The sequence below is a fragment of the Pseudopipra pipra genome, chromosome 9, assembly GCF_036250125.1.
Source record: "Pseudopipra pipra isolate bDixPip1 chromosome 9, bDixPip1.hap1, whole genome shotgun sequence".
NCBI classification, from domain to species: Eukaryota; Metazoa; Chordata; class Aves; order Passeriformes; family Pipridae; genus Pseudopipra; species Pseudopipra pipra.
In genome coordinates this window covers 196,062-484,419 of record NC_087557.1, presented here as the reverse complement: position 1 = coordinate 484,419, position 288,358 = coordinate 196,062, and the positions used below count along the sequence as shown (strand labels likewise).

Genomic DNA, 288,358 nt, shown 5'->3' with positions numbered 1-288,358 from the left:
GTCAGATTTAATGGCTCTATAATTAATACCTACATGATAATAAAAGCACAGTATGGCTTTAAATAGGGGAAATGCTTTGGAAGCAACAACCATTTCAGCAGGAAAGTGGGAAGTTTAGCAGAGAAGAATAACATAGGAAATAATAAATTATTCTCAAATGGTTCCAAGATGTTATGGATAGAACATTGGAAATAACACAGGTAAATAAAAAGCTGTTTTCTGGGAAAAAAAAACAACAAGCCAACCCAAATAATGACCCAAACACCCTAATGAAGTAATTAGACAAATGTAATTAAGCAAATGGATATTTAAATTCTGTGAGATATTACATTTATCTCCAGTGACTCTACCTTCATTTCTGCAGACGTTTTAATGTTTATGAAAATTCTGGAAAAATAGAATTTTATGTAGTAAGAATTTCAGTCTAAAATTCTGACAAATACTCTAAATATTTAATACATAAACATAATTAATTAATAATTAAATAATATTTGAACAGACAGACCTAAACCAAAAGTGTTATTACTGATATCCAGAAAAGGCTAAACAACAGCTGAAAGTCCACACTGTAGAACATCACATACATCTGGAAAAAATAGCTCTTTTGACAGTTCAGTTTTATAAAAGAGAAAATGTACTCAAGAGTTGCAGTAATTTGAAAAAAAAAAACCAGTTTATTCTTGAAATTGATAGACTTGTTTTCATTGTTGCTTTTTTATTACCTATAAGTAAAAGTAGCATTTTGATTACCCAATAAAACAAAAGCCTCAAGGCTCTTGTATTGAAGTTTTTTTCTCTGATGGTGGAGGAGAATCACTTCTGTACCTGACATTTCCCAGGGAACTGGGGTTTTACATTTTGTTGAGCTTTCAACTGTACAGTCATCAAATTTAATGTCATTTGTGACACTCCCATGGTGGTGGCACTGAGGAAACCCAGCAGAGTGAAGGAAAATGTCCTTTTTTAAGAAAAGTGTTCTGTTAGTCTGGAGAGATGGGAAACTTTCACTTCCATGAGTTGGCTCCTTGTTTATTCCTTCTAGTGGTTAATCTCTGGCAGAGACTCTCAATACCCACCCAAGGAATGCTTGTCTCTTTTTCTTCTAAACTTCCAATAATCTTCTGCTCAGAAGTGGTTTGCACACTCCTATTTTATGATTCATATTTATAGAACATGAGGCAGTCCCCTGTAAACTCAGTGACACAGCTTTGGTTTCTTGAAGTTTATGACCCATTCTTTGGGGATTTTGCACATCTGGTTCTCCAGGCCTTGGGATCACCTTCATGGGAGACACTTTTCCCACATCATTTCCAAATGGTGAGACTTTTACACAGAGATCCTACTCCAGGAACAGTGCTTTAATGACATTTAACAGTGTCATTCTTTTTTTTTTTTTCCCTTCTTCCAGAATGCAAGACTTTGATACCAACCCAATGATTCTGGACAAATTGTCCTCAAGTCCAGGGGTGTGCAATGCAAGAACAGGTTCAAAGCTTTTACCAGCACCACAAGCCACATCAAAGGCTCTTCTGGAAATCTGCTTGGTTGGTTGAAATCCAATCCCAACACACCTGGGAAAGAGTTCTTCAAAATGACCAAACCACACAGATTTGTCAGTGCAATACAAAAGGATATATCAGGTACTCATCTGCTTGAGTTCCAAGCTTCAATTCTTTCATTAAGATTAAACCTGATATTTTTTCCCCCTGTTTTCCTTGGATTTGTAATCTTTGCTCTTTCCACCCAATTTCTGTACATATTTTGGTTCACAATGTGGGTAACCCAAGCATATTGCTTTCATCTCAATTTTTAGAGCAGACCTTATCAGTTACTTAGTGCATCTGTTCAGTTATAGGGAAATGGGGGAGAAGGAGAGGGGAAGGTGAGTTTGGATTGGAGACCTGCACTTAATTTGTGTTGCAAGCAGGGGAATGACAAGTGGTTTTGTGACACCTCTTAAGGAGAGCTGCTTATTTCTCTGCCCTTTGCTTGCAACAGAATCTGCAGATTTGCCTTTCTGGTTTCAGACATATTCAAACTGGATCAAAAATAAATAGGAAACAAAGTGGGAAAATTAGAAATATGCTGATAAACAGATGCTGTGTTGGGTGGTTTTCCTCACATGTGATTATACATTACCCTGGGTAAGAGCTGTGCTACACAAAACCACGGCACTGACATCTAGGATGAAACTGCTCATTATTTTTTTATGCCATGCATTCCACTATTTCAGTCCTTTTTCCCCTGATCAGCAGCAAAGGAGTTGATTGAAGATTGACAGATATATTGTTCCTCTCCCTGCCTTTTGCTTTCTTCAGTTCTCTGAGGCTTCCTAGTAACACACACAGCTGAGAGAAACTTCTCCTGGGCTGAGCTTTTATTAAAAGCAGGATCTTGACATATTTACAATATTAAGGAACAGTATTCACTTTTTTTTTTTTTTGAGGTAGTAAAATTGTATTTTTTTCCAGCTTTCTTAATATACATATCTACAAGTAGCATTGAATCAAATCATTAGAGCTGAACAGGCTCCAGCTTTCTGCAAGTTAATCAATAATGATGCCAGATAGAAATCTGGCCTGCTTCTACTATTATATCAACAAACATATGCTGTTTATTAAGTCTAACTGCAAGCTGATTTTAAAAGACAGGGGAAAACCACCCAACACAGCATCTGTTTATCAGTATATTTCTAATTTTCCCACTTTGTTTCCTATTTATTTTTGATCCAGTTTGAATATGTCTGAAACCAGAAAGGCAAATCTGCAGATTCTGTCGCAAGCAAAGGGCAGAGAAATAAGCAGCTCTCCTTAAGAGGTGTCACAAACCCACTTGTCATTCCCCTGCTTGCAACACAAATTAAGTGCAGGTCTCCAATCCAAACTCACCTTCCCCTCTCCTTCTCCCCCATTTCCCTATAACTGAACAGATGCACTAAGTAACTGATAAGGTCTGGTCTAAAAATTGAGATGAAAGCAATATGCTTGGGTTACCCACATTGTGAACCAAAATATGTACAGAAATTGGGTGGAAAGAGCAAAGATTACAAATCCAAGGAAAACGGGGGGAAAAAATATCAGGTTTAATCTTAATGAAATAATTGAAGCTTGGAACTCAAGCAGATGAGTACCTGATACATCCTTTTGTATTGCACTGACAAATCTGTGTGGTTTGGTCATTTTGAAGAACTCTTTCCCTGGTGTGTTGGGATTGGATTTCAACCAACCAAGCAGATTTCCAGAAGAGCCTTTGATGTGGCTTGTGGTGCTGGTAAAAGCTTTGAACCTGTTCTTGCATTGCACACCCCTGGACTTGAGGACAATTTGTCCAGAATCATTGGGTTGCTATCAAAGTCTTGCATTCTGGAAGAAGGGAAAAAAAAAAAAGAATGACACTGTTAAATGTCATGAAAGCACTAAGGATTGTGGGTACTCTGGGCCATTTGGGAGGAATCCATGAATCTTTTGCATTTTAAATGATTATCTGTCATAGTCAGTGTAAGTCTTCAGTTGAATTCAAATAACTTTGGTATCCTGCCAAAATCTGTGTGAAATTGAAATTAAGGGCTTGAGCAAAACCAGTATCCATCTTGAATAATTAATATTAATACATATATATATACATATATACATATATATCAGAACTTAGAGGTTCTCATCTGCCACTTTTCTTAAACATATTCCCAAAAAACTGGCAATACAGATAACTTACCATTATGTCATGCAGTTTATCATTTAAACATAAAGGGTTTATCATTAATAATCCTCAAGTTATCTCTGAAACCTTGAGAAAAGCATTTTTTCAAATGTATCCAATTTTCCTATTTCCCCTGTGTGTGTTATTTTGCTTCTGGGTGTTGAGAATTGCTCTCCTAAAAGTTCCAAACAACCAAACCTGACATCCACACTGACCATGTGACAGATTGGAATTGTTCATATAATTAGGCAAAACCTACAGAAAGTTCTTTCCTGATGTTGCAGTTTATTTAAAGAAGTAAATAATTTATATTTTTGCAAGTATTATTTATTCAAATAAGTAAAATTATAAAAAGAAAAACAATAAGCAAGTTACTTTAAAATTGTTTGATCAGATAATGCTCTGCAGTCAGTACTGATGGCTTTTGTGTTAATCATTTGCCTCTTGATAATGGCAGCAATTGTTCCCTAAAATGTCCAAGCCTGAATTATCATGTAAACAAGTAGAAGACTCTCTGTGTTAGCAAACCATAAATATGGGCTGCCAGAACACAAAATTCAGCCTTATATTGCCATGATTGTCTGTTCAAATTTGTATTCTGCACTGTCACAAATACACAAATTGCATTCTCGTTTGCACTGAAGCAAACAGAAGACTTTTGCCATCAAGGAAAGGTGCTGTGAGCCCAAAATGGCAACATTACTGAGGGATCTCTCATTTATTGAGAGATGGCAATCAGGAGGGGAGCAAAAACACTCCTGTTCGAATATGCATGAACGTGACCCCAGTTTCAGAAATTATCACTTGAATGGTAAAAATTTAATTATCAGAACAGTAACAGAAGGTGTCGAGAGGGTAAAAAACTCTGTGAGAGCTGATTTTTCAGTGAGATGATTTGGTTTGCTCTGTCCATATTCAGAAAGATTCAGGAAAGCACAAGACATCCCCCAAACCCCCCTACACCTTGTACCACCTACAATCCCGGTGGGAATGGCTGAACCTGGCACCAGCTCTGCCCACCTGGTTCAGTTCTCCTGAAAAGCACTTGGTGAAAATTCCAATGGTTTCAATCATTCCTGAAGGAAGAGACTTCAGAAGGACAACCTAGTGGAGGTTAACTAAGGAAGAAGAGAGACAATGTGCTTGAGGAGTTTAGGATGGCACATCTGGGGCAGAAGTTGGGGCAGTTTACCAATCCATGAATTATTCCAAACAGCAATAAAATCTGGAGGTCAATAGGGTTCATTCTTATGAAATCCAGACTAAGAAATTTTTATCTATACACACACACACATATATATTTTATATATTTATGTTTATATATGTACTAGAAAAGCTCCTCTTGGGACAAAAGTGTCTGCAGTACAGAAAGGACTGTCCCAAGGAAAGCTTTGGTTTTCCTATGGAAAACTGATTGAGACAAAGTGGGACACTGCAGAACTACAACCACTGAAAAAGGAAGAGCTAAAGAAGGCCTTGATGAACCAGTGTGGAACAAACACTGGGTTAGACAGACCTGGCCCTAGAGGCTTTTGCTTTGAGAGAGGCACATGGCACTGAGAAAGGCTACAGAAGCCAGAGCACTGCTAAAGCAGCACTAAAAAAAATTTAAAAATGTAAAGATTATTTAGTAGTTAATTTCCTCCAGCCTGCAGTCCATCACCCTTTTTGAATAATCAGTTAGGACAGTTTTGGTCCTCAGGTACATCCCAGTTTATTTGCAGCAAAGTTCTCAAAGCCTTGGGCTGGTGTTACTGAACAAGTTATAGACTGTTTTTTTAAAAAAAGGAGCCTGTGCAGCAGTGGGAGAAGATGTTGGAAAATTCTTTTAACTTTAATACAATAGTGTTTGATCCCCACATCTGTGACTAACAGTCTTGTGCCACCTATTACTTCCTTAGTTCCCTATGTAAGGGACTAATGTGTCATAATTCAGTCACTGGCCATTGATGTCTCAGTTTTAAGGATTGTGTGCAGAGAATGATCAGGGAAGGACACTGTGACCTGACCACACACTGGAGATACTCTCAAGGAGCATTATGCAGGATTTCAATTTTTTCCTGGGCTTGCCTTGAACTTAATTGACTTTGTTTATTGCAGCAGTTGTTTAGTGATGACATGATGGTGACTTTCTAACAATAGAAGTGTAAGCACTGTGACTGTCAGCTGGAGAAATGGTCTGGCAGGCACAGGGAGTCACTCCAATGGACATCAATCCTTGATGTCAACTCAGACTGAGCCACTGCACAGCTCCCAGATTTCTGAAATTTCAGCTTGGCATTAATGTAAAGGAAGAGACAGAGCTCAGAGGATAACAAAGCAACCCAGGGGGCCCAGGACTGAGGCAGAAGGCACTCACACCAGCATGAACATCACATTCCTCTTGCCAAAGCTAGAGGGATATGAGGCTAACAACCTGGGATGCTTCCCTGCTCCTTTCTGCTTCTGGGGAGTACCTGAAGTTTCAGCCTCAGGTTCCAGGACACTGGAGGGATGAGTGTAACATCAGCACAGAGGTGTAGACGTTGGCAGATTTGGATGAATAACAATTAGAAGTGTATAACTAATGAGTTGGTTCTGGTCTTACGCTGGACAAAACAACTATTTGTATTCAATCCCACTGTTGAGACATGAGCTGAAGTAACACAGCTCCTGATTTGAGTTCCCTTTTACCCACCAGAGCACGGTGACAATGTGCAGTCCATCAGCAAAGTCAGCAAGGTTTGGGCACATCCCTGTGATTTGGTGGGCACAGGGAGTGTGGGCAGGAGTGGGAGTGCCTGATCCCCAGAGCATCAGAAGCACAGGGACACCCTTTGTCACAATCAAGTGTCCAAGGCCAGGTTAGACAGGGCTTGGAGCAACTGGTCTAGTGGAAGGTGTTCCTGCCCATGGCAGGGGTAGAATGAGATGAGCTTTAAAGTCCCTTCCAAACCAAACCATTCTAGGATAATTTGAAAATAAATTAATACATTCTATGAAAACATTGCAAAGTTACTTTCTATCACACATCCAAGAGTGATCAGTGCTGACTGCAGGACATGTTTTTAGGAAAAATTACCACAAATAGGCCCAATGGGAGTAATGGCAGGAGTCTATTGATTCAACTTACTAGAAAATAAATAGAAAATTGAAAAGCAATCTGAGCAGTAAAGTTTGCTTGTTGTTAAGTGTAACACTGTATAATTTATCTCCATTGTCATTATGTGATCAATAATGATACTGAGGACCACGATCCATCTTTATCTCTCCTGAATTTCAAGTCCAAATATCAGCTGATTATTCTTGAACTCCATTGCTTATTTCCTAAAACCATGGGGTTCCACAAAAGCTCGAGGAAATTCAGATAAAACACTTATGTGTATCAGTCAAATTAAATAAATGATTTTCCAAGCAATAGCTGGAGTGGTTTAGCAATTCCTGTCAGCGCAGGGGAAAGGCGTCTGAAGGAATTAAATAAACTGTTAATGAAGCAGCTCCTCAGGACATTCTGGGAAAGAATAGGGAGTTCTGGAGAATTCACAGGGAAAATGGGAAATTCACACAAATTCACTGAGCAAAAAATCATCCAGTCTTCTGTAAAGGATCTGCTACAGGTTTTTAGGCGGCATCAACCACCTCTGCTTTCTGAGTGGCATAATTCCTGAGCACGGGCCAGCATCTAGGAATCATTTTGACAGGCAGCCCAAATATTCTCAGATATTCTCTGGGAGCTGAGTGTGTGCAACAAAGAGCTCGGAAGGGCCTGCAAACAGTGACTGATGGTGTTCCAGCCCTGCCGGGGGAGGTCATCGATCAAGAGCCGCCGATCTGCTGAAGCAGCAGCGTCCTCAACCTTGCTGGATTCCTGAGGTGGAAATATGAAGACTTCACATTGTGGCCCTCAGAACAAGTCTCCGGGTGGAACAGAACACCAGAATTATTCAGTGAGGAGGGAACCTTCTCTTGCCAAAAAATGAGCCCATAAATGAGGCGCTGCTGTTTGGCAGGCAGGGGGCCAAATAAAATCCACTGTGTCTTAAGCACCAAACGTTAGCACACACTCAACACTTCACAGCTAATAAATATCTTTCCAGACTAGAGGCAGGTTTATCTAAGTCATCGTGAACTGTTTGATATACCTTTTATATCTGAATATCATCAGCATAAAGACAGTAATTGAGATCCTGCTCAGGGAATAGAGGACCCTGCTGGGAGCACACGCTGTGCACCTTGAACAGGACAATCCTGCCTTGGCAACTCCAGGGTGGGATTTCCAGCCCTTATCAGCAAAGCACCTTAGCAGCTGCAAACCAGAATTTTAAGAAATAAAGAAAAATGACTGAACAAAATTAACCACAAATTAATTTTTGTTGTATCCTGTAAAAAATAAGTAGCGTGGAACAGACTGTTACTGTTCAGCCTTATTGTGGCTCTGAGAAAATCTGTGGTTTGTTGTGTCAGGTGTGCAATTGTCTTTGGTGTTTTATTTTAAATTTAGTTTGCTATCTGCTAAATAGTTATGAGCACAAAAAAAAAGTGAAATCCTCCTCCCTATTCCTGTTGGGTTAGTCAAAATTCCTAATGACAGCATAGAGAGAGAGAAAATTTAGAAAAGGAATATGCAGTATTAGGATTTAAAAACTGCTTGTTTTGCAGCTCTGCTTAATTATTGCCATCTAATTAATTATCCACTATGTCAAAGGGGAGAATAAAGAGATAGTTCTCCTCTCAAAAATAAAAGAGTTACTTTAGAACTTGGAATTTCTCTTTCATTGACCTGTTGACATTTGTTTGTAGGCTTTCCTACACGTTGTTGTTCAGTATTTCACTCAGCACTTGGTCACCTGCCCCTAACGTTGACAATTTGAAGGGAAAAAAATTCCAAAGAAATTCAGGGGAATAGATTAATTTATTCTGCTCCCTTTTTTAAGTTACTGGTGGTTTTTTGGCTTGCTGGAATTTGCATTCTTTTAATTAATTGCACTGGGAGCTGTGTGCAGAGGAGAGGGGAGCTGGGAGAAAGCTCATAAACAAGCAAGGAAAGCAAAAGACTCCACTTGAAATATAACATTAAACTTCTGAGTTCTGTTCTCTCTTCTGCAAGCAATATAATGTGTACTGAGAGGATTCATCACCCTGTCCCACCTTTATACAGTCACATGAATATAAATGTATTTAGTCTGACAACTCTTTTAGTTTTACAGAAAGACAAAAAAGTATTTTTAAGCTTTCTTTGCAGCTGAGGAGAAATGTTCTGCTTCCTTCTTAGTGTTTCTAGATATGGATCTGATAGCAAAACAGGATAAAACTGGAGCTTGCTTTGCACAGAACACAAGATTCATCCGATTTCTCACAGGTTTTTTATTATTTTTCACTAATGCTGTGCCTGTTTAAATCAGAAACGTGGCAGTTCTTTAAAATTATATTCTATGTACCACAAGATAGCTCAGAAAGAAAGAAAGAATAAAGAGAAAAACAAAAGTGAGAATGTAAATGGTCTCAGGTCAAAATTAAAAGAACTGAGCTGAAAGCAGGATGATTCCTTTACCTGTCCTAACTGCATGGGAGAAGAATTATTTAATGTCTTAAAGCCAGAAAATAGTAAGATGAAAAAATTTTATTTTTTTTTATTTTTCATTGAGGGTTTTGGGGTTTTTTTTGAGTTTTGGATTATTTTCTTTGGATTTTTTTTATTTTTTTTCCCCTGAGCCTATTGAGATCCCAACCAGATTTATTGCCTTGGAAGCAAATGAGACCAACTCAAAGGCTTTGATATGACACAGAAAGGACCCCTGTGTGTGTGTGACTGTGGTTTCTGAACACAATTCCAGAAAGCTTTTGCAAATTCTTTTTTGTTGTTGTTGTTTAGTTTTTTTTTTTTTTAATATCTCAAAAAATAATTCTGGTGAGAATCTGAGATTTTATTTCTATGAGAACAATTTGAGTTCATTAATCTTAATCTATTTAAGCATCTCAATCCTCCACCTTTATAAAGACAAGCAAGAGAAGACAGATACAGAATGGAGTTTCTGTCTCCTTTACACTGGAAATTCAAGTTAAAAGGAATATTTCAACAGGAGCCAGAATTGTTAGGAAAGCCCAGATTTGGCAGCATTTTTCACACAAACTGAATTTACTAAATTTACTACATTTATTGAATTACTAATTTATTACCTTTACCAAATACTTCCTTCAGAATAGAACAGCATCTCTGTTTGGAGAAAAACATGTTCCTTACAGTCAATAAAAGACGTGAGTTGTTGTTTAAGTGTTAACAAATTTCCAATAATTTATTAAATAATTTCCCAATAATTTTATTGTATTATTTCTAATAATTTTAATGGCTAAATATTTCCACGCCAGTTTGAGAAACGGCAACAGAAGCTTTCCATGCACAGAATGAATGGAGTTAAATTCAATATAATGTGCAGATCTGAGAATTATTCACATCCCTCACTGAAAGTTTCTTAAGGCTCAGAGGACAAAGTACAAGTACATTTTCACTTCATCTTTATTCTCCTACAATCCACAAGGGCAAATGAGGATTTATGAGCAGAAATAAATAAGGAAATAGTTGGAGCGAGCCTGACTCAACACATTTTTGTATAAATACATGCAGGATTACTGCCATTGTGTTTGATAGTGAAGATTAATTTCTAGAAAACAGCAAGAAAGGTGTTTTTTCTCAGGCTTCAACTTGGGCAGGAGTTGCTACAAGTTTTATACGAAATCCAGTGCAGTACCTGCTTTTTAGAGAGAGGATTTTGAGGATCTTAATTGTGATTTTTTAACTCTGTGAAAAATCTGACAAATATTTCTTGTGAACACCTCCCAACACCTTGCCCACGAACTAAGTTTTAAGCACTGATTCCAGAACTCCCTCTGGGATAACTTCCCTCAATCCTTCAGGAATTTGCTAAAGAATATTTAGGAATTTTTTTCAACATTTCAAAGATGGAAATGTTATTATTTTAATGTATTTATTGCTATTTTGTCTTGGGCTAGAAATGAGAGCAGTTCTCTTGCTAAGTGAGTGTGAGTTTTACTGGCCAATGATATTCATACAAAGCTTGATTTTTTTAAAATTTGTTTTTGTCTTTAAATAAATGAGTATGCAAGAAAAATGCTGTGTGAATATATGCATTATCTGTTTTCTTTTTGTTCTGTGATTCTATGAACATTTAAATGGGAATAAATCAAGATACAAGGAAATTATTATATGGCCAACATTGCCTTAGTGGCTTAGTTCTTTACTGCATAAAGAATGCTTGTGTTTTACATATGAACACAGTTTTTTTATTGGCTTTTTAAAACATAAATACTCTGGGGAATAGCTCAAAAAGGCCAGTAGCTCATTCATATTTATGTAATAAAGAGAAAAACCAATACTCACTTCGATATTTATAACACTTTTAAGATAAGATAACAATCTATATTTGGGTCCAAGCTATCTGGGCACTGTATCAAGTTGGCAGATAAATCAATATCATTGATAATCTGCTTTCTGGTGTAGCTCAGTACCAAGTGGACCTTAAGATGGGAGGAAAACTTGAAGTTTTTTTGTATTGTGAATCTCTTTACCTGTGTCACTCCTGCACAGTAGTATTTATTTTATATATATATATATAATATGTTTTTAGTATATATATAAGTCCTTAGTAAACTCTGAGTCATAAATATGATCATTTTCACTCCAGTTATCAAGTGGTTGTAATAATGAGAGCACTGGCAGAGCATCAATAGGGCAAAGAAATCAGAGCCTCCTCTTCAGTATTTTCCTTTTTTTTCCTCTTTTCTAGAAAGAATAACCCATGCAATTCATGCCTGGAGACGAGGGTGACATTCCTACATGTGCAGCTGGGCTGAGCAGCACCCAGCTGCAAACCTAAAATAAGATCCCCTTCTTGTGCAGTTCCCTTTGGCCCTTCAACATTTCTAAACCCCTGTGAATGAAAGGAGCCCCATCCCTCCAACATCCCACCCCTGCTGTGGGATGGGATGTACTTCACTGCACTTATTTTAAGTGCAGTAAAGTCATCACACAAAACCAAATAAAATATTTGGCGGCTTTAGGTGTAGAAAAGACCAAGAAGGACTCAAAGGGAGATGCACAGGTGAGAAACAACTTATATTTTCCATTCTTTTCTAATGAAAACTAAGCAAAAATTGAGAAAAACCTGTCTAAGAATGCTGAGGTTTTGAGCTTTTCAACTAGTGATTTACTTCAAATACTTTTGAAAAAGAAAAAGGTCAAGCTTCTGCAAAGAGAGCCATTCAACTCAATTTCAAGAAATTTTATGTTCCCAACAGTATTTAATTTTTGATAAATTGGGTAAAATATATTCTAATAAGAAAATACCTTAAATTTATGAAAAATCATATTTAGGGAAATTATGTCTTTTTGATGTTTTCAGTGTTCTTTCAAGTTCTCATGGACGTTGACAGTCAGGTACCTGGGCAGCACATCAAATACTTGATTTATTGGGATTTTCAAAGTACCTTTCGAAAGTATTCGAGTGAATATCAGAAAACTCCGACATTCTATGTACCTACAAGGCTTAACAACGTTCTCAACCCCAGGCTATTCTCATTCCTGACTGTCTTCAATGTATAAGAACAGGTATTTGTTTATAAATAAGCTTTAGCCTGTAACAAACCCCGGCATTCAATTAGCTGGATATCTTGCTTTGTTTATTTTCTCAGCTACCAGGTGCAAAACACACACATTTATTAGGAAGTCAAAGATGAAAAGGCTTTTGGTTTTGTTTTGTTTTTTTTTAGTGTAAGGTTTCTTACTTTTGATTTCACTTTCCCATGACATTCTGACGTTTAGTGTCACAGAAGAAAATGTCTTTCTTATGCCAAGAGTTGCTGGAAACTGCAAGGCTGGAGTGGTCCTGGTTTGATGGGTAACACGGTCCTGCAGAGGGATGGGGATAGATGGGACAGGTTGGAGCATTGGGCAGCTCTCAGCGGCAGGAAATTTGAGAAGAACAGGTGTGGAGCTGGAGAGGTGAGTGCTGATGTCCCTGATATCCAGGGACAGGGGGAGTGAGAAAGGCTCAGAGCTCTCTAGGGGACTCAAAGCTCTACCTCTGACCCAGCCCCTCCTGGGTGGATTCTCAGCTCAGAACCACAACTAAGGGTAGAACCAGCACCAGAGAGTTCCCTCGTCTACACACAGTGACAGGGCCATGCTTGAACAGCAAAAATATCCCACAGCAGCTGGTCTGGTCCTAATCCCTTCACAGCTCAGATCAAACTCCCAGAAAAAGTGTGCAGACATTGTTTGGGTTCTATGATTTTGGTTGGTTTGTTTGATTGATTTTTGTGAAAGTCAGGGAAAAAAATCACAGAATCATTCAGACTGAACAAGCCCTCTAAGATCATCAAGTCCAAACATCAACCCAGTGCCACCACCATTGTCACCACTAACCCTCCTCAAGTGCCACGGCCAGTCCTTCCTGGGACACCTCCAGGGCTGGGCACTCCAAACCTCCCTGGGCAGCCCCTGCCAAGGCCTGACCACCCTTTCCAGCAGGAAAGTCCTCCTCCTGTCCCACCTGAGCCTCCCCTGGCACAGCTGGAGCCGTTCCCTCTCCTCCTGTCCCTTGTTCCCTGGCAGCAGAGCCCGACCCCCCCCGGCTCCCCCCTCCTGTCAGGGGGTTGCAGAGCCAGAAGGTCCCCCCTGAGCCTCCTTTGCTCCAGGCTGAGCCCCCCCAGCTCCCTCAGCTGCTCCTCATCATATTTCTGCTCCAGAGTGACAACCTGAAGTAGTTTAACCCTGAGCAAATCCTGCTCAGCCCCAGGAAAGGGGAATCACTGGAGGAAATCCCTCCCAGTGTGTGAATATCCACCCAGAGAGTGTGGGTTGTGCAGCTGTGCAGATCCTTACAAGCAATTCTTACTCAGTGCATTTAATGCTCCTGGCTGCCCTTCTTGAAATCAAGATTTCAGTTTTACACATTGAGGTATCTAGTCTGCCAAAACAAATCTTTCCTGGCATGTCAGTGAAGATTCAGAAGCCTTGCTACCAGCGTTGCTTCACCTTTCAGTGTATGTAAAGTAATAACATTCTGCATCTTTAGTTTCTGCATCTTAAGCAGCAAACCCATAAAGGTATTTATAAATTTATGACTCTGCCACAAAACTCTGTGAATATTCCCTGCTTCCCTGGCACTGTGTCTGTCAGAGAGGTGAGACACACTGTCAGCCTCCTAATGAGGATTCTGGCAGCACAAATCAAACGTCTCTGGAAACTGGAAGTGAATCATCTCCTGTAACACTTTGTTCTCCCAAACTCCAAATAACGCTTTAATCTTGGATCTCCACGTTTTTGAAGCTTTTTCTTAGTATTAAAAAAGCCACATCTGATAAGCTTGAAGGAATATTGACAGTCTCTGTGAATAAACTCATCATGAGTGTCATTGTTATGAAAACAAACGAGGACTTCTTTCTGTCATTTCTGCAGAAATAACATTTACAGAATTCCAAAGAAAGAGCTGTCAAATAAACTAATTGGTCTCCTATATCTGAGAGGAGTACAAAAAAATCACAGAGGACACCTCATGTCCAAAACATCATGGGAACTATTAGACCTCTGGAGAAGTCAGCTATTGGCAAAATATTTGTGCAATATTTTCGAATTCTTCTTTGTTAACATCACAAATATGCTTGTTTTCTACTCTAATTTTCACATATCCAATCATGGCAGAGTGATCTACATCAGTTTTTTTCTTAGTTTCTCTGCGTTTATCTTTTTTTTTATTTGTTTAGGGAGAAAAATATAAATCTTGATGATCATTGTAGCAGCTGCTTCATTTTATTTGAAATGAATTCATTTGTGTTTAGTACCCTGACAGCACCTCACTGCAGCAGATTACTGGGGTTTAATGGTGCAGTCAATCCAAGAACACTGTAAAACAGTGTCTTTCTATGTCTGTATGTTCTTATGAAATCCTTCTCTTCCCAATTGAAATAAATCTCATTTATGCACAGTAAAATCATTTCTGTCAAACTCTTTGAAAAGAAGCATCATCCACTGCTCAAATTTACATTTTGTTCTAAAGAGTAGATTTTTGTTTCAAGGGCTTGCAGCATCCCAGTCTTTGTATTCCCAGTATTATTTCTCCTGTGGGCCACCATTACTGCAGACAAAAATACTGTCATATCCACACGTCAGTTTTCTTGGGAACGCTTGGGAAATTTAAACTCTTACAAAATGTGAACCACTTTTACGATTTATGTAGCCCTCTGATAAAACAAATACTCCTCTTCTGCATGGATTTGAATCACAGAATCCCAGAATGGGAAGTCAGCAGGATACTACCCAATGGATACTAAAGCTGTTTATTTTAATTAGTTAATTAATTCAAACTTTTTTACCTTTTGCCTTTTAGCCATGTGTAATCAGGAACTTATTGCTATTACTTACTCCCTGGGTTTTATTTGACTTCAGGTTTGCTTCTCCCACATTCACAAGGGAGTGTCATTTCTGCCTGAATTTCAGAGAGTGTATTAAGAATTATTTAACAATTGGCATGTTCCTAAAGATAAACCATTAGAGAACTCTTTTCCTCTTTTGAAGATATAATATTTTGGTGAAAAATAAATCTGTTACCTCTCTCCTGCTTTGCTGCTTTCTGCAATGAGTTGAAAATTGGAGTTCTTGACACTAAGGAGGTTGAACTTCATGATCTCAGAGGTCTTTTCCAAACTTGATGATTCTGTGATTCTATGTCATACTGGAGGACTGGTGTTCCCTTAAATGAAGACCACCTTGGAATACTGACCCATTTCCACAAGCACCTTCCTTAAGAAATCTTTTTATTTAGTATTTCCAATTGTTATTCTTTCTAAAAGGTTCTGCAATTGTGTCACTTCCTGAGCTCTTCTGTCACACTGAAAGCAACTGGTTTGGTTTGAAAAAAGTAACCTCTGGGATATGGGATCCTTTGCAAGCAGAAGTTCTGTAGAGACAGAGTTGCTGCCAAGTCTAATGAAATATCACCTCCTGATAAACATATTCCCTCCTGTCTCAGCACAGTAAACGTTCCAGGGTCAAATTCTCCCCCCACCTACACAAATCTTGCTCACAAATGTCCCCAGTGGCTTAATGATCAACAGGGATACAAAAATCAGTCACTTCATTGCTGCCAGAGAGATATAATTCAATCTTCATCTTCTGGTACATTTAATAGGTTCAGTGTTTACTATTTTTTAAATGAATTAGTATTCATCAACAAGACAAAGTGTCAGTGGCTTGATGTCCATTTCCAATAACTTGAATGAAGGATTTAGTTTCCAATGAATTCCTAATTATGAATCCTGTCCAAAACACATCCTGTTTCATAAGTTAAATGGATAACTCTGTCCTTGTACATTTGTTTTTTAGAGCAATAGGGGAGAAGCTGGCTGGCATGGGTATGAAAACAGACGTTTTCATTGCACCCTTCTGGTCTGGGTTATTCATAACATCTGACCCTGCTTTTTATAGCTACCTTCCTGTAGACAAATCTCATGCAGGACAAGTGCAAACTCTTCAGCAATGATGGTTTTTGAGACCTCAGCTGAGATAAAGCATTGGGGGGAAAGCAGAAGGATGAACTGGCTGGTTTGTACCAGACAAGGAGGAGGAGACAGAGAAATTTAATTACTCTCCATATACTGCTGTTATTTTTAAGGGTCATCTAAACCACTGAACAGTCTCATACATTCTTCCAGGCATTAATCATCCCAAGAGCACCTTAGAATTCAACTTTGGCATTATATCTTTTCAAGTAGCTTTTATTTGTGACCTGAATTAACATCTAACATTTGTTTCATTATGGAGTTTGCCATATATCAAAATTTCTATATAGCTTGTTAAAAGTTCAGCCTGGCATCTGCTTTGCCTGATGTTACACCGATTTGCATTGGAACTTTCTCAATAACAAGTATTTCTCAGACAAGAAGCCAATATTAAGTCTATCAGCTTCCCCTGGTTTGCTAATGACATTAACTGTATAGATTACCACAACATGAACTGTATGGATTGCCACATTCTATATTTAACTCTGTTTCAGGGGTTGATTTTACATGGGTAATATCATTATTAAAGCAGTTTTGAAACCATAAAATTAAAAACTGGTAGAACTCGGGACCAACATTTAACATTTTATTACAGTTTTACATGTTCTTAGAGTGAGGATAGAGACACTTCTCTTTTTTTTTTTTTTGAACAAGTTTTTCCAAATGACCAGTGGGTTTGGAGCTGGAAATGGGAAGCATCTCAGTCTCCTTTTAGGCTGTCTATGACGAGGGAAGGAAATATGCTTTTATGAAATTCATTTGTGTATGTTCTTCCTTCAAATCTGTAAATAACATTTGTGTTATGACTGTTAATTATAGGAAGAAACAGAATCATCAGAGCGAGTCCAAAGATCCACAAAGCTGGTCAGAGGGAAGAACACCTTTTCCATGTAGGCAGAAACACACTTTGAATAATGTAAAGCCAATCAGTTCTTAGTGTCATCTTTTATTTTTCCCATTGAACGTGTTTTGTTGGAAGTAAAAAATAAAAAATTACATTCCTATCTGTACTCTCTAGAGATCTTGTAATATTTTTTTTAATATACAAATATGGGTTTAGAGTCTTAATATGTGCTGATGTGTAAGTCACTACAGCACACTGGGAAGCTCCAAACTAACTGGAGATGTATTAATTAGTAGTTACCATCCTACTCTTGGTGTAATAAGAATCAAGAATTATCAAGAAATTATTCTCTTTGAGGGAGATGATTAAGTTTTTTTCCCACACTTTTCAACCAAATAAGCACATCCAAGTCTAACTCATGTATTGCCTTCATTTTCTGGGGTCCAGTCATCTTTCCAGCATTCTGGATACTGAAGAAGTGCAAGGCCTACACAGAAAACAAACGAAACTAAAAGTTTTCCTCCTAAGTAGTATTAGCTTCTATAAATAGCAAAATTTTTTATAGAGGAATTAAATGTTATCCCAGTTTACCCTAGAATAAAAACACCACAGAAAGTAACTTATGCAGCATTTTGTAGGCCACAAAGAGAGACAGAAATAAAGCTTTTTAGACTTTTCCTTCACTCCCTACACAGTTGTGCCTGATGAGTATATCTTTCTTACTAAGGATAAAACTCTTACAATTTACATATGATTCATATGTAAGTATGTAAAAATAAACATTCATCCCTACACAATTAAATTAAACATGATGTATATTAAAATAACTGAAAAGGAATTAATCAAAGTGTGAGTTTCACAGAATCCCACAGTGGCTTGGGCTGGAAGGGACCTTAAAGCTCATCCAGTTCCACCCCCTGCCACGGGCAGGGACACCTTCCACCAGCCCAGGTTGCTCCAACCTGGCCTTGGACACTTCCAGGGATCCAGGGGCAGCCACAGCTTCTCTGGGCAACCTGGGCCAGGGCCTCCCCACCCTCCCAGGCACTCAAAACAAAGTGAGAAACCAGAACAGGTTTAATCTGTTCTCACCTGCCCGCAGTGAAAAGGGACGGCAAAAATATAAAAAAAGATTTTTGAGACTCCCTTGTCTCATCTTTTCTGACTGGTGTAGAAAAGAAGCGATTTTAGACTGAGGTCTATCTACAGACCGATTTATGTGGGAATTTTCAATGATTTTTAAGAAGTTACTGGGAGTTTTTCTTCTGAAGCAGCTGTGAAAAGGCAAGGTAGGGCAGCTGTGGTTTTGGTGCTGAGCAGCTCCCCTGTTCCTCTGATCTGAATCCCAACCTGGAAGCGTGAGAGCACAAAACCAGTCCTAGGAAAGCCTGTGTGGTAGATGTTTTCCACCAGGAGAGGTGAAACTCCCTCTCCATGGGCTCTTACTATGCAGCACCCGAGACCACTGAGCAAACATGAGGTGAGAACCAGCAGCTCTTGTAGCTGATTCCTTTAATCAGAGCAGATGGCTCTTGCCATTACCTCATTACTGCTAATTAAGGGATGGAGAAGAGCTCCTCTTGCCTTAAATTGAAAGTAATGAGCAGCAGCAAGATGGTGAATGTGTAACGTGTAAAGTCATAAAGTGATATAGGAATGTAGAGATAATATTTAGAATATATAAAAGACACTCTGAAACTCTTTAGTTTATAGATTTTGTTTTCTTATGCAAGAAGGGGAAAAAAGGAGGGTTGGCCAAATTGTGGAGAAGTTTCCTTACTCCTTTGGTTTTAGAGTCAAGGGACTTAAACTGGGTCTCTCCTACCTTTGGGTTTTATCCACCCTCTTCCATGCAGAGAAAACTGCTTGTGCTTTGCTTCCCTGTCCTTTTTGATGTTTAATGGCAATGCAGGAGATCATGGAGCTTTCCTAATGTTTTTTTTCTGTAGGTTCTACTTGTTCAGCCAATTGATTCCTCAGCAGCTTTTATCCTCTCAATCCCAGATGCTGGCTGCTCTGTAAAAGCCAGGAATTGGGAAGGGGTTGGGTTTTCACGACTGCAACAAATTAGCTGTAAGCAACCAATTTAGTTCAGAAAATGTAAATGCATCAGCAACACTGAACCATCCACTGAAATCAGGGGAAAGATTGTTATTGACTGGAATAGGCTCTGGAGCAGACCTTTAGCAGGAAAGAAAAAGGGCAGAAATCAACTAGGGAAGAAAAAGGAATCAAACAATAGATTTGCTTAAAATTCCCTTTCTCTCTTAGGCTGAGTGTAAGTTCAACCTTTCTTTTTCTGTTCATATTTTTAAGTCATGTGATAATTCCTATGAGAAGTCTAAGGAGGACTGTGCATATCTGAAGATTAGAAGACTTACTGAGAAACTCATTGCAGAAGAAATTTATTGCTTATTATACAAAACATTCAAAAGAACTCTAGTTCATAAAAAACCCCAAAACAAACACCTTCTCCACTATAGTTGATTGTTGCTCCAAACTGGTATTTGGAATCTTTGTCAAACTAAATTTCATTTGCTAGTAGATCTTTTTCTCTTGAGAAGTTGAGCTGCACAGCTCAGCTTTAGGCATTTTCCAATAAATTCAGAGGAAGAAGAGCTCAGACAAAAATTTGACCAAGAAACTTTTTTTAATTATCTGAAGAATTTCAGTGTATGGGAGAAAAAAATAAAAAAGCTGAGGAGGGAAAAAATAAGAGCTTGTCTTTCTGCTTAAAATGTTTTCTGAGTAGACAGAACAAAAGGAATCAAGGGTCAAAATAGTTGGTTTAACTAGAAAACTTCTTCTGGCACTGTGGAGTTCTCTACCAGTCTACAAGTTTATAAACTGTTTTCCAAATGGGAAATGTGTTTTTCTCTCTCTTTGTATCAATAGCATATAATTTAATTATAAAAGGACAGTTTTATGCTTACTGACTACCAAACCTACCTTTTTTTTTTTTTAACTGTCCTATTCAAGAGTGGCAAAAGGTTAATTCAGTTTTTAAAAATGTCTTCTTGTAACTGTCAAGACCTTCTTCGGGATTCTTTCAAATCATCCATTTTATGCTAAAAAAATTCAAAGAGACTTTCTAGAAGGAATATTGAAAGATGTGATTTTAGAACCCTCAAGTCAAAACATTAATGAAGTGCTGGAGTTTTCGTGGCTAAACCCAAAAACCTAAAGCATAAACCCAAAGAAGGTACTTTATCATTATTCTCTGGTGTTGCTGCTCAAAGCCAATGTTTTGTGAGACCAGGATCTGGAAGGTTTAACAGGAAAAGTGGTGATATGCCTGATTTTGACATTGAACTGAACTGCCTCAGACAACTGGGGGGAAAAGCCCCAAACACAAACCAAAAACACAAACAACATCCACAATCCCAAACAAACAACCATCAAAATCCAAAGAAAAACCCAAGCAAAACACAAAACCCCAACCAAACAGTTCTACTAAAGTTGTTGGTGTTCTCTATGTAACATGATTTCTGCCTGGTTTTCTTCCTTGGTAAAATCTAACCTGCAAAGGATGTCTTCATCTGAGAAAATCATGTTACTAAGAACTGCGTGGAAAAGTGCTTTGACCTGAAGAAAGCAAAGTTTTTAACTTTCTCTACTGCCTGGCAAACAATGTAATTTGTGAAATAGCTCTAATTTTTTCAGGAAGGAATCATGGCACTGGATAAGATTCTCTTCACATCCATTTATTGAAAAGTCTTCATTCATCCAGGCTGGAATTAACCATTCTACAAAAGATATTTGAACCTTATTTTTGTCCAGATTTGAAGCCGTGTGTTTCTAAACAATGACAGCACATAAATGTTCACCTTTGTAAATCTGAAATCTCTTTTACATCAGAGTATTCTATGTCCCCTTACCTGGTAAACTCTGACTTTCTAGCCAAATGATCACATTAATCATTTAATCGGATTGTGATTACTCTTATAAAAGTACCTGAGAGTCATTTCAAAGACTTGCTTCATAAAAATGAATGAGTGCAATAGAAGTTGTAAACTAGGCTGGTACGTGTGTCTGAAAGACACCTGATTTCCTATTTCATGCTCAGCTCTTCTGTGACAGGGGGAGGACACCCAGCAGGAAAAACTCCAGGAACCAACTGAATGTACCCAGGGAAGAACTTTTTTCTAAGATCTGTGGCAACCCGTGGAAAGGCAATAATTGTAGGACTTTGGGTGGGCAGGTGGCTGGAAGAACTCAAGAAGTTTCTGAGGCTTTTTCACACTGCTATAGGGGTTCATTCAGTTAAGCCAAAAAAGGGTTTCACAGCTGCTAAAAGGAATTTCTTGGTGCCAGTGAGGCAGTTTGGTGTTGAATCAGTGCTGAATTAATGCCCTTTTTAGTTTCTTGTCACACATGGAACAGCACACATCCCACCCACAAACAGTGGGCATGGCCTGATCCTGCTCCTTCCCTCTAACCAGCACTGAAGTTTCCCTGTGGGATACCTGTGTGGGATGTAACACATGCTCTGTCTTAGGGGGAAAACAGCTCCAGCATTCCCTGCTTGTGGGATGGGAAGGGGGGTCCTGCTGCTTTTGGGGTTGAAGGAAGCTGAGCCCCCCTGACTCACCCAGCCCAAAGTCCATCCCCCTGGATGAACAACGTTCCCTGAGCTCCTGCCAGAGGAACCAGAGGTGACAGTGCTGGCCCTGCTCCAAAGCTGCCTGCCTGACCTCGGGCTCTGGGGGCTGGAACAGCACAGCCCTGCTTTGGGAAGGGGATCTTCTGACACCCCTTTGGGAGCGTGGGGAGATTCCCCCTGCAGTGGGGACACCCCTCAGGGTCACTCCTGGAGGCTGAGAGAGACAGATTTGCCCCCAGACATTGGGACAGTAACATAAATGGAGTAACATGAATCTCTACTTAGTAATTATTCTGCTTGCCTTAATGTCCTTGCTGCAATAACCCGTGCACTGTGCTGGTAGTTAGAGCTTTCTGTACTGAGCAGTAAATAATTCTGATTAAGATCTTTAGGCTAATTATTATGACTATCATCATCAATCTAAAGAAACATTGGTGAGGAGCCTTCAGTCACAAACCCTACCGATTATATTTGGATTCCAAAACGTGCATCCTGCCCGTTTCTACACTCCGTCTTTCTCTTGGAAAAAAATGGGAAAAAATGGGAATTCTGGGGTGGATGAAGGGATTTGGGGTCACCTGGATTGAGTGACAGTCATGGGCAGTGACAGGGGCCACCAGGATCCCTGCCCAGATGATCACTGACAGATGCACCTTGCTAAAACAGCCAGGGAACTGGGGGAAAACAGCAGGAAAATGGGAATTCTGGGGTGGAATGGGGGGCTTGGGGTCACCCAAACTCTTGTGAGGTTTCACTAATGGAGCATTGTGAGTACAAATTAAATGGGGGAAAAACACAGGGAGGGTAGAACACGAAGAAGGACACAGGATTAGAGCCAGGCAGATATTTTCCATTAGAACTCCATCTTTTTAAAGGTTATTTAAAGATTACAGAAATAAAAATGAAATTGCTGATTTGTCTGTTTCTTCCTTGTTTTCTTTTTGAGCCTAATTTCAACATCCAGATGCAGATGATTATGAGAAACATTTGCTCTGTCCAGAAAAGTGGGGATAAATTCTCGGTGTTACTGAAAATTCCTGGGAGGGAGGCCTGAAAAAGAGAGTTTTTTGTCAAACTCCACAGAATTATAGAATGGCCTGGCTTGGAAGGGACCTTAAAGATCATCCACTTCAAACCCCTTTCCATGGGCAGGGACACCTTCCACTAGACCAGGTATATTGAGTTACAACAGACACATCCTTTCATGTTCAAACATTGTGATCCCAGGAACAAATCCCAGGATTGCTCCTGGATTGTTCCACCATCTGTAAATTCCTTCAGCTGGCAGAGTTCATTCATTCTGGAGAGTTCATAAATATTCAGCACTGCAAACAGCCCCTCTCCCTTATGACTCCAGCATATTGATTTTTATACTTATGCCATAGATCCTTCTCAGCTTAAAGAGAATTTTCCCCCATTAGACTGTAAATAATTGATGTGCCCGTGGATTTGGTTTCGTGTTTTTCTGAATTTGTTTGCTTTATCATTAACTTTATGTAAGAGTAGGAACAACATATTGTGACTGTCATAAAAGGTCGCTCAGGGGAAAACACCTTCCCCCCAGGAGTGTTGGGAACAGGCTGAGGGAGTGGTGCTTCCCCTCACCACTGGTCAGACCATGCCTGGAGTACAGGACCCATTTCTGGGCTCCCCAGTGCTGCAAAGGAGGTGCCTCAAGGATGACTAAGGGTCTGGAGCACCTCTCCTGTGAGGAAAGGCTGGGAATGTTCAGCCTGGAGAAGGCTCAGGGAGGTCTTACCAATGTGTCTCAATAGCTGGAGGGAGGGTGCAAAGAGGACAGGACAAGGGGCAGTGGGCACAAACTGAGAGGCAAGAGGTTCCCTCTGAACGTAGGGAACACTTTTTCAGTGTGGGGGTGACTGAGCAGGAGAACAGGTTGCCCAGGGAGCATGTGGAGTTCCCACCTTTGGATGTATTCAGGACCTGAATGGACACATCCTGGGGAAGTGGCTCTTGGTGACAGCTCAGGGAGGGAGGGGGGTTGCACAGGGGGACCCCCAGAGGTCACTTCTAACTTTGACAATTAGGTGGTTCTGTGTGTTCTGTGAAGAGAAAACCTATGAGATGCCATATTTAACAGCTGGTTTCAGATGTAACTGTGCCCCTCTGAAGGCTGTATTCCCTAAAAGCATCCTGAAATGTGCTGGCTGTGGTGAGCCCAGGACACACCAGGGCTTTCTTTTGGCTTCCCACTTGCTCTTGGCCCATCCTCTCCATTTACATGATGGAGTCCCTGATTTCTCACAGACTGGATTTGTTATCATATTAAGACCAGAGATGTGCCTCATTTCTCAACTACTTTTTCCTAATTGTTCATTCCCATTCCTTACCAAGGTGGCCCCACCGGAAAACCCGAGGCATTAGATTTCATTGTTCAGGCTGAACAAGATCCAAAATGTGTTCAGACACTTGTGCTCAGATTGCCAAGAACAAAAGGGAATGAATATTTTTGAAGTAGCTGCTCTCAGATTCTGGACATAACAGATGCCAGCAGATGATGACCAAAAATATATTTTATGTAACAGACTGAAACCAGAAGATGAAATTGGAAAGATAAAACTCGCAGAAAATAATTATATGTACAATGAATTTGGTTTGATAAATATGCTGTGTGAGGGTAACAAATATTTTATTTCTGAGGATACACCTGAAGTGCCTTTTGTACTGCCACAATACTTCTGGTTGGTCTGTCTTTGCTGTGCCTAGCACAGTAACACTCAAAACCAAGTGATTTCCTTCAGCTTTTTTAGAGGGAAGGGCATCCACTGCTAAATGACACCATTATCAATCCTCTGCTGCAGAAGCTGGATGGGGACAAAATTACATGCTTTATTGTTTGAATGTTAAAAAAAAACAAAACCAAAAAAAAACCCAAAAATCAAGAAAGGAAGAAAAAGCTGCTGCTCTGCATGGGAATCATATCCAAACAGAATCCACATGATCCTGCCTGACTTGAGAGGTTCTTGAAAACACCCCAACAAACAAACCAACCCAACAACCTGTTGTGCTTTAATTAAGATGTGGTTTAAATCATCCATTTCTTCATTTTCACCTCACTTGTAACAGCAACAGATCTAATTCTGGATTGACAACAGACAGGGTGGTTCTCTGAACCATTGTTAGGAAGCCCAATTATATTTTTTTCCCTTTATGTTTTAGAACAACAGGTTTGTGAACAGTTGAGATGTCAGTGCATGTTGCAGATATTTTGAACAAGTTGCTGGTCTCATGTTTGTAAGTCAGGCTAACATGTAAGAGCAATAAAAAAGGAATGAGAGCCCACCATACCAATCTGGCTTCCTCTCCTTAAGAATCCAACAGCCAAACAACTCAGAGGCCTGGAAACAGTCACCACAAAACACTTCAGATGAAAATCTCAGCAGTATTGTAGCTTTAGTTTGTAATATATTCCCGAATAAAAGTAGTGAACTTCCAAAAGAATAGATGATCTAAAAAAAATTAGCAGCCTACATTCCATTGCCAGATTTGCTACATGGTTTTTGCCTCTTTTGTTCTTCATTTGAACAATTGTGTTTGAGACTGAAGCAAAGGGAAGGTTTCTCTCCATTTTGCTCCGAGCTCCCGTTTCCTTTTCATGTTGTCCGGGGTATGAGCCTGAAAATTCCTGCTGCTCTCAATTGGTTCATCATTTTGCCCCAGTTTCACAGGTAGCTCTTGGATATGGCAGCTTGGAAGTGTGAATGCTTATGTTCCAGGTATTGATTAGCCTCTGAGAAAGCAGTTGTGGAAGAAAAAAGGGGGAAAAAAAAGAAAATGGACATGACAATAAGCAGAAAGGTGCCTTTTTTTTTTTTTTAACAAGGAAGTACAGTGAGGCAAGGGCCAGCTTAATTAAAAAAGAAAATAGTAGAGAAAAGGTTTAAAAATAGAGAGGAAATACTAAGGCAAAGTTATAGAATATTGGTTCACAGGTGTTGCTTGGGATTAAAAAAAGGTCACCTTGTTAAATAGATTTAGTATCAGTTTATGTAACTGCACATGGAACTATACAATATAAAAATAATCCTGTAGCAAATGAGTTCATATTATATAAAACAGGTATAAACATGTTTACAATCAAGCCTACTTTTTTACTTGAAAAAAATCCCATTCTAAGCCCAAATTCTAAGAACAATATGTTTCTATCTCTCTAATTCCTGTTACAGTTCTACAGTTCATTTCTACAGTTCAAATAAAATACACCAAGTGACTCATGATATTTTTTAGAACATGGTCACAGTGTACTCTGAAATAATGAGAACTGGTTTACAGCCAAGGCAAAGAAAAATGGAGAATCATTTTAAACACAGTTCAGAATCACTGCCCTGATTGCAGGACAGGGGAAAAAAATACCCTCTTTGGGTTGTGTCAGCATCAATTCAAATTGACACTGCAAAGCTAAGGAGCCACCTGGGAAGATGGAAAAAGGAGTGTCAGCAATCCCTTTGAACTGGCCAAGAGCCTGGAGTGCCTCTCAGAGCAATGGCTGATCATGGCACATCCATTGTGATCCTGGTGCAGGGGAGGAGGAAAAATCCCTCTTTGGTGATTAACTTTTTGATATCTTCCCTGAGTGGAGGGACAGTTCCTCTGTTATGTCCTGTTCATAAGATGGGAAAGGAGAGTCAAAGTGGGTTTCCCCTGGCAACAGGCAGACCTGGCCATGGCTGATTTACACAGGAAAACATTCAATAAGCCCAAGCATATTTTCTGTGTGTATGTTGGCTGTACAAACAAGTCCCGTTTATAACCAGCAGGTCGCTGATGAATGGAGGTACTTCATTTTGCTTACAACTTATAATTAACATTTTATCATTTTCCATCAGCTTCTCGTGCTCAAAGGTACTATCAGGGGTATTTAAATGATGGAGTTAGTTTGTCATAGTCCCTGCAGCCATGAGCCATTTTAATTGTTGAAGAGATGATTGATGTGAAAAGGAAACCAGAGCAGTAAACTATTGCACCTCAAACAGCTCCTTCCCATATATCACTCTACACACAAAAGCTCCCCAGATTAGCCTTGTTTAAATACTATTTGCATTTAAATTGCAGGATAGGTTACAGACTGTGTGTTTTATGAAGGAGGCCAAATACTAAACCCAGCAGTTACATATTCCCTTAAACACTGAAATTCCGGGGTGCACCTGGAAGGCAGAGTTATAAAAGTGGAGAGGCAAGGACATAAGAGGAAAATCTCTTGTGATGTTTATAAAGTTGGGGGCTCAGAGAAATGCATCAGCTCTGGGCTCTGAATTGTGAATAAAGGAAAATATTCCATGTTCTGAGTAGTGCCTTTGTAAACACATCTTCATTCAAGTGTTGTACAGACTTAATAGATTTTTTATACACTGAATTTTTCTGCTATTTTGCAGTTGAACTTCAAAATGTTGTGTAAATGGTAGTGTGGTAATAGAGTGCTACCATGTCAGTTCTATGCACAGCTTCAGTAATGAAGCCTCTAACTGTATACTGATGCTAAATACCATTGTTAGGAAGCCCAATTATATTTTTTTCCATGCTCAGTTTGAAGAAGTGCAGTAGGTCACTCATTCTGAATAACAAATCAGCTGCTTAGCCTTTCCCAGACATAATCCATTATTCAAAAAAACACAAATCCATTGTTGTTTTTCATTTTTTTTCAAATGGTGGTTGCAAGTTTTATAAAAAGACACCTTTCTTCTCCAGGACCTTTCAAAATTCAGGAGCTCTCTGTTAAATAGAGTGCCAAGAACCTAAACTGTGCATTTCCCTTTCAAAAAAAAAAAAAAAAAAAGAATTTCTCATGCAAAAGGTTATAAAATGGAAAATACAATTAAAATTTCTCTATATGGGTTAAAATTTGTAGGGTTTCACTTCACGAAGGACAATGTATCATAAAATGCCTCTCCAAATTTGTTACAGAAGGGTATCCAATGCTCTGGGGAGAGTGAGAGTATCAAAGACCTCATTTGGTATCAAGTCTGTTAATTCAGGGTATTATGGATGAGATCCTGGAAAACCCTGGCTGACAAAGAATCTGGTCCTAATCCAGAAAATAATGAAAGAATGGAGTATCCTGGGGGGGAGTGGAAGAGTAATCTGGTGGCAAAGGTGATTATTGAAAGACTTCATCAATGGAATGAAGCTGTGTCACTGTTGTGCTGGCTGGAACTCGCAGGGCAGCAGCAGCAGAGCTTGGGAAATTGCTCATCATGAAGGAAGAGCTCGTTTAAGAAATATGAGATCTTTTTTCCATGAAGTTAGAGAATCACTTATTGGAAATGTTCAGCCACAAAGCTGCAATAACTCACGGGCGGCTCAATGGAAATTCTGCACTACATCAGGCACCTCAAAGGTAGAGAGAACATTTTGTGATGTGTTGGTGGGTCGTGGGGGGGCTGCACCTGATTACACCTCTAACTAAATAAAGGAATGCAGAACAGCATCAATTCCATCTGTGTTCAATATGCACAGTAGCTCCAGTGGACTGTGCTGTGACTGAGAGTGAAATAATTCCACGTTCCTCTGTTGTTCCCTTGCCATTCCTCTATGTGTTACCTTCCAGCTTATTTAGGGCCTGAACTTCTCTCTGTTCCCACAGCTGGTCCCACACAGCCACTGCTGGGCTGAATTCCAGTTCGTTCTGATCACTTGGAAAATGCGAGGAAGAGCCCAGAGCTGGACTGGAGACCTGGTGGGAGACTGAGGGAGGCAGGATTGCTGCATCTAAAGCTGTTCTCTCCAGCTTCTTCCTGCAGCATCTGCCTTCATTCCACTCCCATCCCACCCATCCTGGCTTTCAGAAGCCCAGGCAGAGGATCTGGAGCAGGGTCTGCCCCCTCAGTGAGCTGCACACCCCCCGAGCTGGCAGGAGCCAGCAAATGGGATTATTTGTGACTTCATGGGCATGTTTACACAAGGGGGGGGGGAATATTTTGAGCAATGCATGTGAAATATTTGGATAATTGTTGAGACTCAGTTAGTGATTATTAATCCTGGTAGTAATTCCAAAAAAGTGTCTGCTCTGTGTTTGTATCTCAGAACTGCTTCCCAAAATAATAGGCAGTGCATAAAGCCAAGGCCACAGGGTTCACTGAGGCACCAGCTGCTCTCCCAAGCAGAATTCTTTACAAACAGCCCATAATCTGCTCTGCAGTAAGAAGTTTAAAGCGTTTTTTTTTATTAAACTAGCAGTGCCAGAATTGTATATAAAATATATCTTCTGGTATTTCATTAAGGTTGCTGGCCTTGTGTTCAGGGGAATAATAAGATGCCAGAAGGCTGCAAGAAATGCAAATAAAAATGATCCGTAGTCCTGGGACTGTTATTTTTAATACCACAATATTCTTAATTCTCTGGTACTATCATTGGCCTGAGAACAGTAGGCTAAAGCTGAGAGCTACTGGGACATTCCACAGTCACAGGGAGGAGATTTTTAACGTCCTCTTTAACCCATTTATCCAACAGTCTGTAGAAGATGGGGTGGAGGAGGCAGTCAGATTGCCAGTTTTAAACTGCTGGCACAGAGAGCTCAGCTAAACCAGCAGGTTACAACACACCAGTGAGATTCTGCTCTGGTTTACACTGTGGGGAAGCCTCTCTTCCTCCTGGTACCACAACAGGAACACAGTTCCTGAATATTGTCATTTGGGAATAATTTTCTGCTTTTACCATCAATTATTTTTAGTCTGTGGAACTTAAGCTTTCGCCTTCTTGGTGTGTATTTAAGTGGGAACTTCTTCTCACCCTGAGGGGAGGACTATAATGACTGTTATAGGTTCATTCTAGCACTTCGTGTGTTGAGAACTGGTCCATTTACTGTACTGGTCAGGGAAAACTGATTATTTTAATCCATAGTAATTGTCAGGTGCTTCTGTGGACTGTGGCAGTGGGTAAGAACCAGTGAGATTCTAAATCTATCTACCATGGGGCCTTCTAAATCTGTCAGATTAAATCACCTGGAAATTTAAATTACTGTTTACATTCAGTAAAGACTGTTAAACATTCAGTATTGTTTTTAAAAAAACATATATATATATACACACACCTGATTTTGAGATAATAAGGTACAGAAGCAAAAAAAAAATAAAAAAATTCCAGTATCTTCTATGGAAACCATAGGGACTCCAGCCTGAAAGACGCACATCCCTTGTGCCAGGGGAGGCTCAGGTGGGACAGGAGGAGGAATTTCCTGCTGGAAAGGGTGGTCAGGCCTTGTCAGGGGCTGCCCAGGGAGGTTTGGAGTGCCCAGCCCTGGAGGTGTCCCAGGAAGGCCTGGCCGTGGCACTCAGTGCTCTGGGCTGGGGACAAGGGGGGCATCGGGCACAGGGGGATCCCTGGGCTGGGAGGGCTTTGCCAAGCTCAATGTTTCTATGATTCCATGAAATCCTCTTCTATATTGTCACAGCATCCCCTAGAAATGATTCCCACCTTAGTGTGAGGCCTCTGGATTTCACCGCTGTTGAAATATTTAATGATAATAATGACAATAACAAGGCTTGTAGCAGTCGTTGTAAGCAATATACTGCTGGATCAATGGGAAACATCCACCAGGAAAAGAGTACTCTGGTTAGTGTTGTCATGTAAACAGGAAAGGTAATTTCATGAGCTGCAGAGATAGGGTGCAATTAGCAGAAAGGAACTGAAAGTTCAATTTTACTTGTAAGGGTTTGAGAATGACAAAGCCCTTGATGACAAAAAAGACCATTAGGCAGAGAACAAAGGCAACCCTGCCACGGAGGGGTGTTTTGTTTGCTGACTGCCCTATTCAGGGGCTTTTTTCCCTTCTCTCCAATTAATAGAAGAAATAGATGCTGCACCCAAAGGCCACTTTCAGGGACCTGAGAGATTCTCCAAAGCCCTGTCTCTCCAAATCCAGCCCTTGCTCAGCCCCATCCAACCCACTGAGCTGGATCCTGGTCAGCACCCCCAGACAGACATTCCAGCCTGCCCCCAGCTCGTCCCCTCCCATAAGCACCAGTGGGATCTGGACATAAATCACAGAGTTCCAGAATGGTTTGGGTGGGAAGGAACCTTACAGCCCAGCCAGTGCCACCCCTGCCATGGGCAGGGACACCTCCCACTAGCCCAGGTTGTTTAATTCAGAAATATATCAACATATCCACTGCTAAAATGTGTCCACCCCTAGTGGGACCCTTGGTTTGCACACACAGACACAGGAAGACCTGGGCAAGGTATGAAAAGAGATTATTTTATGCCTATTTTTACAGATCAGTGGTGGTCACATCAACTTGTGTGTAAAATCCTATCTGTGGTAGTTAAAAAAAAAAGGGATTGACTGAGAATTCCATTAAATATTTTTATTAACTGTAAGCTTAAGCATAATTGTTTGCATTTCTAATTTCCATTTAATTAAATAACAGAAATTTATGTGGGTATTTCTAAATTACATTTGAAAGAATAGACAGGTAAAAAATAATATCACTAAATGCTGCATCCTCTACTTATTAGATTTTATACATTATTAAATGTTAGAAAAGGAAAAAAAAAAAAAAGGAGAAAAATAATGTATCTAATCATCCTGTCCCATAATGGAGAAAACTTCTGAAGGACTCCCTGTAGGACCTCCTCTAGGTTTCATTTTTCCACACATTCCCATGAAAATGATGGAAGGCAAAATGAAGCAAAGAGGATTAAACTTCAACTTAACCACCTAAAGAGATAATCATCTGAAAACTTTGTGTTCTAGGTTTAAAGTTCATAGCCCACAGAGAGACATGGGAGTGGGACAGTCTCAGTAATCTGACTGTGGGATTTTTTTACCTTTCCACATTCCTGATTTGTTGGTCCATTTGTACAAGGACCACACAGGATTAGGTTCCCTAGAAGAGACACGAGCAGCTCATTAAAACAAGGGAGTTACATAGACAGAAGTGGTTTTAATCTACAATATGCTTAAAAGTAGTGCCAAATCACTCCCAAACCAATTCCTGCTCTTATGAGGCCTGTGCTTCATGCTTTATCCTTCCTTTTCAAATGGAGAACCAACTCAAGGAATATCAGAGGACTTTTTAAAGACACTTTGTCTTGTTTCTTTATGATGCCCTTTACTGACTGCTTTGATGAGTCCATAATGACCTTCCTTAGATACAGGGGAAAAGGTGGTAAAATTGTGTCTTTTATTATCGTTATAAACTGTTATTCGAGATAAGAAAAAAAGAGAATTATCAGAACAGTGCCAAAAACTTTCAGTTTGTAGGGAGAAAAACATGCAAACAAACACCAAGCTTAGAAACCAGGGAAGAATTAGAATCTCAAAAGCTTCAAGTTCCCTTCCTACAGCAAAAAGAGCAAGAGAAGGATTGCTCCAGCAATCCTAGCACCTCCTGTTCTGCCTGTATTGTCATCACAGAGGCAAGAACAGGAGCAAAGACCCTGCTGATGTGAGAAGTCAACATATGGCAGGGGCAGGCTGGGCCAGAGATCAGCTTTGCTCTGCCTCCTTCTGTATTTAAACAAGTGAGGGAGGGGATCAGCTTTTCTCTGGTATGTTACACCCACATATTGCTGCCTTCCCACTCCCCAAAATGTTCAGCAGTCCGTGGTTTTCCAGCTGCTGCTGTACACGAGTGCACTGCAAGAAGGAGAGGAGAAAATGACCCACAAAGCAAATGCCTGAGGTTCCCTGTCACCCTTTCCCAGTTTTTCCTCATGTGTGTTGACTCCACAGGAATCCTCAGTTTCTCTGCTGGAGGAACTGGCATGACACAGTTCCCTTGGCACAGAATTGATAATCTTGCAGCTTCTTTGGGCAGCTTAACTAAGTTTTGGGTCACCCTTAAGTGTCAAAGCTGTAGGTAGTTCCATTCTCTTGCCCTGATTTAACAAGGTCTAAAAACAGACACGACTGGCAGTGGTGTTGGCACCAAGGCCTAAAGTTAGGCAAGGCCTAAGCTGAGCCTGCAGATGTGGTGTTAGCAGGAGAAATGCCAGCCAGGGGACCTACAGAAACAACTCCAAGGATCCTTCTGGGAATGTTGGGTGTGGCCTCAGCTGTGCCCGGCACAGGGACGGGCACTGCCCTGGGGCTGGGACACCCCATGACTGGTACAGCCCAGGGGCCATTGGCCTCCTGCCCCCCTGGGCACACCCGGGCTCACCTGGGCACCCCTGGCCTCACCTGGGCACACCTGGGTACACCTGGGTACATCTGGGCACACCTGGACACACCTGGACACACCTGGGTACACCTGGGCACACCTGGGTACATCTGGGCACACCTGGCCTCACCTGGGCACCCCTGGGCACACCTGGGCTCACCTGGACACACCTGGGTACACCTGAGAACACCTGGGCACCCCTGGGCTCACCTGGGCACACCTGGGCACCCCTGGGCACACCTGGGCACACCTGGACACACCTGGGCACACCTGGGCACACCTGGGCACCCCTGGGCTCACCTGGGTTCGTGTCCAGCAAGATGCCAACCAAAACATACAGAACAGCCTTTAGCCCAGATCTGAAAGGAACATAATTGTGACCCACAAATATTTCTGGTCCTTGTTCCTAAAGGGAGATCAGCATCAGTGTGCCATTCCTAAGGAATTTTTGGTTTCTAACCTTTATCAGACAACTCTTTTCAAGGACAGATCTTGACAAAGCACATTTTTCAGACCGAGCAGGGTTGAAAATGTTTTCTAGTTCCTGCAGTTTCTGGTTAAATGTTTATTTGTTGTGACTCTCTTTGATAATTTTCCCTACTTGTAAATTTTTTTTTTCCAGTACTTCACTGGTGTGATTTTTGCTTTCTACCACTGCCAAGGACCAGTATTTTCTCCTGCCTAGGTACTGATCCTGCTTTTGGTTTTAATATCCTTTCTTCAGAAGAAATAAGCTTAGCAGGATTTTAGAGCCCTCAGCAAATCCAGCTACCAGGATGATGACTTTTCTGCCTACACATTTCTGAACAACAATATTTCTGCATTTTCCTCATTCATACAAATCACCAACAAGGTTTAAGCAGTGTATTTTTTTTTTCTCTGCTTTTCAGAGAGGGATGGAATTCAATCTGCCAAGATTTAAAAAAGTTTTTTAAGGGCCCTGGTTCACAGTGGGATATTTCTTTTGTTTTCTTACTTTTAACATTTCTGTAGCATTTTGATCTTATGATTTTGGATGCTTTTCATGAATAGAAGAAAAACCATTGTCCACATAGATGGGTATTCTTTGTAGTGTCTAATATCTTGAAAAATTCCAATATTGGAACAGATGGGAAAAGCAGAATTAGTTCTTGTCTAACCCACGTGGAAAAAAGCAGAGGATTTATTCCACAGTTTCATTTTAAGTTGGTCAATTTTGCTTAAAGTTATAATTTCCTCATTAAGAAATGGAAACTATTTTCCTCTGCATTTTCCAATCCCACTTAGAAGCCATGGAAGAGGGAATGGATCCTCAGAAACTCGTCCAGTGGCTCATTACACAGCACAAGATGTCAAGTTAAGCAGGGGAGGCCTTTCACAAGAAAGCACTGGCACTGATAATGTTAAAATAGTGCACCCATCTGAAATGGTCAGGATTGCTTGACCTTTCTTAATACGAATTTGAATGTTTTTCTTTGTCCATCCCAGCGAATGGATTCTGTGTGAGTAACTCTCGCTGAAAACAGCTCCAGGAAATGTGTGTTTTAAATGTGTTTCTTTGGTGTATTCAAATTACTCTTCAATGAAATGTTGCTTTTAATCTGAAAACACAAAAAGTGAAGGTCATGACAGGCTTTGCTTCAAATAAAATCTTTTGAGTATCTTGTGAATTCTTCCCTTCTGCCATGTGTGATATTAGAGGAGTCAGACAGAATAAGTGAGTTCAGCAAAGGAGCAGAATTGGAGGCTTAGGAAAGATGACCAGAATCCTTCCAGATTCCTTCCTTCCAACAGAAAACACACAGCAGGGACAGAGGAAATTCCATCAGAGGGGACTTAGGGATTTGATTGACATGGATTATGAATAAGATTATGGAAGAGATGGGAGAGGAAATCGAGGACTATTCCTGGGTTTATCTGTGGTTTGTATAATTTTTACCCTTTTCCTGTCAAAGGAAAATCTTCTAATATTACCATATGCATTCCCTTCCTGCTTCTTATTTAACCTTCACAGTGTAAAAACCTCAGTATATTGGTGATTTAGAACTCCCACATTGGTTTGCACAACACGGCTCTGGTCCAGCAGCCTTTTCTAGCAGCTCTCTTCTAGACGTCTGGAATAAATCATAAATAACTAAACCCCAATAAAACTGCAATAGACAGCCTAAATAAAGTAGTAAATTACTGCCCAGCCAGCTTCTGTAAAGCTGCAAACCTTCCCACTGGGACAAATCTTCAGGATCTAAAAGAACCCCAGGGATTATCGTTTACAGAGCTGTGGAATTCTGCTGACCACGTGTTCAGCATTCAGTCACAAACTAAGCCAAACTACACCATCAGTTTTGCAAGGAAACGATGGAAACATGGGATTTATGATCATGGACTCTTGCTGAAGGCTGATCCTGTAGATCTGTATCTGTCATTCTGATTGCACAGAGCCATTTCTCAGTTTTCCGTGGCTGTGTGAAGGGTTACGGTGCCAGTGGAAACGTCACACTGAAGTAGCAGAGGCCAGAAATATTGCACCAGGAACTGGGAGCTGCTTTAACAGACCTTGTAAAATATTGCTCCTTCTTATACCAAACATAGGGATAAGAGTGTTTCTGGTTTGCCTTTTAAGTCAATTGGCACTTTGTCTGAACTGGAACCACAGGTTTAGGCTGTGAGGGAATTCCAGTGAAGTTTTACTTTCAGGGCAGTGAGCTACTTGCACTGGCTCCTGCTAAACAATGAATGAATTGGCTGTTTAAAGATCCTTGAATAGTATAAAAGCATTGAATCACTCCTTTAGCTGTTGCACTGAAAAATATTGAATTCTTGTCCTCTGTCGAATTCATCTAACGAAGGGTTATTAATTTTCTGTTCGGTTCTGTTTTGCTCAGGGAATATTCCCCAGGGCTTTCCTGGCTTGAGTTGTGCTTGGAGGTTTTACCAGCATAAGTATGTCAAACAAGAGTGTGAAAAATCATTGCCCTGTCAGGACCATCTTTGCTGACAAATAACAGGAAGAGTAAAGAATGTGACTTGAAAAGGGTGAATTTTTAATGGTGAACCACTTTATGCAGGGAACTGGCAGGAACACAAATACATCTCTTCCATGATCAGGTTTGTTGGTCTGCCAGTTACTCACTCTAATAAAACTAAGGTATCATTTCTACACTTCTTAGGGCTCCTAAACAGGTGCTTGCATGATATTTTGTGGGGGTTTATCTTTGTTTCTTGCAGTAAATTCAACTTCGTGTTTGTTTTTAATGTCAATGTGAAGCGAGAGGATTGTGTTTACAGGCAGCAGGGATTTGTGAAGGATGCAGGTGGATGTCCTGGCCAGTTCCCTGTACCTTTCCTGTTCTTCCAATGGAAACATCTTTGTTTAGCTTGGCCAAAGCAGGGGCAAGGGGGTCTTCTACTTGTTTGCTTTAGCACTTGCCAAACTGAGTATCAGAATGCTGCAAAGTATATGAGAGAAGTACAGGCATATATTACAGGAAAAAGGGATGTTGATAGCAAAAACAGGTTACTGGAGTGGGGAGCAATGATGACAGGAGATTTGCTCACATCAGGAAGAACTGTATACTGTGGTTTCACGTACCTCTTCAGCTGTGACCATGGCTGTAACACTCACTCCCTGTTCCCACACCACCTGCCAGAAGTCATGGGGGGTGTGTGGCAGAGGTCCTTGGGTAGCAGTGTAGTGCCATTCCTCTCCATCTACACCTGGGAGAAAGGAAAAAACCCCAACCAGTCAGTGCCCAAATTGTCAGCAGCACCTGTGCCACAACCACCTTTTAAACAAAAGAGGCTCTAATGAAATCTTTACTTCTTTGTTCTTCTGCTTTTGTTCAAAACTTTCGACAAAAATCATCCTTTTGATTAGATCAAATCTGACAAAACCTAATCTTCGGTGCTTCCACCTCCTGTCTTGATGCCTATAAACATAAAGCTTTGACCAGTCTCCTACTGCTGCCATCATGGATTATTTGATCTCTTTTTGTCTTAAGAGTAGTCTAATAAAGTCAGAGACTTTCTTCAGTGCTAGTGTTTTTGTTCATATATGTTCTGTTGGATGAAAATTTCATTGAATTTTATTTACAGTGAGAGATCAATATTTGCCTGCTCCTGCATTAGAAAATGCAATTGTCCATACACAGTAAGTAAAGTGCTGTCACAGTTAAACAGTGCCCCAGGCAAGCAAATATTATTATTTCTTTTTTTTTTTTTCTTTTTCTTCCTGTAAGAGAAATTTGATTTAAAGTTTTTTTGGTATGGATGTCATAAAGATCCGGATTTTGAAGGAAAAAAATTTTAAAAAGCAGACTTGCATGCAAATGGGAGAAATTTAGAACTAAAACTACTGTAAATCAGGTACCTTAAAGTTCCTTTTTAGCAGAAGTAGCATGAAATCAGGAATAGAGCTCAAAGGCTGAACTTCAAAAACTTCCTGGCATTTTAAACACCTTTCTTAGTTGATCATTTTGAATAAGGTCTGTGCAATCTTGCTCTATAAGTTTTAACCTAAAGAAACCCAAAGCATTGCTCCTATAAAAATAGGAGCCAAACCCCACGTGGCAGCTCAACCATTGCCCAGCTGGGACCAGGGAGAGATCAGAGGAAAGGGACCAGTGTGGGCTCAAAGGTAAAGTCTTCATTTTGTAAATTAAAGTTAATTTGAGGTGCCTTAAGATGACACGTGGTGGATATTTTCAGATGCTTGTTTGCAGGTACTGTTCATTGTGAGTGATTTAGAAGGCTTTCATTTTTCAGCAATCAGATCCTGTTCAGCATTTTATTTTACATGCACATAGATAAGTGTTGGCTGAGTAACAGCAAACAAAAACGGGGATTTTTTTTTGTGTGTGTGGTTCAGCAGTGGCTAGAATTTAAAAGGTAGGTTTAATGTTTTAAATCTGATAACAGTTACTGTGGGTAGAATGATAACACTTCTCTACTAACATTAGAGCAAGAAAAAAGTACAGTATTTAACCTTGATTGTTTCTGTGCCTGAAAACACCTCTTTTTTTTTTTGTTGTTGTTTTGGGGATTTTTTTGGGGGGGGAGAACTTGGCACAGCCCAGGTAATGCCCTTGCATGCCCCTGTTACATCAGCAGTAAATTCCTGTTAGTAACTTTTCTCTATGTCTACTTTTTAGTTAAGCATCTGCTTTCCATGAGAAAAATACTCCCAAGGAATTTGCCACACACAGGGACACATCTCACCACGTCTGCTTTTATCTTGCCAAGTTCCCCTCGAGTTTCTCCCAGGGTCACATAATCTCGGTTCCCTACCCTCATAGGTTGAAAGACAGTTTAAAAGAAAAGGGAGGAAGGGAATATAAAAGGGACCCTTACTAATATCAGCCCTTCTACCCTGTCTGGGGAACTGGAGCAGCAATTTTCCTGGAAGAACCCCTTTTGTCTCAGTTTTTCCTTGCCACTCGCATCCCCATGACTCCAGGGGTGAGGCAGATTTTCCACCCCACTTCCTCCTGTCCTCTCCACGGTCCCACAGCTCAAACCACAGCCTGGTAGGCACCCACTGGAGCTTCTCTGGCAGGGGAACCTTACTGCTGAGAGCTGGAATTCTGCTCCATACAGGTGGGGAGCAGCACCCATCCTGTTGGAATTGCTGGATCTGCCCTGCCAGTTTCTCCACAGCCAAGACTCAGACCACGGGGAGGAAAAGGTTTCCTCCATACTGCTGGAGTTGGCCAATCCCATGTTTTTGGCCCTCTCCATCATTGCTGCCACTGAGCTGGCACAGAGGGACAGTGTCGTCCACACAAACTTTTGTCACTCGGGTCATGTACACTTGACTCCTTCCATACCTTTGGATAACAGCTCATTGTCCAGGTCATCCTAAATCACCCCCAGCACTGCTGATTCCCTCAGGTACTGGATTCCTCTCTCCATGTCCTGGGGGACACATCTCCCTTGAAGGGACACCTTTCCTTCACACCTGACAGAAGTCACCTCCAGAGGCTGTGGCTTGTGCCCCCTTTCCATTCACTTTCCCACTGCCCCATTCCCTAGAATGTGGTTGCAGCTGCTTGGCTTCCCTACTCTCTAATTGGCCCCGTTGTCTCACATGGATTAGTCAAGAAATCTTTGCCTGTCTCACAGAACTCTGAAGGATCAGGCTCAGGACACATTCAGGGAACACAGCAACAGGAACGTGCTGTTTGAACATCCCAGGAACACTCAGAGTTCTCAAGAGCCATTGTAACTGGCCTGGAGGAGAAGGAGAAGGGAAGGAGTGGAAGAAAGTGTCCCCCTTGACTCCCCCACAGATTGGCTCTCTGAGGAGAAAAGGTAAAGAGAGTAACTATGAATAACTTCCAAGAGATGGTTCCTGAGCAGCACAGATGATGGTAATGTGGAGTACAAACACCAGATTAGTCTCACAACCAGGAATTTTCTCATCTAATAAGCCAGTGTTACACAGTACAGGAAATTAATAACCTTAATCCAGCCCCCAGAGGTGACAAACAGCACAACAGGGAACATGTACAGCAAGGAAGGTGCTACGTAGCACTGACACAGCTCTGAGGGTAAGTACAGCAAGTCTGACATCAACTAAATCAACATTGTGACCAGGAACTATTTAAAAAATACGAATGAATGATTTTAACAAATTTTTTTCTAATTAGATCTGTCATCATCCCAACCCTTTGTGCCCCACGTTGGGTGTTAAAAGGGACTGTTGTGGTTTCAGCTGAACACCACACAGCTGCTCACTCCTTCCCTGCTCAGTGGGACCAGGGAGAGAACGAGAACAAAAAACAAACCCCACATTCCTGGAGCACAAACCCTTCCCAGGAGACACCACTGACGAGAAAAACACAACAATTTGCACTGCTCTAATTTATTAACTACTGTGTCTATTGTTCCTCTCATCACCTGAAATAAAACCCAGGGGCTGAGGAGAAGATGGTTTGAGAGAAAAGGGTCCTTGGGGGTCCCTTCCAGCTCAGGATATTCTGTGATTCTTTGACTGTGTGATATTAATTTTGTAGACATGTGCCCATTTTTCAGTTCACAGTTTTCTGTTACCTGTTTGCAGCCTCCATTATTCTTTCTATGCCCTTCTCAGCCTTCTAAAACAGGAAAGCCAGAGTGGGAAGGTTACATAAAATGTCTGCTTTAGTTATGTACTTTCCTTGAGTTACTCATAAATCATTGGACATTAATTATAAAGGGAAAGAAGAAATATAAAGGAGAAAAAAAAAATATGCCAGTCATGCATCAGCACAAATCCCAGTGAAACCTTGAAGAATGGAACCCCAGCAAAAGAGTTGGGATGCAATGATGGGACAGAGGGAAATGGAAAGAAAAATACTTTTGCTGTTTTTTCAGCATACAAATATAGTAAGTGAAAATTATCTGATGATAAAAATAAAATAAAATAAAGGAACATATTAAATTCAAGGTCCATTTTTTTTTCCCAGTGGGTGTTACAACCCCACTTACAGTCAATGACATGACTCCTGTTGACTTGGAGGTGTTTTCAATCAGCCCTAAAGCACCATGCCTGTAAGATTTGTTAGTCTGGACGTGCAGGATTTAATAAAGTTGAAAGGTTCTCTTTTTACTGAGAAACCTAAAAGTTATGAATGCATTTTCACATAATTCAGGATATATCTAACCCAAACCATGCAGCAGCAGCTCTGCAAGACAATGCCCTGAGGTAAACTGGGTTTTACCACAGACTTCACCAGCTCCTGTGCATGGGAATTGCAGACACTGCTCACAACACCATTTCCCTCAAATTCTCACTGGAAAAATAAATTGCTTCAGATGGGAGGAAAGATCTTGCTAAAATAAGCTTTTTGCAGGATGAAACTCCCATGGTTAGGCAGCTATGGATAAGTCGTGGGTGAAAATAGGGTATTTTTTTAGTATTCAGTAATTTAATGGTTTTTTTGGTTTTTTTTTTACATTTTGTGATAAAATTGTAATGGTGCACACTGTGACAATGGCAAAGTGCAAGATAATGAGTCAATATATATTTTTTAAACAGCAAAAAATTGCTGCTGCACTGACAGGAGCATATTTTTGTATCAGTGTTTATCCAAAATACATAACATATTCAGCATGTCACAGTCTCTGAGCCATTCATTCCAACACTGTTACTATATATTATTCTGATATGTCATTTTTAGGATCTTGTTACTTGCTGAACAATCATGAGAGAATATAAAATACATATGCAGGTTCACAATATTTTTAAACCTCTTGCTTAAATCGGTTGAAAATGAAATGCCAATTGTTGAAACAATATTTTCCTCCAATGACAACTTTTGGAAATTCGATGGTGCACAAAAAATTACAGCTTTGAGTCCTGTGGGAAAATCTTCTCATAGTTCTCATATACCTTTTCATCATGTTCCTTTTAGAATAGGAGAGACATTTTTAGCAAATATACGTTCTCTTTCCAGGATATGTCTTTTGTTAACACGAATTTCTGATTTCTGCATTAAACGGGAAATTCCATTCACTAGAAACCGTGGAAGCTCCTGATTAGAACTGGCAACCACCAACTTTTAGGGAAGTTAAAGCCTGTTTTAATTTGCTATTTAGTTCGACCAAATCTGACAGTGTGTTTTAGATGGAAATAATTCGGGATGACCTTGAGCCATCAAACAGAGATTTACATACTCAGAGTACTGTTACTGACCCCACTCCAAGAGCTAAACTGCTTTTAGTTGTATAGCATTGGAGACTGAGGACCTGTGCTTTATTTTTCATCTGAACTGTTACTAAACACATTAAATATGCACATTTTTTAGAGAGAATTTGCAAGAGAAAAAAAAAACAACAACCTTTGATTACCGATGCTAATTTGTTAAATGATAATGATACTGTTGGATCAAACAGCCTGTGTGAATTAAAAAGAAGCAATATTCTCCTTGCAGAGAGAGGGATGGGGTAGCAGGAAGTGTTTGCCTCTGTGCTGGTAATGCTCTTGCAATCTCGTGCTGATTCCCAAAGCTTTGCCCTGGTTGAGCTGGGTTGATCTAAGCCTAAATTGTGGGTTTATTCAGTCAGGACTATCTCAGCTGGGACTGAGCTGAGCACTTGGCAAACAGGTTCACGAGCTGCAGCTTCTCCCCAGGGGCGACTGGAGGGTTTATAATATAAAAGATGGGATTTCCAATGTGAATATTTCAATCTTTTTTCTCTTGAAAACACAGATTCTAAACCAAAAGAATGATTTCTGCAACTCCTCGAAGCCGCTGCTGCCTGAGGTTTCCTCGTGTGTAGGGAGAGACTGGAGCACCTCTGTGAGAGGATTCTGCCAAGGATGTTCCTCGGGAATACAATCCCTGCAGACTTCCAGAGCCCTCCTTCGGGAGGAACTACATTTTTGAGGTGCTATCAGAGAAACTGAGGTTAGAAAATGTGCCTGAATATTTTGTGTTTCAGACAGAGGTGGCACATTGTGCTCTGGGTCAGTGGGCATGGTGGGATCAGGGCAAAGGCTGCACTTGATGATCTTGCAAGTCTTTCCCAGGCTTAATGATTCCATCGTTCTGGGAGTCTAATAATTTTTTTTTCAATATTTTTGGCTACTTTCTTTCCTTTTTGCACTCGATATATATTCTATCACTGCAATTAGCCTAAAAGGTGTCAGTTTTAAGCATCTAGAAGAAAATTTAATTCTCCTGAAACCGAAGAAGAAATGTAATTCTTTAACCTCATAGCTTTTTTGATCTCTTTTTAGACACCTTTTGTCATGTATTAGAGGAATGATTACGTGGCTAAAGAGACAAAATGAGCTTTTTTTGTCAAATAGTTATCAGTTACACAGCACTTACACTAAATAAATTAACAGTGAATGTAGGATAATTAAAAGCGGTCTTCATGTAAATTGTTCCTAAATAAATTTTTTTACATGTTAGAGATATGAACAACTCCTTAAAAAGGCAATGTGCCCTTCCAGTCTGAATAAATGTGTCTATTCTGGCTACTACAAGGAAACCACCAGCCTCCACTGGTTTCAGTTTCATCTGTATATTTAATATTTTCCCCAACAAGTATAAAGTTAGAGCAGTCAAACGTAGACAGTGTTCCTCTCTAAATAAGAATTGGAAACCACCTTTCTACTCTTAAATACATTTTTTGCAGCATTTCTAAGCACTACCTGGATTTTTATACCCTCAGTCCTTCAGCTGGAACCCCCTTCTCTTGCTTCCCAACGTGTCCAAGGCTGGACTGGGCCAAAGATTGGACTCCCTCTAGGAGGTCTTTTCCAACCTTAGTGATTTGATAGCAATATTATAATAAAAAAAAAAAATTAAAACTATCTAAATCTCAGTCTTCCTATGAGTTCTTGTGTCGCTGAGGAGGGGAACCAGACATTACACAATCCTCTAGGTTGCTGAATGGTAAAATGAGTTCTCAAAAAAAAAAAAAATAAATGCAATTCCAAAATTTCATCCTTCTTCAAATCTGTGCAACCAATATGGTTCTGGTTATACTGGTAGCAGCAGTGGCAAAACCCCAAAATGCTCCTGCTTGCACATGGTGCTGTTGGTTCCATTTCCAGTGTCACGCAGCTCTAGCCTTGGTTAAGGTTGAACAATAACGTTGGGAGTGGATTCCCATGTTTTGTTGGGAGCAGAGCTGCACACCACCCATAATTCAGATGATCCAGCAGCATCTGCAGCAGTTACAATTCCAGAGAGTTGCACCACACCTCCTCCTGCACAACTTGAGCCAAAGGAGTGATTCAGAATCATGGGGCAGAATCACAGAATGTCCTGAGTTGGAAGGGACCCACAAGGACCATCCCTGCCCAGGACACCCCAACAATCCCACCCTGTCCCTGAGAGCATTGTCCAAACCCTTCCCCAGCTCTGGCAGCAGCGGGGCCGTGACCACTTCAGCCTCCCCTTTCCCACTCTGCCCCCGCCCTTCCCTGCTGATGCTGAACATGAGACATCAAGAATTGCCAAAGAAACTGTGCTGGGACCAGTGAAACAGGCACTGGGACTCAGAGGAAAGAGGAGTGTTGGCCTGCACTGGGCGTAAACCATTTCCAGCACTAGCAGAGGGGAAACAGAGAAGCTTTTTAATCCTTGGACGAGGAGATCTGTCTGAATAACTGCAATCAATACATTCAAGAAAGCACTGTATTGTATTTGCAGAGAAACTTAGTTTTGGTTTTTATGAGGCATTTTAAATGTTCCTCTCCCTCTGTTTTGGTAATCAAACGCTGAAGGGGCAAGCACAGTTCTTCACCAGGCGTGTCAAGGTTCCCTTGGGTTGTTGGGAGGTATTTCTTATGAACAATTTTTAATTAGAGAAAGTTCAATAATTAATTTAGTGAGAGCTACCTGGATTATTTCAATGTCCTTAGAGGGACTATGAGATCATTAATTCTCTGTAACTTTCTTCTGCATATTTACTCTGGAAGGAAAACAATGGCCTCCACAACAAACTTCAAAGGGAAAGGAAATTATCCATTCTCCTGTCCATTGTGAGGGGAGTAGAAACATATGGCTTAAACCATAACCTTTTTGTGATACAGTTTGATATTAAAAACATGTTTGGTTAGCTAATGCAAGAGCTGGGAAGTGCTGGAATAAATTCTAGGGGAGAGTTGGGGAAGTTCTCCCACTGAAGCTCCGTGAGAACAAAGTAACCCACCATCTGCCAGCAACTGCATTTGGGTGGTTGGTGCTGCCTCACTGCAAGAAAATGGACTAAAAGGTGTTCCAGCAGCCCCATTTTCTGTGGCTCTGGGTGTGCCAGTCGTTGTGACCTCGTCCAACAAGAAAACGTACAAGCAAGCAGATTAATGTTTATAGACAGGAGACAGTGAGCCAAAACAATAATTGTTTGTCCCTCAAAGCATTTCATTTGAACAGTTTGCAAAGGCAGGCTCAGTGGGGCACTCAGTGCGTGTTCTCTGGCAGGTTTTGGATGAGCCCTGCCCCTCACAAGAGAGAAATCTCAGTCATTTATTTTTTGGGGGTGGGGGCACATTGCACTGGTTTGGCTTAAAGCAGCATGAGGTACAGGGTATGTTTAGAGCTTTGGAATGACCAAACTGTACTTCAACTTTCAAACCACCAGATCTGCCTTTCTGACAATAGGATTTGGTGTCCTTGGTACTTAACTGCCAATATTTTTGTTCCATAGCGCATTTGCACGTGAGTGAGGTCTGAGGAGAGATTCTGTTCTCATAAAGCAGAGACAACTCGGAAGCTTTTTGGTTCTTGGAGGATTGAAGTAACCCAAATTTGTAAGCACTGCACTGTCCTGGTTTTACGCTTCTTAGTGCTTCCTTGGTTTTCATCCAGCTCTGCTGAAACAGTTCATTCACTTGGGTTTTAGGGCGTTATTTTTGCTTTGGTTATTGTTAAAATTTATTGGCCTTCCCTCATGGAGCAGTGATAACATTGTTATTTGTGAGAGTCAGAATTTATAAGCTGTTCTGGAGGAAACATTTATTGCCTTATAGGCTGCAAACTACAGTGGAGCTACATCATAACTGAGTTTTCTAAGAGTGCTTATGGGCACATCCTGGTATCAATTGTGGGATCAGTGGCGACATCAGAAATGGGAAGAAACGCTGCTGGATGTGAGGCTGTTTTGGGACCGAGCTTTAATTCCACCCTAGTAGGGTGTAGCTCCAAGGAACACACAGACAGACCATTCTGTCTCTCATCATTGCATTTGGAAATCTAATAACATAAAGCTAATTATTCATGAGTTGCTTCCATCAGTTGCACGTACAAAAAGAGAGAAAATCCGTGTCCTGGGAGGACACAGTGGGGTAGTTGAGGAGGTAGTTTTTGAGTGACCATTAACCACACTACAAAGTTCTGGCTAGATTTTTAAGACACTGTAATAAAGCTGATGTTTGGATAAATCTCTCGTTTGGATTTTGGATCATTTGTAGCCTTAGCACTGTGTCTCACCCTGATTAATGGGAGCAGCAAAAGTAAAATGTCTTCTAGAAATAACAATGTTGATGCTCCCAAAATTGTTTTTCTTAGTTATATATAATTTGCCAGATTTTGCAAAGATTAAATAAGAAAAATACATAAGACTATCTTAGAATTGCACAAAACGCCCCATATGAGATTTTTTTAATATATATTTCAAATACTGTTCTTTATTGCTGAGTAAATATCTGAGCTTACTCCTAACCCTACTCAGATTCCTGTTAGGATGAGTCTGAGCTAGAGCACTTCATGTACAGAATTCGTAAGTGAATTCAGAATGTTCATAAATGTCAATGCCTTGAGCAGAAGTTGGTAGTAATTGCACAGAGCCTCAGAAAAGCACCCACTAAAGTTCAACAGATCTTTAAAAAAGAGACAAAAGCGCTCCCTTGTCCCAAACCAGCCTTCATGAACTGTTATTTGTATAAGTGTCTCTCTACTCACAAGCATGTCACCGCTTAAAAAACACAGTTAATTGCTTCATTACTTCTGACAGAACCCCTGAGATTGTCAGTGAGAAAATATGAAGGCCCAGAGCTGCTCTAGAAGTTCCCGGTCTTGAAAGGAAGCCTTGGTATAGATTTGGTCTTTAATAAAAGTTTCTGTGTCCCTGGAAATGCTCTGTGCAAAATAATCCTCTTAAGAAATGCCTGTGTATTGTGCAAGTGCCCCAATAAGTCCCTGACAGGCCAGATTTTGGCATCTACTCCAAACAGCTTTAGAAGGCAAATTCATCTTAAGTGGACTCCCCACCCCTGGAAGTGTCCAAGGCCAGGTTGGACAGGGCTTGGAGCAATCTGGGCTGGTGGAAGGTGTCCCTGCCCATCACAGGGAGTAGGACTGGATTGGCTTTAAGGTCCCTTCCAACCCAAACCTCCCAGGGATTCTGTCATTCTCTACAGGATGCTCATTCTCCCTGAGGTGATTATAGAGCTCATGGGCACCAGGCTCTTGCAGACACCATCATGAACCTGGACATGCCCGACAGTTTTCAACAACCCTCCCTCTCTCCAAAGGATTTTGATGCTCCAAATATTCCAGACCCTGAGAGGAGATCAGCTGGAGAGCTGCAATGTCAGGAATCCACCAGGCACAGGTGCAGTGATTATTTCAGGCTGAATTAGCAGCAAATTTGTCTGCTCCTGGGGGCAGCACAGTGCAGGCACAGGATTCCTCTTTGCTTTTCTGCCTGGTTGCAAATGAGAATAAAAAGGAATTGCACTTTTCTCTGCTCTTTTCCAGAATCAAAGTGGCTTAGGGTGATGTTTCTCCAACACATTTCCTCCTACAGGTGTGTAATCCAAATTAGAGAGGCAACATTTTTCTCATCCTATTTAAACAGCACAAAATGGGTCCATTACGTACCCCTGTGGACTTCCTGGAAATGAAGCAGACATTAATTTTGAAAGATTAATTGAAACATTACCTCTGGCACCATTACAGGTACTTCAGCTCTTTATTGATTCAGGTTTGGCATTGACACCCAGCTTTCCTTTCAGGTGATGATGGAGAGCCTGGTGAGAGAATCAGAAAGATCTTGTTACTACAAGAACAAGGAGTTACTGAGGTGAATGTACACATGACACATACACTGTCTTAAATCTTCCCACATGAGAGATCTGTCAGAATTGTTATCATTCACCAAGGCTAGTCAGAAAAAAAAGGTGGTTTTCGGTAGAAAAATCCATTTCATTGAAAGCTAAATATCTCATGGAGTTCTCCCTGTTTTGACAGCCTTTGTCACTGAAAGTTTTATGAGATTGTGGCAGTAGTACTGGTAAAAATAACTGGTGGAGAAGATGAAATGAAAACCAAACCCCTCCAAGCAAACCCCGGGGGTTTGCAAAATTATGTTGATTCGGTTTTAAGATTTTAAGGTTTAACATTTTGCCCAAAGTAGAAAGGAAAAAACTGGAAACATCACTAAACTGTATTTTTCTTCTGCTAGTCATCTCTCTTATTCACACAGTTGTTGAACAGCATCTTCCTGCAGTCCTTGGTTAGTGGTTCAGATGTGACAGTAAGGATTAATACAGGTGATTTAATCTCAGACTTTCCAGAAATAAAAAAAAACAAATAAACCAGGAAGAAGAGAGGAGGAGAATAGGACATTCATCCAAAGGAAGAGAAGTGGAACAGCTGCATAAGACTAAGGTAGATGCTGCACCTGAACTAAAGGCTAATGCAGCCTAATTCCAGACTTAAGAATGGAGTCAGGGAAATGGAAAAGCTCTAGAGGTGTTTGGAAGTTAATGATGCAGCATTGTAGTAAAGCCCAAATTAAATTCCCAGTTCTCACTGTAAAGCACATTAAGACTAAAATGCTGCAGTGTCTTTTGCAGCTTGGTTTGTTACTCCCTCTGAGTGCTTTTGCTTTTCTGATTTTGCTGCCAAGGGGGAATCACATGTTGGGATTTCCTGCTCAGAGTGCTACCTGAAGTTTTTCTTAGGACAAAGACTAAGGACAGAGTTCTGAGTGACTGAAAATACGAAGTAATTGTGGAAAATCTGATAGAAACAAGGGGGAAACTTAAATATAAAAGAATGTGTCAAAATCTTTGCTCTAACTGCTTGAAATCATGGACAGCAAAAGGAAAAAGAATGGTCACTGGTCTCATATAAGTTGCTTCTCACAGTAGGATTGGCCTGTAGCTCTGACCTCTGCATCCTTATGGAGTAACCTAAATGCAACAATCAGAGCAGCTTGAGTTTGTGGAAGTCCTAGTGGGTTAACCTGAACTGCACAGTGTGTTTAGGACAGAGGCTTAAGGTTTCAAAATGTAAGAAATGATCATGTTGTTTTCCCCCATCTGTCCCTGTACCCCTGCACACGAGTAGAGGGATTGAGAATTAATATGTTCCCGTTTTGCTTTAAAAGAGCTTTCTCTGATTTCCCTTCCTTCCTTCCTTCCTTCTTCAGCTAATATTGATACATTTTTGGATATTATTATTTGAATATTGAGAGAGTGTTTGTTGGTTTTTTTTAATGAGAAAAGGATGGTAAAAGATATTTTGTTTTATAGCTTTCCAGGCACTCTTTTTTCAGGCTCGGTTTACTCAAGAAATAATATGTAATTACTGAATATCACCTCCATCAGAAAGGACTTTCACATTGAGTATGCTGGTAGAGAGAGTTCCAAACTACAAAAAGAAATATTTCTGTAGAGACAGAAACCTCACACGGTCACAGGAAATTAAAAACTTTTTGACAATTGGATCACAATGTCTGGCAGAGGAAAACCAGAGAAGCAGTGCAGACCTTCTCTCCTTTGAGCAGCCTAAAATGTTGTATCTCTGACTCTAGCCTATTTATAAAGTCAGAATTTCACTGGCAAGGAAATAAGGATGGCATATTCAGGATTGGATAGGGGAGGGAGGGGAGATTTGTTCTCAGCAGCTGGTCACAGAGAAAGGTTGTTTTCTTGGGGACAAGAAAAAAGTCTCCATTTGACAGCAGAGCTGAAAAGGTGGTCACAAAATAAACAGGGCTGCCAACAGGAGCTGTCACCTATTTAAGGCTGATGAGTAGTAATTAATGTGGATTCTTTCAAGCAAGGCTTGCAGGCTCAAATACTGATTCACAGAGGAAGAGAAAAGTGAGAGACTCTCCCTCTGAATTTGAATTTAGTCCCTGTGAGAGCCTGAGGGTGACGTGCCCAGGTCCCCCAGCCTCCAGCAGCACTGCAGGGCCCGTGGGTGTGTTCAAATGCAGAGGTTTAAGCACAGCAACATCCACAAGCAGAGGTGAATCTAAAACATTCGTGCTCTCTTACACACCCCCAGAGTGTAATCTGGAACCTGGTGGAAACTTTGTGAGGTAAAAATGTGTCCATCTACAAATAAATGTCTGACAAAGAGTTGACACGGATGGCAATGATTGAAAAGTTCTGATTTAGCTCAAGTGGCAGCTGCCTGGAGAGAGACATCAATAATAACAATAAGACACAGGGTGTGAGATGTGAGGTGCAGGACAGGAGAGATATAGCTATTTTATGCATGAGAACCATAGATCCTATGGAACTTGCAAATGGTGCCATTCTTGAATTTTAGATGGAGATCCCCTGTGGAAAGAACTGTTTGTGCTTTCAGGCAGTCTATCATGCTGCAGAAATGTTTAGAAGCTTTGGCAAGCACAAGGCAAAAGATCTCAAAAGTCTATATTACTGACTGTAGTGTTGATCCTTACAATGTAAATTATATATTTATATACATGTATATATATATATACACAAATATGTTTTACAAGACAAGGAGGCTTTACCATGTTGATACACAAACGTGTCACACAAGTGGTTAAACACAGTCAGGAGAGGGAGCAGCTGAGCTCTGCCCAGATTCTTATTGAGCTCTTGTCCAGCTACCACTGCTCCCAAAATAACTTCTTACCCAGAACAGATAAAAGCAATGCCAATGGAGCTTCCCCACAGGTTCAGCTGGGTGCCAAGTGCTCAGGCAAGTCCTGCCCTGAGATTCTGGGAACTTTAATGCTCCTGGAAGATGAAGAGCTTTGTCTTGTGAGGAAGTTCCTGCTGGGCTCTGGAGTTATTTCTCCTGGTTCACCGTTCCCTTTGCTCACACCCACATGTCCCATTGGAAAAGTTCTCCCACTGAGCTGTCACACGTGCCAGTAAACAGTGTGTCAATGCTGTCTAGAGCCTTATTTGACAGGAAGATGTAAGGAATTGGTGTTTCCCAACCTAAATTTTTTCTGGCAAAGTGACATACTGAATAGTTATAATTTGATTTATTAAACACAGATCTTTGTTCTCTGTACTGTAGTCAGAGCTTGGATTTCCTGATTTTAAAACTCTTTGGGGAAAACTAATTATTTATTGCCAATTATAACCAGAGTTGGACAGTACAAAACAAAGATAAATTTAAACAACAGCTTCCACCCCACTCCATCCCTCTCTTTTTCCAAGCCCAACTTCACTCCTTCATTGCCAGATGCTAGAACTCCTCTCTTCTAAAGTTCTGATCCAATTAGTACAAAGTATATATGAACCAAGACAAAAATGGTAAATATGTTGAATGAAGAGTTTTGTCTTCTTCAAAACAAGTGTCTTCTCAAGGAGCCAAGACATTATAGCAGGTACCACTTTTTGAGCATGAAATTTAAAGTTCAGCCAAGGATAGAAATATTTTTTGATTAATTGTGAGCTTGCAAGTAAAAAAACCCCACCAGTAATCAGAAATATATTAGCATAAATTACACAGAATTAGCATAATAAGAGAAACAACACACATTTGATCCTTGGAATCCGCCTTAAAAAGCTTTGTAAATTTGGATTTGGTCTTGTTCAATGTGTTGGTTGTGATTTTTCCAACCAGGGAGTTTGACCCCCAGATACCAGTTGTACTCAGAGCAAGGACAGCGAGAAGATTTTTATCTGCCACAGAAAGGGGGGATTTTATAGATCAGGAACTTTGATGCCTTTGGCAGCTCGAAAATCTTCGGATTTGTCTTTGAGCTCAGCCTGGTGCAGAACATGCCATCTGGAAGGCTGTTCCCCACCACATTCCCATCATATCACCAAGCACTTCTAGCCTCGAGGATGAGAAATTTTCTGTGTGTGCATAGTAAAGACTCACTCAGTGACAGCTTTCCAAGACCTGACCTTTAAAATATAAATCCAGTATCTTCAGACTTACAGGAAAATCCCTGAGTTGGCAAAACTTCAATGCTTCCTAAAGGAGTCAGTGCAGCCTGCCTGTTAACAGGGAGATAGACATTTGCACAGGGAAATTTAAAAAAAAAAAATTAAAAATAAAGAAAGAGGGATAGAAAACAGCCCATTAAAATGGTGATTTATTTTTATTCGTATGATTCATTCCCTTAAATAAGCAGCAAGTAAAACTCAGCCTCCCTCCAGCCACAAATTGGCCAAAGCATTCCGAGATCAATCTTGATCACTCCTGATAATGGGCTTTTTGCAGGGAGTCCATTTCACCCAGTGTGCAAAGTGCAGCTCCTTACTCTCAGCTTAATGCATTTAATAAAGCTTAATGAAACATTTGTAAACTTAATGAAGCACTCTGGAAATGAAAACAAAGACGAGCCAACATCCTTCTAAGTGGAAACTGGACCATCAGAGCCCCACTGAAATATCTGAAAGTGAGCTGAGCTTTTAATGTGTTCAGAGGGTACACCAGGGTAGCATCAGAAATCCTGTTACAGGAGAGAATTTATTTCTTCTTTTATAATCTTTATACATCTTTATATATTTACGTATATAAGTATACATAATATATAAAAATATACATTTGTATATTTTTATATATATATATTTATACATCTCAGTCAGATGCAGGCATTCATGTTGCACTCTGTATTCCAACTGGAGCTGGACAAAACTTGTTTAGAAGTAACAAGAGAGCAAACCACAAATATCCCACTTACACAAGATGCACCACATGCAGAGAATTCACTTGGAGTAGGAACCTTCCCAGCTGGGAAGGAAGAGGAAGGTACAGAAGCTTGTTGGAAGGCATATGAGAACACCAAGTCTGTCCCTGGGGGTGGGGGAAATCAAATCCTCTTTCTCCCAGCAAAGGAAATGGGATGCTGATAACTTGGTGTCCCTCCAGCCACATACAAGAACTTGAAACCAGATAATAAGTTTAACTATTATTATTTTTATTACTGTTGTTGCTATTATTATTATATTCTGTGTAATAGTATTCTCCTCTCTGTTTTTATTCTAATACTTTGATCTGAACTAATACTAATTCTCTGATTATTCTGTTAAGGTTTTAAATATTCTGGTAACTAATTCTTTGCTTTAATGTTGTTTCATTGTTGTCTATAATAAGATTTTGAGCGATAACAGAGGCAACTAATAATCACTGTGGGCTGTCTTTTCCTGACCCTTTGCAGTGGAGATGTCTCAGCAATAAAGCACTTTGGAGAAGTCACAGTTTCTTCCTGGTGGGAAGATGAATTTCTGTCTTTGTGCATGTGTTTCTGTGGGTGACTTTGTGACTTCCAGGCCTTCTCATATGCACATAGGGATGGAGTGATGGTTCTTCAGAAAACAGACTCAAATTTCTGTGGTTTAGAGCATATAACAGCGAGGTTTTCTACCATCTTGGATGTCTTGGGGAGGCTCCATATCCCAATCCAAGCTGTGGATTGGGCAGACCTTAAAATACCAGATACTGTCACAGGAATATGGAGCTGTTTCCATCCACTTTGCACACACTTTTGTTGGCTTTTCTGCAGTCCAGGATTGAAATCATAGAGCATAACTCTTCCCCTTGGTGCCCAAATTCTTGATTAAATACACACACAGATCCTTTATGGGGGATGGCAGAGGATGGCCCAGGCTCTGCTGGGGGGGCCCAGCAATGGCACAGCAGGGACGGGCAGGAACTGATGCCCAGGAAGATCCACCTGGACAGGAGGAAGAACTTCTTTGCTGGGCAGTGCCCCAGCACTGACCAGGCTGCCCAGGGAGGGGCTGGAGTCTCCTCCCTGGGGATATTCCAGACCCCTCTGGATACAGTCCTGTGCCCTGTGCTCTGGGATGGCCCTGCTGGAGCAGGGAGGTGGGATCAGATGAGCCACTGTGGGCCTTCCCAATCCATGCTGGGATTCTGGACTGCAGACTGATTGTTTAGGCAGAACAGAATTCTATTGTCTGAGAAAGCCACCTGAATTCTTATTTTTGTCTTTTTTGATACAAAGAGGAAGTTACGGATTTCAGCAGGACACTTTCACTTTGAATTTTGTTTGATTTTGGGGCTCTTTCATATTTAGGATTGTTGGAGAGGATTTACACACCAAGTGGCTACTTCAAGTAGAATTCAGCTATACCTTTGTGTCCTTACATGCAGTTTTTGAGTGTACCAATGTTTGACTGTTCACACTTCACTTTATTCTCTCCAGCCACCATTCTCTGACCAAGATTTAAGGAAAATTGTCTGTTAAATAGAGAAAAAAGGCATTATCTGAGGATTTGTATGTCCCTTGTCATGCGTGCAGGAATGATTTGACAATTATTCAATTATTTTCTCAGATAACAGACCACTCCACTCTTTCCCTCAGTTCTGAAACTTTCTTGGAATACAAATATTTCAACAATGTTCACACACTTCCTCTTTCTTCTTGTCCACATGCAAAAAGGCCCTAAAGAAAGTGGGGGGAGATGCTCACCCACAGCAGTCCCAATTCCAGCCTTTGCTCCAGCTCATGCAGGGGAAGGAAGAGATAATTTCCTCAGCAGAACTTTGTGATTTCCCCAAAAAAAACATCTCTGTACACTACAAAAAATACATCACTGACCTATCCTTTTTTCCTCATGGCAGCAGCGCTTCACACACAACAGGACTTTTTCAGAGTTCTTCCAATGAAACCTTCCAGATTTTTCTCTACAGAACTCCTGCACTTTCTCACTGTGTTTTGAAATTGGTAGTTCCTTGTAAAACGTGTCTTATAACTGGAGCCAGTGAATCACAGACTCTGAAACAGCAGCTTTTTTTGTACACAGTATGAATTTCCAGGTGGGTTTGGAATGTCCCCAGAGAGGGAAACTCCACACCCTGCCTGGGCAGCTGTTCCTGGGCTCTGCAACTCTCTGGGAAAGAAATTCCCAGGTAAAACTTCTTGTGCTTTACTTTATGTCCGTTGTTACTTGTCCTGTCACTGGGCAACACTGAGGAGAGTCTGGCACCATCCCCTGGACACTCACCTTGGAGATATTTGTATGGACTGATGGTGTCCCCTCTCAGTCTTCTCTTTTCTTCTCCAGACTAACCAGGCCCAGCTCCCCCAGGTTCTCCTCTTGAGGAATGCTCCAGTCCCTTAATCATAGAGTTTTGCCTGTTGAATTCCGTCCTACCTCATAGCACAGACATTGGAGAAGTGGTTATCCAAGACCAGGTGTCAATTTGAGCATTTTCACCTTCGAACCTCCAAAATTCTTCGAGCAGAAAACTTTTCATTACTTTGAATAAGACCCAGTGGGGCCGTAGTTGCACACGTGGGCACTTCATCGAGCATTTTACAAACACCAGCCTCATTTGTAGTTGTCTAGGCAAGGTATAAAAAGTGCCTCTTCTCAGTTTATCCAGGCCTAACAGGCTCATTTCGTGCCATCAAATTTATCGTCACGCTCCCTGACTGGGACGTGCAGCACTTGAAGCAAGTCTAGTTCAGACAACTGATTTATGAGGCCGGCTCAGCTCCCTGAGTTTAATTTGATTTAGGGAAATTTCCCAGAACTTACCAGGGGAAACTCAGTTATAAATCCAAACATCATATTTCATAAGAGGATTTTACATTTTCTCCCAACGCGTTGAAAATGTTTCCTCGAGGTCTGGCTCTGCAGTCTTCACGTTAGGCTGCATCACACCTCGCTGAATTTCAATGCATTGACTGAAGAACCTTCCTGCAGGAGTCTGTTCCACATCCTTGTCGTGCAGTGCAAGGTCCTACCCCTGGGTCAGGACAACCCCCGACACACCGACAGGTTGGGCAGAGAAGGGATTGAGCAGCCCTGGGAGGAGGACTTGGGGGTGAGGGTTGCTGAAGAACTCCCCATGAGCCAGCAGTGAGCACCTCCAGCCCAGAAACCAATGGAGTCCTGGGCTGCATCCAAAGGAGTGTGGTCCCAGCAGGTCGAGGGAGGGGATTCTCCCCCTCTGCTCTTGTGAGACCCCCACCTGGAGCACTGTGACAGTTCTGGTGTCCCCAACATAAGGAGGACATGGAACTGTTGGAGAGAGTCCAGAGGAGGCCACAAAGTTGATAAAAGGCACTGGAGCACCTCCCCTATGGAGACAGGCTGGGAGAGCTGGGAATGTTCAGCCTGGAGAGGAAAAAGTTGTGTGGAGACCTCACAGCACCTTCCAGGGGCTGAAGGGGCTCCAGGGAAGGTGGAGAGGGGCTGTTCATCAGGAACTGGAGTGACAGGACAAGGGGGATGGGTACAAAGTGAAGGAGGGGAGGTTTAGGTTTGATATTGGGAAGGAATTGTTCCCTGGCACAGGCTGCCCAGAGAAGCTGTGGCTGCCCCTGGATCCCTGGAAGTGTCCAAGGCCAGCAGAGTTTCCTGTAACACCCTCAGTGCTTCTGCCTCTTTCTCTGCACGTGTCGATGACGTGACTGCCCAGCACTGTACACCCGATCTAGGTGAGGAACCTTGGACCTTTGGATGGCTGATGGACAGCTGTAGGCTCCTGAGATGTCTGTACTGCCCTTCAGAGCCTTCTTGCAAATAGGAGAAGCTTCTGCCTTTAACCCTTCCTTACAGATGCCATAAGTTTTCCCATGGATGGCTCCACGTGAGCAGGGATGGCTTCAGCCACCCGAAATGTGTGTTACCTTCTCCCAGGGGTGACCAAGAGCTTACAAAGCAACTTCAGCTGCTCAGGAATTGCTCGTTCCCAGAGTGCTCAGGTGGAAATGACATCTATTAACCTGAAAGTCAAATATCTGGCCTTGCAGGGGGATTACTGCTCAGTGATTCCCAGTTCTTCACAGAATAGCTTTTCCCAACTCCAGCAAAGACGCTAAAAGTCACCTCTTAAATAAAAAAAGTAACTGGGTAAGTTCACTGAATAAGTGTGTGTGTCTCTGTGTGTGTATATAACCCAGCTACTTTAGTAAATAATCACATAAAAAAATCATATATTTGTGGGTTGAACTGAATTGATAGAGTTGCTCCAGTTTATTCTAGTAAGAGGATGTGACAGGGATATTACATCTTTCTGATGAAGAAAAGAAAGCTGTCATCAATATATTCCATTTAACCTAAGGCTTATTAGAAATAGCACCCATGTTTTCGATCTCAGTCAGTTCATCTGTTCATTTTGCTCTCTGAGTTTGTTAAAGCTGAGAAATTATGTATGAAAATAAATGCTTGGCAGTTTTACATGTTTATAACTAAATTCTGATTGACTAGAGACTCTAATGTTTGCAGTCCAGATAAAATTTATAGCTAAGAATTTCCATTTTCTATTTCGTGTTGACAAGTCAGCATTTTAAAATGCTCAGTCCTCTTCTCAGCTTCATCCATCTAAATATTAAAAAGGTAGCTGTGATGCTCTCTGATGTCCTGCTGTTAAACAAGAACTTGCACATCTCAAGCTGTCAAACCAGTCCCTTCAAAAAATACTGGTAGGGAAATGTTAAACACTGGACAGCAAGGGGGAATTAAATTCATGGAAAGTCAGTGGTACCAAACCAGCTTGATAATAAATAAATAAAAAAAAAAATCTCAGAGAACTGATACACTGTAGAATTACTGTCTAATCTATCACATGTCTTTTAAAACCACACCTATACACCAAAACAATTTCTGTTGTTACAAAATGATGGGATAAATTGCTTATGCTCCTAGAATAGAATATGAACCACTTTCAATTTCTGCAAACAGAATAAGTTATTCATTGAGCAAGATTATATATAATATTTCATATTCTCCTTCTAAAAATTGTCTATTTTTTATTGGGGTGGGGGCTTGGGGGGGTTTTGTGGGTTTTTAGTTGTTTTGTATGTTTTGTTTTGTTTTGGTTTGGTTTGTTTTGTTTTGTTTTGTTTTGTTTTGTTTTGTTTTGTTTTGTTTTGTTTTGTTTTGTTTGATGATGAGGAAGGACTTACTTGGAAAATTTATAATTATATGCAAGACAAATAGTCATTTAAACACTATTTGGACATCTTAGACAACCATAACTTTCTCTCATGTTCTGATGCCTTAATTTTGGAGGCAGGCAAAGGAGTTATAAAGACATAACTGGTAAACTGAAATAACCAAGGGGGAGATGAGGGACCTCAATGAAAAGGACACAGGGAAGAACATCTGTACATTTATATTATTAATCATCTCTTGTTGCTCTCTTGTGCCCATTTAATGCTTAAAGTTTCTTCCCTGCTGAGAGAGAGTGCAAGATGTAAGACAAAATTTCATGTGTGTTTAAAACCAGTTCTGTTCAATCCTCTCACATCACACCCGTGCTCAGTGATTGCACCTCTCTCTTATTTTTGGTGTTCTGCTGTGTTTGTCCCTGTCATACCTAAATGTTCCTAAAGTGAGTTCTGCAGCTGGGATGGGATCCCAAAGGCCTTCAGAGACACCTTGTTCTCCTCCTTTCCCCACCGAAGAATCGTGGTTTGATATGTACACACCTCGCTTTGTTTCATTCCTCTTCTTCTCTTTTCCCTCTCATGTCAGCTGAGAAATGGCAAAAGGGCTTTTTCTGAAAGAAGGAAGATCTTGTAATGTGTTTGAAAGCTGGTCACGCTCTGGATTAGTCCCTTTTGGGGGAGCCCTGTTTTCAGAGCAAAGCTGCCTCTGCCTCTCAGGTGGTTTTAAGCTGTTTTCCATTTTCTGTGTGTTGGAGAGGAGAGCACAGGCAGACATTCAGTGCCTGGTGCGGGTGTGTCCAGAGGGAAGACACTCCAGCATCACCTGGTGCTACTGCCATTGTCATTTCTTGTGTTACTCTTTCAAATATGGATATGTTGGACTAGAAGGTTCCATAAAATAGAGGAATGTGGAAGTGTGTTGACGAGATACACTGATATTTTTAGATGCATGTTACCACCCAAGAACTAATCTGCAGACAAGGAAAAATCTGCACCATTTCTGGGAGGCAAAACTGTTTCCTTAGTCATAATTCACACCTTAATGTTCTTGGTTTGGCAGGGAAAGAAAGAAATTATTACTCCTTGTGCACTCATGCAGTGTCATCTGTGGTGTGGCCACGCTGCCAAATTTGTGAACCCAGAATGTCTGAGGAATCCCTACACTCCTGTGCCCCGTGGAGAACTGACATTTTACACACTGTGACCCAGGGTTATGGGTTGCTCCACAAGTGCTCTCTGTGTGCAGAGCAGTGCTGGATGTGTGCTACACCTGGAATAGATTTTGTGCTCAGAATATGAAGCTGAGTGAAGAGACCCAAAGGCAGTTGTGCAGCCCCTGGAGTGCCTCTGGCTGGGTGGCACTGAGCTGGGGGTGTCAGCACCGGCCCTGGGGTCACTGCTCCTCACTAAAGAGGAGCCACAACATTCCTTGGGACCAAACTCCTTCCAGGGAGATCTTGGGTTTAACTGCAGTGGGGCACAGGGGTTCTCTTCCTTGTTTAAAAGCACAGTGAAATGAGATCCTGGTTCCTTTTTTCTCCACATCTTTCCCTGGTTTCCCCCTTGCACTCCAACCACCTTGGCAGGAGCTGCCCCACCTGGAGTGTGCTCCTGTTCCCGAGGGGGACTGTGCTGGCACAACAGTTCCCAGTCTGTCACTGCCTGCCAAAGAAACAACAGCTGCTGGATTGCAAAAGATTGCTCCTTCCCCACATCCCACAGGCCTTGGGCTGTCCCAAGTTTAGATGCAGCTCAGCACAGCAGTGATGGGGGAGTTGATCCCTTTTCCTCCTCGGTGCTCTACAGTGTTTTGTTTTGTCCCTGGAATATGGGCTGTATTTCCAAACAAAAGACCTTCTGACAGCTGTGGCACTCTCCTTCCTGTCTCCATCCTCTCTCCTGCACAAGCTGTTCACTCAGCCTGAGGAAAACTGACTCTTTTTTTGGCTTTTGTGTCTTTGCTGACTTGAAGTATCTGCCGGATAAGCACTTTCCCAAGACGTGCAGTCAGCACATGCACACCTTTGGAAGCAAAGGCCCTCCCTCAAATTTGGGGAAGAAACACCCTGAAATGCAATTCTAGCTTTCTCCAACTTCAGGAACCGGAATTTGAACACATTGGGTTCCTGCCTATATTTTTTTAGTAAGAAATGAGAGAAATGAAAGTTTATTCTCTTTACTATGCTTTTAATATGATTCAATTCAGCCGCTGTGTCCTGAATTTTGTCACCCAGATGTTTAGATCAGTCTAGGAAACCTAATTCTGGTTCCCAGGTAGTGATAAGGTACCCTATCCTTATTGCAGTCTCTTCCCACAATCAAGCTTCTAGACATTAATTTGGCTCCCAGACTTTAGACATGACCTGAATTTGCACATGCTTGGCAAATGATGTTAGAAGAGTTTGGGATCAGACAAACCTTCACTTCAGCGGGATGGTGAGAGTGTTATAATTAAAAACTGCCAGGGTCTGATGTCCAGCACACAGTAAACATGTAGAGCACACAGATGGAGCCACAGTTCTTTCTTCCCCACCACTGGGTGCATAGATTAGTACAAAATTTCCTTATGGATCAAGTCATTGAGTGCTTTGACTGGTCTTTTTTTAACACCCGCTGGAGTTTTTTTTTGAGAACATAGAAAGATTTCAGTTGGTAAAAAATGCCAAAAGGGAAATATTATTGTCTCCTGTTTGTACTTGAGAACCAGACAAAGCTGTGACTTATTTGTTCTCACTGTTCCCTTGGGGTTTTTTCTCCTATTGGATTTATTTTTATGGAATCCAGTTCTGGGAAAGGAGAAACTATCCCTACTCCATGATCCTGCAGGTTCCAAAATCCAACCCAACTAGGAAAGGAAAAACAGACACTGAGGAACTATTTTAGGAAGGAGCACGAAAGAAGGGGAGAAAACCCCTCAGCCCATTTCCTGTGACAGTTAGCATTTTTCCTAACAAACATAACAAAAGCCCCACATTTCTATTGGAACTTTTACTTTCTATAAGCAGAAGAGGATTATTTTTTTTCTTTTTGTTCATTTTATAAAATCAGAGTTTTTCATTTATTTAAAAACACCATATGAGGTACTGAGTAGTAAAATCCAACTATCTAATTTTACAGGTCATTACAGTTGCCAAAGACAGAGCAAAAAAAAGACTTGGAGATGAAAACAGGAATAGTGAGAATCTGAACTGGGAAGGTCTTGCCAATGCAAGAGCAGGCCAAAATTTGGACACACAGGTGAGGGGCTGAGATATGTAATTTATCAGCAAAAGAAAGCTGTAAGTAGAACAGAAACAGAAATTCATCTAGAGGTTGACTGCCAAAAAAAAAAAACAAAATTGCTGCTTTTAATTCTGGGGACTTCCTAGGATAGAAGGTCTGAGGAACTATCTGAAGGTGTGGTGGTGAAATAGGAATCCTTCTAAAAAATTGGTGAAGTCAGGAGAGACAGGAATCACTAAAGAACAGAAGGTTTCCCCTGGCAGTGGCTTTCTAAAGTATTTGTGCATTTGTATTTTCATTTGCTTACATTTACTTCTAAAGCATTGCCTTTCTGGTGCTGCTGTGGTCCAGCCAGAAGTAAGGAGCGTACCTGAAATTCAGATTAAGCCACAATTCAAATTAAATTGTAATATAACCAATTGAAAGGAATAAAAATGAATTTAATTGAAATTAATTTATGTCTAGATGAATTAAAATTGTGTATGAACTAAATATGGTGGGTTTTTTTCTCTCTGTGCTTGCTCACAAAATGGTAGTTTCATATGTAATTCTTTCCCATTTTAAAGACACAAATTGACTTTTAAATTTCTGACACAGATTCAGACTGAATGTAAGGAGGTGCTATTAAAACATTTTGTATCAATTTCCTTCACTTTTCCCTGTAGTTACTAACAAGGACTTCTGAGAGCCCAGCCATTTGTTCTGTTCTCTTGCAACAGGTAACAAAAGCTTCTTGGGAGCCCCAAGTTCTGTTTTAGATGGGATTTTTTGCTGCTGGGATGTGTAAAATAGCAAAGAACCTGATTCTGCCCCACAGACATGCACGCTGAATTAATGTCATTAATTTAAAATTACATTTATTTGCACTTTCGTCTTCATAAACTAGATCTAGATTTTGATAGCTGTCATGTATCTGCAAGTTTTATTTTTTAAAACTGAAAAATGTTGCAGTGAAAGTATATCTGTACCAGTGGAAAAAAATATACCCACCTAGTAAACAGCTGCATTGTCAGGGAAATGTTTAAAATGAATTTGAATCTAAACAGCATGGATTGTATTTAGGTAAATAGTTCAAAAGAGATAATTCTGAATATTATAGTGTGTGAATTTGGAGAAGCCAACATAGGCATGTGCTTAATTCTTTTTGCAGATGCACGTTCTAAAAATAAAATATTCTGTGGCTTTGACTTTCCTGCAGCTCCTGTTAAAATCTGGAGTCACTCTCTTGTCTTTACCTCCCCCTCCTGGGTTCAACCCACACAAAAGTGTATCAACGTTACAACTTTTGTGTAAGAAAGAAGAATCCCACAGCGTTTCTTTGTAATAACTGTTCAGCTACAAAATTTTATTGGTATCCTTCTATGTTCCCTCTAGAGGATGTAATGCACAAAAGCATTGCCACGGAACATATAAAATTACAAATGAAATTTATTGTAAAAAGTAGAACGTCTTCTAGACTGGTGTCAGTATTTATTTCATTCATAAACCAAAACTGCAGGTATAATATATTCATTGTCAGCAAGTTCATGTGTGTAAATTGCCATCCAACAGTATTGACTGATATAAGACAGATATTGAAAAGACAATTTAAATGTACTCTTCCAAACATAAACTGTTCCACAAAAGCACTGTAAAAACTCCTTCAAGGTTTTGTGTTGTGCTTCACATTTATGGTTAACTACATAATTTGGTTGTGTCATAATCCACTGTGTTTGGCAATTTGGCATTGAAGGCCTGCAAAGCAGATTGGATCCTCACCACCTCGCTGGTCGACAGCTTGAGTCTGTGACGGAGCAAGCAGGAGAAGAGGTCCAGGCGACGTTGGCCGGGGGGAGAGAGTTTATTTACACGGTCCCGGATCTCCAGCAACTGCAAAAGTGCCGAGTCCTGTGAGCCCTGAGTGTAGGGGTAGTCCAGCTGCAAAATCAAGTCTCGAATTGCCTCTGGGTCGAAGTGCATGCTGTAGCCAAACACTTGGATGTTATTGATTTTCATGTAGCCCAGGTTTCTGGAGGGATCGATAAATTCCAGGGGTTCGTAGTAGATGCTCTCGTTGCCGTTTGGACCGTTTGACTTTATTCGACTCCTCAGGTAGATGTGCACAGTTTCAAAAAATGTCTTCCACTTGTTGCCCAGAGTCAGCGTCCAGTTATAACACTGCAGGGGTAGGTCCAGCTTAGTCCGCTCCCAGTCTGGGAAATTATTTTCGTTCACAGGCATAAACCAGCTCTCAGAGTGGCTGCCTCCAAAAGGGTTGACATAAACAGCGAGGACGGGCTCTAAGGTGCTGTTTTTAGTCAGGCAAATCTGCAGGGAGAGGCCCAGTATCATGTGCACCAGGCTGGACTTGTACTTGTTGCTCTTCAGGGTGAGGAGCATCCTCTTGCGCCACGAGGGGTCGAACCAGCTGTTGAGGCGCATGTCGTTGCTGATGAAGATGGCGTGGACCTCGATCCTCCTGTCCGTCTTCTGCAGCAAATACTTCATCTCCAGGTCCTGCAGGTCGGTCTCGAAGCCGATGTAGTGCTCGGTGGAGTCGGCCACCTCGGGCTTGCACAGCCCCTGGCTCAGCATGTAGCCGGCGTTGCAGCTCCCGCAGCGCGTGCGGTTGTCGGGGGCGCAGCTCAGGCAGGCGGGGCCGTCCCCCAGCGTGCAGGGCAGGAACCCCTGGCAGGCCACCTGGTCGTTGGGGCACGTGCACGTGTGGGTCTCCTCGGAAAAGCTGCCCAGGAGCCCGTTCTCGTTGCAGTAGAGGAAGGACTGGATGCGGTTGAGCCAATAGTTGGAAGATCTGCAACGGGAAAAGAGCTCATTTAACACAGAGACCCCCACACGACAGACACAACTTCGTTAGAGCTGATCAGAAAGAGAAAAACAAAGCTGTTTTTAGTATCAGATTAAGGCACCATAGGCAGATGACAGCATCTGCTGTCACATAAAGGCCTGGATAAATTGCCTCTTAACAACGCAAAATCACAAAGGAAAAGTTTCCTTGCAAACTCACAGGCACGGCAGAAACAGTTGGTTGGTGTATTTTCTGTCTCTGTACCTCTGTCAAAGAGGACTGACGAAAAGCCATTCTTCTGTATTTTTCTTCAGATTAACTTCTTGAAATCCTGCCCAGCTGAGATGACTTTTCCCCATTCCATTTGGGACACAAGGTGTTTTGTCTGTATCTAAGTGTCTATAACTGTGCTGTCCCTCCATTTTATTTTGAAGATTTTTTTGGGGACTGGCTGGAGCTGCACTGATTCATAGACAGCGAGCCAAAATGCTTCCTTGGAATAGCAAATAGGAACCCTGCACCCCTCCCAGATAAATTCAGCCTTAATTCTTCTGATAACTTCCAGCACTACAATGTCTCTGCAGGAAGCCAAGAATGAACATGCTGTGTTTATTTTGCATCTTTGGAGACAAAATTAAAATATCACTTTCATGTTCTTCTTGGCATTTCATTTTGGTTTCACCAGAAGAAACAGTTAATGTCCTGCATCCCACTGGGAAAACAGACTGGAACCAACAGTTCAGGCTGATGAGACAGAGTCACTAGAAGAAAGACAATGGGAACAGCAGAATTACATGGAAATAGTCAGAAAAATTATCTTCTTTCTTTGTATTTTTCAGTTCTTATTATTCCCAGCAATGCACACTTTAAAGAACTTGTTTTGTCTGCTGCAGTCAGATCTATTGTTGCCACATGAATGATGATGGTTGTACAGTTTCTTCCCTTTTCATTGTATTGTTTCAGAGAGAAAAGGCAAGAGCCTCATTTACTGCTGACTTACTTTTTAAGTCACATCTGAATTTGTCTCAAGGAGAGATCCTTTTTTTTTTTTTGTTCTTTTTTCCTAACTTTCAAATCAATGATAAAACTAAAAATCTATGGCATCTCAAAGTCTGATTCTCTAGTAATTCTCTAGAAATATGAAAACGAAGTTCAATAAAATTACATCAATTTATAGACTTATAGTCTGGTGGCTTTTTTATTCTTTTTTTTTCCCCTTTTTTTTTTTGATTGGGAACCTTGGTTGTTTAGGGTTGGGTTTTATATGCATATAGTCACTAGGTGTTTTCTAGAAGCATAAGTAAATATATTAACATCCAGGACTTGAGTGCCTTACCACCATTCCTCTTTGTGCTTGTTTGAAAGTCAGGATCAGCCAAAACGGTTTTGGCGAGTTTATCCCTTCATTTCCTGATTAAAAATCACAATTCTACAAGAAAGGTCAATGTTGCAATCTAAAAGTTATTCCAAAACTGAGCAGACTCGAAGCTCGTGCTCTCCCAGGTGGGATGGGAAGCTCTGGACTGTTTTTTCAGTGCCCTGCCCCTCCTGAGCTGTCCCAGAGCTCCCAGGGGTGCTGTGACCCTGCTGCCCATGGTGGGATGAGCTCTCCAGCCATGGTCCATCTCACTGCCATGGCCCCACAGCAGCCAAAACAGAGAAGATTCTTGTCCTAAGGAGGAAAAACTCACCTTTCAAAAATCTCTCGTTACAGCTCCTCCCTAACTCTTTATGGCCCTCTGTGCTTATTAAAGAATTGATGCTGAGTCCCAAAAGCTGCTGGATGTAAGATAGAAAACTCTGCTTTATTTGCTTTCCTGTAAATCTTTGGTTATGCCATTTGCTTCACAATAGCCTTCATAAAGTTGTTACCTTCTGATTTATGACATTGGACAGATAACTGGGCAGAGTGCAAGACTATTTCATTTGCATTTTAATCTCCAAGTTTTCTGCCTGCATTGTTACACCCAGGTGGTACCACAGGACTCCTCTATCGAGGCTGAGCATGTTCAGCAGCTGATATCAGTGGGATTTGTAACCATGAATTTTAGCATCCTCTTCCACCTCTGCTGGGAACAGAAGTCCATGGAACACATTTCCAGAAAGCCTCAATTTACACAGACCAACTTTGAGCTTACAGCTGTGGGTTTGAGTTCATCTCAGTGGAGGACAAACAACTGAAGAGATTTTATGAGTGAATATTTGAATATTGATTTATTGAGGGGGTGTGTCACTGGGAAGGTTTTGTCACAGTGATGTTCTCTGTGAGGAGAAGCCAGGGGCTGCCCCATCCCAGACACAGCTGAGTCCATCCAGTTCCAGTCAAAGCTGTTCTGATCCTGACCCAAAAGCTTTTTTATCTTCTCTCTTTCGTTTATTAAAATTGAGTCATTGAAATCAACCCTTCAAAACCAGCACAAACATACAAAAAACATGCAAAGTCCAGGTGGAGTTTCTATGAAAACATGAATATTGATTGTCCTGTTAGTTCAAAACATGCTGCCTTTACAGGAAATAGGTGATCGAGCCACTGCTCTGACTTATGAGCACTGAGCCAGATACCCCACACAAACCACACACTGCTGTCCTTTAGTTAAGCCCCCTAAACTGGCTCTCCTTTATTCCGGGGTCTCGATCTCCTCTTTGACTGCAAAGAGTTCCCAGTCCCACAAACCACGTCTCCTGTGTGGATAAACATGTCCCTCCTATGGAATTATCAACAATCACCAAGTTTCTTTCAAGAAACACCTTAATGAGAAACATAAATCTTAATTCTAAAGCATATTTAAAATATTTGTCTTTTTTTTTTTTTTTAATCACGAAAAAACTTTACTTTTAAAAAAAAATATATTTTTCCAGTAGCAGTCGCAGGCTTGATCCAAAACATGTACTTCCTCCTGTTCAGCACACTGGGACTTTAAATGTAAGAGCAGAGCAGTATGGTCACCCTATATAATAGCTGTAGCAACTATTTAATCATGATATGACACTTTTACCTCCTTCTCTGCCTCACTAAGTGCTTAACATCTGCTGTACATCAGCTGGCTCAGGAGCAGGTGATGAGTACTCAGCGAGGCAGATGCTAAGTGAAAAAATGAAGACAATTTAACAAGAAGTGGATGGGCAGTAAAATACCCATCACCTATTTTCCCTTCCTTTGGAGGCCAAGTCTAATATAAATCTGTAAGACAGCACCATCAACACCAAATGCACTCACAGGCTTCTCTAAAATGTCCTACTCCTGATCTTGTGGGATCATCTCCCGGGAAGGACAAATTAGGCTTCTGTGCTCTGATTCAAAACAAGAGCAGTAATTGCTACTAAATTTGATAATGGTCTTTATGTGAATGTAGTCTTCTTCTAGGAATCAGGGTAAAACTACCAACTGCACAGAAGATGATCAGAGAATCCCAGTCTGGTTTGGGTTGGAAGGGAACTTAAAGCCCATCCAGTCCCAGGAAGAAAAGTCCTGCCTTGAGAGGCTGGACAGATTTATTTTGTTTTTTATTTATGTACAATGATACATATTATATATCAGCTATAAATCCTACCCTGAAGCACTGACAACTCTTATTGCAAAGAAATAACCTGTTATTTCTGATATGCTCTTTATCTAGTTAACCTCATTCTGATGAGATGATCCTCTGCTTGGTATTGCTTGCTTTTATAGGCCATAATATTAAAGGGTGGAAAGAAAATCTCCCCAAGCAGAACAGCTTCCCTAATACCTCGCAATTTTTATTTAAGGGAGAATTATTTTAAAAAAAAACCACAAAACAAACCAAGAAAACAACACATAAACAAACAAAACAAAACAAAACCAAAAAAAATCAAACCAAAATCAAACTCTCGAACATTTTAGTCCCCTTTTAATTCTTCCTTAGTAAAAGTAACAGGCTGCTACTGGAAGTAATTAAATTAAGGACCCTGTCTTTCACAAAGAATTCCTAAAAGTTAACATTAATAACCAGAAGTGGATTGGAGTAGACAAGATTTCCTTGAAGAAGAAAAAAAAAGATCTGTTAGAGAATATATTCTTCTGACAAGTGACATACAAAGTTTCAGAGCCTACAACAGCATATGTTTAAGACATAATTAGCATTTCCAACATAATTATTTGAAGAGTCTTTGATCATAGGCACAGTGGGATACCAAAGGCTCTGGAGGAAATCTATCATGAACAAGGGCTCTAATAATTTATATATATATATATATATATATATAGGTACAAGCACACACCCCTCCCTAATACCCTGGGCACTCCCTGAAAGGTTTTTTTGTCCCTTCCAGAAAGGCCAGACACCTTCATGTGGGGAAAATATAAAAGCAAACTATGAAATTCCCCTGAAAAAACAAGTCCTCCCAAACCCAGACTCAGGGGCTGTAACTGAACCAAGGGAACAAAGGTCATGATTTGATTAGGGGAATGATGATGATACTAATTAACGGAAAGGAATGAGAAAGTGAGATAAAACTGAATTTTTTTTCCCTGGGGAAAGAGAAATGAGAGCAAAGAGCTCGATTCCTCTGCCACCTTGTACAGAGTTCTACGCTTGTAGTTCAGTATCTTTTCACTTTAAACTCGTGAAGCTCAAAAAGGATGGTTGAACTGGAAGATTGTGAATGAGGTCATGAAACACGAGGAATGTCACAGTGATAGTTTTTAACTGTTTCATTACCAGGGTAACAGCACTACCAAAATCCAAGAGGATTTTTCTCAACACTCCACAAATGATATTGCACCTTCTATTGTATTTATAATAAAAGCACCAACAAACAAAAGCCTGAAGTCACGATCCTTACGGAAAAAGCCAATCTGCCACAAGAGTCTTTGCCTTGAAGAGTTTCCAATCTAAGTGCAAACCAGACAAAAGAAATAGAAATGGAAGCAGAAATAGAAATATAGAAATAGAAATAGACATAGAAATAGAAATAGGAATAGAAATAATAGAAATAGAAATAGGTTGTAGGATGTGCTCACAGAGGTTTTGGAGCTGTGGGATGAGGAGGAGGAGGAAGACTGGAGGAGGTAACTACAGAGCCACCAGCTAAAATACAAGTCTGGAGCTTTAATATTCCCTCTGTCCTGCAGAGGGTTTCCTACTGTGCCCAGTGAATAGCACTGAATAACAAGAAATAGCCACAAAAATAGCACTCATGCCCTCAGGCAAACACATCATCCATGATGCCTCCTGTTTGTCCAGCACACAATCCATATCCATGGCCTTGGAAGGGATCTTTCACATGGATTTTGATGGATGAGGTGACTTAGCATTTCTATGAAAGGAGCATTTACGGGGCAGGCAGATTTTGGGGGGATCTCTTTCAGCCTGCCTGCCACGGTGCTTGGATTCATGGCATTAGAGCCTTTCCCCTCCTCCCTGGCTGCTGCCACTGGTGGTGCTGCTGAGGGACAGCCAAAGGAACTGGTTTGTTGCTTCACCTCTGCCCCACAATCAGACTCTGCTTGCAAATGGGTTGAGGAGTCCAAATCCACACGTAATCCAGTGTTTCCCACCAGGCTGAGACAGTCAGAATTGACATTACAACAAAGTTAAACTGACCCTGCCCAAATATTTCTCATCTCTTTAATTTTGAACTTAACTCTTAACAGCCAAACACTCATCCCCCAAAAACCCAAACTGTCTGGGATGTAAGGAGAGCAAATTAACTTTGGCTTTATATCTGGCAGGAGTTTTACAATCACTGCTGCTTATTGCAATGTAGTTCTGTCAAACATTACTATCAGCTGAATGCTTATTGCTCCCTTAATCTATTTAATTTACCTCACCATGGACTTGCTCGAAGAAAAATGATGGCATTGGTAGAAAACTCCCCTTTAACTTGAGAGCATTCATGATCAATCACCTACTTAATACCAATCTGTGACCCTGGGAGAAACCACAGAAGTTGCAGCTCTAGGATGTAATTTTAAAAGTAATTTTAAGAGCACCACCTGTCCTGTAACCGGTAGTATATTGCCAGTGTTCCTTATTTACTCAAATATAACTTGACTGAATTCTTTTAATACTCTATAGCAGTTTCCACTGGCTGTTTTCAGTTTCTATGGGAACATATTCAATTATTATTTTGTCTCACAGGACTGAATTGCTGCATAGACACCCTGTCCACATATGGGTACTTGAACTCCAAATGAAATATCTGTACCCTCAGCTCCAGAAATAAAGGTTTTTTGGGTACTCAAAGACCATTTTGTTTCCCAGCATGAAATGATTGAGCCTGGGGAAGAAAACTTGAAGTGCCACGGCATAATCCTCAGTGCATCCTGCAAAATCCTGCAGGTTGAGGATAGAAAGAACTTCCCAGCTTCTAGTTGAAGCTGATATCAGGGACAAAATAACTCTTATAAAGAGAGGAGGACAGGGTTGCTATTGGAGAACTGCCTTGCCAAGGGGGTCATTGCTTTCCAACCTCCTGATCTGCAATTTCACTGATCCTTTCTACTTCAAATTTTCTGCTGAAGCTGAGCACGGGTGTTGAAGAGGTTGTTTTATAGACCTTTTACACTTTGAACTGTTTAATATTGTTTACAATTTTGTCTTTTACATTGTGAACCATGAAAATCACAACTGTGGTTTTTAGCCAGCTTGCATTCAGCTAATGCTGCTCAGCCTGTAAAACATAAACCCATTAGAGGGAGTTCAAAAGCAACACCTGCACTGCCAAGACAATCTCCCACCCTCAAATCCAGGTGCTTTTCCTCCAGGTAATCCTGGAGTCAAGGGTAGTTCTCACGTGCAGGAACAGAAGGCACAAAGCAGAAGAGTGGCTGAATTCTGAGAGCTGATTCTCATGTCCTTTGCTAAAGCAATCACAATTTGGAATCAGGGAATTTCAGATTAGGGATTAGGAGCAGAATAAGAGCACTGGACTTCAGATGAAATGGACACAAGGTGAAGAACAGATGACCAAAAACACAAAAGCATTTTTGCATCAAAAAATAAAAATAATCTTTCTCAACTCTCTCCTGCTTTGCAGGAAAATTACCTTCTTTTTAGTATTGGAAAGCATTTTTTTATTTTCTCCTTGGCTAATTTTAATTTCTCTTCGTTTGTTTGTTTTCTATTTATTTCTTTATTTTTTATTTATGTATGATCCCTTCGGAGCACAGAGTGACAGTAACTTTTATAAACAAGTGCTAATTATGAACACCTTGTACATAACAGTGACCAGGTTTTCCTCTAAATGTCACTGGGAGATTCATTACTAATGCATAAAAGATGGTCTACAAGATTTTTCTAGGGAAACTTGGCAAATACTGAGGAAAATATTGTGCTGAGAGATAACCTATTCAAGTGTTAGACTCAGAGCAATTATGGAGTAACTTCCTTATTTGAGAGGGGAGTGGAAGCAGCTTGTTGCCCTCACATCACACAGAAGGGGATGGATAAAAGATGACTTTTTTTTTCTTTTGTCAGTGACTGGTTCAGACATTGGACACAGCTGCAATTCTTTTCCTCCTTGAGCAGAGCTATTCCTCAGAAATGATTGATGGGTGAGACTTTCTGCCCCCCAAGGACACTCTGCCAAGGACAGAGACCCAAAGCTCCTTCTCAGGGTCATATGAGGTCACATCACAGTGAACTCAGAGCTACCACTGCATCTTTCCTCCCCTTCCCTTTCCTCATCAAATACCAACTTTGAAACAGCAACAACAAAACCAAACAGAGGAGAAATTGTGCAACGTTTAGAAGCGCAAACATTTGGGGTGGCCCCTAAAACTGGGCTGTCCCTGTATTGTTGCTTATACTGGGAGTCATGAATTGCTCATGTCTCACTCCATCTGAGAGAGGATTTGAGGCCCTTCCAGCCCGTGCTGAGCCACGCTGAGCAGGTCAGTCACCTGTGGGGGGAGTTTTGGGAGCCCTTGAGCAGCAGTGACTGAGCTCAGCTGGACAAACCAGCAGCTCCTCTCCTCGGGCTCCACTGCAAGGTGAGTGATTTGTGGAGATGCTGTTCCAGACACTGCTCATGATTCTCCTCCTTTGCTACCAGAGCTGTGGAGTCTCTGAGCAGTGAATCTAATTTAGTGCATGAGCAGCACTCGTGTTCAGCATGACAATAATTTGCAAATACTCTTCTAGACACTACATTTTCAGGCTCAGGGAGCCCTCTCCAATTAAAAACAGATTGTCCTTAATAGAATCTATAAATGTGAACTAGAGGATTTGTCCTATTTTCTTTTGCAACTTTTTTTTTCTTTGCAACAAGTTTACCCCAACTATTTTCAGCTTTATTGTCCTGATAAGACAGCAAATTCCATTTCCTGCCATCTGCCACTAAATTTGCAATTTCCCACCAGCTCACTAGGTATATAGAAGGGATTTGTTTGTGTTTGTTACTTTAGAGAACTTACTATAGACAGGCAAAATGATTCTTCCATTTTTGACTTGGCAAAGCCTCCCTTGATGGTTTGATTTACAAATATTAAAGAAGATGACTAAGATTCTGCTCCTACATCATCTACATTGTGAGGGACTTTGCTGGATTCCTAGTTTCATCTATTTCTTCAGACTTACAGTTTGGGGTGGTTTTTTTTTGAGATGTGATGATTTTTAAAGCTTGGGTTTTTTCTATTCAAGTGGTCTTTTGCATTCCCTATTAACCATGTGTCTGTTTTTGATGGATCATTCCATTCAATATCCAAGAATTTGTAGAGACAAGAGGAATTTTGCTGTAGCACTGACACAATTACTCCATACCCATGTGAAGGTACATTTGCTCTTTACCTTTACTCTTAAATCTCCACATAACTGCTTGTCAAACTTACACCTCCTTGATTATTTTTTTTCCTGCAAAAACTGCTTAAAAAATCACAAAGGTTCCTAAAAACCCCCAATTCAACTATTATTGTGATGTATTTTTTTAAAGCATAAGGAATAAGAGCATATAGTTTTAACTGTAGATCTCAATTTGTTAATATGCATTTACATTATTTATCATTCCAATGTTAAGGTTTGTCTATCTCCACTATTCCTTCTTGTTGTCAGGAAAAGCTATACATCACCAATTATTATTCATCTCCTTCTGACCTGCCAAGTATTTCTTATTAAACTTAAGTTTCTCTTTAAGCAGGATCCATCCTCTTAAGAAATTTAGGAGCACAGAAGTGGCACTGCAATAATATGTGGAAAATCACAGCAGTTTTCAGTGTTTAGCTTTAGTTAAGCACACCCTCATTCCCTGGGAAAGGTGTGCAACACCATATGCTTACAAACAAACAGCTGCAAAAAGGAGATTTTTCGTAGAAAAGTAGGGGGTTTAAAATGCATTTAACATCTTCTCTTATTCATTCACTTAAAGTGCGTGTAACATATCCATGACAAATTAAAAATTAGCACAGGAAAGTCATATCTGAGCCCATGGCTGTGGCTGGTTTGGTCTTTAACATCCAGAAATGTGGATTTAATGAGTACTATTCTTTTACTAAAAATAAGTTTTTTTAAAAAAAACTAAAGTCCCGCTCAATAAATTTTGTGTAAAGAATATTTAGACATTTTTTGAATTGCTTGTTGTTAATATTCTTTGTATCTGTTTGATACCTGCCAGGCTGAGAGTGAGCTGTTGTGCAGATCGATACAATTGCTGCTGCACAATCAGCCTGAATCCTTTTAGCTATGGAAATTAAATGAATGAAATTAAAGTATTAATATTAAATAAATAAATAAATGAAATTAAATTATTAATATTTAATTATTGGTAACCTTATACTGTCTCACAAATAAGAGTAAAAAGGAATGGCAAAGAACTTAAGTGATGAGAAATTTCTCTTCCTGTGACTCAACTGGTCACAAATAACAGAATCTTTGAAAAAAAGACTATCAATCAAGGAAAAATTGATTTTTTTTTTTTTATTGAAAGGCATTTTAATTTAAATAGTCATTTTAAAGGAGGACTCTTATTCTTATGCCATGATATCAGTGGATATCCAGTCCCACAGACACCCTGGGCGTGCCTTCAGGCTCAGACACGTTCCTTAAAAGCACAGAGGCACCTTGTGCACACTCTCACCATGGCTTTGTGTCTCATGGCCAGCTGGGAAGGGTGTGATGCTGGTACCCCCACCCCAGGCAGGACCTTCACCTCTCCACAGTCCCCCCGGGCCACAGAAGTTCAGCAGATGCCCTGTTCACATATTCCCACGCTCAGCCAAATATTTACACCTCCTCCAATACTTTTATGATGACCCCAATGTTCCCTAAACAACCTTCCAGCTGTTTATATTCCCCCTGGAAGGGTGAATTCCACAGAGGAATTCAGTTCCTCTGCAGTGTGTTTCCTTTGTGAGAACTCCAGTCATCATGTAACTATTCACAAGTGCTAGGCTACAATAATCTACTTTTATGGGAGTTTGGAAGATGAATATAAAATAACATAATCCCCAGCTGTGCTGTTATGTGCAAAGCCATCCCATTAATCACACTCAGTTTTACTTTACAGCTTTAGAAGTATGCAAAGTGTTGCTGCCATTCAGGTGCCTCAGTGCTGGCAGTTGCACACCTTAACTGCATTTTAAAAGCTATCTTCTCAAGAAATTAAGCACTCAATCTTTTCCCTTCCTCCAGTGGAGATGTTAATTCAGCACCTTCTGATGTCAACAACATACACAGAACAGCCTGGAAATCTGGGCAAGCAAAGGAAACCCGAGCAGTGTGCCAGCTTCCAGACCTGAACAGAAAGTGTTAGCCACAGAAAAAAAAACCAAACAAAAAAAAAAAACAACACCACACATAGGTCAATTATTTTGTTTCATTACAGATCATCTGAACTGATTTAGGATCTGTACTTTCCCATGAGGGTACTGAGCACAAATAACAGTAAGTGGTAAAGCTACACCACTGTGGGCAGAAAAGACTGGATTATCTGGGGTTTAAAAGAGTGAATCCGTGCTAGACTGATATTGCCAATAAAGAAATGAAGCTGTGGCTGCCCCTGGATCCCTGGAAGTGTCCAAGGCCAGGTTGGACGGGGCTTGGAGCAACCTGGGCTGGTGGAAGGTGTCCCTGCCCAGGGCAGGGGTGGCACTGGATGGGCTTGAAGGTCCCTTCCAACCCAAACCATTCTGGAATTCCAAAACACAGCCTTTTCTTCCAAAGTATGGGAAGTTCTCTGACTCAGAGGGATCAATCTGCGATGTACCTGCTAAAACAAAACTTATTCAAGTGTAAAAGCAGAAACCACACCAGGGCAGTTTTATAAAATTCGTGGGGATGGATTTAGGAAATAATTTCCTTTGGGTTTTTTTGTTTGTTTGTTTGTTTGTTTTTTAAGAGGCAAACTTCTGTGAATTTTAACTCGTGTGCTCAAGAAGTTTCTCCTTGACAATTTTAAAGGAAAATTGTACAGTTTTGTTAGAGAGAGAGTGCTGCAAACGCTCTCCTTAATTTTCTTCATTAAATTTCAGTAAACACGTGAATATGATTTTGTGTCTGCAGAGTTTTAATTTTTTATACCTATGATTAGGCCTGATGATCTGCAAACATTGCAAGGAATTTCTAGTTATGTTTACTACGAGGGATAGACGTTTAAAATAGGAATTAAATAAAAACATTGTGAATTTCACAGCCATAGAATAACAGTTCCATTTCACTAGCACCATCACACACAGGGTATCAAGGATGTGGTGAATGCTCTTGCAAACTTCAAAGGTGAAATAGATTAAAAGAGGGTTTTTTCCGTAAATTAGATTTGAAAGCTTGTGTGAGATCTGTGATCCCATAGACTATGAGACTTGCAGTGTCATGGATTTCACAATTGCATGGCACCATTCAGCTGAATTTGTCTGTAGAGCTCTATAACCAGATGACTGCCTGCTATTCAGAAAAAAAAAAAAAAAAACAAAACCACAAAAAAACCAAAAAGGAACAGGCAATAGAGTCATCACTTGCCAAGATTCACAGGTGCCTTCTGCAGAAACCCTCTTTGCAAAGCTCCCCTCCTCAGTGTCAGGACACTAACCTCTATTCAGCACAGAGAAATTCTGCTTTTCCTGGACAGAGGGTCTATTTTTGTCTTTGAAGTTAATCCAACCCAAAGTTGCAGCAAGGCTTGGAAGCCCAGATGCAGTTATTCTGTACAGACTTCCTCTAAATATTCACGGCTGCAAACCTGTTCCTCTGCTTCTGCCATTCAGAGCTGAGGATTGTGGCTTTTAGGAACTTTTTGCTCGTCTCTTAATCCACTAGTGAAGCGTTTGCTGTGCCACAGTCGATGTGATACCCAAACGTGGCTGCACAGAGAGGAGCAGTCGGCAGATGCAGCAGATGGCCAGCAGAAGAAATAAAAAATCACTTAACGTCCAACAACCTCATACCAGTGGCAAGACTCATTAAACCGCGGGCTGGGCTCAGCGAGATAAAACTGCTGCTCGGGCGTTCTGCGGAGCACGGAGGGTTGAGCTGATGGAACACAAACTCTCCTGCTGGCTGGGATTTGCTGCCCTGGGCTGTGCTCAGAGCTGGTGAAGTGCAGCGCGGTGGGGCAGCCCCGGGAGCAGCTCCGTGCCCTGCCCGGTGCCCTGCCCGGTGCCCTGCCCATCCCCGGGCACATTTACCACCTGCCCGCTTTGTATTTATGGCCCTCCCAGCCCGGTGGTGCCGCTGCAGATCCTGAAGCATCTCCGCAGATGGTGAGCCATCAGCTCACATCACAGAAATCATCACTTACTTTTCCAAAATTAAGGCAGCTTTGTTCAAAAATCCGTGGAACAATAGAGGCACAATTTCAAGGGCAGGGTGCATTTGGGTTCTTTTATGGTCATTTAAAGAGCTGGTTAGGATTTCCTCCCAACTAACAAGGAGCAGTTTCTTTAATTTGGAAGATTAAAAAAAAAACAAACCCACTACAAACTAATAAATGTTTAAGATAAAAATCCTGAGTTTAGATTCTATTGAAAATATCATTGTTTGAAATAAGGAAGGGGAGTCTTTGGAAATATAATGAACAGAGTTTATGCAATGTGGAGAGAGATTCCCAATTGCTTTTTAGAGGGAAATGCATTTCGAAAAGTTAATTTCATTCCAAATTTCTTTTTTGAAAACACACTTTTTTTTGTGTATATTTTTGTGTATATTTTTGTGTATATTTTTGTGTATATTAATTTTAATTAACGCTACAAATCCTGATGTTGGCTGTACTTTTATGTAACAGGAGAGGTTTGAAGGTGTGTTGAAGTTATTCCTGTCCTATGGGTAGGACAGGAACTAATTATCTAAGAATTTGAATGCCCAAAAAGGCAGACAGGAAAATAAAAAGAACTGAAGTAGAAACTTCGGTTTTGTTTTATAACAAAAACCTGGAGAAAATAAATTTTAGGGTACATATGGCAGCAGCTTCACAATGGGGCAAAGAGCTTTCCTTTCAGTAGAGATTGTAATTACATTTGTGATTTCTTGAGTTTTAAACAAATAATTTATTATTGCAAAGTAAGCAAAGAGAAGGTGATTCTGGGTGGACTTCAGAGTGAAGGGTTTTTGTTTGGTTTGATTCATCTTCTTACTTTAATATCTTGACAGTTGAGAGAAGTCAGTCATTAAAGGTAATAAAATATAACTATATTAGAAAATTAGCAAGTGTCACCTTTTGTCTGGAGTGCCAACAAATTTTATTACTTCTGCTCCTTGCAATATATAAGTCCTTTATTTTATACTTATCATCATCTATCGTTTCAGAGATGGGTTTCTAGAACCCTGATAATATTCTGACCAGGATAAATTCCTTACAAATTAATTGGAATTAATTCCTTCTGCAGCTGTGCTCTATCATCTGCTACTTAAGGGGTTTTTTAATGATCTGGGGATGTCCATTTTAAACTATTGTATTGATTGTATCTCGATAATGTGTCTCAGAGCCCAAAAAAGGGGTAAACAGGTGACAAATTCTGAGTCAGCCACACGGGGTAGATCCCATGGCATCCCAGGATGGGATTTCTCTGATTCCTTCATGTGAACTCTGACACCTTCCTGTGAAAAAACCCTTCTTGCTATTCCCTCAGCGAGGTGTGGGTTGAAGCAAAGGCACTCTGATGTCTTAGACATTGATTTTCTCCTTGTCATTGTTGGCTGTGCAGTTGTAGCATATGGACATAACTGTTCAATTCCAAAATCCTGGTCAGGATGTGAATGTGGGGGAAGGAAGCTTGATAGCAAGGCAATCTTGTTTTCATTTCAAATGTTCCTTTAAGGTCCTGATCTTCACTTGTTGGTTCAATAAAACTTCATTTGCATTCTCTCAGCCTGAAGCTTTCCTGTTTTCTGCCTAAAAAAATACTTGAAAATCTAATTTTTATAAAGGATGTTACTGATAACATGGTGCTTTATGTTCATTTTCTGTGGTATACTTATGGCACTTCTCCAAAAGAATAAAAACCTTGAGAAATATCTGGGGGGAATTTGCTACTATAACAATTTATGGAACATCCCAAGAATTTGATTTTTTTTTTCCTTTCCAGGACCATATAAACATATGATCAAAGTTTACACATCAATATGACAATGAGTTTTTAGATACTACAAACACCCATCACAGTTAATGATTGCACTGACAATTAACATTTCTAAGGGACAACTTGTGTCACACAGATTTTCCACTCTCTTGTTTGCTTAGTCTGAAAGGAACTGATCCTGTTGCAGGTACAAGCAACTCGGTCCACCCAAAGAAGGACAGCAGAACCCAGTCTTGAAAGTTTTCTAACTCTAATATTCAAAGAATGAGAGAATTGTAAAGGTTAGAAGAGACCTCTCTGATCATCAAGTCCAACTGCCACAGAGATATGACCCAGATTAAGATCAGAGAATCTGTTTCTTATTAAACGTCTTTTCAGATGCAAAAATATCTGTTGTTTATAGTTGTTTTGGAAGGGGCTTGGAGCAACCTGGGCTAGTGGAAGGTGTCCTACAGTCCAACCTTCATCTCTCCTCTCACTCCGCCCTCGTGGCAAAGCTTTCCTGTGCTGTGCATCAATCCCACGTTCCCACAGAGGGGACAGGGTTTCCCTTGGAACAGCACAGCCCAGAGAAGCATTTCTGTCACAGCAATTCCTGCTGGGACAGGAGCTGCACAGACACTCACACTCTGAAGGAACACAAGGGAAGAAAGAGAGCAAGAGGGATGGGATACAGTCAGGCTCTTGCTGGGCACAGGCTGACTTGGGGGACCCCAAGAGGATTCCTGATGCTGGAGACAAAGCCCATTCTTTCTGAGTTCATACATGTCTTATTTAATAACTCAGAGATGAGAAAAGATGTGCCCTTGTGGCACATTTTCTAATCTGTCTGTTCAAATATGCTGGTGAAACCTGGGAGACAGCCCAGCTTTCTGGATGTGGTAACAGCCTTGAAGCCCAGGGTGCTCCAAGATCCAGGATGTCCCTGTGGTGTCCCTGCCTGACCTCCAGCTGCGTCTGTGGGGTCCGTGCTCACAAAGCTCCAAGGTGGTGCTGTCTGGAGGGGCTCATGGCCACCCTGTCACATGCCAGGACAGCACAGACAGATGGTCATCAGGCCAGGAGCAAACAGGAGCTGCCAAGCCCAGAAATGTGTGCCAGGATCTATCCACGTGTCAAGTAATTATTTTAAAGCGTAGGCTTCCAAGCCTTGTGAGTCACCGCAGTGCTGGCTCTGGTGCTGGCTCTGCAAATGATTCATGTGGATAGGTGATTAAGATATCTTTAAATTTGGCCTGAGGGAAAGTCCTTTGCAGCACTTTGGTCACAGCAAAAGCCGAAAGGCAAGACCTTCAGTACTGTGGATCTACACTGGGGATTAAATGTGCTGAATACTTTATAGTTGAAATTCTGTGGCAGCTTTTCAGCTTTTTCTTAACCCAGGCTTTTTTTTTTTTTTTTTTTTTTTTTTTTTTTTTTTTTTTTTTTAATGCCACATATCTACAAAATAAAATATTATTTTAAGCTCCTTCTGTTTAATTTTCTTCAAATTTTCAGACTCCGGTACAAAATTTGTCTGGGGAAAAAAAAGACAGTTTAGACATTTGGGTTGGAAACAACCTCCTGTTGTGGAAGGGACAGAGGCAATTTGCAGTGGTAGTGAATTAGTTACAGTAGTAGTACAGCAGATATGAAATAAATGGATACTCCAGATACTGTTTCACGAGGGAGAAGGGGGAACAAAGCCCAACTTTCTGCTTCTCAGAACTGGGCTGTACAGAGGAAATTCGCTTTCCAACAGAATATGTGATTTCCCACCTTATAACCCTGTTACTCTTAGAAACAAGCCCACAAGAAAGTCATGAAATTACTTCCTTGAGTCCTGTTCTGCTGTTGCACTTCTGTGCACTGTGTCCTTCAAAATGCCCAAATATCCAGCAGTGATATGAAATGCACGGGCAAGGCGAGTCCCATCTGCTGTGCCAACGTTCTGTCCTTTCACAGGACAGACTGTTTGCCACTGCACTAGTGTTTAGAGATTCAGAAATGAGATTTTAGTATTGCAAGCCTGGGAACAAGGTGTAATACAGCACCCTGCAGTATTGAATCAATATCACATCAGATCAGACTATACCTGCAGAACTTCTTTCCTGTCAGATGATTCCTACCGAGATGATTTTCTCTTTTGAACATCCTGGGACAAAATGTAAACCACAATTGCTACAGCACTGCTCTCAGGGGAGTCGCACTGGTAAATATTTTATGGTTTAAAAGGGTAAAACATGGGCGTGGAAATGTGACTTAATTCCACATATTGCACAGATGGTGTTTCCAGAGCATGGGAGCAGGAATGCTCCTGCCCTGTGACATTGATATGAAGTGTCTCCTCATTTCACAGCACTTTCTGATGTGCTGAAATTACTTCGTTCTAACGTTGCTATTCATCAGAAACATCAAAAGTGACATTGTGGGGAGGCTGGAAACATTTTCACGTGTAGCAGGTGGTCAAGAACAGCCTCTTTGAGTGTGTGGTAAAGTGCTGCAAGACCAGGAAACCAAATCTCCTTGAGAGAAATTTCCTACAAGGACAGAGGCCAAGAGCAGCTGCCCCACACAGCTCCTAAACCACGTGTGAAAACACACACACCCCCAAGAGTTTATCTCCTCTTCTCGCTGTTATCAGCCCTGTTATTTGCAGGGCTCCGGATCATATTTTTATGTGTGTCACGTTAGTTTTAAATAACTCTAATCCCCAATCCAATTAAAGGTATCACCTCAAAGCAGATCATTTGATTTCCTCCGAGAACAGATGCTGACTTATTATTCGTGTCAGTAAAGCAACCACTGCCAAACTGACCTTCATTTATGTCACACACTTTCATCTTCTCACCTCCCTCTGCCGTGGCACACGACTTTCAGATGTGCACCTGGGGTGGCAGATCCAAGCCAGGGGCATTCCTTTACACTGAAACTTGGAAATCCATTTTTAACTCCCAAATGAAGTTTCTTAATTGGAGCATTAACAATCATTATTATTAAATATACTATAATAACACAATCTATTATTATTATTATTTCTTTGTTCTTTCCTGGAACGATTTTTGTTTAGAAACATCTCAATGGTCCTTTGTACTTTATTCAAAGATGTTCAAAAACCAGACAAAATATTGTTTTTTTCAGCACCTCTTGTTCAGAAGCATCATCTACACCAGAGGAGCTTTTGCTGCCTTACACCCCCTTTCCATAACAATTTTCATCCAGACTCACTGCTCACTCTCATTCCAGCAGCCTGTTAAGTGATGGATAATTAGATTTTTTTTTTTCTCTTACATTCAATGCCACAAATGTGCTTTGAGAAGAAAACTCTCTGCATGATGCACTGTGAAATTTTCACATCTTGAACCCTGGTGGAAGGTTTTATTCCTTACTAATTTTGTGCCTGTGAATCAATTACACTCACAGCAAAGCAATCTACAGTAGCTGATAACCAGCTCTGGGATGTGAGGAACTAATCCTGGGTTACATCCTGAGGGAATGGGATTAATCTGCACTATCCTTTTTATTTTTTATGTATTTTGTTCTGAAACATTCTGAAGGAAACAGGTTTCAAGGCCTCAACATTCTTCTGGACCATGTTACAGATGCTGTAAAAAAGTCATCCATTTTAAATGTTTTTCTGCACATGGACTGAGGGGAACACTAAGATACAAGTCCCTTCTCTGACGTGTTTTTAGAGTATTCAGGCCCTGTTGCCCTTCTAGGGCATGTGAAATTTTTGCTCTGTGAAATTCAAAATGAAGAGAAAAATGAGAAAATGTAAATTCCTGGCTCTTCCTCCTGTCATAGCTGCCTGTGGTGTATTCTGTGGGAAATTCCAAAATAAAAATCTGGTTTTAAAAAGCAGAATTCTTTCTGAAGCTCTTCTGTTTGATGGGGCTGTTCACTGCCTCTAGTGATGAACTCCTTCTAAGTCTGCATTAGCTTCAGAGTATGTTCCTTAAAAAAAATAACCTTTGTGGAGACAAGGACATGCTTCAAACATAAGGCTGCCAAGAATGACTTTTCTTTCAGAAAGAGAGTTTTTTATATACTAAAATAATTTATTAACCTTTTTTTAAATTATTAAGGAGTTTTGTCTGTATTTATTGTCAGCTTCTGTTACCAGAATAACATCCTTTAAATATCTGGCTGGACTATTGGTAGAACCACCCCCTTCACTGTAAATTAGATGGTAATATTAAGCATCCAGACTTTTCAAAAATTCAAATACCAACAGTTTATTCAAGACTTCATGCTTTTGTGTGCACGTGTCATACCTTGGTCTTTTAAGATGGAAATTCTTATTTACTTAAGATAACCTTCATTTGCAGTTTGTTGCAGCAGGTTTTCACTTTGTTATTATGCAAGGAAGACGCAAATTTTTTTGCACTGACCTATTGTTGGATTTACATTACGTTTCTCCTTTTAATATTTTTGTTTATGTCTTTATTAAATCACAGTTTGTGCTGATTAAATTTGGCCTCGGGAGATGCTTTTTCATTATGAAGTGATTTAAACTGCATACAGATAAGGTTCCTACACAGAGCAATGTACTGGATTGAGTGCACTCACTCAAAGGGATGACATTAGACAAGGAACCCACTGAAATGACACCAAAAAGAGTGAAATCAAGTGCTAGACTGGCACTTCTGAAGGAAAAAATGAAAGCTTCCCCCCCGTCTTTAATGTCTTTCAGTAGTGTTTGCCTATTAAATCAAATCAGAGGAAATCATTGCTGTCCTTTGCAAAAAAATACTCGGGAAAGTGAAGATTCTCCTTTCCCACCAAGTCTCTCAAGAGCAGAGATTCCAGTTTTCTCCCTTTGGTTCCACGACGTGGGTGGATGTGGGTGCTCTGAGGCTCTGCCAGCAGCTCAAGGGTGGCACCAGGTCTGTGAGGAGGCTTTCCCTTCACAGGCAGCAAAGCCTGGAATAGAACATCACTTTCTGACCTCCCTTGAGAAAGATGCTGCTGGAAGGGAGAGCTTGGACTAACTTAAGGACCAGGATAGTCCTTTTCTCAGGGCAGAAGCACTTGACAACAAATACCACATGCAAACTCTTTCCCAAGATTAATAATTGTTCCCTGTTGAGTTCCAAAATACGATATCTGCAGAAAGGAATTTGAATGGTCTCTGCAGAAGGCCATGGGGAACAGAAGATGGAAAAACCCCTTTTCACTGACCTCATCTCTGTGGGCTCTTCCTGCCTTCTTCAACGGGATGTAAAAAGACTCCTTACATGATGTTATCACATGCCCTGCCCGAGCCAGAGAATCCACATCCTGATCTCAGCAGACCTCTGCATAAAACCCACTGTGTTCCCCCCTTTGCATGTGTATACTCTGTATCCCTGGCATCCTGTGGGCCCAATACCTAACCCCCCTGTAAAATCCCCCAAGATAAAGTAGGGTTTTTCCCATAAGGTGATTCCTAAGACCCCAAGATGTACTAACCTCGGTTCTCCCCTCATGTCATCCTTGTGAAACCCCCCAATTCTAATACCATGAATATGTAAACTCCCCGTTAAATATGTAAGCCCTAAACCCTTTAAATATAAAGTTTTATGTCCAACAAAGGATTCCAGTTCTCTTGCCTCCCTGGGATCACCCCAGCATTATTGACCTTTGCAGTTCCTCACACGTGGTTTTACCCCTCAGCTGGATTCCTGCACACCACAACACGTCCTGCTTGCAGCACTGCTCCACCCCCCTCCCACCTGCATTCCCAGCACCTCCGGGCTCCTGCCCAGCACCCCGAGCCCCGTCCCGGCCACCCTGCCCACAACTGCGGCAGGAGCTGGCCATCTAGTGGAACAACCACTGCTGCAGGAGGTGGCCTCTGGCCAAGAAAAGCCGGTGACACTGCAGGTTTGTCAGGCTGATGTGTCAGCGCGACGAGAACACGCCGGTAACGAGCACTCCAGCCTCTGGAAGCAGCCGAGCCTCAAATTCATGGAGGCAGCGGTTCATCCCGGCACTGTTACCCCGCAGAACAAGTGTCTTATTTTTTTTTTTAATCTTGTTTTTCTCTTTATCACTCAAAACGGAACGTTTGATCATTCCATCCCTCTGCACGAGATGGGAAGGGATCACCTGCACAGCAAATTCCCTGCTCCTTGTTGGCTTTGAATTTTCAGTTGGTGCTTTTCGTTGAGCTCAGGCAACCACTAAATACTGCACTGATTACAGAAAAGGACTGATTAGTTCAGGTGAATTCTAAGAGTTACATTCAGCAGTGCCATAATGGTTTATAATGGAAATCTGCGGACTTCTGATGGATCTTGGCGTGATTTGACTTTCAGGAAAAAGAACATGTTAATGAGAGCAAGTTTAAAAGCTGGGCAGAACATCTGGAACTTGAAAAGATTTGCAATTAACAGAATAAAATAAAAATACTAATCCTGTTCCCAACCCCACTGCACACAAAACTGCTGCAGTAAATTGCTCTGATCACAAGTAGAAACTGAAAGAAAATTATTTATACTTTATTCCAGCTGAAGAACATGAACTGTTTCAAAAATGAGACACGGGAATGGAGTTTCTTTGCTTGCAAGTTAATTGAGTCTTTTTTGCTATGAACAACGACATTAGGAGAGGATTCAATGCTATTCTGGTTTCGGGATTGGGAAATTAAAATATTAATGCAATTTAGTCTCATGATTATTGAGTGGCCTGGAACTCAGGAAACATGAAATAAGTTACAAGAATTTCTGTCTAACTCATTAATTAAGTCTCATTTAAAAACAATCAGGCCAACAATTTGGTTTATGTTCAGTTAAAAAGTTTTGTGGCCAGAGAAAAGAGAAGAGTACTTTCAGTAATTAATGATAACCTTGACTGTGTGTAGGAGCTCCTCCAAGCATGACCAAACGATTTCTGGCAGACTACACAGATAAACCCCACTAAAACTCAAGGCTCAGAGACAGTTTTCATGAATTACATTAAACTTTTAGGACATACCTCCCAGTTTCATGAGAGAGAAAAATCAACTCTCACTTTTGACATATTCCTTTAAAAATCCTCTGTACATGTCTTTTATTGACTAGTGAAATACAGTGTAAAAGTCAACATCAGCAGAGTTGTTTTTACTCACTGCCAGCACCATGACCTTTATTGAAAACTGAAGCATTGCCTTTTTAATCTGCATCTGAAAAGACAACTGCCTAAAAATGCAATTTAAAATAGCATTTATACCTTCATTAGCTCAGTCTAATTTCCCTTTCCATAATAAAAATTCACCCTTAACTATCACTAGCAGAGCCCAAACACTAATCTGAAGGAGTTGTTTAGAAAACCTTCTGTTCCAATTCCCCCTTCTTGTTTCTTTGAAGCCCAAACTACCCGTGGCACACAGAATCATAGACTGGCTTGGGCTGGAAGGAATCTTAAAGATCATGAAGCTGTGGGTTTTTTTGCTTTTATTTCTATCTTCCCTTAAACACAAAGGAAAAAAAAAATGAGTCCTGGGGTTTGGTTCTGTTCTCACACTCGCTGCCTGCCAAGAGGCCTGATTTTACAGCCTGAGGGATGGCTCATGTTTCTCCATGGCATGACTCAGGGATTCATTCTCCACTGCATCACCTGCTATTCATTTGCCTGCTTACCTGTTGACAGGTATCAAAAAACTCAGGACCTTATTTGGGTTAGATGTATTCTCATCATGAGCAGTATCTGAAAACTCTTCTGTCAATACCTGTGTTTCCTTTCTCCTCCCTCTCAGTCTTTTCACCACTGATAATCCTTTAGCCACTCTTTATCTTGGTCTATCAGAGTGGTTTTTTAACCAGGTTTGGACATTAAACCAGTTTCTTTTGACCTTTTCCCCTTGCTTCTAAGTTTAAAGCTCTTCTTATCAGCCATAAAAGCCTGGATGTCAGAAGGCAATTTTCTCAGATAGGCAGATGGAATCCAACTTTGAACATGCTCCCTTTTAGCAAACACATTCCACTGGCTACATATTCCCAAACCTGCCTTTAACACTGATTTTGAGTCATCTGTTGATCATCATTCCATCATACAACCAATCTCCCTCTGTGCTGACTAGAAAAAAATTAGGAAAATCTCTAAAAAGAGACACAATTAACTAAAAAATGGTGGTATTCCTAAGCTAGAGAAGCCTTGCAAAATTTAACTGGGATGAAGGTTTGGTGCAATTCCCTGTAAAACAGTCAAACTCACTGCTTTATTGATGGTAGCCAAAGGTTGCCTCACAACCCTGCAGAGGTTGTTTTGGAAGACCTGATTATTTAAAATTATTTTTAATATATTACATTAAATTTTGGTGGGGAGAAAAAAAAATACTGAGGCTGGGTTGTTTCTTGTGCTTTAAAAAGCTCTGGGTTCCTGCTGAAGTCGTGGCTGGTGAATCATCTCTTTGGCAGGATGCTCATCCAGGCTGTGCCCAAGACACGCAGGAGAGGATACTGAAGCACTGCAGTGATTGCACAACCCTTCTGAGCAGAATGTTTTCTAATTATGAAATGACCCTACAAGTGAAAAACACATTTTTTTTGTTTCAAGCACAAAGCACAACATGTAGAAGAAGGGCGGCATGAGAGCCACAACAACTGTCTCCTGAAAGAAGGGGAAGGGCCACCAGCAGGCAAAGAGGAATTGATGGAGCCTGAGCTTGCAATAGATGAAGAGCTGAAAGCAGGGGAGTGTAAAGTAGCTCTGGCAGTTCTGGAACACTGAACCTAAACTAGGTTTCTTTAAAATCAATGGAGACAACTGCTAAATGCAGGAGTTACTGGACTATCCCATGATGCTTGTGCTCAGAAGAACAATGTCCTTAAAAGCGCATTCATTCCACATTTCCTACAGTGTCACTCCACTAATTTCAACAAAGCCATTTTCGACCAGCAATCACCTCTCCCCACTTTATGCTAATGTAGATCTGACTGGCTGCCTTTCAGGAGCTCTGTTTCTAGGAAGGAGTGAAACACTTTTCTTTCCTTAGGCATCCTTTCGAACCTAATTCATATCTGACAAACGAGACAAGAAATCAATTGTGTGCAGTGCACGCTGGATAACGACCCACAAAGGTCCCAAAATAGCCCTGCTCACTCCAGGAGAGGTGCTCAGTGTTCGCTGGGAGAGTGTTTGGCACCGTCACATCTGGCCCAGTGCCACTGAAAACACGGCTCTGGAAAACAGGGGGACCAAGTGGGATGAATCTGTGCACTCACGTGCTTTCTGAGTTGCCCCATGTACTCCACAGCCACAAACAAATGAGGATTTATCCTGACCTTGCCATCATATTTAGGAAAAGACAAACAGAGGGATATTGAAAGGTGGGACTCCCCACAACCACAGGTACTGCCCGTTGTGCCCGCGCCACTCCCGCATCCGCGCCCCGGGGAGATTTCAGGGTCAAGAGAGCAGCTGGGACCCCTCAGCATTCCAGGGGCTCCCTTACCTCTGCCTTGGCATGCGGATCAGGGGCTGCTTGTGGCACCTCTTGCTGAGGCCAAAGAGCTTGTGCACCGTCCTCTGGGCCTTGAGGAACAGCTGCCTCATGCTGCTCTCCAGCTGCTCGTAGCGCCGCTGGAAGTTGGAATCCATCGTCCACAAGTGCATGACAGCGGAGGTGTTCAGGAAGTAGTTCATGGGCAGCCTCTTCATGAACAACTTGAATTCATCTGAAAGAAACAATTAATGGTCTTTAATGACGTACCGTGCTTATTCTTGCAGCGGAAGTTAATGTCTGCTTTGGGTTTTCCTGAGCTGATTTTTATAAATTTGATCTTCTGAAATTTTAAGATCGGACGTTTCAACTTTTTCGAAGTTGAAGGGTGACTGCACTTTTGTTGGTGATATTAGAATGAAGCCATTCTAATATCTAATATTCATGTCATTTTTAACCTGATATTAAAGAAAATACAAGCACTTATTACTAAACCTGGATAATATGGAGATGAAGTAAGAAACAGAGATTCTTACCTTCAAATCTAGGATCTGAAAGTAAATGCCCATTTAATGATTGATGTATATTGACTCATTTGAAGATCAGAAACTGTTTTAAAAGAAGTGTATTCCAATACTTAGGAAATGCAAATAAATGTGATTTTACAGGCCATTTCTCTTATATACATGTTATTTCACCTGAGACAAGCCATTAAATCAGACTTTCAAAAGCATTTACAATTAAAATGGAGCCTTTCAAAGGATTTTATGATACTTCAGAATTTTATGACACTTCAAGAATGTCCCCATAACTTCTTTTTGACTCCAAAGTGGTGAAAAGGAGCTCTTCAATCACAAGGTCACTGGTACTGGGAACCTGCTCTGCTTTATGATTTGTTCTGGTAGCTCAGTTCACATAAGACATGTAGAGAGAACCTTATTAACAGAAGTTTATTAATCAGCGAGTCTGTTTTCATAAGTAGGATAATTTGCAAGTTGATTTATAACTTCTGAACCCAAATAACTGTTCATTAGAAGGGCTCTAATTACTGGGGGGGAAATATGAGAACAAGTAGCACACTCGAATGCACGTTTATCCCTTTTCCTCCTTGTTTCCATGGATTAGCCCATTTCCCTGTCTGCCCTCCTGCCTCCTGCTCTCCTCCCACCCTTCACAATCCATTTTTTTCTTTCAGCAAAGTCACTCATCCCACAGTTTGGCTTTCACCCTGCCAGATGCTCCTTTTGGGTAGTCTGCACTTCAGCAGACTACGTGACAAAAAGTGATCCAAGTGCCTGAAGTAGCCTCCCTCTTAAAACTAAAATAATCATAATATTTAACATTGCTGTAATTTTAGGATGCTCGTGGGAGAGGGCTGAGTGGGGAAAACGTCTGCTCACATCAAAGAACGCTCCCTTACCATCATTGCTCATAAGTCTTTTGGTTTTACTTCAGCTTTTTTAACATGTTTACACAAAGCAGGCAAAAATACTTTCTTTTTTTTTAGTGGTGGAGAAGAAACATCTTTTGTAAATAAGCTGTAAAGGCCCTTGGCCACATCCTGAGGGACACGGGGCACGGATGGAACAGAACAGTCCCACTTTTGCTTTTTCCATTCCTTAATTTTGTCTAAATTGGTTTTAATCCTTCTTGGTCCAACAAGAGTATCTGTTCCTGGCAACTTAACACTTGGAAAATCTACATTACCAGACAAGCATCTCTGTGAATCTTAGCACAGTTTTGGGAAAACTGGTTACCTGTTTTCTCCTTCCCGGGTGACAGTCATGCCTTGCACAGAATTACAGAATAGTTTGGGTTAGAAGGGACCTTTAGGGTCATAAGCAGAGACCCCTTCCATTAGATCAGGCTGTTTAGAGCCCCAATCAACCTGACCAGTCTCTGTCTCCTCACACTGCCCTTCCAGTCCTCAACTGCCCTCAGGGTTTGCACAGAAGATATGAGAGAGGGTTATATCTGGCTTGTCTGAAGCAACCACAGTCACACTGCCTTGGTAAAGCCTTCCAAGGTTAAAGATTTAATAATTTTAAAAAACTGGTATTTTTAAAAAAAAAATAATAGCAAATAAAGTTAACTGAACAGACACAAAGTATGTCCTTTGGTTAAGTACAGATCTGCAGTTTGTAAAAATCAGACAAGTTCTACTAAACTGAGAGGAGTGAGGGTGTGTATATATATGTGCTCTGACACCTTGGGAGGATTAGGTCCCAAAGCCACTCTCCTGACTACCTGTTTTAATCACTAACTTCTCATTTCCCTTCTGCCCCTCCGAGACACTGGGATATCTACTTAAAATGAGCTCCACGCAGCCCAAACAAACCCAGCTCCCTGAAGAGACAACAGGCTCAGAAGATGCCTTTTCAGCCCTCATGTTGCTGTAATCACTTCTTTAAGGAACACTGTCACTTTGCTGTCCCCTGCACTGAGCTCTACAGCCAACAACCCATCGGGTGCAGTGTTTAGGAGCGATAAGGAGGGTTTACACTCTGCCACTTGCACTGCAACAGCATTGCCAATAAGAAAATGTTTCTTTTTCTCCCTGTAATAAACATCATCTTTGGCTACCCCTGTGCCCTCTCTGATCCTGTTAATGAGCTCTGTAGTGCAGGTAAAGGAGAGGCAGAGATAAAAGGAGCACTGTTACAGAGTGCCTGCTGCACGCAAAAAAAAAAAAAAAAAAAAAAAAGAGGGAAGATAAAGTGCCCATATCTTAAACAGACACATTTCATGATCTGTGAAACTACAACATGAACTCCTAACACTGAGAGATGATTAAACTATTACACTCTAATCAACACACTGTGCCAGCCATTCCTGAGGATTAACAGCCAGTATTACAGTCCTGGGGGCCGTAGGAACGGGTACTTCTAAAACACAAAATCATGGAATACCCTGAGCTGAAGGGACCCACAGGGATAACTGAGTGCCACTCCTGGCCCTGCACAGGACACCCAAGAATCCCACCCTGACACCTGATACCACGAGCAATCTGATTCCTGCACCTGCTCTTTCGTTGTCAATTTTATATATTCTTAGCTGATTGCAAACGAGGTAAAAATGGCTGGTCAAACAAGTGCATTTTCTGACTGTTTGTGTCTGGTTTTCACGTCCCCCTTTCTGCCAGGTAAATCTTCCTGGAGTTTGAAATGGCATCCAATAGTTCAGGGGGAAAGAATAAATGAGAAATATCATAATGGGACCAAAGAGGGCTGCTAAAATCAGATGGGTATCAGACATATTTAGGCTGTGATAAACACCCAGAGCTACAGGGATGTAACTCGCTGTAGTTTGGTACCAGAGCAGGCTCAGTGCTCAATGCAGTGATTAATATTCTGCACATGGAGCTGGCAAAGGCCACAAAAACACAGGAAGCCTCATCAAGGGGGTTGATAGTGCTCTGCTACATGGAAAAAAAGGTGCCTGCTCTGTGTTGGAAGAGAACCAAGAGAATCTCCTGATTTCTCTGCAGGGAATATTTTGCATACTCCTGGTGTTTTACCCCAAGGACTATCCCACCTACAAGACCACGCACACTTCTGGGTTTGTTCCAGCTGAGGTTGGGTGGTTTGTAGAACTTTTCCAGGCTACCAAATGTCTATTTTTTTTCTTCTTTTTTTTTTTTTTTCCTGTTGGCTCCTATTCTGGCTGAAATTAATGATGACATATGTGCACATGTGAAAAAAAAAAAAGGGAGGGGAAAATCTAGATATGATTTAGGAGAACATAAAGCAAAACACAGCTTGAAGATAATCTGCATTTGCTGATATGTTAGGAAAGAAATTGTTTCACTGCAGAGTAAACTGAAAGAAATGTCAGCCACCTTCTCTCAGCCTCCAGAAATGACAGTTTCTGGGAAGATGACATTCCATCAAGTTTTATTCTGCTGTTTAATTTAATGTCATATTCTGATGAGCCTTTTTACCTAAAGTGAAATAATTTAATCTTATGGAGACAAAACCTTTAACATTGGGAATTACAACATAGTTTTCAGTAAATATATAACCCTGTCCAATAGTGGATTACATCACCTACCCAAAATTAATTTTATTTTTTTTAAAAGAACATTCAAAAATTTGGAAAAAGCAGCCTGAAAATAACTGAAAAAGTTTAAGAATCCCTTGTTGACTGAAACATACTATTCACAACAGGCTTACATATAGTCTATGCATTTTCTAAAATTTATAAGAATTTGGACTTTAGTGGGTTCTTCCATTTAGCAAAGTTCAGTAAAAGTATGTCTGTAGGAGAAAACCACTTTTCACATCATACTGTGCTGTCAAAATCCACCATTAGACAGCAATTGTAATGGGCTGCTTTGTCATTTCTCTAAATGATGCTTTAACAAAACATTTTTCTCCCTTAAAAATCTATACATCTGTCCTTTGTGCATAAATCCTCTGGTTTTAATGGAGTTCTTCCACTTGCTCTAAAGGTGTAAAATTCTGCCCTCACAGTCTAGAAGGGCTGTAACACCTCATGGAAAAACTGTTTTGCTTTGTCTCTAACAAAGTGTTACAGAGGATTAAGGCCAATGGACAAAAATCGACTCTAACAAGGGAGGGTGTGATACTTTGTTGAACAAAGATGATGTTTTGGTAAAATGAGTGTGCTTTGTACCAATATCAAACTCAGCTGAAGTGGATTCATGTTCTCCAGAGCATTTCAGCTTTTCCCACTCTCCTGATGAGAATCCCTTGCAAATGACCAACTACTGTCTCCAGAGCTGCTGCAGGACACCAGCTCTGCTCTCCAGCCACCAGGAGAGGAGCACGTGGCAGCTCAGGCTTCCAAGGGAACACGATCTCCTGCTCCAAGCGGGTCTGACAGCAGCTCAGCTTGCTTGAGCCCAGTCAGGCTTTGGGCTTGGTCCAGTGAGGTTTTGGGAACTGCTGTAATCAAGACTCAACTGCCCTCATGGAGAAAACATTTCTCCCTGTCTGAAGTGTGAATCTCTCGTTTCAGTTTGTGCCTGTTGCCTCTCAGCACACAGAACCTGGCTCCCTCTGGATCCCTCCCTGCACACAAGGGGGATGCTCTGAGTCCCCTAAAGTCTCCGTGCCCAGGGCTGACCAAACCCTCCTCCTGGGGCCTCTGCTCCAGCCCCTGCCTCCCTGGGGACATCACTGACCACCCTCTGGACTGCTGATGCCTTTCCTGCACTGTGGAGCCCCAAACTGGCTGCAGTATCGGAATGTGGGCTCAGAAGTGCTGAGGCTACTCCCCTCCTTGATCTCCTGCTCCTTCTCCACCTCTTTGGTCCCCCCCAGGATGTGCTGCCCTGGGTACTGTGAGGCCACCACGCTCTCTCCCCCAGGAGCTTGGCCAGCTCAAGTGGCTCCCCAGGACGCTCAACCTCTTCCACACTCCCAGATCCAGGGTGGAAAAGGAGCCGTTTTCCCGGTGCCAGGAGTCACCAGGCTCCTGTTCCCCCACCTGACAGGCTGCATGTGCCCCCTGAAGGAGCACAGACCCCCCCTCCGTGCAGTGAGGGCTCGTGCTTGGCTCTGCCACCCCATCTCTTTCCTCCCTCTTCCCCAGGGCTCTGCAGAGGGAATTCTGTTCCCTCTCTGAACAGGGATTCATGAGATGATATTCCAAAGGCAAGGCAGGTGTCTTTCCAGATTCCTGCCTGAGACAGGAAAAACTACTTAAGGAACTTGAAACTTTAATTAAAAAAAATAGAATCAGCTTCAGTTTTAGTTCATTTGTGGTGTGTTTTTCCTTCACAATAACCTGCCTCCTTGTCTGTGTTAATCATTTGCCTACACCTGGTTTTAATACCACTCCAGCCTTCCTTTGGCACAATTCACTCCAAGCCAAAACCAACAGATAGGACTGCATAAGGAAAAGCAGCAACAGTCAGGACCAAGAAGAATATATTCAGACCAAAAGCTCTCCTTGAGAAGCACTTTGGAAGTGTCTCCAGTAGCTCCAGCAGTTTATTTACCCACGGGGAAGGTGATACAGAGGAGCAAAGCAAACCATCCAGCCCTGCTCTGTGTCCATCTCAGGGCTGATTGTCTGCTCAGGCTGTAAATTAGCCTATATTTAATATAAATACCTGTGATTTTTCTCACAGGTTAGAAGCTGGAAAGAATGAATTGTCAATTAATCCCATCTCAAAGCTCAGGGAAACTGCTGGAGCTCCTCGTGTCACCACAAAGACAAACAACCGTGCAAAGAAAAGAAAAAGAAAAGCCATTTTGTGAAAGGATTTTTAGCATTCCAAAATTGTCTTAAATCTTTGGAGATTTTCTAAAATTCTCCAAATGCATCTAATTCCTCTGAAATCCTCCTAAAGGGAACACTGCAAAGTTTTCCTCTTTTACTTCGCTTTGAATCAGTCAAAATGCTTCATTTTGACAGAACTGAAATTTTTTATGGTTATATCAACCTTTAATTTTGTGTTATAACATAAAAGTTATGAGGTAAAAAAATGACAAAAATGAATAAACATTACAAAATGAAGGTCAAAAGCTTTACTGTATTCTTAAAAAAAATCAGAAAAACAAAAAAACCCCATAATTTTGCAATTACTGGAAGATTGTTCCTGGTTGTTTGGGTGGGTTTTTTTCAGAGCAGCTGCCTTAATATTTTATAATATTCTGGATACAAATCTTTATCTCTGCTACAGTGCAACTGCATTTTCTGTTTAGACTGCAAGCTCTTCAGAGAAGAGCCTGGCTCTTATTATATCTTTATAGGGCAGTTAGCACAATAGATCCCAAATTTAATTGTTGCAATTTATTAGAAATAATAACAATAAATTTGCCTGTGGCTCCAGGCAACTGCCCCCTCCTTGGAGCCCTCTGTGGGAGCTGCAATTAGTGTGAGGAGAAAGAATTCTGGGAGGAATGATCTCATAATCCCCCTTTTATCACACTTTTTACTGTCCTGGCTGTGAAAACCTGCAGCTCTCACCGTGTGACTGTGGTGTTATCATTCCCCTCCCATAACAAGGCTTTTCAAATTGTAATCAGGGCAATAAATGTGACAGCAAGTCAAATGCCAGTGTCAGCTGTAAATCAAACCACAAAGCTGGTGTCCTGAGAGGATAGAAAGCTGTAGGACCTACATTTCCAGGATTGCTGTTCATTAAAGGGCTGCCTCCAAACTGTGTAGGTGTTATTAAAGAGATTTATAAAAGATAGATGTTTTTAAAAACATCCTTCCATGAGTCAAAAGCCCGGAGAGAACAAAGTCCTAAAATGAACATATATTTGTTTTTATGTTGCCGTGAATTTTAGTTCTTCATGAGGCATTACTCAATTTGTCAAAGAAGTAGCAGCTGTTTTCCAAGACATATATGTTGGAAAATAATCCAACTCAAAGAAGCACAAGACTGCAGCTTGAAACAACTTTATTTCTTGATAGAAGAGAGAGTAAATCTGAATTTTCCTTCCCCTTCCCCCCTTGTTAAGCTAAATTAGTCAGCTTCCCCAATAATGTTTCCTTCTCCAAAGCAAAGGATTTCTACTTTAAACTTTCTGAAGGACACAGGGAAGGAAGGAAATGTATGTATGTTATTTTCCAACCTTAATGATTCTCTGATCCTATGACATATGTTACATGTGTTATATACATACCCACATGTGCATATATATGTATATTACACAGTTAATGCAGGTAATGTCCTGTTCCTGTGAGAGGAACAGGAAACCACAAACCCTCCCCTTGCAAGCTTTGAAACTCTCCTGGTGCCAAATGAAGATGAAAAAATGGCAGAGTCGAAATTGGTAGTAAAACCAGAATATCATCCTGTAAATTGTGGATTAATTCAGAAGTTCTGCTGGGCAGGAGAAAACAACCTTCCCTGGGCTCTGCTACGAGCTGGAAGGACTCACATTTCCTATAATCAAGTGACTTTCTTCTTATTCTCAACATAAATATGACCTTGACAGCAAGTTGACTTTTCAGAAGCCAAAAAGCCAGACTCCAACAGCTGTCCCTGTAAATCCCAGGACCTGAAGGACGTTCCCTTCATCCTGTCAGGTTTTCTTTCGGGTGTGAATTTGGCTCATCTCTCTTTTAAAAATGTTTCTATCACTACCCTTCAAAGGGATGTTCCTTGGAATTCACACTAAGCTTTCACGAAAAACGTCTCAAAAATCTATCTATGGGTTATTTTGGATTTTTTTTTTGTAAACACTTTGATGATTTCAATATTGTTTCTAAGTAGTCCTGCAGCTGGGATGTTCCAGTGTCTATCATTATCTCTCTACAGAGCTATAAATGCACTCAGTGCATAAGATGTAATTCTTTTGAGTAGGCATAACTTCTGCCAGTCCAAAATTTACCTTCTCTGATCTCGATCACGCTGGGAACTCCTGCAGTTTGCAAACTGGGAAGGGTAAATAAACATGTAATGATTCACAGAAGGATAGATGAGGGAAGAGAATGAGTGAAACTGAAAAGTGTTCTTGGAAAACACATTGAAGTAAATAAGCAGTGTTAAGCTGTTCCAGGAGAAGATTTAAGAAGCTATGAATCAGAACAGACAACACTGCCCTGGAAGAAAAGAGAGGCCACAGAGTGACATCACTCTTAATAAAGCAAGCCCAAAGCTGCCAAGGCAGATTGGAATTGCACCAAGAATGAGGGGATTTTGTCACTAGCTTTGAAGGGAATTACATTATGTCCTGTACATGGTGGACATAAGTAGAATTATATTAGATCAAGCCTTCTGCTCCTCCTCTTATTACAATGTCACCACAATGTTTGAAGGATCTGGGAGTGCAATGCCATGTAAAACTTTCAGTAAGTTGATTTGCCAGGTGCTGCTTTAGCAGGAGCTGTGTAACGCTTTTACTTTTGGAACGGGGGCAATTCTATTGGCTGTACCCTGCTTTTTGGAGTAGGAGAGGCACAACTGAGACACTGACTCTCTGAAGAAATTATGCACATCCCACCTGTTCACTTGATTAAAACAGTGGCACCTCCACGGGGGTGGGAGAGCTGGGGAGGGGAGTTTTGGTCACAGAAGGAAGGGCAGCTTGGTGTATCTGCTCATGTTATTGATTAAACTTCCTGACAACCACAGAGGGAAGTTAATTACTGGGAGGCAAATTAACACCCTTGCAAGATAATAGCGAAAACAATAATTATATTAAGAACTCAGGAGGGCTAAGTTTTCTTGGCCTCGAGCCCGAAGCTGTGAGCACTTGTTTTAAAGCAAACCACGGCTCTCCTGCTCGGGGGCAAATGCTTTGAACCCTATTGATTGAGGTCTTTATTCTCCCTGATTAAAAAAGCACCTTCAGCTGCCAGTGAGTCAGTCCAGGCTGTTCACAAGGAGTCCTTCAATTAAGATTTGGGCGAGACTCACTTTGCATGGCAATGGGTCTGCTCTGGTCAGCAGAGGGACAGGCTGTGCCACCTGAGTGCCCTGGGCCAGCACCCCCGGGCTGTCCCTGCCACGGAGCTGCCAAGGACCCTCTGAGGGGCACGTTCCCCTGCTCCCCACTCAGTGAACACAAAGCTTCTCAGACAGCAAGGTCAAACTGGCCGAGTTTATAAACTGAAGAAATCCTCCAGCACTGAGTTTTAATCCCAGGTTTAATTTTTAAGCTCCTTTTACGTGCATTTTAATCGAATCACAGCAGCTGGAAAAGCGGGAATGTGTCACTGGACTGTGGTAAGGGAGAACTCCTGGTGGGAACTGTCTTCAGTGCAAATGGCAGTGTGGGCCTCTGAGTTTACAGCCTGGCTGGGGTGCCAAGCCAAAGCCAGTCATCTTGTGACGTTATTTAAGATTTGAAATCTCAACATGGAGATCAAGAGTCAGTCTGGGCACTTTTCTTCCACTCTAAATGCAATAAGTTTCTTCTGCTCAGAGTGTACGTACGGTAACACCTCTCTTTAAACTGACATTTCCAAATTGTGCCTGCAGTTACCTTCTGCCCTTTTACTGCCTTTTAGTCATTTGGAACAGATATAAACGAGACATTTGGTACATTAACTATGTTTTAAAATGTCTGTCCTAGGATGCAGTTTCTCTTTGAGTATTTTTGGGGGTTTTAGGTGGGGGAGTTGCTGGTTATTTTCTCTTCTGGGCTGGAAGAATCACAGAGAACACTGTCAATGCCAAGATAATTTTTAGCTATGATTAAATGGCAGTCTGAAATTTTTTTAAGCAACATCACTGTAGTTTATACAGGAGTTATTGAGGGCACTGTTAAGAACATTATTACTGCTGGTAAGAAGGGAGAAGGCTGGAACCCAGGTCAGTGTCTACATGATGGAGTCAATCTGCAAGTTGGCAGCTGGGAAGAATTACCTTTTTACTTGTCAGCCAGGTGACTTTGATTTGAAGATAGTGAGAGGCAATCAAAGGAATCCCGTGGTGTCCACTTCTGCTAGAACGATTTTAAGAAAGAATTTGTGCCCCAGCAAGAGCAAAAATCTGTGCCTTACTGGGTTGGCAAACAAAGTTTTACTGGATTTTTCTGCCTAGAGAGAGGGATTTTTGAGGTTAAACATCACAGGCAAAACGCAGACTGGCTGCAGCTTTTCTGGAGCCCTTCATCAGGAAGAACCCGACACACCATAATCACAGCAGTATTTTAAAATACTTGTCTGATGGAGAGGAGGAGAAAGAAAGCTCCACCTGAGGGACAATGTTGCATTCCTTAATGCACTGCCAGGAGAGAATTATATGACCCATAATTGATTCCAGAACTTCAGCTGACACTGGTATATGAGAGGATGAAAAAGCCTGTACCTAACTGATGATGTGGAATTCTTGCCCCCAGGTTTCCTGCATCTTTATGTTGTGATTTATGTTTGACCTTGAAGATATGAGTTTGTCTTTAGCTCTCATCACAATGCATTTTGTACACCAGACATCTAAGATTTCCATCTTCAGCACTGGACAATCTGTTTAAATTTATTTACGTGGTTTGTTTTTTTTTTTCACTTTAAATTTAGTCTATTTAAATCTAAGTTAAGGATTTAACCTCACATTTTGTTTAACTGCCTGGTTTGGGGTTTTTTTATTTAAGCATAAATACACTTTTAGCAAATTAAGTAAGTCTGGCTGCGGCTGTTATTTTTTGATTGTTACATAAAATGAACAGAAGAAAATGCCCCAACAGATGTCTTACTCTGTATCACGGTGTGCTCAGCACCCAAGAGTATCTACATGCACGAAAAGTGACTATGCAATTCTCTCTTCTGAGAAATACAAAGAGATTTGTGTAGATTTTGAGCTCAAATTTGATCACTTGCCATGGGTGGATGTATTGACTGACTATGTGACTGTCTCTGACTTTGGAACAGTCTTAGAATTCCTCCTTTACAGCTTCTTTACAGCCTCAATAACCATCAAGGCAATGCTGTCCATCTGTAACAAATCCATGAGGCTGGCAGGGAGGGCAGAGAATTCTCCCCTGAGCAGCTGCACTTCCAGCTCGGAGCCAATTGCAATTTTCAGTCTGGATTTTGCTTTATTTTACAGCCCTGTGCAGCCTGGGTGTTGGGAACAACTTCCACCGTGGAAATGGGGATCAGGGTCCTTCACAAGGAAGAGCAGAGCAGTTTTGGGGCCAGGAGTGAGGGCACGGTCCTGTTTTACAGAGACATTGGAGTGGGAGCACGAAGGGTTGGTCAGTCCTTGGAGGAACCACGACTCAGGACCACCACCCATCCCACCAAAGGGTGATTTGGAGCATGTTTTGTCTTTTAGAAAGATTCAACAGCAAAAATACCGGCCGAGTTTGCAGAGGAGTCTCTCTTGCTTAAGGGTCAGATGAACTTGAAGAGTGAGAGAAAACTAATTCTTCACTTTTTCCCAGACCAGCTTTGGGCTCTTGTTGTGCTTGGGTTTACTAAAAAAAAAAAAATCTGCAGATCTGTGCTTAGTGAAAAGAGCCTTTCTTGTCCAAGGCTGGCATTTTACAGCATGGCCATATTTCACATGGGAAAATATGAGCTGAAGGAGAAGGGAGAGAGTTTGGGAAGTGTATTATCAAAATATGGTGGTTTTCCACATTTTGCAGTTTTGAAGATGGAGATACAAATTCATGACACTATTAAATGGATAATTCTCTAAATCTCACTGCAGACTAGGAAATGCTGGAGATGATCTCTCCTATTACTTTCTGTGGATTTTACATAAAAGTAATTATAGAAGATGCAAATGCTACCCCCCCCCCCAAAAATGGCATGCTTGAACTTGCTCATCTTTAGTATTACTGATATTTAATTCAGTAATAAGCTTATCATCTCCTCTATTAGAACCTACTTTCTGCAGCCCTTTAAATCCAGTTCTTTTATACAAGAGATTTTGGGAACATCATTAATTCAATCATTGTAAAGAAATGGAAAAATATAATTGAACTGAGGAAGCAGGACTCCAAAGTCTCAAAAGCAATCTCTGCTGATGCAAACAAGAAAACTTTGGGAACAGCTTTGCAGTGCTACACATTAACTGAGGATTCAGACTGAATTTTTGGGTGAACCTTTCAAAACTGTGGATTTTTTCAGGTGATTTTGAGTCAGTACATGTAAAAGGTAACCGATGACCAACAGCAAGACATCCCAGAGTTATTAGGGAATTATGAAATGCATTAGACATGAAGTCCAAAGGCAGTGAATCCAGGGATTTAAGAATAGCTTTCAACAGCAATTCACTTCTGATAGTGCTTTTGCAATCAAAGCAGTGACTGAGGATGGATGCACAATGAAAAATAGTTTCAGCAAATATTAATGTGCAAGTTAATATCAATTTACTTTGGCTGTACTTCTATCACTGGCACTTTCCGTGATACTGAAATTTACCTTTTGAATTATCTCTGTAAAGCAGACACAGAAGTGACTGAAAAAAAATCAAACTCGACATTTTGAGGAGTTGTTTGTCATTTAAGGCTGTAGAAGGATACATTTCAAAATATTTACAAGGTGACTTTTGATGTTTAATTACGTCTGTGAAGCCACATGTCTGGTTGAGTAAACAGAGTTTGTGTTATTGGCCCAGCTCTGCAAAGTCCTCCATGGCTCTGGCTCTGATCTGCTTAAGCTGGTGCTGGACATCCAAGCACACAAGTCAAATCCAAAGTTAATGGACTACAAAGGATTCCAAAAGGCACATATTTCAGTGCATCACTGAATCCCCTTCGAGCCCAACCGTGGCAGCAAAACTTGTGTCCAGTTTGCTGCAGGCCTGCTATTCCTGCCACAGGATTTTGTGCTTAAACTACCTTGGAAAGAATGAGGGTTTAATTTCAAAGCTCCTTTGAAATGATATCTCACAATATTTGTCGCACATCCAGGAAACATTCCCAAAGAGATTTTGTTACCTTTGAGGGGGAGAAAGTTATTCCACTCCCAGCACTTGGGGAATGTGCAAAGGGAAGGCAGAAGCTGCCATTGAATACCAGATATGGGAAAATAAATGCTTGATGGGAGATTTTCTTTTCATGTTTCCAGGAGGCCTCATAAATGCCAGACATAAAAAAAAGAAATTATGAAAATGCACTTTTGCCATTTTCTGTTGTTTGAGCAACCCCATCATCCATGTCCTTCTTTATGTTGATGGCCTTTTTTATTTAGAAAAATGAAATTAAGTTGCTACAGGGACTGCTACAAATTTCTTTCTGATGTCAACGAGCAGATCACCTTAAAAGAAAATTGCTGTCCTTTAAATTGTTTAAATGAAGTGTTCAGATTTCCAAAGGCATCCAGCAGCCAACCACACTAAGATCACTGTACAGGCAATGTGTGATCATCTTCTCATCCCTGCTGTCAGAATCCAGAGCCTGTGGATGTCTCTGGGGATTTTCCTGACTTTTGTGTGTTATAGAGCAGTGGGTCATAATCTCTGCAAAATGTTAAATTGCCAGTCAGAATTGTGGGGCAGAATTTGCTTCTTTGTACATTGTCTTGACAAGACAGTTTCAAAAACTTCCCAGAGCAGTGATGTGTAACAAGACAACATATTTACCAACACCATCCTCAACACTGCTGCAACCATAAGCTGTGGAAGTCCTACAGGCTTCCAAAATTTGAGATTTTTTTTTTCCAAGGAATCTTCTGATGCTCTTTATTGTGGGAAACTAATTGCACTCGAGTGCTTAGGGCAAAGCTTCCTCCTGAAATGGGAAGACAGAGTTTAGTGAGAGGATGAGGTAGGAGGAGCACCTGGACAAGTACATGCTGCTGGTATTGGGGGCAGAAGGGGTACAGAAAATTGGCAATGTTAAAGAACAACACAATGTAGAAGTGAGGAGGCTACAGGGAAGTGTGGTGAGGACTGCAGGGCTTTAATCTTTAATCCAACTAATATGGGTGGGCTCCATACTGTGAAATGTCAGTGCAGCCCAGGGACTTGTGGTAACAGCAGCTCAACTGCATTATCCAGTTGTGTCTCAGGCTACAGATTCCCCTGGAAGGCCACTTTCCTGCACTTTGAGAGAGGGTAAATGAAACACTGCTTGATTCCATTGGAGGGGATATTTTTAGACCTCATTTTGGATGATAAGAGCACAGCTTCTTGGAGTGGTGGTCTCAGGGAGAACTTTGCTTACACAGTAATTCCAAGGCCTCAAGAAACAAATGAAATTTGTTATTAAAGGTTGAACAGCTGCTCATTTGCTTGGGTTGTAGCTGAGTCTGGAGGCCAGAAGATCTGATAAAAAAATAAGCAGATGGTTCAGAGTAAACAGTTTGAAGTAGCTCCTGTATTTTCTTTGAGAACTTAGCACATAACCTGACTTAAAGAGCTGATATGAAGCTCATTGAGCTAATAGTGATCAAGTATTTGTTGCTGGAGGGCATCTAGAGAGGTGAAAAAGGCAGCCAAACTTACTGAGAGATAAATAACATACTGCTCCACATCCTCCAAAATGGCATTTGAGTAGTTAAAAAGTTCCTGAAGGGCCTGAGTGGAATCCAATCTGCACACAGTGATGAACAACACATTCTGAACTGGAAAGTGCCCAGTCATCTAATTTGTGACAGTCACAGTGGCTCAAAAGAGGGCTGTCACTCCCAGCAAGCCCAAATTCCAGACCAGAGCCCTCCAGGGTGAAAAACAGGAAAATTCTTTGTTCACAGAGCAACAGGACGAGATGGGAAAGAACATCTGATCCAAACCCCTGCTGAAGAGGGGCCACCCAGACCCAGCTGCCCAGGACCACGGCCAGTCACCCTGAATGACTCCAAGGATGGAGCCTCCACAGCCTCCCTGGGCCAGCCAGGTCACCCTCATGGTGAAAAGGTGTTTACTGATGTTCAGAGGGAACCTCCTGTGTTTTAGTGCCCACTGCTCCTTGTCCTGACTCTGCCCCCTTTGCACCCTCCCTTCAGGCATTGACACAGGAGGTCCCTGAGCCTTCTCTGCTCCACATGAACCATCCCAGCCTTCTCATCCTTCAAAAAAACCCTCAGTTGTTTTATCTTGAACAGACAGGAGGAGAGATAACACCCAGGGTAAACAAACCCTCTTAAATGGAATGTTTAGTCCTTCCTCCTTAGACTAAATTCTGTCCACAGGCACTGTGCACGACCTGGAGTGAACCTGGGAAGTCTTACAGGTCTGTATTAGGGGACAAGATTAGTTTCTGGAGTCAGGGGACTATTTTGTAATATGTAAGATAAGAAAGGGTTTGGAAGGCAGAAAAGTCAAAGGATTAATTCGCTTGTATTTACTCTGCTTGAATCTGGAGTTCAGAGTGCCAAAGAACAGAATTCCTGAATTCATTCATGCCCCTGCTGTTAACAGCAGTCTATTTGGGCCAGCAGTCAGTGCTCTGGATTATCTTGCCCCTCGCTACTCAGACTGAAATTACTACATAATCTGGCTTTGTTTCTAGCTAATTGATTTTTATCATAAATAGATTAGAATAAAACACTGTACTCAACTCAAAAGCTGACTTCTACTGATTTAGACAAAGACTGGGTTTAATAGTTTCTTAGTTTTGCTGCGTAAAGGTCCCTTTCCTTCCCAGAACAAGCCATTAACATGAATCAGAGCACACTGATATTTTAGTGTTTTTCATAATTTAAATGTTGCTCAATCTCCAAACGTTTCAAAACATGTCTCAGTGGTTAGAAAAATATCTGTATCTATATCACTGTGGCTGGAAATGCTCTCAGATCACGTGTGACAGCACTGGAAGAGCTGCTCAGGTGGAAATACATAGTTTCTATAGGGAGTTGAATGCACAGGGACTAAACCATCTATCAAAAGTTCCCATGCTGACTTTTATACAAGCACAGACCCATACAAGGTTACCCAGCTCACCTTCCCATGAACATCTTTATGCAAAACAGTTTCTAAGATAAAAGCAGAAATTTCCTCAGCTACCTCTGAGATATGGAAGTCATGCTTGGTATATTTATTAGGTTAAAAATGATTTAAATAATTCAAGGACTAAAGAGGGGAGTGTGGCATATGTTTTAATGATGTTAGTAACCTAAATTTCACACTTCTTAGTAACCACACCTACCACCAATTACCTAATTGACAGATATTATGTGAAGTTGGCATTTTAGTGATTCACACAGCACAGCTAAAGAGTCTTTTTTAAAAGCCCAGGATTTAACTCTTCCCAATTTTCCCCTCACATTCATGTCACAGACCTGAAGCCAGGACTACAAATGTGGCTGACAACAATTCCCACTCATAATTCACTTGATGCCCATATAGGGCCTGCCATAAGAATCCTGCACAGATTCAGGTGTGTGTGCTCTTCCAGCTTAACTAAAATTCCTCTTAAGAAGGTGCCTTCAAATGACATTCTTCGGGCACTGAACAGTGTCACATCCATTCAAACAGGCCAAAATATGGTAAAATATGTGTCCCTCTGCAGAGCCAATGCACTTGTCCTAGTTTGCAGAGTAATAAATGACAGCACGGCTCCATAAATACTTAAAGGGGTCAAAACAGTCACTGGGAAACTGCACCCAAACGTTCACAAAACCAAAACATGAATTCAGGCTTTTATAATCAGAGAAGTCTGTGATCCTCCAAGGGGAAGTATTGTAAATTCTGGTGTCCTGCTTAAAAGTGAGAACAGGGATGGGAAAAGGGCCCAAGATCTTCTAAACAGACTCAGGTTTAGGCATCAAGTCTCACTAAAAGTTGCAACGACTGAAATTTGCACTGATATTGGGTCTCTTGAAATTCTCACTTCTCTTGAATTGAGGAATCAGTCTTTAGTAATAAAACAACAAATACAAAAAAATGATTGTATCTAAAGTACTGTCCATTCACAGTTAAGTATTGTACTGATATTTATCCTGCTCTTCCCATGACCACTGTATAGTCTTCTTCCCTCCCTCTGCTACTGATTTGTCCTCTTTCTCCAACACAACTCATTAAAACCTGTGATTTTTATGTTTTTTCTGACTCTTTCTTATCTCCCTCATTTCTGTTTCTTCCTCAGTGATTTTTCCCAGGTCTGCTGAGCTCTCCTTAACTTTTCCCACCATCTGGTTAGACAGCTGTTACTGATACCACTGAGCAAGTGACTTGTGAAAACAGTTGTTCAGACACTGATTTTACCTGTAGTTCCCATTCTCTGTGGGACTGGGAGTTCTGATGATCAGGACAGGTGAAATGATGTATGAAACAAACCTTGATGCATTGCAGAAAAACTAATGTGGCACAAGCAAGTTGTAGAGATGACACGGACAGGGCCAGTTCAAACAGAAATCAAAGGAAGAAGCAATTTGTCACCTGTGATGGGATGAATTTAGTCAATCAAGGGCTGGCTTTGCTCTCCATGTCAGCTTTATGACATTGCTGGAGGGACAAGATAAAGGGGGAGTGCAGGAGAAACTCTGACCCCACACTGGAAAATAGATGTGAAATAAAGCAGCTGTTCTGGCCGCAGCACAGAACAAACATTCAGAATGCACATCCAAAGTTTATAACCTGGCTTTGTTCCCATTTTTCTGCTTTCTGCCAGTATACTTCTTGCTTCAATAGGGACCAAGTTCTCATAGTCCTGGATGCCACAAAGCACAGCAGAAGAATAGTCAAACACATCTACCCAAATCCTGATGTGAGTGAACAGACAGGGATCATCATGAGCTGAGGACTTCCTACTAGAAAGTTGTTATTATTGTACCTTCCACTCAGATCCAGGATGAATTTTAAAACATTTACCTTTAGATGTGTGAATTCTGGAGACTTTAGGTGGAGCCTGGTCTAGTGGAAGGTGTCCCTGTGCATGGGTTGGAATTAGATGGTCTTTAAGGTCCCTTCTAACCCAAACCATTGTAGGAAATACAGCCAAAGAGGGGGAAAAAAAAGCCAAAATCTCACCAGATTCCTCAAATTCGCTGTTGTAGGCATTCCAAGTCTCACTTATGCGCAGCAAACTTTCTTCCATGGCTTGAATGTCCATGTAGGGACAGTTGCACTCGGGGAATTTGGGGCCACACTGACACCAGCAGTCATTGTCCTTGCAGATGAACTCCCCCTCGGAATTGCAGGCAATGTAGCTCAGGGCTGCCTGCACAAAGTGCTCTTGCAGGTACTCGGGCAGGATGACCTGGAGGCCTGAAGGAAATGGAGTAAAATATTATGTTATTAAACACAAAGGAATGCTGGAGCCAAGCAGCTTCCCCAGCACGTGTAGCAAGCACAGAAACACTCACGAAAAACAAAAATACTGATGAAGGGAAAGAGATAACATAACCAGGACAAGAGGTGTGAGGGTGAACACTGCCAGCCTAAACTGGGCTTGTTTGCCATGTTCCCTTTGATACAGAAAGATATGGTTTGTCTAAAGAACTCTGATTATCTCTCATGTTTCTGTAGGGGCAAGCTAAGGATGGGAAAAAATTGGATGGGAGGGACTTTTTGAAAAATAAAATTTAGCTGATCTGTTCGTTTTTCCAGCGTTGGGATGAAATTGCTCTGGGATAATCCACTGGATGTGATGGGCTACAAAACCTTGAGAAAATAAACACTCTTAAATCTCCTTAAGGAGGAAGGGGGCTACTCCAGCTCCAAGGGGGTTTCAAAACACTCCTGGTAGGTCACAAATCCCTCTGCTGTGTGCCCTTACCCTGCCAGGACATATAGGATGTCACATTGATGGACCAGAACAGAGCAGGTGGCTCAAAATCTCGACCAGAAAATTAGATTTATTCGTCTGAAAACTCTGACCATCATTTATGAGGACCCCAGTGATGGGAATGAGTATTTTACACATATATAATATTTTATAGCTACATTAGTGACCTACCAGTCAAAGAGCCACAGCGAGGTAAATTATACATTTTTATTTACTATTTGTTGTTATTTTCTGTGACAAAAATAAACTCTCTGGAAGCAGTGGAGCTTATTTGTGGTCCAGGTAATTTCCCAGCATATGAGTTGGGTATTTCTGATGCAAGATATTTTTACATAAGCACTTGGGCAGTTTCATAGAATCATCCCTTATTTTTAGGTCTGTACAAAAATATAACTGTAACAGTCATTTCATAACCCTTCCAAGATGAAACTCATGTCACAATTGCTGAAACCAGGTCTGACTCTTTCTTCTATCTCATGTCAAAATTTGTAAAACTCTGCTGCTCCCTGAGTGAACTTTTCAATGTATTTGTATGGTTGTGAAGAGCTGTGAAAGGAAAAGAAAGCCCTGACAAACAAACATGAGTCTTGTTCCATTCTTCCACTAAATAGTTTACACAGTTCTGACAATGTATTTCTGCTAAAGACAATCCAATGGCAACCAACCACTGCCTGAGGGATGAGAAGATTACTTTCTGAATTTGAACAGACAAACATCATGAATATGCTGGAAACCACTAAAAATCACAAATTATTTCTGAAAATACTCCTTACATCCCAAGGGAAATGATTTTTTTTTTTTAAATATACATTCTATCTGGGGGAAAAAATCATAATTTTATGGTTTTTTATTTATTCTGAGGAGACAGAAAGGAAAAAGGAGAAAAAACATGGATATTTTAAGCAAGACTCCGAGAGAATATCCTGAGAGGGAATGGACCACAAGGATCATCATCCCTGAGAGCTGTTCTCTGTAGTCACCAACAACTTCACACTCTGTCCAATTGATTTACAAATCAATACAGAAACTTTTAAAAATTGGAAATCATTTTATATCTCCCTGCAACTGCAAATTAAGAATTGCATTGTTTTCTCATGGTGTGTAGTCAGAGGTCTGCACAAATACATACATTAAAGGGAACTTAGTGTGTTTTCATAGCAATAAGTTGTTCCTGCTTCACTTGTGTAACTGAAAATAGCAATTATTAGCAGTCTAATCCCGTACAAGGGGACTTATCAGAAATTTTTATCTACCTAAAATGCAGGTTGGGAAATGCATCTCCTGGAATTGAAAAAGAAAAGAAAATATTTAAAAATTATGACTCTCTTCCTCCTTTTCCTTTTTCTGTTTCCCTTTCCCTTTATTTTTTCCTTTTTCATTTTTATATGTGTATAATTACCACTACTTTCCTAACGAGTGAGATGCTTAACCTTCCAAATTCCCAAGAGGAGCCTTTTGGACTCCTCGTTATTTGGAGTGTTTAAAAATGTATATCCTGCCCCTCTGGAGACTCCCTGAATTTTGGTGGAACAACTGCATGAGGTGCAAGGTCCTGCTCAGGATGTGCACTCCAAATGTCCCCCCTGCCTGGTGGAATCTGGGAATTCAGGCTGTTTAAAAAGTGTGCCAGTGGAGGAGGCTAAATGGGGATGCAAAATGTTAACAGGGCCATTCAAATTATTTTCTGACGGGTACAGAAATTGTTTCTATTTCAAAGGCAACACGAGGTACTGACATTTCCTTCACTTTGTCTCATTGCACAAACACACACACAGAAATTAGGAAAAATGACCTTTTACGAAGGGGGGAAGAGAGAAAAACAAACAGTGTGATAAATGTCACCCCGTTCCAGAACAAATGAGTGAAATTGCACCTCCGTACCTTGCAACTGAATCTTGTTTTCAGGACTCTGCACCAGAACTGAGCTGACAGAATCTAGGTTGTCATAGTTACTGCAGCCAAGAGGCCCCGTCCGTGTCTCTGTCACCTGTGCAGGGGAAGGGAGAAGCACTTGCTGGATTATTCAAAGCAGAACTGAGGAGTTCAGAAAATTGTTTCGTGAAATCTCCCTTTAATTCAGCCAGCAATGCATTTCAGACTTAATCAGGGTGAGATAACTCATTTTAATTGCAAAAAGGAGGACTGCAAATGCTTCACCGATGCCACAAACTGCAGGAAGGGATCTTTCCATTGAATCCTCCCAAACACTATAACATCACAACACTATACAAATACTACAATAGTACAGTGCTGTAACAGTGTAATGCCATCCCAACAGCCAACCCACAGTCTAAACACTATTTATTTCTCATGGCTGGGGGAATTACAAGGTTTACAAACATGAAGACTGGGATTTGCTCTGTCAAAACTTGGGCACATGACAACTCCTTGTTGAAATCATGGAAAAAACTTTGACTTTTCCAGTGAAGCCCAGCAGGATATGGAAGTAAAAACCTTTAATGAGCTATATAACAGGGGTAGTGGTGGGATATTCTTCATCAGGGAAGGGTGTCAGGTAAGATCAGACACAAAATTCCAGACATTGTCCGCTGTAGTCACCAAATCCATGGGCACAGAACCAAAGCACAGCTGCATTTATCAAACAGAACCACCACCAGCAGAGCTCTGGCTTCACAACTGAGGATTGTGTTTGGAGAAAAGCAATGACTTAACTCAGAGAATCACAGAATCATTAAAGTTGGAAAAGCCCTTTGAGATGGTGAAGTCCCACCATTAACCCACCGCTAACCCACGTCCCCAAGCATCAGATCTACACCTCTCTTGGACACTTCCAGGGATGGTGATTCCACCACTGCCCTGGGCAGCCTGTTCCAGTGCCTGACCACTCTTTCAGTGAATAAATTTTTCTAATATCCAATCTAAATACCCCCTGGTATATTTACACACACACACACACACACCCCGTTGAAAATATATTTAAAATTAAAAAAAAATAATAATTTATATGCTTCCTGGGATATTGTAGATAATTCTTAAGCGTCAACGGAGTGATTATAAAGGCAAATTTATTTTTAAAATGAAAATGTAGTTTCTGAGCAGTGAAGCATGGCTGTGATGCCCAGGGCAGCTGGGCAGCACCACAGCAGAACAGGCAGCAACAAAAAACCCAAACCCTCAGCAGAGCTGGATGTACCACGATCTCACAATTTTTAAACTGGATTGAGTGCTGTGGAAAATTCATTGGCTTGGAGTTCCTTTTGCTTTATATCAAGACCAGGCAGAAAGAAGAAAGTGGAAGTGGAATAAAAGCAACACAAAGACTCTTGCACAGGCATCACATTTTGGCTTGGACACAGCTGGAATGACAGCTGTGATTTACCTGGGATCCTTCAGTCCTCTGCCAATAAGGAGTCCAAAATTCCACTCTAAAATCTCCTTTTTTGGTAACACCCCCAGCCCGTTTACAGAATCCCAATCTCTTTATACAATAACAAAGAGATCAAACAAGAAGAATAGCCAGAAGACAATAAAAGGCAGGTGAATGTTGCAGTGAGTTTTATCCTAGATCTGAAATATTATGCTCAGCCTTCATCTGTGCAATTCTTTATTTAAAGCTCCATTTATTTTAGTGTTGTTTTTGTTTGTATATTATTATGATTTTCAACCACTTGAATATAAGGCAATGGAGCTTCATAAAGTCAAATGAAATGTATAAACTGCAAAGCAAATTTTACAATTCCTATCCGTTGTTATTACTCTTATGTCTCCTGAAATCACAAAATAAGGAAGGTCAGTAAGTAGCTTTTTAGTTATTGTGCCCTTTTTGTTCATGTTTCTTCACTCCATCTGAATTATGCAAAACATAGGTAGAGACTACCAGTGGTTTGCGTGAGAGCACTTGGTGTATTTAGGTGTGTGTGGGGAAAAAAAACCACCATTAAAAGTTTTTTTACTGTTAGGGACTGGTTATATAAATACATTGATTCAGAAGAAAACTGATTCTATGAAAAACAGCCGAGGACAGTTAAATTTGGATGTGACTTAGAGATGTTCATGACTGTTACAAGGAAGTAATAAAATATAGTTCTAATGATAGCAATAAAAGACAACACTTAATGAATCAGGCAATAAACAAGGACTTTTTCTAAACTTTTCACTCAGATCTATGTATTTATATTATTCACTCTTTTACTTTTTCCGAGTACCTTCCCCTTCCTCGATCAGCTCTGGTCCTTTTAACTCCTGCATAGAAAATACATTGCAAGAAGGAAGTCAAAATGTATAGTCTCAATATGTAACAAAGAAATACTAAAGAACACGAAGATCATTCAGCCTTCCATTTTTGATGGGTGACAATTCTAGTCAGAGGTCAAAGTGATGCAGTTCCACGTGCTTTTTTATATTTTGCACAAATCCTGCTCCACAAAGATTGTAAACCAGAAAGAGAATTGGAGTGGTTGATAAATGGAAGCTTCAAATTGCCATCAAATTTTCTGATCAAAAAGAAAAGACTTAATTGTCATAGATCACAGAATCACAGGTTGGTTTGGGATGGAAGGGACCTTAAAGCCCATCCAGTGCCACCCCCTGCCATGGGCAGGGACACCTTCCACCAGCCCAGGTTGCTCCAAGCCCTGTCCAACCTGGCCTGAGACATTTTGAGGTAACTCTTGTTGATAAAAAAGCAGACTAGGGGATGGTGGGGGGGAGTGGTGCAAATACATTAATTCTGGTTTGATCTTAGTGTTACTGGTATCACAGATGATTTTACGTTTTTTGTTTCAGGACCAACAGAATTGAAATTGGGGAGGCAATGGCACGTCTTTAATTATCTTCCAGGCAGAGAAGTGTGACTGTGTTCAGTCCCAAGATCACAGCTGAAAACTGTTTTGTCTGAGAGTGCACAAAAAAAGATGAACCAATAGGAGGAGAGGGAAAGGTAAAATCTAAATGCAGATTATGCTGAGATGGTCCAGAAGGGACTGAATATGCACAAAGAGCACCAGAACCACATCCTTGGTTTGTAAGACAAAGAACACGAACTCACAAAGCCAAACACCACAGAACAAAGTTATTTAATAACCAAACCCCCTAAGAAGGGGTAACAAAACAAGGGTGAAATCTCTGCCACGAGCCAGGCAGGCTGTTCTCCAGCCTTGTTTGCAGAGATTAGCACAGAACAGGTTTCCCTGGGCAGCAGGGCTTTCAGCTCCCAGAAATAAACTCTAACAATTTGGCATTAATGAGACAAATGCCTACAGTTTTGAGTCAGTTAAATCTCATAACCATGGTGATAACGACCCGATTATAAGTGCACTGAGAACACAACTCCCGGCACTTCAGCAGGGCTGAATTCTTCTGATACCAGTGGGTAGTATTTCCCTGGGAAATAGTCTGCTTTTTGTGTCCATGATAATTAAGCCTAGAGAAGACATTCCTAATAAAAGAGAACTGTATTTCTGCGGAGATTTTGCTCCTGGTGTGTCCTTTTCCATGCACAGAGCTGCCATCCCTAACGCTGTGCTGCCTTCATAAAGCACTGTCCTCTTCTGAGAGACTCTTTAAAAAGGTATTTGGCTTCTAAGGAAGAGAACTTAACCAACACAAAGGAGGATGAGACAATGCTGGTCGCTTCAGAACAGGCAGCCACATTCATATCCCCATAAACCTCTTTAATATTTTGAACATTCAAATAATTATTGAAGCAAACTCATCGTACACACGTGATGGAAGGAGGTCTGTTCTGAACAACCAGTGCAGGCAGAAGGCAGGGTAAAGTCTGGAGTGGGGAGAAAACCTGAAGTCCTCAGGATTCTCCTAAATAACATGCTGGTGGTGTTGGGTTGATGGTTGGATTTGGTCATCTTAGAGGTCTTTTCCAACCTTAATGATTCCATGACTCTCCCCTGGACCTCACCCTCCCTGTTCCCTAAATTGGAATCCCTGCACATTCTGCAGTCAATGCTCATTTCACCTTAAAAAAAGTGATCAAATGAATAGCCACTAAATGTACTTTCCGTTTAGATGTGGATTTCCTGCCAATTCTCTTCTTTTTTTTTTTTCCCCCAGGCTTGACAGTTTTTCACAAAAGCACCTTTATGCCAGCACTTCCCTTTGCCACACAATAGTTGCTGCTCTGCTGCCCTACTTATGTCATTGAACGTATTAAAAACCTCCCTCTAATTAGTGGGTAATTAAAATAAATCAAATTTTCTGAGTGTTCCAAGGACTGACACTTCTCCTGCTATGGGCTTTTCTGAAGGAGGTACAGACAAACCAGCAGCATTCACAATGTTAGGGGTTGGATTCACGTTTTCAGTATCACTTCATTAATTGCCAGCATTCTAAAACAATACCTCATAGGCATCTAATGCTTTCAGCACATTTTCTACCAGAATAGGGCTGATGTTTCAGTTTGAAGAGCCCACTAACTCAGGAGACCTGGAAATGCTCCCACTGTATTTTTCTGTCATCTGTAAATGGAATAGGAACAGTAAACTTGATCTTTCTGCAAGAGAAGTAATTGCAAAATTTCCATTAACTTCATTACAAGAGGAATAACGACTTTTTTCGAGTTTTTGGGCAAGGAGACAATGCTGAATTTTACCAAATGCAACACTTAAGCTTCCCAAGAGATCAGTCTAATCCTTCTATTCCCTCTCCTTTTTTATTGTGCTCTCGGGAATTTACTGGGAACCAGACTGTTCCTCTACAATGAGATTGAAATGGATTCTCCTTACATAAAGCATTAAACACTCCAGAAATCAGAATATTCTAGGAACTAGAAATAAACTCCCACTGTTTGAATTCTGCTCTCTTGTTGCATTTGTTAAAAAATATGACGATTTTTTTTAAAGGCTGTTTAGGTTCATGTGATAGGGAGCAATCACCTCTCCTCTCAATTCTATTCCCCACTATCACAAGGAGTAATTTATTGTCTGTGAATTCCCAGAGAATCCACAAGAACATTGAAAGGAGTCTGGCAGCACTGACAGTCCTGGTATCACAGCCACAGTTTTCCCCCTCTCAAGGACATTTTTAATCCCTTGCCTGTGAGGTGCCACGTTCCCGTGGCATCCTTCTGGAATGCAACCAGGAAGTTTGCAGGAAATGAGGCCGCTGGAAAACCAGTCAGGGCAGTGTTGCCAGAGCCTTTATTTCCTGCATTTTCAGAAATCAGAGGTGCATCAGCCTCATACAGAGAATGAGGACAGGTACTCTCTCTGAAAGAACAGGTTATCTCTTTTAATTAATCTTGAAGAACAGATGACAGTGAAGTTCTTTTATGGACAAGCAGCAGAGCTGGCAAAAATGTAATAAAAACTGACTATTTTGTCTCAGTTTCCATTTAGCTATTTCTACTTGCTCATATCTTACTTAAATTAACACTAATATTATGTTTTCACGGCTTTTATGGCCTAAAGAGAGAGCTGAGCAACAAACAGTAAATGAAATCTATATATTCGGTTTAAAAGATAAAATTAGAAGCAGAGAGGACAGTGCAGATACAAATTAAAATGATATTTCATGTTTATAAAAACCTCAAGGTATCTGCAGAAAGCAAAAGCAAAGCTGCCTACTGAAGCAAAACCCAATTCCTAACTTTGCATCCTTTTCCAAACATAATTCCATTACTACATAAAGGACAAAGAAATTTTGGGGCACAGACTGTAAAGGGAGAACATCTTCTTCCATCTAACTACAAAATCCCATGCAAGGACTTTCCAAGAGTATTAGGAACAGGATTCATATCTTCATGGATCAGTTCCAATATCCAGTGCTAAGGCTACTGGGATTTTTCACTGTGTCCCCATTAATTTCAGGAAGACAGGATGATTTGTCCCTTTATAACACTCACAGAGGTTATTAGTCATAATAATACTGCAGTTGAATGAAAAACCTATTTTTTTTTAAGTTGGGAAAGTATGAAGAAAAACTGTAGTCCTTCCTTAATTACAACGAATAGTTAAAATGTTCCTTTTCTTTGTGAAGTATCAGGAAAAAGATCATGTTGGTAAATATAAAGATTAGCCTTAGATCATTTGGAAACATTTTACCTCCAAAGGGGTCAGTTTCAAAAATTATATATGCATTATTTTTTAAGAGGAAAAAAATAGAAGAAACTTGTGCTAATGAAAACGTGTGACAGGTTAACATTAGATCCTAAAAATAACTCATTTAAAGACCTGAAGCTCAAAAATCAAAATGATAAGGGCAGGTTAATTAAGAACCCAATTTTCCATGGAGATCCTATTAGGATTATATGTTTCTGTGCAGTTCTAAAACAGAGAAATAATTCTCTGGACTATTTTTGAGTATCGAAAGGCAAAAAAAGCACTTCTTTAACGTGGCATCGGTGGTGCACAAAAATATATTGCACACCCCGCCTGCAGAGGCTTTTTGCAACTTTATACAATCATCTAATTACAATATTCAGTTTCTGATTACAATATTTGGCCTTTGCCTCATCTGTTACAGCCACTCCCCAAACCGGCCCTCCCACAGCACCACCCTCCCCAGTTTGAGTCCGTGGTCCTACAGTGACCACCCCTTCATCTTATTTGTCTGCCTCGTCTCCTCTGACCCTCTTGGAATGGTTTCAAGGCCCCTGAATACTCTGACTACTTATACCAAGTGTTATGTCTCTGTTGGGTCTCTTTCCCAGCACATGTTCACAGACAAGGAGCTCTTCACCTCGTTAAAACCCCTTGTGCGTTGGAATCCTTAACAAAGAATGTTAAACAGCATTTTTAGAAATCTGGTACAAAGACGTTTAGCAGGCTAAAGGTACTAACAAGCCACGCTAAAACTTTATACAACATAGATTTTAAGGCATCACTTATTCTTTTCAGCAATCTCTCTAACAATTTCCTAGTTGAAGCTGTTTCCAGCTCTAACATTTCCTGCCTAGGTGCACGTGTGAACTCCTGATTTATTTCTGCAGTTCCCAGCACTCCAACCCTGAACGCTCTGCCCCTCTCCCAGTGACATCCCAGCAGGACATTCTGCACGTCCATTTTATTTTCCCATCCTCCAGTCAGACTCCCCCTCGTGGGGTTGTCATTCCAGCCTCTCCAAAGAAATCACATTCCTGTCCTGCTGGCTCGCTCTGCCTGCCTCACATACGTGTTTGTAGGGATTTATTTTTAGGTTGTACCCTCATTACTTCCCACCCATTTATTCCCTCTGGTAAATGACTGTAACACATTTGCCCTTTCTGTCTCACTGGTACTGCCAACTCTCCATTTATAGTTTTGCTAAACTGTTATTTTTATGCTGCTGGTTTTAATGCTTTCCTGCACATTTGAAGACCTACCTACAGAGTCAGCAGCTACAACTGATCTATAATTTAACCATTAAACCCCTATCAGATGTTCGAGTTAAAGGGAGTTTAGCTTGGTGAAATTTGTATTAGAAAAGAAAAGCAATTCAATACTGAAGCTCTAAACTTCATTTCACAGGGATGCTTCTCAGTGGTAGATGAGTAATTTAGGTCTGTTGTTCTCTAACTTTGATTGATTACGTTGTTACACGATGATTGTGTAGGTTAATCTGTGGTGAAAGCAAATCTTTGCCTCTAAATCCCACAGACTCGTAAAAAAACATGGAAAGAAGGTCTGAGACTGGAATCTGATGTGCAAATACTGCTGCAGTCAGTATGTATGTCATGCATAGGGCATGGCCACATTATATGAATCTTACTCAAAGTGGGCCATTAGGATTGACAAACCTGTTCACAGAATCATGGAATAATGGAATTATGGAATCTTCAAATCACAGAATCACAGAATTATGTAATCATAGTATCATAGAACAATAGAATCATAGAATCATAAAACCATACGATAACTGAACCATAGAATAACTGAATCATAGAACCACGGAATCATTTAGGTTGGCAAATACCTCTAAGTCCATTGAGTCCAACAGTTCCCCCACTAAACCATGTCCCCAAGTGCCAGATCTGCACATCTTTTAAACCCCTCCTGGGCTGGGGACTCCCTGGGCAGCCTGTGCCAGGGCCTGAGAGCTGTATAAATCATAACAGACTTACGATTCAGAAACCAAATCTCTGGCACCTACCATGTAAATGTATGTGTTGCTTTCTTATTACCTGATGGGAAAAAAAGCATCTTCGAATATTTATCTGCAATTGCATTTGAAACTCCAAAGGCCAATATCGAATTAGGTGAAGAACAGTGAACCAAACAGATTAGTGTTGAATCTATTCTGATGCCTGCACATACATTGATGTTTTCTAAACTCTTTAAGTGAGTTAAAGGAGCAATGCCCATAACCACTTCCCTGGGAGTGCTCAAGGCCAGGTTGGACGGGGCTTGGGGCAACCTGGGCTAGTGGAAGGTGTCCCTGCCCATGGTAGGGGATGGCACTGGATGGGCCCCCTTCCAACCCAAACCACTGTGGGATTCTATAATGTCAGGGCTTATCTGCAAACAGTTTAAACCCCAGGGGTCAGAAAAGAAGAAAACTGGTTCTCATTTACCACGTTTAATCTTCGTATTGAAATTATTCACAGCAGAAAAAAATTCTCCCAAGTTCTCTCTGTTGCTGTTCCAGTTGCTAAGTCTGGAATGCAGAACCATCAGCATTTACAGCCTGGCTGCAGACAGAAGTAGTTGAGGAAGCACCAGGTAAGAATGAGTGGGAAAGGAGGTGTTTTATCTGGGATGTAAACCTCCTGTGTTAGGGCAACTTGCTGCAAGCCTGAGATGAGGGTAAATACACCTGAGGGTATATTTGATCAAGATACAAATATTCACACAGTTCTACCTAGAACTCTCCACTGTGAACCAAACAACCCTTCTAATTATCAATTATATGCATATAAGTAAAAATTACTTTTCAGGTAACAATTTTTGTTGCTGTGATAATAAGCACTATTATAGATAAAATAAAAATTACAGGGGAAGTCAGGTCAAGAGGAAAGAAGCAGATTTGCAAGTGAAGAGTCATAAAATAGAAAAATGTTTGGTTGCAAAGAAACCTTAGACCCCTAATATTTTTGCCAAAATAATATAAATTCCCCTTTTTATTCCCTCTGAGACCAATTGTATTCCAGATAATTCTATTGCCTGTCTGCCACAGCTTGGAAGGGAGAGCTGTATCCAGGTTTCACAGTTCAGTCAAAATGTTTTGGAAATGAGAGTTGGTAGCTGTGCTCTGTATCCAGAAGTCTGATCTTTTAGATCTGGTCTGTCAAAATATATGAGGAGAAAGATCATTTCTTTTGCACCTAAGTCCTGTCAAATATGCACAGTCAAGTGCAGAACCCTGCAGCACAGGGCCTGAGATGGTTGTGGGTGTACTCAACTTAAATGTAGAAACTTGTGATGTCAAACACTCAAAAGGCTAAGGATTGTGGAAACTCCTTTTAGTGAAGGAGAACAGGGAAGGTGTAAGTACCAAACCATGTTTTCATTCAAACAGAGAATCATGGAATATCCCGAGTTGGAAGGGACCCACAGGTGCAGCTCCTGGCCCTGCACAGACACCCCAATGATCCCACCATGTGCCTTATCCCTCATATCCCTTACATTTTTAAGGATCACTCAAATGAAAGAATATCTCTCTGTCCAAAACTGCATCACGTCTGAGTGGCATCTTCGAATCAGGTTAAAGTCTTACTCAGAATAAAAGCAAAAACTGAATTCGTAAATTTGCTGACTTTGATTAAATAATCAAAATATTCATAACTTCAAATATAGCAAATGCAACTCAGGTATTTCTGCAAATTTACAGTAATAGAGACCATTAGGAAACTGGAACACAAAGAATTCAAACATAAAAGCCATTTGGAGAGATAGGAATTACAGCTGGGTGGGAAACCCCTGCAGACATACCAAGATCCTCTATTTTCCTCAATACCAGATCCTCCCCAGTGCAAATCAACATTGCCTGTAGTGGAACATTGTGGATTTGCACCATGGGCATTTCCATGGTTTTGGCAGGTGGAAATACCTCTGGCATTGAACCTGGCTCATCAAACTCTGCTCTTGGACCTGAGCTCATTCACCACCCTGAAAGACTTGTGGGTGAACGAGCTGAATGCTCTTTGGAAAGTTCTGGCCAATAACTGAGTGATTCTCAACGTTGTTATTTCATGCACAAAATAAAAAGAGATATTTAAATGCACAGAAGCCTGCTCTTAGAATTAGGCTCTGAGGGCAATGTTATCCAGACAGACTGCTGAGCCCAGCTGGTAAATCCTTCAAATCATCCTGATTCATGGGAATAGAAAGACCTATCAGATATCAAGATCTGTTCATTAAAACGTGCACAAATGTGTCCTACTATGGGTCTTGCATTGATATGAATTTTGCAAAAGATGTTTAGAATATAGAATCTTGTCCAAGGGTTTTATTCATTTCTTTCTGGTCCTGACGTGGATGAGACAACGCCAAGGGCAAAGAACATCAGAAGGGCAAGAGCATTTCTTCCACCAAAAAAACAGAAAAAGAAAGAGCTCGAGCTCCTATGAGCATGAGAATTTAGGGAAAGAGGGAAGTTCAGAAGGAAAAAGAGGTAACATATGAAAAGAGAGCAGCACTTATTATCCAGACTGCAGAGTCCTGTGGAGTGAAAGGACTTTGTTCTGCTCAGAATCGAAAGCAACTCAGCCACCAGCAGGTTTTGTTTTGTTTCCATGCAGACTCCCATGGAAGTTAAGGCACTTCTAGGTATCCAAGTGTCCAGCTCCTTTCATGATGTGGGAGGTGAAAAACCTATTGACAGGAGCTGTTTTCAATTAAATGTCGTACATAAGTAAATATGTGTAAATTCACATGTGTCACCCTGTATTTTCTTCATGTCCTTTTGCTTCTCAGGAAGTTTATCTTGCCTGTAGTGCACAATTCTTTCTAAGCCATTACACTGTGACAGCAGGGTAGAAATTAAATCACACGCTGCAGACTTGCCAGTTTTGTACATTTTCATCAAGGAAGGACAGATCCTCCCCAGTGTGAACCAACATCAGAGTCAGAAAAGCAGACCCACATCTTTAAGCACCATTCTTTAACCAAGTCTGTAAATTGCTGTGCTTGAAGGAACATGGGCTGCTTCTTTCTGACAATGATACAAATGGCTCAGTATTGCTGTGAATGTCAGATTTCAAACAGGGAACCAGAGGAAGAACAAAGTTCTTAAGTGGACTAAAACATGACAGGGAAAATATTTTAATGGTTCCCTTCAAAGCACGTTCTCTGTTATTGTCAGCTTATTTCTACACCTTAAGGATTTCATGAAAAGCTGAAGGAAAAACATGAAATTTCTTTTTCCAGGCTCTAGGTACTCCTGGAGAAGATACAATTAAACTTCCTTACAAATCTACCTATTTAGTGGGAGACTGCATACACATATCCTCCATTTGGTGGAATTATTATAAATATTGGAAAATTATGAATTACTGTGACAGTGACACAAAAGGGGGGGGATGTTATTTATTTTTATATTACTTCTAATAGAAATCAAAGGAAAAATACCCAAAGGCCATGAAATGTATGAACTCTTCCCTGGGAATGAGAGGGTTGAATTACTTATCTACAGAGATAATGAACAGTATTTTGATAGATTGGGAAGAGATAGCTGGGGCTGAACTGTGAAACTCTGATCTCAGTGGTAGGGATGTGCGTGCAAAGGCACTCCCCTGACGTCAGTGGAGTTTGTTCATCAAAAAAGGTCAGAATCTCAGCAGGCAAAATTAGAAACACCTTTTATTTTACTCACTCCATTCAGTTACGAAGTCTAGAGAACAGCGATGAAACTTCCAACCTTTAAGACACTAAAGATCTGAAAGTAAAGCTCACTCTATAGTACACAAAGTCCCCTGGGTGAATAATGAAACCTTTCTTAAACCCAGCTCCTGCTACAGTGTAGAGAGGCATTATATGTGTCATCTTGTAAGAGATTAGGTTACAGTTTTGCTGTCAGACATGGAAATCCTGCTGAAGCACCTGACGGAGGTCTACAAGATAGAAATGAGGGTGGAGTGCAGAAGACAGCGATGATGTGACTCTCAGTGCCAGTTACCTACGAAGATTCTCATACAAAGGATATTTTCAGGGTTTTTTCACACTAAGTGAATAGATTGAAAAGGATGGTTGCAAATTGAATCCTAAACTGTAACAGCAAACATGTAAAAATGTATTATGGGCAAAAATTCTCTAGGAAAAATAACATGTACATGGAAAGCTTGGCACAGCCTTTTATTGTTCTCTACTCTGATTTCTTCTGCCTCATAGTCTTTATTCCTGTGAGATATTCCTCCTAATCTGACCTTTGTGTTCATACAAGCTGTTGATACACGATATCTCGTATTTCTGAGAGTTCAGAGGCAGGGAAATGTTCTGTGAATTTTATAGTCCTTGCTTGACATTCTCTGACCTGCTGACAGGCAGAGGCTGCCAATTAGAGAGCGGAGGACAGGCAGAGTGCTCAAGTTTCTGAACCCAGCCAGAATAAAGATCAAATTAAAATCCATACAAATCTGAGTGCCTCCACATTCGTGCTGGAGTGCTCTGCTCTAACTGCACTGTTCAATATGTTCACTGTGCATCTCTCAGGATTAAAACCCTTCTCCATCCTCTGGGTTTATTTACTTTAGTTTCAGAGTTTTTAGGGGGAAAAAAAAAAAAGAAAGAGAATATGGAACATTTAAGGAACTGTGATATGAGTTGTTTATAGGTTTTTGACAACTGTGATGCCAAGTGTTGTGTGAGTGCTGTTAAGGTCTCTCATTTACATATGGATATTTATAACCTGCTCAGGGTTTGGCAGTCTTTATTTCCCTGGCTTTGTTTTTTTTTTTACTCTTCTCTCTTGACTAAACTAAATAACTAATATACCACACTCCTTCAATTTGTTTTGCTTTATCATGTCATATGATCTATCCTTTTTTGTTGTTGTTTTGTGATGCTGGTTTTTTTTTCCTAAGCAAAGAAGAACAGTTATCTAAATTCTCTCCAAGAGGCATATCCCAGCATCTCTATTATGTGCTATTTTATTGGTTTGAAAAGGCATCTCAGGCTGTGTTGGAACGAGCAGGTGATGTTGTAACTCCTTGCACTCATCACTCCTCTGCACCCACGGCTGAGGACGCTCCGAGACAGCGGCGCTGGGACCAGAGCTGCTAAAACACCTCTTTTAACCAGTGTCTGCTGCAGCTGCTGGGCTGGATGGGGTCAGTGCTGGTGCTGAGTGTGCATTCTGAGGGGATTAGTGACACATGGCACTGCATTCACCTGCTGCTCTGTTTGTACAATCGTAGAATCATAAAATCCACAATGGTTTGGGTCGGAAGGGACCCTAAAGCTCATCTCATCCCACGCCCTGCCATGGGCAGGGACACCTCCCACCAGCCCAGGGTGCTCCAAGCCCCATCCAACCTGGCCTTGGACACTTCCAAGGGATCCAGGGGCAGCCACAGCTTCTCTGGGCAACCTGGGCCAGGTCCTCCCCACCCTCCCAGGGGAGAATTCACCCCTAATGTCTAATCTAACCCTGTCCTCGTTCAGCTTAAAGTCATTACCCCTTGTCCTCTCTCTGCTTGCCCTTTCCAAAGTCCCTCTCCAGCCTTCTTGAAAGCCCTCTTTAGATACTTTAGGGTTTTTCCCCCTTTTCTCTCATGGTCTCAAACAGTGAGGGCCACGTTCTCCCAGGACTCGTGTTGCTTTACCCACCGAAGAGTTCACCTCTCTGTCACCTTTCAGAGAAAGCAGCCCTGGAGATTCAGATTAATTAAAACTCAGCTGTCCAAATGACTTAAACTTGTTCTTAATATCATCACCTTAAATTCCTCAATGAGATATGGAAATAAATCCCTAACCTTAATAATATTTAGTGTGTTCTTAGAATTAGTTAACAATCCACACGTGGCAGTCACAAGATTTCATTACACCTGTGATGAATTTAACCCAAAGATTTACAACAGCTTCCAGAGAAAAATCTGTAAAACCTCCTGTATTTCATTTTTACAATAAGACAAACACAAACCCTGTGCTGTAGAAGATGGTACAGAGACTTCTTTGCTACCTGAAGGGTGATGCCCAGGGTCTAATTGCAGGTCTTCTGGTAAGATTAAATAATGACCTAAATTTAAATTTAAAATTCTAGCTATAGAAATAGTGAGCTGGGTTTGTGAAGCTTTTAATATTGAGTGGAATTTCTAAAGAAACCTGCAAAAGCATTCAATTCTCACAGAAATTTCACGGGAGGCAGAGATTTGAGATCACAATTTCTATGTATTTCCTAATTTTTAACTCCCCCTTTGAAAAACTCCAAGCTTTGGTCTCGGATGGAGGCAGTTCTGATCTCCCAAGGACATGGACAACTGGGAATTTCATAGTGGTCTTGAACAATTTTGTTTCTCAATATTTGGTTGTTTACAAGGTTTCTCAACTGCGCAGTCTCAAATTCTATGCAGAGACTGAAGGGATAAAATGAGGGCAAGAAGGGTTCAAGATCTGGATTTCAAAAGCTTCCAAAAAATTGGCTGTTCATACAAAAGTGTGCAAACAACTGAGATTTTGAATTTGCCAGAAACCTGACGAAAGCACATGGCTTTATAGTATTTCAGCATTTCTCCTTTTGATTACAGCAATTATTGGAACCCACGGAAAAGCACGTTCAAGTGTGAGATATGAAAGGAAAAAATATTGAATCCAGCCAGCTCCAAAACAAAGAAACACACATAAAAAAAAAAAGGTCTGTATTTCAGGCTGAGTTTTGAGTGAGAAACTAATTTCATTACACTTAAGTTTCCTCTCTAACAGCCCACCATGAGTCATTCACGGGTTAATTATAGATAATCAGATATAGTTACCATCACAATAGAGCCCTGTTCATTGTAATCGAAAGTTTTCAAAGACAACAAAATGCTTAAATCTCTCATAGCAAAGGAAAAAAAAAAAGTGTTTGGGGGAAAGTAAAAAGCAAATTGCACAATAAAATTTAATTGAAATTAGAGGGCACATTCTCAGGGATGTTTATTCTTTCTCACTCAGATGGAATAAATGGGCTGTAATCTGGCTGTAAATAGCTGGTGGAAAATTCAATTTATGCATCTGTTCTTCTGTTGCCTCCTGTTCTTTTGTTGCACTGTGGCTGTCCTACAACTGTTTGGACCCTAAAATAACATGTATTCTGTGGTCTCCCGGCCCAGCTCCCATGAAAGGAGATGAATTCTGGGATGGAAGGTGATATCCTCCAAAAGAAAAATACTGTAATCCCCCAAGAGACAAATACTGTAACACTTTTTTAATACAATACTGAAGGAATGCATGTTCAGGGACTGTTAAATAAGTTAAATATTGATACGAGCTGTGGGTTTCTCCCATGGACAGTTTGATTTCCAGTCAGATAACGTTGTAACAGGATGATGTTACCTTTTTAAATGTGGACTAAGCAATGTATTGTCTGTGTGATTAATGCAAAGCCTCAGGGCTGCTTTTAAGGGTAATTATGTCACAGTAACAAACTTGATTACAGGCAAATTTGATTAACAAACTTGATTCATCAAATTCATCTCTCCCACTCCTTTCCTCATACTGCACATTAGCAGACTTTGCTGTGAATAGTGTTGTTTCTCACTAGATAAATAAAAACTAAATATGAAGGCTTTAATGTTAATTCTCACTTTCCTCTTCTTAATGCTTTCCTTTCTCTGTGACAACTTCATTTTTTGATAGAAAAGCTTAATTACAGAACTTATCAAAATATTGTCTTCCTGCATCAGTCCCACAAAATAATATAACAAGAATTGTGAGAAGAAAATTCAGCAATCACATATCTCAGTGGCTTTGAACAAAGAAGATAAGAATTTCTCCAGTATTAATTGTTTCAATTCCATAAGCGAGAAAAAAATTATTCACTATGTGTTGCTTTCTAAAGAGACATCCTTAGAATTTAGGAAAACAGACATCTCTTGCTGATTTTATTTTTTTTTCCGGAAGACTAATTGAGCTTGATCACTCTCACCTAATATTTGATGCCTTGTTGATTGGGCTCTGTAACTCAGAGACTTAATGGATCTCATTCTGTGTCCCATCTGGAAAGACCTTAGACCTTAATCTATTAAGGAAGAATTCATTAGTCTGAGAGGATGGAAACATTAGGAACTGAGTGGCCAAACCTGGACACAGCCCTGATTTGTGAGTGGGTGAGCTGCTCATCCTCTTTCCTGTGCTAAATAAATCCATCCTTGGGGGTGCTTTAAGGCAGCTTCAAGACTCTGTTCTGCTGCTGAATGCTTATATTTTTTTCCTTACTATTTAATGGTGCTGTAGATGAGATAATATTTCTTTCCAAATTGTTATTTTTACATTTTTTTTGTTGATAAATAAATGATCACTAAATCTTATTAAGGTGTTCCTGGTTTACACTGCACAAACCAGAGAGCCTAAAACACAGAAAAACCAGGAGAAACAAAGAAATCACAAGAAAGGACACAGAATGAATGTAGTAACTTGCTTAGAACATACTCTGTGATGTTTATAAATATTATCCTTTTGCTTTCTAGGAGAAAACCTGCCATTTTTTTCATATGAATAGAGAAGGAAAGAGGTGTGAGAGTGATGTAGCTTAACTTGAAAAGGGAGTTGGGGGAAAAAAAAGGGAAGAAATACTGGCTTTGGTTTTGGGGGGGAGAGGGGGTGTCTGTGTACTTTTGAAAGAAAGAGTCTTTTTAATCTCTCTTCACAAATAATGTTTTAGGGGTGTCCAGCCACGAAGAAAGCCATCTCTGGACACTACAGTCCCCAAATACGTTGCTGTGCAAACAGTTGTGCAATTTTGTTTTCACTCCTGTCACAGTTTCAGATTGCCCAGTCACAGGGAATGTGACGAACCAACCAGTCAAACAGCAAAGCAAATTATTCCTGTTCCTGTCGAAGCCCAAACCTGCAGGAACTGGAGTGGCAGATCTCCTTTGTGCACTGAAGTGCTCTGATTTAACTGCAAATATCATGGCTTTTGATTTGTGTTTTAAGTCTTTTCTGTTCCATATAGCATATTGGGGTTTTTTTTCGTTTTATTCACATGCACATTCCCAAAAGGATAGTTATATTCTTCCTAGGAAGAGTTACATGAAACATTATTAATACTCTGAGTTCTCTCTTCCTAAAATACAAACAACTCTGCTAGTGTGGTACAGTCCAGCTGGGTGAGCTGCCCTGCCACCATTCCTGGATGGATGGGACAGGAGGAACATCCTCCATGTACCAGCAGCCAAACTGAACAGGTGCTGTCAATCCACAAATTCTGGTCAACCCCTTCTCCCTGGAAAGGCACTTCCAGGGAACTAAATTCATATTGGCTTGACTAACAGCCAAGGTAGTTGGAAATTACATCTGGCTTCAGGTGGTCTTTAGTGAAGATCCTGGTTACCAGTGGAAAGATCCAATGTGCAGAAAGGATTCTAAATCACATTTTACATTAAGGCTTCCATAATTACTGCATATTCAACTGCAAGCTAAAATTTTATTTGCTCTTCAGTGCTGGAAATGGACTGACAGAGGTTATTTCAAATAAAGTTATAGAGCTGCTCCAAAGGAAAATTGTTGCTTTATACTGTACCTGGGGGACTCTGATCTTAGCCAAGCATCCTCCTGGGAGGAGACTTCCTATGAGTGACCTGCAGAGTCAGTAGACAGAATGCTTTCACTGACAAACTGAGCTAAGAGAAATTCCTAGCAGAAAATAACACCTCTCCCTAAAGCTGTAGAGCCAAGAGCTCCAGATTGTTCCAAAGGGCAGTAAAAAAAATAACAGTAATAAAATTAATGTTTCAGGCACAGGAGTACAATAACTACATTTAAAAAAAAAATAAAAGAAGAGGAAAAAGAAGGAAAGAAGTAGGAGAAATAGAAATGTGTCTATAAACACAGTTTCTGAGAATACATGTACATGAGGTTGCCTCAATGACTAAACACTAATAAAATTAATGTTTCAGGCACAGGAGTACAATAACCACATTAAAAAAAAAATTAAAAGAAGAAGTAGGAGAAATAGAAATGTGTCTATAAACACAGTTACTGAGCACACGTGTACATGAGGTTGCCTCAATGACCAAACACCCCTATAAAGGTGTATCAATCAAACTATGTACCATTCACCCAGACTAACATCATTACTGCATCTTTAGACCCTCTTCTAAACTAGAATCTTCCTTATAAATCAAACAGGTCAAAAAAAGCTCAGAGTAAAAAAAAATCCTTATTTTGCTAGGAACTATTTTTTCGTTAATTTTGTTTTTTTCCCCCGGGGGCAGCAGCCAGTGAAGGAGGTTGTTGCGGGGGTTGTGCCGTACCTTGATGGCGGTGGAGGCGATCTGGACGTGGTGCAGGCGGCGCAGGGTGCTGTCCCTGTCGATGAAGTAGGAGGCTGCCAGCTGGTGCAGCGTCTCCAGCGTCACCGCCGAGCTGTTGGTGCCGGGCTCGCTCCCCTCCGACCTCTTGCTCAGCTTCCGTTTGTCCACAAAAATCGTGAGCGACTCCTCTCCTGGGCAGGGAGACAAGAGGAACCCCAGCAGGCATCAGCAACACCCAGCAGCACAGGGATAACCCACAGAACCACGTAAATAATATAAATAAATAAATAAACCTTGTTTATTTCCAAGGTTTAATACATCCGGTTTACAGTGTTTAATGCTGGTGTAAAAGAAAATGAACTGGTTATAAGCAACCCTGTGCTTTCTAATGAATTCAGCAATGCTAAAACGCCTGAAATGTGATAGAACACTTGTCTTAAACCAGACTTATATGGCTGAAAAGTATGGGATCTTTGGAAAGCCCTTGCTCTTCCAAAAGCAAAGAGAAGATCCAGCCTCTCCCGTGGTGGATTTTTCACTTCCTCTCTCTTTATAGAGACATGGATCAATACTGTTGAAGTCAGAAATTATAATTTCTGTAGGATTATTGAAAACCAAAAATCTGACTCGCTTAACTGAATTAGTTCTGAGGAACCATTCCAGATTAGACCGTCTAATACCGACAGATTTTCCACATTTATTGTCTAGTTCATGAATACTTTTACCTGTGTTCCAGGCTAAGCAAGCATTCATTCATTTAGTAAAGGGTTTAGGCAAAACTCCTTACTTCAGGAAAAAAATTAGAAAAGTAATTTATTGACTCAGGATTTTCTTCTGTGCCATTTATGTCCGAAGTCACTACAAAAACACTTTTCTCACTTTTTGAGCCTGTGTTTGGTAACTTGCATTCTTCAAAACTTAGCTCAGGAATGGATTATGCTGTCATTATAATGTCATTATACCTGTATTTTAGGTGCTGAACAACTCCACTGAATGCTGTTTCCTTGTTCCTGGAAAGGAAGTTACCCTGACAGGGTCTGACTTGCCACTTGTGCTCGTTTCACTGCTCACCCATCTGCTGCAGTGGCACTGTGCCCATGCAGGGGATGGGATGCCAGCTTCACATGAGTTTATGTGCCAAAAAGTAATAGCTGGAGAGGGATAAAATGCAGGATGAAAACATGACATCATCTTTAGAGGGAGATAATCCTGGTGGTGAGCAGTGCTGAGTGCAGAACGCTCCTGCCTCCGTGCAGGGGAGCACATCTGTCAGCAAAGTCTGGCTCACAGAGCTCCTTTGTCTTTAATTAACACGAGCACACTCCTCTTTCCCCAATGTACCTTCCGTGCTTCCCAATCTCTCAGAAATTCAGAGGACAGTCAGGCCCTTCAGAAAGGCAAAACTGCCATTACCCAGGAGCCTTTTATCTAATTAGCCCTGCAAGGGGCTTGTCCAGTCTGTTCCTTTTGTCCTGGAAGGGACAGCTGTGCCCAGGACAGGTGGCTATTCCAGCTGGAGCTTCCCTCAGTTTCCACCACCACACTCACACTTCTCCTCCTGTGGTGCCATAATGGGTGATTTTTTTTTGTGCACACAGCCATCAATGCAGGGATTCACTGCCTGGAGCTCCGAAGAACCAGGAGTTAAAGCAGCGTCCAGAAAGACGAGGATTCTCCCGCCCAGTTATCCAATCTTTCTGCTGTAATGGTTAGACACGGGTTCATGTTTTACTTAACTACTGCCAGAACCTCCTGCAAAGCAGCCCAGGTGCCTGGCAGGGCGGGGATGGGCACGTGGCACCAGCACAGATTTGTGCACAGGGTTCACTGCACCCTCAGGCAGTGCCAGCGCTGTGGCCAGGTGGGACATTTGTCACACTGTGCTGCAGCTGTGCCAGCTGCCATGAGCAGGGCACTGGGAAAGCACAGCAGACCCTAATGACTTGTACTCCGAGAGAAGTGTGCCACCAAAACCACCTCCAGGCTCCAGCACCGTTGGCTTTCAGCTCTGCCCGTGCGACAGAACCTGCCTTGGCACAACCTGCCGTGGGATCCAGCCAGTGGGAAAGGTGTTCCTGAGATGAAAAGCAATGGAGTGGGCAGAGAGCTGAGCCAGAGGCTGTGGGCTTCGGGCAGCTGTTTGTGGAGCTGTAAAGATGTGGTTTAGAACAGATGTTAAGATTTTCCTGTGAGGGTGGGGAGGCCCTGGCACAGGTTGCCCAGAGAAGCTGTGGCTGCCCCTGGATCCCTGGAAGTGCTCAAGGCCAGGTTAGAGGGAGCAGCCTGGTCCAAGGATCCCTTCCAACCCAAACCATTCTACGAATCTGTGGTTCTATGATAATGAAAAAACAAAGAACCTGAAAACTTCTCTCCCCCCTCTGTTTTCAGAGATTTTCTGCAGCTTTGAGTGCTTGTTTTCTTGGTCCTTACAACTCATCTTTCTACTAGAAAGGTGGTTGAGCTTTCAAAAGCCCCTTTATTCTAAATACACCAGCTAAGACTTCTGGAAGAGGAGAAAACATGGAGAAAAATCTCCTAGTTAAATTTTGCACCCAATTTGCATGGCCTGATCTAGTCACTGACACAGTATTTACCCCTCTGAGTTCTGATGTTGTCTTCTCTGATACCACAGAACCATGGAGTGGTTTGGGTTGGAAGAGACCTTAAAGTCCATCCAGTGCCACCCCCTGCCATGGGCAGGGACACCTTCCACTAGCCCATGTTGCTCCAAGCCCCGTCCAACCTGGCCTTGGACACTTCCAGGGATCCAGGGGCAGCCACAGCTTCTCTGGGCAACCTGTGCCAGGGCCTCCCCACCCTCACAGCCAGCAATTCCTTCCAAACATCTAACCTAAATTTCTTCTCTCTTAGTTTAAAACCATTCCCCCTTGTCCTGTTACTGTTTGTCCATGTAAAAAGTCATTCTCCCTCCTTTTTTATAAGCCCCTTTAGGCACTGGAAGGTTGCAATAAGGTCTCCCTGGAGCCTTCTCTTCTCCAGGTTGAACACCTCCAGCTGCCTCAGCTTGTGCCCAAAGGAGAGCTGCTCCAGCCCTCCGAGCATCCACCCCATCTTTCTCTGGTATAAACACTTTTGATTGATCTGTGTAGTCATTAGCAGAGAGAATGAGATGACTTCTACTTCAACAGAGTTCTGCTAAGTTTTATTATTGAAACAGAGTTTGTTTTAACTGTTGAAAAACCCCAGGGATTTTCCCATCCACTGCTCTCCAGGGGGCAGAGAGCGAAACCACAATAAAAATTCCCGTTTCAAAAACAAACAAACAAACCTTGAAAAAGCATTTGTGTGTTGTGCTGTGCTGTTTTGTTTTGACTGGAAAGTCTCAGGAAAACAGCCTTTAAAGCCCATCACAGTTGTCACATCATCCTACTGACCCAGTCCCGTTTGATCCCATGCTTTCCACGGCAGTTGGTGGTGGGTGTGTTCTGGCAGGCAGGATTCCCTTGGCATCCCCAGCCCTGCAGCCTCAGTCCCACTCCCTGATGGAGATGTTCTGGTTTTCATCCTTTGTGACCAGGTTGAAACGTTTACTTTGACTCACATCTCCCAGGGCTGAGCAAAGGCAGCTGCAGTGAAGGGCCCTCAGTGTGAGTGGGGAACAAGTTCTTCCTCCTCAAAAATTCCTGCATGGCATTTATGTGGAATCTCACACAAGCATGTCCTGGCTCAGCACTGCCATTCCCAGGCACTGGTAGCTGTGCAATCAGGTGGGTTTCAAAAACAGTTGCTGTTCAAAAGGATTTTGACAGTTTTTCATCTGTCAGAGCCAATTTAGCTCCTGTTAGAAAAGGTGGATTAAAAACCCAAGAACTGCCCCATACACTGGTGCTCAGGCACCCACATCCCTGCAGAACTGCACCCAGAACTCCTGGGTTTGGGAATTAACACCACTGACTCAGATTTGATTTGGGAAAGACAATTTGAGTTTGAAGTTAATTTCTAGAAAATGAAACCCACGCCAGAAGAGGCTCTTTTGTCACATTGAAAGCGTGGTTGAATCTTGTTTTCCACTGGTTACAGTCTACCACCATGAAACAGGCTAAGGAGACGTCCAAACATCAGCTAAAAAACCAAGTGTGATTTAGAAAGTTACAAGTTTTAAGAACTGAAAAGGAGTAATGACGGTGAATACTAAGAAAATGTGATTACTCAGCATGGAATTCTCCCAGCTGTGCTTTTCACAAGCTCCTCAAGCAGAATTTACTCTCCAGCACGAAGTTCAAGAGCCAGTTAACTTCACTTTCTCAGGTTTAAAGGAAATAGCATGAAAACACTCAGTTATGCTCACAAAATGATGCCACGTAATCCAAGGATTGACTGGTTCCAGAAATTAGCAGAGTCACTGCACGGATGCTTTGTGGCCATGGAGAGGCTCCCACTGACAGCCACTCTCCTGAGTTGAGAAAGTTATTCCACGTGCTGGTTTTTTTAAAGAAATATGAAATAAAACATATGTAAAGAAATTTACCCCGATATATCTCTGGCCATTTAAATGTAAGACTCCTAACCAACAGTTTGTACATGGCATTTAGAAATTAGAAATTAATTTTGTGTGCATCTTAAGAACATATTCAGGAATTATTTAAATTAAAAATGCAAACCACTGTCAACATGGTAGAATTGGAATAATGCTGTAACAACTGTAACTAAATATAGCCATCTATTGAAAGAGTAAATATACTTTGTTATACATTGTAATACATATTCATATGATTTAAATACTTAGTGCTATTTTCTGCCTCAATTATTGAGAGATTGTTTGCCTGTACCCACATCTTTGTAATGATGAAGGGTTTACAGGCTTTGATCTTTCATATTTTCATCTGTAGACTGGGTAGTGGTAGGAAAAGGCAGTGATCCAAGCAGTTCTCACCCCTTCAGTCAGAAAGAGAGGGAACAGGAATAAAAGGATGACACTCAAAGGCAGATCTAGCTGAGCACCATCCTCAGATGCCCACCCAGAGCTCTGTCTGCACACACGTGGGTGTATCTTACAAAGTCCTGAGGGGTTCTGGCCTGTGAACTCCTCCAAAGTTTCTGATTGAATAAAGTGCCTCAGCTACTACCTTAGTGCTCATGCAAAATCCCTTCCTGTCTGGATCACCAAATGGACTGTTGGGGTCTTATCAGGTCATTTTCCCAGACTTCAGCAGATGCTGATGGAAATGCACAGGTTCCAAACTGATATAAATTCATGCCAGGCCAGATGTGGTATCATTGCCATGGTTCAGGTGAATAACAGGGAACATTAATTCCATACAAACCATCTGTTTGAGGATTTCATTGTTTTCTTCATCGAGGAGGCAGGAGAAGAAAGTTAATATATTTTGTGCTTTTTTTTTCTTCCCCTTGGCTTCCATAATCTGAAATGCTGGGAAAGTTCCATCCCCAGAGGGGGGGATATTTGCAAGTCTGATGCAAAATTTTCAAGTTTCTTTCTCACATCAGCCATTTGAGACCGTCCTCTCCCTCTCATATTTGCCAACAGTTTGTATCTTACCTTGAAAGGAGCATTATAGAAAGCCTAGGTCATAGCAGCAGTTAGTGAAAGTGCTAATAAATCCTTCAGAATTCATTCAGATTCACTGTTTTACACCACCTGACAATTCCCCCCATCTCTGCAGGCAGAGTAATACACAGCTCCAGAGGAATATTAATGAGGCACAGAAAACCTGACCCTCCCAGAACAGTAAAGGTGTAACTCTCACACTGGCAGGGCTGGAATCAGTGGAGAGGAAAATCACAAGAAGTTGGGGTCGAGCTGATCTGCCCAAACCTGCTAAGACTGTCTGTTGTAAAGACAAAACTACCTTTTTTTCTTCTTCCCATTCTCAAAGCCTTGGACAGTACCAAGGGCTATTCCTGACCCCGAGAGTTGAATGCACTGATGGGCTGGCAGGGAACACCCTGAGCAGTGATGACTGACAACAGCAGTACAAAGAGATCCATCTCAAACATTTGAGAGTAACATTTAGCCAACGGCCTAACAAGGTTCCAGCTTCATGCAAATCCTTCGCTTTCTCCAGCAAATTGGTTTTTTCAGAGCAGTTCCCCTGTTTCCAGGTGCAAGGAGGACTCATGGCAAAGTCACAGGATCTTGGACTCATAGAATCAGCCGGGTCGGAAAAGACCTCTGAGATCATCAAGACCACTCTCTGAGTGTTGCAAAGCACCCAAATCAGCCTCACTTCACCCAAATGCCTGGAAAAAGGGCCTGTCATTTCATTGTGGTATGTTAATTATCTGTAATTGTCTCATCACCAGCTCTGTAGATTTGCTAAATAGCCTTTATATGTAGGAACAACATTAAAGTGAATCCTTTAGGTTCATTAAGTCATCATTTAAGATAATCCACCTTAAGGTGAGATTCACTGTTGGTTTTGTCCTCTTACACTTCTCCTGCAATGGGGCCCCAGGCTCCTGAATACCCTCCAGCTCTGACCTCACTGCTGCACAGGACTTTTTTGCAAACCATTAAAATGCAGTCCCAGCCAACTGGACCATCACTGTTTGATGCAGGCACAAAAATATCAATGCAAAAAAAAAGGAGGAAATGTAAGACTGTGTGCTGTCTCCCATTCAAAGAAGAACCTCTGGTTTTTGGAACTTCTAGCTGAACACTGATGAAGAATTTAGAAATACAGTTCGTAGAGTCAGACAATAATTTAGGTTGGAATGAATTCTGGCAGCCATCCAGTCCAACTCCCTGCCCAAAGCAAGCCTGATGAAATGAGATGCTCAGGGAGCTGCCCTTCTCTCACCTTCAAGGTTGGAGTTCCCTGGTAGGACCCCACTTTTGCTTTTCCCTTCGAGCTGTGGTGGTCAGTGTTGCCTGGGCTGTGTACTGACAGTTTTGCCCTGTGTTGTCGTGGAGGGCAGGAAGAAACCTCCTCCCCTCCTGGGGATGGCCCAGCCCAGCCCAGCACCCCCGGGAGTGAACAGAATTTAACCAAAGGCAGCTCTCCTGGCCCTGCAGGTTTGGCACTGCCCACAGCCAGTGCAGGGGCAGCAGGAGTTAAATGAGCCCCCCCTGAACTCCCTGCCCACACACCAGCTCACACAGGGGCCTTCAGCCAGCCTGGAGCTGCCCATTAGGGCACTGAGAAATGTCACTTTCTGGATTATTTTGTGGCAGCAAGAAATATAGAACCCTTTTCCCCAAGTTCTCATTTCCCAGTGCCCTTGAGGAGCATATTTCTGTGTTTGTGAATAAAGGCTTGGGAACGGATCACAACCAACCACGTGCAAGAGTTCCCTTTATGCTCAAAAAGGGATCTTCATGAGAGCCAAATGGTCACAGAGGCACACAAATCTTACCACATCCTCATTCATTTGCCAACTTTTCCTTTCTGTCCATGAATACAGATGATTGGGGATTCATTAACTGAAAGTACTGTGCACAGTCAGTTTGGTCTTCTGCTTTTAACAAGCTGCAGAAGTGACAAAGCTTTCACAATAAAACAACTTGTAATTAAAGGGTAAGTACTAATACATTACTGAAAGAAAAAAAAATCTAATTACATGTTAATAAAGTGTGGACAAGCATCTGTGGGAATCCCCATTCGATCTAGGCAAAAATGAGAACTAACACATACAGGAAAGTGTGGGTTTATTAGCTACCTCATGAAAGCTCTTAGAAATCACTAATTCCCTGTAATTATTGTAATAGAAACATTTTTTTTAAGTATTCAGCACCCATCCAATGATAATGGAAGGCAGCAGGTGTGCCTCCTGACACTTTGGGGAGGATATCGAATGTCTGAGCTCCGATTTTCAAATGTCTTCCAAAAAATATGGTTTCAGTGTTAGTTTTCACTTAGGTCCAGACCTCCTAAAGGGTGTCAGCTCTGTAGCTCTTTTATGATCAGCGTGATACCGGTGCTTTGATTTTAAAGGTCAGTTATTCTCATGTTAGACTGTTTTCCTAGAGTTGTTGGATCCAATTGCACCTTGAAAATTAATTTAATTGTATGGCTGAGGTACTGCTAGTTACATGAGTTAGTAATGAGCAGATAGCCAGTAACACTGAAAAAGAACTTTAACCACTGGATAATCCTTGCAGTAGGATACATGCTGCAGGCAAAGCCTTAATTATTGTATTTTAATAAACATTTCCTTTATCTTCAGCAGTTAGTTTTTCTATGCAAATGTGTCATATACTTAAGGGAACACACAGTCATTTATAAGAAGGTATATTTACATGCAAAAATATTCAAAGTAATTAAAATAAATTATGGGATTTTTATTTCAAATTGCTGGTCAACAGGTGTAATTTGTTCTTAAAATTCTAAGGGGAATGTATTTGCTGTAGAGGTACCAGTTCCCAAAATAACATTAGGAATTAGCTCTTTATTTTTTAAAACCACTACAGCAAGACAGAAATTCACCTTGTTTCTAGGATGGTCACTTCCAAAAGGTGGCCCCTGTGAACCATTTTGGTTGTTACAGGTCTCAGCTATCAGCCAGACCAGGAAAGCTTTTATTTCCTTCACAAATGGTTGGGATTCAGTCATGAGATGCATTAAAGAAAACCATTCCTCAGGTGAATAAAGGATTTCAACAAGCCTGTCCTGCTGGAAGGACACTCAATCACCGGAATTGCCTTTAATACAATCGCCCACCACGGGATGAAGCTGCATTTGTGAAATGTCAGTTCATTCTGTAATGCCTGGGTGGGTAATCACAGGTACTAATTATCTCTCATTCGGAACAATTTATGCTCTCCCTTGAACATTAGGCCTCTTCACTGGATTTCTTCAATCCATTCAGTGACTGGATCCCAATTATCCATCAGGCTACCCTTTCCAAACTAGTCTGTGGGGACTGAGGCACGCAGATCCCATTCAGATAATGGGAATCACATGGCAAAGCCTCATCAGCCCATTTTGAAAACTCAGTGCCACTGGTTAAGTGGAAACTAGTTCTAAAAAGGGCAGAGTGGCAAATAGGGATTTCCCAGCAAAGTGGTTTAAAAGTCTCATGGATTCAAGGATTCGATGGAAATAGTTGATCCTGGTTTTCTGGCTTTATTTCTGCAGGACTGTAAAGGACCCAGATATTTCTGTAATCTGTTGTTATTTTAAGGACCTCTTACAGAAAAACATCCCTCCCCTTAACCACCTCAGCGCAGAGAAACATCCCCCAAAGCCACGGGGCACACCAGGAACTGGGGTGAAGTGCTTCAATCTTAGCAACAGGATTGCTTTTCTTTTTGTGCATAATGAAACTGTTTATACAGCATCAGTAAAGCAAAGTTTAACATCAGCAGAAGGAGCCACCAGGCTTGTAACAAAACCTGCTGCCCGGAGAGCTGCTGATCCCAGCCCCTCTGAGGAGCCACCGGTTCTGCAAAGGAACCAGCAGTGACCCTGTCCTAGTTAGAACAGCTGGGACCAGTTCAGCACTGCATGGGTGTAACCCAAAACTGGGTATTCTAGAGCCTTCCATGACATTGCCCAGAAACTGGTATCAATAGAGCATTTACACCCTCTGCCCAGAGCAGCCCTGACTCCTCAGGCTGTAAACTGGGTGTTAAGAGGCCTGTGAGACAGGAGGATGCTCCTCACACCCAGTGTGGAACTCCCTGCCCTGAGGGAGGTACCGGGCATTCCTGCCTGAACTGGAGGATAGATAATCTTGGAGTCTTGGGACTTTTTTAACCACTCGTGGGATCCAGAGGAAGACTGCAGATCACCACCCTTGACCAGACTGCACCAGCCCTCTCACCAACAGGTTTTTTCCCCTCTCCTTTTCCTTTGGACTCAGGGGGCCCAAAGAACACCACTCTGTTCATGCCCCAGGGTGCTGGGTTATACACTTGGGTTTTGTGGGTTCAAACCAACTGTTTGTCTGTATAATCGTATTGTATTATTTTATTAAATTGTTATTCTGACTTATAATCTCTCCTTTGAGTTGAGTTCATTTCCCTGCTGGTTTACCTTTAAACCAGCACAGACCCAAACTTTCCTCCCCAGTGTCTCCAGGCACGAGCCCTACCTCCCAGGGTGGCTGACAGCAGGAAGTGTGTCCCATATTTCTTGATGAGGTTCTCTGTGATCTGCTGGAGGGTCGGGCGCCGGCCCAGCAGCCGGATGTTCCGGAAGAACTCGGGGGCGAGCGGCAGCGGAGAGCCCAGGAAATTCCTCCTTTCCACAGCGAGGTTGTTCACTTTCCAGCGGCCAAACTCTCTGCAAGACAAAGCGGTTCCCGCTCAGAGACACGTCAGCCAGACCCATGTTCTTCGTTTGCCAAGCCCTCTGCTCTGCTGGGTGGCTGGGGGCGATGGCTGGGTGGGACAGAGGGCCTCGGCAGTGACACCCCGGCATGAGTCACGGGCACAGGACAAGCCACTCGTTAGAAGTGGTGACACTGCTCCATAACCAAATAACTGCGTGGAAAGAAACAAATAAAAACGAAGCCACTTCGGTTGCTGCTGTTCCTGTTGGGGTTTTGCGGTCTCTGGTGCGAATACAGCTCTAAACCCACCAGATTTGCTACAAATTGAAACTAAAGCAGTTATTACCCCAGGTTTGGACCGAATGCAGCAAGCGTATTCATTAGCACGAGGCAAATCTTAAAATCATAACAGGAAACAGTCTGTGTTCTTTGCTTTTGATGATAAGTCACTCAGGTACACAGCTGGATAATTTAAATAATCTAGAGAAACACCATACTTGACCTTACTATGATAATTCAGGTTTTCTGTACTTCTGGCCTCCATTTTGAGGAAATACACAGACAGCAAGACTAACTCCTAAAAACTTTTCAAATGTAGGAGGGATACAAATGAATTCAAAAACTTGTCCCCTTCCCCTCTCCAAAATAAATCAATGACAGCAGGGAAAACAAACAAGCTCATTGCACAGCAATAAACACATCTTTTATTCATTTACTTACCAATTAAGATACCCGATAGAGTTATTAGTGAGAAGGACTCCTTGTCCTCAAAATCCAGACAAGACACACAGCCCTGGCAGTAGCCTTGCTTTTCCAAGGTACAGCAGTAGCTGTTTTGGTTGCAGACTCTGAGAATTAAGTCCAAGCAAACTGAAGACCCTGCTTTAGGTCCCACTTTGTTGAGTCACTCCTACAGTCATGTCAATTAAGATTCCTCTTAGATAAGATGTAGGAAAGCAAAGAGATTAGAGAGCCTAAAAGATTTTACCAAGGTCCCAGCTAAATACAGAGCAACATTCACTTAAAAAATTCACGCAAGCAAAGAAATCAAAGATGCAGCAAGCAAATAACATTTGAGGGATTCCTGAAACAAAGCTGAATGACCAGGGCAATACATAATCAACAGCGAGACTTTTTAATACTTTTAAGTTCACAGTCATTAGTAGAACCCTGATAAATAGGTTCTTCTGCTTTCCATAATCCTCCTGCTTCTCTTGCAGATCTAACTGTCCTATCCCCAGTCCAGCTTCCATTTTTCTTTATTCTAGTGACAGTGTGGTGCAGCCCCTGTGAGCTGCCTTTCCTCTCATACACATTCTTGCAGATGCCATTTTTTATCACAGCAAATGTGAAAATGATATTATGAAGAAATTTCTTTAACTTGATGGAAACTTAATGCAATTTATCAGCCAAGAGCATAAGACTAAACAGATCCCCACAGTCCTTAAAGACTCTACCCATCACCAGTGTGCCTAAATTAGTATTTGGAAATTGCTACCTGATAGGGGATTCTTCAATTTAATTGTCAAAGTTTTCTCTCAAAACTTCCCTTTCCCTTTAGGAAGCTATAGAGCCAACAACCTCTTTTTTCAGCTTTTATGGAACTACTGCTTATCAGTAGAAAGAAATGAGAAAAATTACACATCAACATTTTTTGTCTGCAAAATTTAAGAAGTACTCGTTGGGCATATTGACCACGTTAATGCAGACAGTGAAACAGTGAATTACCCTGCAGTGTAAATGCAATTTTCATGTGAAAAACAAACAAACAAACAAACAGGAAAAAAATCCCCGCTTTTTTTGTTTAAATTCTGAGCTTTCTAGTCATATCATCCATTTGAACAGGTCAGAAAATACAGGTTAATTGTAGTTCCTGAACAGACCATCGAGATAGAATTGCTTTGACACCAAGAAGATAATGCAAGCTTTATGATGTAAAATACTCATTTTTATACCTTGATGAAACCTTTTCTTCTAAACTTGCTCACTGAGCTAAGGTTCCACCACAAGATTAATGGAAAAGATGCAACTCTTACAAAAGCTGGTTTGCTGCCACCCTTAATTCGATTTTCATTTAGAGCATTTAAGGACAGAGAAGACCACCCTCATCCCCTCACCTGCCCCCTTTTCAATGCACTTAAAGTAAATCTCACCAAAACCCCTCTGGCTGCCCAGGCCACACGTTTGGGACTCAAGAAGAAACTTGTTTCCCAGAAAAAAACATCTCCTCCTGCCTCAGATGCTGAGGATTTCTCAGAATTTCTCACCAGTCTGGTGTGGTATTTAACTACACAGAGTGCATTTTATTTTCAGTTTGAACATTGCCAATTTCAGGTGCCAGTTTTTGGCAATCATTGGACAATTGAAAATTATTCCAAATATGAGATACATAATATCTGAGTAACTAATTCCAGCTCCAGTCTGAATCCCCTCTTAACCCTGGACTGAGCTCTTTGCCTTCTCTGTGTGTCCTTGTGCACAATGGGCTCAGGCATGTCTTGCAGCCCTTCTCCAGAAGCAGCAAATCATTTCTTGGAGGAGCTAAACTGGAAACAATGGCCTCATCCACAACAAATTCAGAAGAATTTCCAAGTTCAGGTTCCCCTGACCTAATCCAAGGGCTGGGTTATTCCAGTACTAATAGAAATTTGTTTGGCTGAAGCAAATTTGAGTTCTTTCCACAGTTTTTGCTATGGAAGGATTTATTTTTTTTTATTATTTTATGTTATATCAAAGAGAGGAAGTAGGCTAATGCTTTTGTAAAAGTTTTGTCAATATTTTCTGCTCAGAACATATCAGTGCAAACAAATTATTAGTGCAGCAAGTAATCACCCTTGGAAATTCACTGCCGAGGAATCTGGGGGAGTAGAATATGGAAGATGGGACTTTTTCAAAAGATGACAGCTTTATATTTCTGCCACAGACTCAGCTGAAGCTTTTAGAGATTTTAAAAGCCAGCTTCTCTATTTTTGCTGCAGTCTTTCCTAAATGAAATATTTTGGAATATGGAAAGACGAAGCCCTAAATCCTCTGGGAGATACGAGAAGTTTCACCTCTGAAGACAAAAGAGGGCCACAGGACACCAAGAGTGAGCTGCCTGTCTGCAGGAGCAGGGATGCTGGACGTGGACAAGCCAGAAGGGATGAGCAGCTTCCCCAACAGGAAACCCGAGAAAACATTTCAGATTTCAGAAGGAACTGGGTTTATGAGAGTGAAGTGCAGGAGCAGGGAAAGCTGGGTTGGAGTTCAGGGTGAGGGGTTGTGCTGCATCATTTCTAGAATGCTGAGGGAGTTTTTCCACAAATGCTTCCTGGGTGTTTGAGAGTCACTAGTAACCACTATCCCAAAACTAGAGCTATTTTCTCTTTTTAGCCATGTCACTGTAAGTTAAACCATATCCCTATGTTTCTTTTGTATGACTTAAAGAAATATGCCTATTTATATAGCTATGCATATAATTTCCCTTTTTTATTTTAATTTCACATTGCAGGCAGTGGTATATTCTCTCCTGTTTTCATTCCCTCTCTCTCATCACCCTTTGTAGTCTCTTCAGCACAAACTCTCCAGCCCCAACCAATTTTTGGTACCAAATGTGCATTATTCCCCTGTGGAAGTCATGCTCCTGCCCACTGCCAGAGGCAGGCTAGCAGGCCTGGCAGAGTTAATGAACATCTGAGCAGAGAAAATCCTGCCTTCCAAAGTGGCTGGAGTGCCATTTCATCAGGAGAACACCTCCCACAGCATAGCATGGCATCAGTGCTGGCTGCTGGACAAGAAAACCAATTATCCACTGGGAACAAACACCACAGATATGAGAAGCTCGTTCTTTCCTACTCCTCCTCTTCCTCTGCTGTGCAAAAGCCAAGAGCAGCAGCTGCTCAAGAAGTGAATAGCAGGTGGTACCCCCTGTGCTGCCCAGAGATTTGCAGCCCCAACAATATGTTACCCATTGGATGGAGTTCTCAGTGCTCAGGGCAAAGCCTGGTGCAGAGAGGGATGATGGCTCAGAGCTCCTGGGCTTGAACAGGACAGAGGAAATCAGTCAGTCTGGCTCCCAGGATGAAGCCCATAATGGAATCCTGTTATTATCATAGGTAGTGCCAGAGGCCATGGGCAGCATTCTCTCCATCTTCCTGCACGCCAGAACCATGGATTTGTATGTCCTACCCAAAATCTGCCTCCTGGCTGTTGGGTAATGCACACACAGGAGCCCTGGAGCCCAGCAGTGCCATCTCTGACCAGCTGGACTGCAGGATGGCACAGCCTCTGGCTGCTGGAGGGGCTCTCCTGCCATCAGTTCTACTCAGAGAACGTTGGGTTGAAGAATGACCAGTCAGGGAGTCAGTGTGGGGTGAAAACCAGCACAATTTAAAACACAGTTGTCATTTCAACACTCTTTTCTTTAATTATTTCCTAACATTTTTGATTCACGTTGCTATTCAAAGACATTGAGAGTGATGTTTAATCTCAAGAAACAATTAACATTCTGACATGAAACACTCCCTAGTAAAGTACCATACAAGTTGTGGACAAGATTTTATCTTGAAAGAAGCTTAAATTGCAGGTGGATCTGAGAGGACGGCTAGGGCAGCAGGCCAACAAGGGCTGTCAATGTGTCCTTTGAGTTTCAAGCTATAGTTTTTTTCCAAATGTGTACATAAATTATACATTTGCTTCTACCACTGCACTCATTTAAATCATAGGGGTACAGGGAGATATAGGGAAAGCTCTATATAAAACATCTAGATGAAAGAAATTTTAAAAATGCCATTGAACTTTAAAATTGTAGTGTGTAGGAGATCTAAAATGGGAATATAATCTCTGCTATTGCAGATGACTGAATCAGCCTACAAAGAGGTTTGCTGTGAGTCTGATGGATTCTTCTTCACTACAACAGCCTCTCCTAAGGTCAACCACACACAGAAGAGAGCCCAGGCAAAATCAGCAATGTTAGGTCTCATTGTAAGTAACTTGTGTGTTTTATAAAACAGTATTATTGCCAGTAAGCATAAATGTTATCAAACAACATTGTGACATAGTGTGGAGAACACTCTGGGAAAATGAACTCCACATCACTTCTAATACAAAAGAACTCTTCTGTGTTGCTTTCTCCTAATGAGGCAACTTCACACCTGGATGGTGGAACGTGTCTGCTTTGACTGGGCTGGAATGACAGTGGGATTCTGAATCCAGTGCTTTCCCTTGCAGCTGCAAGTTACTCTGTTGGCAGAAGAGCACAATGAGAGAATATATGGGGTTTTTCTCCTGCTACCTTCCTAAAAAGCTCGAGGATTTCTAATGCCTGAAGCCATGGCTTGAATAAGGCCAAGATGAGATACATTTCATTTTATATCCAACTGCAGAAGAAAAAGGACAATGAGACATTACAATGCTCATGATCTGCACCAGGCCCCGGTGTGTGACTGGAGTGGGGTGGGCTGGCAGCTGCACAGACACAGCCAGGGGCAGCTCAGCTGTCTGACTGGTGGGTCAGAGCACCATCAACCACATCTCCTCCATCCCACTCGACACAAAAGCCATGTATGACTGTAGCATTTGGGGGAAATTGTACCCAGGCCAATTCCTCCACAGGAGACAGGCTGTGTAGGTACAGAGAATCCCAGAATCCCAGGATCCCAGAATCCCAGGACATGCTGAGCTGGAAGGGACCCACCAGGATCATCCAGTCCAACCCTCAGCCCTGCACAGACCCATCCCCAAGAGTCACCCCCTGTGCCCCAGAGGATCATCCAAACCCTCCTGGAGCTCTGGCAGCCTTGGGGCTGTGCCCACTGCCCTGGGGAGCCTGGGCAGTGCCCACCACCCTCTGGGGGAAGAACCTTTCCCTGAGATCCAACCTGACCCTGCCCTGGCACAGCTCCAGCCATTCCCTGGCTGCTGTCCCTGGTCCCCCCAGAGCAGAGCTCAGTCCCTGCCCCTCCTCTGCCCCTGCCCAGGAATTGGAACTGCACTGAGGTCTCCCCTCAGTCTCCTCTGCTCCAGCTGAACACACCAAGTGCCCTCAGTGTCCTCCCACGACTTCAAATCAAGGCCCTTCCCATCCTCAGTGCCTCCTTTGGACACTCTCCAATGGCTCAATCCCTTCCTTACATTGCAGCACTGGGCCCCAGCTATACCACAGTCCTACCAGTTTGATAAAAGAGGGTTTCATAGCAGCAATATCCTATGACCTCACAGCTACCTACTGGCAGTTCTAACATAGTAAGTACAGAAAATATTTGTTATTAAAAAAAAAAAAAAAGGCTTTTAAAGAGAGGATTCACCCAGGATCAGGTAGTAACCAAGGCTGTGTTATTCACAGATTGTCAAGTGAAAACATTCTCCTTACCAGCACAGGTCATAAACCTTTCAATGTTTATTATGATCAGGTAAGCAATAATAATAATAATAATAATCAGAAATCTGCCATAACCTTTACTAAATGCTTGTTACCGTTCATTTTTCTATTCAAGGTGAAGAACAAGGGATTTAGTTATATAGTGACTGAGCAGCCCTCTGAAAATACCTACCTTTGTACAAAATCTTGCTGGTAGGGAAAAAGACACCAATATGAGCAAAGCAAACAGAGCAGCCTCCCTTGAGGAAGAGAAGAAGCTGGGCCTGATAGTACAGAACACATCTCATCTATGTCCCTTAAAATTTCAATTATCTAGATGTGGTGATCAGAAAGAAAAATATTCAAGATCTTTTAAACATATTTCCCCCTGCTGAAATGGAAAGTGTTTCTTCCTTAACTATGTGCTCACAATTGTCTGGAATTTTCCCAAGGTCAAAACAGAAAAGTCTGCTGAACATATGTATGTTTTCCATGTTATTGTTTACAGGTTTTTTACCTTACAATGAATAAGCACTATCATTAGGATTTCTTTTTATCTTAATATACTATCCCTTTGAAACATCTTCGTCATTTTTTTGCCTTTCTATGTCTTTTTCACCTAGCACTTGAAATTCTACTTCCAGAACTACAATTCATCAGTATCAGCTTCACTATCTTCTTGCATTATGCATATGAAATATGTATAAATGTATGAATGAATTTTAATAAAAAGCATATATTATATACTTAGAATGTACTCGGATGTATTTCTTTTTTATGACTACTCATAGTCAGATTACTGTGTCAGCTACTGTGACATCAGGGATTTGAAACTTCTCCTCTGTCATGAACATCAAAGGGACACAAGAGAAGGAAAGGTGGCTTTCCTTTTCTTCCATGTCTCCATAACACGTGTACTGAAAAATTCCTCCTCTGATGGAATCCGAGAGGGAATTATTTCTGTATCTTGTCCTGTGGTGTTGTGTTTGCCTTTTACTATGAGTTTGTGATACACTTCAAACACCTCTGTGAGTGCTCCTTCAGGAGCTCACCATCCCCACGTTCAGCTGGCCCTGTGTGCATGTAAAGGCATTTGCACAAAACTAACAGCTCTTAATGACTTAATCTTATTTACCTCCTGCCTGGGAAAGCAGCTCGATCACGCCAGCAGTGCAGAGGAATGACTGGCCTGGAGAAATGCACTTCCAGGAGTGTGTAGTGATTACACAGGAGTTAAACAGCCAGTACAGGTGGAGCACAAACACTTCAGGACTGAAAGGTGTTTGTATGAACCACCCAAGAGTGAGGAACTGGTGAACGAGCTTGTAAAATCTCACCAGTTTGCACAGGCTTTTAAGACAGGCATTAAATTCCAAGGAAATGATTCATTAGCTCGGCATCTGTTAATAGTGTCAGGGAGCAGAGAGGAAAGGGAGAACGACCGGCACACCTGGGAGGTGTTTCTCACAGCCTGAGTAAGCAGCACACAGATTTTGCAGCTTTTCTATATTTTGGGGTTTGATCCCTTAGATGTGCCCTGGCCTGCGGGTGTTTTTGTGTGTGTGCCAATCTCTTGAGGGGGCAGAGTCAAGGGGATGGGGCCAGGCTCTTTTCAGCGGTGCCCAGCGACAGGACAAGGGGCAACAGGCACAAACTGAAACACTGGAAGTTCCACCTGAACATGAGGAAAAACTTCTTCTCTTTGAGGGGGGGCAGAGCACTGGAGCAGGCTGCCCACAAGGACTGTGAATTCTCCTTCTCTGGAGACATTCCAAACCCACCTGGATGTGACCCTGTGCCACCTGCTCTGGGTGCCCCTGCCTTAGCAGGGGGTTGGAATGGATGTTCTCCAGAGGTCACCCCCAGCCCCAGCCATCGTGGGATTCTGTGTTGATGACAATTAAAATATGGGTTTACAGCCTGCTGGGTAAGCTGGGGGCATTTTTGGAGTCACATGTAGTTGTCCATCCAAACGACAAATAGTCCAGGTTACATGTCACATTCTACCAAATGCATTCAAACTGGTTACATTTAACCAAATGTGTCTTGGGTATGGCAATCACAGCTTTTTCCCTGTGAATACATATAGGAGGTACCTTCTAGTGGGTATATAATATTATTAATATAAGAAAACCAAATTCCACCAAGATATCTATTGTCACTGGCTTATATATTTATTCTTCCCTGTAAGAAATATTGATTTCATGGTTTATCACAGGTCCTAGAGGGACAGGAAAACTTTTCATTCTCCCGTTGACAATATCAAGAGACTTTCCAATGCCTTGTGTGTGCATTGCTCAGACTAATCTAATCCTTCTACAGTCTGCTGGAGAGTTTGGCAAGCTCAAAACATCCTTTTCTCTCAGTTCACACCTGCTCATAGGAATCATTTATTATCTAGGTGACATGACTGATAAAATGGTGCATTTGTTTAGACTGGCAGAAGACAAATGAAATCCAAAAAATCCCTCTGACTGGAAGATTGTGTTTCTTTCAATTTATTTGCAACTGTTTTAAAACCCAATGTTGTCTGACATTCAATGGGAGAAAAAGGTATGGATTTCAACTTCGTAAATGGGGTAAAAACTGTTTCCCATTTTTTCCACAATGCACTAAATACCTTCACTCTGTTTCTCAGAACACTTTCAGAGGAGCAGGTATCTTACCTCGAGCTAAAACAGCAGTTAACCTTTAAAATGGAGAAGACTGCCCTGGAAAAGAGTTTTTTGACACAATGAGAAGAGTTATGACAAAGAGAAGCAGAAAGGTCTATTTACAGCCTTTTTGCCTGACCTTCAGAGCCAATAGATATCATAGTCCTGTCCCTGTAGTTAATTGGACCTGAACAAAACCTGATGATTCTGGAAATTTCTAAGAAAATGAAACTCATAATCTCTGGAGCTCTCTCTGAGGATGGGCTTTAGAGATTTGACTATACCTGTTACTGCTTAAAAATCTACGTGAAAATCATGTTTTTCTTCCTTCTATTCTTGTCCTGACTAAAAATAAAAAGAATGGACCAGGTTTCTTGTAGAGACAAGGAAGAAAGCTGAATCTGTGGAGTGTTTTAGTGCATAAATCAACACATGAAAAGACAGTTTATGAAGAATGAATCAGCATAAAGATCTGCTGGAGAAAATAAAACATAATAGAGGATTCATAGATTCAATGTTGGTGGATACTCCCAGATGAATCACAGGGGAAACACAAACTGCTAAAATCCTTCATATTCGAGGTGTGCTACAGCTCGTGGTCTCAAACTCTTTGAACTGTCTTTTATCACTGTTTTTATAATTGCTGTTTCAGAACTCCAAATTGCTCTGTAGTGCTGGGCAACGGAGATGAACACAGAGAAACCCGCCCTGCGAGAAGGGATTTCAAATTTTGAGGCAGTGTTTTGTTCACCTCTGTTCTCATTCGGAGAAGTGAGACCCAGCAGTGCTGAGGGCACTCCCAGAGCACAGGGAGCAGCCACAACCTCCTCCTGTCCCACTTGGAGCCAACCAAAACACCTTCTGACCCGGATAGTGTGGCAGAGAGCCTGAGCTCTCTCTTTGGAAAGGGTTTGCTTGTTTCTGGGATGTTACTGGTGCTCATGGTTGGTGCCACAGAGACACCAAATTCCCAATCTACTCAGCAGAAAAGCTCCTAAATGGTTCAGACAAAACATATATTCTCAATATATTCTCAAATGCATTCTCAAAGAAACACTGATCCAAAGCCTTATCTATGAATCCGTACATAATGTCTAGAATTGTTCCTTTTCCAGAAAGAACACTATATAAACTTAGTCTTCTACAGTGGAGATTATCTGGCTCCTTTTCTAAACAATTCACAAGTTCACCCTTCCAAAGAAGTGGGTTTTTGTCTCCCCCTTATTTCCACCCCTATTCCAGCAGAGCACATTCCAGCAGTGCTATTTACAGCACTGAGGGATGGCAGTCACTTAACCTGCACTTGAATTTATAAAGGCAGTTGTTTCTCCCAACACCCTGGGATAAGTTTGGCTTCACACAAGTGTAAATCTCACACATATATGCATAAATGCTGCCTTGATATTGTGAAATATAACAGCTGCACTGTTGTTGTCTGTAGCAATTCAAATTGTTGAAAGCAGCAGAATGTAAAACAAAATATTTTCTGAAAGTACTTTGGTGCGTTATTTTTTTGTTTATGGCTTAGCTCTTCGAGGAATGTGCTGCTTATCTTCTTTGCATCTAAATGTTAGCCACCTATCTAAGTGTTGTTTCAATGGTATAAGGAAATACTCTGTTCTCTCCTGGCACACAAAAAAATAAAGCCAGGAATTCTTATTCAGCATATAAAAATGTTTCAGTTTTCTTTTCTATCACAACAAAGGATGCTTCTGCTTAAGCACAACTATTTTTATTGATTCCACAATAAATCTGGAGTGCTAGTTTATTAAAAATAATCCTGGCATTCTTCTTTTTTCCAGTGGAGTCAATTGTAAATATCTCAAAGAAACAGTGGAATTACACCAGTGAGCTGAACAGAGAACCAGGGCAATAAAATTGTCAATATAGTTCCAGATTACAAACAGAGAACTTCCTAATGCTCCTAACTAAATAAAAGCATTGGATGGGAGACGAGTTACTAATTTCTGCCACAGGAACAGTCAAGTGTTAAATGTGTTGTCTGAAAAAGTAAGGCCTATATTTATCTTACTTTATAGAACCATGGAATGGTTTGGGTTGGAAGGGACTTTAAAGCCCATCCAGTGCCACCCCTGCCATGGGCAGGGACACCTTCCACCAGCCCAGGTTGCTCCAAGCCCCGTCCAACCTGGCCTTGGACACTTCCAAGGATCCAGGGGCAGCCACAGCTTCTCTGGGCAACCTGTGCCAGGGCCTCCTCACCCTCCCAGCCAGGAATTCCTTCCATAAATCTCACAGCAATTTTCCTGGTCTGAAGCTGGATGAGACCAAAGATGCCCTTGATCTGAAGAATTTAGAGCAGCCTTAGATCCAACGACTCTGAACACAGCCATGAATCCCTGCATCCTTTCAGGAGAAACTTCACCCAGCAGCAGCTGCACAGACAGGAACAAACGCTTTCTTCACCCCTTTAACCTAAATAAGAGCATGAAATTCACTGCCAAACAGAGACTATTTAAATGCTAATTGGGACAGCAGGTGATTTAATTTCCTCTCTGATTTTTCCTTGAAACAGAAATAAAAAGAGTTGCAGCAATCCAAGCCTTCTTTTGTTATTAAAAGGCTTGATTTTGTTGTAAGTGTCATTCCTATGTGTTATTGCTGCATCGTGTGATAAATAATGAGATTTCTGAAACTGAAGAAAGTTACAGGAAAAAATATCCTCCACACCTTTACATCCATGCCATACTGAAGCAATGAAAAGTTAAAAGTATAAAAGGTAAAAAAAATTAAAGTGGTTATAAATCAAATACTTTTCAATTATACTGTAACTTTTAATCTATTATCTGGTTAATAGTTTAGTAGTTTTTGGCTGATGTGAAAAAATATTTAAAAATATTTAAAAATATTTTAAAATATAAAACACAAATTATTTCTGTATACACAAATTGCACTTTGACAACATGCAAAAAGAGAAAAGATTGCTGCATAGAATAATTTAAGCCCTCACTGCAGGTTCCACAATCTTGTCCTTTGCCACAGAAACACTTTAGCCCCAGTAATCATCCTGAAGTGGAAAAACCTCTGTGCTATGGATCAGCTTGGAGTCTCTCATGCTGCAATTTGATCTATTACTGTCCATCCGCTGCCCCAATAAAGGATGAAGGTTTGTGTATCCGGGCACAGAAGAGTGATTACAGTCATTTGTCTGAATGCAGGAGTAAGACCCAGATCCCCTGCAAAGGGTTTGTTGTTAGAGGAACATTATCACATTACAGGGGATCTTGCAGAAATTATCCTGAACCTGGTCTTTTTTTAAAATTCTTATTATTGAGTGGAATGAAAGAAATTATATCCATAAAATACACTGAGCTGAGGGCTTTGGCAAGTGCTTTGGAAGATTTACAGATACCAGGGAAGTGGCTGAAAATTGAAAATATGGCATGGGATAAAAAGGCCTGGTACTGTGCTGAGAAATACATCTGAATACACACAAAATGGGGGGGCAGCCCTTTTTCCAGGGCAATTAGTGACAGGACAGGGGGAAACGGCCTCAGGTTGTGCCAGGGGAGGTCCAGGTTAGGAGGAAAAATGTTTTCACTGAGAGAGGTTGAGCAATCCCTGGAAGGTGCCAAAAAATGACTGGATGTGGTGCTAAGGGATATGGTTTAGTGGCCATGGTGGCATTTGAGCAAAGGCTGGACTAGATGATCTTAGAAGTTTTTTCCAACCTTAATGACTCCATGATTTTATGAAAACAAATAATTAAACGAGTAGAAACATGGTAAAATAGAACACATTTCAAAAAGGTCCACTAATTCTTTTTGGAATTCCGCTGCAATCATGAAAAATTCTTGCATAAAACTAGAATGTTTTATATATAACAACAAAATAGCTTGTGTGACAAAATGTTATGTTCCAGAGGTCTGCTAAGATCCCAGTCATGGTGCCCCCGAAGAGTCATAAATGAATTAAAAATCAAATAAAAGAAATGAAAATAAAATAATAAAAACCCCTGTTTAAATCCTTTTCGAAACAACAGGCAGTGGAAGAAAATGGTTATTAGGAAAGGTTGGACAGGATTTTTTCGAGGGAACATAAGCTTCTGGGGGACATGACAACACACTTGCAATATGTTACTCAGCAACAGGAGCTGAACAATTGCTCAGTTAGGAAAAACAAGCCTTATTTGGGGTAAAGAAGGCTGAACAACAGATCTGTCCCAGCACTACATTTCTGCCAATCTGGACCTGTAAATGGGAGCAAAGTTCAGGTGCTGCCCCAGCTGTGTCAGTTTGTAGTGTCTGCTCCGCTGACAGCAGCTGCCCCCTCCCATTCCTGCCCCCACTGCCAGCATCTGCCAGCATTTTCACAAAACCATGGAGTGGTTAAGGCTGGAAAAGCCCTCTGAGAACATCAAGTCCAACTGTCAGCCCAGCACCACCACCGTGTTCGACACTAAACCCTGTCCCCAAGTGCCACGTCCACGGCTTCTTTGGACACCTCCAGGGCTGGGCACTCCAAACCTCCCTGGGCAGCCCCTGCCAAGGCCTCACCACCCTTTCCAGGAGGAAATTCCTCCTCCTGTCCCACCTGACCCTCCCCTGGCACAGCTGGAGGCCGTTCCCTCTCCTCCTGTCCCTTGTTCCCTGGGAGCAGAGCCCGACCCCCCCCGGCTCCCCCCTCCTGTCAGGGGGTTGCAGAGCCAGAAGGTCCCCCCTGAGCCTCCTTTGCTCCAGGCTAATTTTGGGTGACAAAGATAGGATTTGAAGGGACCTTAAAGCCCATCCAGTCCCACCCCTGCCATGGGCAGGGACACCTTCCACCAGCCCAGGTTGCTCCAAGCCCCGTCCAACCTGGCCTTGGACACTTCCAGGGATCCAGGGGCAGCCACAGCTTCTCTGGGCAACCTGTGCCAACCCTCACAGCCAAGAATTTCTTCCATAAATCTCACATCAGTTTTTCCTGGTCTGAAGCTGGATGAGACCAAAGATGCCCTTGATATGAAGAGTTTGATTTGAAGCCGTGTGAGGAGCAGCTGAGAGCACTGTCAGCAAAAGAATTGGGTTTAATCATATTTTTTGCAGGGCAAGTTTTGCTGCAAGTTGATACAAGAATATAGAATAAAAGAAATTTTAAAGTGCTAACTGTAATTGTTATGTTTCAAAAAGTGTCAGTCATGTAATGGATGGTACGGTATGAAGGAGGAATTGTTTCTGAAGTGCCAGAGCGGAGCTGGAGTCTGGAGCCATGCATTTGAGAATGTTATTTTCTCTGAAAATGTCAAATATGAAGTAGTAAATGCCTGTTTCAGCATTTTGGTAGATTTACTATGCTTAGATTAAATGTTTTGTTTCAGTGATATTAAGAATATTTCAATATTATATTTTAATCAACTATCACTTTCTTGAGACCAATATTTTTCTAAACCTGACATATTTTGGCTCAGAGACACCAATAAGATGTCAGTTTAATTACAGACAGGTTGTGCAATTGAAAGCAACGCAATGTAAATTTTTATCCTTGTGGGATTAAAAATAAGAAAAAGCACATATGTGTGTATTTTTTTTAGTTGCTATTAAGTTTCTGAGGTTATTAGAATCAGTTCAGTTATTATTAAGATTCTGACTTATCATTTCACCTCACGCCCAGGAAGAGGAGGGAAACAAATTAAGTATATTCATACAAATAGCAGCACTCACAAAGAAATTGCCCCTTGTCTCTGAAACTATGGAATTGTTTGTGTTTGAAGCCCCAGAAAGAGCAGCAGTTAGCCCTGCTCCTGACACACATTGTCCTTCCCACATGGCCTTGCCCTTGCAAAGTAAACAGTTATTACTGGGGGATTTGAGGGAAACCTCACAACACAAAACTTAATTTGCATGAAGTGGTTTTTTCCTTCAGGTCTTACTTGGGTTTTGTCGTTGCATCCTCCTAAAACACTGTTCAGTAATTGTTTGAAGCATGACCATGCAAAGTGCTGACTTTGTTTCCATCGCTGACAGTTAGCAGTGATCATACAAGTCATGAAAATTAAGTCATGTCATAAACCTTGTAAGGATTAATCCTTATAAAGGATTATTTCTGGTAAATGCTCTGAGAACAGGTGACTCTTTGGGAGCTGGTGACCTCAGTGGGGAGGAAAACAGAAGGACAAATGTCTCTTTCAAACTGGAGGAGAATTGTTTATTAGGAAACAGTATTTGCAGACTTTCCATGGGTGTTTTATAAACTCAGTTGCAGTAGCTGTGCTGCCCTTTCAGTCCCACGATCATTCCCTGTGCCTGGATCTCGGGGATGAGTTGGAGGTGGGCTGACAAACAGCTCTTCCAGTGGAGACATTGATAGAATTGGGATGTGCTGCCAGGAGAGAAGAAAAGGAGAGCTTGGAAAAGCAGCAGCAGCAGCCAGGTGAGGGTGCAGCATTCCCAGAGCTCTGCTCTCCCTGGCACAGCACTGTGAGAGTGCTCAGAGGGCTGTGGGGGCTGTGATCCCCTCACTGCTCTCCCATTAAACATTCCCAACCCTTACAAGGGAGCTGGACAAGATGAGAGGTGAGAGCATTATAGAGGTACTGAGTCTCCAGGAACACTTTGCCTTATATCTTCCACCATAATATCTCGGGATACTATAACTGAAATGCTATTTTAAGGTTGTGTTTATCTTAATCTTCAGACTTTATTTTCAAATGTTTTTCTACTCTATTTCTTGAGGCAACAAACTGGAATGCAAATGTTTTTGTGCAGTGGACAGGACCTGGCATCTCTACAAGAGCTCTGATCTCATTTTCACGAGGAACTAAGCAAACTCTCTGTAGGTTTTTTATGTCCTTACACCTTTACACTCTAGCAGAAAAAAACATTTTAATTTTTCCAGCAGTATTCGGGAATACAAGCTATGTGACTAATCAGTATATACCTGACCTGAGCACCTTCAGGGATTTTAAGAGCAAAATGTGTTTTAAGACTGTCATAAGGTCATCACCAATTGCACTTGTTTAAACATAGAGAAAAACCCCTTTCAGCCTCAGTTTTCCCATCTGGAAAATGATAGATACTGAGACATTTATGGAAGTCATAATACCTCTACCTGTAAAATACTATTCAAAGTACAATTCTGTGACACTCTGTAATCAGAAATGTCTGCATTGGGAATTTAATTAATGCCTTTCTTCAAAGACAAGGGGAGCAGGATTTTACAAGCTGCAACTCAGGAATAACAGAACCTAGTAAAAGAAAACCAGGAATGGGCTGCCCAGGGAAGTGTTGGATTCTCCATCCCTGGAGGTGTTGAAGGTGAGACTGGATGTGGCATCAGTGCCATGGGCTGGGAACCACGGCGGGGTTGGATCAAGGCTTGGACTTGGTGATCTCAGAGGTCCTTTCCAACCCAGCTGATTCTGTGCTTCTGTGATTCTATGATCACTCTTTATTAGCTTGACAAATAGTGTATGGGTGGAAATTCCACCCCCTTCCCCCCAGCCATGCTGCAGAATGCAATTTGGTGTCATGGGACAACAAAGCACAGTGACACAGAGCCTCTGCCCAGGGAGCAGCAGGGACAGGGCTGACAGCTCTGCTCTGATGAGGAGAAAACACGGCTGCCTGGAGAGTCAGTGAGTGTGTCAGGGAAGCAAGGCTGGGACCAGGTGGGGGAAACAAGGAGCTTCCACAGGGCACTGCCAGAGAGCTGTGCTTGGAGAGGGGTTTGCTTTAAATGACCACGTGTTTTGGGGCAAAAAAGAAAGACATACAGGGTGCAGACAGAAAAGGATGCTTGGGATGGGATTTTAAACCTCTTCCAACATCATATTCTTTGTGCAAAAATGACTTTAAATGGGCATGGGGATACCCTTTGAACTTTGCAGAATAGTTGGTGTGAAGGTTCCTTTTCCCTTGTGATTTTAAGGGACCTTATTTCACTCCCATGCAGCAGTGGGGCTTCACTGGCACATTGCTGCCCTCAAAGTCGTAGTTGTTTGTTCTCCTTGAGATGCTCCAGCTGCAATTCTCTGTATTTCTCGGCAGATGGACATGGGCCCTTGAGCTGCATCTGACACTGGGACACAAATACAGACCTGCCAGCACCATTTCTGCTTAGGAAGGTCATCCCCATGGCATCACAGGATGGTCTAAGCCACGGATTTCTAACTACTCCAAAATGTGCCAATACTCAAAGTTGACAATATTCAGGTACATTTACTGTCACAGATAAGTGAGCTGTACCACTTACCCATGCCTTGAACATTTTTGGGAAGGTGCACATGAGTCTGGATGGATGGCTCAGCTGGTTTGAACACCTTGCTGCAAGCTGGTGTTCAAATTGCTGACAGCAGCAAAGGCATCTTATTCCCAGCACCAGAGCTGAGATTAGGGGGCTGCTTGACATGGCTGTATTTTATAATTTTGTACATTATTACTGTAAACTGCAGCTGGAGCTGTCGGAGCTAAATTGTCCAGAACAAAAAGGGATCCTTCAAACAGATGATGCAGGGCAGACAGAATCAGGAGAGAGCAGTACAACCCTTTGCCTGCTAGGTCCTTTTGGTTTCTATCTGCTCTTTACTGCAACAAGTCTTTCACCTCAGTCCCTGTCAGAGCAGACAGAACTGCTTGGCACTTTGTGTTTGGTGGCCAAGCACTCACACCCACACGTGGGACACTTCTGTGACAAGGTTATTGACACAATAAGAAAAAAAAAAGTCAGATATTTCAGGGGCTTCTGTGATGACTTTAATTTCTCTCTATATATGTCACAAATACAAACAGAAGTAATGGTAAAAGCCAGAAACACTGCAGAGCTGTGCAGGAGACCAGAGAACAGTAAACTTGCTATTACCCGAGGGGGATCAGTTTGCCCATATCTTACTTTAATCAAGGTAAATCAAAGAATAGAGACAGTCTATGGAAATTAGCCCCTCTGGAAAACCTAGGCATTTAAAATGTGCCAAAAAGAATGATTAAAATTAAAGACAGAGTCATTTTAATTTAAGGTAGAATCTGGTCTTCTAAATTCAGCATCTGCTTCAGTAAGGAGTAAATATGCTAACTGTCTATAATTCTCTTTCTCCGTTCCATCTCCCACCTGGCTTTTGACTTAATTGATTAAAGACAATCTAAAATAGGTATAAAAAATTGTAAATGCTCACCTTTGTTTTAATCTACACCTAGACATTTGAATAGCTAACTTCTCCCAGAGGCATCTTTACAAGGACAGAGCCTTCAAAATCCTTTCAGGAGCTCAAATAAAAGCAGTATTGTTCTAAATACGAGTTTGGAAGCAGGGCTAATGAAGTAAACAAAGATTAGTTCGAAATGGCTGGGGAATGAGGAGTGAAGAACGTTGGTTGTGCACCTGCTGTTAGGATGCAAATCTGCCTGAGCCCCTGGAGGCCCCGCTGGAGGTTCCTCAGTAACGAGGCACAAGTGGGTGTTTGTACCGACATCAAAGAAAGGCAACTTTCTGGGCTGATGCAGTGGCTAATAAACATCTAATAAGCTTCAGGACACTGATGCTGGGCAAGATTATCTTGAGCCTTAGGATTCAAGACCCTCTGATACCGTTAACAAGGAGTTGTGACGCCGAATAACGTGGTGCAAAAGCAAAGTTATCCAACGCTGGTGAAACACCAGCAGCTGAAATGGTTTTTTGTCCTGAATGGACATCAGTCACCAGAAAAAAAGTTAATCTACAAGTGCCTGTTTATTAATTTGTAATAGGTATAAATAAGTGTATATGTACACTTAGGTTTTGTGTAGGATATGTAGTTTAATGATACACTGGAACACCCACATTAAGGACAGATAATGCAATTAATGAGCTCTGTTGATAATCCTAATTCTCTGTAAGTAAATTAAAACCCAGATCTAACTGAAAAGCCGACAGTCCACAGAGGTTAGAGCATCTTATTTACTATATTTAGAGTTTAAAAGAGACGAAAAAGTTGGCACATGCAAATTATTTTTCATATCAAGTCCTAAAATTATAATTACCTTTATTGAAAATGGTAAAATTCACCCTAAATTTCATGATATCCAAGTCTACTCTGTGAGAACTCAATACAAAGTAAATGAAGAGAGAGAAAATAAATCCACAAGCCACAAAACTTTTAACTGGTATTTCTAGCCTTCTGGTCTTAAAATTCATTTCAAACTATATCTGAGTAAGTTATTCACAATCAATGTCTGATCAATGTGAATTCTTTTTGTTCACGGCGTGTCCAGTCGTGGATTATTTTTTTGTCGCTTATTCAATAACTGAATAATGTGGTGAGAATATTTCCCTTGCATTTTGTGCTGGGATAATTCACTGTATGTGCTTGACTCCATACCCAGTGCCAGTGAACTGTGATCACTGCAGGAATCTCCTCTGGTTGGATTAACAGGAGTGAGAAACGAGCAGATAAAGAGCTGAGCTGAGTCACAGAGGGAACAGGACCTGTCCATCTCAAACTGGTTCTGTGGCTTTGGAGAGAGAACAACTTCAGCTGATGTGCTTCTTTTCCAGAATCGTGCAAAGAAATGGATACTGATGTTTGTGTGCTGTACATGCAAAAATAAGGTTATTCAATCAAAAAAGGACAGTTACAGCATCTGAAACCCTTAAAGGGGGATGATGTCTGAGCATTGCAATCTGAAAAACTACCTTGTGCACTTGGTATCAAATTGTTCTGCAAGAATTGGATCAATAGAAAGTTACCAAGGCCAGAAATCCAGATGGTGCTGCTTTCAGCCAACTAAAATTAGCTGCATTGGTTTTGGCTCACTTGTCTATTCCTGTTGATCTATGAGAATTTATGGAGAGCTGGACAACAGCCAAAGCTGTACCCCATTCATTACAGATGTGACTCCAGTTCCTCCTGTTAGAGGACAGTATAGTAATAGATCTTTTTTATCTGAAGTACATAAGAAATTCGACTTTAACCAACAATTTGATTTTCTGTGATGAAAATTGTGTACCTGTTTGTTAATCCATTTTTGAATGCAAATGTTAATTTTTTGCTTTATTAGCCAAGGGCTCAGATGACTTTAACAGAATAACTAATGACTTTTTATTACCCTCTGAATATATCAGCCTTGGTGATTTCAGATATGATTTGTTCTTCTTTGTTATTTATATTTTAGCAGTGTCCCAGAACCTTAAGCTACATTACTAACAAGGTTTGTTATATAAATTACACACCACAGTGAGTTGCAACTGAAATTCATGCAGTCTTCTATTAATAAGTAAAAAAGGTGCTAATAAGCAAAAGTAAAATATTTTGCTGTCTTATTTTACAAATATTGTGCCACTGTCATAAGATGATACAATATGCATCTACAACATATGTGAATGGTAGGGCACTCTCTCTCCAAAAAAAGGTTGGTGATGTCAAATGAAACACACTCCCAAAGTGTCCTTATCCTGAGTTATCCTGAAGAGATGTGACTATTAATATTGCCCACTGATCACCAGTGTACCACACAGCTTTTGAGGCCTCTAGCAAGGAAGTTTAAAGGCACTTTTGAAGTGCAGTGATCAGGGGTTTTACCTTACACATCTATATTTAGTTCCAGCTGTACCGGGTCAGAATCAAAGGCAAAAAGGCAGAACTAGAAATGCTTGAATTTCAAAGTGCAGGAATGTTGACTCAGAAAGGTCATTGCCAGTTAATCTGTGCATTTCTTCACTGGAGTCTGAACTGGGGGTTGTTAGAAGTATTTCCCAACACCACTCACACCTCTTCTTAAGCAATACCATAAGCAGATAAGAGGGAGAAGAGTTTGGTCAGAATGTCCTCTGGAAGCTCCCTGCCAATGAGCAAACCTACTGGGAAGGAAAAGGAAGGCTGTGTAGTCTTTGCCTGGTTCCATTTTGTGTGGAACAACGAGTTTTATGGACGTGGGGCATTCACAACAGTTTTGTTTTCAGGGAAGGACTTACAGAGTTGCTGATCTGTAATTCCTGAGCTAAAGTTGTCCAGCAACTTCAGAATGGTAAAGGAGAGGCACATCAAACCTGATGTAAACGGACAAAATGGTACCAGGTGTATTTTGACATTAGAAAGGGGGGGAAAGCAAACCCTTTCATTAGAAGCACAGTGGGACTAAATACAGCAGTCACAGCTGTACATAACCCTCAAACTTCTAGGCCACAGTGAAGTCCACTGGGTTGTATCCACCTCATACCACAATTATATTACCCGCATTTTCTGTGCACGCATCCTTTTTATTATTCTGTAAATTCAGCTTTGAGAGTGAATGCAAAATTCAAGATGAGCTTAATGTAGCAGAAATCCATTGGTGAAGGCAATTCTTTCAGCAGGTCTTACGATCTCATATGACCAATGACTGTCATCTGTTATTAAAGTTAGAAAGTCAAGCCCTCCACTACAGGTATCCTTAGACGGTGTAATCTAAATGCTGATGCTGAAGGAATGCTCAGGTCACGACTGTTATGTCACTAGATTTGTCCACAAAAATATTTTAAATTAACTCTATATCCCAGACCTAGAGCAGAGAGGGGGGCAGAACGCACATAACGAGGGTTGTTTGAAGGTGAAATGAGAGGGGCATCATTCTTTACCTTCCTCATTATTTTCTGTTCATTATTATTGTCCTCTGCATCAGAAAGTAATTACAGACGAATTTCTAAAACTGGTGCCTCTTGCAGTTCATGCCTCTGCATTCCCTGAGTGCACTGTTGACACATGGTGGCAAACATTGCCCTCTGTTACACTTCAGTGGAACTTCTGTCTTTTTTCCCCAGTGCCCAATTTAGAGCAGAGAAGCAGCGAACAGCAATCGCCTTCCTCCGAGTGCTCTCTTTGTCATTTCCTTGTTCCTATGCTTGATAGCTTCCCTGTGAGGAGGCACAAGATATTTCCATCTTCTTTCATGTATATTTTCCTGCTATTTCATTATCATCTGCTAAATAGCATTGCAGCAAATACTTAAATGCATTGTCTGGGATAACAACATCGACACAGCTGAGAATGTGCTGAGATTGCTGCATATGCAGCAACTGTGTCATTGCTTCAACCTTAGCTTGTCCTCCCCGGGTTTGTTTTGCTCTCTGTGTCTATCTTGTCACCATAGTTCTAGTTTAGCAGAGAACTTCTGTTTTAATTATTGCATTTCTGAAATACTTGGGCCTTAATGGAGGCACTGAGGAGTTTCTTGCTCTCCCTCGTCATTAGGACTCGTGTGTTACTTCCTCGGTCCCCACTTGCCATCAGCACTGAGGCAATTACACACACACCTCTGCCAAAAATTCACCATTGTCCTCAGGTAAAAGGCTTGGATTATCAAGCAAGGAAAGTCACTCAAAATCCTTGTGTCTTTTATCCCCACACAAGCACTGGCACAAAGATTACTCACAATAGCTAACTCTCAGCCCTTCCCAGGAGCTGCTTTCAGGGGCAGGAGGAAGGTCTCATCTCCAAAGCAATTCCACCTTTTTCATGTACGGTGATAATCCTAGTCAGGTTTTCTTTAGTTGAAAGTCTTACTTTTCTCCATTTGCTCTCAGTCAGCTTTCACGGCCAGGAATTATTTTCTCATTATAATCATGAGCTTTTCTTCGTAAGATATTGCAGAGCTCCGAGCTGACTTTGAGGTGCCCTTCCCCGTCCCCCCCTCAGTTGGCATGGAGACACACCAGCTGCTACAAATCACAGCAAAGATGCTTAATGGGTACATTTCAGAGAAAAGTTCCTGCTGAAGAAACCACTCCATTTGCAATCACAGCCCTTGTTCTTTGGGTGGCCGTGCTCTCGTGGCTGTAGCCAGGGAAAAAAACATTTTGGAAGTGTGTCCCTAAGCTATGAGCAAGCTTGTGTTGAGAAACAAGCTGTGCTGGGTGGGAGGCACTGACATTCTGTGCACGGGGTGGTTCTTGGCTGCCCTGATGAGAGGTGGAGCCCACACGGGTCGGCCCCACGCGGATCCAGGGACACCGAGGGGCAGCTGAAGGTGCTGCCTCAGCTTTGAACTCCTCTGGAGTAACTTCCTTACCATCAGCATTCAAATATGTGAAGCTTGAGAGTGAAGCCCATCCTGTACAACTGCAACATGAACACTTCCTAGGGCGGGCACACTTTGGAGATCACCAGCTGCCAGCACAGTGAATTAATGGCTGTGACAGTCCTGGGTGCCAGAACCCGAGCTCAGCCCTCTCTCCTCCTCCCCTCCTGCTTAGCAGTAGGTGGAGCTGGGCCAAAATGCTCCTGCCAGTGCCTTTCTGGACTGCTGTGGATTTAAGGATGGTACTTTTGCCAGATAATTGCCTTATCAGACCATGTAACTTGCCTTATCGGGTTCTACATAATTTGTACCAGCCCTGTGTGCTCTTCCTTTGAAGATCAGTGTTCACACATCCCCTGGGGCCCATTTGAAAATTCCCAGTGGCATCTTAGGATCAGAGCCAATTATACTCATTCTTTTTTGCTAGGTTGTTTTTTGTGATTTTTTTTTCCCCCTGGTATCCTGCATTTTCAGACTGTCACTATTTCCTGATTTGTGTTAACAACATCGAACAGGTCTAATAGATCTTTTCCCCAAGCCCACCCCTTTCCCTGGTAGCAGATATTTCTCTAAAAAGTGGTTCATGGGCCGGTTGGATTTCCAGACAAGATTTAACAAATCTTCTAAAATTAAAATTCAATTCTCAATGGTTGTGTTTTCAGAAAGGGGCGAGTGACTCTTTTTAAAATTACGAATACTACTTTAAGGGATGGTGTGCTTGTGTTTGATCCCGGATATTCCTGTTTTCTGCTTAGAACACACTTTTTGCAGATGAAGAGCATTTCCATTAAAATGAGGGTTTCAATGGAAGTGCTGACATAGTGCAGCAGAAAAGCTGGTGCTGTTGAAATTACGCAGGATGTACCAGGTGGGATGTATTCTTTCATACAAATTATGTTCTTATAATTATGACCCTCTTCTTTTGCAGTGTTGAGGTGCTGATGGGTTTAGCTTATGTGTTTTGGAGATGTTATACCAAATACCAGGAAGTCTGTTTCCAAGTTCAGTTACCCAGCAAATCAGTATTAAATAGACAACCCTGAGTATCAATCCTGACCTTCCTCTCACATCTTTAACTGTATTTTTAATTGGTGAATCAATTTATTACCTGTAACAGCAGTATCCCCCTTAATAAAGGGGGAGATATTAGTTGGCTGAATCCATCAGATCCCAGTCCCTCGTGGATCCAGGGGAGACAGGAGGTGGTTTCCAGCCTCCAAAAACTCAACAGCAATGGTAACAGAGTCTGAAGGAAGCTTAAAAATACTCAAAGGAGCAAAAGTGCTCAAAAACCCACTTTAAAATAATTCTATTCAGGGGAGAAGGCTGTTGCACCCTGGGCTGGGGGCCTCTGTAACACAGGTGTGTGCACAGGTGATGTTCAGCCAGAACTGTTGCACTGCTATAAGAGAGGCTTAATTTCTGCATAATTTCTGCAGAAGTTTTTATTTTATAGAAGAATGGCTGCTTTCAGAGTCCTTTAAAGGTTTAAAATGCCTGGTAATAAGAGCTAGAGTCTCTGTAGCTCTTCAGAGAAACAGAAAGCTTTTAGATATCCACTATGATCCTTAAAATTTGTATTTTTAGTAGTATTGTTGTGGTTATGTGAAGTGTATATTGAGATACTCAAGGTTCTGACCTCTTCTTATGTTTGTTGGTGATCAATCAGAGCTTGAATAGCTTCTGCTACTCTGAAAAAGCTTAAACTGAACTTGTGGGAGGAGAAGGGAAAGGAGGCAAACTGAGGAGAATAATGAAGTCTAAGCAATGACAAGAACTTGGGGTTTGAAAGGCAAATTTTTTTCCTCATCAATGGCAGTTTCCATTTCCAAATAAGGTTATGGGAGAAACAGAAATAATCCTATTAAATGAAAAAATCTTATTGATAGAGAGAGACATACTTTCTTAGAATAGTTGTTAATATAATTATAATAATTAATAAACATATATTTTCCTCTTCAACACCCTTGGCAGGTTGCATACTAATCCTCACGGTGCTTCAATGGCTTGCTCTAGAAAGCAGAATATTATTGGTACTTCTAAGAAGTTACATCCATGGCCTCACTGCCCCTGCTTACTGCTCCATGCGTTACAGGAACGAAAAAATTCACCAAAAATGGGGTTTTCTTTACAAGGTAACTCATCCCACAGCACTCTGACTGTGGCAGGAGCTTCTTGTAACCTGTTGTGCCTCCTCAGGAGGAGCTCAGTGTTTTGTGTTATGACTTCACAGTAAAAACCAAAGGGGAGGAAGTGGGTAATTTCTGCTGTGTGCAATAATAAACCATTTGCATTGTAATCACCCAAAGCAGTTATTTTGCTCAGCTTCTTCAGCACTCTTCTGCCCAGCTGTGCTGTGGCTGAATGGCAGTGTGACGCTTTGGAGAATTATGAATTCAGTTTTGTGAACACTATTTGTAATTGCAATAACCACGGTGGATTAAATTACTTTTTTTTTTTCTTTTTCTTTTTTTTTTTCTGTGCAAAATTGCTACACATTGTGGGGACAGAGTCTGAAAGACTGTGACAAAGAAATCCAATTTTATCAACACAGAATGACTTCCCAGCTTGAATAATGGTGCTACTGTCAGCAAGGCTTTTAATTGAAATGGATTTTATACAGAAAACTAAACCAAGCCTGGCCTGGCCTGAGAGACCCACAGTCCTCCAAGTTCCAGCTCACCCTGTGACTCAGAGAACTGATTTACACCACTTGGCCAGGAAATCCTGGGAGCTTTGCCTTGGTAGCTGCAGTATAGGTGGAAACACTTTGAACAAGAAAATGCTGTATCCAAACATCAAAAAATAATTAAAAAAATATTTTATTTTATGAAATAAAATTTTATAGGAGAGGCTGGAGCACCTCTGCTCTGGAGACAGACTGAGTTTGGGCTTTTCAGCCTGGAGTAGAGAAGGCTCCAGAGATACCTTAGACTTCCTTCCAGTATCTTAAGGGGCTCCAAAAAAAGCTGGAGAGGGATTTTGGACAAGGACAGGACAGTGGGAATGACTTTTAGCTGAAAAAGGGTGGATTAGGTTTAGATATTAGGAAGAAGTTGTTCCCTGTGAGGGTGGGGAGGCCCCGGCACAGGTTGCCCAGAGAAGCTGTGGCTGCCCCTGGATCCCTGGAAGTGTCCAAGGCCAGGTTGGATGGGGCTTGGAGCACCCTGGGCTGGTGGAAGGTGTCCCTGCCCATGGCAGGGGGTGGCACTGGATGGGCTTTAAGGTCCCTTCCAACCCAAACCATCCTGTGATCGTACAGTGCTATGATTCCATATTTCCAAATGCCAACACAGGCAATGCTGTAGGTGACTGTGAACACCTTTGTCAGCTCCTGGGGCTGTGAAAACACAGGGTTTTGCAGCAGTGGACACCTTTTAAAAGCTCCGTCCTGGTTATGAGATGCAGTACAGTTGCACAGCATGAATTTCTCCACATCAAGGAAGCCAAAATGCTGCCTGTCAGCTGCAGCTCTGGAGTGCTAAAAGGGTAGAAATGTGGTTGTTTTCCATTTACAAAGGTGTTTATTTGCACAGTGTATTGATGTTAAACTTCCTGGTGTGATAAGCTGACTGAACCAAGGCTATTCTACCACAATACCTTCCACCTCACATTCAGTCACGTTTAGTCCCAGTAAGACAAGACAATAAATGGAGAAGAATCACATGTGGCAATGCAGTTCTGTCCATGTCTTTCCTATCGACACTCTACTGCATTTATTACAGAGTGTGATGTCAGTTATAATAGTTTCAGTCACTAATTACTATTTCCAAGATACAGACAGTCTGCAATTTTTTTTTTTCTGCTGAGTTCAGTGCATTTTGGATTCTATCCCACATCAGCAATTTGGGCCTCTTAGTATGAAAATTAAATGCATTCCAAAACCAGTGTTAAAACTAAGAGAATTTAATAGCTGTCAAAGCTGTATACACAGATACAAGTTGGCCAAAGCACAGGTAGAAGGATGGTCACCATCTGGGCAGCTGTCATGTGTTAACTGCATGTTCCTCAGGTTGGGCATTTGGCATTCCATTCATTCCGAGTTTACTGCCAGGCACAGGGCACCTCAGCAGACCTCATATCTGGAGCTTTTCAAAGGTCCAGACCTCCTCTATACAGCCTCAAGTTTAACACCTTTTATTTGTTGAAATATTGCCCAAACCAGGCTTTGTGAGACTCGGCTTATTGCTTGTGCCTGAAGGTCCAGGACCCCACAAGGGGATCAGCAGTGCTTTAAGGCTTGAGCCAGAGCTCAAGGCTTGTCAGTGCAGTTCCTCCTGAGCTCATGCCTGTTGATCTGAGAGCCCAAGGAAACAGCCTGCCAGGAGACTGTATTCCAGTTCCACTGGCTTGCTGGGAAAAATCCAAGGCAAAAACTGCTGTGGCAGTTGGATATTTATGATGCTCCCAGGGGTGCCAGGCCTTTGTGAAGGACTGGTTATAAGCTGCAGCTCATTGCAAAGCCTCCCATGGTATCTGTGGTACGTCAGGGACATTTTAATCCCATGGGAGGCTGATGTGTGTCCCTGGCACTGGGCACCAGGGGCAAGGGGGAGGCCCCTGGGATGGCTCCAGCTGGGATTCTCTGCCTGCTGGCTGGAGGTGACAGCCCGGGACTGCAGTAAACTCCTGGCTCAGCACCTCTTCCTGAGGGGATGAGGAGTACACACAGGTTTCCCTGAGGTCAATCTGTAGATTGCTGGGATGACAGGGAATGTTTTGCAAGCCACTGGCTCAACAACTACCACTGGAAGGTAACGAGCCACAAGCCCAGTGAGCTCATTAATCCAAGGCTGTCCTTGGGGGAATTCAGTGTCAAGAAGCTCAAAGCCATTGTCCCTCTGGGTCGATCCTGAGGGTTGGATGTCTGGGTTTCAAACTGGTGATTGTACATTTTCTGTGAAGTCACAGATTGTACATTTGAGCTTTTTGGACCGGGTGGTCACGCTGAGGTCCTTAACTCTTCAGCGTTGATGTGACAGAACAAAGCTTGGGAAGCCAGTGATTCCAGCTTTTTCTGCTGTACCAAAGCATGTGGCTTTTGTTGAATCACTGGGATACCACATTCAGCTGCATGGTTAATAATGTGCTCCAGTATTATTGCCATGTCAACCAACAGAGCACACATAGAGAGGGCTTTTTGCAGTTTTAAATCAATTTGTCATGTATTCATTGCTTATGATGGAAATTACATATAATATGATCAATATTTTACTGGATTCATGAATTTTTCTTAAGCAAAAGAAAGTAACTTTCAGTTTATATCCTTAGCAGACATGTTTTTTCAGCCTCCTGATATAGCAGTTTGTCCTGAGGTTTGGTATAGCACAAGGCTGGAACAAAGAATAAAATTAAATTGGACTTACCAAGGTATTTTCTGGCAAGTGTATCAGTATGCAATAAAGGAAAAAAGATACTAAAATTTAATAATTATTTTAATTTTCAAATTTTCTTCTAATTTTACAGCTCTTTTAACTTGATGTTTTCCAAAAGCCCAGAGAACAGGACATGCAGTGTTAAGGCACACAGGTCAATGACTAAGCCCTGACCTGAGAAAGGCTGGGAAAGCACCAGGAATTGGATGAGAAATTACTGGCTGTAACAAATAGCACAGTGAGAAGAGAAAAATAGTTACAGATAGTGCTGTTAGGAATGGCCGGATTTTCGGGGGCTTAATGGGATTTATGTGAGAGAAAGGCAATTTTCATAAATATTTGGAAGAGAGCACTGGGGACCTTTTGTGGAGACAGTGTGAAAGGCCAGCAGCACCCAGGGAACCGCATCAGCAACACCAGGGTTACCCTGGAGATGCTGTTGAGAATTCCCAATTTCTGTGCTGATGTAGGAAAAATAACTTCTGTGAGGAAAAAGTGACCAGGGACGAGTCATTTATTGGGCAGAGAAGGAGAGAAAAAGAAACCAAACTTAAAACATATGTTCTTTCATATTTAGAAAAGATCATCATTAATGTCTCTCTGCTTTTTAAAGTAAAACACTGAAATCCCTTTAAAATCCAAGCAGACTGCATATAAGGTCAATTTTTCTCTGATTACCACTCTGTTTACCTGGCATAAATAATTACTTTTCACTCCTTTTACGAGCCTTGTAGGAGCTTAGTCATACAAATAATTGCTCAGTCTCCTGTGTTAAAGGGGCTACTGGTTTTATGAACAGAAAAAAAAACAATCTAGGGAGACTAAAAGCAAGGATCAAACAGAAATAGATAGAAAAAGCTTTTTATTTTGAGGGGTTTTTTTGCATTTTGAGTAGTTTCCCTATGTCCAAGGAACAGGATATGTAAGCTTTGATCGGTCTGTGTTTATTGTAGCAACAATACCAAATTTTGCTACAAATGTATTATTTTAAATTTGTTTTTATAGAAGAACAGCACCCTACACCTCTTTAATCTGCTGTTAAATGATAATTTAAATAATCTGATTACTCTGCCTCTTCATACATATAATCCCACAGGTCCCCCCCTCATTTGCTCAACTTCTTTAGATATTTTCTATATAAAAATTCAGAATGAGCTGCTAAAATGTATCTGTTTTCTGGTTTGCTCTCTTGAATATGATTTTTATTTTCCAGATCCAGCAATAGCAATGTTACTATTTATTACTTTGGCTACAGTTTCCTCCAAAGAATTCATTCTTTTCTATATGTGCTGCTTCACTTTTTGCTGGGGGACAGGGGCATATTTGTGTCTGTGTCAGGTTAAAGCTCTCAGGATGAGAATACCTGGAAATTATGGAAATCAGAGGTCTGTATTTATTACCTGTAGGTGTCTGGCACTGTTGTTTATCCATTGCATTACCAGTATTGAACCTGAATGTATCTTGACAGTGAACTGTTTAGCATCAATACACTTTTTCAATTTCCAATTGATTTAAATCTCATGAAACCACTTTTGCTTTGCAGCAGGTGTACCTGTGTCACTGATGCACCAGGTGCTCCGAAGCTCCTGGGGTTGGTTATATGGGATAAAGCTGGAGGTGGGACGAGTGTCCTTTATGACAGAAGGTTTATTTGGAAAAAAAAAATCCATAGTATAGCCAGTGGAGAAGCTTTCTCTCATGATCTTTCCTTCCTTTCCTTATCTAAGTAATTTTCTTAGTGTCCTTTAAAATATTTTGTCCTAGTCTGGATCTGTTTGGATCTCTTATCACTGGAGGAAGTGTACTCTGCTATCAAATTTAGCTCAGAAGACAGAACCTCTTCCTAAAACACTTCAAACCAATCATGTTTCAGGAACTGATTTATGATGTTTGTGTTATTCAGTGTTTTTCCACCCCCACAAGCCTTTCTTTGCTTTACTTCATAACCTCACACCGTAGAAAAGGGATTCATTACCCTCTTTGTTCAAGCAGTACATAAACCAGCAGCTACAACTCCACTCCACTCACCACACTCATTTTTACTGCTGCCATTTGAAAATGTCAGGAGCAAGGGAGCTAAACAGTCTGAGGACTAAATGAGCAATTTGTTTGTGGTACAAATAAATGTTTCCAGGCTGCTGGACAACTCCCAACACCTGCATTAGGTACTTCCCAGCGTGTAACCTTGACAAATCAGACAGCAGCTTCTCAAAGGATAAGAACAAGGGTAGGGAGAAGGGAGTGGAGTGTGAAATTTCACCTTTATTTCTCTGAAAGCGTTATTTCCATTTCTTTCAGCCACCTGAAGGGGGGGGTGGCACAACGAAGTGTCCGTGCCAGCAAGAGGATTGGAAGCTCCCGAACTGCCAGCGTTTTGAGGCAACTTTCCAGGAATGCCTGCAAGGAATTTGTCCAAATTGTTAGCTGGGCTCTTTAAGTGGTAGTTGAAAATACTGCATTCACTCAGTGCCCCAAATTCAGCAGCAAACGTGGCTGTTTCCCACGAGTGCAGAGCTCCAGACACCCCCCAGCCCGGGCAGCCCGAGGAGAGCCCAGAACACCCGGTGAGGGGACCCTGTGCCTTTATCTCAGCCTGCAGACTGTGCCAACTGTGCCTGTGTTGGCTGATGATTTAGGAGGCTCCAGTGTCATAACTCCTGTCCCTGAGATTGCACCGGGAAGGGGAATAAGCACGACAAGAAAGACAGGAGTGTTGAGCAGCTGCATAATCACACGCCCATAGAAATTGCTGGAGCTACAATTTTTTGAGTCCATGAGAAGGAGAGACTCTCAGAGCAGGATCAAATGAAAGCCTGCATGAATAAAAACGCACAGGGAGAGAATTTATCCCACAAGCCAGAAATAAGCTCAGAAATTTATAACTCCACATGCAAATAAATAGAAAGAAGAAGCACATAACTCTTGGAGGAGCAGAACATACAGAGAGCTACAAGATTATCACCCAGCCAGGCACCTGGGACAAAATCTGCTCACGACATCTTTACCTGAGCTCAAGGTAGATTGTCTTGTCTGTATTTTACCTCCTCTCCTGAATTACCTGTCCTGTGCATCCCACTCGAGGTGGGATTTGGCCATTTGGGGCACCCACTGCTGGGAAGCCAAGACTGAACCCCAGTACAGCTGCCAAGGGTGGTACAGCTTTTTTCTAGACTTCCAGGTCTGTCCTTCCTGAAGATGAAGGGTTATGACTGTTATGTCCCAGTCCTCTTTCCCCAAAGGGAATATCCAGCTGTGTCCCTCTACTGTTGCCACCTCAAGATTTTCAAAAGCTGGAAGGAAATGGAGTGTTGGTGGGGTTTTCTTCTTAATGGAGGAGGTGTTTGGTAGTGAGAGAGAAGGGAAAAAAACCTGAATGGAACAGACCACACACAAGGACAAATCACAGTTTTTTTGAACAAAACAGTAAAGTGTTCTTGGATAACTGTCTGAGAGTTTTTGTCTTTGTTTTTCACCTTCCTACTCTATTTTAATTGGCAATAAAAGAAATTAATTCTCCCTATTTAGCCCGTGATGGTAGTTGGTACGTGGGCTCCCTGCCTGTATCTCAACCCATGAGCTTTTTCATCTTATTCTCATCCCCTGTTGTGCTGAGGAGGGGGGGCAGCTGGGAGCTGCCGAAGGTCAATCAACCACCACATTAAAAAAACTCAAAATAATTTATAATAGGGATTTAACGGAGCATTGAAGAGCACCACAGCTTTCCTGGCTTTCCTAATAGTTCTTGCTTTTTTTTATATACCACTTCCTTACCTAGAAAAAGTTTTAGTTCCCCTGATTCCTGTTTTCTTGTGTTGCATTTCACTGACTTGTACCACGCTACCAAGTTCTCAGACGTTGTAACCACACGACATCCCTGCTATGCTCAACCTTTTTATTGGCCCTTTCTGTTGTCACTTATCCTTCGTGACCTTTTCCCTGTCCAGAGTGCTTCAGAGATGGAAGGAATGAAAAAGTAAAGTAAAAAAAAGGCAAGCTCCCAAAATTCTCAGTGTTGGCAATTTCCACCAGTGCAGCACAGAGTTCAAAAATACTATTACAGAACACACCCCTCACAGAAAAAAATACAACTATGGAAGCTGCTAAAAAAGACTTACTATTTAAAAGAATAAGAAGTTTGCATTCTGCTACATGACTTCTGCTCAGTGCAAGGGACTGCTCTGTTCCCATGAATTGCTACTTGAAATAATAGTATTTTACAGGTCGTTTTTGTGGGGAGGTTTGTAAAAAGAACAGTACCTACTGGTGATTTAGTAAATGTGAGGAGCTCTTAGAAAATAAGGGCAGTATTTTCAGCTGGAAGTTATTAAAAAGGTGCATTAGAAGGGGGACAGAAAGTATTATAGCTGTTGAAGTGTTGCTAAATAACCAGTTTTTATTGTGTTCTGTGAGCTATTAGCCTTCAGAAAGTTGGGCACAATAATGTCTGCAGAGAATACAGTAAAGAAAATACAGCAGCAAAGAAATCCCTTTGTGTATCCATCTCCTTTCCAAATACCAGCCAAGAAGCCACAAGGCCTAGTGGCAAGCTTTGTAATTTCTCACTGCTTGGGCTGTAAATAATTGCTTTCTGTATGCTGAAATGTTTACTACTGGCATTAAATGTCAGCATCTCCACTGACCTTGTATCTTCGCTGACAGGGCTGCACAGAGTTTTGCTGCAGGGGAAATAAGGCAACAAACAGAAAATCTGGTCTGTATCATTCTTTTAAAGGTATTTGTTTTCTAGGAGGTCAAATTTACCAATTGTTTTAGTCAATCACATATGTGGACATGCAATTAAAATATAAAGATATAGATTAGCGTCCCTGATGCTGTTCTTGATCATGGCACACACAAAAAAAATGAGTAAAGCACTTTAGTTACAGCAGGTGGAACTTCTCCTTAAATTGATAGTTCCTATGTTTTTAAGGCATGGGGTGCACAGAACTTATCTCAATCAGTAAAACAGCCTAGGAAGCACCAAATTCTACTGCCCCAAGAAAAGGCAAATTCATGCTCAGCCTTCATTCCAAAAAGTTTCAAGTCCGGAATTCTCCAGCTTGTGTTAGTGGTAGATGGGCTGTAGGGGATTTTGGGAAGAGGTGATTCTGGGAATAGGGAATTCTTAGAAAAGAGAAACTCCTGAAAGTGATTAAACTAATGGATATAAATGCCTTTCTATCCATCAGCAAGGATAAAAGCTAAAAAAGCTAAAAGCGACTAGTTATAAATTAATTAAATTAAGTAATTCTCAATGGTCATAATTTCACCTTTTTACTTGAGAGCTGGAGTAAATCCAGTGTCCACGTTTATTCCCGCTTCTTTCTGCTCTAATGACAAAGATGAACTGTGCAATTCTGGTGTGATTTCCCAGATTACAACAATTCCCTGGAGCAGCAGATGGCTGGTTGGAGTGTTACTGGTTCCCAGTCACAACTGATACCACAGCACATCCTCCTCCTCCCAGACTGCTCCTGCTGTGTGACATGGAACAGTGGTTCCCAGGTGACCTTCCCAAATGGAATGACCTGACACTCCTCCTCCTCCACATCACCTCGGGAGACGACAAGAGCTTCTCTCCCAGAACTGGTTCTAGCAAATCTCCTCCCTTTCCCAGTTCCATGGCATTTGCATTGCCCTGGGCACAGAAGCCCACGGGAATGGCACCTGCTGGTCTCTCCTTCCCTGCAATGATAATGAACAAAAAAGATGTGGGTGCCCTTTGCTCTGCACTAGTGGCACCGTGGCAGCTTTCATTTTAGTTGGCAAAGCATTGTTAATGTGTGTTTAATATTCTTTTAATTGATATAAATGCACCCAGAGGCCTCCTGGGGAAAATAAGTGTGTGTTTCAATGCAAGTAAGCTGAAAATGGAGACTATTGAAAAACAGAATGCCAACCAAAATATACAGCAAAGCACTTTCCAAGCACTGTAGTGACCCTAAACTTCTAAGGGACTGCATAAGTGACATTAGTTTTATTTTCATTCTGAGGGCTGGGGTTGATGTGATGGCTCCCTAGGTCAGCTACATCCTCACAGACATTTACATTTAAGCATTTTTAAGTATAAATTCCTCCAAAGGATCATAGTCAAGCCAAGACAGATTATTTTCATGAATAATTCCTGTGAAGTACGAGATCAAATGCTTTACTAAGTTCAGATATTAATCTAATGCATTCTACTGTTCTCCCCAGAATATGGAAATTAGAGCCAGTGGTTCAGAAAATTCCTCGTCGAGGCTGGAGGTCCTTGTGGCTGAAGCTATGAAATGTAATATCTTTTGCTTCGAGGATGGATGCCTCGATGAACAAAAATGGGATAAGTAGTCTACATCTTTTCAAAGCTCCTGGAGGAGCAGGAAGCCTTATTACAGTGCATGTGAATGCATTTGCCTGCTCTCTGCTCAGACAGATCTGCATCAAGGCTTAATGTGAATGAGATACGTGTTGGATTCAAACATCTCATAAATCATTTGGGATGATGGTTGAGAGTGTTTCCTTTGCACAGTATGTTCTAGAATGTAACTGTAGGGATGAACTCGGAGGAAAGGCCCTGGATTTAGAAGAAAGTCCACTGTGAACAAGCCCCACTCTCATACCAAGCAAGGCCGGGTTGTGGCTGAGATTTATCTGAGAGCACAGAAGTGGAAGGGTTTTTTGTTGAGCCACCAAAAGAAAGCTCTGGGGTGTCTGAGGAGTAAAGCTGGGTTCTCTCTTTGCAAACTTGCTAACATTATTTTCCCGAAAATACGGAGTCTGGGCATGGATGAAGGTGAGGTTTGTGCTCCCTTGGGTGTGGGTAAGGTTTGCTGTTATCACAGTGCTGCTCAGTTCTGTGGTGCCATCATCAGACCAGTGCCTGCACACTTCACTTGTAGGACAAGACTCCAGTCTGCCAAATGTTCTGTAAAAAGAGAACTGAAGCTAATTTTCACCCACAAGGACTGTACAGGGAACACAACTGTCCCCGAGACAAACCTTAACAGGATTAATTGCAAACACGACTGCAGGGTCTCCTTATCTCTTGCCCTCCCTCTCCAATTCAACAGCTTCCATAGGATGCCACAATATAGGGTAACAAAGGATGCCAAACCACTGCAGCTCTGCAGTTCTCTTCTGTGGGGTTTATCTTGCAGGTAATCCTGCAGAAGAGCAGCCACTCTGTCACTCAGAGCCTGTGCAGCTGTTGTGAGACTGTGATTTAACTTCCACACCCTCATCTTTTACTGCCCTTGAGACAGGACAACCTTTTGTGAGATTTGCTTTGCTCAAAAGGGATCTTGGGGAAGGGTTTGTTCCTCATGTGCTGCACGAGTGTCATCCATGGCCTGCTGGAATGTACTTGCATTCCTGAGTGGGAACTCACGTACACTAGTAAAGTGGAATTATGTAACTTATAAGTGACCCATTTAAACAAGTCCAAGGAAATACTGCTTATGAATAACCTTGTTGCAAGACATTTGCAATGAAGTATCTTGTTCAGAATTCTGAAGTTCCGGGGGAAAAAATGGGGTTTTCTTTTGTAATATGGTAGAATTTAATTAAAATCGCATCACTAAAAGTTGTTTTGCATATGAAACTGTTGGAAGTTTTTTTCTCCCTTTTGAGTTTCAGTTTAGATATAACTCTTCAGAATCAACAGGGGACTCATATTCCTTTTTTTCAAGCAAGGATTACATAGGATTGTATCAAACAGATTTCTCTGTGTGTTAAAAAAATAGGATTCCAGTTTCTCTTCCTAATGAAGATCAGCTTGTGCCCCACACCCCCAGGAACATTTTCATGACTATAATCCCAAATCTTCTGTTGTGAGAAACAAAGGCAAAAGCAAAGTTCAAAGAAAGCCACAGCCTAAGATGAGTCACTGGAGATGGAGTCTCTGATGGTAAGACCCAAGGCGGAGGAAAATTAGAAAGAAGGACAAAAGAAGCAGCAGTGGCAAAATTTTGTACTGAGAAATAAAATCAGATGAGATGGGCAGTGAGGAAGGGAGGCAAGGGGAGTTCAAAATGGATAAGACAAGTGTCATAGAATCACAGAATAGTTTGGGTTGGGAGGGACCTTAAAGCTCATCCCATCCCACCCCCTGCCATGGGCAGGGACACCTTCCACCAGCCCAGGTTGCTCCAAGCCCCGTCCAACCTGGCCTTGGACACTTCCAGGGATCCAGGGGCAGCCACAGCTTCTCTGGGCAACCTGTGCCAGGGCCTCCCCACCCTTACAGGGAAGAATTTCCTAATAACTAAACTGAACCTTCTCTCTTTCAGTCAGTAGTGGCAAAAAAAAGATATAAAATCCATAGCAGAAATTTGGCATCATAAAAATCTGCCTTTCCAATTATCTGTTATCACATTAACAGGACTGTTGGGGAATTTTTATGGTACCCCTTGAGGTAAATAAAACACACGTTTGTGCTTAAATATTAAAAAAAAAGCCAAACCCACCAAACACAAGACTCAACAAACAATGCATTGGATGGAGTCTTACTACATGAGCAGTTCTACAAGAGTCCACAAAGCTGTGGCACTCTACAATTCCTTACAGACACTGCTGAACAGTTACAATTTCCATTTCCCCTTCGCTGTAAAACAGTGCCAACATATATATTCTGCAGTATAGTGTAACCCTGTCTCCTTTGCACACGTCTGGGAATTTCTTAGGAAGAAGCAGAACTTCCCCTTGCTCAAAGAACATGAAAAGCTCATGTGGAATTCCTCAGCAGCTGAAACTTAAAGTGCTACTGCTGCCCTGCATGCCTGTTCCTGATGGCATTTCCACAGGGTTTGCATTCCATGAGCATTTGTAGCCCTGATGTAATACCTAATACCTTCTGTTCCACAGATGAACAAAACCTGCTCTGGCCAGTTATTCAAGATCAAACTGAAAGTAAATTATCTCAGACAACAAGGGAATACTCTGAAAGTTCTGTGCAAGTGTGACTTGAATAAAACATGGGGCACAGTGGTGAGGAATAGAAAGCTGTTCTTGGCTCAGCCAGCTGGACAAAGCTTTGAACTCATGGAATTCTCTCTTTGGAGAAACGCTGCCTGCTTGTATTCAACACTATGGATTTGTGTCTCTGTACTCATTAACACACATTAATCAATTTTAAATGGGGTGAAAGACTTTTACCCCATCAAAAGCATCAGCTCAGCCTGCACTCCTGACATTCCCATTTTGGAAATGCCTGCTCAGGAATGCTGCACTGTGCAGGAGGGAGGGAATATTTTACGGTGGCAGTAAAAATACACTTTTAATATATGATTGCAAGAAAAAAAATGCTCCATTACCTCACTCCATAGAATCATCAACGTTGGAAAAGACCTCCAAGATCATCAAGTCCAACCTTGGTCAGAATCCCACCGTGCTCAGTAAACCAGAGCACAAAGATTCACTTAAATGTGGTTGTAGTCCTGTATCAAAAAGTGACCTCACAGATTTAAAACAACTGCCTTGAAACGACTCAGGGCCAGCTTTTGGAAGCCCACAGTTTGGATCTGGGCATTCCTTGTAGAAAAATGTTTACAGTTGGAGCATTTCTACACACCAGATTGTTCCATAAACATTCCAGGCTAGTTCTGCCTGTCTGTGTCAGTGAAAACAGCTTTTCAACTCAGCCAGGTCAACTCTGAAACAGATAAACTGATAATTACAGGGTGCATTCCATCACTTGTAAATAATGAAAAAGCATTTTGAAGGGGGGGTGTATTGACAGATATTCATAGTAGGGAGGATTAGACTGAACTAAAGTTCTCTTTCTCTTTCAATGGACCATGACAAAAAAATAAAGCAAAATATTTGGGATCAGCTTCTCTCACATTCTGTTTCAATTCCCTTCAGCTGGAAGCAGAAGAAAATCAGCTGTAAAACTGTTTCCTGAAGCAGCAGAAACTGGCAAGGAGCCACTGCTCGTAGCCCCTCAGTTGAGTGCAGCCCCTGGGGGTTGAAAAAAGAGCTGTGGAAGATCCTGTGGTCTGACCCTGCTCCAAACCCACGCCTCAGGCTCAGCTGCACCTTTCACCCTTGTGCCATATTTCTGTGGTGTGCACAGAGGTGTGGGAATGCACAGCATTATAAATTTTTCTTTGGACTGCAGAGGAATACTCAATGATACAATTTCTCAGGAAAGTGGACCATAATTCAGCCAACTTGAGTATTAAAGTTGAATTCTTCTTATTCTTGTCACCAGCCTTTACAGTGGACACAAGATCTCAATATATAAATTGATTTATTTTTTTTTTACTAAAGTAACCTTCAGCTGCAAGAGGTGAGTGGTGTGTTTTTGGAGACTGACCAAATACTGGAATAGAGGTGCCCAGGTCAAGAAAAAGATGTGACAAATGCTAATGACTCACTGTAGGATTTGAAGGATGGCAAAATGCCAAGAAAAAGGGGTTGTTGCTGCACATGTCATCCCCTGTGCACATCACAGGGCATCAAACCCCCTAATCCTTCCCTTCTGATTCAAAGTCCTGCAAACATTTGCCTTTGCTGGAGCAGTCAATACTGGGATCAGTTTGTCAGACATCTGTTTGAAAAAGGTCCAAAACTGAAAACATCTCTTCCCCAGGGACATGCTGATAGCACTTCTGGGACCTTTGGATATCTTTTAATGCTACACAGCTCATATTCAATCATAGGTAGCAGCAACAATAAATTTGGGTGTTAAAATGCCCTTTTTAAGAGAATTTCTCCTAAATTTGTGCTTTCACTGCCCTTCAGTATTTCTTTGTGAATGATGGGACTTGAGTAATTACTGCCTGTCCCCTTTCTGTGTAGGCATTCTTTTTAGAAACATTCTTTTTAGATGGCAACTTATAGAAATTAATGACATAATTTTTTCTTTATTTCACCAGCCTTGCATCAGCTTTCAAACTCCATGATGTTCCAGGGAAAGCTATGAAGCAAATATTAAGAGAAGTGGCCAAATTTTCAAATTATTTACCCATGTCCAGCTTTCCATACACATGGTTACTGGCATGGATCTTGTCTCCCCTGCCAGAGCTCCTGTCCTGTTTACCTGAACAAGGTCTGGTAACCACAGCCCCCTCTTTGAAACAATAAAGCTTAGGAATAACTTTTGTTCAGCCCAGTTTTCTGGACTTAGCTGACAAAGCTGACAATTCTGGCAAAGAGAATCCAAACTTCAAACATAAATAAAAGGGAAAAAGTGACTAATCTGTGTTTCCTCAACTGTCTTGAGAACCAAGACATTCCTTGTTGCTCTATGAGAAGGAGTTATTTTCTCTTTTTATTTCTTTTTTTTAGCTAGTTTTAACTACAAACAATTTCATTTATATCAAGGATAGTAGTGCCAGTCAATCACTGACTATCCCTTCATAAGGCCTTCCTAATAGTCCCCTATTTGCCAAGGAATATGAGGATGTCTGCACTGAAGACTGAGATGCTGCAGGAATGGGCACATTTTTAATTTCTCTCATAAATACAACACTGAGTTTTAAATTATTGAGAGGTTTAGCAAGTCATTCCTGCAGACGGTTTGTGTGGCAGCAGTGGCTGCAGAGGGAATGCTGGAGGGCACAGACAGAACTCTGGGGACTTATTCCTTATTTTTATACCCCTTCCCAAGGCAAAGCTGTACAACCAAGGCTAGTGGCTGTTGGGGTAACTCAGTGTTAGTGACCATGGGCTGAGTCCTGAACATGACTCTCCTGTTAATGGCAAAACAATCTCTTTTCCAGCAGAGCTGAGCCCTTGGTTTCTGCATGGAACAATTACAGGGTTCCCAACTATGAAGCTCAGTATTTTTACAATGTACTTTTCCCTTTCTTTAAAAGAAAAAAGAAAAAAAAAAAAAAAAAAAAGGAAGACAGCTTCATTCAGACAAGTAATTCTCTGAAGACATATGATATCTTTAGAGTTTTACCTTCAAGGTGTTAACAACTGTTTGATTTTTAGATCATACTGTGTGTAGAAGGTTAATTCAGTGACACTAGAACAAGAATGGAAAGTGGCAAACTCAGAAATACACTTGAGATAAGACTTGACATGCTTTAATGGAGAAAGATATGCTGCTCTTGAAAACCCTGTTGCTTTCACAGGATTTCTTTTTCTTTTCAGAAGAATTTTTTGTTAAAGTCTCACCTTGGGAGCTTGAACAAGAACACAAAACAGCCACATCTACAGACAGACCTGAACTAATATTTTTTCCTCTTAACAGGGTAATTGTACTTGAGATGCTGAATAACAAAAGCAAACACCAAATTTTTTGTTACATATCACTCTTAAAGTCATCAAAACTGTAAAGAAATCAGAAAAAAACCCAAAGAGACTGTAAAGTGAATGAGGTGGTAAGTTGGAAAAATCATGGTGGGTATTTTTTGGAAGCATAGCAAAATGGATTTTTTGGATTTCAAGGAACATCTGTTTCCAAAGTGTTTTTAATCATGGATATTCAGCTGCTCATACAGGAGCACCAGGTAGAGACACAAAAAGGTCTCCAACAAAACATTCCATAGTTCTCACAATCAAAAATAGCAGTTTCAATTGATGGATACACAAACTAGGCTGAGTTAGCTATAAAAATTTATGGAATCAAATTGCTGTCTTTGGAACTAACTCTGACTCAGTGGACCAGCCTCACCAATAACCAAGCATAAAAGGATTACAATAATTGAGTTGTGAGACTGCAGCAGTGTAAATCTTTGCTGGATTGTCAGCAGATGGCTGTGTGTCTGAACAGAGTCCCAAAACCTACTAAAAGTCGTTCAATAATAAGCACAATTGAAAACTGAGGAGAGACTTTAACTTTTACTTAATCTGCTTCTGGAGCTTTCAGGCAAGTTTTCTCTAGCAGAGAAGCCAAGAAAGGATTATTTCATGAAAATAGTCCTTGTCCATCCCCATCAGTTTGGGGTTTTTTTAATTCTTGGAATGAATGAAATCTGCTGCCTCCAATTCATTACCATTTGGACAACTTTCAACCTGGAAAGGTCCTCCTGGCACAGCCAGTGTGACTCCTCATGGTACCAACACACTGATGTGCCCAACCTTAGGACACCCTCAGCAGTTCTGAAGGTTTGTCAAATTTTATGCATTTCCTAAGTTACAGCTTGGTCAGTCACTAATCAGGGACTCCTTGGCAATGATTTTCCAAAGCCAGATCAGATGTTTCAGATGTCTCAGCAACACCATCAGTCCCCCAGGTGAGAGAACAGACTCCATTGTACCCCAAAGTGTAACAGAATCAAGTGTTAATGATCCCAGGCTCAATTTGTTCTGCTGGAATCAGGTACATGGCTAAAAAAAAAAAAGCTGGACAATGGGACAAAACTATCCAGGAGGCCATTTATCAGCATCCTCTGACTGAAGAGCTTCTCTCAGCTGCTTTCCTCCCACAAGTAAAATTTGTGAACAGATGACAATTATCTCAGTGCTGAGAGCTCACTTCTCACAACCCTCCCTTCTGAGAACCAGGCAGACTCCAGACAATCCAGCAGAGCATCCCAGCACTGCTTCTCTCCCAGTCAAAGGGGTGATAATGGCAATCAAAACTAAGCATATTACTTCATCAGATGAACCCACCAGTTTGAGCAGGGTAAGGTCATAAAGACACTACAGCCATGCCTCCAGAGGCTAAATTAAACCCTCTTAGAGGGCAGTGGTCTACTCCTGGTAGATGCCAGGGCCCTTAAAAGCCAATCCTAAAATGCTGAGGAATGTATCTAAAAGCAAATGTTTCATATGCACAGAGAGAACAATCCCAAATGAACATAATTTGAGCAAGTCTGGAATCCATATAGATTCTAGTAATCTTGCCCTTGGAAAACAAATGGTGTCCAGCCTATACCCTATTTATTTTTTGTATATTTTCAATAACTTCAGCTTGTTTTTAATCCAAAGCAGGACAGTTTTCCCAGGCAAATCCATGTGCTGACCTTCCTTACTTCTCCTGTAGCCTCAGCCAGCCATGAGCCCTCTCAGTGTGTGTCTGTTCACTGCAGAAACAGATGCTGCTCTATATTAGACATGTTTTGAATTAGGTGGCCTTCATAAAGCATCCAGCTGGGGAGTTGCATTTCAAAGAGAAGTTTTCCATGACTCTTTCACCACTGTGAATGTGTCTCTGTGCTGGGTCTGGCTGGGACAGAGTTAATTGTCTTCATCACACCTGGTATGGGGCTGTGCTTGGATATGTGTGAAAACAATGTTGATATCACAGGCTTGTTTAAGTTATTGTAGGAAGCTGGGAGACACTTTCTGGTGCTTTTTTTTCACTGCCATCAAATATGTAACATCCACACAGCGTGTCTCAGTAGATTCTTGATTTAAATACCATATGTATTTGTAGGTGGGAGAGACACCTGTGAAATGTATAATTATTTTGTTATGAATTTGGGTCTAGGAATCTGGCTCTTAACAGAAATTTCAGGGATGGTACACAGAAAAAAAGAATGATGTATGTGTGTTACTGAGGGGAAATGGAGAATAAAATCTTGGTTTGTCTTTGCTTGCATGCATGACCTTTAGCTTTTCCTTTAGGAAACTGTACCTGTGAGGACTTTCCTTGACTTTCTCAGGGACTGAAGTAAAACAGATGGACACCTAATTTCCTGTATCCTCCTTTAAGCCCTTCTTGTAGATGGAGGTGACATTAATTAACCTTCTTCTGGGAATCCCCTGATCTCCAGGACTTCTCCCAGACCACGGGGAGCAGCCTTACAGTGCCATCAGCTCCATTAGCACCCTTGGGATTTGGAGGGGTCGAGCTCCTCTGGCAGTTCCCACCCCACCCCTTCCTTTTTTGGTAGTGGGTCTGTGTTCCCACCAACCTGGGCTGGTGTTCCCAAGGACTGGGGTCCAACAGAAAGACAGATTGGAAGGAAGTGTTGAGAACCTCCACCTTTTCAGCATTCTTGGTGGCCAGTTCACCTCTCCTGTTTGACAGTGGGCCCATATTTTAATTCTGTTTCTGCTCGTTGTTTAAATACCTGAAGAACCTTTTCTTGTAGTTTTTGACATCCCTGGCCAATTTCAATTTGAGCTGAGCTTTTGTTTTTCTAACTGCAGCTCTGCACACCCTGGCAAGTTCTCAGTGGGTGTGTGACTGCTTGTCCATCCCTGGTACACTTTCTTTTAGATTTGAGCAGACTCAGAAGCTCACAGTAAGCCAAGAGGTCCTCTCGTTCTGCCTACTTCCCTTACCTTTAAAAGGGGGGAATATTTACATCAATTTCTGATATCCTATTGCTCCAAAGTAACTATTCTTCCCAAGAGTGCCCAAATATCCAAGTGAGGATTATTCCTAACAACCAAGGATGCGAAATTGTCCTTAAATAAAACTGCAAAACTGTAGAACATTTTGTAAATACAAATAGGCTGTTACATCCTCTTCAAATGATCATGTTGAAATCAGATGGTTTCCTGCATCTGTACTCTGGTCAAAATCTTCACTTCATCAGCTAAGAAAGACTATGGATCATTCAAGGTGCTTTCCCTAGATTTATTCTACTGCTGTCAGCTCACTTGATTTTCTCCCCCTTTTCTTCCTGGCTACCTGTGTGAGCTGTTCCTCCTCACCTCAACAACATTTTTTGCCAGAACGTAGGAGAACCTTATCCCCAGTGGTTTTAGTGTAGAGCAAAAGACTTTTTAGAAAGTTAAACTAGGAAACACCTCACAGGAAATAAGAAGGGGGAAAAAAGGGAAATCGCTCCAGGGGAAATTATCAGCTGAATTCAAATTCTCATCTTCTAAAATGAATTCTCTGAGGAAACCCCCCTGATCCCCCAGGAGCTGTAAAGGGGCAAACACCACGGGAACACACATTCCTGGGAAACACAGCTAATTGTTTCAGGTCAGGTATGAGCAAATACACCCTTTGACTCACTCCTTAGGACCTCGTTTCATCTGTTCAGCTCCCTGATCCTGCCTGGATTTATCAAACTCTTCGTTCTTTCCCTCCTCTCCAGGCTGTCCATCAGAGCTGCATTTCCTCCCAGAGCTCTGCCAGTGCAGCTTGGATAACTGTCTGTGGTACTAAAAGCTAATAAATCTTTTGGGGGGGGGGGGGGGGGGACAGGCAGGGCTGGGAATGCTCCGAATTTAAAGCCTGTTTTATGTCCTTGGCTCAGCAGGAAGATCCCCTCTGTGAGAACAAAAGCTCCACCATCTAAGCAGAGCTGAAAATTCTTGAATTGGCAAAATATTTCCTAAGTCTGGGCTGAAGTTTTCCTCTGGATAACCAATCACAGCTGGGCACTGTTTGAGAGGATAAATCTTAATTGGCCTGTCTTTTACTCCAGGCTTTGAAAGCTGATCTAACTGCCTGTTGTATTTCCCTTCACTGAGTAAAACAAAATTGCTGTTTCAAGTGAGATTTCATAATGGTTCATTGCAAAAATCATTCAAATTACCTAGAGGTTAGAAATCAATCAAATAAAATCTCTGTGAACAAAAGCCCATCAAGGAAGGAGAAACCCATTTCTAAACTCTAGGGGTTTTTTTCCTATGACCTGTTTGAATAGTCTGATAGAAAAGGGACTATAGTAGGTTTAGAAAGATTTCCTTGCAAGTGTCTTTTCTCCTGTAGATCTGGATCATGTTGGAGCATCACATAAAGAATATGTTGTTCCCCCTCAGGTACAGTTACTTGTGGAACTGTGACCAGAGGTGACCACTGCTGGCTTTCTTGCTTTTTGGGAGAATTTAGAGCACAGTAGAGACAGAGCTCCCAAAATGTATTACAGGGAGACTTCTCCAGTGTACTGAAGAGTCCTGGCTCAAACAGGATGTAAAATCCATGCCAATATTATCTGCATTATTTTAACATCTAAATGGATTTAATGTGTTCTGTCTGTCTGAGGATTTCAGATATTTATGAAAGATGATTTCTGTCTCTGCTTGGCTTTCTAAAGCTCCGAGTTCTTGCACTCTCTGACACATTATCCTTTCTGTTGATGAAATATGAGATTTACAATAAGCTCCCTGCCTAGCATTGTTCTTTACACTTTGATGAATGTTACACTTGTTCCTAAATTTATGAGCAAGTGAAAAACTTTTTCAGCTATGGAATAGAAAACGGAAAATAGGTTTCTCATTTTAATAACTTTAATTAAATTTTTCTATGTACTATAATTTTAACAATCAAAAACAGGAATAGATACACCAGCAAGTAATAAATCAGCCTTGCCATTCCTCTGTTATTACCAACCATGAGTGAATGTTATAGATTTATGTTCCAGTAATTCATCACTTTCCATCCATTATCCTGTGAATAATTTGTTGTATTTGTAATAACAGATTCTCAAACTCATTATATTTAAATCCTCAGAAACTAGAAAGTACATAAAACTGAAGGTTAAAAAAACCCTCCTGAATATGAAATCAGCTGCTTTGGTAAAATATGGATCCAAAGTTACAATTTTTTTTAATTTCAAGGGTAATAAAACAGTATTTACCTGCTGCAGCAGAGCGAGAGATGATGGGTAAAGCATCTGTCCTGACAACTGGAAGCAGATTAAGCAGCTGAAAACCACAAAACCAGTCTCCCAATGGTTGTAGCCACACCTTTCATTAAGTGAAAGACATTGCTTCTTTTGGCATATTTTGGTTATGTGAAAACCTCGTCACCTTTGCTATCTAAGATCTTTACTATCTTTTATTTGTCCCTAATTGTCTTTTATTTAGTCTGTCTCATAGCATGACTCTGGTGATCAATGAAAGGCTGGACTCGATCTTAGAGGTCTTTTCCAACCTTAGTGACTCTGTGATTCATGTTATATCTTAAACTTTGGATTTTTTAACAAGCTAATTATTATAGCATCAGTTACCAAATAACATTAGGGCTTAAAAATATTTTTAAATTTATTTATTTGTTAAATTTGCTTGAAGAAGTAAAAATATTGTAACGAAAACTATTCAAATGGGAAATGTATGCTGGAGTGAATATCTGAATGGGAAACTTTAGAACTGTGCACAAGGCTGTGGAGCTGTGCCAGGGCAGGGTCAGGTCGGATCTCAGGGAAAGGTTCTTCCCCCAGAGGGTGGTTGGCACTGACCAGGCTCCCCAGGGCAGTGGGCACAGCCCCAAGGCTGCCAGAGCTCCAGGAGGGTTTGGACAACGCTCTCAGGGACAGGGTGGGATTGTTGGGGTGTCTGTGCAGGGCCAGGGGTTGGACTGGATGGTCCTCAGGGGTCCCTTCCCACTCAGGACATTCTATTATTCTATGAATTATAAGAGATTACTTAGGATTTGGAGTCTTTCTTTCTGGGTGCCTGACTGTGATGATATTGTCCCTCTGGAAGTGGAGCAGCAGGATGTGTTCAGAGTGTGTGGAGCTCACTCTGGGCTATAGTGGAATTTTAGCCTGTTTAGGGCATGACCATTGCAGGCTTATCCATTAGTTACTGAGCTTTGGTACCTTTTATCCTACTGCACTTAGCTATAAGTGCTTTAAATATTATCTCATCTTTGAAAGTGTAAATTAGAATATCCCTTCTCCCATGTAATTCCCCCCCTTGATGGTGTTGTAAGTCTTGTCTATTTGCTGAAATCTTTCATCCCCAACAGAAAACAAACAGCAGAAGCCTGAGAACATGTGTCATTCCGTGTGAATCACATCCCAAACTGAGGAACTAAATGTGGGGCTTTTCCCAGTTTCACACCTTAAATCTGAGTTCCCCTTTTTTGGGTAGGTGTAAGTAAGTTGTAGTTTTCCTCCCTATTCCAGTGTGAAAAGTAGACACAATCAAACACAAAACTAAAGCAGTCTACTTAACCTTTGTGCTGGTGAACAAATCATCATCTGGTAGAACTTGCTTTGTGGCTCAAAATGACACACTGCTCTTGCTCTGAGCATTGAAGGTGGTAGAGGCAGCTGAGGAATAACAATTTTTCCCAGAAATGTGCTTCCTTCTGATGAAAATCCTGAAATGGCAGTGCCACAGCTGCCAATGTGTTTTCCTAAAGACAGATTCATTAAATTTCATGCCCATAAATATCATGTAATGGCACCGAAAGATACACATTTCAAAGCAGGAATTGTAACAGGGGGGGTGCTCAGACCCTTAACATCCCCTCCTGAGCTGGGAACTGAGAGAGCCTGAAAAACCAGACACTCAGAATCCTGGATGGGAAAGGATATGGCCGAAATATTAAGCATAAAATAGAAGAAGTAAACTTTTAAACATAGATTCTATTAATGAAAAAAAAAAAAAGTCATTTATAACCACCATACAAAACTTCTGAATCTCGTAAAGCAAAAGCTGTTTTATACATTGATTCTGAATCCTACTTCCAAAGGATCAGTGGATCACTGTGGATAATCCAGGAATGAAGAACTGAAGAAAAGACCCGAGAAAAATTAAGTCCCTGTTGTGTAGTGGGGAGAAAAAAATATATTCCTAAAAAATATATATAAAAAATTAATTACAGAAATAGATGGGAAAATATTCAAACAACCCAAGTGTTTAAAGTCTTGCTAAGTGGTTTTGATTTAATTTTTTTTTTTCTGATAAGAGTGTACTAAAAAATAAACAAACACACAACATTTTTCTATGAACAGGGTCACAGGGATCTCAGGACATCTCTAGTCCAACTCCTGCCCAAAGCAGGGGCAGCTCTGAGGTCAGACCAGGTTACCCAGGCCTTTATCCAGACAGGTGGTGAAAACGAGGGTAAGAGTTTCATCTGCTTTGATTCCTGAATTATTGCAAGGCCATGAAGAAAAGCATTTTTTTCCATTCAAATTTCCACTCCCAGGGTGAGCCAAAAGAATTCAGTGAGCCATGTCTGGAGCAAGGTCCTGCTCTCTGGGTTTCAGAGTATGTCAAGGAGAGCCAGAGACAATATCACAATAACTGAAATTTATCAAGTGAAAAGCGTATATAAATGAGAAATCCTTTCCAAGCAAGTCCATGAAAAAGAATATTTGCAATGAAGAGTGATCAGCAAACCCCTTGGAAATGTTTGAAACTAGACACACATGAGCTGAATATATAAAAATTATCAGTACGTTGTAAAAGCAGTTCAACTGCTGTAGGAAAGATAAATGAACAGGGGAAACGAGATTGAGAGAACTTCAACTCTAGTAAGGATATTTACAGTCCAGGCAGGCAGAAAGCAAAAGGATTGGAATGTCCTCTAAAAATTATCTAATGGCAGTAAATGTCCAGAGATCTTGTATTGCTAGAAATAATTAAAACTTTTCATGGTGAGCACTAGAAAGTAGTAGAGAAAAGGGGAGAGACACAGTGAACCTGCAGTTATCTGCAATATCTCCCTCCAACAGATGAAAGTCATCTGCTGGGGGGTCAGTGTTTATTAATTTTACAAAACAGAAATTGGCTTAAAAAATGATAAGAGCTGGTAGAGGGACTGTTATTGCAATAAAAACTTACTGCCATTAATGTTTCTTGTGAAAACCTCCTGTGTTGCCTGGAGCCCAGGAGAAGTATGTGCACAAAAGGAAAATGAATGTAAATTGCATGAGATTAATGCCAGTTTGCTGAAAATCCTCCTTTTTATGGCTTTATGACACCAGTAGGTTGGGTGCTGCTTTAAAACCCTGGAAGCAGTTAAATTCTGCTTATCCTTCTGCTGATGGCATTCCAGAGGATCACAGAATGGTTAAGGTTGGAAAAGCCTCTTCAGATGACCACGCGCCGGGATATTGTTCAGATTCAAAAAGAGATGTCAGGCTGATTTGCCAAAAAAAACCAGAACCCCTGCAATGTTCCAATTCAGCCTGAAAACTAATGGCACCTTTCAGCAGGACACTGAGCAGTTGCTTGAGCCCCAGCCTGCCTTCAGAAAACTCAAAGCAACTGGAAAAGGCAAGACAGAAATGAAAAACTAACTTCTGCATTCCTGACTTTCCTTTTACCAGCTCAGCAGGCACACATTGATACACTGAGCCTGAGCCCCTCAGGGATTTCCCAGCATCTTCAGGGGGTTTCCCTCATCTCCACGGTCTGGCTGCCCCCTTCATGCTTCTAGTTTCTCATGATGGAATCACACCTTAAAGCTCATCTAGATCCTGGGCAGGGACACCTTCCGCTAGAAGTCACAAAAGTCCTTAACTCACTCGATTGTTCCCTCTCAAAGTAACTCTCTCCCAGCTTTCTCAATCTCTTCCTCACCCCTAAGGGTTCGACCTATACTTTTCTTCTGCAAAAGCACAATACAAATAGGGGGGTGGGGAATAAAACCAGGGGAAATTCATCATCAGGATCCATTAAGCAGAGCTTGGTCTTGGCTATCTTGTAGGTAGAAACACATTTGGTTTCTCTATAAAAGTGCAGTAGGATGAAACACGGTCTTCATACAGGACAAAAAGGTTCCTATTTAAAAATAAATTAATTTAAAAACTTGTAGGAAACTTATTTCATAATAATCTTTAAAAAAATAACACCAGTTTTAATTTTTCTTGACTGGAATCCCTTATATGCCTTTAAGGACTCTGGACTTTCAAAATAAAACATGGCAGACTCTAGTAAAGGCAAACATTGAAATCTGTCTCAAAAATAAGGATAAAAAATATTTATAATTAATTCCTAATTAATATTTAGAATTAGGATCTTTAGAATCTTCAAATAAAATATCCAAAATGTGCTTAACGTATCATTGGAAGTCTGAGGGGAGACCAAACAAATTTGTAATCAATCCTTAAGCAGAGAAGTTTATAACAAAGTCCTCTGTCTCCAAATATAAAAATATTAGAACATTGGGGCTTAATAGATTCAACCATAAAGTTCAGAAATAAAGCCTTGTCAGTTTATATGGAATGGTAAACACTATATTTGAAATAAAGCCTTTTGAAACACCAATGCATTTCCAAATATATTTCCATTTCTGCCGTATCCTACTATACATTAACTCCAATTATTTTCAATAAAATTGATTTTGTCTGGTACCAGTTTTTCCATGTTTTTTCTAAATGGTAATTCTCTTTCAAAGCAAGAATATCTGTATAAAAATAAACACCAAAACCAGAATTCTTTGCATTTCTTTTCCCACAAAACAAATTATTTTCTCTTATCAGCACATTTAAAATAACAAACCTAAAGTTTTTCTTGTTAAATAGCCTAGTTCTATAATATCACCCATTAGTTACTATAGGAAGAGAGATTAAACCATAAAAATAACTGAAGTCTAGCAGAGGATGAAGAAATTAAACATATAATGCAATTAAACGAGAAAAGGTGGAACAGTCCTTCCAGGTTTTACATTTTACATCTCTATTGTCCACTCTTCAGTAATTTCTGCTCTTTGTTTTATACCACCTGGAATACATTTTCTGTGGTTTATTATAGCTCTATGTTGTACCTTTTCTGTAACCTCCTTATATCCAAAGACATTTCCATTCTTATAAAGAGCTGTCTGTGCAATCATATGGTTTTGTCACAGCTATAACTTGTCCTACAGCAGAAAACAATGTCATATACAATGTCCTATATAATGTCTGGCAATTTTACTGGAACTGTAGAGAGAAAAAAGATGTGTTTCCTGCTTTTTTTTTTTTTTTATGTGCGTAAATAAAAAACTGTTTTAAAATAAACTCCACATGCACAGGTATGTGCATGATCTACATAAAATAAAGCAACATCAGAAGACTGAACTTACAAAAACTGCCCACAACTTTATTAAAATAAAGGACATTGTTGTGCATGTTTGTTCAATATTTCAATTCATTCCATCCCATTAAAATCATTTAATCCAACATTTTATCATTTATCTTTGCCCAAAGATAAATCCCAAGTTAACTAAAATATTATAGGATCCCACAAATTAATTCTGAGAGTACCCTTAGATAGGTGAGTGAGACCCAGACATTCCCAGATGCTCTTGTAAATACAGTTCATATTTCAGAGTAGATTCCTGGTTACTGTGCATTCATTTCTTAGTTTATGTGCTCCTCTTTAACCTGAGTAATGAGGTATTCTGCATATACTTCAAGATATACAGAAAAGATTATAATAACAGCCAAGATAGTTCATTTTAACATGTCTTGACATCAAAAGGAAAAGGAAAAACAAATCTTTTTCTGCTCTGTTAATTTGAAATATCAAGAGATTTCTTTTCCCCTTTTGTACCAGGTGCAATTTAACCTTATAACCCTCTTCCATATTATTCTTTTAATTAATCTCTACCATAAACTAAAATAATTTTCATTCTTTTTTAACACAAGCAGGGTTTTTTTAATATATTTTTTTTTCTAGTTACTAGGAAGCAGGGGGAACCATCATTTATTGATTGTCTGGTCTTGGCTCAAGCCAATTTAATGATACAGGGATGCAGTTATGGGGTGGTGCACTGACGTGGAGAAAAGAGACAAAGAGAAAAACAGAACACCTTGATATAGACACAATATTTTGTTCCAGGAAGGACGGTATTTAAAGTTTTCACTGTTTGTGTTTTCCTTCACTGAGAATAGGGCAACTAAAGTAAGTAAACATTTTGACTTTAATATGGAATAACAATTTTCAGTTATGTAGAGGCTTTTAAATCCAAAATAGTGTTGAGGTCCTAGAAAAACCTGAAGGTACACAGAAGCTCCAGGGACGGAGTGAAACTTCTGCTGCTGTGAAACATGAGAGGTTTTCAGTTCATGGCAGCACAGTCAGGCCCAGCAAAGGAACTGAAGAACAGCTTTTCCATCTAGAGCTGAAGGGAAAATAAACGTCAGGAACGGAAAGGGATCCAGGCTCCGGGGCCCACATCCCTTTCCTTCTACTTTCCTTGGCCTTTTGGGTCAAGGCAGGCAGCTGACAGGTTGTGTCTCTTCCAGTCCTACGTGATTATTTCTATAGATGGATTTTTTTTTCAACCACATGAACACTTTCTCTCTCTATCTATAATAAGAAATGACTGGAGTGTTCACATCTATTACAGCAATAGTTCAGTACTATTGATTTGCACCCCATCTGCTGTAATTTGGCCTATTGGTATGTTTATTCATCAGCCCACACTGAGAGATGTGCTGAATTGGTATCTCAGATACCAGTTCTCTCAGAGCATCCAGCCCACAGCAGAACCACATTTGCTAACCAAGAAAACAGAAAATCCTTCCCCTGCATTTCAGGGAGATGTCCCTCCCTGCTGGCACGTGGAAGAAGTGGGTTGTCCAGGCTGCTCACTCTTCCCAGGAGCAGCAGCTGGGGCTGCCCAGGAGCTCAGATGTTCCTTCATCTCTTCTGTTCCAGATTCTTCCATCTCAGCAGGTACAAAGGGGTCTTTAGCGCTCTAGTCCAACGTGTCAGCTTATATTTTGTGGTCTGAACACAGAGGGAACGTATTAAAACACATTTTGTTTAATGCCTTAAATGTGTTGGAGTGGCAGCAGTTTAAAGAAATGACAGCTGCATGGCCCCAGGACTTTTTTCACATGTCCTGCCACTGTGATGCAAATGGCATAAGTGCTCAAAAAGACATGGCCCAGCTGGGCACATTAAGAGGCAGGAACACTCAGTGGCTTAATAAAGACCCAGTTCTATAACTGGCACCAAAGGAGAGGTCAATTCAGGAAACACTCTGTAGTCGCTTCACAACCTACTTCTTGCTCCTTGTTTTAATGAGAGAACACAGTATGGCTAAAACTGAGAGTGAGACCTTGCAGTGCAGCTCACATTGCATTTTCCAACAGTATTTATATGGTTCTTGGCTATACTTCCTCAAAGCAGGCTTTGATTTCTTATTATGTCCACTGTTCACTACCTGTTCCCTAAACAAATATCTACTTTCACATCCGAGATCTAAAGAAATGTTTTTAAAAGTCTCACGTTACATATTTCTATCCTGCTAACCTTTCTAACCTCACAAAGGCACAGAGAAATGCATAAGCATTTCTGACAGACACAAAATCCAAGTGGTTTGGAGGACACTTCCAAAGCAGGGAGCATTTAATGAAGAATGCCCTGCTTTAAACTGTCAGGATGTCCTGAAGTATATGAGGTTTTATATAGAAAAGCAGCAACTAAAGCTCTACCTGCCTAGAAAGTGTAATCATTATATAATTTTTAAGACTTTTCAGCATAGTATGTAGGAAAAGGCTGGTTAAATCCACTTCCAGGGAATGGCAGGGTGATTTAGATGCAGCAGAGTCACAGTCAGCTGAACTCCACATCTCACACAAACAAATTGTTACTGTGGTTACACATCTGTCTACATTGGCTGGAATTCATTTTCTTGCTTTCCTTATTGGTGATGAACAAGCCCCCAAAGCAGAGGCTCTGGGGTCATCTGAAACTGCTGGTGAGAAAGGTGAGAGGGCCGACTGACAGACTGAAAATCCCTGCAAAGGAGGGTCACAGAAGCAGCCCTTGCACACGCCACTTGAGACACTTGTAAGTATCCCAGAAAAGCAATTTGAGTACCAAAGAGCAACAACAACCAATTTTATTTGCAGTGCACTAACTTTGGGATGAGGAGAAGGGTCATGCTTCGATGGGCAAAGTCCTTGAATGTTGTGCACTGGGATCATGTCCTAAAGAACTTCAAAGAGCCTCTACGTGAGTGCAGGGGTTCTTGGTTAGGATGTGCCCCACTGACCTCCAGGGTACCCACGGGGTTTTGGGAAAGGCAGGATGGGGCAGAACATTCAGAAAACTGGGGATTCATAGAATCATAGAGCCACAGTATCACTAGGGTTGGAAAAATCCTTTAAGATCAGCCCAGCACCACCACCTTGTTCACCACTAAAGCATGTCCTCAAGTGCCACATACACGTGTTTTTTGGACACCTCCAGGGATGGGGACTCCACCATTTCCCTGGGCAGCCTGTTCCCATGCCTTGCAACCCCTCCTGTGAGGAAATTTTTCCTAATGGCTAATCTAAACCCCTCCTGGTGCAACCTGAGGGCATTCAGAGAACTGCTGCTGTGAAGCAAAGTGAAGCAAAAATTTCTGCCACTATCCCAAGCTTCATTATTCCTTGCACAACAGAGGGGACTTGAAAATGAAATGAAAATAAAAAACAAGCTAATGAAAACCTACTGTAGCAAGAGTCATTAACTGCTTAAATAAATGCAATTTCTAAGCTTATTACATTAGAACAAGTATCACTTTTACTGACTTGAGAATACGTGGAACTGCTGAAAGCTGTGGCTGCATCCCCATAAAAGATAAAGGGAGAGGGATTTTATAGGCTCACAATTATGTTTACCAGAGGCTAGAAAGAAAGAAAAGGAGTTGTTCTGATGAGAAAACTATGGATGCATGTATGGGAATCATCTGATATGGAGACAAGAAATTGAGAGCCTGTTCAAATTCCTCTGCTGCAAATGTCCTTTTATTTCCATTTTTCATGGGCAGACACTGATAGTCACCCAAAGGCCCTCCAGCCTGTCAAAAACACAGAGATGCTTGTTTTCACTTAAGAGAACAGTTTTTTGTGGAATAAGGTGATATACCACTTTTCCTCCTCTCACACTGAGGGGTCAGTTCTGCAAGATGAGAGTTCCCTGCTCTAGTCACACCTTACTGGGAAGGAAACCCAAGGAATGAGACTTTGGTTCTGGCTCTGCTCAGTGTCCTGGCAGAGTGCAAAGGCTTCTCTTTTCCTCTGCTGTGTCCCACAGGTAAAAATTATTGGAATGTTTTCCTCCTCCTGGCTTCCAAACAGCCTGACCAAGGCTCTCAGCTGGAAAGGGCAGAGCAGCAACTTTACTTGATATCTGATAAACATCCAACAAACTCTGAGAGGGACATGTTTAGTGCATAATGCTCAGAAGGGGCAATAAATGGAATGGAAAAATAATGGGAAAACAATTTACAGTGGTGATGAGCTGCAAGACTTACAGAGATTAAAGCATATAACCTACTACAGCATTTCTCAATTTCTATTGAAAAAAAACCAAGGGCAACATCATATGAATTTCTTTGCTTGACTGGGGAGAATTATTAGTGAGCTATGACAGTATTCTGGAAAAGGCAATTTGAATATGCTTTTAATCATGACCTCAGTGTCAGGTGCAAAACTACTTGAAATGGAGGTGAGATGTCCAAGGCAAACGGTATTTTGTATTTTGAGTAACCTTCATTGCTTTTTGCAGCACGGGCTGGAAACCAAGGGAAGTCTAAAGCCTGTAAACAGTTTTTCTTCTCATTTAAAATCTGTATATTTTCCTCTTAACACCCAAATAAAATATTACTTTTGCCTAGAGGAGGACAAATATCAAAATCTAAAGCATCAGAGGAAAAGACAGAGCGAGACAGGAAATATATTAAAAGCTGGTTTCTGCAGAAAGTATAAATGTTACCAGTTGAACAGTGGAATTCATATGCTTTCTCCAAGGTCAAGTGGCTCTTTTAACACACCTGCTGCTGTGTCACAAGGCAGTCTGAATGACATTCAAATCTCCTAAAAGTCTGGCAGTTGACGACGATTCAAAATCCAAGTCCTTTATCTGTGAAATATTCTGAATGTTCTGAAAATTGGTGGCTGGTAGACCCTTTATTTGCTTTTTTTCCTGGTTGAGCTCAAACTGTAAGGTGAGCCTCACCTCACACAGGCTGCTGCTTTAAACCCACCATTAGCTGACTAACAAATGAAACCATTTTTCGTTTCTGACTCTTCAGTTTTAGTCTTTCAGTAGGAGCCCTGAATTATCTCAGTCTGGGATTACTAGAGGGACAGAAATCCTTTCTGGAATTGTGGCTGACTTTGCACCCTTTCCTTGTGGTCTCTTCTCTCATTCCCTGAAGCACCTCCCTGTCCCTCCCTCGAAGCACAGTAACCAGACCCCGGGAAGGAATCCTGCATGTGTGCCTGAGCTTCCTCTTTTAATACACAGGATGATGTTTTAAGTAGTCTGTCACTTCCTAAAGTTCCAAATGAGCTAAATAAAAACAATGCATCGACAGGAAATTCATAACATTAATGTTAGGAGAAAAAAATAAAAATAACTTAACATGTTACTGTCTTAAATCTCTCCTCTCTCTGTCCTTTTTCAGTGCAAGTACAGGGAATGACCAGGGTTTAACAGGCTGGTTTTCCAGTGTTTTCTGTGTCCCACCTCCAGCTGGGGTAGAGTGGATGGTTCACAGATGGGTGGATTAACATCTACAGAGCATCTGGCAGGGAATGAAGCCTGTGAGATATCCAGCTTCCCTGGAAGCTGAAGGCATTCCACACTCAACTGAGAAGCCTTAATTGTGCAATATTTTACCATGGGAGCAAATTTCTTCATTGCCCAGTTGGTTACCAGTTTAAAAACCAAAACATGAACACCAGCAGCTTTGTCAGTTTTATGTAGGAAAACGTACAGCTGCCAATGTCACTCACAGAAACATTCCCACAAGTATTTCTCCTTCTGCTATCCTGTGGCAGCACATTCCACCCATCCAGTTGCATATTGTCACTTGTACTTCTTCAATATCCTGCCTTCTTCTTTTTCATCGAAGGACCTGGAATCCTGGAAGTGTTCAAGGGTGGGGCTTGGAGCAACCTGGGCTAGTGGAAGGTGTCCCTGCCCGGGGCAGGGGGTGGGATGAGAAGAGCTTTGAGGTCCCTTCCAACCCAGACCATCCTGTGATTCTGTGATTCTTCAATACAGCTCTGTGACTTGCACATAGAAGCACATGGAGCAATCCAAGGAATTTGCCAGTGCTTCCCTATGGAAGCAAGAAGGGCAGAAGGCTGAGGGACTGATGGAGGTGCATGCTGATGTGTGTGGGAAGTACATGCAGCATTTTCCACGCTCAGCAGACCAGCCAGGACTGCTCCAGTCTTTCTTATGATTTTTGTCATTGGTTCTGTGCCTCAGGGCTGTGCAAACATTATTGTACAGAATCATAGTGCAGAATCTCTGCACCAAGGGGTTGGGTTGGAAGGGATCTTAAAGATCATCTCCTTCCACCCCCTGCCATGGGCAGGGACACCTTCCACTAGCCCAGGTTGCTCGGGGCCCTGTCCAACCTGGCCTTGGACACTTGGAGAATGGTTTCATCAGTTCTGGCAAGCAGAGGAAACAGAGAATACAGAATATCACAGGGCCACTCCCTGGTGGAGGCACCATATTTTTTCAGTCTGTGGGAGCGCTGCTGTTTTTCAGATGGAATATTAATTTCCCAAGAAATCTCTTGCTGGCATTTTCTTTATCTTTCTATACCTTTGCCTTGGCTCCTGACCCTCTGATATCTTAAATACAGGACTAACTTAATGCTACAAGTACCCCCTTGGAGGCAGCAAAAGGCACGAGACAGCAACAACAGGAGTTTTGGCACAGCTTGTGCACAACTACAGCTTTCATTTCTAAATCCAGGGGATGGGATTCATTTCTACCCAGTGAGATCATTGTGTACCGTATGAATAATATTCTGACTGATGACAACATGCAAAATAAAAACCAACTGATATTTTGATGTGACACAAACAAGTGCTTTGCTTTGGAGAAAAGCATGATTTCCCAAGGATAAATTTGGCATCAAATTGGGGCTTAGCTGACTCACTTTTAAAAGAGATTTCAAAATCTATGGCAGAAAAATATGGAAATAAGTCAGTCTTTATAAACAGTCTGTATAAAGTGTCATAACGCAATTTTTTCCCAATGCTGTGAAAATTCCATGTGCCATCTTTTAACCAGGATCAAAGGGCACATGAAAATACGTGCATGTTTTACACTATTGCCTGTTGTAGTTGTTCAGCGTGTTTTCTTTGTATTGTCCAAGATTATTTGCAGCAAATCTCCTGGAGAAGAAAAGATACAACACATTCCATGGAAGTTTTTTTTGATTTTTTTTCTCTGTTCCCTGCTTGTCCCACTGTTGCCTTATGGTATTTCAAGGGTCCTGCAGATTTCTGTGCACCATAAACGGGACTGGAAAGGTACTGGGACCTGTTTTATTGTATGTCTGCTGCTAAGCCTACAGGCAATCTGGCCTGCCTACTGAGGAAAACTGGAAATTCAATTTTCACTTTTCATTTACAGCTGAAATCTCATACAGCTCCAAACTAAACGAGACAGATGTGATCCGAGGCGGCTGGGAAGACACATGCTCACCCAGCACTGACTCCTCACTTTGGTTCAGGACCTAAATCCAGGAATTTGGATTGTGCTGGTTCAGCTGATAAAGGGTTTGTGTTTTTTTTAGTGCTGAGGATGTGAGCTGTGATGAAAGGCTCTGGGAAAGCAGGAGTGGGGTCTGAACACTGCAGCAGGGAGTGTTATGTGGATATAAGGCAAAATGTCTCTGGTGAGGCACAAATAGTTGCTCTGCCCGTGGCAGGATTTGTCCCAGGATACCACTGCAGTGTGGAGAGAGAAATGGGCAGGCTTTGATGATTTTGCTGTAGTAATGACACTGGCTGTGCTTGGTCCCATTACAGCTCTCCTGGAGGGGATTACCAGAGGGAGAGTGTTCCCTCCTCTACCCAAACAGAAACAGCTTCGCTTTAATCTTAGAGCATTCAGCTTTCCAAAGGCATTAGAGAAGTTTCCCAGCCAAAATCTCATAAAGAAGCTGTGGTGCAATGGGAGAAGAGAAAAGGTCCTCTAGTGGATTAGTAACTCGCTAAAAAACAGGAAACAAAAATAGGGGGAAAATTATGGGTTGTGCACAAGGGAGATTATCATTGGGTCCCACATAGATCTCTCTTGCTCAGCATATTCTCACATCATCTTGAAAATGGGACGAGTAATGAGGTGAAAGAGTCAAAATTCAACACTTTAAAAATGTATTAAAGACCTTCAGCTGAACTGAATAATTCCTCAATGGATTGTTCATTCTCAAACACTTTTTTATTTGAACTGTTCTCTCCAGTATTTGAAATCTATTTTTAACAAGGAAGAATATCTCCATACCCAGCTCCATTTCTGCACATCTGATTGCTGAAGAAATATTCAAATTTTGATGGCAATTATGAAAATCACTTGCCAGTCTTCTCAATCTACCTGAAGAACTGCCTAACTCTCTTACCTTTCATGCACATTTTTTAACTATCACTGCCTGTCTCCAAAGTTGTTAAGACCCTGTGCTGCAAAATCCTGATCCTTGTTGTCCGAGTAGATCAATGAGAGAAGCTCTCCTAGAGTGACTTTATTATTGTTGTCATCACCTTTAGAGAGAAAGATTCCTCCTTCCCGTGTGAGTGGATGGCATTCCCTCAGGAACCACGGCTGAACTTACTGTCTTAAGTAAATCCAATCATAAATTAAGCACTCTAAATCTAATTCTTGCTAGCAGTGCCAAAAGACATTGAAGACAGTGATGGAGTCCAATAAATGCCTACAAATTGTTATGCAGCCAGGTTACATTGGGAACTGATGCTTATTGGATAATCCCCAGTAACCCTTTGTTCCTTTCAGCTTTCCTTCTTCCACCTTCTAGCCCAGGGAAAGCTCTAATCAGACTATTCTGATATTTGCATTTCCCCTGTGACCCTGCACTTCCCCATTTTCAGCTGCAAGAGTTTGACCCAGGGATCTGTGTGGAGCTGTGCTGGAAACACCCCTGCAGCTCCCATCTCCCAGAGCCATCACATGGAAGCCAGATCCTATTTCTTGGTGGGTGAAAGAATTGGAAAATTTGTCCTGAAATCTTTCATCCACCACTATGCTTCTCCTTCTACAAAGAGCAAACCACACCTTGAGTAGAATTCAAACCTACAATGCACATTATAACACACCTAGAGTACACCAAAAATCCCACCAGTGCTGTAATGCCGAGAACTAAATCATGCAACATGTTGTTATGCTTTTGAAAAAATTAAATTCCTCCCTCTGTGCCAACAGAAGGGAAACTTGTTCATCATAAACTCAATTTATAATCACTATTACTGTCTCCTACCATGTTTTTTCATTTCCAGAGGATTCAGATGAGAAGATACACATAGACACATATGGGAAACAACCCCCTTACACCTGTATAAAAATTAAATTCTAAGTGGGAAAGGTCAAACAAGTTCAGGCTGAGCAAAAGTGGTGTTCAGGTAATTTCCATGCCCCCCACCCTTGCCCCAGTACCTGGGCACATTTACATGTATTCCTCCTGACGGATTCCTGCGAGGCAGGAAATTGGTTTTATCTGTGGAAAAGCAGACTAAAGGATTTGTGCATGGTCACACAGTGATTCTACAAGGAAAAAGGGATCTGGGCATAAGTTTTCTAAGTTGCAAAAAGCACTCTAAGCCCTAGACTCTGAACCTATTTCAAACAAAAGCATAGTCACTCATATTTTCTCAGGTAGCAGCCGGTTCTGAGTCTCTTAATGAGATGTATAAATCAGCATTTTTCTAGAACTAAATGAGGAAAGACCAGACCTACTCTTTTAAACCCACAGGGATAAATCTCCCAGAATACATACATATACCACTGCCTATTTTTTCACTCCATGAAGCAGATATGTTTGAGCCCTACATGAAGAAAATACAGTGGAATGTCCTTTCTCTGAAAGAAATGAACTACGAAGCTAGACAAGGGTTTTTCTGCTTTAAAACACTTTGCAACAAGAAAATGCTTTTCATCAGCTAGAAGCACAGACAGTGTACTGTGTCTTCCTCACAAGAGTTTCACTTTTCCTTCTTTCATGAAAAGTGTCATACTAAAGACAGAAGGAGGCACCGAGGGTGGGAAACTTTCAGACTTCAGATCAGTTGCATATTTCGTTCATATATAACTTTAGAAAGGAAAGGGGAGACCTTGGATGTTAATCATTAGTTTTCTCTCCAGATATTAATCTAAGAGATTATTGGTTGGTGTGATTTTTTTTTTAATTCCTAAGTAAATCAAACTGTAGGAGTTTCACAAAATGAAAATCTGAACTAACACAAGCAGGTGGAATGCTGTTCTCTCTGGAGTGCCGCTGAAATTAGGATTTTAATTACTTTTTGTTCAGTATTGTAACTACTTCTCACAGTCTAAATCTCTGCAGAATCACAAAACATCTTTTATATATGATTCACTTTTGTTACCATTACGTCATAGTAAGTTCACTCTTTTTGATGTTTTTATAGTGAATTAGATAATTCCAGGAACTACCATGAGAAGCTATGGAATAAACATTTAGGAAAGAATTCCAGTTTTAGTTCATGCAGTAGTGTTTAGCTCTCAACAACTGATTCAAATGAGTGCATAAATGAAATAATTTTAAGAAAAATTTTAAGAAAATTTTAAGAAAATGCTAATGTAGTTTTGAGACCAAATCTTGGGACCAGGTGAGCCACCGTGGGCCCTTCCAACCTGACCCATTCTGGAACTCTGTGTGATGTTTAAATCTCATCCATCAGCGCAGCTTTCCCCACCCAAGACATGTTTAAGGCTCAAGATGCTTTCAGGGAACTTTATATGCACGATGGGAAGGTTGAGTGGCTGCATCTGAACGTGTGGGGTTTCTTCATCCAGCAAAAGAGATGTTGAGTAATGCTGTGATTTAGTAATGCCAGGCAATGCTCTTTCCCTTATAGGAGCAGCACCCCTTCTGAAAAAGACTCCTGGATTAGCTCTCTCTGCTTTTTGTAAGGAAACCAAAGTGATAAGAAGCAGACAGTAAAAAATATTGTTTCAGAAGAGAAGATAAATGGAAAACCAAAGGATGTCTTGGGTCAAGCCTGTCCTTTCCCCTGTTGTTGCTGAGTGGTTTGTGAGATCTGGAGCATATGTGACTGGGAAAGGCCAGATGGGCAAGCAAACCTATAAGCCTTGCTGAAAGGGGTCCCTCTGCTCAACACTCTCCATTTTCATCCAAGGTTTGCAATTTGTAAGAGCTGCTCACTAATTGCAGCAATAGTCTCAACCTCTTTTTAATTCCATATGCCAACACACCGGAGTGTTGGAATAATTTTTCCTTTCCCCTCCAAGGATACCCTGTGACCGCTCTAAAAGTGTCAAATATCGATAGAAATACCAGAATAGTGGTAGGTGAGGAAGGAGCCCCCGAGCACCGAAGGAACTCTGCAGTTCATCTCAGGGACACGCTCGCAGCTTCCTGACAACTTGGCTTCAGCTTCAATTTCCTTTCTCCCTCGCCAAGCACCATATGCTGGCTGTTACAGGGAAATGACACTTATCCTGCAAGCCTGCAACAGAGAGGCTATATTTAAATTCAACTGTGAGGTGAAAGTGTGTTTTATAAAACCCTCTAGGAAGCTGCATCCAGATGGTTGCAGAGAAGAATCTATATCTAGGGATTTGGGGGAGGATAACAGGTTACAGCAGCATCACTTCTGAAGTTTTGGGTATATAGTGACTATTCCCTCTCCTTTCAGGTAGAACTAAAACCATTGCACAAGGAAGTGTTTGGCATTCATCATTTGACAGAAAGAAATTTTTAATAAACTTGGTTTCTTTGGGACTTTCTGTAACTATTTCTGCCTGCGTGTTATCAGTCTCAACTCTTTACTTGAAGTTAACCTAATGAACTCAAGAGAAATGTTAATACATTTATTTCAGCATTTTGTCAGTATAACTTTACTTTTAAATGGCAGAAAGACACTGGGGAAAAGCTCTATAACCGTTGGAATTATCAGCATTGCATATTTGACATTCTGAATTAGAGCATTCCTAGCATCACAGCCTGTTCCATAAAGGGAGAGATGGCAGTCAGGCAGCTGATTATGTTTATTCCAGATTTCCAAAGCAAATGTCAGTCCTGACAGTACCTGAAGCAGTTCAACAAAGCCGTGACGTTGGCACAATCTTTCGCTTCAGTTTTTTGGAGGAAATGCTTTAGAGGATGCTCTCAAAGCCCTCATAAAGCATCCTGCAAAGGCAGGATGATGAAAAGTTGTATGCATGTGTACACAGGTACACACACATGTATCTCATTGCACTCAAATTAAAGCAGCAAACGAATTTCAGAACAAGCACTTTATAAAATATCATGATTGGGAAGCTGCCAGTGTGCTTCTCACAGGGAAAACCATGGAAGTCTGTCAATAAACAGTGAAAGAACAGTGAAGTTACACCTCTAAAGCTTGATTGAATTGACCAACATTTCTGCTTGATCTGGTTAGTCCCCAGCACAGCACCAACCTCACACAGATCCAACAAAGCTACTGCTTTTCTTCACATTTTCTTAGCAAAATACTGGGACACCTCAGTTCTGCTCTCCCCAAAAGGAACTGACCTGCAATATCCAGTTTCAGAAAGCTCAAGATAAATCTTTTCCCCCTGATTTGTCTCAGCTAACGAGGTGTGGCAGGTTGGCAGAGCACTTTGCTTATGGCCCCCACTGGCCTCACAAGACACATCCTGTGCAGAGAGCACAGGGTTCACTTATCTGCTTATGCTCCAGTGTCAGGCAACCACAGATTTGCCATTAATGCACCCAGTTATTTAGCTGGGCTACAAATTCAGCTCTAATCTAATTTACAGATGAGTACCCATGAAAGGAATAGCCCAATTCACTCTCACTCAATATGGAAACAGAGATTGACTTTTTAATGACAATTACAACCAAGCAGTGGTTTTCACAGAAGAAAAATGTACCACATAGGGATATTTTACTGTGCAATCCCCAGCCAGGCCACGGTCTCATCTATAACTAACCCTGCTGAATCCAGCTCTAGAACCCATTTGCCAAAAACTAAAAGCCTAAACAACCCCGTTTGAATCCATATTCACCGACACATGCAGAAAAGGTTGTTACACAGTCCTGTAGCTGTCAGTTTTCTTGGGTTTGTTCAGTCCCTCGTTCCCGTGTGGCAATCTCTTCCAGAGAATGGAAAAGACGTGCAGGGCTCTTTCCTGCCTCTGTGCCCCTGCACTGTTAATGCAGAATGCTCCTTTAACCCCTTGGTAGGGGGTGCACTACAGACCACTGCCCATAAAACAGAGAATCATGGAACCATGAAGGTTGGACACAGCCCTCTGAGATCATCGAGTCCAGCCACTAAAACAACCCTGCCAAGTGCACCAATAAACTATGCCTCTAAGTTTCACATCTAATGCTTTTTAAACCCTTCCAGGGCTGGTGACTCCACCATTTCCCTGGGCAGCCTGTGCCAAACCCTTTACAACCCTGCCAGTGAAAAAATTTTTCCTAGGATCCATCTATACCAGGGAAATAAAGGAGACACAGATTTGGTAAGTAGATAACAGTGGAATTTCAGCCAAAATATTTCTCTCCTCTCCAAAACACTTCTTGACCTGTCCAGAATGTTTGAGAAATAAACTAGTCCCCAGAAGAAAGTAAGCAACCAAACACATGATCACAGAACTGAAATGCTTTTGGTGTTGGATGGGTCTTTTTTAAATAAGTACAAACCATAATTACTGTAATAGATAATATAATAATAAAACCTATAATAACTCATGTCTTTGAAGAGGAGTTAATTTGCAATTCTAGATGTTCAAATGTAGAGTGTGCCATTAGGAACCAGAGGGAAGAGGAATCCTCTTTTCTTCCACATCAGACACTGACATCTCTTTGCAAGGAAGCCAAGTAGGTCCCTGCCAGTGCCACTGTCAGAAGCCAACACAAGGGTTCAGAGCCCTAGGAAAGGTGAAGGGAAACGTTACCCCCCAATTCCATAGCAAAAGGTGGTTAATGGCAACACTGAAAGTAACACTTTAGGAATTTACAAAAGAAAACCGTTTGTGTTTAGATGGGCAATACAGTGTCATTCACTGCCACAACAGGGGGCAAAATTTACTCCAGGCAGGATGACATAAGCTATATAAAATGTTGTTGAACCAATACACTTCATATTATGCAAAGATATACAGCAAAAAACTCTTTTGAATTCAATCACAGGTCTATTGTCTGAGCTTGTCACCTGTAAATTTTCCCCCACTTCAGTTTAAGGACCTCTGATTTCATTGTTCTGTATCAGTTCTGCTGTTCTGCAAATCCCTTCTGTGCTCCCTCATCATCACATCCATAGTGCTTTGTCACCTCCTGTAAGGAATTCATCCCCATGTATTACATTCCTCTAACTCACCAAATCATCAAGGTTTCCTCCTGTTAGACTGAGCTTTTTTGCTTTTATTTTTATAGCCTCACATCGTTATTTATTTTATTCCTCTTCCATTCCCTGTCTCAAAGCTTTTGCAATCAGGATCTGGACCTACCAATCCAAACCAGGGGGTATAATCTGGTTAAAAATATCAGCTGTTCACACGATTTTCCACTAATGACAGTGGAACCATCCTAGTTATTAATGTGAAGCTGCTAAGCCACCTTATTCAGTACAGCCACTGCTCTCCTTAGGTACCTAAACAAACAAATGGCACACCAAGGACTATAGTGTTGAAAATATGAGGTTCTTTTGAAAATCTGTTTCTGACTTCTAATGCTAAGCCATATAGAAAATTTCAGTGATTGACTAGTGAAAAAAATAGTACTTAAACAGCACATTTAATTGATATGGCATTAGCTTCACTGACATTTAGAGAACATCAAAGCCAGAACATATCTGTATCGTGAGGAATGAAGCAAAAATGGAACTTCAGCAGAATGATCAAATTTAATTCAATGCACAACAATGGTTAGGATAACAAAATGTTCTATGCAGCAAGTTTACTCATCCTCTTAACTTTATTTGTGCAGCCTGAAATTGGATTCCATAGAAATGCAAAGTTTTTCAGATTGCTGAGATCTGAACCTTTATCTTTCCCTGCAGGCTATTTGTATTAATCTACTTTTCTTTGAAGCACAGAGCTGTTAAACTGTTAAAGCTCATTTAAAATGTGGCTATATTTCTATCAATGGACCCAGATATTTGAATTACAGATTTTAATTACGCTTTTTATGCTTTGGAGATGCTTACCTAGAAATATGTGCAACAAAAGTATGCAATTAAAGAGCGTTATTGCTGCTGATTGGTGAATTGTGTCTATATTGACAGTAAGAGATGGCTTAGTGTATAGAAGAATTTACATGGGCCTCTTTTTATTATTGATTAATACAAAACTCACAGCCAGCTTTGCTACCCTACCTTTATTAGTATCATGAAAGCAAAGGGTGTGAAAACGTAAAATACTTTGTACTTTAGGAGTGAGATACAAGAGTATTTAATACTTGAGTATCACCCTTCCTGCAAAGCCAGCTAAACACATAAGTGGAAAAATTAGAATTTACACTGTTCATCTGACACGTCTGACTAACTTTTCCAGTTTAGCAAAGGCACAACTGGACAATTTCCATCATGAAATATTCGATCCCTTTCCCCAGTGAACCAGGGGATGTGTAAAAGCCCCCTCACCAACTGGAAGTGTGGCAGCCATAGTTAGCATGGCCTCGAGACTGGGAATCCTGAAACAGAGAATGCAATGCCAATTATAGCTGGGGGAGGGAATCAACTTCCGCAGCCCATTGCAAACTGCAGCTGTGGGAAAGATAAAAATGAACAATAATTAAAAAAAAAAAAGTAGGAACAAGCACTGCAGTAAAGGCAAAGGTGAGCTTCTTTGCTTTTCAGGGTATTATTGGATAGCAAGGAGTGTGTTCCTCTATGCTTTGCCAGGTTTGGAATTAAAAAATCATCTTGTACCATCCAATCCCCCTGGCACTAGAGTGGAGACAGATATGGAATAAGCCTAATCCTTTCACAAATACCACCAACATGGCAAGATTTACACAGCAGAAATGACATGAGTGCATTAGAAAAAACTGGCAAATAGGAGGTGTTTATAATAGACAGTTGTTTTCTTCCTGGAACTTCTAATTTAAGCTTATCAGCATCAAAAAAAAAAAAAAAAAAAAATAAAAAAAGGTTGAAACCAGAAATGATTACCAACTATTTCACAAGGAACACAGTGTGTGTGTCTAACATCCTATCTGCCTCAAGACAGGTTCCAAAATCTGCACACATGTATTCACACATATTGTTCAAAGCTTTATTTCTTTTGGTAAGACGTAAATTATATCACCTACTTCAGTGAAACTAGTGGTTTAAAATATTGTTTAGGATGAAAAGGTGTTCAAATAACCTGGAAATGCCTTGGAGAAATCATGGAATCATAGGCTTGTTAAGGCTGGAAAAGACCTCTAAGCTCATCGAGTCCAACCCTCCTCCCACACCCCTGACCCCTGTCCCCGAGTGCCACGTCCACACACCTCGTGAACACCTCCAGGGCTGGGCACTCCACCCCTACCCTGGGCAGCTGTGCCAGGCCTGACCACCCTTTCAGTGAAGGAATTTTCCAGATGAAGATCTCATAGAAAGCAAATGTGTAGTCCTTGAACATATTGATTGTGAAGGCCACCTTCTGCTTCTGCCTGTGAGGAGCGTGACTGTTCCTCATTTCACAGCAGGAGAATTAAATCTCCATACTACTGTTCCAAATTCCACCCTTCGCTATCAGGGACAAAACCATCATCGCTCTTTATGTCAGAGAGGAGTTAAATAAATCCCAAATCCTAATCCTTTTGCTGGATTAGTCTCAGCATCAAGCCCACAGTGGACACATTTACACTTTTATATATTTTCCTCTGTGTAAGCCTGTCTATTTACAATGAAGATCAACATACCATTTCATGCTAGTCTAGGCCCAGAAACTTCTGTCAGTTCAGACCCTCTGTGTTAACCACAAGTGGATTACTTCATCTCAGATAGTGAGTTTAACACCCCACAAGACTAATTCACAGGTCATGTCATTTTTGCATAATATTGGTGCTACAGAGTGGTCCCTGATTTTCAAGAGCTGGTAACAGCCAAAGTGTAAATAACAACTGTGAAGTCTTTCATTCTGCTCCATTATTTCTTTTCTGCAATAATTAAAAGGTATTATCCAGCCTTGTGGCAGGAAAATAATTTTTTTTTCCAGCAAGCAGAAAACATAGGGCCTGCTTTAATTCTAAGTCACAGGCTATGGGCCACTTTCTGCAGAACATTTTGCTAAGACCAAACAGGTGAGATATTCAGTGCTACATCATGAAATGATAAACTGCTGAGATATACATTGATTGACAGTGTAAACGTGCAGAGGCAAAAATCATCACAAACTGATGACAACTGTACCCAAAATCATATGGAAAGATAAAGAAAAATGAAGGAAAGTCATAATAGGCCCAGTATGAAAAAGAAGTTCCATGTTAATGTGTTTCAGCTTCAGATTCTCAGAAATCTGTTGTAGTCAAAGTAGAATAAGTTTAAGGTGTAATCTGGAGTTGACCAAAAGCATAAGAAAATGGAGCAAGATCTGACAGAATGTTTCTGCCAGAGGCATTTTAATACAAAGATCTAATCAGGAAAGATCTTTTGCCGTTGCCAGTGTTATGAAGAATTTCTGGATGTCTGATCCATGAAGGAGTGTCCACAGCAAACGTCAGTAATATATTGGTCAAAGGTTCTTGTTCAGACACCTGACTGAAGATATAAGATTTTCCTTTCTAATGAACAGTATTCTCACTGCAAAAATGGGAAGAATGAAAGAGACCTCACTGAAAGTTCTTCATTTTAATCAGTTGGAATTATTAATTATTTTTAACATTTGTTTTGTGTGGTTAAATATGTAAAATGTAGACAAAAGACTGCATTTTGTTTGTTAATGCAGGTTGTAATATTGCTTGGGCTGTAATGTTTAGCCCTTAGTTTTGTTATGACAATCTGTAGCCAGTAAGTATGTAAATGACTAAAGATGTAGTGTAAATAAAATATAATTAGATGGAACTTGATAATAATGTGATGCCTTTATTTTCTATTACTAAATCATATTTATCAATAGACAAAGCTGATATTGTATTTGAGTTCCTAGCAAAGCATCCAGATCTTCTGCTAGCAGTCAGGGTATAAGTAAAAAAATCCATATTAGCTAACTTGCAAGAACAGTAAGAATATAATTCAGGATTTTTTAAAATACAAATATTTATTTTAAATTAATCAATTACATTTCCTCGGGTCTCGGATTCTGCTGATCCTTCTGAATATTTGGTAGAACGTCTTTTATGTTTCGATTTTAAATCACGTTTCTCATACAAGCCAACCCCCCTATATGTGCTTTTCCCTGGAAAAATTAGCATTCCCTCCTCGAAGGCAGCTGCAGTCCCTGCCGTGCACACGAGACCCGCAGACACAACTTTAAATTGCTGCTGGGCTCTGGGGGGGCATTTTTCAGAGCTCTGTGTGTATCAAACTGTCCAGGCAGTAACAATATCTTCTCTTCTCAAGTTGCATAAAGTAGAAATGGAGAGCATCAGAAGATGAATCGAGATACAGAGCCATTAATGACCTTAAGAACACTGTTATCCATAACAATCATATTGGGATTCTGGGGAGAATCGAGCAACGAGACATTATTTTGAAGTATTGCTTTTCTTCACAAGGGTCTCTGCTGGAATGAATCTGTAGCTACACAATAAAAATTCCCAACCAGCATAATGACTGTGAAAACCTGTAGAATCAATCAAGCCAAGCCAGAAGACAACTAAGATTTGGATTTGGAGATATCGACCACGACCCGAAGTCAATGAGAGCAGTGGAAAATGGCAGAAATTCTTGAGTGAGCACATTTGGTGCCAGTTGTTCTTTTTCTGTGTGGAAGAGACACAAATACCGTTCCATACAAAGAATCACACATTCCAATCAATACCACAGGCTTTTTATACAGACAAAGTTTCTGTGCTACTCAGTTATTTTTCTCTATGTAAGCTATAACGTGCCACCCAATAGACTTAACATATGGTCACAAAAAAAATGTGAAAGCCATTCTGTTTGGACATGGCTGACTCAGCACCAGTAAAAGAAAATAACATCATGGGGGTTAAAACAAAAGCACAAAGAATTTGATTTGAGTAATTAAAAAAAAAAAATTATTTTTTTTTGTTTCAACCAAAAAAAAAAAAAAATCTTAGTAATTGTTTTTCCCCTTTATGAAAGTCATGAGCATTTGATATTCCCTACATCTTGAACATCACTGATAGTACCAGCAGGGATTCTGAAACAAAAATGAAAAGGAAGGGCAAATGAAAGAACAGAGACCCAACTAACCAAAAATCTTCAAAGGACTAATGAAAATTACCTGATTTCATGCCCACAATCCTGGCAGTCTACCCTGCTGACTGAAGAATGTATCTATTATTAGTGTTAAACAGCTTTTATACTACTTCAGTGATTGCATGAAACCATTAAGTTACAGCCTCTATTATCCTAATTTTTTTAGGGCAACTTAAATGATTTATGAACTCACTAACTGAAATGATGACACACCATATTCTCTAAATAAATGTTCTCTGTTCTAGGGAAACATATCAGTAGGAGGTTTGATCTAATAATTGTCCTTAAAATATTAGATTTTGAAAGTGAGTACATTCTGGAAATAGATTATAAAAATGTTTACAAAAAAAAAAGATTCACCTCCTCTTGCCATTTGAGTTTCTTTAGGATCTTTGATTAAATACACCAAACAAATAAGGAGAAATACAAAGAGAGATTGTCAAAACACAGACTCCTGCAGTGTGTTATGAAAAAAAATATACAGAAGGCAATCTTGGCACCAATATTCTCTTGTGTTGCCAAGCTGAAACATGCTCGTGTTCTTGTCAAACTGACTCCTGAGAACGCTCCCAATCCTGCTGGCACAGCCAGCCCTGTGCCCACCATCCTGCCCAGGGCTGGCACTGCTTTATCACACTGACAGGAACTCCACCCTTGCTTTGAAACCCCCCAGGCCAATTCTGAGACCACCGAACGCAGCGAGGGGATGGGGGGTAGGTCTGAGTCTGGTCACTGGCAAAACACCTCAGAGGCTTCTGAGTGCTGTAGGCTTGGGCTCACTGATAAACCCCTTGTGGTGTCTGAGAGTTCTGCAGGATTCTGCAGGAAACCAGCTCCCTCAAACATTTCTTCAGGGTCTGGTCACGCTTTTCATAGAATCACAGAATGGTTTGAGTTGGAAGGGACTTTAAAGACCATCTTGTTCCAGTTTCCTGCCATAGGCAGGGACACCTTCCACCAGCCCAGGCTGCTCAGCCCCCCATCCAGCCTGGCTTTGAACACTTCTGGAAATGGGGCCTTTTCCCAACATCTTCAAAGGTGGACTGAGGGCAGATGCTGTGGCTCAGTCTCAAAAGTGAGCTGGATTTCTCCTGTGCCCTTAGGTGATGTGCTTCCCTTTACCCAGCCCAGATGACTTCTCTGCTGTGCTGTCTCACATATGTGAGAGAGCTGGAAAGAGAGGGACATTTTGGGAATCAGAACCGCCCGCCTCTCTTTGGGCCTTCCTGCTCATCTCTGAGCCCCTCATACCTGTCTGCCTTTGGGATAAAGGGCTGGAAATTCAATGACTTTGGAGGACATTATCCAGGTCCATGTTTCTAGACCTGGAAAGATGGTCATTTAAAGCTTTCATTTTGCTTTGCTTATGCAAGCAGTTTCACCAAAGCCAGTCATTTAACTGGTGTCATGTCTTTGTTATGCCCAACTGAATAAGAGAGGCTGTTCAAGTATATCACTATCAGAAATTAAACTCATTGATGTTTTTCAGATCCAGACATTCTTAAAAAATGTACTGGGCTACAAATCCGGTTTTTCTACTGGAAATTTATCAACTCACAATCCCAAAACCTCTCTTTGAGCTGCTCTTCCCTGTTACCAGCCTGTGAGACACTGGATTGAAAATGATAGTGGAAGACCTTTTATTGGTTCTTCTCCATAATTTGAAATTCCAAATTAATCAGCTCAAATAAACCTTGCAAGAGCGCAAGGAAATATTATTCCAGACCATATACTGGGGTGAAAATTGTAAATCAGAGCATGTTGATGTGCACCTCCACAACTGAATCCCCCAGGATTTTTGCTAACACTGTCTGTCAGGAGCACACCTGTGTCAATGAGTCTGATGAGAACTGCGGGCTAAAAAATAAGTCGATAGGGAAAACAATATACCAAACCCAAGCTAAGTGGTTAAGTTCCCACACAAGTGTTAAAACACATTAGTGAGTGTTCTATTACAGTCTGGAGTCTTGCTCACTTTGCCCTGTGCATTCAGTCACGAGGGGATTCAGAACACAGGAGAGAAACCCAACATGGTCTGGTCTTTACCTCAATAGCTTCATTTTCTAATACTTCCATTTTTTGCAGCTGTTCATGAACACAACCCATTTTAAAACAGCCTCTAAAGGAGCACTTCTTAAACCACATGAACACTGTGCTGCAAAGACCTCCTCACTTGTCCAGGAGATTCCTTTTTTTTGCCTTTTGCAGGCTGGAATTGTACACTTGTTAGGTGTAATTACTTCAGAAGGATTTCAGTGGTCACTAAAACCTAGTCCACTTTCATCCACATCATATCTTATAAACCTTTCCTCCTATTCATAGGATTGGGAAGGTTCTCTAACTTCATATATCCCAGAATCACTTTAATGATTGCAAACCTTCTTGAAATAGCCAGCCTAAATTTATTCAAAGCCAGTTTATACAAGTTTGGTTTTAAGACAGTGATGGTTTTTGGTTTAGATAGTTCACCTCGCTTTATAACTTGTACATTGACAGGATTGTATCCACTTGCAGCTCTCATTTGGCAATATTTGGGGGGGGGGGGGAAATTTCCACCTTAAAAGAAAAAGCTAGGCTCTTCCTTCCCCTGATTTTCACATCTGTTTCAGATTTTAAATCAGTTTGCTTCAACAAAACTCCACAGCATCCCTGAGGAGATTTCCTCAGCACCTTACTTGACAGCATGAATACTTCCCTAACTCTGTAGAAATTACCTCTTCTGATACAATGTAGGTTCTTTGCATAATTTCACAATCACTCTTTCCATCCTGGTAACCTCTCATCTCGTTCTGTTTGGATTTAAATTCCTTTGTCTGGCTTGCTGATTTACATAAGAGGCACAGCGTTCCCTTTGTGTATTAAATAACAAATTATAAACTCAATTTTTCTTGCCAAAATACTTATTGATACGAGCTACAGGAGTCACCTTCCATAAAATATTGACACAGCATTCCCATGAATCTAGAGGTTTTCAGCAGCCATCCAGATGCTTTCTTGGCATTTTTCTTCACAGATCAGGCATGATGAATGCCACCAAAAAATGTGGCAATTATTAAATTTCCTGCAGGAGGGTATTTCCTCTGGAGAATTATAGGGAATAGCACACTATAAGGAATGCCACATAACCACCACAACCAGTCCACCATTTCCAACTTAAAGTTGGTACCATCAGGTGGAATTGTTTAGTGTTCTTCAATACAGATTAAAACATTATTGTGTCTTTCAGTTCAGTCCTGTAACACTGGAAACTCTTGGCTTTGTGGACATATACACCCCAGAATCAACTTGTCTGCCCACGGACATAACTGATCTTTAATTCACAGAGAAAAATATGGGTGACTGTGGATTTTTCTACTGCTGCCTCCCCATAACTGATGCACCAGTTGTTTCATCATGATTGGTTTATGCTACGAAAGCCAGATAAGGAGGTAAGGCAAAGTATAACTTTTATGTTTAAAATTCCTATTATGCTGAAGTTATGAGCTCTCTTAAGAAATTGGGCTCAGTCAATCAGTGTGTTCCTTGGTGCAAATCTTTGGCTTCATCCCTTAATTTATAACAGAGTCATGGTCAGATGGACACTTGGCAACAGTGACCAGAGGGTGTGGATACAAAGCAGTTGCTTTTTGCCTCACTGGCATATGAACAGGGAGATTGACTTTAAGCTGAAAAGGGGAAGATTTAGACTGGATATTAGGAAAAAAAAAATCAAATTGTCTTCAGTCATTTTGTGTCTGACCCCACTGGGCTACCAAGATCCTCCCAGGAAGGGTTCAAAACGGGAGACAACCCACTGGAGTCCTTCACCCTGCACATCTCCCTCATCCTCAGCCCCGTGCATTCTGACCTGGCACAGATGTTAAAGTGAAGGAAGGAGACTTCCCTTCCCCCTCAATCTTTACATGCCAGGTCTCAGGAGTGGCTCAAGGGCTGCAGTGCAGGGCTGAGGGACTGGAGGGGCTGCACTGCCACTTTGTTCCCTGGTGATGCAAATCCCGAGCCAATGCAGGCAGGAGCTCTTCCTTCCCTCTCCATTCCAATCACGACCCTGTCCCTGAGGGAACATTTCCATCAGGTAAAAGACAGGTGAGGGAAGGAACAGACCAATTAGGCTCCCGATCCTACAGCCCTGGAAAGCTCATAGCACAGCAACTGGGATTAAATTTGCAGCGTGTGGCTCGCAACAAGGTCACCATGCTCTGCACCACTTCCTAATGGGATCATATTTTATGGGGAAACTTTGCAGTAAGGTTTGGTTTGGAAGGGCCAAATCAAAATTATGCAGCTTTTTTTGATCCAAATAGCTCTTTTGACTTCCCAGCTCATTTCTTGAACAGAATAGGCAGAGAATAGAACTAAACATGAGAAAAACTTTCTGTAGGATTGTGTAAATTTAATTGAAACCTATGCACAAACCCAAATAAACATTAACGATATGATTACAGATCTACAAAACTTAACAATGTTGCTGCAATGATGGCTGAAAGGAGAAAAATTCTCAAGGACCCGATTGTAAGAGCTGAAATGAAATACAATTCCATCTTTCATGTTTTTAGCAAGATAATTTCGGTTCAGTGTTGACTAATACAGAATAATGGGAATAAAATATGCTGCCTCAGTCTCTGCATTATTGGCTTTACATTATTGGTCCTGACAGCTGGCTTTTAAAATGCAGTAAATATTGGGCAATGCTGTTCTGTTAAGACAAGCCACTTCATCAAGCATATTTCCAAATCACACTTTATTTTCAAAATGTGTTTAATTTGTCTGTATATGGCAAAGAAGCCCATTGAAAAATTGACCTGCAACAGAGTGCCCTCTACTGTATGTATTTGGGAAAGGAAAATAGAGCAAGTTTCTTAAAAATAAAATCTTTACAGACTGAGGCTAGCACTTTTCTCACAGGCCACTGGACACTGAACTGAATATAATATACATGTAGGCATATATCACTCTTACCTTGTTCTAAAGGGCTGGGTATCACTAGAGAATAATAGCTTAAGATAGGTATGAAATTTGTACAGACTCTTTCATGGTTTCCAGTGAAATCAGTGTGTGTCTTCCCATACCAAAATAGCCTGTGTTTGTGGCATGGACAGTTATTAGGGAAGCTGAAAATTTGTCCTGTATTGCCCTGTTGCCCCACTTTTTCTTGGCTGCCAGGAGGGAACTGTCACCATATGAAGCAAAAAATATCTCTGCTTAGAGATGTGCTTTCTCAGTCCTTAATCTCTCCTGGTCTCTCATTTCTCCCCTTCTGTCTATCTGCCATTAGGTCACTCCTATTAGACTGAACTTTCCTTTTCATTCCCATGTCCTTGAGAATGCTATTGGATGTCACTGAGGTGCACCCTGTGCAAAGTGATTGAGAAGGCAGTTCACCAGTGCTGTCTCAAAAGAGCAGAAGCTCACAGGTTACAAACAAATCATTGAAGCAATTCCACAGCAGGGCCCAAATTCTCAACCAGACCTATACTTTCAAAGCCTTCCCCTGGTTTTCTGTTTCTGAGTCTGAATTGGGCCATCCAATGCTGAGTTTTGGGATGGACCAAACACCTGCAACCTCTGTTAAAAATCATGGTGGCTCTTACCACTCAGGGAAGAGAAAACCGTTCCTCAAAACATTGGTAGAAAGGAACATTAAACTTTTTTTTGAGCCACTTTTGAAATGCCCTCATTTGTACCACGAAACCCCTGCTCTGTCAGCAGCACGTGAAGAGCCACAATTTCATTCTGAAAGCCTCAGCCTACGTCTTGATGACCCACACTGAAAGCAGCAGAACTTGGTGCACGACCAAAGGCGATCCACGTCCGCACTCTGAAACCAAAGGTGGTGTTTGAATAACCCCTGAGACACTTTTTGACTGTGCCATTAGGACAGAGCAGAGGTAGGCAGTAAACAGCAAAGTTTTCCAGAGCAACATAAGCAATTATCAAAAACAGAAACAAACACAAGCAGCATTCCCGTGGTAGACAGTGGCCTTGCAAATGGCCTTGCATATATTTCAACAACGAATTTGCTGTCTACGGATTCGTTCCCACAACTGAATCTTTTCCTTAAGGAAACCCTTAACGATAATTTAACAGCTTCTAAGGATGATATCTCTGTAATTGCTTTCCCTTTGCTTCATACCTGTAAATCTTGTATCTTGTGCTAAATCCCTGTCGACTTCTGTCCACAAAATCTGTGTATTCCTGTGAGCGATGGAAGGGTCCCTTATCAGAGAGGAGCCAGTCGAAGGGGCTTGTGACATGCTGGTCCGAGACAGCAGCAACCGCTAAACCCCAGCAATGAAGACTCAGTGCTATCCACTCCCATAGAGCCATCAGAGAGAGCAATTCAGCACCAGCACTGCAGCGCCATATCATGCTTCCACTGGGGACTTAGAGCCTTCATTCTCTTAGCTTTCCCTCAACACCTAGACAAAATACACAGTCAATTAGATAAGCACACACTAGGCATCCCTTGGAAGTAGAAACAAGTTTCCTTTCTTTCAGCTTAAAGAGATAGTGGCCTCTACTTTATTACATTTTACATTAGCATAAACCCCACTAGGCTAGTTAACAGCGGAGTGCTTCAGTACTTCAAATGCTGTGAAACTAATGTCTTCATTAACATCATCAGTGATAATATTTACTGTTGAAGGGAAACCTTCACAAATCATCAGGGAAGGGATTGTTGGGGGTTTTTCCCAGCCATGCCAGTCGTTGATGAAAAACACACAACATGACAATTCTTGCCTGATGCAGCAGCACAAAATCATTCAGCAATGGCAGTGCATAAGCTCACAGTTCACATATTGGACAGAAAATAGGGGACATTCAGAAGACCCAGCTGCCTTCTTTTTGAATGAATTTTTTAATGTCCTTGGAAAAGCCAGGCAGTGGCTTGTCTTCACTGCCACCTGTAGTTACCAGGCTGTGGTTACTGTGTTCAAGGCAGCGTGGCAGGACAGTGACTGCTCTGGCTGACAGCTCTGGAGCTGCCCAAAGGGAGGAGTTCAGGGAGTTATTCCAGCTCCAGACACTGCAAGTTTGAGTATCCCTGACAGCAGCATTTTGCTTTCAGTCCAATTCACTCCAACCCAATGGCTCAGCCTAGAAACACTTTTTAAATGCACCCTAAACAAGTTTTTGCGTGCCCAATCACAAATCAAGAATTGATTCACTCAGTGAAGACAAGCCAGAGTTTCCCTCTGTACGTCAGACCCACACCTGTGGAATGGGATAATGATTCTCCATCCTGCTCAGATTTTGTGAAAACATCTATGCAAGAGCATGAGGTTCTCAGAAATGCTGAAATGACAAAAGGCCATGTAGATTCCTAAATATATAGAAGCAATCATTCCTAGTTTTCAGTCTAAGACAAAACAGCACATAATGAATTAAAATGTATGAATGTGAGAGCTTTCATTTTTTCTAGCTGATGGGTTTACAAGGAACAACATTTTTGATTCACATTCATTCAAATCAGCACTGATCATGACATTTTTACAGTGCCCACTGCTGTAACTTTTGTAACTTGGTGGGAAATTCTTCCTTACCACCAGTAACTTGATCTGTGAGTGCCCCCCAAAAGAAGGATAACTCCAACAGGACACTCCTGCAACTGCACACTCAGCACCCCCCGTTAATTCCACTGAATCATTAATATGAGACATTAATATTCTGAAGAGTCTTTTGTGTAAATTACAAACAGATCAGCTGCAGGAAGGTTAAGGCCTCCACAGGAGCACAGAGGTTCATGTGAACCAACAGGAATTTACACTCTGAGAATATAATAGCCTGTCTGTGCACCCAGAGAAATACTCAAGGTTTATGTGATGTAATTGTTTGTAACACGATCGGGACGTGATCCTGCAAACAATAAATGTGTAAAGAAAGCCCCTGTTCATATTTCATGCTGAGCATTTACCCAGGCACTGAGTTGTAACCATAAGCAGTCGCAGCCATGCAGTTGTTTATGACCATAAAACACAGACTGCATTAATTTTATAAATCCTTCTGAAATGAGATTCCACGAGTCTACAACAGAGAGCTGCCTTTAACTTATAGTCCCGAGCCATCACTTCCACACAAAAAGCTGCATATCTGTGTACTGTATGAAGTTTGAGTATCACCTTCCTAGACTGGTGCTTTTTTTTTTCCTTCACAGGTGGAAGTTCACGTCTTTGAGGTTACACCACCACGTAACCTTCCTCCCAGTGCATGAAAAAGTCTGCAGAGATCAGAAGCAGAACTGAAAAGGAATAGATTGCTCTTCTGGCCCATAAATGCCATGATCATCAGTTCATTGCCACTTCCTGTTAAAAATTAGCTCAGTGTCAACGGAGAAAACATGTCAGTCACTTCCAGACAGGCCAGAGCAGCCTTTGCATGATAACAGAGAGAAAATCCACAAATACTTCTGTTTCTTCTTATCATTAATCAGGGAAAAATACATTGCACAGCGTTCTCATTACCCTCCATCATCCTTGGCACAGATGAGCAGACCCTGGGCATCACTTCTTGCCATTATGTGGAGCTACAGAGAGTGTAATGAGAATTTTAATTTTCATACCAACTGCTGTTATAGAATTTCAAACTTTCCTGTTGAAAAAGTCACGTAATTGTTTAAATGAGAAGAGGTAGGAGTTTGCTTTTTCAGGTACTTATTAACACTCAAACTGTTTCAGGTCATTAAACTGTAATGATGACTAATTGAGTCCCTTTTGAATTTAAAATGATAATATTAGGATTGGAAAATGAATTATTTTGTATATGTAGCATCTTCCTAAAACTAGACCAAATGAGCACTTGGAAAGGAGTAATGAAGAGCCAGGACTTTATTCTTGCCTTAGTGCTGCACCTCGTGGTGTGTCATAAATGAACCAGTGCTGAAATACCTCCAGAGAACCTGTGCAGTTACAGAAGAAAATAATCTCACTGTTTTAAAGATCTGTGAAGGTATTTCTCAAAAGAGTATAAAAATACAGGCAGTTCTTAAGGAGAGTAAAATCACGTGTGCACTTCTAACTGATACTTATCTACTTGTCTGTGTTGTCCAGTCACTGTAAAATCCCTCTGCACAGTATTAATTCCCATAATACCCTTGAGAAGGAAACTTTTACCTCTATTTAACAAAAAAGGGACTGAAACATGAAAAGACCAAGGCTAAGTGGGGGTTTAAGCTGTTAAATATGTATTTCCTATGAAAAAAATAATTTAGAAAATTCTAGACAAAGGATTTTTGCGAAGATTAGAGTAGGAATAATATCTCACAATTTTGAATACTCAAATTCTCTAGTGAATGCAAATGCCCTGAAAACATTTTTCAAAGACTGTTGCAGTCCTATGGAACATACAAAGACTGCAGTTCCAACAGCCATCAAAGAACTCCAGGGAAGAATCAATCTGAATCGAATTCGCTGTAGACAAAGGGTGGGAACTAAAACACCTGTTGAGTAACAGAGCTGGTAGATTTTCAGGTGGAGAAGACATTCTTCAGAGAACAACTGATGCAATATTTATTCTGCCATAAAAGCTGTCATGTCAACAGACTGTTACTGAAGTGCTGGCTTAGAGGACAATCCTCACATAGACATGCTCTGCACAGTTGCTGTCTGTTATCCCCATGGTTTCACCCAGCTAACACTTGTAAATGCTGTTAAGTTTTTAGTCCTTCCTCTTCTAAATTCTGAGGTCAGAGAGAATTCCAGGAGCTCAATGGGCTAAAATCTTCTTTGTCAGAAATCTCATCTCCTCACTGAAATCAGTGCAGAAGGAATTTGACTCAGCACTTTCTGAAAATACCACAGCTGAGTCCCAGCTCTCATGAACACGCAAAGGTGCTGAAGACTGGCAAAATCCATGTATTTATGTCATCAGAGAATATGGTGCTGGCAAGTGCAATGCCAACATTGTGGTCACTGGGACAAATTTCAGCTGGGAACAAAAACACAGGGTGTCTGTAGTCTTTTATTTTTTTTCACCATGTTGTAGGGCAAACCCCACCTGCCTGTCTTTCATTTTTATGTGAATACTTTTTAACATTAAAAATTGCATATGGGTAGTTTATGAACTCACTAACACAGCTAAAATAGTGCAAATGAGAATGTCTGCTTGATTTGCTCACAGAACATTAACTGATAAACCATGTAACCCAAGATATACAGAATAACGTGCAGCCAGCTCAGATGTGTGCACAGCAGTGCTCAAGAAAAAGCATATCACTAAGTTTAAATCCTTTCTGAAGTGGAAATTGTGGAAAAAGAAATCTGTGGTCCCCTCAGTGCAGGCAGCCTTCTCTTTTGTAAGAGGTGAGAGCCTCCTATAAAACAGATGTGCTGACACACAGCAGAGACAGAGCTGCTAAATTACTGCTTCACTAGTGGAGGAATTTTTTATAGAAGACTCAATAAAGTTGATGTTAGGCCTCATCAGTACCTTTTTTGGGCCACATCCACCTGCAGTTCTCAAGAATCAAAGTAAATAACTGTATAATAACTGTATAATAACTGTATAATAACTGCGCAATAACTGTACAATAATTTAATAAGATCAGAGTTGGTTTGTTTTCAATATTTCTCTACTCTGCAAACCTGGGATGTATCTGAGGCTTTGGTCTGAGATCCCACAGAGATTTCCTTCTGCCAGTGGAAATGCAGAAGACCAGGATCTCTCTGAAGTCCTTCGTTTTTTATGCTCACTAGAATTCCAAGAAAGGGATGAAACATCCCAGCTCTCAGTGGAAAATTTAGGATCCTCTGTGTTGAAGTGGGATTGCTACAACTTCAAATCAATGGTGAGAAGCAACATTTTCTCCACTGCAGCTGGATGAGGAGCAGGGAAGCTCAGAGAAGGCAAGATAAGTCAGAAGACCATTTTTTTTCCAAAGGTATTTTGACACTGAAAAATGGAAAGACATTTTGCATAAAGAATAAAGTAATAGCCTGAGTCTCAGAGATTGCTCTTATCTGCTCTAAGACCCTGGGTTTATCTCTTTATGTGTCTCTGCTTTCACTTCCCCATCTGAAGTGTGATGATCATGTTGCCCACCTTTGTAAAGAACCACAGGACCTACTTTGTTATCAGCAGTGATTCTTTACTTTTTTTCCCAAGGAGCAATTTTTTGACTGCTACCAATTTTAAATGAATGAGACCTGGGAGGCATCTGCCCTTGGAATTCTCACACAGCCCAGTGTAAATGAAACAGCCACGAAGCTGATGATGTGCAGTGGAAGAAAAGAGCAGAAAATGCTGCAATCAGTATCAGCTAGAGAGGAGAAGGGTAGAGCAGAGAGCAAAAAAGCACCTCCCTTGTGCTCTGCTCTGGGCTCGGAGCCATCACAGGGGTTCTGCTCTTCAAAGGAGGAGATGCAAATCCACAGGAAAAAAACTCCCCCCAGCTGAACTTCCTGAAGGATAGCAAAAGGATTTGTGGACTGGGGTGGGCTGTTCTGTCCTGGGCTCGTAGTCAGATGTTGGGCAGAGGTTCAGCTCTCTCAAATTTGGAGTCCCGAAAACAAGAGACCCAACGTGTACGTTTGGTAGCACAAAGAACAGGAGTTTGGGGAACTGGAATCACAGAAACCAATAGTTTGGGTTGGAAGGGACCTTAAAGCCCATCCCCTGCCACGGGCAGGGACACCTTCCACTAGCCCAGGCTGGTAGCATGGACCAGGCTGGAGGATGGTGAGCTCTCCCTGCCATCAGATCCAACACACGTGAGCTCCAGGGTCCAGCCTGTGCCACTGTGGGGTGGCACCCGGACACAAAAAGTATCTTTGTCACCAGGTGATTTTCAGCAAGGAGGATTGAATCACCTTGTTCTCTGTTATTCATTGTGAGCTACGATCTTCTGAAAAAAAAATCTGAAAGGAGAAAATAATTCTGCATCTAAAATCCTTAAGTGAGTTTCACATTCCAGGCTTAAAAATAAGCAAGGTCTTCACATCAGGTCCTGGTATCAGCTTTGACTACATGCACCCTAAATCAGCATCTTTCCTTTGTTCAAACAGAGCTTCATCCACTGTCAGATTTGAGCTTTATTCTCCCCTGTCTAAGACAAGGACAAGACCCCTGTAACTACATCCTCAAAAGCTGAAACAGAGAAAGAATAGGATGTCTGATTTTTAATATTTTTTTAAAACAATCCTGCTATTTTTTCCTCATCCCAGCCTTCAGAGCAGAGGAGTAAAAATAAAACACATGCACAGAAAGAGAGAGTATCTGTCAGCCCAACCTCTGCCACCATCTCCAGCTCTGTCTGGAACGTGAGAGCTGCTTGCTGAAGGTTCCAGCTTTTGCCCGTGCAGTGGGCCTGGGTGTTTGCTCTGTCCCTGCAGAATTCCACTCCTGCAAGTGCCTGTGAGGCTGGAACTGGACGGACCCACGTGCTTTCTGTTGCCTCCCAGCACAGCCAGTGCCACCTCCCTCACCCGTGCAGCCCGTGCTGCCTGGCAGGCGTGCCCAGGTAATTGTTTCAATGCCTGATATTTGTAAAAGACCTGATTTTTTTCCTTTGCTGCCCAAATCATGATGTATAAATTCCCTGAGGCACTTTTTAAATGCCTTACTCTAAGTTCATCCTCCTGTGCAAACGGATCCTTATGTGTTTTAGCTGATGATGGAGAGCAGCATCCCCAAATTGCCATTACAGTCTTTCTGCCTTAACAAGTGAATCTGTTCCTGCAAAGAGCCTACTGAGGGGAAGAAACTAGCTGTCAAGGCTCTGAGTGCACACACACTGAATCAGGGAACACTTTGGGTTGGAAGAGACCTTAAAGCCCATCCAGTGCCACCCCCTGCCATGGGCAGGGACACCTTCCACTAGCCCAGGTTGCTCCAAGCCCCGTCCAACCTGGCCTTGGACACTTCCAGGGATCCAGGGGCAGCCACAGCTTCTCTGGGCAACCTGTGCCAGGGCCTGCCCACCCTCCCAGGGAACAATTTCTTTTCAATGTCCAATCTAAATCTTCTCTCAGTTTAAAGCCATTCTCCATTTTCCTATCACTACATGATCTTGTAAAATCCACCCAGTCTCTTTGATGCCTCAGTTCCTTGTCTTTAAATGGGTACTAGTACCTAAATTCTTGGTAGACAACATCTGCCAGTCACACAAGGAGCTAAAATGAAGTTAATTTCTGGAATGGCTGAGCAGCACCTTGACTGAGCTCTGGATTTCAACTGACCAACACCCAGGATGCCACAAAGCCACAGAAAAACCTGTTCCTTTGAGAGCCTGAACTCTGCTCCAGGCTGGATGACTGCACGTTTCAGATCATGAAAGTTCATAGGGGATGAAATCTCCATCTTTGCAAGTCCACAGGTACACATGGACTGTCCCACCAGCAAAAACTCTTTGCTTGAAAACTGCACGACATTTCAGCCTTAAGTCACTCTTCCCTTGCACAAGTTATGCAGAACATTCTCCCAAACTGTCCACAAATTTTCAGCTAAAGCACCTGATGGTGTGAAAAATGTTAGAAGGGAAACAGAACAAGCTCCCTTTGGGTAACTTTGGGAGCTGCACTACGGAAAAATCACAATGTAGGGAGAGGTTCTGGTCCAGCATTTCCTCAGCTACAAACCAACAAGTGTTGCTGGGACACACAATTTTGCATACTGGAGCACTGAAGTTAGTAGAAAATCACAAGGGGAGACAGATATTTAGAAGCCTGAATTCCAGCTTCCTGGAATTTTTTTAAACTCAACTCTTAACTCAAAATCATTCAGCACTCTCTGCTATGATAATCTCATTGGGTGTGTTTTAATGGCAATTAAGTTTGGTCCTTAGGATTTTTGAGTACCACACCCCAAAATTAAATAATAACTGATCACTGAGAAGTCATGACACACTAGTTCTAGCAGTGTGTCTCCTGTTCACCCACGACTTTTAGTCCCCAGATAGTTCCCTGACCCAATTTAGCAGCTAAGTATCAGTGGGCTATGAAGAGACCAAGACACGTGAGTTGGTTGTATCCAGGAAACCACAGCAGAGTAACAAACAGCCCTTTCCTCTTTAAATTCATCCTTGTGCTCTTTTTAACCCCAGGGCTGTTCCAGCTGTGGCCATCTAGAGCAGCAGGAAGCAGCTATTTACACCTTGTGCACTAGAACTTTGGTTCTAGAGCCTTTCCAGCCTGAGGACAAATCCAAATATAACTGATTAATGCAGAAGGGCTAAAATGGGATGGGGTGGGAGGAAACTTTGCTCACCAACAGATTGTTGAACTGAAGATTCGGTTTACAGAGAGGAAGGAGAGTACTTGGAGCTGAGTTACCTTGAAGCTCTGATCCTACTGCATAACCCTTGACAAGTCCCTCAGCCTTCTTGCATTACAGTTTCTGTCCCTAACATCAGGGGAAAAAAAGGTGTTGTGAAGCCTGAACAATCAATGCCTACAGAATACTTCCAATTTATTGGATGGCAAAACTGTTATAAAATAAGAGGAAGGTGTTCATTGCACTAACAGAGGGGCTGGCTATTTTTGTTGCTGCTTAAAAATTCTGTTTCTGGAGATTTTGCAACGAATGCTCAGAAAAGGATGGAGAGGAAAGGAATTGTCAGTCTCAGGCAAAAATAGAAGTTTCTTTGAAGCTGTTGGAGTGCTAATATTGTTTGTACAATAATGAGTGGTATTTAGCTGTTCTCTGGACTTAATGAGAGGGGCAAAAAAGCAACGAACTATATTGATTGCAGTGGGGACATTTACAAAATCCAGCCTAGTTTCATGTACTTCCATCCCCTCAGATGTTACCTGAGCTAATCCAAAATCCTGTTCATATTTTGAAATAATGTGGTTGGTTTGGGTTTTTTATTTCTAAGAATGAATTTCTCTGTTTAGAGGTTCTGGCTCAGGCATGAGACAGAGCCCTGTAATTTTAGCTATCAAGGATTTACTCTCTTCTGGACTTTATTTTTCTTGTGAAAATTAGTGGTTACAGCTCAGATCAGGAGTTAGAAATAACATCCACAAAGGTCTAATGGCATGAATGCACCTTTCCGGATGCATTGTCAGAAGAATGGACTATTTTATATATTTTATTTCTTAGCAAGGATATCTCATAGAATGGTAATGCTTTTATTTTGTCCTTCTATTACGTCTTTCAGATAAAACTGCTCCTGAACTCACGGCATATTTTACAGCTGGTTTCACAGGTGGTGTAGGTGGTTTTCAGCTGCTATAAATGGAATGGTTAAAACTCCTTTCAGGTTCCTCATCCTCAAACTATTTATGCCAGGAAAAAAAAAAAAAAAAAAAAAACAAACAAAAAACCAACAAACTTCCATCACCTGTTGTGCAAACTCCCTAGAACAGGACTCAGAGAAGCTTCAAGAGATGGTTTCACAGCTGCTCCTACTGAAAACCGTTGCATGATTTTTCCTAAGTCCCTTAGCACAGTGTTCTAAGCCTGTAGCTGGTATGTGGGCAGTAGCCAGATCCTCTTAAATGTTCATGTTATACCTATTAATTTTTTATAGTGAGAGTAGGGACTTAATGGCTGACTGAGCAAAGATTCAAGCTGCAACAAGCCAGTCTGGGCCTAATTGCAGCTCAGGATGGATAAAGCTTGATTGTAACAAGTAATAATCATGTCCTGTGTACTGGGCAGCCCTCTGTCTCACATAAATCTACCACCAAGCTGCCTTGTAAGGCTTGATTCTAGACAAGTTTACAAAAAATTAAAAAATTGCAGAGAAGAAAAGGTCTGCTAGAAGATGTCTTTCTTGTGAACATCATGCTACAAGGAAAGAAAGTCTGGCCTTTAGAGTCTCATCAGGAATTGCAATCTCTCCACTGTTTTAATTCAGCTATGAGACACTCTAAAACCACATTAGTACCAAATTATCACTATTTCTTGCTGTAGCTCGTAGAATAACACATCCTTATTTAGTACAAAGTTGCAAAGCTAATGTTGAAGAGCTTTAAACTCTTAGCCAGTATCTTTACAGTGCAGAATGAGAGACAGACAGTCTGGTTATCAGGAGTTACAGGTCACTGCAGTCTCTCTAAGTATGAGGCTCATCACTTTTCTTTATAATAGCCTCTTTTTGTCTCTCCAGAAAGACAATGTTCTAGGCTTTGCCTGGCCAAGACAAACCAGCACGAAGAAATTAAGCTGGTTTATAAATGAGTGCCTTTCAAAAAAAGCCACTACCATCTCTTCAACTAAATGTGAATCAATCTAATAAACTTAAGCTAACAGAGAGTTTAAAGGGTACTTAGGTAGTTATGAAAGCTTTTACTTTTCAAGCCAATGAGTCAGAGTCACATCCCACAGGAGCAGTGACTTTAAAAAGAGAACATCACCAGCTAATGGCTCTGTGTGAAATAAATCCACAGTCTCCAGAGATTGGCAGCAGGATGAGTCTCCACCCGCATAAACATTGCTGTTTTACCTAAACAAGCATCTTCAGTGGAAATGGTGGTACAGAATTAAGGAGTAAGGGAATTCATCCAAGAAATGCTGACCATTCTGGAGAGAAAGAGGTTGGTATCAGCTGTGACCTAAAATACGGCGATTTTAACCTTTAGGGCAGCACATTAAGTATACAAACCAAACAGAATTACTGAAGATAAAAATTGTAACATATATTTGTTCTCTGTGTCCACCAAATTGTTAATGAATAGGGATCAATAACGTTTTAGGTGAAAAACAGCTAATTAAGATATATGCTTGGGCTACCACCTCCCTCCACAATACCATTTTTCAGTATGTGGCAGTATTTCTCATCTCCTTAGAAACAGAGATTTCAAAGAGAAAGGGGGGAAATAATAAAAAAATAAGTAGTAACATTTATAACAGATTTTAATATTCCCATTTGATTTCAGAGTGGTCACCCATGTTCAGTCAACCATGTGTTTTTTTTATTTCCAGAAGATTTATAAGTACCGAAAGAGCTGAATTAGCTCCACAGAACTCTCATAGTCATCATGAATAATATGGGATTAGAGGTATAGAGCAGTGTTCTGATTCCCCAGATTTAAGTTCTTTACTTGCCAGCGTGTAATAAATGCCTTACAAACCACTTTTCTCATTAATCAAGAGCTGGTAGATGTGGCAGTGAAGGTGTTACTGTGAATTAGCAGAATCTGCTAATCACCATTAACGTAACTGTTACAGTAAAGGCATCTGATGGACGAGCCTTACAATCTCACCTCATTATAAGAGGAACCACTACAGTTTAATAGTCTCAATTTAGCTCACAGTATATAGTGCTTGGCCAATCTTCTTTTGAAGGTGGGACAGAATCTGTGGCCTCTGTGAGAGGCTCATCAGTCAAACAGGAAAAGCCTTGGCGTGGCAGAGGGTCCTTCTCTCCCCCCATCAGGGCATTATTTTGTGGCACATACAGGAGGTGAAGCCTTTCAATGGGAGCTGGGGAACAGCCTGGGCTAAATAATCCATGCCATGGTACAAGGCAGGGCAGAAGAGTAACTCCACAGCCTCTGGGTGTGGAGCGATGTGCAGTGCACGTCATGCACATTTCTATCTGTAGGTGCTTATGTATCTACAGACTGTATCTGTGTGTGCACACAAACTGGGGTGCATATGAAGGACTAACTTCAGAGCTACCAGACCAAATTATTCCCATTCCAGTTTTCAGCAGGATGACGACCTGAGTTTCAAGGTGCTGCCTGCCTGCAGCTCATGGGAGGTCTCTCTTAACATTCCTAGACTTCAAACAAAAAATATTGATTTATCACTGGTGGTAAGAGTACTGAGGCCTCAACCAGTGCAAGATCAGGCTAAAAATCCTTCTGTTCTTTAGTAGTTTAATATTATTTAACTCAAGATATGCAAAGCCTCAGACTGCTAAGTATGCAGCATGTAACTTCATGATGCCCTCTTTTTTTTTTTCCTTCTAAATCTGAAGTTCGTCTTAGTTCCAAAATATTGTTTAAGAAATTGATCTTGCTTCCAAAGTTAATAGCAATGCTCTGAACTCCTTTAATTGTGCAAGATCAGGCCCTCCCTGAACATACACATCTTGAACAAAGCTAGGAAGAGAACGTGGCTGAAAATTTGTTTTTAAAAAATGCTCTCTTATGGTGGTATAAGATGAGATCAAAAAGAACAGCAAGACAACTTCTTCCTGAAATGACTGTAAGATGCTACCTGCAGCTCCAACAGTACAGTTTGCTTCAGTGCAACCTTTCTGAAGGAGCATTTGAGCTCTATTTGCCAAAATGTATTGCTGGTGATTTTTCTCCATATGAGATTACCAGTGTTTCAGGAGAGAAAATAAAAAACAAAATCGGTGTCTTCTTCAGGTTTTGAGGGGAGACGGAGCTTTGGGATGATTAAGGGCTGCACTAGGCATAAATGGCAGCTAGAAAACTGTGTTTCTAGAAACTGTCATCTGATAATTCCCACTACTCTCTTTTTCTTCTAAGAAAAACTTTGGTGAGTTGTTTGATCTTCCAGTCTTTCATTCAGATTTAAAAAAAAACAAACAAAAAAACAAAAAAAACCAAACTGCTGAGGAAGCAAGCTTGCTGATAAAAAGAGCTTCCTTTTGTTTTCAAGAGGTGTTGCATCTCAAGTAAAGAACATCTTAGACTGGTCAAAGTCAGATATGATTACTCGATTTCAAAGTAATCCAAATGAAGTAAAAATATTTTAGTCCCCTAAATCATTGTCTGGGACTGAGAGGAATGAAAAGTCACTGCAATCTATGTGACTAAAGAAATAACTTTTCAGACACACGTTGGTGTAAACAGTGAGTAGACTCCTGTAATTAATTCTTCACAAAGGCATTCAGACAGCAGTGGAAAAAAAACGGGAAAGGATGAGACGGGATGATTACATCACTTGAAGATCCTCACGTTGGCTTGTTGGCTTGTTGTACAAATGCTGCCTTCTGCAGTGAGCTCTGTAAAAACATTCAGCTGCTTGTTTTCACGTTTCCTAGTTAAGGTTTTCACTCCCAGGGTTTCAGCATTTCGTGACCAATCGCCACAAACACACAACTCCGGTGGACTCGGTGTCTGCTGGGGAGTTTGCTCTCACTGGAGGTGGATCAACTGCCAGAAAATATTGCAGATTTTTTTTTTTTTATTCCTCTCCTGCTTAAATTATGTGCATGTCTTAGAGAGAAAAATGGTTGGAGGCAAGAATCTGTAGGTAGTTTCTTTATGGAACCCTGCTGATTAAACAGCACCGTGACAGCATCTGAGACCAAGGGTCTGTTGCTATGCTTGGATACAGAGAGGAAGACATCCAGTCAAATGTTTCTATTCCCAAAGCTGGTCTTATGGTAAAGCTGATAGAGCACCTGTTTAAAATGAGTAACTCCTCACAGGGATGGAGTCGAGCAATGACAGAAGTCTGTAAAGTCTGATATCTAAATGGATTGCTTCTCTGAAGTTTTTTCTTATATCTTGTAAATGTAAGTAGGGCCCTTCCAGCTTTATCTCTGTACACTCAATGTCAGAGTCACTCATCTCTCAACATACAGATTCTGTAAGGTTTTGACTTCATTTCTTTTTATAGCATTCTTTTGTGAGGCTGTATTTAAATAAAGTTAGACATGGGCTTTTCTAGGAAAGAAGTCATTTCTCTTTCTTCTGTCAGACTTGCTTGTCAGATGTGCCTCTGTATTTGTTCAGAATACTGTCTATCTCATATTAGCCTTCATTTGATATGGATCCATAACTGATTTTGGTGCTACAACAGAACATCTTTCTCTTACCTCCTACATCACATTCTTCTGCCAGTCATGAATTCGCTTTACTTCACATGCATACACTTGCTTAATCTCTACATGAAATCATTACAACTTGAAGCTGACGTACTCTTTCAGAACGATCCCCAAACAGTAAATCACGACATATTCCACGTTCTTCCCACTCTGCACTACAGAATTTAGCACTTAATGAAAGGTACGCAGAAAATGCACTTGAACTCGGCAGTGAATCACGAGACAGACAGCTGGTAACAAAGCCCTTACCTTTTTAAACGCATGATGGTCTCTAAGTGGCACAGAAATCGTAGCCCGAAAAATGCAGGTCTCCTGCCTTCCGATGTACGGTGACAGTTTACACCCTATTTCCTTCCCCTCGCTCCTTCCAGCACGCTACATATAGTTCATGGTGCTGTTGCCGGGATTGGCTGGTGCATCTCTGAGGCGCACACAGGACCGTGCCTGGAGCACCCGCAGCCTCGTTAACCCTTTGCGGGGAGGGCTCCCTTCCCTGCGGGAGCCCCGCCGAGCCCGCACCGACGGGCGGGCACCGCTCCGGGGGCTGATTTCCCTTCCCTGCAGAGCGAGCTGCCCTGTCCTGCCGAGGATGGGGAGAGGATGGAGAGGGAGCGGCTGGCGGGGGGTCCCGCAGCCGGGACCGGCGCTGTCGGTGCTCGCTCCGCCCGGACCCGGAGCCCCTCCTGCTGCTGCGGGCGACGGGTCCCCTCCAGCCCCCGCCTCTCCCAGTCCCCTCCCGCCCCTTTTTGGTACCTCGCCCCGGGGACACACAGCTCGGAGCAGCGGCTGCCCAGGCAGGCTGGACGCTGACACGCATCCTTAAAGGTATTCCCTGTGCCAGAGCCACATCCCTGCGTGTCCGCCTGCCACTGCCAATATTGGAAACTGGGAAATTACCTCCCGGCCAAATGGGAGTCCCAAAGCCACACGGCTTCGGGGGAGATGGAGACGGCAGAGGAGATGGAGGTAATCCTTGGCAGTGACAGACACAGGCAAGCAGGGAGCCTGGACACCTAAATACAGGGAAGAGGGCTGTTTGGGAGCATTCCCTCGGGAATGGGCCATTGGGCTCGGGAGGTATTTACACGCCGCCAATCTATTGTACAAAAAGCAACAGAGCCACTACAGCAAAGAAAAAACCGCCTGGCTGCTGCTCGGTATTCTTTTTTTTCTGAGTCATCCAGCACGATACGAGCAGAAGGCATCCCTGGGCTGGGAGTGCGGAATGCTGGAAATCAAGGGTAATAGGAATCTTCTCTATTAAGCATGCCTGACGCTCGCTTGTTGCAATCGCCCATTAAGCCCATATTAATTGCATTAATTTACTTGGTGGTGTAGGCAAAGGGTTTGGTGTGTGTCCCCTCGCCTTCTGCTGAGTATAGAAACGCCACCCGCTCCAACCTGTGTCACTCGCTGCCCAGACACAGTTTTACTGCCATCCGTCACAGTGCCTGTGAGCTACACAACTCCGCTGCCCTCATCCTGTGTCCTACCATCTCCCACCCCCGTCGGCAGAGGGAATATCGAGTGCTCTTAAACCCGGGAAATATTCTGCTGATGGGCACATAAATCTCTCCTGCAGAGCGCTCGCATTTAAGCAGCACGGCGAGGAGATGCTCACCGGCTGAGCTGTTCCCATCGCAAGCTAAATCCCTCAGGACTTCCTGGGTTTTGGTTGTTTTAGGGTTTTTTTTCCCCTCAATGCTAAGGAGAAAAAAAAAAAAAGGATTAAAAATCAGGTAGAGGTTTTGAAACGCAGTGTAATCCTCTCTACCTAGGGAGGGAAGGGAGTATGACTGCACAGAAACTTTCCTGAGCAGACTGGTGCGGGAGGATTCCGGCAGCAGCAGCGCCAGAGGCGGGTAATTCAGGAGACACGTCTGGGATTTGGTTAATCACCTCAGACTCGTGGAAAAGGCCGGGGCAGGAGGAGTTAGGGGCAGAGGGGCAGGTCGGCGGGAATGGGAAAACCGCCTGGAGGACAGTCCACGAGAGAAGGACACTCAGCTGGAAGGAGATGTGGGCATGGGGGCTTCGAGCTGGTGGGAGAAGAGAGGAGCCGGAGGAAGGGTGGATTTTGGATCCCACGCTTGAAAGGCTTTTTCACTTCCCCTTTCCCGAAATCAGCCAGCAATTTGGAGGCCGGGAGTGGGGGGGGGGGGGGCGGGAAGGAAAAGCAGGGGGGTAGCACACTCGGGCACTGAAGGGGCCATTGGGCTTTCCCGTCTTCTGCTTTATTGCCGCCAAGCAATAAATTCGGATCCTGTGTATTTCTCCCTGGTATCTCCACCTGCTCGCAAACCTTTAGCAGCCTCCTTGTGATCTCTGCATGCGCTGCTTTGGAGACACGGCTGCGCACACACCGACACACACACACCTCCCCTGCACCCGAATGACAGCTACACGGAGCCAGTCAATACCTCCCAGCCAGAGGGAACGTTTCCTCCCTACCTTCTGCTATTGACCGTGGGTGGATCTCTGACGCTAATTAGAGACAGAGAAATCCTCAAAGTATTAACCACAAATAGCACTCTTGAAGGCACTTGTCCTTTTTTTGACTTAGAGTGTTTATTTCCCTTAGTTCTTCTCTATTTTTCTTTCAAAGAAGCCCCTACTTGATCCAAGAGACACTCCGCGCCCCAGGTAGATATACAGGGTGTACGTTTTGGGAAGACGACGCCTCTCTCCTACCCTGCACTCCTCAGGCCGGCCGAAAATACGGGCGTTCCCCAAAACAGTAGTAAGTAAAATCAGGTGCGCTGGGATTGAGACATGCGGGAAGGGCACGGAGCGAGCAGCGACAGGACAGAAGCCCCGCAGCCGCAGGGCAGGAGCCCCCACAGCCCCCGCAGCCCCGCTGCTCCCCCGCACGCCCGGCCGGCCTCGCTCGAGCCGCTGCCACCTCCCAGCACATTCCACGGGACTGGAAATCCTTTCCTATCCTTCTGGAGAATCCTTCCCCACCTCCAATCCAATCCGAGTTCTTCAGGGGATCAGGAAGAGCGATGAACTTTTCCACCTGATCTCCCCCCGCGGATTCCCAGACATTCCTCAGGCACGCTCGCGGCTCCCTCAGCCACCAGCATTTCTGTCCTTTCCCCTACACGGGGGGGGAAACCCTGAGCCCTTCCACCATCCACGGCTTTGTCTGCAAGGGTTAAACCAGGGAATGGAGCAGGTGAGGCGCCCGATGGAAACATGAATCGAATGTGGTGAGCGAGCGGTGAGATGGGGACGGCTCTGGGAGCGGTGCTGCGGTGCGCGCTGCCAACAGCGCCGGGCGCTGGCGATGGATGTGGGCACAGGACTGGTGCTTCCTAATTCCTTCGAGTTTAGAAAGTGGAGCCAGCTCGGTCAGGAGCAAGGCGAGGCAATACTTTTTTGTCATTTTATTTATTATTATTTTTATTTCTCCCTGTCGTTAGTGTCCTTTCTGTTGGAGACACGCCACCTGAACGCGAAATCAAACCTACTCACCGGGTGAAATCGCAGGAGGCGAAGCGGCTGTGAGCAAAACGCGTCCCGGCTCCGAGCACATAGTCCATGGTCTGCGGCTTCAGGCTAGAGCAGGGCTGAGCAGGGCGGGGGGACTTGGGGAACCGGCAGCAGTTCTGTGTGTGAAACAACCCATTTACACCGTGCGTGCCTGTCTGTGTGTGTGTGTGTAGGGCAGAGAGAGGCTCCAGACCCAAAACGGGGAAAGGAGGGGAGGAGGGAGGGAGGAGAGAGAAGGAGGAGGAGAGAGGGAAGCAAACCCGAATAGCGAGAGGAGTTGCGGGGAGGAATGGGATTTGCTGGGGTTGAGGTGGGGTTTTTTGGTGGTGATGGAAGCGATTCTCGAGGAAAGAATAATAAACTGCGGGATCTCAGCAGCAGGCAGGATGGAGAGGGGCTTTGCCCAGGCAGGTGGAGCACAGACAAGACCGCACCGAGCAACGGGAGGCTGGAGCGAGCCGGGCGGGCCACAGAGGGCCGGGGGGCGGCTCAGCCGCCGGCCGGGGCGCTGGGGACGCCGCTGGTCGGGCTCGGGGTCCGCGGGGCTCGGGGGTTCGGGGGCTCGGAGTCTACGGGGCTCCGGGTCCGCGGGCCTCCGCCACCTGCCTGGGGGCGGGGGGAGCGGCGCTGGGGGCGCGGGAGCCGCGGAGCGGGGACAGCGACACAGCCGGGTAGGGCTCCAGCGAGCCGCAGCGGCGACATCGACCGGGTAAGAGCATCCCAGCTTCCCGCTCGGCCCCCACCCTCGGCCGACCCTTTGTTTCACAGCCTTTTATTTTATTTATTCCGCAGCCCGGCTGTCGGAGGGGCTCTCCCCGCATCCCCTCCCCGCCGGGGCCGCTGTCCGTTCGTGCCCGGCAGGGAAGGGCTGCGGGTCCTGGAGCGGGGAACAGGCGGTGGGAGCGGCGCGGGGAGGCGACACCGCGGAGAGGAACCTCTGCGGAGGAGGGAGGGTGGGCGGAAATGCCGCTGCTCATCACCCGTGCCCCTCTCCTGCCCTGGGTAAGAGGAGCATCTCCCCTTCATCCCCCTCTTCATCCTCCCCCCCTTCCTTCTCGGCGCTTCCAGGCTCTCTGTATGGAAATCACGAGCTGGCTCGGTGGAAAAATCTCCCTTTTCTTCGTATAGTGCCTCTGGAATGTGTGCGGAATCTCAAGGTGTGTGGGGGAGAGGGAGGCAGTGCCAGCATTTATGGAGCTTGGTGTGTGTCCCCCCCTACCCCTAGTCCTCTCCTCCATCCGTGCTGTGAGCAGACACGCGTTCATGGCTAATAAAAACGCTTTTCCCTGTGTATAATTGGGCTGAGAGCTAAACCGAAAGCCAGTCCGTGTCCGGGAACAGCCTGCAGATCAACCAGGAGCTTTGGCATCCCTGCGGTGTAGCCTGGCTGTGTTCACCTCATGCTTCCCGGGATCGATAAGCACACTAACCATACCGATTATGTGGTGTATGCGTTGGGCAGTACGGAGTGATCGCAGCATTACACCAGCACCTGTCTGCTGTGCTACATGTGGTCTTCAAAAAGAGATGGTAATTTCTGTGGAGCTTTTTGATCAAGAAAGTTTTTGTCTTCTCTCCATTACCTCTGTAAGCACCAGTTCACGGCCGTTTGCCAGTCTGGCAGTTTTATATTTCCAGAATGTCGTGAAATATTCGGAAACCACAGAAACCCAAGATTCCTCTGGCATCACGTCGGTTTGCTCCTGTCAGCATGTTTAATCATTTTTATGCTAAATGAGCTGATCGTAGTAATGATTTGACCTGCTTGGGGTTTTATTGACTTTTTCATTAGCAAGGAGGTAAGAAAAGGACTGAAGGAAGGATGTTACAGTTTGTGAAAGAAATGCAGTGTCCATTTCAATTGTAGTAGCTGTTAAATATGTAGGCGTTATGTATGCTGCCTTATGCAGCTATAAAAATGAAAGACATGCCACCTTGCCTCCTTGCCTCAGAATATGATTTCTCTCACAGCAACAAGTAGCACAGGCTCTTCTCTCCCCTTTTCTCCTCCCCTTCAGCCCCTCCTGACAAAATGCCAGTTATAAAGGTCAGCCTGTTTATGTAAAGACTGTGTGTTTCTTAACAAAGACTGCTGCCCGTCAAGCCTGCAATGACTATCAAACAGACTTGGGATTCAAGACACTCAATAAGAGCACTGTCCATTTTCTAGGACTGATAAAATCCCAGGCAAAAGAGAAGGCAAAGAGCCGTAGCGTGTGACTGGGGTAGGTCACCAGCACCAGGGTGGGTAGGTCACCAGCACCAGGGTGCACACGGGCAGCAGTGTCTTCATAGCAGTGTTTGGTGCTGCAGATGTTGGCAAGATCCACTGGAGCTGTGTATGTACCTATATGTGTGTGTGTGTGAGAAGGTATGAAAAGAGATTTGCTGATATGCTAATGCTCTTCTACTCTTCTCTTTAGGTTTCGTCCTCTCTCGAACGATGTCCTTAGGCTGAACTTGCTTTGCAGCTCCTTCACACCAAAGGCAGCTTAAATCAGCCAAGGAGAATTTTGAGTCTAACCAACCCCACCCTCCCAATAGAAGAGAAGAGATCGACTTCATTAGTCTTTGGCTTCGCAATGAGGTGTTTTCATTTCATAGCATCCAGAGGTGCAGTGCACACGGTCTGATCTTTATTTCACTGTGCTCTCTTTCCCTCCCTGCCACGTTCTTTCACCCAAAGAGCAGTACAACTTGGTTTCCTCAACTAGTATAACCTCTGCTGGCCCTTTTCCACTTTAAATCTTATAAGAACATTCTGATATTATTCACTTCCTAGAATTATAGAATCACAGAATGGTTTGGTTAGAAGGGACATTAAAGATCATCTCGTTCCAACCCCCTAACACAAGCAGGGACACCTTCCACTAGACCAGGTTGTTTTTGGTTTTTTAACCTAAAGGTTAAAAGAAGTTACTTTATAATTACAACACAGATCTGCAACAGTGGTCAACTCCAAGACCTGATTGTGGCCACAGTTCACTTTTGGCTCTTAAAAATCACCCTGAAGCAGAGTTAAGGAGTTGTAGAGGACTATGATGCTTTTTGTTCAATGATGTTAGTAATCCATGGCCTTAGGATGTAATATCACAAAGTCTCATCCTAGGGCAGAATAATGAAATCACAAGCAATGGAATGGGGCAGAAACTTATATCAGTTCCCAAAATGCTAAATGCAAACTGGGACCCAATCTGAACTGAGGAGCTGCACATCTGATGTCAGAGGGGAGGGGCACTTCAAGTCCTCCCATCCTAAAAGCCTTGTGGCCCTGAATTACAGGCCATTAGATTCCTTTGATCTGTAAATCTGCGTTAAATAGCAGCGTGATTCTGTGTCGGTAAAGGCAGGTTTTAACAGCTTATCCCATAATATTTTAATTTTTCTTTACTTCATCTATTCAGCCTTTTCACCCTTTTTCTCCCAGGACCTGCTTATGCTTCCCTTTAGCTACCGAAAAATGTGTGTAATTTATTAAGCCAGTTCAGTAGTTCTCTTAGTTTCCAGCACACAAACCTATTATGCAAACAATACTGTCACCTTCTTGCAGTGCCTTCTCCCGGCTGTAATGAATTCTCTGCATGCTACTCTGCTGTAAATTCTCCATCTAAAAATTCCACGCACTACGTGTTTTGTCAGGGGAAACTGCACTTGACTTTTGAAACAGTTGGGAGGAACAAAATGATAACCTACTAAAGTGCCTTGCCCTTAACTTGAAATTATGGCAAGTAATTAAAGTTAGAGCAGAAAGACTTAAACTTTGGACTGCTTATGTTCTTAGCGTTTTTGCTCGGATGAGGGGTTTTTTTTTTTAGATGTCTGATTTGAATGTCAAATTTGCATATTCATCTAGAAAACATAGGGAATGCTTAATTACCTGTGTCCAGTGTTCGTATTTTTCTTGGGAAACAATGTTTCATATACTCGTGGGTTTCATTTCTAGTTACTATTTGCATCCATAAATTGAAGTGGGTGTCTAAACAAGTCCTGTATTTGCTGATTACACAAACAAATATGCCATATTTAGAATTTTGCTTTATAATCATATCAGAGATACCTGGAATTGCAGAACAGCCCGGGTTGGAAGGAAAAGGGAGCCTAGATGAGATTATCTAATGCCCTGTTCACTCACATATTGAAACCCTCCAGCGATGGGGCACTGCCAGGGAGGCAGCAGACTCCCCCAAGAAGTGTCAGCTCAGCAAACTGGCCCTTCTGTTCCCCACAAAAGGAATTCTCCTGCGACAATAATCCAACCTCTTCTCTGTATGGAAGCTGTTTTGACTCAGGGCACAGACCACTAACCTTGGTGACACCTCCAACCTTTATGGAGCATTGCCCTTGTCTTGTTCCCAGCCTCTTGCAGAGCCTTGTGCCTGTTATCCACGGGCACCTGGGAATGTGGAGCAGTGCCAGAGGAGACACTGCCACTGCAGTGCTGTGGTGGGTCTGGCTGAACTGGAGTTGGTTTCCCATCCCTCCCAGGGCTGTGCTTTGCAGTGGGAGCTGGAAAAGTGTTGATAACACACCAGGGGATGAGCAAGGTCCTGGGAGGGGACACAGCTGGGCCAGCTGTCCCCAAAGTGACCAAAGGGATATTCCAGACCATGTGACATCAGCTCAGAGGTAAAAGCCAAGGGAAGCAGGAAGAAGGGGGGCATTTGTTATTTACAACATTTACCTTCCAGAGCAGCCACTCCATGTGCTGAAGCCCTTCCTGGGAAGTGGCCGGACATTTCTTGCTGATGGGAAGTAGAGAACAAAATGTTTGGGTTTTTTCTTTGCTTGTGTGCACACAAACTTTTGCTTCAGTAAACTACCCCATCTCAACCTGGGAGTTATTCTCTCTCCCCCACCTGGCTGAGAAGGGGACAGAAGCTGAGAAGGGGGACTGACAGAGTGGCTTAGTGAGCACCTGGTGTCCAGCCAAGGGCAAACCACCCCAGCTGGGCAGGAACTGTCACTCTTGCCCCCAGTCCCTTCAGTCACTGTATTCAGCCAGGGAGAGAGAGAGGATGGGAAATCCTGCAAACCATGTGTCCCATCTGCATGGTGGGCCTGTCCCAGGGAAGGCAGGCTGTGAGTCCAGTAGCTGCTCTCTCTCTCATACTACCTGATACTCCTCAGCCTGCTCCCCTCCTCCCAGAGCTCCCAGGTTCCCCCACACCAGGACACTCTCCCCATGCCGTGTACTGCACTAGAGCACTTGGCTGTGGAGCTGGTGGCCCTGGATCTGCTCACTTCAGTGACCGTGATGAATTCCCCCCCAGCCTTCTCTTCTCCAAGGAGAGAACACCTAATTCCTTCAGTGCTTCCTCACAGGGCAGGTTCTCCAGCCCTTTGATCATCTTCCTGGCCTTCCTTTGGCCCCTCTCTTGTCTTTCTGCTTCTTTCTTGAGCTGTGGGGACACGAACTGGACACGGTGCTCCAGGTTCCTTCCACAGGCTCTGGTGGAAGGTGTCCCTGCCCAGGGCAGGGGGTTGGAACCAGATGGTCTTTTAAGGTCCCCTCCAACCCAAACCATTCTGTGACTGGAGGTGCAGCATGACAGGTGATGAGTAGGATGGGAAGATCCCACTCTGTCCCCACAGATGCAGCCCAGGACCCCATCTGCCTTTTAGCCACAGCAGGCACTGCTGACTCATGATCACTCCTTGTCCACCAACATATTTTGACCTATACATTTCTGCTTTAGCAGAGATATGATTCACTGGAATAAAATTATATCCACTGAGTTTTTCCTCACTTGCAGAGGAGATTATTTTTAGGAACTCCCAGCATTTTGCTTACAGAGAAGGAACTAGTAGTGTAGAATTTCTTTAATTTCTCCCCAAAAGTCAAAGAAATACAGCATGTTTGCCTATTCACTTGCTCTATCCTTTGGCAGCAAGGGATAAACTTAAAAGGCTGGGTTTTTTTCAGGCTCTTGCTATCATTAAAGCACCAGTTTTCTGAGATAGAACAACCTCTTTGAAGATATGGTATTTACTGTTTTCTGATGGTATTAATTGCAAGACCTGTAAGCTCACATGAGCTTACTGGACAGAGCCAGACACACACTACTAGGAGGAATCTTTTTTTATTTATTTAAGTTGAGACATATCTTAGCCACGTTTCCATGACCAGTGGCCACGCAGGCATTTTTAAAATAACCTCTGGTGTGTTCAGGTATTCACTTTTTCTCGCTAGCCAGACTTCAGACAATCACAGAAGTCTCTTGTTACTTTCAAGAAAGCGAAAAGATATTTGTAGAGGAAAAAAGTAACGCAGGGGATACATTTTAAATCATATTGAAGTGTTGTGGTGGAGAGTCCTAGGCATCAAGTTTGCCTGTTTTCCTTAGGAGAAAAATATCCAGTGGCTGCAGTACCCCAGTACCAGAAAGAATATCCTACAGAAGTGGTGTAATATGAACTGCCAGGAGTTGATAGGATGGATACAGAATGGAGGCCTCTCTCCCACAGGCAGTGACTTCACAAGCAGTGTGAGAAGCACTGGCCTGACACAGAGTCAGCAGATTTGTAGAGGAATTGAGGTGTAATTTCAGTGTACTGTGTTTAAATACAGAAGCCATGTAGCTTCCATTGAGGTTTAGCCCCGGTAGACCTTAGTGTTGTCACATAGACTTCAATAAAACCTACCTGTTGGTGCTGTGTTACTTCTGTGTGGTCAGAAATCAATCTCTTCCCAGAGAGGTCAGAATCTGAAATGCATTTCAATTAATGGTGGAGGACAGAAGAAGTGTTGAAATGAAGATAAGACCCCTCAGTGCATTTTCTGTGGTGCACATAAAAAATCAAGACCCACATTCAGACAAAATGAGTTTTTTGAGGGGTGCTGGAGTCCAGTGAAGTGTTGTTACAGCTGACACCTGGTACAAAAGACAGACTTAAGTTGTAGGAAAAGCAGTTCTGTATTCAAGATGTAAGGGATCCTGATGGGAGTCTTGCACCTGCCCTTTATGAATGTTTGCAGAAGTAAAATATGTATTTGCCAGAATGTGTAAAAGAAATTTGTCATGGACCAAAAAGGGAAGAGAAGAACAGGTATCAGGGAAAGTCTCAGTTGATGCTTTGCAGTGTCAAGGAATTGCACACTAGAAAGGCAGAGTTTTGCTGAGTTTTAGGGTGGCTATGCTGTGAAGAAAAAAGCTCGTAGAGAAAGCAATTTGCATTTGGAAAAGAGATTATTTTACAGATATTGGTTCAAGTTGATAGTCATTCCCTGAATAGCATCTGGTGTATTATCTCAATAGATCTTGTTATCTCCCATAGAAATGAGCCAAGAAAAGTATCTGTAGTAAGATTTGAAAATAACCTTTGTTATTATATGTCATTAACTCACAGGAATCAAAATACGTGGCCACCAATGACAATGAATAAGAACAATACAGTTTCTTGAGCAGTCTGTTCTGTGCATTTCCAGTCTCTAGAATAATAATAATAAAATAATAAAATACAGCAATTTTATGAGCATTTATCATTTGCCTGGGCTGTGCAGCTAATGAGACAGAAAAAGCATGAAGAATTTGTATGGATGAACTCCATTTACCCAATTTCCAACTCAAACATAATGACAGGAAAAATAAGCAATATATGCACAAAGCTGTGTATTGGGTTTTTGCTTTTTACAGTTCCTGTCTTGCAGCAGTCTGGGCTGAGTCATTATGGCACACAACAGGTATGTGCTCCTGTCAGCAGCAACCATCACCCTTGTGACATTTCTACTGCTTCCAGCTGCTGGGGGGCGAGAGCAGGGAGATGTCAGATCCTCTTCCCAGTCACAGAGGAAAGGAGGCAGTGAAAAAGACGTCTCTTACATCATTTATTTGATTACGTTCTCCATTTGTCACAGCAGTGCAGCACAAAGCCCACGTGGGGGTTTGTGAAGCTCTCTGGAATCTGCTGGGCTGTAAGCACGCATTTAAAACCTCAGTAAACAAGGATGGCTTCGTGTCTTTAGCATGTGTTTTGCTGAATCACAGGGCAGCAGGAATTGGTACATTTAAGGTGGTGCCAATGTCTTTTCCAGAAAGCCAAATTTTCAGTTGCATTTCTTTAACTTACGTTGGAGAGAAAGTAAATAAAACCTCGGAAGCTGGTTCAAAAAAAAGTCATGCATTCAGTTTTGAGTTATCTGCCTTGATGTTGCTCAGCCCTAGAAATAACATTCACTGTTTGGCAGAACTCTCTGACACAGCACAACACTAAGTCACGTTCCTACTTGGAGCATTAGGAGACCAGACATCTGTTACCTTGTTTGGGTTTGTTTTTGGGTTTTTTTTCAGATAAAGACACGAAAAGCAACACTGACAAAATGTATTAACACGGGATAATCTCAGTGTTCCCTTTAGCTGTGCATTTTAAATGGCTGAGTAAAAAAAACCCTACAGCATAACAACAAAGCAGCCCTGAGGTAACATTGTCACTGAGCACTGTTTGAACTGCCTGGAGGCAATACAAGGTCTTCTCAACCACCTGCTAGAAGTTATTGGACAATTAATTGTCACTATATAATTGGCATTATATATATTATGTTGGGAGTGTATATATATTGGCAACTGGGTTTTTTTAGACAATTGAGCACTATTAGAGTCTGAATAAATGTTGTAGCTAGAAGCTGGTATGTGTGTTAATCCAAATGTGGTTGGGATGGCATCAGCCAGTGGACCTGTACCTTAGTTAGTGCTCCAGCCATTTCCTACTCTTCAGAAATAATTATAGCATGGGAGTCTTTTTTTTCCAAATTCAATTGTCATCACCATAGTGCTGTTAATGCAAAGAATTGCACAAATAGAAAGAAAAATGCAGTTACAAGTAAATGAAGAGAACATTTACAGCTTCTCTGATTTCCGAATGAGTAAACCATTTTTTTCTTCTGTGTAATGAAAATGAGAAAGCCAAGGGCAAGGATATTCAACTTGTTCTACTCACAAAAAATTAAAGGAATCCTCAAAAATGAATTTTCCTTTCACAGTAAGAGGCAAAAAGGTGAGTGAAGTATAAAAAAAGAGCTCTACTACCACACCTTGAAAAGAAATGAGTGGCTAACAAAGTGGAGCTCAGCACCTTTCCAGAGGAGCCATTGCTCAGACTGGCTGGGCTCCAGTCTGCTGGTGGGAGTTGCTCAGGGATTGCTGGGGCATCACTTGGATTTTTGGGGGGATTGTTTTTTTGTTTTTGTTGTTGTTGTTTTGGGATGGTTTTTTTGTACTCATTAAACTGACTTCGCCTCAAGCCATGAGTTTTTCTCATTTTTGCCTTTCTTATTCTCTTCTCCCATTCTGCTTTGGGGTGGGGAGGGAGGGAAGCCATGACCAAGCAGCTGGGTGGGGGCTTAGCTGCCTGCACAGTCAGGGAACTGTGCACAGCCTCCAGGACCAGGTTTGGAAATGGGGAAGTCGTCCTGCCTCAGCAGTTGTGGAGGTTTTGAAGCAGAGAAGGGTCTTGTCTGCCAAATACTGCAGCTCCATGCAGCTTTCCCTTCTCAATCTCAAAATCTCTTAAACAAATACAATGTAGGAAAGCCCAGAAAATAGGAACAAACCCTTAAGGAGGTGGGAGTAGGTTCTCATATCAGTAGTGCCAATATTATTAAGCTGGGTGTTGCAGCAGTGTTTCATTCTCTGAGTAGTTATCAATTGCCACCACGTTTCTCTGCTAGGTGAGTTCTGTTTGTTCGTGTTTCTCCTTTCATTTGGTCATTTATTTCCTTGAGAACTGAGCACAGTTTGCACATCTCCTGCTACTCTACCAGTGGCTGAACACACACAAAACCAAGAAACGTGGAGGCACAGATGTCTCTGTGATTTTGCTGCAGAGTGTGCGTGGGCTCAGTGAGCTGGGGAGGGGTTTGGTGGAGCTGCTGCTGGAGGTGGGGAACAGCATTTACTGATGTTTGACATTTCAAGGGAAGCTTTAGTCTGGTGTTCTGCAGGTGGGGAATTATTTGGGAAACGAAAAGGCTTCATCACCCGTGAGTAAGAGCCCGTGGGACCCCAGGCATGTGGCTGTGGTTGGGCAGCACCCAGCTGGCTCTGGTTGTCTGTGGGTTCCTCACCCTCTCAGGCCCAACCACAAGTGTAACTGCAGGATCTTACCAGGACCTCGATCCTCCAGCCTGCTGTTGAATCTTGTGCTTACGTGTTGTGCTCTGATCCTGCAGAGGCTGGAGCTTTTTTGGGTAAAGAATTCTGGCTTATTGCAAGTTTGCCCACGTGGCCCCTTCAGGGCTCCAGTAGTGCCTTGGAGTATCCCCACAGCACAGCAGGAGAGGAGATACTGCTCATCCATGGAATGCCATCCCATGGAGATCCATCGTAGTTGCACGGTCAACTCTTTGTAACTGAGACATTATTTTATGTGTTTCTATTAAAAGAATTATTAAAACAAATCCAAGCTGGCATGGAAATACGTATTTTTTCATAAAGTCAGCAAAATAAGATTGTAAAACTGTTCCTGCTTTGCTTGGAAATTAGAAATAATACAAAACATACAAGTTTTTAATCAGAACAGTAGCTAACAGATCAGACACCAGATCATTTTGGTTGTTATTGAATATTTGAGTTTCTGAATATTTCTTTTTTGGATTCACATGGGGCAGACAGACACTTGTTGCTGGATCACATCCCCTGAACCCTGCCTTGTAGACTGCTGGCTACCTGAAGTAAGCCTGAAAACCAAAAATTTTAGTCTAGATCTGAGAAAAATTCCTTGTTTTCATGTTCGTGTTCTGTAGGTCAATGTCTGACAGATTTTACCAGGCATTTCACTGACAACTTACAATCAGCTTCAGTTGTACATAAGTTCAAGCAGTGCATTTTAACTGCATTTAACTTAAACCTGCCACTAAACTGAAAATAACAACTCCACAAAACAACAAACTGACAAACAAACAAACCCAACAAACAAAAAAACCACAACCACGACTCAAATCTCTCAGTTCCTCCAAACTGCAAAATTCTAAAAATAACAAAGCCCTTCTATTTTTAGAAGCCTGGGAAGAAATGAACTTATTACCAAGGACTGGTGGCCACCAGATGTTAGGGCTTTTTTAACTGTTTAATGTTTCTATAGAAATACAAGATAAATGTCTTTCAAGCATTGTTTTAAGATTCTATCCTTTTAGCACTGCATTTTATTCGTCTTGCTTTATTCCCCTCTCTCTTTTTCCTTATATTATTATCTAATTTATTTCAACAATTGAAATGTTCTTATCTCAGCCCGTGGGTTTTGCCTTTCTCCAGTTGTCCCCCTCCCACTGGGGTGGAGGGGTTGGGGGGTGAGGGAGCAGCTGCCTGGTACTGAGTTGCTGGCTGGGGTTAAACCACACCACCAATCAACAAAGCAATGTTTTACACTTGTCACAGGTAATTGTGGTGCACTTTACAGGGGATTAGTTAAACAATTTCTCTTCCTGTAGGGCTGTGAAGTTGGCAAGCAGTAAAGAAGAACTCTTCTGCAAAGTCTGCCAATGCAGCTACTGTTTATAGTAATGGAGTACTGGGAGTATTTTCCATTTGCAAATCAGCAATTGGAACAATGAAGTAATTTCAAGTTATGCTGTTTCTAAATGTGCTTGTTGCACAGTAATTACTGCATCATCACCTGCAACATCTTGCAGAGCTAGAAAATGAAAACCATTATCCTAACAAGTTTTTTACAGGATTTTTCATTCTAGTTAGCTAAAGGACGTGCAGAGTGATCCTGCTGCTTCATGAAAATCTACTTCTACACCCAGAATTCTTCTCCTCCTACTCAGATACTCTCCAGTAATATTTAAAGAATTTGCTCCCAAAACACAACGCTATAATGACCAAAGTCTCCAGCCAGTATGAAACACAATTATTTGGTCACAGAACACTTTTCCTGGAGGCAAGTATATAAGCTCTCTCTCTTCTCAGCAGATATTTAAGCTTAGTCTCTAAGTAGCTTGAGAAAAATTTTTTTAAAATGTCTTTTGGCAATGCATCATGCTAAAGGTAAGATATCCAACTGCATTCCCAATGACCTCCTTCTTCAGCACTGAAAGTGGTGGGAATTATCCATGACCCACACAGAAAGTGCTCCATGTACCTCCTGTCATAGAAATAGTTTGTACTCATGGGAGCTGACTGTGGCCAAGGGCCAGATGTCCACCCAGCCACTCCCACTCATGGAAGCAGAGAATCACAGAACATTCCAAGTTGGAAGGGACCCACAAGGATCGTCCAGTCTGACCCCTGGCCCTGCACAGACACCCCAACAATCCCACCCTGTGCCTGAGAGTATTTTCCAAACCCTCCTGGAGCTCTGGCAGCCTTGGGGCTGTGCCCACTGCCCTGGGGAGCCTGGGCAGTGCCAACCACCCTCTGGGGGAAGAACCTTTCCCTGAGATCCAGAGCAGAGTTTGGAGCTGCCCCTCCACTGCCCCTCGGAGGAAGCTGCAGACCCCAATGGGACGTCCTCTCAACAGGACAGGCAGCTCAAATAAGATGAAAAAGCTCATGGGTTGAGATAAGGACAGGGAGACTACTTGTGAGTTACTGTCATGGCCCAAGCATGCTCAGCTTGGGGAAAATTAATTCAATTTATTGCCAGTTAAAATAGAGTTGGTAAATTAGAAACAAATAGAGACAATTAAGCCAGCACCTCCTCCTGCTTTTTCCCATGCTGAACTACTTCATCCCCAGCCCCTCTGCCTCCTCCCCATCACTGGGCAGCACAGGGGGGTGGGCAATGGAGGTTGTAGTCAGTCCATAACAGCTCCTCTACTCTGCTCCTTCCTCCTCACACCTTTTCCCTGCTCCACTGTGCTCTTCTCCATGGGGAGTCTCATCTCAGGGGGATTTTCTGGAAGTTATGGAAACATTTCAAGCACTTCACCTCTCACTTCCATCCAAAAGCCAGAAAGGCTTTTATCCTTAGGTAAAAGTATCTAGGCCCCTGCTGCCCCCATTTTCTTCAGTGCCTTGGTTTGGTTGTAGACAGTTCTCTAGCCCAGGGTTTAGGACATGTAGTGGAGCCCGTACATTACATTACACTGAACTTCAGTAAGGTTGAATACAGTGCTGTTTGTAACATATTTTTCAAACTAGTTGGTTGGATCCATTTCAACCTTAAAGTTACTTTTTTTATCCTCTTTATTGGTATACCCTGATGACTAATCTCCTCCACTAATCCAGTAGTGTTCCCCATGTTACACCCCTCTTGAATAAGCTTGGGATAATTCTCCCTGTGTTTCTTGTCCAAGGTCTTCTGCCATGGGCAGGTTATCCATCACGGTTAGGTGCCTTGCAAGGAGATGGGACAGCAGAGTAGAAGCTGAGGCTTGTTGTGGAGAACCAGCTCTACAGGAAATATTGTAAAATAAGTGAAGTAAATCTGCCACAAACAATAATAGCTTTGTTGCAATGGGTGTCTTATCTCACCTTCAGCAAAGGTTTCCTTTCTGATCTGAAATATTTGTGCTGCTTTTCCAAACCAGGTAGACCTGTATATACCTGTTAATATGCATTTTAACAGAATAAGAAAGCAGTAAATTCATCTGTCTTATAGTTTCTCAGAGGAAGTACTAGAAACATAAGACAGACAAATTCTACTTGACCCTACAATTATATCTTCGACTCACACAACTGTCTGTGAACTTGACTTTCCTTTCATGGCAGTTGCTTTAGATTAATGGAGTCTCCTTATGGTATTAAGGCTAAAACATGTTTATGTTGTGACCTGATAGTGCAGGAAAAGAACACAGTTGCTTCCAGGGAGACTTTTTTACTCAATACAATGTACGAGGTCACCTAAGCTCTTATCTCTGTCATCAACAGCTCCACATAAAAAGCAGCTGCTTATTTATTTTAAAGCCCCAGTTTACTTGCAAACTGACAAAGAGTCCAAATTTTCTATTAAAATTAAGAGTTTTGTAAGGAACCTTGGCAAACAGATTCTCTACTAGATGTTAACTTTAAGGTCATGCAGTAATTGTTAGACTTGAAAACTAATAAATGGAACATATATGCTACAGGAATGGTAGAAAAAGAAATTAGAATGGGAAAAGCATAGCAATCAAACTCACTAAATCTGTAATCTGTGTACATACATGCACTATTTTTACATTCATCTATCTCAAAAAATTAACAGAGACTGTGTTAGAAATTTGTCATTTCGGCTGACAGATCCAGCAGCACATAAAATTCATCCATGAAGAGGGAAGAAAACACAAGAGCCACAGTTAAAAATAGAAAGCCTTTGAAACTAATGTCTTATCTCCATCCTCAGCAAAAATAGTTGAGGGTTTTTTTGCTGATCACAGGTTGATAAAAGTGTAGTGGATACAATCCTGCACTGGTATTGTATCAGAATAATTGATTTTGACAGAAGTAGATGGATTAAACCAACTAAGCACCTGGCCCACTCTAAGCACTGAAATTAAAACCTTGAAAAAACACACTCATTAAAATCCACTGCAACATTTTCATTAGTATGTGATCACTGTGTTGAACAGGACGGTGAAAAATCAGCTTTTTGTAAAAATGTTAGCTGTTGAAACTAGGCAAAGTTTTTACCACTTTGTAACCCAGTATATGTGATTTTTACAATTCCCAGTAAAATCAGTAAAAGCCTCAGGCATACCCCGGTTCTGAGGAGAACAAAGCTTTCACCATAGGCATCCCAGTCTCCCCAGAAAATATCTCAGGGTGATAATTGCGTGTGGTTAATCTCCCCTTCCCAAAACCTTGAAGAAGCCCAGAGCTACCAGCCTTGGAATACAGAGAAACACTGGGAGTTAGGCCCAGAGCTAAAGAAAACAGGAGTACTAGCAACGTCTGTTCTCCTATAATAACTTCCATTGTGTTATTGATGAGGTTTTTCTGCAGCAAGTAGAAAATTTGGGCTATCACACAGTTAAAAGAACATTGTGACTAAACCCACATTTTTACAGCAGTGGCTTAGAACACCATCTTGCAGCAGAGCTCCTGTTATGCTCTAGGTCACTACTGCAGAAGAGTCTCATTTTTATAAGCTTGATGGAAAGATTAGGTGTCAAATTTAATAAAACCCCCTGGCTCTTTTTCTATTATTCTATGACATGGGTCCTCTCTGCTTTCAAGTAGAATATTTTTTCATTTGGTGGTAGCAATAAGCCAAAATATATAAACCACCGTGTGTTATTGCATCGATTGGCAGGTTTAAATCTGACCTATATTAATGAATTTTTGCGTATGTAATATAAGTGATTCAGACAGATTGGGGTAAAAATCTTATTGGCAAAGTATAAGGAAAGCAGCATTTGGGTGAACAAATATTTCATTTTTTTCTGCACTGAAAGATTCTAAAAATTGGGTATAACTGCTGGCTTAAGGAAACCAATTCAAATAGTCTTGCTAATAATCAAAAGGAGTTATTAAGCTGACTAGCCAGTGCCTGCATGTGGACTCTGAGAGCAGCCTCTTTCCTTGCTTACACAGGCTCAACTCAAGTTGAGCTGCACAGGAACCCTTTGTGAGTGGTTTTTATAAAATGTTCCTTTACCCAAGATTAAAATGTCTTAGTGGGAATGTACTGGCTCTGGCTAAACTTCCACAGTGCAAGATCTTGGAGAGGGTTCCTGTAAGACTTCCTGGTCAGAGAATAAGTGATTGTTTGGTTGCTGGAGACTTCACCGGGCTGTATGAAAACGTATCAAAAATAGCACAGGGCATTTCTTTAACATTTGAAAGAAAACATGAGAATGCACTGAAAAATGCTCCTGAAGAAGCAAAGTTTCAGCCTTGCAGTGTGTAGCTGCTGCTCTGAACCCTTAGACACAGTCATGTTTTAAGACAAAAACACTGCAGTAGGCAAGGCCTAGGGAAACATCCCAAGGGCAGGAAACAAGAGGAAAATTGAAAGACAAGAATATTCTCCAGGTGCCACATTAAAACAGTCCTTTGGGTTGGGATTGCTGGTTGGAAGAAAAGCTGGTTGAAAAACACATAATAGGAGGACGGGACATAAATGAAAATGCTTTCAGCCCCTCACGACCCCTTAAGCATCTCTACAAATGTTTGGAAAATGAGGTGGGATGAGAGGAAAGTTGATAGTTATTCTTAATCAACTATTTGTTGAAATTCAAAGCATCAACTTTGTCTGTTGCAAAATTTCCAGGGTAACAGTGGCTTGCTCAAAGGGGGGATCACACTCACCCCTTGGGGTTCCTGCCTTTATCTCCAGTGTCCCCGCTCACTGTCCTTTGTTTTATGTAAAGAATCAAAGGAGATTAATCAGTTTCTCATAAAAGAGAATAGTCCAAGTGTTTTTGTTTCCTGCCAAAACCTTGCATAATACACTGTGCTTACAAAATCTCTGTGGCCTGAAAGCTGAGCAAGGTCAGGAGACACTTGACAGCAAATGTGCCTCTGACCCTATTACTTATAATGCTGCAGTATTTCATGTACAGCTTCTTCACTCTTCATTACGTTTCATCCACCAAGCTAAACCTTAATTTAAACTTGCCCATCTAACACCTTTGCCTACAGTTTCACAAACTTGGTTCTAGAGAAGGTGAAATTTTCCTACACTTTCAAAACCAAAAGAAAAAAGCTGTGACAGTGAAGTGCAGGTGGAGCTCGTTTGGAGTAATGAGGCTCTGAATGGATGTTTTGCAAACAAAACACTTTTTGTGACCCAACAGCTCAGCCAATTCACAACCTATTCCTAAATGGCTTGGTTTTGTTCGGTTGGAACTCAAGTGGAAATGAAGATTTCTTCTGGTGATGGTGGTAATTCGGAAAGGGAGGTACAAATTAGCGAACTGTCATTTAAACAGGAAGATTCACGTGTTTTCCTTTTTTTTTTTTTTCCTGTGCTTGAGCTGCTCTTGCTTCCTGCCTACCCCCTCAGTCAGAGGGACAGAAACCACACCGACAAGCAAATCTGTTTGGGAACTGGAATTGCCTTAGGCACGCAAATAACAAACACCCAATTCTGCTGCTCCCAGGGCTCTTAAACACAGGGTTCGAGGAGCTCACGTTCAGAGTGCAGCTTGTACCGTTATTTAAATGCTCGGTTAACATCCTTCTAGGTGAGAAAATACGTTGTGAGGAGGGGACCGAAGATGATGTGGTAGCTCCTGTGCGTGGAAATGTAACATTAAAGCCCCCTGGGCACAAACACGGGCACAAACACGGGCACAAACACGGGCACTCCAGCAGGGTTGCTTTATCCAGCAAATCCTGTCAGCTGGTGTTTGGGCTTGTAAACTTCTGGCCTCTGGCACTAATGGTGTAATGAGGCCTTTTATTAGCTATAAAATATCGATATTTTATATTACTGGATATAGAATATGTTCCCAAACATCTCTAGCCACTTGATCTCCAAGGCATCAGCTGGAGTGACTCCTTGTATTTTCCTGAATGAAAAAAAAAGGTGATTAGGGAGGAGACAGAGTATAAAGTGCAGAAACACCATTTGCAAATTTTTCTTGCAGTGGTAAGGAAGCAACTGTCCTGCAACACATCCCTGTGCCATGGTCCTAAATTCCGACCTGATTCAACAGGATGTGATTATCCCTCTGTATGGAAAGTGGAGATGGAGACCAGAACTATATGATGAAAATTTTACGGCACAAATAAAAATACTAATCTACAGAACTGAGTAGTAGCAAGTCCTGAGAGTGATTAAGGATAATGCATCAGCCATCTGCACAATGTCTGGGAGCACCAAGAAGGTAAACAACGTCTCGGCATGTGTTATGTCTCTGGAAGTGAGATACATAAATCAAAACTTAAATACTCACACATATAGACAGAGCAAAGCCTCATTTGCAACACCCGGAGCTTTTTTTTTTTTTTTAGAATATTATGTAAAGACTACATGAAGTTGAAAAATATTTTAAAAGGTACTTAGACTAACATTGGAATTAAAGGAAATGCCTCATAAGGAAGGAGAAAGGAGGCTCTGTCAGTATGCACGAAAAAAACTGAGACCTTGGAGAAAAATCTGGAATCTAAAACACCCTAAAAAGGAAAGACAGATGCCAGGGCAGGGCATTTAGATACACTAACAGCTAATTGAAAAACAAAGATGTTAGAGTTTAAATGATGGTAGAGATTAGCAGCCTGAAGTAATTTGGAATTAGGATGTGGATGAATAGCTATTTCATGCTGCAGAGTAAAAAAAGGTTGTGCATCAACTCAAAGGAGCACTTAGCTACTGATTATAGCCAGGTTGTGCCGTGAAAGAACTTTAGGAAAGTAAATAAATTTATCTTCCCATCTTGCTGATAACCTATCCTTGCTAACAGGTTCAAAAAGTCTTCTCTGGAATGGATTCAATTCAGCTCTGATGATGCAGAGCACACACGTGACATAATCTGCAGTTCAACAGTGAACTGCATCCCTAACAAAAATTTGAGGACTTGTTTCAAAACATAGGCTTGCAGTAAAACTTAATGAAGGAGATGGGGGGGATGGGAAAGAACAGTTGCACTTTATAAGATGGGATACAAAAGGAAACTTCTCCTGAAACCTCTGTGCAAATATTTATGGCTCAGAGACATTCCCAAAGCAAAGCATCTTAGTTATATAGAGACTACTTTTCTCTAGATGCTGCTACACATAACCAGACTGCCATGATGAAAAAAGTATTTTTATTTTTTTTTAATGAGAGCTCAGAGGCAATAGAGATTTTGAGAGAGAAACAGGTGGAGATCTGCTCTCCCTTTTAAGAAGAATTAATTCCCAAATGGAGTTCTTTCTTAGTTTTCTTCTCAGGTGTTACAATTTCTAATCCAAAACCAGCAACTAGCAGAACAGGGGTTAAAGGAAAAAGGATGGAATAAAAGCTTCCTGTTCTTAGCAATAATAAACACTTTGAGAAAAAGCAGTGGTAGGTGCTGTTTTCCTCTGGCAGAGTCCATCTGGGCAGAGCTGGTTCACAGCTTGGCAGAGCTGTTGGCAAATTTTGCAGAGATAGTAGAGAGGGTTCTGGACAGGGTGGGAGAAGCAGAGGGGCACCACTTTCCCTTTTCTCTGCATAAGAACTACCCCTTTGACTCATGGAATCTCAGGGTGGTTTGGGTTGGAAGGGACCTTGAAGCTCATCCCATCCCACCCCCTGCCATGGGCAGGGACACCTTCCACCAGCCCAGGTTGCTCCAAGCCCCGTCCAACCTGGCCTTGGACACTTCCAGGGATCCAGGGGCAGCCACAGCTTCTCTGGGCAACCTGGGCCAGGGCCTCCCCACCAATAATTGTAAAAAATTTCTTCCTGATATCTGGTCTAAATCTACCCTGCTTTAGTTTAAGAACATTACCCTTTGTCCTATTGCAACAGGTCCTACTAGAAGCTCTGTCCCCATCTTTCTTATAAACCCTCTTTAATAAGGTCACCCCAAAGCTTCTCCTCTCCAGGCTGAACAATCCCAACTCTCTCCCCTTTCCTCCCAGCAGAGCTGCTCCATCCTCTGCTCATCTTGGGGCCTCCCCTGGACTCTCTCCAGCAGCTCCATGTCCTTGCTGTGCTGTTCCCAGGGCTGGAGCAGCTCTGCAGGGGGGTCTCAGCTGAGGGTCAGAGGGGCAGAATCCCCCCCTGCCCTGCTGCCCACGCTGGGGGATCAGCCCAGGGCACGGGGGGGTCTGGGCTGGGCCATGTCCAGCCTCTGCCCCACCAGCACCCCCTGGGCCTTCTCCCAGGGCTGCTCCATCTGCTCATGTCCCTGCCCACATTGACCCTGGGGGTTGCTCCTGTCCAGGTGCAGCACCAGCACTTGGCCTTATTGCATCTCATGGGCTCCCTCCTCGAGCTTGTCTCAGTCCCAGGGTAGAAGCCCCTGCAAAACACGACCCCCATCCAGCAGCAGAAGCTGGGAGATGTAAAATCTACAACAGCTGATCCCTGGCACCAGGGACTACTGTCACCCGTCTTCACTTTTTACAGGTAAATTGGTGCTCTCTGGACTTGTCCTGGCATCTTGCACGCAAATTGTCATCTTCTGGCTTTTGTGAAGTTTTAATTTATACCTTTTCCTTGTATTTGAGTTTGAAATACCTAAATGTAGGCATAGAGCACAAAAGGGCTTTACAGTTACAGCAGTGGGAATCTTCATGTCCACTTGAAACACTATCCATGCAGATGGAAAAAGAAAAATTTATGTTTCTGTTAGATTTATAGAATAAATACACCATTTAAAGGGGTGGGGAGAAGATTTGAAAGAAAAGGTGGAACTCCCAAAGTGTTTAGGTCTGATGATCTCTGACAGCTTGCCTTTGCAGAGGCATTGCAGGGGGAAGAAAAGCTGAGATTTTAAGATGAAGGCTGTGATTAAATATTTTAGGCAATTAAACTGTAAAATAAAGTGCATCTGAGGTTGTGCCTTGTCAGATAAAGCCAGATCTCCTGGGACTTTAACATCTCTGTGTCGAAGGAAGGAACTGATTTTATTTTTACATATGGAATTTGTTGTTATGTTGCACTTTCCACAAGAAAACAAATGTGATCAGCATCAATGACAAGAAGCACCATCTGCTACAAAACTGAAATGTATGCCATAAGAGCATAAAGCAGTCTTTTAATAGGTGAGATCTATTTCTGTATCAATAGATGTTAATGTGCACTAATGGAGGGAGGGAGGGACACAGACTGTGAAGACTGAAGTCTCAAGATCTGCACTACTCACTGGCCAGAATTAGGGCCCTCACTTATTAGGCTATTCATACAAAATTTCTCTTCTCTTTAAAGGGGAAATTATGTTTCTACCTAAGTCAATAGCAAATAATGTTTCCCTGCTTGGCTTTAAATAGGTAGTTCCATTTTTAGGCATTTGATATCTCAAGCAATGAAAAATAGAGGATGAGAAGAGGTGAAGAAAAGAACAAATGTCTAATTTTGAACCTCTACTATCCCATTAATTAACCTACGGTAAAAAATTAAAGGATCAGGTTTTAATGGGTTTGGACCTTTCTGAGGGGGAGAGAGAGGATGATGAGGGGAAAAAAAAAATCTTTACCAACTCCTCGATAACAAAAAATTCAGGAAAGGTTTAGGGAGGGTTCAGCAGAAAACGCAGGCATAACTTCAGTGAAGCCACAAAGTTTAGGGCTGATTTTGCTTAATATGTCTCAAGTTAACATTCTGCAGTGCTGATAATTCTGAGGCAAGGCACTCTGACCCCCAAAGGGTGCTGTGTGTTGCAGTGTTTTGCAGTGTGATGGGTTTGTGGTATTTTAATGACAATCAAGCAATGCTTTTATTCAGAAAATTTAACAGTTTGAGCTTCTGTTTCTTGTTCTGCTTACTCTCCTGAGTTTAAAAGCACAGTTAAAATGGACAAAAAAATGAATACATTTCTAATCTCTATGAAAACTCTGTAGAAGGTTTTGCTTTTACATCCTTGTAGGACTTATATTTTTACATCTAGAAAGGAAAACACAATCCTCCCATTAACAACAGAAATTAATTCCAGAGCATGACCAGATTAATAATTAGATTCTCAGGTGACCAGACAATGTTTTTTGCCATTTAGCTAAAGAGCATATAAGAATTCTATGTAGTAGATGATAATGACTCTTTTTTTTTTTTTACTTCTTTCTTATCTGCAAGGTTTGCAGAGAAATACAGTTGCAGCCAGAGATCTATTTCTGTGCCATTTTAAATTCAGTCATGAACTCAGATAACACTACAGCTGTTTAACTAAGTGCAATTTCAAAGGGATTAAAAGCTCCCTTATTTATTTATTACATAAACAAGGTGCAGAAAGTGTGATCATTGCTGGACTTGGATCAGCTTTTAAAGCCAAAAATTGCTGGCAGTCTTTATAAGAACTTTCAAACAGACCTCCAGGCCTGTTAATCTTGGATAGCATTAATTTTGTGACCCTGCAAACCTCCCAAACCTTGCCACGGATGAAGCAGGTTTCTCCTTAATAATAATAATAATAATAATAATAATAATAATAATAATAATAATAATAATAATGGCTTTTACAAGTGCATTGTGCAGAAAAGGAAAATTAACAAAGTTGTACCAGTGCCTTGCACCTCCAATAAATAAGACAGGAGATACAGTGACAATGGACATGAAGGAGGCTGGAGTTCTCAACAACAGTTCTTGCCTCAGTTCTCAATGGTGGTCTCTCTCCTCACACTTCTCAAATCCCCAAATCTCTAGTCAGGACCTGGGGGAAAGAAATCCTTCTCATAAGTGAAGATCAGGTTTGAAATCATCCCAGGAAGGTGAACTTAGGCAGATCCATGGGGCCCAAGGAGATGCATCCCAGGGTCCTGAGGGAACTGGCAGATGTAATTTGTAAGCAGCTCTCTCTGTCAGATTTTGAAAGTTTGTCCTGGTTTGGGCCAGGACAGGGTTAATTTTTGCAGTAGCCAGGAGGGGTTCCCTCTGGGCGAGTAAAAAGGGCAGAGGGAGCCGTGTGTTATCTGTTTTTCCATGTGAATCATTTCTTTCTTGCACCCTCAGTCCTTAGTAACGTTGTGATAACTATTTGTTTCTTGTCTCAGCGCTATTTCCAGTAAATCGTTCTTATCTCCCCCCGTGATCTTTGCCTTTTGTGCCTCCTTTCCAGCCACTGCAGGGGGAGGAGGGTGGGAAAAGAGGGGACCAAGGGAGAGCTGGGCATGGTTTGGGAGTCCCGTGGGGGCACTGAAGTGGGGAGTACCGTTCCTAAACCACCACATCATGACAGCCAGGTGGAGTCTCCAGTGACTGGAGACAGGGAAACAGCACTAGTCTTTTGGTTCTTTTATTGCCTCGTATTGAGAGACTTCTAATGTTATTTTGATACGAAGCTTCTGCTTTCTCATGGGTTTCTCTGTGGAAGAGAAGGACTGTGGTAAAATAGTTTACTTACACTCAGCAAATTCCTGCAGTGCAGGAATTCCAAGACAGTGCAGTCTCTTCAGGGTGCAGTTTTTAGGCAGTGCAAAATAAATATGTAGATTTAGAAAAGATAAAATACTGACATTGTAATTTAAAGTTTACTGTCTCATCAAAGTTATGGGGGGGGAGAAAAACATGACTATGACTGTTCATGCTGTAGCTTGGTCAGATACAATGTTCTGTAAGACACCACCTCCAGGATTGATCCCTCTCTCTGGAGGCTGATATTATGGAGCTAAAGAGAGATAGAACACAACAAGCATTTGTACACAAGACAGCTTAAAATTTTAGTGGAATATCTAGCATCTGTAGAAGACCAGGAGAAAGCTGGGATTATTTCAGAGATCTTGAAATTTTCGGTTACTCCCAGTATGTCAGACAGACAGTATACACTGCAACTGGATAAAACCATAGCTACTGCTTTCTTTGTTCTTTCAAATATATCATCATGTCATTTTTGTAGAGCAACAGAAATGAAGGAGAGGATGAAATAAATACTCAAGGTGATCAGTTGCACACAATGTGTAGTAAAAATACAGTCCTAAAAGGGCAGTACTAAGCCCTGTCAGTGGTACTGATAACCTAATTAGCCATGAACTGTATTCAAATGCAGCAACATCAAATTGTGTTTTACTCTTTATACACTGATAGGCCTGGAAATGCTGGCAATAAATGTCAGCTTTAAGGCTGGATTCTATTTGCTCTGCAGGCTGTTAAACTCAATTAGTTTTCTTTGACCAAAAAATGGTATAAAAGGACAGATGTATCAGTTTTGTGGATTTGTTGGCACACTGAAAAAAACCAAGATACTCCTTTCTTTACTTTCCCAAGAAGATTTAAACAGTCGTTGACATTAGGAAACAAATACAAGAGAGCCACAAAGAGGCTGAGGGTTTATATGAATTCTCAGATTTCTGTGTGGAGTAAAGGCCTTTTATTCACGTGAACACTTCAAACAAAAAAAATATCTTAGTTTTTCTGTGGCACCCAGAGGGTGGTTGGCACTGCCCAGGCTCCCCAGGGCAGTGGGCACAGCCCCAAGGCTGCCAGAGCTCCAGGAGGGTTTGGACAATGCTCTGAGGGACAGGGGGGGATTGTTGGGGTGTCTGTGCAGGGCCAGGCATTGGCCTCAGTGGTTCTTGTGGGTCCCTTCCAACTCAGCATGCTCTGTGATTCCGTGATACTGCCACTACAAACTACTGCTGCAACAGAGATTACTGCTTTTCTTATGACTGTTAAAACAATCTGCCTCACTTGAAAGGATGAAGGAGTGGATGTGTCAGGCTCAGCTAGTGGTGAGGTGGTTGACAGTAAGATGACACACCCTATGGTCCTTCACGTGCTCTGTGGGGCTCCAAATGCCAGTTCTGGGGTGTGTGCAGGCACTGTGTTGAGGGGTTTGGGCAGCCCATGTGGTGGGAGATCTGACAGCCTGTGTTATCACAGAACAGGAGAGGCTGGCAGGGACCACAGTCTGTCACCTGGTCCCACCTCCCTGCTCCAGCAGGGCCATCCCAGAGCACAGGGCACAGGACTGTGTCCAGAGGGGTCTGGAATACCCCCAGGGAGGAGACTCCACCCTCTCTCTGGTCTCTGGTCAGTGCTGGGGCACTGCCCAGCAAAGAAGTTCTTCCTCCTGTCCAGGGGGATCTTCCTGGGCATCAGTTCCTGCCCGTTCCTGCTGTGCCATTGCTGGACCCCCCAGCAGAGCCTGCTCCAGCCTTTTGCCAGTGACACTGAAGGCTCTCAAGCCTCTCTCTTACACTCAGTCTGTGCAGCTTAGATTCTCATGTGCTTTTGCCTTCAGCAGACTCGTCAATTAATGGATTCTGCAGGGAAGGCAACGCTGAGTGAAGCATCTCAGAGCTGAGTGGTTTGAGGGATGTGTGAGTGCCTGCAAATTTATTTCTCAGGTGTCTCTGTATAATGGGCTATAAGTCAGTACAGGTATGGTATCAAAGTCTGTTTCTCTTGGAGAAAGGGAGAATAAAATCAAGAAGACTAATGGAACATAAAATGCTTGTTTATATCCCTGAGAGAGCTATCTGTGTGGCTCTCCCTCTCTAAAGTAGCTGCAGACATACATTACATGGCCTGACCTGCACTGTTTGGGGATGGCATCTGCTGTCCCATGCAATAAGGTATAGGGAAATAAGGAGCTTTTAGTCACGTATTAATAAGCTGTCAGTGCTTTGCTTACCTAATTAAGCAAGACAGGAAGCAAAACAACTAAGTCTTAGAGCCTCTACACATTCCCTGGACTAATCCCAGGGCAGTGTATCTTTGTACTTGGACTAAGTACATGGCAGGTGGCTGATGAAAATAATAAAAACAAGAATAATACTAATGTGAGCTGAAATGTGTATTGAAAATGCTTCATCTAATCTGAAATTAAAATTCTGTCTTGATTTTTTTTCCCCAGAGGAGAAAATCCATGACATTTCATAACACTTTCTATTTTCAGCCTTTTATGGGCCTCTTTGCAGTTGAAACCCTTGAATTACTTTATATAAAAATTTTCATGAACTGTGGACCATCTTCCCAAGTTCCTCTCTACAAAAGACATTTTTTGATATATTTGTAAGCACAGTTGAGCCTGTGATAGAATGAGATCATAGAATCATAGAATGGTTTGGGTAAGAAAGGACATTAAAGTTCATCTCGTTCCACCCCCTGCCATGGGCAGGGACACCTTCCACCAGCCCAGGTTGCTCCAAGCCCCGTCCAACCTGGCCTGGGACACTTCCAGGGATCCAGGGGCAGCCACAGCTTCTCTGGGCAACCTGGGCCAGGGCCTCCCCACCCTCACAACCAAGAATTCCTTCCCAATATCCCATCTAACCCTGCCCTCTGGCAGTGGGAAGCCATTCCCTGTGTCCTGGCACTACAAGGTCTTGTAAATAACCTTCTCTTCATCTGTCTTGTAGACTCCCTTCAGGTACTGAAGATGATGGATTAATACATTTTGACACAATATTTACTGGTGAAAAACTTAAGAAATGCTATCTTTGGACTGCCAGATGGGGAACCAAAAAGAAATGTGAATCTGTGTGTCTTCTTCTGGTCTCCTTGACACAGCACAGCAACTTAAGACATTCCTTAAAGAAGTCCAGGATTGCTTGTCTTTCCTTTGTAGCTCTTTTTATAATATCAGAATTGAGCAAAGGAACCACCTTATAGCTGGAAATAACCAGCAATTGTAATTATCATTTCTCACAGTGTGACAAAATCAGCTGACAATGCTCTCCAAATTTACACAATACCAAAAAAATAATGAAGTCCACACAGTTAGCCCTCAACTGCATCTGTTAATATGACTGCTTTAAAATAGGCAGAAATACCATCTGCTTCTGCTCACAAAAATCCCACTCTCTCTCTCACCCCTGGGTAAAAGGGACTCGTGATGAAGCACCAGCATCTGTGTTTCTAGCAAAACAGTAAATTCAGTTTTCAGCTCCTAATGAAGTGAAGTGTAGCCCACTGGTTGGATTTGCCTCTGTTAGGAATTGAGCCACACACATGCAGATTCTCCTTTGCTTCTGTTGGCATCCAGTTTTGCTGGCAGGAGTTTTAGAATGGTCCTGTGCAGGGACCCTTGTAAGTTGATCCTTCCAGTAACAAGGAATAATATTGACAGGAATGGGCAGATCCATCAGGTCAACGAGTGGCTCCAAAGTTGGTGTAAGCAGAAAAAATTTGAGTTTGTTGACGATGGGATGATCTACTCAACACCTGGTCTGCTGACACCTGATGGGATGCACCTTCCTCAGAGGGGAAAAAGAGTTCCAGCACAGGAGCCAGTGGGGCTCTTTAACAGACCTTTAAACCAGCTTGGGAGGGGAAAAGGGGCAAAACCAGGTTCACCAGTGATGAGTGATGGGAAGGCAGGGAGGCCCTGCAGAGAGACCTTGGCAGATCCGAGGGCTGGGAATCACCAGCCACTGGGAATCACCAGCCACAGGAAATTCAGCAAGGGGAAGTGCTGGGTTCTGCCCCTGGGATGGGGCAACCTTGGATGGATGGACAGACTGGGGATGAGAGCCTGGAAAGCAGAGCCAGGAAGGGGCCCTGGGGGTCCTGGTGGTGCCAGTTGTCCCTGAGTCAGCAGTGCCCTGGCAGCCAGGAGGGACATCCCTGTCCTGGGGCACCAGGGAGGGGATTGTCCCACTCTGCTCTGCCCTGGGGCGGCCTCACCTCAACATTGGGGTTCAGGTTGGATCTCAGGACAGGGTTCTTCCCCCAGAGGCTGGTTGGCACTGCCCAGGCTCCCCAGGGCAGTGGGCACAGCCCCAAGGCTGCCAGAGCTCCAGGAGGGTTTGGCTGATCCTCTGGGGCACAGGGGGGGACTCTTGGGGATGGTCCTGTGCAGGGCTGAGGGTTGGACTGGATGATCCTGGTGGGTCCCTTCCAGCTCAGCATGTTCTGGGATTCTGTGAATGTACCTATTAACAGAAATGGAAAGACTACGAGGATCTCCTTCAGAGAGGTTATTTTTGTGTAAGAAATTTAGATGAGAAACAGAATTAATCCAACAGAGGTCTTTCATAATCTTCTGTGAAGGCATCTAAGAGGAGGGAATGGAAAGTACAGGAAAGAAGAAAAATGCACAGGACAGACATATTGAAAATTGACAGACAGATTTGAAAGATTAGATTCTACTACAGTACTTCCAACCCCTCCAAAAAAAAAGTTTATTTTTTTCTCCTGAGCAACTGTTGCTGATTTTTGTAAAGTCTGTACTAAGTCATTATCCTAAATTTATAATGGTAAACTCAGAATAAATCTCTAGCAAGGAAAATCAGTTATCAGACAAGTCCAGGGGAAAATCCAGCCAGCCAGCTGAAATAATTTCAGTGAGTTGCCCATGGAATTAATCTTGCAGTGAGAGAATAACAACATCGAGTACCTAAGCACAGCTGTTCAGCTTTCCTATTGCTGCTGGTTCTGTTTTATTCATGATAATTCCTCCACCTCCTGCCATCTCATCTCTGATCTTGCTGCAGTCCCTCCTCAGAGCACAGCCACAAAATCCCGGCCTTACTGGCAGATAAAAAGTTTGCCTATGTACTCTACAGTAATCACCCAGTGAGAGAAGTTCCTTTTCTGTTGGTGCCTTTTCATTTTCAAAAGACAGACATCTTGGTATTGTTGGTTCAACTCACAGATAATAGTCATATGCCCTTTCCCTCAGTGAAAATTTCCCTACCAAAAAATAAGCCTTTCAGTACCATAAAGGGTGAGAAATTATGTCAATTTTACTTTGCCTCTGTCAGAAGACAGGATTAATTTAAGAGTTTGGCATAGGTACAAGAGGCCTACCTGTAAGAACTTGTTTTTTCACTAGCAAATTAATTGATTTGTTAACTGGAAAGCAGACATATGTTTTGCTGAACACATTAAAACTTTTTATAAATCAACTATACCCCATAAGAAAAACCAGAATTGTTGATGAGGGACTACATCAAGCTAGCTGTTTTTAATTCCCAGCAGTATTACTGGTAGGATAATTTCAGGTGAGATTTTGAGAAGGCTGTGAAGAAGCTTGCTGAAGATGAAGATGCCACCTGTACCTGTTAACTGTTCCATCTCTCTGGTAAGTGAACACTGTGGTCCTTCATCACTCACTCCCATGCAGAGCAGAACCAAAGGCAAGGAAATGGAATGCAAAGGGAGGCAGCAATACTGGGAGCCAGGAAAGAGTAACACAATGAGACTGACCTTGGAAAATGTCAAGTTAATACACCCAAGGAAGAATTATTTCAAAATTTCAGAGATTCAGTGTTGATGTGGGAGACATGAAAGAAAAGTAGAACTCATAAAAGGCAACAAATTAAACCTGCATCAGTAAGGCAGAATGCCAGATGAAAGAAAAAGGGCCAGTACGGTTTCTGTGCTGCATATGTTAAAGTCACATCATGATATAAGGGAGAAACAGTGCCAGGTTACACCATGGTTGTGCAACCCACCTGGAACATCAGATCTGACTTTAAGGCTGTAAGAAAGTGTCAGAAGTAACAAGATGTACTCCTGGTGTAAAGTGAAGTTGATGGAGCTCTGCCAGAGCAAGAACTCCAAACTCTTTTCGTTCAGGTGAATAACATTTTGAAAGGATGTTGTTATCCACTTCTGTAAAGTTAAAAAAGTCACTAATAAAATCCCTCCTGTTTCCTCATGTCTCTTTATTTTCCAGTTTTTGGTAATCTGCATGGCCTCCTGAGTTGGACTGATCTTAGATGGGTTTCTGGTGCCCACCAAGCTGCTTTATCATTCTGCCTTTCTCAGCTTGACAGGGGAGAGGAACTATGGTTAAAGGCTGGTGGGTGAGATAAGGACAAGGCAAGGTCCTGTTACCACCATGGACAAGGCAGACTCAGCTCTGGGAAATTAATTTATTACCAGTTAACAAAGGAGTAGGATAATGAGAAATAAGAACAAAGCTAAAACCTAACCTTTCCTCCTAACCCTTCCCTTCTTCCTGAGCTCACCTTCACTCCCACCTTGCATACCTCCAACCCCTGAGCAGCACAGGGAACAGGGGTTCAGCCCAATTCATCACATGCTGTCTCTGCTGCTCCTTCCTCTTCATGTTCTTTCCGTGCTCCAGCGTCGGATCCCACCCATGGGAGACAGTCTTTCACCTTCTCCAGCCTGAATGCTTCCCATGGGCTGCAGTTCCCAAACCACTCCGGGGTGTGTCCCTTCCATGGGCTGCAGTCCTTCAGGGACTGGCTGCTCCAGGGGGGGTCACAAGTCCTGCCAGAAAACTTGCTCCAGCGTGGGCTCCTCTCCAGAGGGCAGCTGGGGAGGGTCTGCCAGGGGCAGGTGAGGCTCAGTCACTGCTTTCACTCAGCCCTGCCCAGCAGTGAGTCCATCTCAGAGCTGCTTTAACTGGCTCTGTTGGGCATGGGGGAAGCTTCTGGCACCTTCTCACAGAAACCACCCCTAAGAGCCCCACTGCTACCAAAACCTTGCCACATACACCCAGTACACCTTTTCTTGGGAATGTGACCTGGATAACCCAGGAGTGGGAATACCAACAGTGTGTGTGACTGGAGTACCCAAAACTCTCTCCTCTGAGAGGCTGCTTGCCCAAACACTGATGATTATGATCAAGAGCAAATTAACAATAACAAAGATCCTGAGATCAGCTCAGTTGGTTGGAGCATGGTGCTGATAACACCATAGTTGTGGGTTTCATCCCTGTATGGGCCATTCACTTGACACTTGTGTGTCCCTTCCAACTCAGAGTATTCTGTGGAATCTGTGGAAATCTCCTGAAGATGATGATCAGCCAAATTAAGGTATCCAGAGCACGACCAAGAGTCTTTGGATGAAAGGAGCAGTCAGCTTGAAAAGGCATGAAATTAAGGATGGGGAATATATGATGCAGGGAGATATTTGGGATTGAGAAGAGGGTAAAAGACAGCAGTAAGCCTAGGTTTGACGCCCCCAGAAGTCACCAGCAACCCTCCCAGGACAATGTTCATGTCTCACAAGCAACCCTCCCTGCCAGGCACTGAGATGGATCCCCTTGGCTCCGGGGCTGTGACTCTCAGTGGTGTGTGTTTGTCACCAGCACGTGGGGCAGGGACGTGTGTGGGGCACACACGGGGAGGGAGCACCTGCAGCTCCCACGGAGGGGGTGCAGGGAGGGGAAGGCTCCCAGCCAGGAGAGGGGATGTGTGATGGCAGCACACATGGTGTGGGGGTGGCTCTGTGTGAGCGCCTGAGTGACAGAGCCTGCGAGGGCACACTCCGAGCTTTTGGGAAAAAGATATAATAAAAGAGTCTTTGGAAATTTATAGGGTTTTATTAACAGCTGTTGAGTGTGTAGTAATGCCATTTAGATGTCATATTGCTGATATTGATCATAAATGTGTAGCTCTGGGATTGCTATTTCATTAGGTGTTGTTCAAAAAAAAATCAATAAACAAGTGTGATACTGATTTGAGTTAAAATACGTAACCAGGGCAGTTCTTTCTTGTGCCATTCTGTAACTTCCATGTCATACCTGCCTCTGTGCTGGCATGGTCACCAATTTCTTCCTGATAGCATTCCAGAAAGCTTGGTGAGGGATCATTTACTTTATTTCTTGGCGTTTATGCTTTTATATGCCATAACTCCTGTCTCTGATTTTATTCTTCAGTGTGAAGCAGTGATGACAAGCAGGTACCCAAATTCCCTGCAGTTGGTTTGCAGATTTACCACCGAACTACTGCCCATTCCAGAAAAATATTCCAAACAATATACCAAAAATCCACAGTTTGTTTAAAGGAGGGGTATTTCTAGTTGAAAATAAAGTCTTCAAAGCACTAGAAGTGAACAGGGGGGATGCAATGATATCTGTAAATAGACTGCGGGGATGTTCTCTTTTTAGGCCACGCAGGATGAAATGCTTTTAAAAAGGTTTTGTGAGTCCCCTCCTTGTAGAAATGTGTTTGCAACCATTCTCCACCACTCTGCTTGGTGCAGGTTTGAGTGGCTTTCTGGGGGATGGCACAGAGGGGAGGGCTGCTCAGGATACACTTACTGCTCAAGAGCCACTTTCTTTTCTCCAGGTGCAGAAAGTGAGCTCGATAGGACTCTTCCACAGGCCAGAAGTGGACACATTCCTTCTGGCAGGACATAGATTTCAACTCAGTTATTTAATGACTAGGACTTGTAATGTTTTTATCACTTCAAACTGTTGTACCACTTCCAGGAGTCCCATTAAAAATCTACCTTGTGAGATGACTCAATGTAGCTCCACTTGTTTGGTCATCATTCATCTCTCAGTTTTCCATCCTTTGAGTCCTTGGATCAAACACAGGGAGATGTTAACTTAGAACTCCTTGGAGTCTTGGGTAGGAACAGGACTAACAGGTTCCTACCAACTGCCTTTACCCCTTTTTTTCAGAGCAGGGAGCATGGGAGGACGGGTCAAGGGCAAGAAGAGACATTTTAGGGTCACTCTTTTCCTGGGATCAGCTCTGCCTGTTCTGAACTACTGCAGGATGGTGATTGCTGTAATTTACCTGTAATTTACCTGAATCAGGGGAACAGTAAAGGAGGCACAAAAATAATCTGAGCTCCCTTTTCCACAGTGACCAGTCAGCAGATTTGCCCTTTGTTTCCTTATTTTCCCATGAATTCTGTGATTACCAGGACTGTGTCTTCTACATTAATTTAAAATGAATAAATAAAATGTTACATATTCTGTGTTGGGGGAATTTTTTTCTTTTGCTTCAGAAGTGGGTAAATAGAGACCAGTTAATTGCCTCAGTTGATTTTTTTTGAAAATAGACTGTTTTACAAATGAAACACATTAGTGAAGCATAAGAAGTGGTGTTAGAAGATTGTTGAGGTTTATTTCTAATTAGGGCCACTGAGAATGATGTTATTGTATTTATTACTGTGTTTAATTAATATTTCATCTTAAGCTGCAGGTGTCCATTTTGATGATTTATTCTGGTTTAACAAAAAAATATAAAAAGGAAATCCCTCCTTCTCAGAGACACACCACAGCATTTTTTTTCCCAAAAATCTGTTTCCTGCAGAACAAGAATTTATGTATACAGATTTTTGTAACTAATTAAGATAAAAAAAATTCCAAAGATATCTAAAAATATAGTCTAAATTTTTTTAACTTTTTTTTTTTCTTCAGACTCATGGAGAGATGCAGAGTTTCTCTCCAACCTGGGAATCCAAAGATGAAAAGGATAAATTAGGCAGGCAATTTTTAAGGATAATTTAAAATTCAGCAGAGATAATCAACTTCATGAAAGTCAATTTCAAGGGATTTTATGCTGTAAATAATATATTTTTGGTTGTGTTGTGCCTGAAACTGAGAGCCTTGGGCTGGAGAAATGCTTGTCTCTGAGGTAAATCTCAGAGAATCCTCTATCCTTACATGACAAAAGTAGGATTCTTTTCCCAATCCAGTCCCAAGCAGTGTTTTTACACTTGTGATTCAAGGAATCATGGATTCACAGGACACTTTGGGCTGGAAGGAACCTTAAAGCCCATCCAGTGCCACCCCTGCCATGGGCAGGGACACCTTCCACCAGCCCAGGTTGCTCCAAGCCCCGTCCAACCTGGCCTTGGACACTTCCAGGGATCCAGGGGCAGCCACAGCTCCTCTGGGCAACCTGGGCCAGGGCCTCCCCACCCTCCCAGCCAGGAATTTCTTCTCAACACCTAATCTAAACCTGCTCTCCTGCAGCTTAAAACCACTCCTCTTTATCCTGTCACTCCATGGCCTCCATTTCAAGGTCCATGAAAAATCTGCCCTTGAGTTGTCAGAATGCTTTGTTCATCTTCCATAGCAGGTGTTTGGGGTTCAATATGTTATTTTTTTGGTGTGGGTCATGAGGATTAACTCTTCCCATAAGGGCAGCCTTATGTGCTACTGAAGAAGTACCTTGGTTTGCTTCATTTTAGAGGATAATAAGCTATAGATATGTGTGAACCCTCTCTGACAGCAGAGAAAGTATTAACTTCAGGGTGACTATTTACAACATGAAAATATTACTCCCTTTTTACAATTTTCCAGTATTGTATTCTTGTTAATACAGTCAAGTGCTAAAGAGGGTGCAGATGGATGAAGAGATGAATTGCTAATTCAGTTCTGACATGTTTAATGAGGATTTTTTGTATTTTAGAGAAGCTGAAACAACCTTCGTCTTCATTGAAAATGGTTTTGTTAAGCATATAAAAGAAAAAATATCTGTGCAAATAGAAATCTTTTTGTTGCTTTTTTTTTTCCTTTTTTTAACAAAATCTACTAGAACTGTAAGAGACTGAGTCCCTTTCAGATTGATGTACACAGACAGACACAGATGTGTCCCTATGAGGGAAACAGGTGGAACAACACAGGATATTCCAGAATCTGATTTTAAACATGAAAGAAGAATTTGTGTTCTATCTTTGTGATCTTTAAACAGACTGAGCAGAAATTGGAAACCTAGAAAAGCTGTATGAATGTGCATCCATGGATTGGACCTGAGTGCATCCTTTGTTTGACATATTTCTCATAAAAACAGGGAGTCAGTGTTGTGCATTCCCACCTATGACTTCTAGTGATTGTTACAGAACCCCAGCAAATGTATTCACTTCAAGAGCTTAAAATCAAGGTAAATGTTCAGCATTAAAATAGAACGTTTCCAGTGAAATTCAAATTATTCCCTCTTAAAGATTGGAAGTCTTCTATCATATGAGAAGAATCTTAAGTCAGGAGGAACATGCAACAGCCTTCACTCATCTGTGTAAATACACCCTTTTAATGGCCTGTAAAACGTTCCCTCTTTATTTTTCATGCTTCTTTGCCTCCATGTGCCTCTTTGCACAATAAATCAACTTGTAGGTGTGGTAAATCCATACCAAATTGATACAAGACAATTCTACATGTGCCTGCCCAGATTCTCTGTTGGGATTTGCAGGAGAAATATTAAGACTTGGCATGAAGGCAGGTCGAATGAGAGTTTAGGTGTGTGAAAACACTGGTTCCTTCCAGCAAGGATGAGATACATTTGGATGGCAGAGGCTGAGGACACTTAATTAGCAGGTTATCAAGATTAGAGCACACCACTGCAGCTTCTCAAAACACTTGGACAGTGAAAGCCTTGGACAGCTTAAAAGACAGATTGAACCGTATTGCTCTGGAAATTCACTGCCAGCCCCAGAGAAGACGTTTGGTCCTCAGTGCAATGGGGCTGAATAGCATGAAAGGGTTGTTTTATAGATTTGACATGTGATATTCCTGAGCACATATTGTACATTCGATTCTGTTTACTGCAGAAATGTATTAATATACACGTTTGTAAGACTCTCTAAACCACAGGTCCTTCTTTGCAGATCTTTCAGTCATCCCCCTTTCAATATTTCTGTTATAGTCTGCCTGTAGTGTAGCATTTTGCATATGCACTTGTTAAACTGCATTTCCTTTGGAGCTTTTTCCCAACAACAGCATATTTAGGTTAGAAAACTTAAAGTATTATGCAAAGGAATCTTAAGATATAATATAGCATTCAATTATTAATTTGAGATTAAATGAGATCAGATGAGGACAGGAGTTGATTCTTCTGTGTCAGTATGCAATTTATATCTTTTCTGTGTAATCTATGTTTCATCTCTTTATGCACAACAATATTATTGCTCTCTGCATCTTGCACTTCTACTAAGAAATAAACTCAGCTGATAGAAACTGGCACAAATCACCCCCCTGCCTCAATTGCTGCCCAGTAGAAATTAAGGGATTGTCACCTGAATCCGCCTGGCTGCTTTTTTGAGTAACAGGAGAATAACTGCAAGGTCATCCCCTGCTACTGTAGAGGTTGTAGCTGCCCCTGGATCCCTGGAAATGTCCAAGGCCAGGTTGGACAGGGCTTGGAGCAACCTGGGCTAGTGGAAGGGGTGGAATGAGATGAGCTTTAATGGCCTGTCCAATTCTGTGATTCCACGTTTCCTGATGTAACAATAATTCTCTTCACAGAGCAAATGCAGTCACAGCTGTTCTACGTGTGACTGACACAGACAAAACCCTGAGGGAACAAAACCACTCCAGTCACAAAGACCAAACATAGTATTAAGTATTAAAGTCACTTTCCACATTTCCTTTTGTTCAGACACACCTCCATGTAATTTCCCAGCTGACAAAGAGTGCCAAATACCAAGATATTTTTAATAAAATTAAAAATCAAGGCAGTGGGAAGGTAGAGAAAGCAAGTCAGGTTTTCACTATTTTCTTTAAAATTTGCCTTGAGTGCCTAAGTCAGCTTAAATTTGTTTCATGGAACAGCTATCACTCTCCTTGCCTTCCTCAGGAACTCTCTAAGCTTGCTGTCTGAAGAAGACATGGGGCAGCCCCCCATGATGTGCTTTCAACAGCCACAACTAGAGATGGGGCACATTTTTCCTACATATGGGCTTCTCCAGAAAAACAAAATGCCCTTAAACTCACAGAGCTTTCCCTTAGGGACTACAACAGACACACCAAGGAAGCTGATGCTGTCTGTCACAAAATTATACTCTTTAAATGCAGAATCATAAAACCACAGGTTAATTTATTCTGGTAGGTCTACTAGTCCAATCCCCTGCTCAAAGCAAGTCTGACTGTGACATTAGCTCATGTTGTTCTGTTGAATAACTAGCATCTGAAAACATGAGGATTCCACCCCGATTTCTAAAATGTCTTGATATTTTATATTTCCAAAAGAAAAGCTTTGAAAGAAACGTTTGCAGTTTATCTCCCTAGGTTTCTGCAGGGCGACTGATATTTTATCTGGGTGTGGGTCTGATATAGTTACAAACATTTTAAAAAATAAAGAATAAAGGTGAAGGGATTTTCATGCACATTTTCTTTGAATGTTTTGTTTGGTCAATCTTATGTTTTTGGAAAGGAATAACTCATCATAAGGAAAGGAAGTTTCTTACTCAGTCTGTTCTGAGCAGGATGGTTTGTTCTTGGTACTAAAAGCTCACTTGGTACTAAAAGAACCAAGTGAGAGCAGGAATTAGTGCCAGCAGAATGAAGCTTCCTAAGTGGGAAAAATCAAGTAGAAAGAGACCTGAGTGTGAGCTCATTTCTTTCCTCAGAAGTGGGAATTGGTGAGGGAGGAAGTCTGGGCTGAACCACACTGTGTGTTTGGCACTGAATTTTTGTTGGGCCTATGGAGATCTCAGAATAAGGACCAGTTTGGCCTGAAAAGGACTGGCTGAATTATTTCGTTCAAATTAATTTCACTGCAAAGTGATTTAACTTTCCTTTTTTGCTGAACCTTTGTCATCCCTGTAGAACAAATAGCCAGTGTACTTATAATTTTTCCACACTGTGAAACATTGCCATGCCTGTGTTTCCTTGTCCTCTCATAATCTTTGCATTTAAAAGAGGAAAGTAATTTTTAGGTGCTTGACCAGTGTTGTTGTAAGGGCTCCATGCAAGTATGTGTGTGGAATGTGTGGCTGGAGAATCCCACAGCTCTCCTGTCAGGCACCATTTATTTAATTCGAAGGACTTGACAACTAATTTCTTTAAATTGCTCTGAAAATCTAGTTGCCTAACTATTTTTTCTCTTGAGTGTGGAGAACTCTTAAAGCAGTGGACAATTGCACTATAATTATGTACTTACACAAGTGTATAACTATATGAGTATCTAATTTTAATATATTACAGACCTGGCCAAATTGAGGAAGTCAGCTCACAGTGGCTGTGCAGTGCACATTTGTGATGGGACAGTCCCTTACAGTGCCTTGGGATGGAAGATCTTAGAAAGAGGGGACAAAAGGTGAGAAAGGATGAGTGTCAGTGCCCCCAGAGCCCACCCTGTTGGGGTGGGGGGTTGGGGATAGGAATTCTGCTCCTTCATTAAATCCCCCTCTGAATTAAAAACTGGAACTTTAGGACAAAGACCTTTCAGATAGCTTAAGGCAAGTCTTTCCCAGGTTACCTTCTGCCTGAACTGCACTGCAGTTCACAGGTTAGAAGGGGACTACCTCATCCTTATTAATGTTATTCCTTGTTTTCTAATTTCTTCTGCCTTGCTCACTAAATTAACATGATGTTTTTGCTATCTTTTGAACTCAAAGGTGATGCATTTTTCTGAATTGCATCTTGCTTTGACTGATGAAAGGCATGGAAGAGGACTGTTTAACCAGTGACTATAGTAAAATCTTTTAACAACACATCTAATACAGATAGATCTTTGAACACAATTCAAGTTGATGTTTTGTAAGAAAATCTCATCTTTTCCTTATATCCCTGCAGTTACCTGTATGTGAAATGTATTATGCACTATTTTACATAGATAAAGGCTTTATATATTAAAATTAAGCAGAATTTATTCATTTTCCCAGCATTTAGTAGATATCAATGTTCTGTCCCAGGCAAAACTAAATTTAAAAGCAGAAAAGCCTGATCCTGTTACATCAAAGACATTGGGAAATTTTCAATTGCTTTAAGTGGGATTTACATTAAAACTGAAAGAATAATTGCAGCATTGGGATATTTATATGAACAAACCAAATTTTATTTTTTTAAAAAATCCTATTTAGTAGATAAAGTAAGTGTAGCATATTTATTATATTTGAATATTAGCAATATTTTATTACCAATTACAATTTTATTCAAAATTGTGACTGAAAATTTAATTCAAAATAGCTTTCATCTGAATTGTCTTGATATGTGAAAATGTGCTAAGTGACCATTTTGATTTCTAAGTTCTGCTTTTTCTGGGAAAGCTCTGGCAGGGGTTAGAGAGCACTGGAGACCCATCTGAAGTGCATTGGACAGAAGCAGCTGAGCTGTGCAATGAAAGCTTTGTGTAGACTGGGATTTGCTAGTTAATTGTACATTATTGTGCAGCAAATTCATTTGTTTTAGCTTGTCTGCAAGCATGTGAACATGTGTCACTTCTCCATAAACTTCATTAGTTCTCATTACACAGAGGTCTGATATAACCTGCTGGTCACTCTTCCCTCTGTATTGATTAGTGATGCTACATCATTTTGAAATACTGACTATTAAGGGTCTTTCTATGAGAGCTCATGAGCATATCGAGTTAGAATGTTTTCCATTAATTTTTTCCAGTAATAACCTTGGTCCATTTCAGGCATTGCTTAATAGTCCATAACTCCTACTTTAATAGGAAGCAATAATTGATTTCTACTTGTACTTGAATACTGTAGGCTGTAAATTTGAACACATTTAATCTCCAGTTAATGATACACCTTTGGAAACACTAATGGAAGCAAACCCTGGGCCATCATTGTTCACATGTGCAGCCTTGAAGGTTTACAGGGTGTTTGCTTGAATCATGGGGATTACAATGAACCAACCATTCTTCTGCCTCAAAACCCCCAACAGCCAAACACACCAAGCACAACAAAAGCAACCAAAAGAAACCAAACCAGGGTAACCAGTGACAGTGCTTTCAGGTGATGCTGCCACCCCCTCTTCTCATGGGGACTGCTTAGGGCAGCTTGCCCAGGACAGGTTGTTGTTCCAGTTGTTCTCAGCTGCACCAAACCTGTGTCATGTGGAATTAGATAGAAATTTCACAATTTGTTTGCTTGGAACCTCTTGATTTTTCTTGCATACTTCCCTGCTCTGCAGCAGGCAGGAATTCATTGGGATGTGTAAGAAGCTGATGCTCCAGAGAAGTGAAATGACTGGAGAATTGAGTTCTGAATATACTGAACCTGTATCTTTCTACTGATTGAATAATGACACATAAGCTTAAGAGTTCTATTATCCTCTTTGTTATGGATCCAAGTGATAGATTCGAATATTGCAGATGAAATTGAGCTTCACTCTTTCATAATTGAAAGGAAATTTACTGCAACATAATCTTGTAATTCTGCTTGCTCTGTGGCAGGCAAACAGAAGAGATTAAAAATATTGCATGTGTAGTGTTAATTTACAAAGCCATCCTTTCCCTGGAAGTCAATCACTTGTATGTGCTTTCTGCTATAAATACCTGATAGAAGATACAGTTTCTCATATCACTATTTTCTGAAAATTAATTGCTTTTTATTTCATTAAAATGAGACTCTCAGGAGCGAGGGGGAAGGAGGGCAAAACAAGACAGGGAGGGAGGGAGGAGGAAAAGGGAGAATGAACATCCACGACATTTTACAATTTAGTTATTATATATGAATGAACACCCATGCTCATAAAAATTCTGATTGCACCTGAATCTGCAGGTCAGTGCCTGTATCCAAGTAAGATTTGAGGAGACACTAGGGCAGCAGGCTCAAGGGAAAGGAGTCACCCTCTCTACCAGTGATCCAAATCAAGATTTGGATCAAGATACAAGAGTCAGTGCAGTGCTGTGGAGAGGGGTGGGTGATGGGACACAGAAAATATGATTTTTCCTTAGCTTTATATCTGTTTGGGGTTTGGAGATCAACCACTTTTAGCGTGCACCGACAGTCTTATTACAATGTAAATAGAATGAACGACGTGGTATCTCTGCAACTAAACATTTTAGGTGAGTGAAACAGGATGCAGTGAAGGCAGAGAGAGCTGATAGATTTACTATAAACCCAGCAACTACTGCCTGTACCATTCTCAAGAGTTCAACTTTGCCTCCTAACAATCTGCATATAACTGAAGCTGATATTTTATTAAAGTTTAGGTAAGCCCATGGCTTTAGATCCATAAAATTAAATATTTAGGGAAATAATGTCAATGATTATACAAGATTTTTTGAAAGTAGCATTCTGTTCACCCCTTGATAAGACAGTGCTCAAAATCTCAGGAAACTTGGGGGGATTTTAATATTTTAGTGGTTTTGTCATTAGGCTCATTGCTTTAAGATTTTTTTTTCTTCTTTGTTTTTGATATATTAGAGGAATGAATTATTAAACAGATGAAAAATGACATGCTACGGGAGGGTGGCAGACTTTATTGATTAGGCCTTTTTACTGCTTGAAAAATTTTTGATGTTAGATTCTTTGTCCTTCCTTTTGTATTAAATTGGGACAAATATTTATCGACTGTATTTTATATACAAATCCTATTTTGGGACGAGCAGGCAGCGTGGTGATTTCTTGAGATCTCTCCCTGATCCATTTCTTACCTCTCTAATGTGATTTTCTTCCAGCCAGGTTTAGTATATCGGGTTTTTTGGACGTCTATGAAATCAGACTTAAAATTTGCTTTTTTTTATTTGTGTTGTTCTGTTGAATTTAGAATTGTACTCTTTAACTACACTTGGCATATTTGGATGGACAATGGCAGCTTAAATTACCTGCAGCACATCTCCAGTCACGAGGTGCTTTTGCTGAAATCCCCTTGGAACACAGTATAATTGCTGCAAATTTTAAAGAATGGCTCGTTTTTGTGGCTGAGGAAATATAAAGCTGTAGCCTTGGGTATCTGTTGTTTATTACACAGTTGCATTTTAATTTTCTTCAGAAGTTAACAAAGGAGAAGTACATTATCCCTACACTAGAAGTTAATGGCTGATTAATAGGTTTTGTGTCACACATGCTGATTGCAACTTCTGAACTTTAGAAATTGTGGAAATTATAAATAACAAACATTTGTGGAGACTCATCGTCAAAACACATAGTTTGATTTCCTCTTGAGTATGATCTATTTTTTCTTTTTTTTTTTTTTAACAGGTAGATTTTCTTTGAAAGAATTGTCACTCTAACGTGTAAAAAAAAGTCATTATGGAATCTCTGATTATCACAGTTAAAATTAAGCAGGAACAGTCAGAAATGTTTGGAGCAAAAAGAATTAAAAAGGTTTGAAAGGAATGGACTGTGTGTTATTTGGTGCAAAATCAACTTTATTACACTTAATCTCCAGACATTTTCATTCTTTTGGTGGTGTTCTAAGATATGGCAGACATGATGGTAATTCAAAGGGAAGAGGGGGTTAGGAAAGGTAAGAGATGACAGATATTGAAATATTTCTTTTTTATTGCCTCAGAATTTCTCTCTGAAGTAACACGTAATTACCACATAGTATAAAGCTGGGCACTGCTAAGAACAGTGTATTTGATAACAAAGGTGTTATTCCCCTTTCTCAGGCACCAAGAAAAAATCTGAAACACTTGGTTCCCTGAACTCAAGTGCCTTTCCTCTATGGACAGCATTGATCTGCTCCTGAATTATTTTACCAAGTGTCTCTGTTTCAGTCAAGAGTAAATGAACACGTTGCTCTGTTTTGGGGAAGATAATTCCTCAGCATCAACAGTGCATTTTTATTTTCTCAGCTGGCCTGAAAACTGCACTGGGAAACCTGCAGACAGATGGGTTTGAAACAGCCCTGTGTACCCTTTTCAGTCTTACTCAGAGACAGGACAAAGTTCAGCTATGTTAGCAATTCTGCTTAATAAACTTGATTTGTTTATTCAGTTCCAACGAAACTAAAACAGCAAAGGAAATTGAACTCTGCAGAGAAGCTCTTTACCAGCCTTGGGTAGGATGGCTTTTTTCCTGCTGTTGGAGTGAAATAGGAAAATCTAGAAATAACATGTAGTGAAATATATGTAGTCCTCACAGTATTTACCATCTCTTCTGTTCAGAACCTCCTCCCAGAAGAGGACGGGGGATAGGGGAAGAGGAGAGAACAATTCCTATAATTTTTTTAGTTTCAATTTCCTTTTATTTTATTTCAGGCCAAGGCTTAATTGAAGGTGTTGGACTGAGTGATCTCCAAAGAGGTCCCTTCCAACCTCAACTATTCCATGATTTTTTTTTTCTGAGATAAGAATGACCAAAGTTGCAAACTGTGTAAGAGAAAGAAAGGAAACAATCACACCTAGAACCCATATGTGGTGTTAACTGAAGGCAACTCTACCCCACTACTGGTGTGGCCCCATCCTCTAAAAGCAGCATACAATGAAAACAGAAGGGAACTCAACCTGGCTGAAAATCTATTGGCTTTTATGTAGATTTAGCACTTAATCCTCTGCACATTTTTCAGTTTGTTAGAACTGTTTGTTAATATCTAACAGTGTTCCAAGCAAAAGTAACCGTTTTATAATACTTGCCCATAAGTTTTCCTGTTTATTTGGCACTCATTTTTCTTTCAGCGAATAAATAGATTTACTGCTCTAATTGTGTATTACATGTTGGAGCTGTAAATAATGTCCACTGTAGAGAAACAGGAAATAGCTTTCCTGGAAGCTGTCCATGTTTGATTTGGCCTCCTGTTAGAGCTGACATTAATTCTTGGGGTATGGACTGAGTGCAGATTTGTCCAAGGGATGCACTGCACTGGCCAGGTTGATGTTGGAATATCGATGGCACCAAAATTCTGAGGCAAGGTAACTACAGCTGCTTTGTACTAAATTCTGAGGCAAGGTAACTACAGCTGCTTTGTGCTAACTTAGCAACTTGACAGACCTCCTGCCACCAGCTTCTCCAACAGTGCAGCACCTGGGAAATACATCATCTGCTGATGAAAGGCTCCGATTTTTGTCGTGATTTTGTTCTTTACTAAATGAATTAATTAAGCCATTGCCTTAAGGAGGAGGACTTGGTGGATGGAAAACTGGACACGCCCTGGCCATGTGCTCTCACAGCCCAGAACCCCACCCTGTCCTGGGCTGAGCCCACAGGGTGGGCAGCAGGGATGGGGGAGATTCTGCCCCTCTGCCCCCTCAGGTGAGACCCCACCTGCAGAGCTGCCTCCAGTCCCGGGCTCTCTGGGACAAGAAAGATTTGGACCTGTGAGGATGGGACTAGAGGAGGGTCATGGACATGATCCAAGGGCTGGAAATGCCCTCCCATAAAGAAAGGATGAGTAAGTTGAGGTGGTTATCCTGGAGAACAGAAAGCTCCTGTCCCATCCCTGGAAGTGTCTTGGAGCAACCTGGGATAGTGGAAGGTGCTCCTGTCCAGGGCAGGGAGATTAGAACCAGATGGACGTAGAAGGTCCTTTCCAACGTAAAGTATTCAGTGATTATATGATTCTTATGACAAATAAGCAGTGTTCGAGTAAGGAAAAATAACTTCCATGAGAGTTTGTTTTCCTACTTAGTACTGGCCAAGAATATGGCTTTAATTTAATTCTCCTTCCAGATTATGATGATTATTGAAGTAGACAGCAAAAGAGACTGAATGAGAGAGAAGAGATAAATAAAAACAGGACTTACCTGTTGTGCAGGAAATATTGCTAAGTAGATTAACAGCTCAAATGACCAACCAATCAGTCAATAGATATTTCTCATTGAATCATAGAATATTCTGAGTGGGAAGGGACCCACAAGGACCATTGAGGCCAATGCCTGGCCCTGCACAGACACCCCAACAATCCCCCCCTGTCCCTCAGAGCGTTGTCCAAACCCTCCTGGAGCTCTGGCAGCCTTGGGGCTGTGCCCACTGCCCTGGGGAGCCTGGGCAGTGCCAACCACCCTCTGGGGGAAGAACTAGCAAAGGTTTCAACAGCTGCATGAAGGTCCCAATGTAGATGTTGGTTTTATAGCTGAGGTCCTTATGCACTTGAAAGATATATTTTATTATCTACACTACTTCTAAATTTTTAGATAAATTATTATTTGCACTGGCTATATTCAAGATTATGGAAAATGACAGAGAGTTGAATATTGATTTATTTTTAAATGCCATTTTCACTGTAGCTTTAAAGAACTCCACATTACAAGGCATCCAGTAATTCTATTAAAAACTTTATTATGTCTCCTTATTCCATAGCTTTGAGCATAGATTTTCCTTTGAGAAAACTGTAGCTGCTTTTTAATAAGAATATATCAACCTATGGTGCAATATGTCAGTGCCTTTAGACCTATTTGGGTTACTTTACTTTAGATAGGTCATCCTGAGGGTTTTTATAAGGAAATTTTAAAATATAAACTTGCTAATCCAATAATATACCTGATAGAACATTTAGATCCAGTTTTAACTGGTTTTTAATTTATCTGGTGTTCTTTTTCAGGATTGTAGACAGAAATATTCATGTTAAAAATCTCCAGGGAATTGCTGCCTTATTGTGAATAAGGAAAACCTCTAATCCTGGGTATGTGTCCATGCAAGAGGGAATAAATGGTCAAATGGTTTCCTATCCCTTACTGTTAATTTTGTCCTCTGTCTCCCAGTGCAAGAGCTGAATCAGCCCTTTACTCTCCTCTTAGGTACCAAGTTTAAGTATTTGTGGCTGGAAACACCTAAAATTGAGTCACAGTCCTTTAGGGCATTCCTTGTCACTCCTGTCTCTGACAGAGGGTTTTCTTTGCTTTGGAGTGTGTTCACAAAAAAAAACTCAGAGCTAAAGTATTAGCACTACCTCTCTAATGATGGGATCTTTTTTAATACTCTGTAGAAAAGTGATTTTCTAAGAACCAAGTGGGCCCAGTTATAGGAATATAAGTGGTTTATGTTGTGTAGATGGTTTATTTTCAGCTTACCATAGGCTGAATTTATCAGTTGTTTCTGATAAACAGAGAACTATGGTCCACATATTTTTTCTAGACCAAAATATGACAGTGCTGCTCATCACTGGCATCTTCTACTGATAATGCATAGATGTGATTTTAATAAATCTTGTCTTTTTGTGACCTTATTCCACACTCATCTCCAGCTTCCATGTTCCTTTTTTCCCAGATGAATGCCACCTTATAAAATACAGTGCATAAACACATGAAAATACACCTGCAACAGCTAAAATTGCCCGTAGCAAAAATAGAAATTAATTCTTCTCTATTGCAACTGACGTATTATAGGCTGAATATTACTTTTAAACATAGAAACTTTTAAAGTTATAAATCTGAAACAGCTTTCTCAATATACTGTCCATTTAAAGTGCTTTTTTTTCTTTATCCAAAACAGTGAACAAAAGTAAATCAGGCAGTGTATTAAATGGCTGGAGAAGGGACTTGAAATCATCTGCTCTGCAGTACTGAAGAATTATAGGCAGAATTTGGCATATGGCTTACCTCTAATTCCCGTATGCATTATTTTGTTAACATATATATACAATTGTCAGCATAATTCATTATGAATTAGAAAAGTGAAGGAAACTCATCCAAAACTAAATGGGAAGAGTAGCAAGTCAGAAGGGAATCATCTGGATTGCTGACAAACTGGGACAAGTAATGACTGTGACATGGTCACTAATGCAGGCTGAAATAAGGTGCTTGTCCTCTCTTTAGAGGAGAGGGGGGATTAATGATAAGATCTGGAGCCAGGACAGTCTGTGCATCTGTTAAGTGGCTCAAATGCAGCAGAAACTGATTAGAGAACTTCTCTCTCTATATTCTTAAAGGAGAAGAGGCCCCGAGGCAATCCAGTGAATCCTCAAAATAAGCCTGGCAACAGATGACTCTGCGCCTCACATTTAAGCCAGAGGGTCCATTCCTGGTGAATAATGGACCTGCTGGGTTCCTAGTCCAGTTCTTCCTGTTGTGTCCTCACTGAAATCCTGTTGAAAATCAGCCAGGTACTAAAACATGAAGAGTTTCTCTCTAACAGTCACAGCTACATATTTTCCAGTGATCTTCTGCTCATCTGTGTCTGGGGTCTGCTGTCGACCTGAGATTGTTTCTTTTTACTACCTGAAATTAAACCTGCCATGGTAACAACAAGAAAAGAGAGCACTGAGGGTGATTTGGTGATGTGAGCTGAGCTATATCCAAGGCCACAGCAAAGTGTGGAGATCTGTGTTTGCTCTTCCCAAGGCAAATGTGCAGAGGTTCAGGTGAAGCCACATGTCACACCTCAGGGTACAGACTCTTTGCTCTAGGTGGGGTCACAATTCACACATTATGCTGTTGCATTTAAGCCTATATAAACCTTCCACTAGATCAGGTTGCTCCAAGCCCCATCCAGCCCAGCCTTGAACACTTCCAGGAATGTGGCATCCACAGCTTCTCTGGGAAGAATTGCTTCTCAGACCCAATTTTGGCTATTACAAAACCAAACATAAATAAACATACAGAACCATCAGTATATCACTATTTTCCTAATCACAAAACTTCATTTTGGCTGCTTCTGACTGCTGTTATTATAAACTATTCGGATCTCAAAAGCATCAATTAATTGTGAAGAACCAGAAATTAAAAATGCTTATTTTTAAACTTTGGATTTTTGCAAGCTCTCATCTTCTGTATGAACTTTAGAGTTTGGTTTTCCAAAAGGGAAATTGAAGAATAACTGAAACATAAGGGCTTTCCAAGAATTCTCACTCATATTTAGACACACTGTAAATTAAAATTCACCCATGGCTTATTGGAATTATACAACGCTGTAGCTGATTTAGGCATCTAATGTCTTATTCCTTGTGATTTATAAGAAGGTCAGATTAGTCTGTTTGCATTGCATATCCAATGTCTTGAGGTTTCTCTGGTACTTTTTTTTGTTTGTTTCTTGTACTGGATTATCACTATCAATCTGGAGGATCAAAGAAATCAAAAACGTATTCTGCCTTTCTGTGTTTTGCTTATGCTTTGCCTTCATCAACCTGTTCTATGCTGTAGAGAAGATCTCTACAGCTCAAAAGTTGACATATTTAAACTATTTTTGCCCTCTACAGATATAACAACAGCAGACCTGTCCTCCTTTAATCCTCAGCCCCAAACTCTCTGTTGGCTGGTCATCCATCCCCAGGCAGAGCTCCAGGCATCCCAGCTGCTCTCTCACAACAAAGGGCAAGTCCTGTTCCCCCTCTTTCCATCCTGGGATTCCTAAAGAACCTGTATCCCTTCCTTGTAACACTCTAATCATGAGATCCATCCCACCATGTCTCCGTGATCCAACAAGACTGCAGCCCTACAATTGCACAGGGTGAGAAAACAGGTAGAGTACCACACCTGGTTTTGTTTCGGAATGTCTGTTTAACCTCCAATCAGACATATTAAATCATTCTACCAATTTCTTATTTCAGCACAAATCATCTCAGTGCAGTCATTGAGACATATAACACACCTTTTCATTTAATCTCCTTCTGCCATCTCCTTTTAGTATTTTTTTTCTGTTAGATTCATGCCTGTAACTGTGACATTTTATAGATCTTCACTGACTTATTAACCCTTAAATGTGCCACTGGGATGGGCCAAGTGGACCCTAATTATAACAAAAGGTGTATATATATTCCAATTTCCTGAAACATCCTGAAATTGTGTCAGAAGAGGTTTAGGCTGGATATTAGGAAAAGGTTCTTCCCCCAGAGGGTGGTTGGCACTGCCCAGGCTCCCCAGGGCAGTGGGCACAGCCCCAAGGCTGCCAGAGCTCCAGGAGGGTTTGGACAACGCTCTGAGGGACAGGGGGGGATTGTTGGGGTGTCTGTGCAGGGCCAGGCATTGGCCTCAATGGTCCTTGTGGGTCACTCCAGGTCAGGAGCAAATCATATGAATCTATGATTCCTTTTTATATGTTACTGAAGTGTTACACTTGTCTTGTAAAAGCGTATTTGATCCAGATTCAACTTACTGCCCTTGAATTAGGGGAAAGTCTATTGAAACCCTCCTAAATGCATCCTTGCTATTGATCTCAGATATCACAGCTTCACAATAAACAGCTGCAAAAACCCACTAATCTACCCTGGGGTAAAAAAACCTGTTGGCTTTCCAATGCAACTAAGCAGTGACGGATTTGGGTTGTTTGGCTCATCTTCTGTGTTTACCATATAGTTTAAGATATTGAACTATGTAATTAATGATTTGCTAAAATATAATCTCCTAGGATTACCTTCTGTTGTCTGTGCAGCAGAAAACATAATCATTCCTCTTAAGGACTTACTAGGGGAATTATCTGTATTTTAGAGAGAGTTAAATTCATCACTTCCTGAAAAGAATTTTGTTTTCTCAATTGCCTTTTATCTTTCTGCAGTTTTCCATTAGAAGGTAAAATAACATCATCTATCTCTGTTAGGTAACACCGTCCAGAAAAATATTGCTGAACCTTGGATTGTCATTAGGATTAAATGTTCTTTCTCTTGTCTTCCTATTTTGGGGAAAACTGATAGTTACTTTTGAAAAGATACATACAAGCTGGATGCCACTTGGATTAATTAGTCTCCGACCTCTTCTCTTTCCTGTCTTTAAAAAAATCAGAATTAACATTTTAAACAAGGTTTACCACAATTAATCCAATGCACATTTTCAGAGAGGGAAAGCTGAGATGGTGGTTGATAACAGTGCGGAAATCAAAATGATATAACGAGTTTTCCCTCCTAGTTTTAGGGTAAACTCTATCCAGCCAGGGGGGTTGGGATTTCTTGGATCTTCTCTTCTGGCACAAGCCAAAACATCAAAGTATCTTCACTAGATGATGTAGCTAAAAGCACCAACCCTGACACATCTTTACAAATCATTTGGCTCAACAAAGGTGTTTAAAAGGATTCTTTCAGGATGTAGAATTCTATAACAAGTCCCCATCAGCTGCAGTAAATTCTGGCTGCATGGCAAACTGAGTTTTATGTGTGTATATGTGATGAATGAATCTATGGATTTGCAGAACAAATTAGAAGACTTGTCAGCTCACTGTGATGGAACACTGACTTTGGAGCTCCAAAATGTCAGAAGGCGTTGTTATAATCATTCACAGAATTTTACATCTTTTGGACATAATGCCACAGTGTGGGTGAAGTTCTCATGTCTGTCCAAAAGAGAAGTCTCTTTCCCTCGGCCAAAGCCAGTAAATTGTGTTGTGTCTATCCAAAGAGTGCAGTTATTTCACACAACACCTACTGGTCCCTTGGGAGCAGGGCAGGACTCTTCCCTAAATGCTGTGTGCCAGGATTTTGCCATGGCTCGTTTCCAACAGCTTTTGTACCTGACCTGTTGCTTCCTTTGGGAAATGATTCATCAGTTAAAATCTCTCTATTAGGAAACTTTCTTTGATAACTTTAGTCTGAATACACTAAAGAAAGGGAGGGGGGTTTGAAGAGAAGTGTCTGAGCCATAAAGTCTGCAGTTCAGGATATCTTTCCAGCCTTTTTTCAAAGTTTCCCTAGAGTCTGTGAACTTGGCACGAGGTTATGTGCTCTTCTGAATGTAGGTGGCCCTGGAATTGTGAGCCTGAACAGAGATTTCTTTTTTAGTTGGGGAAAGGAAGCCTATATTCTTTTAAAAACAGATCTTTGTGTGATGCACAAAACTGTTTTGTCTGGTATGTAAAAACACATCCACACATTTCTGCTTATGTTCTCAATAAAGGTTTATACATTTTATATTATATACAGTATTGGGGATGCAATAGAATGAGATCGCTCAGAGCTGCTCTACACAAGCTATACAACAATCAGTACCAATTAAATAATTAATTATGCTGTTTCAGATCACGTAGTCCAAGCTCTGCCTCGTGTATTTCTCAGTATTTCTAAGTGTGACATGCTTCCACATAACTATTGACATTCTTAGCAGACAAGTCAAAACAGTTTTCCAGTTGCGTTTATTCTCGCTTTTGCATTTTTCAAGACTGCAGTATTTTTGGGGAATATTTATTAGAAAGGAAAATTTATAGTTAATGTGAAATTTCCAACAAGCAGGTATTTTGTTCATGCCTTGTTTTCAAAACCCAAGCCATCTCTGTTAAGCTTACAGGAAGTAAACAGGATGATCAAAATGTAGATGTCACATTATACTACTATATTGAGTATGTGTATATAAAAATTTTAAACACATGTATACAAAAAGATGCTTTGAAAAAATCTTTTACTTTGTAAAAGTACACACAACTTACAGTGTGCACTTTTAGAGCATCAAGAAAACAGATTCAGAATTTCTACATGTATTAATACTGGAATTCTTCTAAGGCTTATATACCAAGCAATATTAAGTCATTATTAAGTTATTAATGTACTTCTTTAAAAATATTTCAGTTAAAAAAAAATATTATTGCATTAATGCACTTGCCACCTCTTGGAGTGTGACCCCCTCCCATCTCAGACTTCTCATCCCACTTGAAATTAGGGACTGCTGATTCATCCTCAGAATGTGATCTGTTGTAAAGATGCAAATCACTGGGAAGGGCAAGAAAAACAGGCATTGAAAGAGATTCTGTTTCCATCTCTAGTCGTCCTCAACAGATTCCCTGTGTATTTTCATAGCTAAATATCTGGGAATTGTATGCAGGATTACTTTTGCTCTTAAATTCTTCCACTGCTGGTTTGTTTCCATTCTGTGCATCCTGCAAGCAGCAGCTTTTGGCTTTTTTCAGAGGCACAGGGCTTGAAAATAGGACAGGCAAAGAGCAGAACAGATTGCACAGAGAAGCTCTGCTGTCTCCATCCTTGGAGGTTTTTGAGCCCTGACTGGACAAAGCCTTGAACAGCCTCATCTGAACTGCACCAGAGACTTTTTGTGGTCTCTTGTGACCTCAGTGTAATGAACTAAGTATGTTGTTTCTTGATATATAAGAATGATATACCAGAATGGCTGAAATTAAAGCATAGGAGATGTAGGAAGGTAAACACGGGTGGCAGATAAAAATTCCCCAATGGAATGAACACCGAAAAGTCATCATAAATGCTTCTGGCTTGAGACATCACGTTTTGGAAACATGTACAATAAACCAAACTAATGATCTGGGATTTGATGATCAAAGGGAGCCTTTAAGATACTTGTCCAAGCTTGGCAGTGAGTAGAGGCAGAGGATGAGTAGCTGAGTAGTTGATGTTGCAGCTGAGTGCCATCGACTTTGAAACAAGGAACGTGCTTCAACAGTGCAGGCTGTCCCTCCCAACCCAGAGATCAAGGTCAACAGGCTAGAAACAGCCTAACAAACCTTGTCAGGGAAGATAAAGGTTTAGAAGAAATATACAGAAAACCTTTTTTTCCCCCAGTACATTTCCTGAGCTCATCTTTTGGCTGAAAGAATAAAAACAATCCAGTCTGTAGAAAATGTCTGGAAAAATAATTCATTTAGTGTTAAGCACCAGCGAGCCTGTTTCATTGTGATAGTTGGAGATGGAGGTAGTTGGCACTCAGGAAAGTCTCAGAGTGATGGTAAGTCTGTGTCTGCTCTTGAGGAAGGTGAGACCTGCCACCTGAGTAGCTCTTTGAGACAAAGTAGAGTTTTCTCCTGGAACACTGTAAGATATTACAATTCCAGCTACACTCATGTTACTGAAACACTCTTTTAAAGCTGTAGCTGTGGCTCTTCTAGTGCTATGTCTTACTGAACAAAGAAGTCTATTCATAAGTGTATTCACAAGTCCTCAGGCAAGCTGAGATAAGGCTCACAGGCAGCTGAGGAGAGAGATTTACAATGAAGAGATTGGCATGACCTTGAAATGCCTGAGCTGTAATGTGTTGACTCCCCTTGGGTGATGTTTTCCTTAGGCCTGAAAAACACCCCTGTACTGATCCAGCAGGATGAAAAACAACCTATCATCTATGGAAGCACTTCTGCAGTCCAGCTGAACATTTGCAGGATTTCTGGTGAGGAAGAGGGCAAACCCAAAAGGAATCAGGTTTTCTGTTCTGCATATGTGAAATTGTCTTTAATTTGAAATAGTTTCACAGTTGTTCTGCAGAGGAGATCATGCCATTAGGAAACCTTATTGGCACTTTATTTTTCCTTGTCAAAGCATTCTGAACTTCAAATAACGAATAACACTCTCTATTACCCATCTTCCTGGGGATGGATTGCTGGGGACTACCATGACTGTGCCAGGGGCTCGTAAGAAGAATTGGAAAAGAGAACTGTAAGTTTTAGCACAGTGGATTCTGACTGCAGGCCGAGAAAGGAACTGAAGAAGAGACCAGAAGATGCTGCTTTTCTCCCGTTGCTGAGGGAGGTGTCACTCCTTGCAGTTCATCCTGTTGTATATCCTGATGACTCATGTTCCACAGGGGTGCTGCTCGTGATGCTGTTCTGCTCCTCATGGAGCAGAGGCAGAGTTGTTCAGGCCAGGACAGCTGCCCACGCCTGCGGGAGCCCGGGCATGGAATTCTTCTGCAAATGTACTGGACTAAAAACCACATACTGGGGTCCTTTTCTGAACTGTTAAAAGAGACCTTTTCATATTGAAGGAGGATTGAACATTCAGCTCTTTCCAACAGTGTAAAATGTAACTGGAGGTAAGCAAGGAAATTGTTTTTTCCCCTCCCAAAATGAGATAGCTATTTTTAATGCAGACTTTTAGGGTTCTGTTTCCTTTCTAAAGTTCCTTAGTTCCAGAGTGTTAACCTGGGAAAAGTGTTAAGAAACTAGAAGACCTTCATGATGTTGGGGTGATTCCTCTGAAGTCTGTGTTGTCCAAAATTCCAGGCTTGTGTTACACCTGTGTGCTGTAACACTCAGGTGATCTGATCCTTGTGTCAGACTGGGAGATGGAATATCTCCTTTGGTACTCCACATGTGCAATAGGTGTCTGTTGTAATAATCCTACCTCTACAATTTTGCATGGATTTAGATCCTAAAATTATTGGAACAGTGTTGCATTTTCAGACATCTATGCAGAGCTGCTGGAACATTGAAACCCTGCTCTGGTCCAAACAAATAAGCGTTAAATAATGACTTATTTTAATGTGATGTAATAATAATTTATATGCCTTGCATTTTTCAGTGAATGGGTGTTTTTTTTTTTTCTGTGATGAAATTTGAATCTTAAATTGTATTGCACAGTCTACCTTTTAAACTAATTCACACATAAGCAAGAAAAACTTTATTAGTAGTAAAGCTCAACTATTTCTCCATAACATGAGAACAGCTTTTGAGTCTTTTCTAGTAGTTTTCTTCTCATTTTTAGAGTGAAAAAGACAAAGTTTTAATTAAATAAGAAATTTGGCAGACAATTCCTTGGTCATTAATCAGCCCTGGTGCTTTCTGCTATTTATATAAAAAATGGATTTGTACAATTTTGAAATTCATTCCTAATAAATGACCAATACTTATGTAGGTTTAATAGACTCAGCTTTCGAGTGCACAGAAAACAGTCAAAGGTTTTTGAATTAATTGTATTCTTCACTGCATTACAATAAGTTCCAGGATGATAACAGATGAGCATCCTAACCCTGGAATTTTTATGGTTATCCCTGCAGACTTTTTCCACAGCCCACTATAAATCAGGTTAGTTCTGTTGCTACAGTGTGGAGAACTAAATATCTTATAATCCTTAATGCCTTATGTCCTTAAGAAAATGCTTTATGAAAAACAGAGATGAAGACAATGAGGTTTAAAAGTCAATACCAGCAGGATTCTGAATGAGGAAAACTACCTTTCCAAGAAGGTTTTAAGATGCTTTTGTGTTTCCAAGGACATCCCCACACTGCAGCCTCCCCACTGGGTTTTGCAAGCATTACCTCAGAGCGTGGATCTCAGTGTGAACTAATTTGCTGGTTTTTCTATTTTAATACATAACCGGTGCTTATGGCAGTTTAACAGACCTGTGGAGAAGAACAAGCATATTAGTCTTCTGAACTCCATCCTCGACACAGAAGCTGCTTCTATTACCTAAAATAACTCTAATAAATCCTGCACAGCAGTCCCCTGCAACGCAGCGTTTGATACTACAGTTTTATCCTAAGTATCCTGAGCTTTACAGAACAGGTTTGTTGTTCAGTCATGGTGGTAGAGTGTCTCCCCAGAATTAGTTCAAAATGCCAGTGTAGCCACAATCATTCTCACAAAAAATGCAACAAACAAGGAACGAGGTATCTGCATTTCTGACGGATATACGTCTAATGTCAAATTCCTCCTCTACCCTGCCTAGGATTATGGAAGCAGTTCCGTATCTCAGCATTATTAGAACCAGGATTCCTCCTCTCTCGCTCTCTGGGACAGGACTGGGTAAGATTCAGGAGGAAGGTCAGCAAGGCAGACAGGTGGGAGCCTGTTAAAGACCTCCTAGCCAGAGGACAGAGGTGGACAAAACACTGCGTGAGGTTTAACAAGGCCAAGTGCTTTGAGGTTTAACAAGGCCAAGTGCTTTGAGGTTTAACAAGGCCAAGTGCTTTGAGGTTTAACAAGGCCAAGTGCTGGGTCCTGCCCTTGGTCCACCACAGCCCCACCAACGCTCCAGGCTGGGGCAGAGGGGCTGGAAATATATCCATTGGGAAAGGACTGGGGGTGCTGATCAACTGGCACGTGCCCAGGGGTGCCCAGGGGTGAAAAATGTTGTCCAGCCCTGGCACAGCTGCCCAGGGCAGTGGGGGAGTCCCCAGCCCTGGAGGGATTTAAAAGCCACGTAGATGTGGCACCTGGGGACAAGGGTCAGGGGTGGCCTTGGCAGTGCTGGGTTGATGGGTGGACTTGATGAGCTTAAAGGTCTTTTTCAACCTAAACAATTCTATGGTTCCACAATTCTGTGATTCATTGACTACATCCTCTCTAAGTAAATCCAGTATTTCTGGACACTTTAGGGAGATGGAGCTCAGTGCATCCTTGCCCATGCATTCAGCACAGCAGAGCCATGATCTTTTTCCAGAAGTTCAGGAAGTAGATATTTCCAATATAGGAAATGCACAGGGATCACATGGGGGGATGTTAGGCTCTTCCTCTATCTATGGCTCCTTTCAGGATGGCAAGGCCTCTCTAGAAAGTTGAAGTGACTAAAGTTTTATTTTGTGTTAAAAAAAATTGAATACAAGCTGGGTGATAGATGAAGGGGTGTTGTGTATAAACCACACTGGAGTTTTCATTCATAAACTGGGCTAAAACCCATGAAGTAAATACAAATAATAACATCGCCAGTTATGGTTCTCCTGACCACATGTGGGTGTTTATATTTTTATCCTTATTAAATTCTTGCAGGGAAAAATATATGCCCATCACCTAGGGAGATGTTTTAAATGTGTGTAATTTTTTTCTTCTGAGTGTTGGAAATCTGTTTCTGCTGTTTCACTTTTTTTCCCCCCAAGGACAAAATTACATGTTAGAAGAAACACTGAATGAGTAATTCAATCCAGATAAAACCTGAAGGTTTGGCTTGATGGAGTATCTCAAAAAGAGTAAAAAACCCAAAGGACAAATTCCTTCACACCCTTTAGTTAATGTTTTTCCCCAGGTCTAATTGGTCATTAACCTTTCAGATTACCTTACATTAAGAATTTCAACTGCCTGGGAGAGGAAATTCTTCAGGGAACTGCATCTCCATTGTGCTGTAAACTCCTTTAAGAAAGAACCTCTACTAGGTTTGCTCTAGTCTGGGGTTCTCTGGTCCATGGGAGTTTCCCTCCAGCCTTTATGCATTTTTAAGGGCAGGTGGGAAGGAATGAGTAGGAAAAAAATCTGGTTTATTTGCATAATATTGGGGTTTTGTACGTAGCAGAAGTGATGGAGTGGTGGAGTCACCATTCCTGGAAGAGTTTAAGAAATGACTGGATATGGTACTTAGTGTTCTGATTTAGTTGACCTGGTGGTGTTCAAAAGTTGGACTCAATAATCTTGAAGGTCATTTCCAACCTTAACGATTCTGTGGTTCTGTGATTCCAGGAGCAGAGATGGTATCAGATTGCCATCAACTGTCATCCAGGCCTCAGGGGCAAGGGGAAGGAATTCCCAAGACTCAGCAAGGAATGGGAATCATTCATTAGCACTCAGAAGATTGCTAAGGGATGGAAATTAAATCTGGAAGCAAGAACTCAAACTGTAATTCAAAGGGGAAGGCAGAACAGCAAGGAGAAAGTTGACTGCATCTTTGCATTCTTTCTGCTGCAGAGCAAGGCATAAATCTTTTTTATTTTTCATTGTATTGCCCAGTGGCAAAAATCTTGAGTTTATGTAAAATTTATTAGTCTGGACAATATTCTATTAGAGAATTTTGACTGAAAGACACTCAATTCTGTAAGTCTATGGCTAAGGTTTAGACAAATCTGTCATAAAGCTCTTGTTTACTTGGAGACTTGTCACAATTTTATGGCTAAATTTTACATCCTGAAATTGAAAATATTTCAGATAATAAAAGCTAATGTTTTCCTCTAGCTTGTAAAACTTTGGTTTGAGATCTCCCAGAAATATGTTAGCAATTTTTGGCAGACGTGGTATGACAATAATCTGTGCCAAGTGCCTGCATAAAGACATACCCTGTGCCTTTCTTTGGATTCTAACATTGGTTCTGCAGTTCCACTCTTGTTGAGACCAACTGGTTCCACAAACTGGTGCTGTATTCTGTACTGGAACCTTCTGCAGGTTTGCTTCAGAAGCAAAACAAATGTTTTCTCGCAAAACAGAAGGTGATTTTCATGTTGTACCTGGTGTATTAATTGGTAGGTTGAGACTAAATGGTTATGAGAGAGGTTTCCAGGATAATTATTGCTATTATTTATTTCTCACAGCAGTTTCCTCGCTGCCACAACCTCTCACAGGTATATGTGAAAAAAATATTTTTCTAAACTCCCAGCTGGAAAGGATGTGATTTTTTTCTTCCTATCCCTCCTCTCCAACCCCGCTGCAGACAAATAATAAAGGGCCTACAAGAAAGCAAAAATATTTATTTTTCCGTAAGGGCGAAGCTGGACTTGCTGACTTTTAGGAAAAAACTCTGTGAGGGAGGTGAGGCCCTGGCACAGGTTGCCCAGAGAAACTGTGGCTGCCCCATCCGTGAAAGTGTTCCAGGTCAGGTTAGACAGGGCTTGGAGCAACTTGGGATAGTGGAAGGTGCTCCTGTCTGGGGCAGCTGGAGGGTGAACTGTATGATATTTAAACCATTCTGCAATGTCAAAGGCCAGAAGGAGTGCAGAACCTGCGTGCCCTGAGGTGTCCTGAGGTACATGCATGGGGATGAGGTGACCAGCAGGACCCTGGGGTACGGTCAGTGACACTTTTCCTCACTGTACCATGCCTGCAAAGAAATACTAAGTGAGTCTGGTATCAAATCTGTGCTCCACGACCCTAAAGTCCATCTCACCTTCCACTAGACCAGGTTGTTCCAAGCCCCGTCCAACCTGGCCTTGGACACTCCCAGAAATCTTGATTACATGCGATTTTCTGAGGGACTTTTAGATGTTTCTAGGCAATGGAGAGCACTCCAGGTTTAAGAAATCTAGTTTAATGAAATATCTAGCCATATTTTCCCCCTGCCAGCATCTTGTTTTAAGCAGGTGTGTATTTCTGTGAATGAAAGCAATGAAATGACTCGCTTGCTTAAGTAGCTCATTGACACAGACTGTAATGAACAAGCAGAGTGACGTTGTTCTGCTTTTGTTTCTCAGAGCAGGTGGCTGTGGTTACTCTGCTTATCTCCATTTTTATATCCATTTTTATGATCTGCATTTGGGAGTGCATCTCCTATTCCCAAAGCTTCATCAGGAATTCTTGAAATAAACAATTCTGGGCAGACAATAATCATTTTGTCACACTTGTTAAAGTCTTTATGCATCACTTTTCTGTCTGGAAAGACACATTTTAATCCGTGTGCATGTCATTTTGTGAACAGTCAAAAACTAAAAATAGAGCACAGAACCCTATAAACACACTTCTCATGGCATAGTTCATGCACTTTTAACAGAAAGAATGCCCTCCTACAGACCACAATCAAATTTTAATTGGTGCATAAATAGGGTTAGGATATAATTTAGCCCCTCAATGCATTTTCCAGCTAGGCACATGCAGAAAATTTTCAAGAAAGACATATTTTTTGTCACATTAGTATTTAACACTGATTAGTCTGTTAGACTGATGATCCAAAGAAATGTGATTGGCACTGCCAGGGGCCTTCAACAAACTGATATATAGCTTATTATTTATTTGATATATATCTCATTATAATAAAAAAGTCTTTCAACAGTACATTCAGGAAAAAAAAAATTCTAAGTAAAAATACTTTTGATGATTTCTGTTAATTAAATATTAACAATTCCTTAGCATTCTATGTGCTGGTTTAAATACGCTCATTCAATTCTATTTTTATCAATTCCACAAAATGTTGTAGCTGTTTTTACTTTCCATAATTTAACTTTAACTTCTGTGTCCTGTCTCCTAATATTTCTATGGCATAGTGCCATCTTGGGGATGCTGTGAGTATCTGAAAGGACGTGAAACAGACTCTGAAATAGAGAATCAAAATATTTTTGCTGCACTATGTTGTTGTTGGATGCTACCTCTAAAAATAAATGTTATTG

At 41.6% G+C, this 288,358-nt stretch overlaps 2 protein-coding genes and 2 long non-coding RNA genes across 15 annotated transcripts; 3 read left to right on the top strand and 1 right to left on the bottom strand.

Annotated features, from left to right (window-relative positions):
• Positions 1-61,963: 61,963 nt before the first annotated feature.
• On the bottom strand, positions 61,964-230,160 carry BRINP3 (BMP/retinoic acid inducible neural specific 3). 3 transcript variants are annotated; one of them, XM_064664022.1, is made up of 8 exons: positions 230,040-230,160; positions 213,006-213,291; positions 136,529-136,719; positions 126,512-126,702; positions 108,112-108,217; positions 105,474-105,710; positions 87,200-87,422; positions 61,964-63,344 (listed from the first exon to the last, which is right to left on the bottom strand). In XM_064664022.1, exons 2-8 carry the CDS (start codon positions 213,239-213,241, stop codon positions 62,228-62,230), a joined length of 2,301 nt encoding a protein of 766 aa, XP_064520092.1. In that variant the 5' UTR covers positions 213,242-213,291; positions 230,040-230,160; the 3' UTR covers positions 61,964-62,227. The 3 variants fall into 3 exon arrangements, with proteins under 3 accessions (XP_064520092.1, XP_064520093.1, XP_064520094.1); XM_064664023.1 differs by lacking the exon at positions 230,040-230,160 and adding an exon at positions 226,812-227,216; XM_064664024.1 differs by lacking the exon at positions 213,006-213,291 and having other exon boundaries at positions 230,040-230,121.
• On the top strand, positions 116,598-119,128 carry LOC135418589 (uncharacterized). The gene is made up of 3 exons (XR_010432544.1): positions 116,598-116,843; positions 118,161-118,734; positions 118,862-119,128. It is a non-coding gene; the product is annotated as an uncharacterized LOC135418589 (long non-coding RNA).
• On the top strand, positions 128,107-130,949 carry LOC135418588 (uncharacterized). Its single transcript, XR_010432543.1, has 3 exons — positions 128,107-128,213; positions 130,050-130,239; positions 130,571-130,949. It is a non-coding gene; the product is annotated as an uncharacterized LOC135418588 (long non-coding RNA).
• On the top strand, positions 228,747-237,522 carry LOC135418591 (collagen alpha-1(III) chain-like). 10 transcript variants are annotated; one of them, XR_010432546.1, is made up of 4 exons: positions 230,347-230,766; positions 230,850-231,214; positions 232,228-232,282; positions 232,481-237,522. XR_010432546.1 is itself a non-coding variant. In XM_064664027.1 (4 exons), the coding sequence occupies exons 1-3, from the start codon at positions 230,347-230,349 to the stop codon at positions 232,231-232,233; spliced, it is 636 nt and encodes a 211-aa protein (XP_064520097.1). In that variant the 3' UTR covers positions 232,234-232,282; positions 232,481-237,522. The 10 variants fall into 10 exon arrangements, 3 of the variants coding, with proteins under 3 accessions (XP_064520097.1, XP_064520096.1, XP_064520095.1); XM_064664027.1 differs by having other exon boundaries at positions 230,850-231,059; XR_010432551.1 differs by lacking the exon at positions 230,347-230,766 and adding an exon at positions 228,747-230,068 and having other exon boundaries at positions 231,126-232,282.
• Positions 237,523-288,358: the final 50,836 nt, after the last annotated feature.

Excerpts from the sequence above, each read along its gene's own strand:
- BRINP3 (XM_064664022.1), bottom strand. The coding sequence starts at position 213,241 with ATGATATGGCGCTGCAGTGCTGGTGCTGAATTGCTCTCTCTGATGGCT. Across the intron at positions 105,711-108,111 it reads AAACAAGATTCAGTTGCAAG|GCCTCCAGGTCATCCTGCCC; the intron begins GTACGGAGGTGC and ends CATTTCCTTCAG. Across the intron at positions 63,345-87,199 it reads ATCCGCATGCCAAGGCAGAG|ATCTTCCAACTATTGGCTCA; the intron begins GTAAGGGAGCCC and ends TTCCCGTTGCAG.
- LOC135418591 (XM_064664025.1), top strand. The coding sequence starts at position 230,347 with ATGGGATTTGCTGGGGTTGAGGTGGGGTTTTTTGGTGGTGATGGAAGC. Across the intron at positions 230,767-230,849 it reads GCAGCGGCGACATCGACCGG|CCCGGCTGTCGGAGGGGCTC; the intron begins GTAAGAGCATCC and ends TTTATTCCGCAG.